The following is a 246,449-nucleotide window of genomic DNA, read 5'->3' as shown; positions in this document are numbered from 1 at the left end:
ATGAATCGTTCCAGAGATGGTTAATTTTGAGAATTCGACAATTTTCCTTGAAGGTTGAGATGAGATTTAATATTCAAAATCATCTGGACAAATTAGATGGGGGGAAACTGTTCCCACTTCTGAAAGAATCAAGAATGAGGGGACAAGATTTATATTAAGTAAAAATGGTGAAAGTGGTATGAGGAAAACTTCTTATATGCAGCAAGTGGTTAGGGTTTGGATGACACTGCCTGAATGTGGTGGAGACGGCTTCAATTGAAGTGTTCAAAAAGGAATTACTATTACCTGGAAAGCAAGATGAGCAGCGTTACAAGAAGGCAGCAGAATGGTACCAGATTAAATGTTCAGTCAGAACTGGTGCAAACATGATGGGCCAAATGGCCTTTTGAGCTGGAGCAATTCTGTGATACTGTTGTAGCAAATCTTGTAAATCTTCTAGGCACAGTGTGCTGGTGGCGGATAGGTACCTGTCAAGTGAGCTACTTTGCCTGAGCTAGTGTTGAACTTCTCACCTTTCATTGGCACTGCTTTAATACAGACAATTGGGTTAGGGAGTAATCCATCATACTGTGTCTTGTAGATGGTGGGCAGATATTAGGGAGTTGGAAGGTATTCCTGTAGATTATTCAACCTCTGATCCAAATAGCTCGTGAATGTCAATCCAAATTCCACCTTACATATTTTGAAAATACATATGATTACAGATATCTCCAAGGTTTTTCATCATTCCTTGAACCACTGTCCCTGTCTCAATCCACATCCAATGCCACGTCACCGTGTGTATGTTCTAGCATTTACTTTACATTGAATTGTATCCTTGTGAATTCGCCAATGCATTTTGCTATAAAAATGATTGCGTTGATGGCTCAAATGTGAGGATGTTTTATAATTATCTAGCAGTGCGTCGGTTTTAAAATTCTCGTTTCCAAAATCCTTCATGGTTCCACCCTTCCTTTTTCTCTAACCATTTCCAGCCCTACTCCCCCGATGAAACTTGCATTCTTCAATTCTGGTTTTAATCAGAATGGTTAGACTGTATTTGGAGTACTGCATCCAGTTCTGGTCGCCTTACTACCGGAAGGACGTGGAGACCCTGGGGAGACTGCAGAGGAGGTTTACCAGGATGCTACCTGGTTTGGAAGGACTGGGTTATGAGGAAAGATTTTGAAAATTGGGGCTGTTTTCCTTAGAAAGAAAAAGAATGAGGGGAGATCTAATAGAGGTGTATAAGATTATGAAGGGTATAAATAAAGTGGTAAGCTTGTTCCTAGATTGGAAACATATTACGAGGGGGCGAGGTATAATTTGGATGTTGGAGGTTTTTCACACAGAGGGTTGTGGGGGTATGGAATGCATTGCCAAGTAAGGTGGTGGGTGCAGGCACGCTGGAGTTGTTTAAGGGATACTTAGATAAGCACGTGAGTGGAATAAAGATGGAGGAATATAGGAGACTGTTTTAAATAAGGATCAAGAGCCTTGGGATGTTCCTGGGAATCAATTGATTCCTATGGACCTTCCAACATATTTTCTGGCTCACTTGTGTTACTTTTGAGCTTCTGGGGATTCCCTTTGTGCGTGTTATTGATATTTTTCTCTTTTAATCCACAGGTTCTTCGGTCCGCCTTGTTGTCCAACAAGGGGCATACACGCGGTGGGTCATGCGAGGGCTGCTCTTGGATGTTTCGAAAGTAGCCTAGTGCTTCACGTTGTTAGTGTACGCTTAAATTGGACCAGCTGATGGGCAACACGACAGCTCAGTGACTATCACTGTTTGCTATGCAGATACATGGATTTGGGCCAGTATCTGTGGGAGTTTGAGCATTCTTCCCGTGCTTGCGTGGGTTTTCTCCGGGTGCTCCGGTTTCCTCCCACACGCCAAAGATGTGCTGTTAGGCTGATTGGAGGTAATAAATTGTCCCTAAATTAGTTTTCCCTCAATGTGGAATGCCATAAGCATAGATAAGGGTCATGGGTTGAGGGGGGGGGGGGGGGAGATCTGGTAATGTTAAAATGGCAGCGTGGGCTTGTTGGGCCGAAGGGCCTGTTTCCTGGGCTTTTTTTTCTTTGAAACCTCCTGTCCCTTACCTTAAATTTATGCCCTCTGGTCACTGATCCCTCTACCAGCAAGACTGAACTTGTATTTCGTTATATTGTATAATCTTGCACACTGCAACGGCTAGAATACGCAGGGGAAAGACTCTGAACTGAATCAATACTTCTGTCCAACTTTTCCTTTGCTTTTTTTTTGCATGTCTGTATCCAATTGTTTGAATATGCCTGACTCTCCTTGTACAGAAAAGGCTTGAAATTTAACAATTAGACAAAAAACTTATTAATTAGGTAATTACTAATTTAAAATATCAGTTACTGCATTAAAAATCTTGGGATTAATGACAGTACACCAGTGTTAAAAGCTGAAAAACCATTCACTTTTGGTTTGGTCTCATTCACACTGTAGACAGAAAATCAATTGTTTGTGGCATGTAGAGAGGGGGGGGTCAGGGGAGAGCTGGTAGAAAAGCAAACTGATGCAAGAAGGGATAAGGGGAGACGGGAGAGGATATGGGGAGAGAGAGAGGGAGGAGTGGGGAGGGGTAGATGGGGGAGGAGCAAAGATTCATAAACAACTGCAAACTCTCGATTGACCAGCAGCACTGAGCGTTCTCTGTGAATGTTCAACTAACATGATAAATGGCTCTTTGTGAAATCTTGCTGAGATTGTTAAGCAAAGGTCAACTGCTAGAAGAAACACTGCTGTGGTTCATGCACATTCCACTGATGTTTACCAAGCTCCAGTATAAAATTGTACACTACTAAAACTACAGAGCACACACAGCATAGCTGAAGGTATCGAAGCAGGATTATAGGGTGAGATGAAGAGGGATTGGAGGAGACATAAACACCATGGATCCACTGGGCTGAATGGCCTGTGCTGTAAATTATGTATAATTGGGTTCTCATCACTGAGTCAATGCCTCCTTTGTGAAAATGCCGGAAGCTGGGGTGACACCGTGGTTAGCACTGCTGCCTCAAAGGCCAGGGACCTAGGCTTAATTCCTGGCTTGGGTCACTGTCTGCGTGGGTTCCCTCTGGGTGCTCCACATTCTGAAAGATGTACTGGTTAGATGCATTGACCTGAATAGGCACCCGACTGTGGTGACTAGGGAAATTTCACAGTAATTTCATCACAGTGTTAATGTAAGCCTTACTTGTGACTAATAAATAAACTTTACGCTAATGGAGTGTATGATCAAATCCCGGCTTTTACCTGTTGTAAAGTGTGCTGTCTTGCTAACAATGTCCACATCTCATACACAGATAAAAAGATAGTTTTCAAACACAGCAAGTTGTTACAATCTGGAATGACAGCCTGAAGAGGTGCTGGAAGCAAATTCAACAGTAACTTTCCAAAGGGCATTGATAAATATTTCATAGATCATAGAACCCTACAGTGCAGAAAGAGGCCCTTCAGCCCATCGAGTCTGCACTGAACACAATCCCACCCAGGCCCTACCCCCATATCCCTACATATTATACCCACTAATCCCTCAAACCTACACATCCCTGGAAATTAAGGGGCAATTTCTTAGCATAGCCAATCAACCTGACCCACACAGTCTTTGGACTGTGGGAGGAAACCAGAGCACCTGGAGAAACCCACACAGACATGAGGAGAATGTGCAAACTCCACACAGACAGTGACCTGAGCTGGGAATTGAACCCAGGATCCTGGAGCTGTGAAGCAGTAGTGCTAACCACTGTGCTACTATGCCACCTATACCATTTGACAAAGAGTAAAACATTGTGGGGATAGAGCAGGGGAAGTGAGACTAATTGGATAGCTCATTCAAAGGGCTGTAAGAGATACAATGGGCTGAATGACCTCTTACCATGGCATCTGATTCTACCACCCAAGAATTAACTTTGTTCTCTTGTTACAGAGCCCAGTGGATAGACGACAGTAGACAGAAATCTGAAACAGGACAATAGGAAATAAAAGGCAACACGGAGGATTTTATTGAATGTTGTTTACTCCAATGTATCTGAAATTTGTGTCAGGATAACATTGGCAAATTTACATTAATTCATTAATTCCATCCAGCAAATACTTAAATTACCAACTGTTCCGTAAATATTGGAACAGTCGGTAATTTTTTAAGTATTTAATTTGCAAGACTTGAAAGACCCAAAAGAAAACAATATACTCCTTTTAATTAAATTTCAGCATGATATTGAGAAGGAAACAGTTACTTTACGGAACAAAATGATGATCGCTACAGAAGAGTGACTTATACCCTGCAGCTTGATGAATCGAGAGAAAAAAATGTGGAATGTACAGAGAACAAGTCCAGTTTCAAAGTGATTCCATCGTTTCATTGTAGTTTAAAAAAATCACCAGCAATAATTTAATATAAAACCCAATTTATCCAACAAGTCATTGATTGTCATTTTCTTACAAAGATCAGAGACTCCTTCATGGTTTGCGTTTGAAAATTATAAACCCACAGGTTGTCCACTTGATAAATGTTCTCCCCTTCATGTGACACAGAGGAGATTGCGAATGTTTGCTTGTCTCTTCAGCCCATGTTTTTCTGAGGGGAGACAGGAACTGGAATGTACACCTATACAACATAATGCAGTTAATACATTGAAGTTACGATGAATTGTTGAAAGTAGTTGAACTACAGCTTTTAACAAAGCCATAACGATGTTATGTTAGTATTAAATCTGAATGGGTTTGGATTAGTTGTATTAACCAGACCACTGACTTAATGTACAGAAAGGAGGCTACATATACTTTGCCTAAACGCTGTCACAATTGACCAGACGGCATTAGCTATATTTTATTTGAAAACATATTGCAGCCACTGTCAAATATCAAAAAAAATGCAGTAAGTGACTATTAAGCAAAGTGTTTTCACGATCTCAAATTTCAGAATCAGGTCTGGGCTTAGGCCAAAGAATCACTAAATTGTGAGACAGTAAGAGAACTTAGACCTATCCAATAAAACGAGAAGCTAATTCACACAAACAAAAAGTTAACAAGTGCAGTCATTGGCAGTCTAAGCACCTTAAATAGAAGGCATTATGAAAGGAGCATGCATAGATAGAACAGCTTAAAGCAAGGCAGAAATCTGGTATAAAACGCAGCGAATTATGACCAGGAACCTGAAATCCCACCCAAAGTGAGGGCTCACTCTAACCAGTGTTAAAACACTGCCCTTAATTTAGCTGCCCTGCCAGGTGGAGGGAGTTAGACTTGGGGCTGCGGTTCTTTGTTATAGTGACAGCACTGCCAATGAACCCCAATATCACTACCTCCCCCATTAACAATAGGCTCAGTACAATCAACCTAACTAGCACGTAAACATCCTGTTGGCCGATGCCAGGGCTGAGAGTTCATGGAATCATACAGGGCAGAATGAGGCCATTCGGCCCATCAAGTGCATCAACCACAATCCTGCCCAGGCCCTATCTCCATAACCCCATGCATTTACCACAGCTAGTCCCCCTGACACTAAAGGCCAATCCAACATGGCCAATCCATCTGCACGTCTTTGGACTTTGGGAGGAAACCGGAGCACCCGGAGGAAACCCACACAGACACAGGGAGAACGTGCAATCTCCACGCTGACAGTGACCCAAACCAGGAATTGAACCCAGGTCCCTGGTGCTGAGACGCAGCAGTGTTAACTGCTGTGCCACCCCAATTGTTAGGGAAGGTTGCACAGTCTAAGCTTGTATACTTTGGAGTGTAAAAGACTGAGGGGCAATCCGATTATGGTGAATTAAGATCAAATCTCTCTGGAGGGAAGTAAGCTTAAAGCTGGGGCTGGGCTGAGAACAGACTGCCTCCTCAAACAGAGGAGTGGAAATCTGGGACTTGCTTCCTTATGAAAAGTATCAAGACTGAGGCTGGATTAAAATTTTCAAAACCGAGTCAGATATATTTGTATTGGGCAACGGAGTGCATTATGGGATAGGGAACCAAGGGGGGGAGGGGCATAACTAGAATTAAGATACAGATCAACCATGATCTCACTGGATGATGGAATAGGCTCGAGGGGCTGAATGGCCTCCTCCTGTTCCTACGTGATTCATTCCATGTACAAATATGTCACTGTATTGAAGGCACTATTGCTGTTCAAACACTGAGCCTTTCAAAAACCGTTCCATTATTCATGGACGATAGAAAGTCAACAAGACAAAGCATTTCTGTAGATTTGATTTTAGGTTTAATTGAAAAAAGTAGAAAGACATTACAAGAGACAAAAGTGTTTGCTTGGAGCAAAATTAGTTACTTTCCCACTCAAAGCAAAAAAGGAATTGCAGATATATATATAATATATATATAGATAACCTGAGGAAATTCACTTTTAACATCCAATTTTACAATTATAAAGTTTTAGCAGGTAACAGTGTGAGTGTCTAGGATAATTATGCTTTTATTTTCATTATGTGCACTCATTAATCAACTACTTAGCTTGTCTTAGTGCTAGACAACAGTACGTACCAGCAACCTAAATTATTACAGCTAACACTAACAGTAAGAAAATTTGGCAGCTTACCCGATTAGTGAACAGATAGTTTCCATTGCTTAAAAAAGCCACATTCAAGCTTTCTGGCATCGCAATTGAGATCAGCATTTATTGCCCATCCCCAATGGCCCTTGAGAAGATGGCACTGAACCGTTGCAGTCCATGTGGTGTAGGTACACCCACAGTGCAGTTAGGGAGAGGATGGGGGAGGAGTTTCAGGATTCTGACCCAGTGATCACGAAAAGCATGATTATACGGTGGAAACTTTCTGTCTGTCTCAAGACATCAAACACCACCGACTGTTTCAACTACAGTGGAATTTACCTGCTTAAATTCTTGAAAACTCTGGCTATAAAATGTGCCTTCAAACCTTTCTCTGTTCTCCAGGGACCCACCTCCCCCACACCCCATGTTAACTTGAACAAGTAGCAATGGAAAAATCAGGCAGTTGAAGTTGAAGCTCTAATCGGCAAGCATCGCGGGTATTTGCATTGTCAGTTTAAACATATTGCACAGTACAAGACTTGAGGTTAAAATTGTATTACAAAATAGTGTAAAAAAAAGTTATTTCTTTCGACTTTGAGAAGCTGGAGTACTCGGGTGCAATTTTTACTTCATCAAAGTTTGCCCATTTCTCTAAAGCTGCCTTTCAGAACAACATCATTATATGGATGGAGAGCTACGCGATGGTAGCTTACACTGATTCAAACACAGGAATTTGCCCATCAGGAGGAGGAAATTCATTAAATACAACTCACTGCCACCAGCACTCGGCTGCGTATGTCCATGAATACCCACTTTTCTAGCCACAGCCAATGTTGTCTCACTGCTGTTGCCCTGTGCAGTTCTAAGGAAGAAACCTATCCTTTTTGATAGTAAGTTACCGGCAGGATAAATGGAATGTTGATTCTCCCAATTCCACTGTCCCCTCTTGCATGGTAACTGCAAGGCAACTAAGGAACATTCTGAACCATCCCCCCTCTCCTCCCACCAGCCTCTCCAATAACACATGGGTATTCAATGTTCACTCACTCTGCACATCCCTGTCAGTCACTCTGTGCTAAATGGTACAGTCACTGAGGCCGTACCAGCACCTGGGTGTATTCCAGAACATTCTTACACGGTGGGTTTAGACATCTGGATCCTGGCTGCTGGACCAATGAAGATGAATGGTGGAGGTTGAAATGATTTTGATCTTTTAAGAAGGTTTGGAGCTAGAATCTTGTACATGCAGATTTGACAATAACACCGTGTGACAAATGAACACAGATTCTACTCAATCTTTAAGAAATCATAATTAGATGATTTTAGTAATAATTACAGGTTCTGCTAGATTGATAAGGTCGGGTTGGCTTTGTGATTGAGCAGAATTTCTGACTAACAGGTCAGATTGACTTGTGTGCTCCCTCTCCATCTCTTCCTCCTCCTTTTGGGCAAATTGTCAGTCATGGTGGTTGTGAACCTGGTCAGGTGCTTGATACGGAATCCGGAAGACCTCGATCTGCAAGTGTGACGCGATCTGAATGCAGACGGCAGTGCAGTAAACCAGCAAATCACACAGGGAGAATATCTGAAAAGAAGCAAAACAGGGCTCAGATCTCTCATCCCATCACCCAAAAACAACTGACATGAGCAAAAACAGAAAATCTCAGCAGGTCGCCCTGCGTCTGTGGAGAGAGAATAGAGCCAATGCTTCAAGTCTAGATGACCCTTCGTCTGTGTGGGTTTCCTCCAGCAATCCGGTTTCTTCCCACAAAGCAAAGGCAAGTTTATTCGTTAGTCACAAGGAGTCTTATATTAAATTGCACCTTTGGTTTTAAAGGCATTCATTAGAGAACCACAAAAACTTACTAATTTTCTTTATTTGGCTGCACGATAGGTGGAAATCAATGACTTTAAAAAAAAACAAATGATTTGATTGTAGGAGAGAGCCCTTGCTCAAAATTATGAAAATGGTTTGTAGAGACGAAGCTTGAGTGTGGAAAATTGGAGGTGATTAAGATCAGTGAAGAACTGGGTAGATAAAAAGAAACCAATTCTCTGGCTGCTGAGAATTCAGAACAAGGGACTGAACCTGGAAACTAGAGTTAGGCCATCCAGGGAGAGATTGGGAAGCATTTCCTCACACAAAGGAGAGCGGAGATCTGGAACACTCCCTCCAAAAAAACTGTGGAGACTGAGGGGTAAGATAGCTTGAGGGGTCAAATGGCCTAAATCCTGCTTTTATTTCTAAACATTTGAAAACTGAGATTGATCAATGGCGGGAAATGGAATCAGGGAAATGGAGTTCAGATAGAAATCCAGCAAAACATAAATGAATTATAGAACAGGTTCAAGGGGTTGAATGGCCTTCTTGCCATCCTAAAATAGTCCAAAATCTAAAGTGAACTGTTACAGAACATCAAATAGTGAAAACGAGATAGAGAGCCAACTTAGAAAGAGTTGGAAAACCAGCATATCGGGGGATGGTCCAGACCGGTACCTTTCTGTTTCGGAATCTGGGCTGTACTGATACAGTAGGAAGTCTCACAACACCAGGTTAAAGTCCGACAGGTTCATTTGGAATCATGAGCTCTCAGAGCGCTGCTCCTTCGTCCCCTGATGAAGGGGCAGCACTCCGAAAGCTCGTGATACCAAATAAGTCAGTTGGACTTTAACCTGGTGTTGTGAGACTTCTTACTGTGCCCACTCCCGTCCAACGCCGGCATCTCCACATTCTGTACTGATATAAGGTTCTAAAAGGGAACAAGGTGATCCGAGTTTCAATACTCATCAATTCTGAGCCCCAGTTATTTCCAATTCCGGTGGGAAACGGGAGATGGAATGGACATGGTATTTCACAGCTAGGTTTGAGGTACCTGGTGTTGAAACACACAATGAACAACATCTGTTCCACCCCCTCTTCTATATAATCAGTTTTTGTTCTCTTTAATTCTGAAGAAGGGTCACGCGTGGACTCAGAACATCAGCTCTGTTTTCTTTCTGATTGATGCTGAGATATTCCAGCTTTCTCTGTTTCTGATTCAGATTCCAGCATGCACAGTATTTTGCTATTTTATTGCTTTTTGTCTAAATCTGCATCCTTTAAGGAAATCAATGTAATGCACTTACCATAGCTGCCCATAGTACAAAGTACTCGTTAATAAAACTATTAAAGTATTGGTTCAGGAACAGCAGCCCAGGCCCAATGAATGCTGTGTCTTGTAGTTTCATCTTACTTTTGGTCATGTGTGCCACCTACAAAAACAAAACATCTTTCTCTAATAATGATAACGGAGATAACAATATACATGGAGTGACATCAGATCAGTATTTGATAAACTTGCATGATGCTGGAAAGGAGACTATTCGACTTTGGAGAATAGCCAATGTTGTTCCTTTGTTTAAGAAAGTTAGCAAGAGTAATCCAGATAGTTACAGGCCGGTGAGCGTTACATCAGTGGTAAGGAAATTATTGCAGAGGATTCTTTGAGACAGGATTTAGTCCCACTTGGAAATAAGTAGCCATATTAGTGAGAAGCAACATGGTTTTGTGAAGGGGAGGTCGTGACTCACGAACCTGATCAAGTTTTTCCAGGAAGTGACGAAGATGATTGATGAGGGTAGGGCAGTGGATGTTGTTTACATGGACTTCAATAAGGCCTTTGACAAGGTCCTTCATGGCAGACTGGTGCAGAAGATGAAGTCGCACGGGATCAGAGGTGAGCTGGCAAGGTGGATACAAAACTGGCTCGGTCAAAGAAGACAGAGGGTAGCAGTGGAAGGATGCGTTCCTGAATGGAGAGCTGTGACAAATGGTGATCAGTGCTGAGATCTTTGCTGTTTGTAATATAGTATATATATATATATAAATGATTTGGAGGAAAACGTAACTGGTTTGATTAGTAAGTTTGCGGACAACACAAAGGTTGGTGGATTTGTGGATGGCGATGAGGACCATCAGAGGATACAGCAGGATATAGATCAGTTGGAGATTTGGGGGAGAGATGGCAGATGGAATTTAATCCAGACAAATGTGAGGTAATGCATTTTGGAAGGTCTAATACAAATAGGAAATATACAGTAAATGGCAGAACCCTTAAGAGTATTGATAGGCAGAGGGATCTGAGTGTACAGATACGCAGGTCACTGAAAGTGGCAATGCAGGTGGAGAAGGTATTCAAGAAGGCATACAGCATGCTTGCCTTCATTAGCAAGGGCACTGAGTTTAAAAATTAGTCATGTTGCAGCTTTATAGAACCTTAGTTAGGCCACACTTGGAATATAGTGTTCAATTCTGGTCACCACACTACTAGAAGGATGTGGAGGCTTTGGAGAGGGTACAGAAAAGATTTACCAGGATGTTGCCTGGTATGGAGGGCATTAGATATGAGGAAAGATTGGAGAAACTTGGTTTATTCTCACTGGAACATCGGAGATTGAGGGGGAGACCTGATAGAAGTCTATAAAATTATGAGACGTATGGACAGAGTGGATAGTCAGGAGCTTTTTCCCAGGGTGGAAGAGTCAATTACTGGGGGGCACAGGTTTAAGGTGCGAGGGGCAAGGTTTAAAGGCAGATTTTATACACTGAGAGTTGTAAACACTGGAACTTGTTGCTGTGGGAGGTAGTGGATGCAGATACTGTAGTGACTTTTAAGGGGCATCTTGACAAATTCGCGAATAGGATGGGAATAGAGGGATATGATCCCCAGAAGGTTAGGGGGTTTTAGTTCAGTTGGGCAGCATGGTTAGTGCAGGCTTGGAAGCCTGTTCCTGTGCTATAATTTTCTTTGTTCTTTGATTAAGACGTGCCAACTCAATTGGTTCCACTCCTCCCAGCTCTTTGTCAATCGCTATACTATTTTTTTCCTCTCTCATCCATTCAAGTGTTTACTAAGAGTGAGATAAATCCATCAGGCCCCCACGCTGTCCGAATCCATGTTTCATTATTTTACCCTGGAGACTCCCTTTTAATCTCCTGCTTCAGGTAACAGAAACCCTTTCCATATTGTTTGTGAATAAAGCAATTGAGAAGTGTTAGTATCTCTCCGATCCTTCAGCTATTTAAGAAACTATTCCTTCTGCCTCGGAATGTTCAGGTTGAGGGAGCACAATCTAAAAATCCAAGCCAGAGCTTATGGATGTAAAATTAGGGAGCTGTCCTTCACAGGAGGACGCAGACAGCAATTTGGAATGCTCGTATCCAAACGCAACTTGATGCTTAAATCATTTGTGAATTTTAAATGAAGATTGGTAGGTTTTTGTGAGCCAAAGGTTATTAAGGGATATGGAATTCTGGTTCAGAACAGTCACAATCTCACTGACTGGTTGAGTGGCTGAATGGTGCTCCCATGTTCCCAACAGATAGGGAGCTGCTTTCTTTGTTCATTGGCACCAAATGATCCTCAGAAGCAGCTCCCTTCTCTGGGGAGTTTGTTGCGCTCCAATTGAACCAGGCAGATGTTGTCTTCCTGGATGGAGTTTGCAGCAGCTGACACTGGGGTGTTAATTAGGACTTATGTTACGCACAAACAAACAACAAAAAAACAAACCCGCTGTAACGCGGCAGATGTATGACTCAAATAATCCCACATGAGGCAGCGCCCGTTAAACATGGCTAAGCAGCTGCTCCCCGTGCCTCTGGTAAACTGAGAATGTCATCACCAAGTAGTGTCAGTGTAGAATTGGACAGCACAGGAGGAGATCACTCAACACATTCCACTAGCTCTTTGAAAGACCCACCCGCACCGCTCCCCTCACCCTCCCCACTGCTCATTTTTCTTTTTCCAGTTTTTATCCAATTGCCCTTTTGAAAGTTTCTGTTTAATTACTTTCCACTGCGCTTTCGGGCAGCACATTCCAGATCACAACAACTCACTGTGCTAAAAAGAAATCTCATCTCGTCCCCTGGTTCTTTTGCCAAAAAGCTGGATGAGAACACAATCGGAACAGTGTCAATTCTGCTCTGCATATGTGGGAGAGTTAGTGTTTCAAAAATTAATGGGTGCACCAGCCTTTGAGTGAGGTTGGCTGATTAGATGGTGAGGTTTTATTTTCCTGTTTTATTCATTCACAGGATATGGGTGTTGCTGGCTAGGCCAGTACTCATTGCCCATCCCTAATTACCGTCGGGAAGGTGGGAGGAGCTGGTTTTTCGAATCGCTGCAGTCCACGTGGTGCAGGCACACCCACAGTACCGTTAGGGAAATAGTTCCAGGATTTTGACCCAGTGACACTGAAGGGACAATGTTACAGTCGGGAGTTTGGAGGGGAGCTTGCAGGTGGTGGTGTTCCCTTGCATCTGCTGACCTTCTCCTTCCTGATGGTTGAGGTTGGGAGTTAGGAAGGTGCTGCCTAAGGAGCCTTGCAGTGCATTCTGTAGATGGTACACACTGCAGTCACTGTGGCAGAGGGAATGAACGTTTGTGAATGGGGTGTTTTGTCCTGGATGGTGGACAGGCTCTGGGGAGTCAGAAGGTGAGTTACTTGCCACAGAATTCCCAGACTCTGTCCTGCTCTTGTGACCACAGTATTCATATGGCTGGTTCCAGCATGGAGTTAAATAGCTGTTCAAAGTTGAAAGAAAGCAGGCAGCAAATAGAAACTTATGCTTTGATTGAAATTCACATACCACTAACTTGTTTGTGATTTTTGAAGCTACGCATCCAAACATTAAAACATAGAGGCAAGGGTGATCTTCAAATAGGCGTGTGGTGGACTTTTTGTAGATCATTACAGCCATTATAATGACCAGGCCAATGTGCAAAGAGGGCGACAGAACACTGGTACCCTAGAAAATAAAGAAGAATTCAATACTCAACATCAACAGCTAGAGGCTGGTTGGTGCAGAAAATGTGTTATCATTGATTTCGCTCTCCTTACCGCTATTGTAGAACCATTTTTGCCCGTCCCACCAGAAAAGATGACCCGGAAATAATTGGTGCAGGAATAGATGGCTCCTGCTATTATTCCAAACACAGGCAAAATCTTCATTCTCAGTCCTACTATTGGAATCTGGATTGGGAGAAAGAATAAACAGAAGCTGTTTCTGACGTCAACTGTGAAATCTGTTTTGAACGCGCTAAGCAACACAGCCAGTGTGGGATTAATAACTCAGGCATTGTTAATGCAGAACACAAAAAACTCCAAACGGCTTTACATTCTGAAGCTCTCTCACTCAGCATCATTACAATATGAGTTTAGGAAGAGTTTTTTTACCTTTCTTTATCCATTCCGTGTAAAGTTTAACGGGAATTTCCAGAGGCAGCAGAACACAACAACAACAAAAAAATAAGCAACACAAAGTTTGCGTCAATATCACATTGGAAAGCACACATCAGTGAAATTCATTGCAAAGGGCCCTGAGACATTTGTAAACTAATAGCTTGTAACACAATGCAGCCAATACCTGCTGGGCTGAAATCTCATTTTTAAACTGATAATAAAGCTTCACTTCAGTTAAGATGAAGGAAAAGCAAATTACCAGCCTTACTTTCCAAATTAAAGTGGCCTCAAGTCACTGCTGGAGGGGGGACAGAAGTAAGAAAGATTACAAATGTGATTGCTGTGTACAGGACAGGTGAGCTGGACCAAAAGATTTGATATGATTTACTGTCACATGTATTAGCACACAGTGAAAAGTATTGTTTCTTGCACACTATACAGAGCATACGATTCATAGAGAAGGAAAGGAGAGTGCAGAATGTAGTGTTACAGTTATAGCTAGGGTGTAGAGAAAAATCATCTTAATGCAAGGTAGGTCCATTCAGAAGTCAGACAGCAGCAGGGAAGAAGCTGTTCTTGCGTTCGTGACCTTCATTCCAATGGAAGAAGGTAGAAGAGAGAATGTCTGAGGTGCGTGGGGTCCTTGATTATGCTGGCTGCTTGGCCGAGGCAGCAGGAAGTGTAGACAGAGTCAATGGATGGGAGGCTGGGTTTGCGTGATGGATTGGGCTACATTCATGACCTTTTGTAGTTCCTTGTGGTCTTGGGCAGAGTAGGAGCCATATCAAGCTGTGATACATTCAGAAAGAATGCTTTCTATAGCATCTATAAAAGTTGGTGAGAATCGTAGCTGACATCAAATTTCCTTAGTCTTCTGAGAAAGTACGAGGCGTTAGTGGGCTTAACATGGAGTTAACGTGGAGGGACCAGGACAGGTTGTTGGTGATCTGAACACATAAAAACTTGATGCTCTCTACCATTTTTACTTAGTCCTGGCTCATTTTTGTGCTATACTTTCTACACGTAAACCCCAACTGTGAACACTGTCTACTCTCACTCAGCAGAGGCAGTGAGAAAACAGGAATTCTAGCATCATCAGCACAGGAACAGGTGGTTAGACAGTGACTGAACAGTAATGAGGTTTCTGCTGTGGCCAACTTCGTTACACACCCATGGGGAAGGCTGCTTAAAAATAATATACACAGACCAACAACTTCTTTCCCTGTCTCAGATAATCTGTACTCCTTCCAGATACAAGAGAAATGGGTTCTTACAGATCACTCATAATCCTGTAATTGAGACAAAGTAGAATTCAAAACCTTTTAATAGAAGAGAAACTGGCCGTCCAGCCCAACTAACCTTAGCCTGTGAACTCCCATTCTGCTTTAATAGAGGAAGAGAAACAAGAAATGTGGTTTGGGAGGAACTTGTATTTATAAAGAGCTGGTTAACATCTCTCAAAGTCTCCCAAACACTTCATGAATTACTTTGAAGAGTGGCTGACTGTATACAGCAACAACCTTAAACATGTTCCAATGTGCTTCACAGTTGTGCTACCAAGCAAAATCTAACACTGAGTCAAATAAAGAGATGCCAGGGCTGAAACCCCGTTAAAGGGATAGATTTCAAACAAACCTGGTGGAAATATAATGGTGCAGCAAGATCCCACAAACAACAACGCAACAAAGGGTGTTGCTGGAGGGAAGGGTGTTGGCCAAGACCTCTCGTTTCCAGCACAAACACATCTGAAGATGAATAATATACCTCGTATTGACCCAGGCAATGGGTAAATGACAGGTATCGTGTGTTTTCCCCCACCCATTGATTGCTTGTTTGATCAATATGCTGGAGGGTGAGAGGTGTTTGACAACAAGGCATTGATTTAATATCCAGTAGAATGTTTACAAAGCCAAGATACACAATCTCATCAAATCTCATTAATTTGAGAGATTTTAAACACTCAATTCCAATGGAGAATATTAATAACCCACCCAGCCTGAAGCGGCGCTCCGGTTTCCTCCCACACCCCAAAGATGTGCTCTTAGGCTGATTGGTTTTACCAAATTGACACTATTCTCCCCTGAATCTGGCTAAGTTAGGGGTTCCATTCGTAGACACGCAGGGTAGAATAGGTGTAGGATGATGCGGCGGCGCGGGCTCGTTGGGTCGAAGGGCCTGTTTCCCGTGCTGGGTTGTTCTTTGTTCTTTTTGGACACGACAATAATTTCAGCCTACCTGTACAGAAATGATTAGAAAGCCCCTTCATACACAGAAAAATAATGACTCTTCCCACATCACATGGCAACCAATGTGACTCGGACAATGAATGGGAAAGAGAGTTTTGGACTCCTGCCCCAGTGCAGACAAGTCTCGACTGACACTGATTCAGCAGGTGGAGAGGACTGGGGGAAGGAGGGGAGAAACTGATATATTTCTGCAGTTTAATCCAGATGGGAGTGATTGGATTCACGTAGGAGCGAAACTGAACTACCCAAAGTGGATCTGCACTGTTGCTGCCGGCTCTGGAGCACCTCAGGTGAACCATACATGCCAAGAAGGTATAATGGCAATGCAAAATTGGGAGAATGGAACGGATGGGAGCGGGGCAGGGCCAATGGGAGAACATAAACAGCAAGTGTGGACAGATCTTGGTATTACAGTATTCCGACATAGCACTCATAGAATGATACAGCGCAGAAGAGGCCTTTCAGCCCATTGAGTCTGCATCGACACCTCACATCGAGCCCTGCATAGCTCAGATTTAAACTCTCCCTCCAGTGATGCCTACAGGCCTGCAGTAAAATTACAATCTCAATGATTGTGCACAACCAATCAGAAATGAGGGGTGGGTGTGGGTGTGGGTGGGGTACGGAACGTGTACCGTGACAGTACCCTCCCTGTCCTTCCTGAAGCATCTGAATCCCGGCACCTGAAGTACCCAGTCCTGTCCCTGAGACATCCAAGTCTCTGTAATGGCCGCCACATCACATTCCCAAGCAGCAATCCACGCCCTCAGCTCATCTACTTTGTTCACTACACTCCTGGCGTTAAAATAGACACACCTCAGACCCTCGGTCTGGGCACTTCCCTTCTCCATTACCCATCTAACCTCCCTCTCATACTGTCTACAGTCCTTCCCTACCTGGGAGCTAACCTCCTCGCTCTCAGTCTCCTCATCTCTATTCCCCCCCCGCCAACCTTTCTAGTTTAAAGCCCGCCCAGTAGCCCTAGCCAATCTTCCCGCCAAGATATTGGTCCCCCTGGGATTCAAGCGCCACCCGTCTTTTCTGTACAGGTCACACCTGCCCCTAAAGAGGTCCCAATGATCCAGGAACCGGAATCCCTGCCCCCTGCTCCAGTCCCTCAGCCACGCATTCACCCTCCACCTCATTCCATTTCTGCTCTCACTCTTCTGCGGTGCAGGCAGCAATGCTAAGATTACTACCTTCGAGTTCCTCTTTCTCAGCTGTCTAATTCCCTATAATCCCTTTTCATGACCCCTTCTCTCTTCCTGCCTATGTCAGTGGTACCTATGTGAACCACAACCTCCGGCTCCTCATCCTCCCCTTTCAGGATCTCTGGGAAGCGTCCAGAGACATCCCGGATCCCAGCTCCAGGGAGGCAAACCACCATCTGCGACTCCCGTCTGCGTCCGCAAATACGCCTGTCTGATCCCCTCACTATGGAGTCCCCTATTAACACTGCCTTGCTGCTCCTTTTCTTACTTCTTTGAAGTACTGGGTCAGGCTCAACTCCAGAGACCTGGCCACTGCTTCCTCCACCAGGTGAGCTGTCCCCCCCAGCAGTACTGAGACAGGAGTACTTATTTTGAAGGGGGACATCCACCAGCGTGCTCTCCATCACATGAGCTTTCCCCTTCCTAACCATTACCCACTTGTCTTCTTCCCGTTGCCCTGGTGTGACCACTTGCCGGTAGCTCCTGTCAGTTACCTCCTCATTCTCTCTAATGAGACGAAGGTCCTCGAGCTGCAGTTCCAGTTCCTTAACCTGGTTCCTTAGGGACTGCAGCTCCACACACCGAGCACAGATATGGATGTCTGGGAGACCAGGAGCCTCCAGGACCTCCCACCTATTGCATTGGCAACAACATACTGGCCTCACACTCATACTTGCCCTTTTTAGAAATACAGAGAAAAAAGTAATAAAAATGTATAAACTTACCTTGCCTCACCCTTTTTGCTTAGGCCCTGTGAGTCAAAGCCCTTCCAGCTCTCACAAAAAAAACAAAAACAGAGTTAATGTTTCAAGTCTGGATGATTCTTCTTGAATCCATTTGTCAATGTTCTCTTGATTTTTTTTTTGGACTTCTGTATATTTGAAGTTACAATGTTCCCCACACCATTACATAGCTCATTCAAGATATGAACTCCTTTTGTGTATATTTCATAGTTGTGAATTCAATGAAATCTTGACCACTTCTGAAATAAAAAGCAGGAAATGTTGCATGCACTCAGCATGACTGGCAGCAGCTATGGAGTAGAAAATAAAGTTAGTGTTTCAGATTAGTAGCCTTTTGTCAGAACTGGGCATCAGTTAAGAAGGATAGGCCTTGGAGGGAGAGCAGGTAGATTTACCTGATTAATAGATAGATGAGTCGCCGGGACCAGATGGGATGTACCCCAGGATACTGTGGGAGGCGAGGGAAGTGATTGCAGAGCCCCTGGCGATGATCTTTGCGTCGTCAATGGAGACGGGAGAGGTTCCGGAAGATTGGAGGATTGCGGATATAGTTCCTATTTTCAAGAAAGGGAACAGAGATAACCCGGGAAATTACCGACCGGTGAGTCTGACCTCAGTGGTTGGTAAGCTGATGGAGAGGCTTCTGAGGGACAAGATTTACGAGCATTTGGAGAGGTTTGACATGATCAGAAATAGTCAGCACGGTTTTGTCGAGGGCAGGTCGTGCCTCACGAGCCTAGTTGAGTTCTTCGAAAATGTGACTGAACACATTGACGAAGGAAGTGCAGTGGACGTGGTGTACATGGACTTCAGCAAGGCGTTTGATAAGGTCCCCCATGCAAGACTTCTTGAGAAGGTGAGAGGGCATGGGATCCAAGGGGCTTTGGCCTTGTGGATCCAGAACTGGCTTGCCTGCAGAAGGCAGAGAGTGGTTGTGGATGGGTCTTTTTCGGCATGGAGGTCAGTCACCAGTGGAGTGCCCCAGGGATCTGTTCTAGGACCCTTGCTGTTTGTCATTTTCATAAATGATCTAGATGAGGAAGTGGAGGGATGGGTAAGTAAGTTCGCTGATGACACGAAGGTCGGTGGTGTTGTGGATGGTCTGGAAGGATGTCAAAAGTTGCAGCAGGACATAAATAGGATGCAGGACTGGGCGGAGAAGTGGCGGATGGACTTCAACGCGGATAAATGTGTAGTCGTCCATTTTGGCAGAACCAGTGGGATGAACGAGTACACTATCAAGGGCAAGAGTCTTAGTAGTGTTGAAAAGCAGAAGGATCTTGGGGTCCGGGTCCACAGGACTCTTAAATCGGCCTCGCAGGTGGAAGATGTGGTCAAGAAGGCGTATGGTGCACTGGCCTTCATTAATCGAGGGATTGAGTTTAGGAATCGGGAGGTAATGCTGCAACTTTATAAGACCCTTGTCAGGCCTCATTTGGAGTACTGTGCACTGTTCTGGTCACCTCACTATAGGGAGGACGTAGAAGCTATTGAAAGGGTACAGAGGAGATTTACAAGGATGTTGCCTGGACTGGGAGGCATGCCTTATGAAGTTAGGTTGAGGGAGCTGGGACTCTTTTCCCTGGAGAGACGAAGGTTGAGAGGCGACCTGATAGAAGTTTATAAAATGTTGAGAGGAATAGATAGGGTGGATTCTCAGAGGCTATTTCCCCGGGTTGAAATGGTCGCTACGAGAGGACACAGATTGAAGGTGCGGGGAGGCAAGTACAGAAGTGATGTTAGGGGTAAGTTTTTCACTCAAAGGGTGGTGAGTGAATGGAATTGGCTGCCGTCAGTGGTGGTGGAGGCGAACTCGCTGGGGTCTTTTAAAAGACTTCTGGATGAGTATATGGAATTTAATGGGATTGGGGGTTATAGATTGGTAGGTGTTGATGTGATCGGCGCAACTCGTGGGCCGAAGGGCCTGTTTGTGCTGTAGTGTTCTATGTTCTAATACTGGACTCCATGTCACAGTATGAGGAGAGGTTACACAAACTGGTTGTATACCATAGAATTTAGATAGTTACAGTTTTCTTGATCAAAGGTTTCAAGATTTTAAGGGGAATGGATAAAGTAGATTGAGAGAAACTAGTTCTGCTCGCTTAGAGCCTAGGATAAGGAGGCACAGTCAAAAAAATACAGCAAGACTTTTCAGGAATAAAGTTAGGAAGTGCTTTTTATACAAAGAGTGGTAGAAGTTTGGATATCTTGTTGAAAAGTTTATTTATTAGTGCCACAAATAGGCTTACGTTAACACTACGATGAAGTTACTGTGAAAATTCCCTTGTTGCTACACTCCGGTGCTTGTTCGGGCACACTGAAGGAGAATTAGCATGGCCAATGCCTAACCAGCGTGTCGCTTTGACTGTGGGAGGAAACTGGAGCACCTGGAGGAGCAGATGCTAGAAGAATTGTTAATTTGAAAACTTGAGAGAATTTTTTTTAGCCAAAACTATCAAAGGATGTGGGACAAGAGCAGGGCTGTGAAGCTAGGTGACAGATCTGCTATGATCTCTTTGAATGGTGGTGGAATGGACTGAAGATGAAGTAGCCTCCTGTTCTTAAGTTCCTATGTTAGGGTACAGAAGGATTTCATTTTCTAAAAAAATCTTTCATGGGATGCAGGTGTTGCTGGTGAGACCAGAATTCATTGCCCTTTCCAGATTACCCTTAAAAAGGTGGTGGTGTGCTGTCTTCTTGAGTCGTCCATGTAGTTTAGGTACATCTACAATGCTGTTAGGGAGGGTATTCTAGGAATTTGACCCTGAGAGAGTGAAGGAACGGCAATTTGGTTCCAACTTGGAAGGGAACTTGAAGTGGTCGTATTCCCAGCACATTCTGCTGTTTGTCCTTCGATGTGAGAGGTTGTGAATTTGGAAGATACTGTTCCAAAAGCCTTAAATTATTGCAGTCCATCTGATAGAGGGAGTGGCTGTTGACAACGGTGGATGGGGTGTCTATCAAGTAGGCTGCTTTGGCCTGGATGTTTTGGAGCTGTACTTATCCAGGCAAGTGGAGAGTACTCTATTGCACTGTACTACAGAAAGCTGTGGAGGTCAAGTCAAGATGTATTTGAGAAAAGGGATAGATAACTTTCTAGATTTTAATGGCACTAAAGGTTATGGGGAGGAAGCTGGAACATGGCATTGAGATAGAGGAGCAGCTTTGATCATATTGAATGGCGGAGCAGGCCCTACTCCAGCTCCTAATTTTTACGTTTATATTCTACATATTGTTGAGTTGAAAAATAATCTACGTTAGTAACAGTTGCAACCAATTCAATAAATTCGAGTAACATTGGGTAACTGTTTACAGCTCAGGAAATATTTAGTTCAGTCCCTATGCATTTGCTTCTTTTCCTATTAGGATGATATTGAACTGTACAGGAAAATGTTAATATACAAAGCAAAAGAAAATCCAATTTTTCAATTTTATTTTTTCTAGGTTGTCTTGGAATGGAGCCGAGATCAATATCATGTCATGTTTGATTCTTATCGTGATAATGTAGCTGGAAAATCTTTCCAAAATAGGTAAAGTATGTTAGTTTCAGATGCTTCTTGATTGCTTGGTTCAAACATTTCAGATTGCAAATGCAAGGATTAAACTTGTTACAACTTGTTTGGGGGCTCTCAACTCCGTAAACCTGTTTGATCTGCCTTATCTAATTTAGATAATGGGTTTGTTGAGTGGTATTTTGGGTGATTCAGTCATCAAGGAGACACATCAGCTTGTTCTTCACCACTGAAAATAATGCACTTTCAGAACTCATGGCCAGATGAAAATGCATCTGTTTGTTGGAAATGGGTGAAAGGAAGACTTGAACCTACATTTAGTGCATAAATACATGTATTGGTTAAATTGGAACTTTGAAGGAGGGCTTGTATTTATATCACAGCTTTCATGACCTCAATGTGCCGAAGTGCTATATAACCTTAAGTACTTTTGAAGTGTAGTTATTGTTGTGACGTAGGAAATGCAACAGCCAGTTAGGCAGCAAGCTTCCACAAACTTGAGCGTAATACTCATACTTTATATAGATGATCTGGAGGAGGGAACCGAGTGTATGGTGTCGAAATTTGCTGATGACACCAAGATTGGTGGAACGGCAAATTGCGCGGAGGGTGTGGAGAGTCTGCAGAAGCAATGGGCGAATGGGCCAGGAACTGGCAAATGGAATTTAATGTTGGCAAGTACGAGGTGGTCCACTTTGGTAGGAATAACGGTAGGAAGGACTATTACTTACGTGGTGCAAAACTGCAGCAGGCGACGGTGCAGAGGGACCTCGGGGTCCTTGTGCATGAGTCGCAAAAACCCAGCCTGCAGGTGCAGCAGGTGGTCAGGAAGGCTAATGGGATGCTGGCCTTAATAGCGAGGGGGATTGAATATAAAAGTAGGGAGGTCTTGCTGCAGCTGTATAGGGCATTGGTGAGGCCGCAGCTGGAGTACTGTGTGCAGTTTTGGTCGCCACACTTACGCAAGGATATTTTGGCCTTGGAGGGAGTGCAGAGGAGGTTTACTAGGCTGATACCGGAGTTGAGGGGGTTGAGCTATGAGGAGAGGCTGAATGAACTAGGCTTGTACTCGTTAGAGTTTAGAAGAATGAGGGGAGATCTCATTGAGACATATAAGATGATGAATGGGATGGATAGGATAGAGGTGGAGAGACTCTTCCCTCTCAGAAAGGACAGTAGGACTAGGGGGCACATCCTCAAGATAAAGGGGGGGGCGGTTTAGAACGGAGTTGAGGAGGAACTTCTTCACTCAAAGGGTGGTGAATCTCTGGAATTCTCTGCCCGTTGAAGTGGTGGAGGCTGCCTCGCTAAATATTTTTAAGACGTGGGTTGATGGGTTTTTGATAAGCGAGGGGATTAAGGGTTATGGGGAGAGGGCAGGAATGTGGAACTGAGCCACTTCAGATCAGCCATAATCTTATTGAATGGCGGGGCAGGCACGAAGGGCTAGATGGCCTACTCCTGCTCCTATTTCTTATGTTCTTATACCAACCAGGTAGTCTGTTGGTTGAGGCATGCATATTGGCCAGGACACCTGAGAGGGCTCCCTCGCTCTTTGAAATAATGGGATTTTCCACTCCTACTTGGAAGGAGAACTTTAGTTAATGTCCCATTGGAGGACAGTGCCTATGACATCACAGTCCCCCCTCAGTACTACTCCAAACTGTAGCCTAAAGTTTGCAGTTCAGCCTCTGGAAAGTGACTTGAATCCATAGCACTCTAACTCAGACAAGATTGCTGCCACTAAGCCTCAGCTGATGCTGGTTGCTGTGTAAGGTGGTTTCAGCTTTGCACCAATAGACGTGCAATATAAAATTGGCAAGCATGGAGACTGCACAGATGTTGGATGCAGAAAAAAATAAAGTTCAGTGTATGAATGGTTTGAGGGTGTGTTGAAAGCATTTGGTAAGAATGGAAAACAAGGAGATTTGCTTAGCATTTGTCAGTGCTATTTCTGACATAATAAGGATAGCTTTGATCTCCACAGTATCTGGATATGGTAATTGTTCAAAGAATGCTTCAGGCAAGGTATTTAAATTTATTAGAACTGAGCTAACAAAATTTGTATGTGCCGCTTTGTTACCTTTGCTTTAGGGAGAGAACAACTTCTAAGTTGTACTGTAATTAGACTGCATCAACTGAAATGTACTTAAAATGATTGACTTTATAGCCCTTTCAGTTACAGAAAAGAAACTGAATTGTCAGTTTAAATGCTTGTCAAAGTTGATTGCACGATATTGTATATGGAATCTGTGTGAATATATTTTAGTGAGGGTTTTTTCAACATGCCTGTCAAACAACTGTGTGTTACAATATCTGTTATGCAAGTATGTACATAGTTAATTGGAACAGAATAAGAATAACTACTCTAATACTATTTTTGTATATGTTAGGTTATGTCTGCCAATGCCAATTGATGTGGTCTACACATGGGTGAATGGTACAGACCCAGGTTTACTGAAGGAACTACATGAAGTGAGGGAACAGATGAAGAGAGACCAGCGTACATTGAAGTGTGTTTTTCTTTCAATTTCTGAATTTTTTTGGCAGTGGTTTACAAATTTTGAATACCCCTCTTTTCACTGCCCAGGCTTCTGTATAGACCTGAGATAGGTTATGTTACTGGACTGGTAATCAGTGAAGCCTGGACTAATAATGCAAACTAATAGTTGATAGACAAGGGAATTATGGGTTATGGGGAGAGAGCAGGAAAGTGGAACTGATCCACTTCAGATCAGCCATGATCTTATTGAATGGCGGGGCAGGCTCAAAGGGCTAGATGGCCTACTCCTGCTCCTATTTCTTATGTTCTTATTAGTTCAAACACTAAATTTGGGAGTTTCAAATTCAAGGGACCATGAAACACTTGGATTGTGGTGAACTAATTATTTCACTAATGACCTTTAGAGAAAGTAATCTGCTTGCTTGTCTGGTTTGGGACTCTGCACCAAACTTGTTGACTCTTAGCTGTCCTCTGAAGCTACCTAGACAGCTGCATGAGGTAATATTTGCCAGAGACTTCCCCATCTGAGAATAAATTAAAATGATCAACTAGCAGCAAGTACTGTTAAAACTGAATCGGGTTCAATCCAATCCCTTCGGGTAAATGTGGAGCTTAAAGTCTAGTATATCTTTTCAACCGAGGCAGATAAGTTCAAATGACAAAGGCTGAACTTTAAATTCATGATTACCTGAGGGAATGATATACTTTAAGGGTCAGTATCAATACCTGGGGAAGGATTCCCAACTAAAATAGACCAATCAAATTATAGTTAAAAGTTTTGGGGGGAAAGCAGTTCTTTAACTTATTATGTATTAGGCCTGACCCTGGTCTGCCCAATCATTTGGGGGAATAGTCATTGTTCTCAATGTGACTCAATTAAAATCAACAGAAGATAAGGCTTTAAAATGGCATGAATGTAGATACCCAGCTGCTAGCAACGTTTCCACAAGTTCAAATGGTCACCCCAGAGCTATTCTAAACCTAGCCTGCTGCTACAGGGAGATTCTGGGATTCACAACACTGCTCGCTGTTGATTATGTCAAGAAGCAACCTAGCCTAGAACAAGACCATACCCCATACCTCCTTTGAAATAAAAATTCTTGATTTCAACAAGAGACGACACTGAATTTTGGTCAGCTTCTCTGTGGAACTTTGAATAGTGGTATCAACCTTACCTTCACCTTTCGCTATCAATAAAAATCCGCATTCAATATTTCACACCTGTGTATTTTAAAGTACAAATGGATGGAACACTGCTGTGAAATGATCTGTGGCAGCAGTTGCTGGTGTGGAAGTGAGTTGTGTTCCAGTAATTTTCATCAGTGTTCACATTTCAGGATAATGACCATATGATTTTTAAGAATGTTTCAGATTAATTGCAGATCCATGAGTATCATTTATGGTACTCTTTATGATATAATTCCAGGGTACTGAGCCTTTGGTTACAGTGTCAGCTACTATAATCATTTAAATTAAATAGATTCTTCAGTTTTTGCTGTTAATAAATTAGCATTTTCTTTTTTTAGGGAAAGTCTTGGAAATGCTACAGAAGCCACTAAAAAAAGGTAATTAGCTTGTAATTGATGCTAAACTTCAAAAGACTTTTGAAAAGTTTTTTGAGAGTTGCAAGTTATTGTGTTATAACTGGTTTACATGTATTTTTATCACAGTGTAGGTTTAACATATTATAAGTAGGACAGGTAATCAAGTTATTGAAAGCCAATTTGCAGTTTCTTAGCTTTGACAGATCCTGATCTTTGGCTCAGAGGTTATTGGAAATGACTGTGATGTAATTGATTTCTATTCTGAGATACTTGAAGACAAGAGCGTCCAAACGTTTTCTTAATAAATAGCAGGCGACGTAGTGAGGAGCCTTTTGATCATGATCAACATCCTTGGGGGTTACTATTGAAAGTCAAAATCCAGGAATTCCTTCCCTAACAGCACTGTTGGTGTACGTGCACCTTGGGGACTGCAGTGGTTCTATAAGGCAGCTTACCACCTCTTTCTAAAGAGCAACTAGAGATGGACATTAAATGCCGGCCTAGCCAGCAATGTCCACATTCCACAAAATGAACAAAATAAACCAAAGAATAATTATAACACAATGCTGTATTCAAGACAATTTTTATACTTTATTTTCCTATGAATCAATCATCTGTAACCTTTGAGCTCCACAGTGTTGGATTTGTGGGGGGTACCACTCTTGCTTATTCCCTTTAAATATTGCAATGTTCAGTACCATTCATGACTTCTCAGACACTGAAGCAATCCATGTCCAAATGCAGCAAGACCTGGACAATATTTAGACTTAGACTAACAAGTGGCAAGTAACATTCACACCACACAAGTGCCAAAGGTGACTATCTACAACAAAGGAAAATCTAATCATTGCCGCAGAATATTCAAAGGTGTTACAGAATCCCCCATGGTCAACATCTTGGGGGAGTTATCATTGACTAGAAATTAAACTGGACTAGCCATATAAATTTTGTGAAGATAAGGACAGTTCAGAGGCTGAGAATTCTGCAGCAGTAAGTCTCCTCCTGACTCCCCAGAACTTATCCACAATCTATATGGTACAAGTCATCTGAGGGCTGTTGTTGCTGCTGTGGAAATAACAACATCAGTTAATAAGATTGTCTTATTGTCCTCATTGAAATAGGAATGTAAAATACTAAATTGATTGGCAAAAGGGTTAAATCAAATTTGCCTGTATTAAAACTAATTTAACAGTAGATACAAATGTTTTTGTAATAAAGCTGAAGGGACTAAAGCAGTGAACATGGAGTAGTAGATGTCCTTCTTACTAATTGGCACTTTCTTTGTTAACTACACTATATTAATGCAGATTTGTTGATTACAGTGAGAAGCAACCAGAATGTTTGTTGTCACAATGTGTGCAGGGACCAATGATCGTTTTGGATCCGAGTTTGCCAGCAAATATTACAGTCAAGGAACTGCCTTCACTCTACCCTTACTTTCAAGCTGCCAAACATGTATTACAAATCCCAAAGCTGAAAAACCCATCATCCAATATTACTGTAATTATGTTTGATAATCAAAAAGAAGGTAAGAATGGCTTTACACTACATGTAAGACTAAATAAACTTCTGGTTTAAATTGATAAACTGAAAAAATGCCCAGTTCATTTGTTAAAAAACAGAAGTCAAATACATAGGGGATGTAGATATGAGATTAAATGGAAAAGATTTAGAACAGTGCAAACCAAATTTTTATACTTGGGTTTTGGAACTGTGGTATGTCCTTGGTAATTGAAACAGAGCATGTAGTCATTTGGATAAGATGCTAAATTGGGGCTACATCTGTCTGTTCATAGATTCCTATAGTGCAGAAGAAGCATCGAGTCTGCACCGAACACAATCCTACCCAGGCCTTATCCCCGTAACCCATGTATTTGCTCTAGCTAGTCCCCCTGACACTAAGGGGCAATTTAGCATGGCCAATCCACCTCATCCGCATATCTTTGAACTGTGGGAGGAAACTGGAGCACCTGGAGGAAACCCACTCAGACACAGGGAGAATGTGCAGACTGCGCACAGATAGTGACCCAAGCCAGGAATCGAACCCAGATCCCTGGCGCTGTGAGGTAGCAGTGATAACTACTGTGCTACCGTGCTGCCCCACTATTAAAGATCCCTTTGGAATATTCAAAGATAAGGGAGTTCTAAGTCCTGGCCAGATTCTTCCTTCAAGCAATAGCACAGAAAACAAATGAACAAGTCATTAATTTCATACTTCAGCAGTGACTGAATTGAGTGCAGTTTGTGTGAACTGTATTCAAGTTTATTCAGATCCATTGCTGTTATTTTTTAAGTTATATCTTTTGGCATGTGATATGTAAATTAGGTGATAAACCTCTTCATAAAATTGCTGCGGCTGCAGCCAGCTCAACAATTATTTTAAATAGTTCTATAGTGTATTTACATAATGGAATACTTGGAATCACAGGTTTCAAATATATCAGGAAAGTTGCGAGATAATGTTTCAACATTTTATTTTAGTGGATGACGCACTTTCAGCAGTACAAAAGCAAAATGGTAAACGACTGGCATGGAGAGGCTATTTGGTAGGTTTTTGTATTTTATATTATTTTTATGATCGCCTAACTACTTAAATGCATGAAACCAGTTAATGCTGAAGTAAAATACTGATTCATTATATATCTTACTGTTGAGCTGCCTTTGATTTGTATGTCTTGATTTCCTTGCTAAGTAAAAATCCTATCAATATCAGTCTTGAACATTTCAATTGACCCAATGTTGATAGTCTTTTGATGGAAAAATGCCAGATTTCCATTACCCTTTGTGAATGTGACTTCTTTATTTCATTCTTAAATGGTCTAGCTCTGATTTTAAGATTTTTTCTGCTTGTTCTGGATTTCTTCACCAGAGGAAATAACTCCCCTGTATCTGCACAATTAAATCCTTTTAAACTTTAATTACATCCCTCTCAACCTTCTAAGGACAAACGAGCAATGTTTCTGCAACCTGTCCTCGTAATTTAACCCTACAAACCCCATTCTGGTAAATCTGTCCTGAACTCCTCCAGATGTGCATCCAGAACTGAATGGAATCAGATCATGGCACTTGACAAGTGAAGTATCATTTCTTCTCCTTTGTATTCCAGCCCCCTTGAGATAAAGGTCAACATTTGCATCAGTCTACTAGCTTTTAGTGATTGTAGATGTGGAGATACATTTCTCAGTTTCTAGCGTATTTCCATTAAGAAATTGTTCTAGTGTATCTGTTTTGAAATGTACGGTTTCAGGTTTCTCTGTATAGATCTCCCATCTACCATTGTTAGGTCCACTCACTTAATCTATGTTCCATTATATATATTCCTGTGTAATTTCCTATTAGCATTTACACAACTTGCTGTGTCTCAGTAGGTGCCATCTAGATCCTTAACTCTTTATTTCTCCAATCAAATTATTGAGGGACAATGAAATCTGAATAAACTGGTGTTCCCAAAAAAATAACTGCAAAAATTGGATGCTTATTGAGAGACTTGGAAACTTCTAACTTAAAAACTATGGGTATCCTTCAATGCATCTACTCCTTTTGCAACTTGAAATACTGGACCACAGCCTGTTGATTACTGTTGCATGTGGAAATTTTATTGAATTATGATTACGGGGACTTTCCCTTACAGTTCGCTTCCTCTGATCCCCAAATTCTTGTGAGGTGTATGCAAATCAATGTGAAGCTGTGGGCTTTGTGAAAGCAATGGCAGTTGTGGAATAGGAAGTGCTTTACTCAGTGCTGATAACGGCTGGAGAACCATCCGTCATGTCTCTGGGTTTAAATGCACTGCTTTATCCAAGAGCTGTTCCACAGCAATGGATATTGGATAAACAACTCCTCAATCTACTGAAAATGTTTATAGTTTATGCAATGACTATTTTGGAAATAAATCCACCAAAACCAGGGAGGTAGTGGTGTAGTGATAACATCGGTGGATGTGTGATCCAGAAATGATTTAGGGACAATGGTGCAAATCCCACCATGGCGGCTGGTGGAATTTAAATTCAATGACTAAATCTGAAATTAAAAATTGATTGAATATTGTCCACTAAACCATTGTTGATTGTTATAACCCAGCAGGTCCGCTAGTAGGGGTGAGAATCTAACCAAAGTAAAAGCAAAATACTGTGGATGCTGGAAATTTGAAATAAAAACAGGCAATGCTTGAAAAACTCAGCAAGTCTGGTATCACCTGTGGAGAAAAACAGATTTAACTTTTGAATTCATAAGACTTTTCTTCAGAGCTCTCGTCTTTCTACATAGTAGCAATTGTATATTTGGAAACTATTGTCTAAAGAGCTTTGAATTCCTAAATGGTGCACCCTGCTGCCACTGTGTCTTGATGTGGAGGGAGTGAATATTTGCACATCAGATGCCAATCAAGTGAGCTTTGTCCTGGATGGTGTCAAGCATTTTGGGTGTTGTTGGAGGGAGTAGAAAGTATTCCATCACACTTCTCACATGTGGCTTATAGGTGGTGAATTAGTTGCCACTGGATTCTTAGCCTGTAACCTGATCTTGTAGCCACAATATTTATATGGCTGGTCCAGTTCAGCTTCTGGTCAATGGTAACCCCAGGATGGTTAATAGTGGGAGATTCAATGATGTTAATGTCTTTGAATCGCAAGTGGTAATAGTTAAATTATCCCTTATTAGAGTTGATCATTGTCTTGCACTTGTGTGATGCGAATATTACTTGTTAGCCCAAGCCTGGAGATTGTCCAGGTCTTGCTCATGAACCACTTCAGTATCTGAGGAGTCACGAGTGGTGCTGAAAATTGTGCAATCATCAGCAAACATTCATACTTCTGACCTTAAATTGGAAGGAAAGTTATTGATGAAGCCATTGAAGATGATTGAGCTGAGGGGACTACCTTGAGGAATTCCTGCAGAGATGATTTGGAACTGAGATGATTGACTGCCAACCATCGCAGTCTCATCTTCTTTTGTGCCTTGGAGCCTTCGGGAATGTTCCCTGTGCAAACCGATCAGAGAAAGGCAAGACACATTGTTGAATATTGGGCCTTTCCCAGATATCCCTCCGACCTCCTCATATCCAGCCAATTTCTAGCTCTGCGTTCTCCACTTTGACCTCGGCCGTGCGTTCCTTGAATGCAGCCAGTGGAGAGTTGTCCTAATTCCTATTGGCTCCAGTTTTACTCGGATTCCTTAATGCTTCACTTCCCCAGATGCGGCCTGGGTGTTCAGGTCAGTCACCCCACTTCACTCCTGGTGTTTACCACCTGCTACAGACACAGTCTAGCAGCTACGTCCTTTAGGAGTCAGCCAACTTGGTCTGTACTAGGTGCTACCGGCTCTCTCTTGGTGATGAGTATTGAAGTCCCTCACCCAGAGTGCATTCTGCATCCACCTTCAAGTGGTGTTTAACATAGAGAAGTGCTAATTGAGAGATGAGTAGTACAGATAATCAACAGGAGGTTTCCTTGTCCATGTTTGACTGATGCTATGAGACCTAATGAGGTCCAGTATTAATATTGAGGACTTGCATGACAACACTGTTCCACCTGTATACCACTATGCTGCCACCTCTTCTGAATCTGTCCTGCTGGTGGACCGGGCATACCCAAGAAGGGTAATGGTGGAGTCTGGGCATTATCTGTAAGGTATGATTCAGAGTGTTTGACTATGTCAAGTTGCTGCATGACTAGTCTGTTGCTCAGCTCTCTCAATTTTGACACAGTAAGAAGTCTCAACACCAGGTTAAAGCCCAACAGCTTTATTTGGAGCGCTGCTCCTTCCTCAGTGAGTGGAGAGTTGCGTTCACAAATATGGCATATGTAGACAGAGACGCAATTGCAAGATAATAGTTGGAATGCGAGTCTTTACAAGTAATCAAGTCTTTACAAGTACAGACAATGCGACTGGAGAGCGGGATAATCACAGGTTAAGGAGGTGTGAATTGTCTCAAGCCAGGAGAGTTAGTAGGATTTTGCAAGCCCATGTCAAATGGTGGGGGTTACATGTAGTGTGATATGAACCCAAGATCCCAGTTGAGGCCATCCTCATATGCGGAACTTGGCTATCAGTTTCTGACTCTGTTCCGTTTCAGTGAGATCACTTCTCAATTTTGACACAGATGGAGGGCTTTGCAGGGTGAGAGAGTGGAGTTTGCCGCTGTTGTTTCTGATGCCAATGTTGACCCTGGGTTGTCCATCCAGCTTCGTAACTTTATTGACTTTTTAGCGATTTTATATAACTATGTTGCTTGCTCAGCCAGCCATTTCAGAGGGAATGACTCTGGAGTCACATGTAGGCCAGACGAGGCAAGGACAGCAGATAGCCTTCTGTAAAAACATTGGTGAATTGGCTGGGTTTTTAGGACAATTCACAGTGGTTTCATGGTGATCATTAGACTTAATTCCAGATTTTCATTGAATTCAAATTCCACCATCTTCCACGCTGGGATTCGAACTGGGTCCCTAGTGCATTATCCTGTATCTCTGAGTTATTAGTCAAACTGTGGCTTGACATTTTGCTTGACTGTCAGCCTCTGCATCAGAAATCTCTCATTTTTCATAACTTTTATTTCTCAGTAACAACAACAAAAAATTAATAGCAATTAATTTTGTTGACTAGACCACAGATAAAGAATCTCCTGGGTCAATCTTAATGCAGAATCTTGCTTTTCTGAGTGGGTTTCCAGCATCATGCAAAGAGGAGGAACAACTCCGAGCCAAGCTCCCACCAGTTGTTACTGGCAAAATGAAGCAGGTAAGATCTGATTAAATTAATTGTTTTCGGACTGTATGGAAACTGGACATTTTATCTGACGTTTTTCCATTGGTTGTAATTGAAAACCAACTTGCTACTAATACTATATTCTAGTGTAGATGTGCATTTTAAATTCAATTCGCTCATAATGATTCACAGTCTGGTCAAGATATGGGATCAGAATTACTGATTTCATATATCATCTTCCTTACTTCCTATTTATTTAACTTCCATTCCAACACTACTGCCCTTGAAAATATAGGAGCACAGGAAATAGGAGCAGAAGTAGGCTATTCGGCCCCTTAGACTTGCTGTGCCTAGATCCTAGCTCCTCATCTACCTCAACTGTGTTTTTCCTGTACTAGCTCCATATTGCTTGTTCTCTTTAATATTTAGAAATCTATTGATCTTTGTCATGAACACACTCAATGATTGAGCCTTCACATCTCCCTAGGGTAGTGCATTCCAAAGATTCATCACCCTCTTGGAGAAGAGATTCCTCACCTTAGTTCCAAATGGCCTGGCTCTTAGTCTGACTCTGTGTCCTCTGGTTCTAGCCTTCCCATCCAAGAGAAATGTTCTTCCTATGTTTAGTTTGTCAAGCCTGAAAGAATCCAGTATGTTTCAATGAGATCACTTCTCAATCTTCTAGACATTAGAGAATATAGACCCACTCTCCTCAATCTCTCTTAATAAATCAGCTCTATCATCAAAGTTTCAGTCTGATGAACCTTTATTCACCCTTTGTGGCAAGTACATCCTTCCTTAGGTAAGGAGATCAAAACTATAAACAATCCTCAGGTTCAGTCTTACCAAGGGTCTGTACCAAGTCTTTTCAAAGCGACCTGTAATGGATTGCAGGATGGTATAAAAAGGCTTTTGGTTTCCCCCAAAACTCACCTGATGAGGATACCAAGAATTGCACACTACTCTAAATGCAGCCAAACCCCATTGCCTCAACTTTTTACTCCATTAGAAATTATGTTTATGAGCCGTACAGAGGATGGATAAAGTGAAGTACTGAGACTGTCGGATGCATGTCCCAAGCAGAAGTAGAAGAGATTTTATAACACCTTCTGGCTGGAGAAGCTAACTTCCATGCATCGAGTAAAAATGAACATAATAGTCGCCTCTGATCTTAAGAGGCCACAACGGACATGTCACTCTGCCCTGCACGTACACTTGGCACCAATCGCTCTGTACATATATGCTTTTGGCACGGTTTAAAGTTTTTTATAGCTCAAAATTTATTTATTATTGTCACAAGTAGGCTTACATTACCGCTACAATGAAGTTGCTATGAAAATCCCTGAGTCGCCACACTTGGCTCCTGAGGAAGAATTTAGCATGGCCAATCAACCTAACCTGCACATCTTTTGGACTGTAAGAGCAAACTGGAGCACCTGTAGGAAACCCACGCAGACACGGGGCAGAACACGCAGATTCCACATAGACAGTGACCCAAACCGGGAATCGAATCCAGGTCCCTGCCGCTGTGAGGCAGCAGTGGAACCACTGTGCCGCTACGCCGCCCTAATTCACTGGAGGCAAGCTAGACGAGGACTGTAAATATAGATCATTTCATGACAAGAAAGAGACAGCAAGAGACATTAATAGGCAGTGTGCCTACTGGCTAGGATCTCACATCGGAATCTGATAGAGATAGCTGCTCCAGAGAGGCCACAACAAGACAAAACAGTGCTACTGTTAGCTCGCTACAGAGCGCCACAGCTTCCAGTGAACAGTCTACAAAGAAGAAACTAAAATCAGGAACAAAGCAGAATAAGGATAATTTCTTGAGGTATTGTTTCAGTAATTGTGCCAACGCAAATTAGGATGCAAAGACAATGGTATGTGGGGGAAACACTGGCAAATATAAGTTTAAAACCCTCCAAACTGCAAAGACATCTGAAGACTAAACATGGCAAACTTGAGAACAAGCCTTTGGATTTTTTTCAAAGAATGCAACATGAACTGAAATCATAGGCTTAAGTTCTTGGCAAAAAAAACATTGAATGACAAAGAGCAATTAGCCTTTTAAATGGTAGTTAAAGAGAAAATGCCCCACACTATTGCAGAGATTAATTTTTCCTGAGACACTAGACATGGCTCGCATGGTCCTAGATGAGAGGTCAGCTGAAAAACTGAAATACATCCCATTTAGTGATAACACGGTAGCCCACTGAATTTCTGAAGTTGCTGAGAATTTAAAAGTACAATTATTTCTCATTTAAAGTTAGCACAAGAGCTCTCAATACAGCTAGATGAAAGTACAGACATTACAGATTGCGCAACCTACAATGGCCCCATGAATTTTTTGAGGGTATGCTGCTTGACATTGCCAACCAACATGACTGGTGCACAGTTCTTTGAAGTTTGCATAGTCCCATTGTTGGTTAGAAAGTGCGGGGCTCGATTGGGTTAATCACAGAGGCATCACAAGCAGTGAGGCAGCCAACATGACTGGGGAATAACTGGAGTTATAATAAGAATTAAGGAAGCAGCTGGTTAGGTCATTGTTTGGAATCATTGCTTCATTCACCACGAGACATTGGCATTGAAAGGAATTCCATCCGCTTTTGAGGTGGTGTTGAAAGGCACTAAAGTCGTGAATTTCATTAAAAGTAGTTCACTCAATGCCAGGCTTTGAGTCTCTGTTCTGAAATGGGGGCAGAGCACACATTCATTGTTCCACATTGAGGTATGTTGGCTGTTAAGGGGTTGGATTTGGCAGAGTTTATGAACTGAGGTATGAATTCCATATTGGGTTTGAGAGTGACATTGTCCAGAAATGGTGGATGCATCGGTTATGATTTTCCAAATTTCTTTAGTTTGTGGAATTGTTCCAACAGTTTGGAAGTTAGCAAATGTAACACTTCTTGAAGAAAGAGAGGGAAACCAGGGATGAGAGGCCAGTTAACACATTTAGGGAATCATAGTGTGATCAGAGTCAACATGTTTTTATGAAACTGAAAATCATATTTGACAAATTTATTGTATTTTTTAAAGATGTAATTAGCAAGGCAAATAAAGGAGAAACAGTAGATGTAGTATACTTGGATTATGAACCCTGATAATATCCCAGAGATAATACTGAAGAATTTGCTCCGGAACAAGCTGCGCCCATAGTCAAGTTGCTAAATTACAGCTACAACGCTAACATCTACCTGGGAATATGGAAACGTGCTCAGGTATGTCCCATGCACAAAAAGCAGGGCAAATCAAACCAGGCTAATTACAGCCCCATCAGTCTACTCTTGATCATCAAAGTGATGGAAAGTGTCATAAAGGTGCTGTCAAGCGGCACTTATTAAACAAAAACCTTCTCGCTGACTGTTTTTTCTGGCTGATCCAGTCAGCTCCTGACCTCATTACAGCTTTCATCCGAACATGGACAAAAGAGCTGAATTCCAGACATCAGATGAGAGAGGCTGGCAGCACTTGACCAAGAGTGGCATCAAGGAGACCTAACAGAACTGGAGTCACTGGGAATTGGGGGGGGAGGCAACCCCTCATTTGTTTGGAGGTATAACTATCACAAAAGGAGATAGCTGTGGTTATTGGTGTTTAGTCATCTCAGTTGTGAGACATTGCTGCAGCAGTTTCTCAGGCAGTCCAATCATAAGCCCAATCATCTTCAGCTGCTTCATCCATGACTTGCCCTCATTATTAGTACAGAAATGGGGACGTTTGCTGATAATTAAACAATGTTCAGCATAATTCATAACTCAGACATTGAAGCAGTCTATGCCTATATGCAGTTAAGATACAGGCGATTGTAATGTCCTAGCTATGTTAGTGGTTGTGGATTTTGCACAAAGAAAATACTTGGTTAGCACACACAAATTCAAACTAACATAGATTTTATTGGAAGGGATGGCCTCTGCACTGCACAGAGTAGAAAGCTGTAAGTAAAACAGCAGCCTGTGGCAACTAACTAATGACATTGACTGTGAAGCTCTGTTAATAAAATACTTTTGAAGTATAGTTATGCAGTACCATAGCAAATGTCCCTCCAGTTTGTGCACAGCCAGGTCTCTGAAACAGCAATATGACAATGAACAGGTAATACACGTCATCTATGGTGCTCATTGAGATAGATGTTTGGTTTCAAGACAGAGGAGAGTTCTCTGCTGTTCTTTTACATCCACTTTAGAGGACCGATGGGGCTTTGCTTTATTGTCTAGTCTGAAAACTAGCATCTTTGACAGTACTGCACTAGAAGTAGCGTCAACCCAGATATTGTACTCCAGTAACTGGAATGAAATATGAGCTCCCACCCTTCTGATTTAGCAGTGAGGGAACTATCCACTATAGCTCAGTTTCCATTTTGTTTGCTTTCTTTTAAAGCTGACATCAGTTTTTCAAATATTTCTTCATAATCCTCTCATAGTCAATTTAAAATGTCAGTGGTTTCTCTGTCTGTAGATGCTGCTAGAGTATTTACGGTACTGTTTTATTTCAGATTTCCATCATCTTTAATATTTTGTTTTCATTTAATAATTGGATTCATACAGTAGCAGAGTGATTAGTACAGCTGCCTCACAGTGCCCGGGACCCAGGTTCAATCCCAGCCTTGGGTGAATCTATGTGGACTTTGTATGTTCCCCGTGTCTATGTGTGTTTCTTCCAGATACTCGGTGTTCCCTCCCACAGAAAAAGATGTGCAGATTAGGTTGATTTAGATTGTTAAATTGCCCCTTGGTGCTCCAGGAAGTGTGGGTTGGGGGATTAGTGGAGTAAATATGTGTGGTTACGGGGATCGGGCCTGAGTAAGATGCTGTGTTGGAGAGTAGGTGCAGACTAGATGGACTGAATGGCCTACTGCATTGTAGAGATTCCTTGGTTACATCAGCTATGTGCAGTATAGTTTGTTTATTTTGCAGTTGCATTTTTCATAATTGGATTGTTTAGTAGATGACTGATTATTTTAAGCCACTAGATGGTGTGCTTTGCATTTTCAGTTATCCAAAAACCTGTTATATTTGGATTTATGTTCGAATGATTGTGAAATGTGCTTTTGGGCACTTGAATATGAATAAGTGATGGGTAATTTTTTTGAAGAACCGAAGACCATAAGACATAGGTACAGAATGAGGCCACTCAGCCCATCGAATCTGCTCCACCATTCAGTCATGGCTAGTGGTTGATTATTCTTCGTTATTCTAATGCATTTGTTCAGAACTGCTCCTAAGTAACAGCAGCCCATTGTGTGCCCTACTCTGACTCTTTTCCTCATCCAGTCTACTCCCCAGGAATTGAGCAAAAGTCGGAATAGCTCCCCTAGATGGAATCAGCTCACCCCAAGATGGAAATCAGAAACCTTCACTAAACTGGGTTATTCAGCATTCTAACAATGCATGTATTGTTCACCAAATTAACTTGATCATAATTAATAATGCTATTGGTTAAGCCACAATTATCCTTTGTAAGGTTAAAAAAAAATAGCAGTATCTTTTTGGCCAGTAGCTTACACCCTTGTGGGTATCAGCTGGCAGCCAGACATCAATCCTTGCTGAATCTATGAAGTAGTTGAAATCATTAATTATCTGAGGGGAAAATCTGTATGTAAAACTAATTTTCAGCTGACACTCTAGGTGGAGCAAGTGGGAAAGGAAATGGAACAGGGAGATAAACAGCAAAGTGGTATTGTTGAAGCAATTTTTCTGTCCTGTATTGTACTGTGATTATGTGGTGTTGATTCTGAATTAAAATTTGAGCTTTGGTCAATTTAGTTGCTGAATAATGCTGATAACACTTTTGGGAAAAAAATAAATGATACGTAACATGACATAGGATGCATGCCATTTCTCTTTCATTGCTATTTTGTGGGCATTACAGTGGACAGTTGATTTATTTCCAGGCATCTACCAATTTTATCTGTCTTTCTCTAGGAGAAAGTGCCAGGATTTCACTCAGTGCTTCCCAACACCTTCCCTCACATAGAAACGCAACTGAGATCAGAAATGGATTATAATGTCAACCTGTGCCTTCCATTGCCCTACGCCTTGTCCAATGTGTTCTATATCAATTACAGTTTTGGTTGAGAAAGGAACTAATTTACCTATTGCAACGTGGTCACAGTCAGCATAGTACAGAGGGAGGTCATTTGGCCTGTTAAGTCAAATCCATTCTGCTATATCACTGTTTCAAATTAATTTCTAGTAAAACAGGTGCTTTATGGTAATTGGAAGTAGTTTAATCATAATTTGGGGTTTTGAAAATTACATTATTTGTATATTTTGTGAAATATTTCAGTTCATTTCGTACTGCCAGCAGGAGAGTGACATGATGAAAATTCAAATCGGGCCTTAGCAATGTATCAGTCAGTTGCTGCCGAGAGGGTCATCTTTCAATTGTCCTAGCTATTCTTAATCTCTTTCCTTGAAAAGCATCAACAGTCATGGTAGATCTTTAGTTCTTAGCTAAAGGAATATTTTTAGATTATCTTGATAAACAGTGCTGAAAATAATATGACAATGATTTATTCTGTTCATGGGCTTTAGTTTGATCCTGTGAAAATATTCAGGTTTGTTTATATGCTTTCTATTTTTCAGTGTTTAAGGATGTTGAAATTTGTTTATTTTATCTATCTATTGTTTTTGCATATATTCTGCAAGATATTCTTTTCTGGAATGTGCCCTGATGTGAAAAGCACTCTAATGAAAGGAGATTTTTTTATTGTAAATCAGCAAACAGGTCTTTAACTTTTAGAATTTAATGGAAAAGTATACTCCCTATTCATGTTTTACCTATGGCATCTTACTATGACACCTTGCATCCCATCTCCTTTGAACCAAAATAACCCATCCACATCTAGTCCTGTAGATGTGCTTACCAGTGTATCTTGTGTAAACATTTATTTAAAATATTTCTAGGCTCATGACCATAGCAAACCCATAATTTCGATTTGGACAGTCGCCCAGTCCCTTCCTTTAATTACCACTCATATACCCCAAAAGTTTAAAAAATAAAGTTACCAACAGGAAAATATTTCAATTTCCTGGCAGATAAACATGCCAAACATGAGCCACCAGGGCAGAAAAATGCTGAACTGACCTGTACTGCATTTTAGATGTAATAATTCTGTTCCAAAATTATATCCTTATTGTTTAAACATAATGAGAACATTGCTAAGGCTTGAAGAAAATGCACATTTTGTATTTTAAAACAGAAAATGTTCTTGCCGCTTTCACCTCTGTTATGGACACATCTTCAAGTGAAGGAATGAAGAAATTATTTCACATCCAATTAAGTACTTAAGATTATATTTGCTGTTACAGTGCAAGGAAGACTGATAGGCAACTTATGCAGAGCAGTTTCCCACTAAAAACAATGAATAACCTGAAATCTATTGTACTTATGTTGATAGAGGAATAAATGTTGATCAAGATACCATGAGAGCTCCCTCTTCCCTTTTTCGAATAGTGCTATGGGTTATTTCATCTGATAGGACAAAGAATCTTGGGTCAGTGTTTCATCCAAAAGATGCCATTACTGACAATACAACATTGACTCAGTATTGCCATGCAGTATTCGTCTGGAGTGGAAATCCTGGTTGAGGTAATAATTCCTTGGGGTGAGGGAAGAGCACCTATAAAACAGCTTGCTGCATCTAACTGGAAATTTGGACTTTGGTTTTGATTTCATTTTGTTGTCAGTGTTTGACTTTGCTACTTGATTGAATGTCCCACTGAAATCATTAGACCGAAATAAAAGCAAGTTCTGATGCTTCATTGCCAGATTTATCCTTTCTGAATTTGCCTAATATCATGAAATGCTGACAGATTATTGATCAATAACCGTCCCCAATAGTTTAAAAATTATGGATAAATAGTGTCATTTTATAAACTGCATTAGGCCATTTTACTTATTGAGGAAGAAATATTTGAACATTTCTGGTTTGGCAAATTTGCATTTCTGTTAACAAGTTTCTCAAACTATAGTTCAAAACAGTTTCTCAAAATTCATGGGATATGGGCATATTATTGAAACAAATCACTTCTAAAGTACAGATTGACCTTAACACATGTCTAATAGCACTAGTGATAAAAATAACTTGTGGATTTAAAACTAATTTAGAAGAGGTAGTACCAGGTGTTACATTTGATTTAGCTCCTGGCATTTTTTCAAAGTACTGTGCTTTGTTATTATATTCAGTAGTTTCAGTACTCCAAAAAGGATATCTTGTATCTGCAGTTCTTATGCACTGGTACTTTTCTTTCTGTCTTCTAATCCTCTACTCCTCCTGCCTATTCAACCCCATGTAGTCGTTGGTCACGTAAACCTTTGGTGATGAGTGTTGACAGGCTTGAAGAGTGTGAGCTTAGGTGCATTTGACCTGCATATATCCATTTCTATAGAGCCCACTTGATGATCCGGAGTGGAAAGTTTAGCCACATTTTCCCTCCCTACCCAGGGTATTATTAATTGTAGTAACCCTAAAGATTTCCATTGAAATCACTTGATTCAGCACCGATGATGAATGGAATTTGGACTTTATTATTTGGTTTTAAATTGTGATTCATTCCTGAACTCGACTGGGTTGTTTACCAATAAACAGGGAGAAAAGAATAAAACTAATAGATTTGCAGCTTACGGTGAAAGGCAAAATGTTCTGAATATTGTTTAAATCTGAAATCCTGCCCATTCATCTGACAAAGTTAAAAAGAAAATGCAAAAATCCTGCTGCAGTGCAGGTTTTTTAATGCATGCAAGGTTTGGATATTGTATTGCAGGATATGTTGATGTTTTTGCCTTCCAAAACAGAGGTTTTGATCTGTTTTTGTCTGGCAAATGCAGTTGTACTTATCAAACTACACTCTAAGGTTCCTTTTACATCACCTTCCAAACCCAAGACCTCTACCACGTAGAAGAACAAAGGCAGTGATGCACGGAAACATCACTATTTGCAAGTTCCCCTGCAAGACACTACCCTGACTCAGAATCATTTCTGCTGTACCTTCACTGCCATTGGGTCAAATACTGGAACTCCCTTCCTAACAGTACAATGGACTACAGTGGTTCAAGAAGATGGTTCACTATCATTTTTTCTACACCATGAGTGTAGAAGACTGTGTGCCAAAGAAGCAAATCTGTGTGTTCCCCAACTGGAAACCATGGATGAACAGGGATATCCACTGCTTGCTGAAGTCCAGGTCTGAGGTGTTCAAGTCAGGTGACACTAACCTATACAAGAAAGCCAGATTCAATCTAAGGAGATCCATCAAAGATGCTAAAAGACAATACCGGACCAAACTGGAGTCCCAGGCCACACCAACCCTCGCCGACTATGGCAAGGTCTGCAAGACATAACAGGCTACAAGATGAAGGCACACAAAATCGCCGGCTCCAATGCACCCCTCCCTGATGAGCTCAATGCATTCTACGCCTGTTTTGAGCAGGAGGTCAGCGAGACGATGCCCTCCACTCTGGAAGCGTTGGATGAACTTGTACCTGGGGTCACCACTGCAGATACCAGAGCAGCTTTCTTGAAGGTCAATGCACGGAAAGCGACTGGCCCGGATGGGGTACCCTGCGTGGATCAGCTGGCGGAGCTATTCACAGATATCTTCAACCTCTCTTTACAACAACCTGACCTCCCTCTCTGCTTCAAGAAGATGACCATCATCCCGGTACCTAAGGAAAAACAAGCAGCGTGTCTTAATGACTATTGCCCGGTGGCTCTGACATCCATCATTATGAAGTGTTCGAAAGGTTAGTCATGGCACAAATCAATTCCCAGCCTCTCAGACGACCTGGATCCACTACAGTTTTCCTACCGCCCCAACAGATTCACAGCAGACGCCATTTCCCTGGCTCTGCACTCAACCCTGGAACACCTAGATAACAAGGATACCTATGTTCAGCCTTCAACACCATTATCCCAACAAAATTTATCTCCAGACTCTGCAGCCTGGGGCTCGGCTTTCATCCTGTGCGACTGGATCCTGAACTTCCTAACTTACATATCACAATCAGTAAGGATAGGCAGCAACACCTCCTTCACGATCATCCTCAACACTGGTGCCCCCTATTATACTCCTTATATCCCTGTGACTGTGTGGCCAAATTCCCCTCCAATTCAATTTTCAAGTTTGTTGACGACACCACTGTAGTGGGTCAGATCTCAAACAACAAGAGTACAGGAATGAGATAGAGAATCTGGTGAATGGGTGCAGCAATAATAATCTTTCCCTCAGTGTCAACAAAATGAAGGAGATTGTCATTGACTTCAGGAAGTGCAAAGGAGAACATGTCCCTGTCATGCGAATGGAATGTTGGCCTTTATAGTAAGGGGGATAGAATATAAAAGTAGGAGGTCTTGTTGCAACTGTACAGGGTACTGGTGAGGCCACAGCTGGAGTACTGTGTGCAGTTTTGGTCGCCACACTTGTAGAAGGATATATTGGCCTTGGAGGGAGTGCAGAGGAGTCTCACTAGGCTGATACTGGAGATGAGGGGGTTGGACTATGAAGGAAGAGACTAAATAGACTAGGTCTGTACTCGTTGGAGTTTAGAAGGCTGAGGGGGGATCTTATAGAGACATATAAGATAATGAAGGGGATGGATAGGGTAGAGGTGGAGAGATTCTTCCAGCTTAGAAAGTATAGCAGGACTAGAGGGCACAGCCTCAAGATAAGTGGGGGGGGATGCAGTTTAGATCAGAGTTGAGGAGGAACTTCTTCATTCAAAGGGTGGTGAATCTCTGGAATTCTCTGTCCGTTGAAGTGGTGGAAGCTACCTCACCAAATATATTTAAGTCACGGGTGGATAGGTTTTTGATAGGGGAATTAAGGGTTATGGGGAGAAAGCGGGAAAGTGGAACTGATCAGCCATGATCTTATTGAATGGCGGGGCAGGCTCGAAGGGCTAGATGGCCTACTTCTGCTCCTATTTCTTATGTTCTTATATCAATGGGGACAAAGTAGAAAGGGTTGAGAGCTTCAAAGTTTTAGGTGTCCAGATTACCAATAACCTGTCCTGGTCTCCCCATGCTGACACTATAGTTAAGAAAGCCCACCAATGCCTCTACTTTCTCAGCAGACAAAAGAAACTTGGCATGTCAGCTATGACTTCCACCAACTTCTACAGATGCACCATAGAAAGCATTCTTTCTAGTTGTATCACGGTTTGGCACAGCTCCTGCTCTGCCCAAGACCGTGAGGAACTACAAAAAGGTCATGAATGTAACCCAATCCATCATCCAAATCAGCTTCCCATCCATTGACTCTGTCTACACTTCCCGCTACCTCGGCAAAACAGCCAGCATAATTAAGGACCCTGCACACCCCGGACATTCTCTCTCTTCCACCTTCTTCTGTCGGGAAAAAGATACAAAAGTTTGAGGTTACGTACCAACTGACTCAAGAACAACTTCTTCCTTGCTACTGTCAGACTTTTGAATGGACTTAACTTGCATTAAGTTGATCTTTCTCTACACCCTAGCTATGTAATACTATATTTTGCACTCTCTAATTTCCTTCTGTATGAACGGTATGTTTTGTCTGTATAGCATGCAAGAAACAATACTTTTCATTATATGTTAGTGCATGTAATAATAAATCAAATCAACATGTTTTCCATGGCAGTTAGGAAAGGGCAGTAAATATTGGCCTAGCCAGCAATGCCCATGCATTGTTTACATTATACCCTGTTTACTATTGGCTGATAGTCTATCATATTTATTGAAAGTTACCCGATATGACTTTTTCTTTTTAGCTGAAGTTGTATTCTGAAGTTGGTGTTGTACTACTGCTACTTAATGATCCCAGAGATTTTGTGGAACTTACTAAACAGCCCAAAAATAACATGACTGTAGAAGGAAAAGAGATAACAATCAACCCTGTTTATTTACTGTGGGATCTCAGCACCATCAGCCAGGTAGGTCTTTCCAGTATTTTATGCAACAGCAAATGTACAACATCTATATGCTTTTAAATTGTATTATTGGTATTTTTGAGATTTGTGTTTGTACTGTTGTATTATTATTTATTCTAACCTGCGCATTCAATTATTGCAATATCAGTATAACAAAATTTTGTGGAGTGACTCCATTTCATAGGAGGAATATTTCATTGTATGTGACTCAAGTGAAGGAATACGTCCACTCAGAGCCCTATAGTTGTTAGTACAGAACTTGAGTATTGCTTAAAGAAAATAAACTTTTTGTTTTACACTCAGCAGGACAATCGCAAGAATACCATTTGTCAGGAAAACATCAGAAAGAACACATACACTCTTGGACCTTTTTTTTAGCTAGAGAAAATAAATGACAGCTATTCACTGGTTCATTCCTAGGCAATGCCTTGACCAACAGAGTCAAGCTGCCATGTTTAAATTTTCATATGGTGCTTGACAGTTATCTGTCAATCATCGTTGTTGATACTGTGCCTTTAAGAATTGTATGTGTCATATTTTTGTGAAGAAGATGTTAAGATTCAACTCAGTGCTGATTGGTCTGCAAGTGGCAGCCCACATGCTGAGTGTACAGAATTGCTCCTAGTTAATGGGGTGTTTGTTTTAATCTAAGTCTATGGAATTTTTGGGTTGTCCCCTGGGCTTTCAGACTAGGGATTAATTATGTTGATTGACAAGAGTGCATCACGTGCTAATGGGAGGAGCTAGGCTTCCAGAGAGACAAACAAGCAGTTGCTATTTGAATTTGAAAGGAGCAGCTTTCTCTCTTTTTCTCTCTCTGCTAAGAAAAAGGTATCTCTCCAGGGGTCTGCAAAATACAAGAGGTGTTTTCTCCACCACTCTCTCTGGAGTTCTGCTGTTTGAAGACAGATCTTTTTCTGAAGTCTGCTGTCTTGAGAGTCAGAAGACAAGTGTCTTTCTCAACCTCTGCCCAGAGATGTTAAAACGCTTAAGGACTGGTAACTCGTGTAAGCCTGTATGTTTGCTAACTGATTTTTGAAGAGGAGTCTATGAGAAATATTGCTTAACTTGGAGCAAATAGAATTAGACTGGCAGTTAAGAATTGTATCCTGTCATGTTTAAGTATTTCAATTGGTAAAAGTTATGCTAATTCTTTTTGATATAGGAAAAACTGGTTTGTTAAATAAAGTTTGTCTTTATAAAAGCTTCCTAGTGGATCAGTGGAATCACACCTGAAGTGAAACGCGTTAGGCTCGCACTAATCAAGAACAGTTGAGGACTTATCTAACTTCATAATATACCTTGGAGCTTCTGATCTGATCCCTGAAACTATTCTATGCATTCGACCAATCAGAGTGTAAGATGATGAATGGGATGGATAGGATAGAGGTGGAGAGGCTCTTCCTGCTCAGAAAGGACAGTAGGACTAGGGGGCACAGCCTCAAGATAAGGGGGGCGCAGTTTAGTACGGAGTTAAGGAGGAACTTCTTCACTCAAAGGGTGGTGAATCTCTGGAATTCTCTGCCTGTTGAAGTGGTGGAGGCTGCCTCACTAAATATATTTAAGACGCGGGTAGATAGGTTTTTGATAGGCAAGGGGATTAAGGGTTATGGGGAGAGGGCGGGAAAGTGGAACTGAGCCACGACAGATCAGCCATGATCTTATTGAATGGCAGGGCAGGCTCGAAGGGCTAGATGGCCTACTCCTGCTCCTATTTCTTATGTTCTTATGAGTTCACTTACCAACTAATTAATACACTCTGCTCATAAACTATGAAGTTGTTTCCCATTATTGTGATTGTCCTGATGAGTACAAGATGAAAAACTTTGACAAGTCTTTTTCAGCAGAAGACCCTATATTGGGGAGAGGAAAGCAAAAAGCTGTAGGTGCTGAAAATCTGAAATAAAAATCAAAAATGGTAGAAACAAGCAGCAAGTTAGGCAGCATCCATGGAGAGAAGACAAGGTTACCTTTCTCAGCACATGCTGCTTGATCTGAGTGTTTTCAACATTCCCTACTTTAATTCTATATTATATAATTACAACTTTTATATGGCACCTTTAACATAGTAACATATTAAATGGTGGTAGAGGTTTAAGGAACTAAATTTCCTTCTACTGTTTCTATGTTTCTGTATTCCATGGGCTCCTGACCAGCCTCCCATGTTTTACTCTCTGCAAACTTGAGGTCATCGAATACTCTGTTGCCAGCCAGTCTAAATTGACTCTAGGTTTCAGTTACCCATCACCCCTGTGCTTTCTGAGCTATGTTGGTTCCCAGTCAATCAGTGCCTCAATTTGAAAACTCTTGTTTTGAAACTCCTTAATGACCCTTGCCCTCCTTTTGTTTGTATTCTCCTCCAAGAGTGTCTGCACTCCTCCAATTTTGGCCTCATGAGCATCCATATTTTAATTGCTCTTGCCATTGGCAACCATGCCTTCAACTGCTATGACCTGATGATGTCACATTTCCTCCCTAAACCTCTGTTTCTCAGACTGTCTTTCTTCCTTTAAGATGTTCCTTAAAACATTTCTCTTTGACCAATTTTTTGATGGCCTACACTATGTTCATAAGAGGTTTGGTGTCATATTTTGTTTAACACTTTTGAAATGCTTACATTGAAGGTACTGTATGAATAAAATTTGGCAAAATTGGTTTCCTCACAGTCAGATATTGCACAATTTGCTAACTTCCAATCAAATGATAATGTTGGTTATATTTTATTCTAACAGGTTATAGTTATGTTTTTATTTTTCAAAATATTTCGAAAGTAATGTCTTTCTATGAAACTTGTCATAATTATTTTTAAATTATAGCTCAGACCTGCAAAGCATTTAAGTAGCTTTTTATAAACAATTGTGTGGCAATTATTCGTTTGTTTTATATTCCTGAACATGGCAGTATCTCCTCAAGAGGGCAGCGACTCTTATTCTTCTTGTGATACAGTTATTGTTAAGACAGTGAGGGGTTTTTGTGACCAGTTAAATGTCTGCTGTTTTCTCTGCCCATCAGTGGGACAGTGCTAGGTTGTGCTGAATGGCTCCTGAAGACAACCAGGGTTGGAAATTCAGGGCTCGGTGAGGATTGGCTGGGAAGTGGGAGGACTGGCAATGTTCAGTATGGTGGCTGAATGAATTGCAAAGGAAGCCTTCTATTTTGCTGCTAACATGACATATTGCCAGTAGTAGGAATGTTGATTGGGGTTCATTAGCCGATTGTACCACTTAAAGTGGCTAATTAGGAGCATCACATGCCTCCACATGCATTTTGCCTGCATCAGGAGGGTCTGCCACCAAATATGGAGACCACTGGGTGAAGCCTGCTTCCTACCCAATTACTGGGGTCTGCCTGCCTGACCCTGTATCCTACAGTCCGACTCGTTTGCTAGCAAAGATGCTGAGCTGTGAGGCATCCTCTGTCTAGAGTTGCAGCCTCAGTACTGACACTGCTGAGGCTGCCAAGCTGCCAGGCCTCTTAGCTTCCCTGGCAATTGCCTGTGAATTGGCTGTCTGTGGTACTATGCTAATTCTGGGTCCCACTGCCTGCCCAATGGGTTTTGGATGTGGTGGTGAAACTTGACTGTTTTCAAAAGAATCAAGCCAATGCTATTTAGGAAAGTATTAGTATGCACTCATTTCGTAGCATTCGAGCTTAATGCGGTCTCGTTTTTAGAAGCACGAGCCAGGTTTTGTGTATCATCATCCCCCCCCCTTGTGAGTTTGTTAAACCTATTGAAAAAGTAATCCATGTGATTATTTATCTGCAGAATAACATTCTTTAGGGATTGCATTCTTGCTCAATGTTGATTAATTAAATATTTTAATCTTGTACTATGTTGTAACTCAACATGAACATTTTTAAATATAGAACAATTGGGCTAGTTATTACTTTTATAAAGTAATTATTGTAGTTTACATACATGATAGCTGTAACAGAGTAAGTCCATTCATCACCAGCTTCACTCTTCTCCAAGTCCAAGCAGGATGATGATATTTCAGCCAGTCGATTTGAGGATAATGAAGAACTGCGCTACTCTTTGCGTTCTGTGGAAAGATATGCACCTTGGATTCGACATGTCTTTATTGTAACGAATGGTCAGATTCCTTCCTGGTTAAACTTGGATAATCCACGTGTTACAATAGTAACACACCAGGCAAGTTTTTAAATTATTTTGTGCATCAACAAAGGGCTAACATTGTCAAGTAAAATGAGAAAAAAGTATCCCTTGCTGTTCGTGTACATTTAATGATCTAGACATGAATTTGGGGGGTATGATCAGTAAGTTTGCAGATGACACAAACATTGGTAATGTGTACCAGAACTGTACACAACACTATAGCTGTGGCCTAAGGAGTGTTTTATTCAGCTCTATTGTAATCTCCTAGCTCCTATACTCTATATCTCGGCTGATAAAGACAAGTATTCTATATCCCTTCTTAACCAACCCAGCCTTCTCTGCCCTAAAGAAAACAACCCCAACTTAGCCTTCTTAACCATCTTATTTACCTTCCTGCTGCCTTCCGGATCTTTGGACATGCACCAAGGAAAGCTTTAGATTGCAGGGTGATATGAATGGGCTGGTCGGATGGGCAGAACAATGGCAAATGGAATTTAACCCCAAAATGTGTGAGGCCCTGCAATTTGGGAGGGCTAATAATGCAAGGGAGTACACAATGAATTGTAGGTAGCTATGAAATACAGAGAAACCTGAGAGATTTTTCAGGATATTGTCTGGACTGAAACATTTCAGCAATGAAGAGAGGCAAGCTAAGTTGGGGTTGTTTTCCTTAAAACAGAGAAGGCTGAGCGGGGGGGCAGGGCGGCGAGCTGATTGAGGTGTACAGGTAGTTGGGAAGAAACATTTCTGCTCAAGAGTGATCAATAACCAGAGGGTATAGATTTAAGGTAAGAGGCAGAAGATTTAAGGTAAGAGGCAGAAGATTTAAGGGGGATTTGAGGAAAAACATTTTCGCCAAGTGGGTGACAGGAATCTGAACTCAATGCCTGAAAGGGTCGTAAAGGTGAGAACACGCACAACATTTAAGAAGCATCTATATGGACTCTTGAAATGCCATTGCATGTGATGGTACTGACCATGTGCTGGAAAATGGGTTAGAGTTGTATTCCATGATACAACTCAAACTGCTGCATCAAATTTTCTTCCACTTGCTTAACTGTATCTGCTGATACCATCACCACCTACTGCTTAGTTTGTAAGTCTATTCATTAATCGTTGTAAACTGTAAATAGTTAAATCTCAGCTTGTAACTGATGCGCACTAAGCTGTTGTCTTCAGTGATCTGTCCACTTGTGCTATTAACTGTCTCCTGTGTCATGTCTTGTGAAATAACACCATTTAGATTAGATTCTCCTGTTTATTGTGTTTCTCAATCTTTGCATAACTCCTCTTAGTTGCATCAACCATGTTCCCATTCTATCCAAGTCCTTTTGTATTTGATAAGACTTGACTGGCATTCAGTTTTACAAATTCAGTCTGCTTTGGAAATGCTGTTTGTGAATCAAATTTTTAAAACTACAAATTTTGATTAAATAGGATTGGTTCATCCAATGACTCATGTTTATAAATGCCTTTCACATCTGACTATTTTCCCCTAGGAAATTTTCAGGAATGTTAGCCATTTGCCAACATTCAGTTCCCCTGCTATTGAAACACACCTGCATCGAATTCCAGGTCTTTCTCAGAAGTTCATTTATCTAAATGATGATGTAATGTTTGGAAAGGAAGTGTGGCCTGATGATTTCTATTCTCATTCTAATGGACAAAAGGTAAGCAATTCTGAATTGGAAACCAAACCAGGAAACTACACAAATCAAGCATTAAGCTTTGATGAAACCAAAACAAAATCAAGTTGAAATCAGTAGGTAAACTTGGTGTTATCTGCTCAATGATTTGAAATTATACATTGGTGAGGCAACAGTAACAAAAATTGCATTGTGTAACTTACTTGACAATCTATAATAAAGAATTGAGGTTAATTATATTTAATAATACTTCTAGATTGTTTGGGTGAGACACTTCTTACTACTTATTTTAGGTTTATCTCACATGGCCAGTTCCAAATTGTGCTGATGGATGTCCTGGGTCCTGGATTAAAGATGGCTACTGTGATAAAGCTTGCAATAATTCAGCCTGTGACTGGGATGGAGGTGATTGCCTTGGTAGGTTAAATTTTTCTTGTGCCCATGCAGCGCTGTCTGCCACATTCACATGTGTTTGGAAACGGACATGGATTTTCAGGAGCTTGGAAGTGCACTTTGCCATGCCCAATTAAGGCATGTCCTACTCATAACTTGAAACGTAGACTGCATTCAGTATATAATTTTCTTGAACCATCTTTATTTTTAAAAATAAACAAGCTCGTAAAATGGCTGCCAAAGGTCAGCTGATGTTTTGTAATTTCCGCACAGACAAACTTGTGTCTGAAAATGCCTCTGGAAAGTTCTGAAATGTAAAAGCTTTCTCAGGTGAAAAGGAACCATGCTTAGCTGCCTGATGGAAGACAGCTAACAAGCAATGGCTACCAGACATGCTGGTGCTGTCAGGATAGAAGAAAAAAATTAGTGTCTCTCGGTAAGTTAATCATAGCTGGTAAGTTGATGGGTTATCCGTTGCGCACTTCCCCCATAGTATAATAATAATTCTTATGTGGATAACAGGGAGCCTGAAATGTGGTATCCAAAACTAACTGCAGAAAAAGGTTTTAGTATCTCGAGAAAAAAACCTTGATAGCTTGCAAAATACATCCACTGCAGAGTACCAGCCTCATAACAAGGCAGTGATACCTATGCCTCTTTTAAACATGGAGGTTGCAAACCATTTGATAGAGGCGTACAAAATCTTAAAAGAAAGAAACTGTTCCTCATAGATCTCTTGACCTCACTCATTTTCCAAGCCAATCTGCAAAGAAACCTGACCTTCTGACAAGAAGTCCTACAAGTGACTTACTTTGCGACCTCCTGAATGTCCATTTCTTGAAGGAATTAATGTAGAACACTAGTTATTGAACCTACCTAAACTACGCTTTTAGAGTAAAAACGCCTTCAATGCACTTGCAGCAACTATTTTTTTCTACAACGCATGAACTATGAATTATTCTTTTGCTTACAATCTTTTTAAAATGCACTATTTTCTTGAATTGTATCTTTGTGTGTTTGTGTGTGAATGATAGTGCCTGAATAAATAATCTGCTTTTAAACCCATGAAAGTTTTCTGCTTATTTAATTTGATAACACTCTGTCATGGGAGTGGGGTTAGGGGGAGTTGGTGACTGCTAAGAAGCACATGCATCCTCCTTTTCAAAAAAACACACATTATAGAAAAAGCTACAAGTGTTTCAGTTCTTTCCCAAATCTGACTGTAATAAGATGCAGACCCAATTTCTATTTGTAGGCTAGCAAGTGAGGCAGAATCTCAATCTGGTTTTCCTCCTTGTTCAGCAAGTCCCCATGTGTAAATCTAATATTTAAAAGAATTGGAGGGAGAAGAGAATAATTTGGGCATGTTGTTCCCTTAATATGAGAGACTTGATTGAGGTGTTCGAAATCATAAGCAAGAGAAACTGTTTCTATTTAGAACAAAGATGACAAATCAGAATACGCAGATTTATGGTGAATGACAAAAGATCCAAAACCAACATGTGGAAAAGCTTTTTAATGCAGCAAGAGATTACTGTCTAAAATGCAATGCCTTGACCAGTGGATGTAGTGTGTTGGGATTTTCAGAAAACCTTTGAAGTACTACATAAGTGGTTATTGTGCACAATTAAATCACTTGGGATTCGGGGTAATTTGCATGGATTAAAAATTGGTTATGAGACAGGAAATAGAATAAATGGGTCTTTTTCAAAGTGACAGGCAGTGACTAGTGGTGTCTTGCAGGGATCAATGCTTGGGCTCCTGCTCGTCACAATATGCATCAGTGATTTTGGATGAGGGAATCAAATGTAATATTTCCAATTTGCTAACGACACAAAACTTGATGAGAATGTGAGTGTTGAGGAAGAAATTAAGAAGCTTCAAGGTGTTTGCATGATCAAAAACGTTGGTTATATTCTCTTTTCGTAGATGCTGTCAGACTTGCTGAAATTTTCCAACTTTTTTTGTTTTAGGTTCAATTTTGCTTTTATCTCAGTTGTCTTCTTTGTGTGTTTGGTCTTTGTGGGGATGTGATATTAATGCACCCAAAGCAATCTATCATCATTATGATTTGAATTGTAAGTCATCTTTCAGAGAGAGTACTGTAATGAAATTAGAATAATTGCAGCATTAGGAACTCACAGCAGACTTTTGACAAAATGAATCATTGCATGTGATAATAAAACTTGTGACCAATATTGTAAAATAATGTGGATACATTTGTGCTTTGATTATATGCCTCACATATTCTTCATGAACTTTGGATGTGGTAACAATGCAATTAGAGAGTTGTGTATTTTAGCGCTACATCCCAGTTTCTAATGTTTTGTTATATTGTTGTGGCACATGCGTACAAAATTTTAATTTTTTATAGTTGTACCTGAGCATTCAACACTTCAGTAAAATACAAAATTGAGCTAAATTTCAGTAATAGCTATTAACTAGCATACATATTAACTTTTGTAATACTTTTGTTCAAGCACTTAATAGTTCAGGATAGTAGTTCCAGCTACAACTCTCACCAACTTTTACAGATGCACCATAGAAAGCATTCTTTCTGGTTGTGTCACAGCTTGGTATGGCTCCTGCTCTGCCCAAGATTGCAAGAAACTACAAAGGGTCATGAATGCAGCCCAATCCATCACGCAAACCAGCCTTTCATCCATTGACTCTGTCTACACTTCCCGCTGCCTCGGCAAAGCAGCCAGCATAATCACTCCAGACGTTTTCTCTTCCACCTTCCATTGGGGAAAAGATACAAAAATCTGTGGTTATGTACCAGCCGACTCAAGAACAGCTTCTTCCCTGTTGCTGTCATATTTTTGAATGGACTTACTTTGCATTAAGTTGATCTTTCTCTACACCCTAGCTAACTGTAACACTACATTCTGCACCGTCTCATTTTCTTCTCTATGAACAGTATGCTTTGCCTGTAAAGTGCGCAAGAAACAATACTTTTTAGTATATGTTAACATATGTGGCAATAAATCAAATCAAACAATGGAAATGTTCAGTTGATGTGAACTTTAAGTTAGTTAGGGATTGAGGTAACTCAGCATTGACCATATTCAGTAATATGATCTCTTAGTTGAAACACAGCCATTGTGAATGTGTAAATAAACTGCATTTGCTCAGTCAGGAAGTTGTGTTTGTTAAAATTGTGACTTTAAGGGCAGAATTCTTTAATTTTTTTTGTTAATTGCAGTGGTAGGCGACTCTGGTGACGTCATTCGGCAGGTTGGAATGGCATGAACTCGCGCCTGATTACCCACTTAAAACATGATTAATTATGCATTAGTGATTATTACTTTGAATCACCTGGCGTTCTGGAAGTTGATTTGTCCACCCACTATCAGTTAGTGTTTTTGACGATCTTGACGCCATATTTAAATACCAGTGCAACATAATCCTACCACATTCTCCAGCCCACCTGTTGTCAGAAGGCTGCTCAAAATGGGCCCAGCCAGAAACAAAATGCACCTCCCTCAAGAAGGCAGCACCACACCTCAGGCAATAAGCTTTTCACACCTTGATCCATGGAATCCAAGTGCAGAGGCATGTCCTCTCTGCCAAGGATGGCACCACAAAGCACCTGAATGTATCCTTTCCAGCCTGACATGCTGTTGCCAAGGAGGTCAACGTGGCTTGCACCAATACCTGAAGTGACACATAGTGTAAGAAACATGAATGATCTCATCTGCTCTACCAGGATAAGTCATCCTTCAACTCCCTCCAATATCAAACTCTCATTATTGCATCATATACTCATCACTGGCATTAAGACCAATCAAACAGGGTATATCATCACTGGTATTAAGACCAATCAGTCAGCAGGCTGCCTCCGCTTCTGCTGCGGATGCCCAGAGTACAGAGGGACCTAGGTGTTCTCAAAACTAGTAAGCAGGTCCAACAAGTAGTTAAATTAAACAGCATTTTGATCTTTATTCCAAAAGAGTTGGAGTTTAAAAATAGGAAGATTTTGTTGCAATTGTACAGGGTATTAGTGAGGCCTCACCTGGAATTCTGTGTACAATTTTGGTCCACTTACCTTAAAAAAGATACAGTAACATTGGAGGCAGTCCAACAAAGATTCACCAGGTTAATCCCTGGGATGAGAGGGTTGTCCTCTGTAGAGACATTAAATAGTATGGGTTTGTATTCCTTGGAGTTTAGAAGAGTGAGAGGTTACCTTATTCAAGCCATGGGGCTTGAGAGGGCAAATGGTGAAATGTTTTCGCTAGTGGAAGAGTCTCGAACAAGGGAATATTGGTCCAAGATAAAGGGCTGATGTGTAGAAGTTTCTTCTTGCAGAGGGTGATGAATCTCTGGAATTCTCTGTCCTAGAGGATAGTGGAGGCTGGATCATTAGAAGTATTTGAAGTGGAGATGGATAAATTTTTGATAGATCAAGGAATAGAGGACTATAGGAAAATGGCACAGAAAAGGAGTTGAGGCCAATATAAATCAGCCATGATACAAAAGGCAGGGCAGACTTGAAGGGCCTGGTGGCCACTCCTATTTTTTATGTTCTTGTGTTGGAGCTGCATGTAGGCATTGTCGGAGGGTTAGGAAAGTTTAAAAAATCAAATTTGTCAGTTCCAGTTCACCGGTATGCTATCACTGTAGCTAAATTACACTCATTGAAATTTATTGGATATGTACACAGGCTAGTCTGGTCATATGAAGGCATTGTGATTTTGTACTTTGGAATATTTTTATCTTAAGGTTTATCTTCCCACTCATGATGATATCCCATTCTGAGATGAGCATTCATGTGATGTCAACCTCAGTGTATCTTGTCTCCAGTTTCTTGCGTGCTGTCAGGGAGATGTGTTTAAATTTTTATTAGAAGTGCATGATGGGAAAGGTTTGAACTCTTATTCCTCAAGGGACAACATCAGTAATACTCTAACGGCACTTGAGTTTCCTCTGATTGTGAGCACTGAGTACAATAAACACTGTGGTGGTCTCTATATTGGGTTGATCAAATACAGATTGGATGACCACTTTGTGAAAGACTTTCATACAGTGTACAAGCATGGCTCTGAGCTTTGGTCATTTGTCATTTTAATTTTCCACTTAGCTCTTGTGCAGGCATCTTAGTATTTGATCTGCTGCACTGTTCCAGTAGGCTTGAGGAACAACATCTCAGCTTTCGATTAGGCATATTAAAACCTGGATTCAATGAGGAGTTCAACAATTTCAGACCATAAACTATATCCCCCAAATTTATTTATTTTTTCTTTGCATGTTTCTGTTTTTCTCTTATTTTCACTTTAGCACAGCACATCAGTAAGCATATCTTTTGCTTTTTTGTTTCCTTTCTTGTTGCATCACCATTCCCTTTTGCCATATAAGACTTCTGTCATTCAATTTATTCTATCTCCCACCTTATCACAGATTTATCTTCTCCTTGTCCCATCCATACTTTGCTCAAAATCTACATCTCTAATTTTAGCCAGTTCTAGTGAAAGGCCACCAACCTTTCTTTCACTCATGAGATGTGGGCTTCACTGGCTAGGCTAGTGTTCATTGCCCATCCCTAATTGTCTTTGAGAAGGTGGTGGTGAGCTATCCTCTTGAACTGCTAATAAACATCTATCCTAATGTTTTCTTGTGGCTTCCTTGTTAACATTTTTGTGAGGCCTTTGGATTTTGTTTTATTAAATTATAGGTGTCATCTAAGTGTAAGCACTTGTCGAATGGGCCAGGAAATGGCAAATGGAATTTAATGTTGGCAAGTGTGAGGTGGTCCACTTTGGTAGGAAAAATGGTAGGAAGGACTATTACTTACGAGGCGAAAAACTGCAGCAGGCGACGGTACAAAAGGACCTCGGGGTCCTTGTGCATGAGTCGCAAAAACCCAGCTTGCAGGTGCAGCAGGTGGTCAGGAAGGCGAATGGGATGCTGGCCTTCATAGCGAAGGGGATTGAATATAAAAGTAGGGAGGTCTTGCTGCAGCTGTATAGGGCATTGGTGAGGCCGCAACTGGAGTACTGTGTGCATTTTTGGGCGCCGCACCTGCGCAAAGATATTTTGGCCTTGGAGGGAGTGCAGAGGAGGTTTACTAGGCTGATACCGGAGTTGAAGGGGTTGAGCTATGAGGAGAGGCTGAATAAACTGGGCTTGTACTCGTTAGAGTTTAGAAGAATGAGAGGAGATCTCATTGAGACGTATAAGATGATGAATGGGATGGATAGGATAGAGGTGAAAAGACTCTTCCCGCTCAAAAAAGACAATAGGACTAGGGGGCACAGCCTCAAGATAAAAGGGGGGCGGTTTAGAACGGAGTTGAGGAGGAACTTCTTCACTCAAAGGGTGGTGAATCTCTGGAATTCTCTGCCCGTTGAAGTGGTGGAGGCTGCCTCGCTAAATATTTTTAAGACGCGGGTTGATGGGTTTTTGATAGGAGAGGGGATTAAGGGTTATGGGGAGAGGGCGGGAAAGTGGAACTGAGCAGCGACAGATCAGCCATGATCTTATTGAATGGCGGGGCAGGCTCGAAGGGCTGGATGGCCTACTCCTGCTCCTATTTCTTATGTTCTTATGAATGGTTTCTTTTTATTTTAAATAGATCACTAGTTATTATTGATATATTTCCAGGTAACAATGCAGGGAATCGTGGTGGACCGGGAGGAGTGGTGAATGCGCAGGCCTGGCAGTTTGCCGGAGGGCTCCCTGGAATAACGTATTGCAACCAAGGTTGTGCCAATTCCTGGCTGGCTGACAAGTTTTGTGATCAAGCTTGTAATGTCCTATCATGTGGGTTTGACGCTGGTGACTGTGGGGAGGGTAAGTATGAACTGCAATTTCCCTCGCACATTTTCCTGTTGGAATATTGTACTAGCTGTATAATGCTCCATCTTAATGTTGCCTGCAAATTTCCCCTGTATCATATTCGATCCTTTTGGTGTGAGCATTATGTGACATCCAGGTATATAATGAGTGTACTATATACTTCCATTAGTATCCTTTGCATTTACTTTGTTTATGTTGCCAGTGTGATGCTTCTTACTTTAAATTTGTTGCACTTGTCAAGTACTATTTGAAGAGGAAACAATGAACCAGTGCCACAACCATAATGATCAATATTGTGCTAAGTGCGTTTTCCTTTTACCTGCCAGCTTCCAGATTCAGTGGGTTTGCTTTTGGAATGATCAGGACTGTGAACATCAGGTAGTTGACATTATAGAGAAACCTGCAGTAATATTTCATCATATCCTTAGCCAAGGAATTACTTCAAAAGCATAAGCACTGTTATGCAGGGAGCCAATTTCTACACAGCAAGCTTCTAATTATTCTTTCAAAAATGTGAACATAACTGAATAGGTGAGCATTGTTACCCATCTCCAACACTCTTGAAAAAGTGGTGGTGAGTCACTTCTTGAAAAAGTGGTGGTGAATGCCGTTTTATATGGTATGCGTACACCCACATGCTGTTGGAAGGGAGATAAATGAATGAAAAGTTAATTGTTTTTTAGTAAGATTCAAAGGTATAATAGAAAAACATCTGGAAACTGACAATATAATTAAGAATAATCAACACTGATTTGAAGAGGGGACAATATGCGTGAGCAATCTTGAATTATTTGAATCAATAGAAAGGGTGGATGGGGTAATTCAATAGACAAAATATTTTTGTATTTCCAAATAGGCTTTAAAAAAGTACTGCACTGTGAAGAATTTTGCCTTGGGGTCAAAACTTATTCCGGCATAAACACAATGGATATAGTGAGGAATCGTGAGTCATAAAGAATGAGGAACTCAAGATACATTAGTATGAAGAAAGAAATAGACAAATTAATGGCACCAACTGTTGACAAATCCCCTGGACCTGATAATCTGCATCTTAGGATTTTAAGAGAGAGCCACAGAGATAGTGGGTGCATTGGTTCTGATCTTCCAAATTCCCTGGACTTTAGAATGGCCCTCAGGTTGGAAGATTGCAAACATAACCCCACTGGAAGAGGTAAAGGAAACTGAACATGTCTTTGGCAAGTGTAAGGTAATACATTATGGTGGTAAGAATAAGGAGGCCATCTTTGCTTGGAATGTGTTGCAATGTGGCAGTGAAACAAATCACAGAAAGTTGTGCATGTTAATAAGACCAAAAAAAAAGACAAAGCATTGGGGTTTGTTTTTGACGGACAGAGTTGAAAAACAGAAGTTATGTCAAACTTGAATAGATCCTTGACTAGAACACGCTTTGGAGTCCTGTGAACTATTCCTATCTCCATATTATGAAAAGCATGTTTGAAGTGTGTTACGTTTATTAGAATGGTGCCAGAACTGAGGTTATATCTGTCAAAAAGGTGATTCATGCTGGGGTTTGTATTTTCTGGAAGAGGGAAGACCTGATAAACTTCTTAAACATTAGGATAGATGTGGAGAAGATGCTTCCATTTGTGGAGGAAACCATAACTAGGGCTATGTATGTAAGGTAATAATAAACCCACAAGGGAACTCAGGAGAAACGTCTTTACTCAGTGGTGAGAATATGGAATTTTCTACAACTTGAGAGTAGTTGAGGTGAAGAGTATTGAAGAAGCTAGATAAAGCTGTGAAGTGGAAAGGCATAGGAAGAAGGTTGGGGTTATGCTCATTGGACAGAAGCACAGATGTGCACTTGTTGTACTGAATGATCTGTTCCTGTGCAGTAATTACTTTGAAATGATGCTTGACGATACAGCCTTTTAAATAGAGTGCAACCAACTGAACCAAGCAGAAATTGAATGGTGGCTCTAATTCATATTAACTAAATTGTACTATGACCGTTTTATATTCCTTAGCTTGTTAATTAATTTCGTTCCACAATTTTTAAAGTTTGATGTGATCCAATTTTAATAACAGAAAACAAGAAGTGGAACAGGGAGACATGTAAATGTAGTTTTGCAACAACAGTTTTTAATTACGAACAAGCAAGAATTTCCAAAAGTACTTCACCTTAATAGCTAAAAAAAATTCTCTTGATTATTGCTTATTATTCTATGGCTAAGATCTTATCTCTATTTCTTCAAGGGTTTTGAGAATCTGCTCTCAAATATTTATTGAATATGTAATAAAATAGAAAATGCTGGAAAAACTTAGCAGGCCTGTCAGCAACAATGTTGTAGGTTCAGTATGTCACCCCTTCAGGACTGTGGAGTTCTGAAGAAAAGTCATATCGGACTCAAGACAATAACTCTGGTTTTTGCTTAACAGATGTTGCCAGACCTGCTGAGTTTTTCCAGCATTTTCTTTTTTTTTTCAGATTTCCAGCATCCGGAGTACTTTGTTTTTTATTTTATTGAATGTGTATTGTAGTTAGTAAATAATTAGTAACACTGAAGCAAGATTCTTATCATAGAATCTCTCTGGTGCAGAAGGCGGCCATTCAGTCCCTCGAGTCTGCACCGGCTCTCCAACAGAGTTCCTTACCCATTCAGCCCCATCTCCTGCCCTATCCCCATAACCCCCACACATTTACCATGGCTAATCCTGGCACTGTGATGTAGCAATGCTAATCACTGTGCTGCCGTGTTGTCCCTAATGTTGAATGAAAAGCTGGTAATATATTACTTTTGTTCATATGACCTAGTATGACTAGGGGGCATAGCCTCAAGATAAAGGGGGGGCGGTTTAGAATGGAGTTGAGGAGGAACTTCTTCACTCAAAGGGTGGTGAATCTCTGGAATTCTCTGCCCGTTGAAGTGGTGGAGGCTGCCTCGCTAAATATTTTTAAGACGGGGGTTGATGGGTTTTTGATAAGCGAGGGGATTAAGGGTTATGGGGAGAGGGCGGGAATGTGGAACTGAGCCACGACAGATCAGCCATGATCTTATTGAATGGCGGGGCAGGCTCGAAGGGCTAGATGGCCTACTCCTGCTCCTATTTCTTATGTTCTTAAAATTCCAATTGCTTTGATCAAACCACTGAACATTGCTACAACAGTTTCAACTTATTGTCAATCTGAACTCCCATGGGACTTTATATAAATTTTAATAATTTTCTCTCTTTGGATTTGTATATCCCCACATAAATCACTATAGATTTCTGTTTTTAAAGTTTTTTAAAGATTGTTTATTAGTGTCACATGTAAGTTACATTGACAAATATGCAAATACTCATGTAACTTCTCCTGTTCAGATTTGCAATCTGCCACCTTTGTTAGCTTTAGTTTACCTTTGTTTATCTCTGTTGGCATTAGATTTGTCATTGGTAAATTTAGCCATGTTCTTTCTGATTTTACCATTGTACACAGCCTGTTGCCGCAATGCGCAGGTCCCTTTATGATTGCCGTGTGGATGTGTATATGTTCACTTAACGAGAATATTGATTATGCAAAGCCTGTTTAGAACATTATGTTCTAGATTGCTGTGTGGCCATACAGCTCAGAGGGAATGAAAACAAAATATTGTGGATGCAGGAATCTGAAAGAAAAAGAAAATGCTGGAAAATCTCAACAGGTCTGACTTCATGAGAGAGAATAGCACCAATGTTCTGAGTCTGGATGACTCTTCAGAGCTCAAATGAGGATCATCCAAATCGAAAGGTTTGTTCTATCTCCTCAGAGACTGTCAGACCTGCTGAGGTTTTCCAGCTCAAAGGGAATGCTGTTTGTGAATTCTAGATCCAGGTCATTTATGAAGATACAGAACTAAGGTTATGCACATTAACTAATGCCATTAATGTTTGAAGATAGTTGTAAGCGCTTATTAGCTATTGAATGTTGCATTTGTTCCTATCAACATTCTTTTCTTCAACTACTAAGCTTTCTGTGCAGATGTTTTATATCTGACTCAAGAAGTGTATATTTGTTTTCAGTTGATTTTCCTTTGCCCTGAAATTGGAGGCAGAGGGGGAACAACCTCTGATAGTTAGAGTTTAAATGGAATTGGTCTTGAAAGTTCAATAGTGTTTATTTAATGCTTGACTATCACTTTTGTTATGGATATTTTCTTAGTTTATTAACTTAGTTTGTTGAACTATTTCATCCACAGAACACTTTAATGAGATGTATGATGTGAATCTTCTTCTTAATCAGACACATTACGTGCTTCCCAAAGGTGAGGCCTTGCCTTACTTCCATTTTGGAAGCTTTGCTAACAAAATCATAGAGGCATCATTCGTTGATAATGCTATAATTCGCCATGCTTCTGTGGCCAACAAATGGAAAACCATTCACTTGATCATGCACAGAGAAATGAATGCAACTACAATCCATTTCAATCTGACTTTCCTGGATAAAAATGATAAAGAATTTAAAATGCACCTCACTGTGGATGCTGACACCAGGGAGAGTCAGAAATTAAACCAAACTGTCACTTCAAAGAAGGAAGAAAAGACTACAAATCTCAGTACAGTTCCATTAGAAACAGAAGTTCCATTCAAAGACATTGCTGAAGAACTGCAATTCCCTAAAATTCAAGAAAGGACTTTGGATAAGTTGAATATGAGTCTTCTAAATGACCTTCAGTTTATTAACACATCACTTCTGCCTGTTGATATTCAGAAAGAATTGAGAGAGCTGGATGCAAAATTAGAAGATGGTGATATCACACTTAAAGGGTACAATCGAACAAAAGTGTTGATTTTGGAACCGTTCAGAAAGCTTGCACGTTTTTCAGTACAAAATGGACTTCAAGACATTGTACCTCAGCACTCAGAAAAGAGTAACCTGGTAAAAAATGTATTGGAAAATCAAGCTGCTGGTGGAGAATATGTTTATAAGGATGAAGGTGCTAAAAATAACTTAGAAAAAATAGTTAAGAATGGGCAAATTGGAAGAAATGAACAAGTTGCTACTCAAGTGTCTCTAAGTTCCTTATTTGCAGTGAAAATGAATAACCTATTAAAAAATCCTGCCAAAGATGTGCCATTTCTCCAAAAAGCTGATATCAGACCTCTTACTTCACAGAAAATTCTTAATATTCTCATACCAAATAACAGCAGCAAATTAAAACAAGATCAAAATGTACGAGGAGTAGAAAGAAAAGTCAAGCACCAAGGGCAAAGGGATGGAGTCCTGAAAGAGGTTATTGCTGAACCTGCGAAAATTGAAATTAAAAATAACAGTCCAGGATATGCCAACAGAAAGCTGCAGTATTACGCTGGGAGTAATGCTGGCTTTTTACCTTGGGAAAAACAAGGATATTTCCAGGATCTAATAGAAGTAAGTAATTTATAAAATGCATATTTACTAATTGTCTGTAAAGTAGAAAATGAATGGAGCTTCTTGTGAAATAATGATAAAAATTTATAAAAATGTGTGATATGGATTTGACTGTGTTGTATTAGGTATGCTATAATTTTTCAAAGTTAAGCATTATTGTTAGCATTGCATCCACCTAAAGGGGAGGAAATGTTTATAGAGAAGTTCTTTTTGATGTTTTTAGCATTCTGAAATCTCTTGACTCAATGGATCTCCTCCCCGCCCCCTCAGAGTTGCCCTGGTGTATCATAGATTGAGGGAAGTTACCTGCAGCCAAAAGCAGATTCATTTTTACGATTGTAGCACCTCCAGACTGGCCAATGAATAAATTTGAAAACTGTTTTATCCCAGGGAAAAATATACTGTCTGTAAGCCTTTATTCTGTCTGCCTTGAAAACAACCAAAACAGGTAATTCACCCTTTGCCTCCGATTCCACGAACAGAGCAAATAAAATGTTCTCTACTCCCTACTGTAAAAACCTTCTATCATATTAGCATTCTTACTGCGGTGAAAAAACTCTTGGATGTAAATAGTTTTGTTGTTATAAGACACAATCAGAATAACAGAATTGTTATGAAGCAAAAGGAGGAAATTTGACCCATGCCTGTACCAGTTCTGCAAATGAGCATTATGACTTAGTGCCATTCTTCATCATCTAATGTCCTCTAATATCTCTCTTGAATTCTATTCAAATAACATCCAAAGCCCTCTTGAATGTCTCAACTGAACCTGCCTCCTCATTCCAGACTCCAAACACTTGTGTGAAAAATTATTTTCATTTGTGTAACATTTTTTTAGATCACATTTGCTTCTTTTCAAAGTCGTTAGAAATCCATTTTCTCTTGTTTTTAATCCTTCCACGAGCAGAATGGTTTCTCCCTATATACTCTGTCCCACGCCCTCATAATTTTGAACAGCTATCAGATTTGTTTTTGACCTCCATTTCTCCAAGGAAAACTGTTCCAATCTCTGCAATCTCCTTATAACTGAAGTTTCTCATCCCTGGAAACATCCTTGTAAATCTCTTTGCACTACATGAAATAAATGGATTCACAGGCATGGCTGGAAATTTATCAGAATGCCAGCTATTTACTTTGATACTGATGCTCTGTATGTCATTTAGCTCAGTTGACTTGTTCATTGATTCATGATGCAGAGCAGTGCCAAGAGCATGAGTTCAATTCCTGAGGATATTCATGAAGGCCCTCCCTTCTCAACTTTGCTCCTTGCCTGAAGTATGGTGATCCTCAGGTTAAATCACCACCAGTCAGCTCTTCCCCTCAAAGAGGAGAGCAGCCTATAGTCGTCTGGGATTATGGTGACTTTACCATATGTGTATGTTGACTGAACTCTAACCTATGGTTGTGCCATTGATTTTTTTTTAAATTTAGAATTCAGTCTTTGAATAAATTCATAATGTATTAGTGTGCAAAGAAGATAAAAAATCAGTTCCATTTGAAAATGCTGAGCATCTAGAAATGCAGCCTGCGGATATTTCAAGAGTTGTCATGTTTTACTTCAGGAGGGTGCAAAACTGGAGAAGGCTCTTGCGTACCACACTGATAGTAAACAAATGAGAAGAAAACTCCAAGACACATTTGCAGATTCGCTTCGCTACGTAAATAAACTTCTCAATACAAAGTTTGGATTTGCTTCTCGGAAAGTTCCTGCCCACATGCCTCACATGATTGACCGCTTTATCATGGACGATCTTCAAGCTATGTGAGATATTGATAATTTTGTCTTTCTGGTTTGCAAAATGTATTTTTAATGAATGATCTATAGATTTTACCTGTACTTTGGTTACAGTATGCATTGACTTTAATTTGAAAAATGGGAAGTGACAAAAATGTTTTAAGATATATTCATTCATGGGAAATGTTCGTTGCTGGCTGGCCACCATTCATTGCCCATCTCTAGTTGCCTTTGAACTAAGTGGTTTGCTTGGTCATTTCAGAAAGCAGTTGAGAGTCAACCACAGTGCTGTCGCTCTGGAGTCACATATAGGACAGCAGATTTCCTTCCCAAGGGACATTGGTGAACCAGTTGGGTTTTTCTGACAATCGATAATGGTTTCATGGTCCAGATTTTTAAAATTGAATTCAAATTCCACCATTTGCCATGGCGGGCTTCGAACCTGGATCCCCAGAACATGAACTGAGTTTCTGGATTAATTGTCTAGTGATAAATACTTCTAGGCCATTGCCTCTCTTAACAAGGATAGTAATGGAAGGTAATGGGTGGTAATAAGGACTGCACAACCTTAAAATAACAAGTCAATTTAACTCTAATGAGGTGACGGAGTACTAGAAAACTGACTTGGAACAGAAAAAAGTATTGTCAGTCATTAATATTTTTGTTCTACTCTTTGCTAATACTTGGGGCCTAGTATTTTGTAGTTCTGATAATAGGTCACAACCTAAAACATCAACTAATTTCTCTCTCCACAGATATTGCCAGACCTGCTGAGTATTTCCAGCATTTTCTATTTTTATTTCCAATATTTGTTACATTTAATTATCAAAATGCTTTTACTTCTGAACAGGTTTCCAGAGGCATTTGACAAGACTTCTAACCATAAAGTTCGTCACTCTGAAGATATGCAGTTTGCATTTTCTTATTTTTACTATGTAATGAGTGCACTGCAGCCATTAAACCTTTCTGATGTTTTTGATGAAGTTGACACAGATCGATCAGGGATCCTATCTGATCGAGAAATCCGGACACTGGCAACTAGGATTCATGAGCTCCCACTGAGCTTGCAGGTAAAGCTTTTGTTTCTACTTGCTCCTGCTCCATGTGATTAACAATGGATAGCAAGGTCTGCATGTTTTGTACTCTAATAAAAACACACACTAAAAGCATTAAGTTTCTCAATTCTGTTTTGATTACACTTAGGTAATCATTTTAGTTTTGGGTTTGCTTTAGATGAGTGAGCATTGTGCTCTGGTTCTGTATTGCGCTTCTGAACTTAAGAACTGTGATGGCTAAGGAAGGAAAATGTACATATTAGAATAGCTATAAATATTGAGTCTTAATCATGTTGAATACAGTTTGCAAAGAGTTAATTGTGACTGAGACATCTAAACTGAAATGATATTAGTTAATTGCTGCTGCTGCTGTTCAAGTGAAACTCAAAAATGAAAATGAAATATTCACTAAAATATGAAAAGCTAAATACTATATTACAATATCTATATAATTATACACCATTATAATACTTTATGATTGTAAAAAAAAAATTAAAAGCACATTTTTGTAAAGGCAAAACTGTACTTTATCCATGAGATGCTTTAATACCTATTTTCATCAGTGACAGAACAAGGAACTGTGACTTAGCCGAAGGCTTGAAATTGCAATTTGCTAAAGACTGAAGGGCACATCTGGATGGTATAAAAATGATAATCTGAGATCATAGAAATGAGAGAAGTTGTGATGATCAGCCAGTGAAATGTAAATTTTATTTTTATAAACTTACCTGATGTTAGTTTGAAGAAACTGTGCTAATGAGATGGACATTTAGAATGGGGAAATTCCATTGAGAATATCCCAATGAGGATTTCCTAAGTGTAATAGGAAATGATAACAACTTTCTGACATTTCAAAATTGAAATATCCCATGAGATACTTACTGATTTCTAAAATAAAGGTGTGATTGTATATTTTATCAAGATCTAAATTTTATGGTAGCCATGTTAATGTTTTTATTCATAATTATTTTGATGCATGATTTTTTTCTTGTATTCTTCACGGTCACCAGAACAAGATTGAAAAGATTTGGTCTCTTGTGATCAGTCGCCCTTTCCAGTGGTTTAATTGCTGTTTTTATATATACGTACAGGACTTAACTGGTCTGGAGCAGATGCTGATCAATTGCTCAAAGGTGCTTCCCACAAATGCCACTCAAATCAATAAAGTCCCTGCCACCCAGGAAACATATTATGACCCAAACCTGGTAAGAGCTTGCTGACTAACTGCCACCCACCTTCCACTCTACCAGTTGATGTGATGTAATAATGAGGATTCTTAATAAGAGGAATCTTTTTTACTGGAGAAATAACTTGCTTTCAAGATTCTCTTCCTATCTAAAAGACCACCAAGAATTGTACATGTGGGAACCCAAGTGATTGGTCATGATACCCACCCACCCACCCACCCAAAAAAGCCTTTTCCATCATTTGGAAGTAATTGTCTTTTCTACACTGTTATGGCATGATGTTGATTGGGAACTTGTTGGGAATTGTGAGCACGATGTCACGTTTATGTCACTGCATAGTGCCTCAAATTGGATCTTTTCATCTGTCCTTGATGGGTGCCTTTAACTATAATTTCCTCAATCAGCAAATGATTTGAAACTTCTAATAAGTTTTAGATAAGCATGACTGAGCTTCAACCAACATTTTTTAAAAAAATGCACTTACCATTCTCTGTTGTCACAATGACCATTTTCTATTCCGGGAATAGAATACTTAGAACAATCCAGGGTGACTTGGCTATTTGGTTACTTCTCTTGGCTGTAAACTCCATGTAATATTTACCATGGAAGTATTGGTCATGATAATTTAATTTTGTGTTGGCTGGTCTGTGTTGAATAATAGATTCTTCACTTGCAGTATTTTGCGTGGTAACTCTTTTAAATGTTATAATTAACTAAATAAATTTTCAAAACAGTTGAAAGAGATATTAACATGAAATAAATTTGAGAAATGGAAACTACTTCTGGTAGTATAATTTGGATATGTAGTATATTTTATGTAATAAAACAGCTTTAATATACATAAGATAATCAAACTAAAATGGACAACAGGGCAATGGGGAAGAAGTGGATAGTAAGGAGGACCTTAAAGGAGAGAGAGAGAGAGAGAGATGGAGAGGTTTAAAGGAGAGAGTACCAGAACATTTTAATTTAACCTTTGGATGAGAGGTAATTACTTCCATGTTTGTTTAAATTTTAATTTGATCAATTCAAATTTCAGGATCTCTGTTTAAGTAACATTTAACTTGGTTTTCAAATCCTTTTTGCCATAGCCACCAGTGACCAAAGGACTTGTGATGAATTGCAAACCCATTACTGACCGTATTGGCAAGACTTACAAGGATAAGAACAAATACAAGTAGGTCAAGTAACTGAGTGCTGTTTTTCCTCTCAATGCCATTTATAAATAGAACATAGAACATTACAGCACAGTACAGGCCCTTCGGCCCTCGATGTTGCGCCGACCAGTGGAACCAATCTAATAACCGTCTAACCTAAACTATTCCAATGTTATCCATATGCTTATCCACTGACCATTTGAACATCCTTAAAGTTGGCGAGTCCACAACTGCTGCAGGCAGGGCATTCCACGCCCTTACTACCCTCTGAGTAAAGAACCTACCTCTGACATCCGTCCTATATTTATCACCCCTCAATTTAAAGCTATGTCCTCTCGTGTTAGCCATCACCATCCGAGGGGAAAAAAGGCTCTCACTATCCACCCGATCTAACCCTCTGATCATCTTGTATGCCTCAACCAGGTCACCTCTCAACCTTCTCCTCTCCAACGAAAACAACCTCAAGTCCCTCAGCCTTTCCTCATAAGACCTTCCCACCATACCAGGCAACATCCTGGTAAACCTCCTCTGCAGCCTTTCCAATGCCTCCACATCCTCCTTATAATGCGGCGACCAGAACTGTACGCAATACTCCAAGTGTGGCTGCCCCAGAGTTTTGTACAGTTGCAACATGACCTCACGGCTCCGAAATTCAATCCCTCTACCAATAAAAGCTAACACACCATACACCTTCTTAACAACCTTATCAACCAAATAACAAGACCCAAATTCTATACATTTCCAATAATATTCTCCATGCATTGTAACAGCATAATATTTCTGTTTTTGATGTGTAGCTTGTTTCTATAAGGTTTTGAAACCTTTTACATTTTGAGCAGCGCTACCTACAGCAGACACTTGCTGGGAGTAGTGCTGTTAGATTCAGGGTGAAACCCCCTCTGGTCAATAATATGCCTTGCACTACTTCTTTCTTCCAGTACATTAATGTGAACTCTTTGCCCATTCATTATATTAATCATACTCATAACTTGTTAGTTTATACTGAGATAATTATTCTGAATTATAACTGCAGCCACTGGAAACTGGATTGACACAGACCATATTAATTTCATTCAGAATTGTTAAAGCTTTAGAGAGGGCACTGCATTCCATTAGCCTGAGTTTAATTCAAACAAGAGATCCAGCATACCTTTCCCATTGACTTTTTGTCCATTCCTGCTTATGCTAACCACCACGTTCAGTATTTCCGCCCAATGACAAAATATAAATGAGAACTTTGTGTGAGACAAACTTTTCTTGTACCATTTTATACTGTGGATTTTAATGTTACTGCTTTCAAGCAGATCACAAACTTGTATTGATTTTCACATCCTACAATGTGAACATGTAATGGGGGCTGTCTTTGTTAAACAGTTTGATTAAAAGTTCAGTGATTCATTTTGATCTTTTCAATACTTAGGTTTGAAATTATGGGAGAAGAGGAGATTGCGTTTAAAATGATTCGTACTAATGTTTCTCATGTTGTTGGTCAATTGGATGATATCCGAAGAAACCCCAGGTGTGTATGTGGAAGTAATTACAGTAAAGAGTATTCTAGTGACTGCCTCATTATTACTGACACTGGTTGTTTATTATATACACTGAAGCATCTTGAAACATGTCACACAGTGAGTTTGTGTGTAAGCGTTAGGAATTGGCTGTATGGCTTCCTTACATGAGGTAATAAATTTTATTTGTATGAAAAAGTGTGGTATGGCAATGGAATTAAGTAGATAGCTTTTGGAGAGCCACTAAGATTCAGTATCTTGTTTCTCAAACTCTGTGTCCTGTTGGGGGTCATGTAATGAGATTTTGGGGTTGAGTTTTGAGACAGCAATGGTTTCTACAAAGCACAATCTGAACACTAACAGCTGTGAGACCCCTTGAAATTTGAGGGTTTTCAGTTGGTGAGCTTGACCTAACCTCGTCTGAGGCCTGATTCCTGTTGCAAAAATGCCTATGAAAAGATTGGCAACTTAAGCTCTTCCCACCACAATAAGTTCTCTCACTCTGCTCCCACAAATCCTTACCGCACCTCCCCCTCCCAATTCTGGGGTCACAGTGACTTTCAAGCTTCAAACTATGGTCACAGTGGAAAGAAGTTTGGAAAGCCCTGTTCTATGTGAATGAAGTGTAAATTACTTCCAAAAATTGTTTGAAAAATTGCTCTTTGCATGTAGGTTTTGATTAATGGCTAACTTCACGAAGAGAACAAAGTATATGAACAGTGAATGAGGAGAAGCTTCCGAATTCTTGCATATTCTGATGACAAATGTAAAACAAAATTGCATCAAATTTGGCTGTGAGCACAAATAGAAGTTGCTAAACTTGCACTGAAATTGTGCAATAAATATTTTTGAACAGCCTGAATAATTTGAGATGACCCAATATAGTTTGCTGTGTTTTCAAGTTATTAATCGCTGACATTCAACCATTGTTCTAAATATTTTCCTGCGTTCCTGCAGGAAATTTGTTTGTTTAAATGACAACATTGACCATAATCACAAGGATGGTGCCACAGTGAAAGCAGTGCTTCGAGATTTCTATGAATCATTGTTCCCAGTGCCCTCCCAGTTTGAACTGCCAAGAGAGTATCGTAATAGATTTCTCCATATGAATGAGCTTCGAGACTGGTAAGTGAAGTTTTAAGCCTTATTTAAAGGTCATGGTAAATCCTGGAGAGTACTTGTTATTTAAAATACTTCCATATTTAATTAGAAAATAATACTTTGTACAATATTTTCATATGTGCTCAAAAAAACTTCAGGTTTATACTTGCATGGAAGCCCTTTATTATACCTTCCTCCCAGATAGGTGGTGATGCTAGGTGGTATCCTCATGTATACATCGGCACTTTCTGTGCTTAACTGTGCATGAGAGTAGTCTGGAAATTACCATTTGATTTGATCTATAATAATGGTGAATGTTGATAGCTTTACTCCAGCTTGTATGAAATTGGTAATGGAAGATGAATATTGCCTGAGAATATGACTTATAGGGTGGAATTTTTCAGCTGAGCTTGCCTCGAGACTGGAAAACCTCACCTGGGCGCAATGAAGCTTTGTATCCCGCCCGCTACGATTGCCATGGCAGGTGGAATGGGAAAATTCCAGTCATAATGTTTATCTTTATTAATCTATCTTTATGTCAATACTGGTTAGTAAGAAAATGTAACAAAGGTTAAAAAATAACAAAATTGAATAGATACATATGCAATTTTCTGGGAGTGCTGTGCACTGCAATTCTTAATTTGGAGCTGTCGTCAAATCCATTTGCCAAATTTTGTGACACCATTCATGAAACCATTTTCAAAGCTGAAGGCGAGATTTGGAAATAAACTTGAATGCTAGTACATTTGGGATTTTCTTTGGGGAAAAAAAAACAGCAGATTGTCCCAAATTATAATTTAACTGAAGCAGTAAAAAAAATTGTACCCAATCCTCAATCAGCCAGTAGTTTGAACAGAACCTTTTAAGCTATACATGATTGATTTGTTCATTTTATTGTGTGAAGAAAGATGTTTGACACATCGCACCTGTCCCATTTCTGTAAAAGAGCTGTAAGCTTGGTCTTATACGCATATCATTTTCCCATATTCTATTATTGACTGTATTTCCTGTATTATTTCTGGTAATTCATTCCATGACCTAGCATTCTCACTTGTGTTGTTTCAAACATATATTCTTAACTTTTTTCATGACTAATGGAAACTGCTCAGTCTACCTATGTAGGTAGGAACTGCTAGCTTACTGACATTCACCATTTATTAAATACAATTGATCTCCAGAGTAATCCAGTATGAAAGTTCATCAAGCAGTAATTCTAATTCTAAGATACCTTCTGCCTTATTACCATTGCAGTGGTTTATTTGGGTCAAAATGAACTTAAATGCCCTGCCAGAGGAAAAAAAAGTTATGCTTGCAACCGTCATGACTTGAATCAAATAGGTATAATTGTACAAAAGAAGAGTACAGCGCAGGAACAGGCCCTTTGACCTTCCAAGCCTATGCCAATCGTGATACCCTAACAACTAAAAATAAACCTTCTGCCCTTACTTGGTCCATATGCCTCTATTCCCTCCCTATTAATGTACCCATCCAGATGCCTCTTAAATGTTGCTAATGTGGTAGTACATATTTGGTTGCTAACACTTGACCAAGAAATGGATACACGCATTTCAAATAATATTTATAAAATGATAATGACACACAGAGTCATAGAGGTTTGCAGCATGGAATCAGGCCCTTCGGCCCAACTTGTCCATACCGCCCTTTTTTTTAAAACCCCTAAGTTAATCCCAATTGCCCACGTTTAGCCCATATCCCTCTATACCCATGGTACCCATGTAACTATCTAAATGCTTTTTAAAAGATAAAATTGTACCTGCCTCTACTACTACCTCTGGTAGCTTGTTCCAGACACTCACCACACTGAAAAATTTGCCCCTCTGGACACTTTTGTATCACTCCTCTCTCACCTTAAACCTATGTCCTCTAGTTTTAGACTCCCCTCCTTTTGGGAAAAGATATTGACTATCTACCTTGTCTGTGCCCCTCATTATTTTATAGACGTCTATAAGGTCACCCCTCAGCCTCCTACACTCCAGAGGAAAAAGTCCCAGTCTATTCAGTCTCTTATAACTCAATCCATCAAGTCCCGGTAGCATCCTAGTATATCTTTACTGCACTCTTTCTAGTTTAATAATGTCCTTTCTATAATAGGGTGACCAGAATTGCACACAGTATTCCAAGTGTGGCCTTACCAATGTCTTGTACAACTTCAACAAGATGTCCCAACTCCTGTATTCAATGTTCTGACCGATGAAACCAAACATATTCAATGCCTTCTTTGCCACTCTGTCCACCTGTGACTCCATGTTCAAGGAGCTATGAACATGTACCCCTAGATCTCTGTTCTGTAACTCTCCTCAACACCCTACCATTGAGTAAGTCCTGTCCTGGTTCAGTCTACCAAAATGCATCACCTTGCATTTGTCTAAATTTAAACTCCATCTACCATTCCTCAGCCCACTGGCCCAATTGATCAAGATCCAGTTGCAATTGGAGATAACTTTCTTCACTGTCTACTATGCCACCGATCTTTGTTTCATTTGCAGACTTACTAACGACACTCCCTATATTCTCATCCAAATCATTAATATAAATGACAAATAACAGTGGACCCAGCACTGATCCCTGAGGCACACCACTGGCCACAGGCCTCCGGTTTGAAAAACAACTCTCTACAACCACCCTCTGGCTTCTGTCAAGAAACCAATTTTGTATCCATTTAGATACCTCACCCTAGATCCCATGAGATTTAACTTTATGTAACAACCTACCACGTGGTACCTTGTCAAAGGCCTTGCAGAAGGAGACCATTCATCTTATCGAGTCCATGCAGGCTTTTGGTAAAGTAATCCAGTCAGTCCCATTACCCAGTTCTGTCACCATAGCACAGCAGTTTTGTTGCCCTTGAGCGCCTGACCAATTTCCACGCAAAATTATTCATGGTCTGAATTTTCAGTCTGACAATACCACATTCCCTTTGTGTAGTTGAAATATCAGTGCGGATTTTTTTACACAAGCCTTGAAGTGGAAATCGAACCTGCAGTGGACAAGAATGTTCTTAACTGAGACAATCGGATTGCTGTTAGCAGTTGTAGTTTCTCTTCCTTCCTCCAGTTCCATCCAAAGATGCCTTCCTGTTAGGGAGAAGAAATAGAGGTGTTTGATAAAGTGAGGAGTAAAATTGGAATGAACCGCTTGATAGATGAAGGAGCAGGGCATTTCCTTGTTTTTGTTATAGAATTATAAATTGTGGTGCAAGAGCAACAAAAGCTTTTTTTGAACACACATCAGGATCTGTTTGTTGCGTTTAGAGAACCCACCACAAAATGATTAGAATGCAAAGCTTGAAGCTGCAATAAACATAGTCTATTCCAAAGATTTGAGAGAATTTTTTGTCATCTATTCTATGTTTCCATTCCCTGTAATGGAATAATAGGGCTAAAAAAAACTTGTTAAAAATTATCAATATTACTCAACTTAAACATACTTTATGATCAAGCTTTACATGTTTGGTCAAAAATCTAAACTTTCTTGGTTTGATTTGATTTATTATTCAGATATATTAGTAAACAGTGAAAAGTATTGTTTCTTCATAGAATCATAGAAACCCTACAGTGCAGAAAAAGGCAATTTGGCCTATCGAATCTGCACTAACCACAATCCCATCCAGGCCTTACCCCCATATCCTTACCTATTTACCCACTAAATCTCTAACCTACGTGTTTCAGGTCACTAAGGGGCAATTTTAGCATGGCCTATCAACCTAACCTGCACATCTTTGAACTGTGGGAGGAAATGAGAGCACCCAGAGGAGACCCAAGTAGCACGAGGAGAATATGCAAATTCCACTCTGACAGTGACCCAAGCTGAGAATTGAATCCAGGTCCCTGGAGCTGGACACCACTGTGCTACCTTGAGCTGTATACATACCATTCATAGAGAAAGAAAGGAGAGAGTGCAGCATGTAGTGTTACAGTCATAGCTAGGGTGTAGAGAAAAATCAACTTAATGCGAGGTAAGTGCATTCAAAAGTGATGGCAGCAGGGAAGAAGCTGTTCTTGAGTCGATTGGTACGTGACATCAGACTTTTGTATCTTTTTCCCAATGGAAGAAGATGGAAGAGAGAATGTCCGGGGTGCATGGGGTCCTTAATTTTGCTGGCTGCTTTGCCGAGGCAGTGGGAAGTGATCTTCAGGGTGGGAGGCTGGTTTGAGTAATGAACTGGACTTTGTTCACAACGCTTCATAGTTGCAGTCTTGGGCAGAGCAGGAGCCATGCCAAGCTTTGGTACAACCAGAAAGAACGCTTTCAATGGAGCACCCGTAAAAGTTGGTGAGAGACATAGCTGACATGCCAAACTTTCATGTTTCTTTTATGTAAATTAATTTTCCCCTCTGTTGTTTTGCTTGGGTATGGAACAATTGACAGTCCGAGGGGATCAGTCTGCTTTAGACCTTTGTCAATGACTCTGCAAATTGCTGAAAATCTTCTTAAGCCTTCATATGATTTTATTTCCCTTTCTTCTTATTCTCCACCTGATCTGAATAGACCTAAGATTCTGCCTTCCCTCCCTGTCGCAGTACCATTGATATCAGATGCTCCAGGTTGGCGAATCAGCTTGTGTTTGCAGCTGTATAGTTTCCTGCAACAATTAGCTGCATAGTCTACTGGCGGATAGCTGCAACTAAATTACAATTTTCCTTGTAGGAGAGCTTACAGAGACAAGTTGAAGTTCTGGACGCACTGTGTACTAGTGACTCTGATTATCTTCACAATTTCGTCTTTCTTTGCTGAACAGGTATGTAAATCTTGGCTTTTTACAGATACTTTTTCATTAAAACTGATTTTCAGGTAAGGCTTCACTGCAGCTATGGGAGCTACTTATGGAGTAGAGACAGCTCAGAGGAGATATATTTTAGATGTTTTTAAGATGATGAAACATTTTGAAGGTGTATAGGTACAAAGAACAACACAGCACAGGAAACAGGCCCTTCGGCCCAACGAGCCTGCGCCGCTGTCCCACTGTCTCAGTGTCCTATTCGTGATTTTAGTCTACGCCTAATGTGCGAGGATCAGGGAGGTCCAATTTAGGGACAATTTAGTACCCAATCAATCAGCCTAAAAGCACATCTTTGGGGATGTGGGAGGAAACCGGAGCACCCGGAGGAAACCCACGCAACCATGGGGAGAACGTGCAAACTCCCACAGACACAGGCCCAAATCCATGTGTCCGCACAGCAACAGAGATAGTCTCTGAGCTGTCATGTTGCCCTCGAGATGGTCTAGTTTAAGCACACTAACGACATGAAGCAATAGGCAACTCCCGAAGCAACGTCCAAGAGCAGCCCACTACAACCTGCCGCGTGCATGCCCCTTGCTGGACTTAAATGCCTGTGGAAACAAAAAAATTCATTATTAAACAGGCAAAGACTGTAACATCCTGAGGCAAAACGTATTCCCAAGCCTACAATGTTTAGTAAGGCCTATTATATCCCCCTATATGTAGCCCGCTCATGTGGCTGTCTAAGTGACTCTTAAACAACCCTAGCGTGCCTGCTTCCACCACCTTACTCGGCAGTGCATTCCGCACCCCCACTACCCTTTGTGTGAAAAACTGCCCTCTAATATTTGTCTTATACCTAGCCCCCCTCACCCTAAGCCCGTGACCCCTCGTTCTATCCATTTCTAATAGCAGAAAAAGCTTACCACCATTTACTCTATCTATCCCCTTCATAATCTTATAAACCTCTATTAGATCCCCCCTCAGCCGACGTCTCTCAAGGGAAAACAGCCCAAGTTCATTCAATCTTTCCTCGTAAGACAGCCCTTCCATACCAGGCAGCATCCTGGTAAATCTCCTCTGCACTCTCTCCAGGATCTCTACATCCTTCCGGTAGTACGGCGACCAGAACTGGACGCAGTACTCCAAGTGAGGCCTAACCAACGTTCTATACAACTGCAACATCAGACTCCTACTCTTATATTCTATACCTCTTCCTATGAAGGCTAACATACCATACGCTTTCCTCATCACATTCTGCACCTGCACCGACACCTTCAGGGACTTGTGCACTTGCACCCCCAGGTCTCTCTGCGTATCTATACTCCGGATAGTTCTACCTTTTATCGTATAACTCCCTTCCACATTATTCCGGCCAAAGTGCATCACCTCGCATTTCTCCGGATTAAATTCCATTTGCCATCTATCTGCCCAATCTACCAGCCTGTCTATGTCCTGTTGCATTGCTAGGCACTGCTCCTCAGTACCCGCCAATCCAACCATCTTAGTGTCATCAGCAAATTTGCTGATCACACCACCTACCCCCTCTTCCAAGTCATTAATATATACCACAAATAGAAGAGGTCCTAGTACCGAGCCCTGCGGCACACCACTGGTGACAGACCTCCAATTGGAAAAGGAGCCTTCCACTACTACTCGCTGTCTCCTCCTCCCAAGCCAGTTCTCCACCCATCTACATACCTGGCCTTGTATCCCATGAGCCTTCACCTTTTCTATCAGCCTACCATGAGGGACCTTGTCAAACGCCTTACTGAAATCCATATAGATGACATCAACGGCTTGTCCTTCGTCAACCGTTTTTGTCACCTCTTCAAAAAATTCCACTAGATTCGTAAGGCACGACCTCCCTGTAACGAAGCCATGCTGCGTATCCCTGATCAGATTGCAGCGCTCCAGATGTTCATACATCCTATCCTTGATGATCCTCTCCATTAGCTTACCTATAACTGAAGTCAAGCTCACCGGCCTATAATTCCCTGGGTTATCCCTCTGACCCTTCTTAAACAACGGTACTACATTTGCAATCCGCCAATCCTCTGGGACCTCACCTGTGTCCAAAGAAGAGACAAAGATTTGCGTCAGAGGCCCAGCAATTTCATCCCTCACCTCCCTTAGCAGCCTGGGATAGATGCCATCAGGCCCCGGAGATTTATCCGTCTTTATACTGTCTAAAAGTCCCAACACCTCTTCCCTCGTGATGACTATTTCCCTCAACGGATCCTCAAACTCCTCAAGCACAGCACCAGACATCAGGCCCCTCTCCTGCGTGAATACCGACGCAAAGTATTCAATCAGGATCTCCCCCATTCCCCTCTGACTCCCTCTGTTTGGAGAGTCAGTGAGGAATGTTCAAGTAATGGGAAGTGCAACAGGGATGGAATTGCTACAGCAAAGATTTGGCATAGACACCTTGTCTACTTGAACTGCTGCTTTTAGGGACCTGTATAATTGTACGCCAAAATCTCTCACTTCATCTCCCCTTCTTTGTATATTTCCATTTATCGTGCACTGCCTAAATATATTGTCATACTTCTGTGATATATATTACTTTGGAGATTGTAGCTATCCACTACACTATCCACGACTCGGCCGATCTTTGTGTTGTCTGCAAATTTCTAAATCATGTCCCCCACATTCACGTCCAAATCGTTAATGTAAACAATAAGGGTCCCAACACTGAGCCCTGTAGAACACCAGTTGAGACAACTTTCCATTTGCAAGGGCTGTAAGTCTGTGGAGTTCTTCCCCAGAACAGTGGAGGCAGGAATACTTTTAAGGCAAAAGCAGACAGATTCTTGACTGAGGGAGTCATTGTATATCTGGAGTAGGCAGGAAAATAGAGCTGAAACCTCAAACCAGATCTTTTCAAATGACAGAGCAGGCTCGAGAGGCCGAATGGCCTACTCGTACGAATTCTTAACTTGTGTATTATAAGAGTTGTAGTGTGGTGATACTGGGGAATTTTAATTGGATAATATTGGAATAAAGATTCGAGAGGGGAGGAATTTCTGAAATATGTTCAGGGCAAACTCCTTGATTAGAATGCTCTTGGCACTGTGTGAAAGGAAGCAGTGCTACATCTCGTGCTGGAAAACGAGATCAATGAAGTATCTGTGGGGGAACATGTGGATAAGAGTGATTATCTTATAAGCAATGGCAAAGATCGAGGAGTAATCCAATATAGAATTTCTAAATTGGAAGAGGGCTCATTTCAGTGCAATGAGAAGGGATCTACCCAGAGTAAAATGTGACCAAAGACTGACGGGAAAGACTGAAATGGAATGATGGGAGAGATGCTAGGCTAGCTGCATTCCAAACAAGGCCAAAAACATGGTTCCCTGGATGATAAGGAAGATAGAGGTTAGGTCTTACTTTGTAAAAGTGGCCACATAACCTGTTAAGATGGCTAGAATCCAACATGTAACTATGGATGTTTAAATTGTAGGCTGTATTCAGTTTTGTAGCCCATATTTAGTTAAACATAGACCTGAATGCTGACACTTTGTAGTTACCTATGAAGTTTAAACACTGCATTAAAGCAGCTTTTGAGGAGTATGGGATTGCTAGACTTCATCTGTGAGTGCTATATTGAACAAAAGAAAATATTTGAACCTGGGTTGGATGGAGAGAAGACTGAATGCTCAGTGGTCATTGGGAGCCAGTGACCAGTGGCGTACTATAAGGATCTGTGCTGGAGCTCCCATTATTTCTCCTTTATACAAACGACATAAATGATCTGTGGCGAGGTAGGATTAGTAGGCTTGTGGGTGACACAAAGATTGGCCAGATGGTTAACAGTGAGGATGAGTGTCTTGGGCTATAAGAAGGGATGGATGGAATGGTCAAATGGGTGGATAAGTGGCAGATGGACTTTGACCCTAAAATGTGTGAGGTGATACACTTTGGAAGGAGTAATTTTGACAAGGAACTATTCGGTGAATGGTAGGACACTAGGAAGTTCTGAAGAACAAAGGAACCTTGTGTTTGTCCACAGATCTCTGAAGGCAGAAAGGCATGTTAGTAGGGTGGTGAAAAAGGCATAGGGGACACCTGCTTTTATCAATTGAGGTATAGATTACAAAAGTCATGGTGGTTGTATAGAATTTTGGTGAGGTCGCAGCTAGAGTCCTGTGTGCCGTTCTGATTACCACTTCATAGGAAGGATGTGATTGCATTGGAGGGGGTGAAGAGGAGATTCACCAAGATGCTGCCTGGGATGGAACATTTAGGTTATGAAGAGAGGTTGGGTAGACTTGGGTTGTTTTCTCTGGAGCAGAGAAGTCTGAGGAGCGTCCTGATCGAGGTGTACAAGATTATGATGGATGTGGTAAGAGTGGATAAGGAGCAGCTGTTCTCCTTAGCTGAAGGGTCAGATATGAGGGGACATAGATTCAAGGTAAGGGGCAGGAGCTTTGAGGGAATGTGAGGGTGCTGACAATCTGGAATGCGCTGTCTGGGAGACTGGTAGAGGTGTGTCATCACACATCCTTTAAGAAGTACCTAGGTGAGCACTTGGCACATCATATTTCAAGGCTATGGGACAAGTGCTGGTAAATGGGATTAGGTGGGAGTTCAGGTGTTTCTCGCGTCTCAGTGCAAACTCAATAGGCCGAAGATCCTCGTCTGAGCTGTGTGATTCTATGAATTGCTATTGCATCATAATGGGCTGTGAAAGCTAATATACCATATCAAAAGGAAGTTGTTTTATGATACATGATTGCCTGCAATAGTAGGTGACCTATTTGTTTTAATTTCAGCTCATCGCACTAAAGCGGAAGGTTTTCCCAAGAAGGCGAGTGTATATGAATATTGCTCCTGATCGAAGCAGTGTGTAGAAAACAACGATGAGAAGACATTCCTCCTCAATGTAGAATTCAGACACCTGACTAGCAAGAATGAAAACGGCAAAGAATTGAGCGAAGGAACTGAACAAGAGTCTATGAAGATACCTGACGGGGAATGGAATTCCTGGCTAAATACCATACTATGTATCTGAACTGTATCACTCCAGAAAATGAGCATTTTTGCAGAATGGACATGAGTGGATCTTTGTTATCAACTGTCTGGATTTATCAACATTAGACCATTGACATTCTAACCTGTATCAGTGGTTATTGGAAGCAAGCAGATAAATCATAAGAGCATCTCCAAGGAATATGGTGATGAGACCTGAGGACCTGAGCTTTCAAAGGAAATTAGTGTGACTTATTCATCTATTCAAGCTCCATTCCATGCAAAATATATTGACTGACTTAATGGAAATCATATGCTGTTGTGGATGATGGGCTAGGCTACTGCACTGTAAAGCATATCTTTTCTTCCTGTGCTATATTGTAATATAAGATTGTGACACAGCTTTACATAAACTGAAAGGTTGCAAAGAACCCCGAATCACACAAAACAGGTGTTAATGATGCTGATATGGTATTTGTAATATACACTCGCATGTGTGGAGAATATATTGTATCACACTCCTACAAGACACTATTTGTTGGATCTTTATGATATTATAATTGTGTCAAATTGAACTGTTGCTGCACTGTACCCTGTGAATGTGGCAGACAAGCTGACCTTCTGTGACATGAATATGCTGCTGTCCCTTAATTTCTACATGGAATAAGTCAATGTATATTTTGACATTAGCAAAATACTACCCATTAAGTGTAAAATGTGAATCTAACTTCATTCTTCATATCAGTAGCTGGTTCTCCACACATTGCATATACCCAAGTGCCTTCCACGGATGATGCAGGTTATGATGGTATTAGATATTTATTTTACATGGGTGGTTGCAAAATTTTTGAATTGGCTAAAAACAAATTTATTGTATGTTTATTTTGTTCCACTTTTGAAGACCAAATGTTTTAAACTTTTTAAGTAGCAGAGATTTGTGGGGAAATGTACAATTTTTTAACCTTTTTAGTCTTTGATTTAAAATCTTTGATCTAAAGCTTTGGCAACAAGAAACTAAATTAATGAGTAAATTAGAAGCATCAAATGCTAATACCTGCTTTTTTTCTCAAACTCAGCATACTTCACCTCCAGGAAACTATCTCTCATCTTTAACCTATTTCTTTTGGCCAAATGCCATACCCCTTTTAGATAAATATTTGAAATTGACCCATGTCAGTTGATAGCTGTTTTAAAACAGCAAAAGATTCCCAGGATGCCTCCCCAGCTTTAGATTGGTCATACTTTATTTTTAGTCTTCATGGGTTTATAGTGAAAATGTAGAGAGAGACTTTGTACCAGTTGTGAGTCCTCTTCAGGTTGACCCATTTGACATCCTTTGAGCCAATCATAACCCATCTACCCTTGTCATCAATCTGATCAGAATAGAATGGGTGTAAGCAGACAGCTTTGGCCAGATCTTAGCACAGCTGTTTGTAAATCTAGCCTTTGTTGTTGAGAAGGACATGCTGTGTTTCTTTTTTTAAAATAACTTTTCCTTTTTAAAAAAGATAAAAATCTTGCTCTGTAAATGAGGAACTCGTGAAGAAAGCTGTTTTTACAAAATTAAGAATTTAGATTTGAGTTATCACTGAACAAATGTGATGTCTGAGTATTGTGGCGATGAAAACTTGTGTACAAAATGTTTGCTATAGTGACGAAATTGAAAGGTATCTATCTGGCTTCTGCATACTGAAGACAGAAGCAAAATACTACAGATGCTGGAAATCTGAAATAAAATACAAAATGTTGGAAATGCTTCTTGTGCTTGCTCAAATATTTTGCAGCTACATCTCAGCAACCATATCTGGTTCTGCCTTGATTTTTAAAATTCATTCACAGGATGCAGGCATTTCTGGTAAGGTCAGCATTTATTGCTTATCCCTAATGACATTTCAAAAGATGGTTGTGTTTTGTCGTCTTGAATCCCTGCAGTTTGTGTGGCAGTGATACTTCCATGGTGCTGTTAGGTAGGGAATTCGAGAGTATTGACCCAGTGATATTGGAATGATATGTTTGCACTTCAGGATAGTGTGTGACTTAGAAGGGGAGCTTCCTGGTGGTCATGTTCCCGTGCATCTACTGTACCATCAGGAACATGAGTTTGGGTGGGGCATTCTGTCAAAGAAGCTTTGGCAAAGCTGGAGTTCCCATTTGCTTTTCCAGGTACACAATGATATAGACCTTGGTGTACAGGGCACAATTTCAAAGTTTGCAGGTGCAGAACTTGGAAGAATTGAGAACTAGGAAGGTGAGACACAAAGTAAAATAAAGGGTACAACACTAAAAGGGGTGCAGGAGCAGAAGGAGTTGCATGCATGTGTGCATAAATTGTTGAAGGTGACAGGGTGCTTTGAGAGAGAAGTTAATAAAGCGCACAGGATCCTGGGATTTATTATTACGGCACTAATACAGAGTAAAAGAACAAAGAGGTTAAGTTGAATCTGTGTAAGTCACTATTCTGTTATAATATTGCATCCAATTTTGAACATCGCACTTTAGGAAGGATGTGAAGACATTGGAGAGAAAGAAAAAATATTCACATGAATCGTTCCAGAGATGGTTAATTTTGAGAATTCGACAATTTTCCTTGAAGGTTGAGATGAGATTTAATATTCAAAATCATCTGGACAAATTAGATGGGGGGAAACTGTTCCCACTTCTGAAAGAATCAAGAATGAGGGGACAAGATTTATATTAAGTAAAAATGGTGAAAGTGGTATGAGGAAAACTTCTTATATGCAGCAAGTGGTTAGGGTTTGGATGACACTGCCTGAATGTGGTGGAGACGGCTTCAATTGAAGTGTTCAAAAAGGAATTACTATTACCTGGAAAGCAAGATGAGCAGCGTTACAAGAAGGCAGCAGAATGGTACCAGATTAAATGTTCAGTCAGAACTGGTGCAAACATGATGGGCCAAATGGCCTTTTGAGCTGGAGCAATTCTGTGATACTGTTGTAGCAAATCTTGTAAATCTTCTAGGCACAGTGTGCTGGTGGCGGATAGGTACCTGTCAAGTGAGCTACTTTGCCTGAGCTAGTGTTGAACTTCTCACCTTTCATTGGCACTGCTTTAATACAGACAATTGGGTTAGGGAGTAATCCATCATACTGTGTCTTGTAGATGGTGGGCAGATATTAGGGAGTTGGAAGGTATTCCTGTAGATTATTCAACCTCTGATCCAAATAGCTCGTGAATGTCAATCCAAATTCCACCTTACATATTTTGAAAATACATATGATTACAGATATCTCCAAGGTTTTTCATCATTCCTTGAACCACTGTCCCTGTCTCAATCCACATCCAATGCCACGTCACCGTGTGTATGTTCTAGCATTTACTTTACATTGAATTGTATCCTTGTGAATTCGCCAATGCATTTTGCTATAAAAATGATTGCGTTGATGGCTCAAATGTGAGGATGTTTTATAATTATCTAGCAGTGCGTCGGTTTTAAAATTCTCGTTTCCAAAATCCTTCATGGTTCCACCCTTCCTTTTTCTCTAACCATTTCCAGCCCTACTCCCCCGATGAAACTTGCATTCTTCAATTCTGGTTTTAATCAGAATGGTTAGACTGTATTTGGAGTACTGCATCCAGTTCTGGTCGCCTTACTACCGGAAGGACGTGGAGACCCTGGGGAGACTGCAGAGGAGGTTTACCAGGATGCTACCTGGTTTGGAAGGACTGGGTTATGAGGAAAGATTTTGAAAATTGGGGCTGTTTTCCTTAGAAAGAAAAAGAATGAGGGGAGATCTAATAGAGGTGTATAAGATTATGAAGGGTATAAATAAAGTGGTAAGCTTGTTCCTAGATTGGAAACATATTACGAGGGGGCGAGGTATAATTTGGATGTTGGAGGTTTTTCACACAGAGGGTTGTGGGGGTATGGAATGCATTGCCAAGTAAGGTGGTGGGTGCAGGCACGCTGGAGTTGTTTAAGGGATACTTAGATAAGCACGTGAGTGGAATAAAGATGGAGGAATATAGGAGACTGTTTTAAATAAGGATCAAGAGCCTTGGGATGTTCCTGGGAATCAATTGATTCCTATGGACCTTCCAACATATTTTCTGGCTCACTTGTGTTACTTTTGAGCTTCTGGGGATTCCCTTTGTGCGTGTTATTGATATTTTTCTCTTTTAATCCACAGGTTCTTCGGTCCGCCTTGTTGTCCAACAAGGGGCATACACGCGGTGGGTCATGCGAGGGCTGCTCTTGGATGTTTCGAAAGTAGCCTAGTGCTTCACGTTGTTAGTGTACGCTTAAATTGGACCAGCTGATGGGCAACACGACAGCTCAGTGACTATCACTGTTTGCTATGCAGATACATGGATTTGGGCCAGTATCTGTGGGAGTTTGAGCATTCTTCCCGTGCTTGCGTGGGTTTTCTCCGGGTGCTCCGGTTTCCTCCCACACGCCAAAGATGTGCTGTTAGGCTGATTGGAGGTAATAAATTGTCCCTAAATTAGTTTTCCCTCAATGTGGAATGCCATAAGCATAGATAAGGGTCATGGGTTGAGGGGGGGGGGGGGGGAGATCTGGTAATGTTAAAATGGCAGCGTGGGCTTGTTGGGCCGAAGGGCCTGTTTCCTGGGCTTTTTTTTCTTTGAAACCTCCTGTCCCTTACCTTAAATTTATGCCCTCTGGTCACTGATCCCTCTACCAGCAAGACTGAACTTGTATTTCGTTATATTGTATAATCTTGCACACTGCAACGGCTAGAATACGCAGGGGAAAGACTCTGAACTGAATCAATACTTCTGTCCAACTTTTCCTTTGCTTTTTTTTTGCATGTCTGTATCCAATTGTTTGAATATGCCTGACTCTCCTTGTACAGAAAAGGCTTGAAATTTAACAATTAGACAAAAAACTTATTAATTAGGTAATTACTAATTTAAAATATCAGTTACTGCATTAAAAATCTTGGGATTAATGACAGTACACCAGTGTTAAAAGCTGAAAAACCATTCACTTTTGGTTTGGTCTCATTCACACTGTAGACAGAAAATCAATTGTTTGTGGCATGTAGAGAGGGGGGGGTCAGGGGAGAGCTGGTAGAAAAGCAAACTGATGCAAGAAGGGATAAGGGGAGACGGGAGAGGATATGGGGAGAGAGAGAGGGAGGAGTGGGGAGGGGTAGATGGGGGAGGAGCAAAGATTCATAAACAACTGCAAACTCTCGATTGACCAGCAGCACTGAGCGTTCTCTGTGAATGTTCAACTAACATGATAAATGGCTCTTTGTGAAATCTTGCTGAGATTGTTAAGCAAAGGTCAACTGCTAGAAGAAACACTGCTGTGGTTCATGCACATTCCACTGATGTTTACCAAGCTCCAGTATAAAATTGTACACTACTAAAACTACAGAGCACACACAGCATAGCTGAAGGTATCGAAGCAGGATTATAGGGTGAGATGAAGAGGGATTGGAGGAGACATAAACACCATGGATCCACTGGGCTGAATGGCCTGTGCTGTAAATTATGTATAATTGGGTTCTCATCACTGAGTCAATGCCTCCTTTGTGAAAATGCCGGAAGCTGGGGTGACACCGTGGTTAGCACTGCTGCCTCAAAGGCCAGGGACCTAGGCTTAATTCCTGGCTTGGGTCACTGTCTGCGTGGGTTCCCTCTGGGTGCTCCACATTCTGAAAGATGTACTGGTTAGATGCATTGACCTGAATAGGCACCCGACTGTGGTGACTAGGGAAATTTCACAGTAATTTCATCACAGTGTTAATGTAAGCCTTACTTGTGACTAATAAATAAACTTTACGCTAATGGAGTGTATGATCAAATCCCGGCTTTTACCTGTTGTAAAGTGTGCTGTCTTGCTAACAATGTCCACATCTCATACACAGATAAAAAGATAGTTTTCAAACACAGCAAGTTGTTACAATCTGGAATGACAGCCTGAAGAGGTGCTGGAAGCAAATTCAACAGTAACTTTCCAAAGGGCATTGATAAATATTTCATAGATCATAGAACCCTACAGTGCAGAAAGAGGCCCTTCAGCCCATCGAGTCTGCACTGAACACAATCCCACCCAGGCCCTACCCCCATATCCCTACATATTATACCCACTAATCCCTCAAACCTACACATCCCTGGAAATTAAGGGGCAATTTCTTAGCATAGCCAATCAACCTGACCCACACAGTCTTTGGACTGTGGGAGGAAACCAGAGCACCTGGAGAAACCCACACAGACATGAGGAGAATGTGCAAACTCCACACAGACAGTGACCTGAGCTGGGAATTGAACCCAGGATCCTGGAGCTGTGAAGCAGTAGTGCTAACCACTGTGCTACTATGCCACCTATACCATTTGACAAAGAGTAAAACATTGTGGGGATAGAGCAGGGGAAGTGAGACTAATTGGATAGCTCATTCAAAGGGCTGTAAGAGATACAATGGGCTGAATGACCTCTTACCATGGCATCTGATTCTACCACCCAAGAATTAACTTTGTTCTCTTGTTACAGAGCCCAGTGGATAGACGACAGTAGACAGAAATCTGAAACAGGACAATAGGAAATAAAAGGCAACACGGAGGATTTTATTGAATGTTGTTTACTCCAATGTATCTGAAATTTGTGTCAGGATAACATTGGCAAATTTACATTAATTCATTAATTCCATCCAGCAAATACTTAAATTACCAACTGTTCCGTAAATATTGGAACAGTCGGTAATTTTTTAAGTATTTAATTTGCAAGACTTGAAAGACCCAAAAGAAAACAATATACTCCTTTTAATTAAATTTCAGCATGATATTGAGAAGGAAACAGTTACTTTACGGAACAAAATGATGATCGCTACAGAAGAGTGACTTATACCCTGCAGCTTGATGAATCGAGAGAAAAAAATGTGGAATGTACAGAGAACAAGTCCAGTTTCAAAGTGATTCCATCGTTTCATTGTAGTTTAAAAAAATCACCAGCAATAATTTAATATAAAACCCAATTTATCCAACAAGTCATTGATTGTCATTTTCTTACAAAGATCAGAGACTCCTTCATGGTTTGCGTTTGAAAATTATAAACCCACAGGTTGTCCACTTGATAAATGTTCTCCCCTTCATGTGACACAGAGGAGATTGCGAATGTTTGCTTGTCTCTTCAGCCCATGTTTTTCTGAGGGGAGACAGGAACTGGAATGTACACCTATACAACATAATGCAGTTAATACATTGAAGTTACGATGAATTGTTGAAAGTAGTTGAACTACAGCTTTTAACAAAGCCATAACGATGTTATGTTAGTATTAAATCTGAATGGGTTTGGATTAGTTGTATTAACCAGACCACTGACTTAATGTACAGAAAGGAGGCTACATATACTTTGCCTAAACGCTGTCACAATTGACCAGACGGCATTAGCTATATTTTATTTGAAAACATATTGCAGCCACTGTCAAATATCAAAAAAAATGCAGTAAGTGACTATTAAGCAAAGTGTTTTCACGATCTCAAATTTCAGAATCAGGTCTGGGCTTAGGCCAAAGAATCACTAAATTGTGAGACAGTAAGAGAACTTAGACCTATCCAATAAAACGAGAAGCTAATTCACACAAACAAAAAGTTAACAAGTGCAGTCATTGGCAGTCTAAGCACCTTAAATAGAAGGCATTATGAAAGGAGCATGCATAGATAGAACAGCTTAAAGCAAGGCAGAAATCTGGTATAAAACGCAGCGAATTATGACCAGGAACCTGAAATCCCACCCAAAGTGAGGGCTCACTCTAACCAGTGTTAAAACACTGCCCTTAATTTAGCTGCCCTGCCAGGTGGAGGGAGTTAGACTTGGGGCTGCGGTTCTTTGTTATAGTGACAGCACTGCCAATGAACCCCAATATCACTACCTCCCCCATTAACAATAGGCTCAGTACAATCAACCTAACTAGCACGTAAACATCCTGTTGGCCGATGCCAGGGCTGAGAGTTCATGGAATCATACAGGGCAGAATGAGGCCATTCGGCCCATCAAGTGCATCAACCACAATCCTGCCCAGGCCCTATCTCCATAACCCCATGCATTTACCACAGCTAGTCCCCCTGACACTAAAGGCCAATCCAACATGGCCAATCCATCTGCACGTCTTTGGACTTTGGGAGGAAACCGGAGCACCCGGAGGAAACCCACACAGACACAGGGAGAACGTGCAATCTCCACGCTGACAGTGACCCAAACCAGGAATTGAACCCAGGTCCCTGGTGCTGAGACGCAGCAGTGTTAACTGCTGTGCCACCCCAATTGTTAGGGAAGGTTGCACAGTCTAAGCTTGTATACTTTGGAGTGTAAAAGACTGAGGGGCAATCCGATTATGGTGAATTAAGATCAAATCTCTCTGGAGGGAAGTAAGCTTAAAGCTGGGGCTGGGCTGAGAACAGACTGCCTCCTCAAACAGAGGAGTGGAAATCTGGGACTTGCTTCCTTATGAAAAGTATCAAGACTGAGGCTGGATTAAAATTTTCAAAACCGAGTCAGATATATTTGTATTGGGCAACGGAGTGCATTATGGGATAGGGAACCAAGGGGGGGAGGGGCATAACTAGAATTAAGATACAGATCAACCATGATCTCACTGGATGATGGAATAGGCTCGAGGGGCTGAATGGCCTCCTCCTGTTCCTACGTGATTCATTCCATGTACAAATATGTCACTGTATTGAAGGCACTATTGCTGTTCAAACACTGAGCCTTTCAAAAACCGTTCCATTATTCATGGACGATAGAAAGTCAACAAGACAAAGCATTTCTGTAGATTTGATTTTAGGTTTAATTGAAAAAAGTAGAAAGACATTACAAGAGACAAAAGTGTTTGCTTGGAGCAAAATTAGTTACTTTCCCACTCAAAGCAAAAAAGGAATTGCAGATATATATATAATATATATATAGATAACCTGAGGAAATTCACTTTTAACATCCAATTTTACAATTATAAAGTTTTAGCAGGTAACAGTGTGAGTGTCTAGGATAATTATGCTTTTATTTTCATTATGTGCACTCATTAATCAACTACTTAGCTTGTCTTAGTGCTAGACAACAGTACGTACCAGCAACCTAAATTATTACAGCTAACACTAACAGTAAGAAAATTTGGCAGCTTACCCGATTAGTGAACAGATAGTTTCCATTGCTTAAAAAAGCCACATTCAAGCTTTCTGGCATCGCAATTGAGATCAGCATTTATTGCCCATCCCCAATGGCCCTTGAGAAGATGGCACTGAACCGTTGCAGTCCATGTGGTGTAGGTACACCCACAGTGCAGTTAGGGAGAGGATGGGGGAGGAGTTTCAGGATTCTGACCCAGTGATCACGAAAAGCATGATTATACGGTGGAAACTTTCTGTCTGTCTCAAGACATCAAACACCACCGACTGTTTCAACTACAGTGGAATTTACCTGCTTAAATTCTTGAAAACTCTGGCTATAAAATGTGCCTTCAAACCTTTCTCTGTTCTCCAGGGACCCACCTCCCCCACACCCCATGTTAACTTGAACAAGTAGCAATGGAAAAATCAGGCAGTTGAAGTTGAAGCTCTAATCGGCAAGCATCGCGGGTATTTGCATTGTCAGTTTAAACATATTGCACAGTACAAGACTTGAGGTTAAAATTGTATTACAAAATAGTGTAAAAAAAAGTTATTTCTTTCGACTTTGAGAAGCTGGAGTACTCGGGTGCAATTTTTACTTCATCAAAGTTTGCCCATTTCTCTAAAGCTGCCTTTCAGAACAACATCATTATATGGATGGAGAGCTACGCGATGGTAGCTTACACTGATTCAAACACAGGAATTTGCCCATCAGGAGGAGGAAATTCATTAAATACAACTCACTGCCACCAGCACTCGGCTGCGTATGTCCATGAATACCCACTTTTCTAGCCACAGCCAATGTTGTCTCACTGCTGTTGCCCTGTGCAGTTCTAAGGAAGAAACCTATCCTTTTTGATAGTAAGTTACCGGCAGGATAAATGGAATGTTGATTCTCCCAATTCCACTGTCCCCTCTTGCATGGTAACTGCAAGGCAACTAAGGAACATTCTGAACCATCCCCCCTCTCCTCCCACCAGCCTCTCCAATAACACATGGGTATTCAATGTTCACTCACTCTGCACATCCCTGTCAGTCACTCTGTGCTAAATGGTACAGTCACTGAGGCCGTACCAGCACCTGGGTGTATTCCAGAACATTCTTACACGGTGGGTTTAGACATCTGGATCCTGGCTGCTGGACCAATGAAGATGAATGGTGGAGGTTGAAATGATTTTGATCTTTTAAGAAGGTTTGGAGCTAGAATCTTGTACATGCAGATTTGACAATAACACCGTGTGACAAATGAACACAGATTCTACTCAATCTTTAAGAAATCATAATTAGATGATTTTAGTAATAATTACAGGTTCTGCTAGATTGATAAGGTCGGGTTGGCTTTGTGATTGAGCAGAATTTCTGACTAACAGGTCAGATTGACTTGTGTGCTCCCTCTCCATCTCTTCCTCCTCCTTTTGGGCAAATTGTCAGTCATGGTGGTTGTGAACCTGGTCAGGTGCTTGATACGGAATCCGGAAGACCTCGATCTGCAAGTGTGACGCGATCTGAATGCAGACGGCAGTGCAGTAAACCAGCAAATCACACAGGGAGAATATCTGAAAAGAAGCAAAACAGGGCTCAGATCTCTCATCCCATCACCCAAAAACAACTGACATGAGCAAAAACAGAAAATCTCAGCAGGTCGCCCTGCGTCTGTGGAGAGAGAATAGAGCCAATGCTTCAAGTCTAGATGACCCTTCGTCTGTGTGGGTTTCCTCCAGCAATCCGGTTTCTTCCCACAAAGCAAAGGCAAGTTTATTCGTTAGTCACAAGGAGTCTTATATTAAATTGCACCTTTGGTTTTAAAGGCATTCATTAGAGAACCACAAAAACTTACTAATTTTCTTTATTTGGCTGCACGATAGGTGGAAATCAATGACTTTAAAAAAAAACAAATGATTTGATTGTAGGAGAGAGCCCTTGCTCAAAATTATGAAAATGGTTTGTAGAGACGAAGCTTGAGTGTGGAAAATTGGAGGTGATTAAGATCAGTGAAGAACTGGGTAGATAAAAAGAAACCAATTCTCTGGCTGCTGAGAATTCAGAACAAGGGACTGAACCTGGAAACTAGAGTTAGGCCATCCAGGGAGAGATTGGGAAGCATTTCCTCACACAAAGGAGAGCGGAGATCTGGAACACTCCCTCCAAAAAAACTGTGGAGACTGAGGGGTAAGATAGCTTGAGGGGTCAAATGGCCTAAATCCTGCTTTTATTTCTAAACATTTGAAAACTGAGATTGATCAATGGCGGGAAATGGAATCAGGGAAATGGAGTTCAGATAGAAATCCAGCAAAACATAAATGAATTATAGAACAGGTTCAAGGGGTTGAATGGCCTTCTTGCCATCCTAAAATAGTCCAAAATCTAAAGTGAACTGTTACAGAACATCAAATAGTGAAAACGAGATAGAGAGCCAACTTAGAAAGAGTTGGAAAACCAGCATATCGGGGGATGGTCCAGACCGGTACCTTTCTGTTTCGGAATCTGGGCTGTACTGATACAGTAGGAAGTCTCACAACACCAGGTTAAAGTCCGACAGGTTCATTTGGAATCATGAGCTCTCAGAGCGCTGCTCCTTCGTCCCCTGATGAAGGGGCAGCACTCCGAAAGCTCGTGATACCAAATAAGTCAGTTGGACTTTAACCTGGTGTTGTGAGACTTCTTACTGTGCCCACTCCCGTCCAACGCCGGCATCTCCACATTCTGTACTGATATAAGGTTCTAAAAGGGAACAAGGTGATCCGAGTTTCAATACTCATCAATTCTGAGCCCCAGTTATTTCCAATTCCGGTGGGAAACGGGAGATGGAATGGACATGGTATTTCACAGCTAGGTTTGAGGTACCTGGTGTTGAAACACACAATGAACAACATCTGTTCCACCCCCTCTTCTATATAATCAGTTTTTGTTCTCTTTAATTCTGAAGAAGGGTCACGCGTGGACTCAGAACATCAGCTCTGTTTTCTTTCTGATTGATGCTGAGATATTCCAGCTTTCTCTGTTTCTGATTCAGATTCCAGCATGCACAGTATTTTGCTATTTTATTGCTTTTTGTCTAAATCTGCATCCTTTAAGGAAATCAATGTAATGCACTTACCATAGCTGCCCATAGTACAAAGTACTCGTTAATAAAACTATTAAAGTATTGGTTCAGGAACAGCAGCCCAGGCCCAATGAATGCTGTGTCTTGTAGTTTCATCTTACTTTTGGTCATGTGTGCCACCTACAAAAACAAAACATCTTTCTCTAATAATGATAACGGAGATAACAATATACATGGAGTGACATCAGATCAGTATTTGATAAACTTGCATGATGCTGGAAAGGAGACTATTCGACTTTGGAGAATAGCCAATGTTGTTCCTTTGTTTAAGAAAGTTAGCAAGAGTAATCCAGATAGTTACAGGCCGGTGAGCGTTACATCAGTGGTAAGGAAATTATTGCAGAGGATTCTTTGAGACAGGATTTAGTCCCACTTGGAAATAAGTAGCCATATTAGTGAGAAGCAACATGGTTTTGTGAAGGGGAGGTCGTGACTCACGAACCTGATCAAGTTTTTCCAGGAAGTGACGAAGATGATTGATGAGGGTAGGGCAGTGGATGTTGTTTACATGGACTTCAATAAGGCCTTTGACAAGGTCCTTCATGGCAGACTGGTGCAGAAGATGAAGTCGCACGGGATCAGAGGTGAGCTGGCAAGGTGGATACAAAACTGGCTCGGTCAAAGAAGACAGAGGGTAGCAGTGGAAGGATGCGTTCCTGAATGGAGAGCTGTGACAAATGGTGATCAGTGCTGAGATCTTTGCTGTTTGTAATATAGTATATATATATATATAAATGATTTGGAGGAAAACGTAACTGGTTTGATTAGTAAGTTTGCGGACAACACAAAGGTTGGTGGATTTGTGGATGGCGATGAGGACCATCAGAGGATACAGCAGGATATAGATCAGTTGGAGATTTGGGGGAGAGATGGCAGATGGAATTTAATCCAGACAAATGTGAGGTAATGCATTTTGGAAGGTCTAATACAAATAGGAAATATACAGTAAATGGCAGAACCCTTAAGAGTATTGATAGGCAGAGGGATCTGAGTGTACAGATACGCAGGTCACTGAAAGTGGCAATGCAGGTGGAGAAGGTATTCAAGAAGGCATACAGCATGCTTGCCTTCATTAGCAAGGGCACTGAGTTTAAAAATTAGTCATGTTGCAGCTTTATAGAACCTTAGTTAGGCCACACTTGGAATATAGTGTTCAATTCTGGTCACCACACTACTAGAAGGATGTGGAGGCTTTGGAGAGGGTACAGAAAAGATTTACCAGGATGTTGCCTGGTATGGAGGGCATTAGATATGAGGAAAGATTGGAGAAACTTGGTTTATTCTCACTGGAACATCGGAGATTGAGGGGGAGACCTGATAGAAGTCTATAAAATTATGAGACGTATGGACAGAGTGGATAGTCAGGAGCTTTTTCCCAGGGTGGAAGAGTCAATTACTGGGGGGCACAGGTTTAAGGTGCGAGGGGCAAGGTTTAAAGGCAGATTTTATACACTGAGAGTTGTAAACACTGGAACTTGTTGCTGTGGGAGGTAGTGGATGCAGATACTGTAGTGACTTTTAAGGGGCATCTTGACAAATTCGCGAATAGGATGGGAATAGAGGGATATGATCCCCAGAAGGTTAGGGGGTTTTAGTTCAGTTGGGCAGCATGGTTAGTGCAGGCTTGGAAGCCTGTTCCTGTGCTATAATTTTCTTTGTTCTTTGATTAAGACGTGCCAACTCAATTGGTTCCACTCCTCCCAGCTCTTTGTCAATCGCTATACTATTTTTTTCCTCTCTCATCCATTCAAGTGTTTACTAAGAGTGAGATAAATCCATCAGGCCCCCACGCTGTCCGAATCCATGTTTCATTATTTTACCCTGGAGACTCCCTTTTAATCTCCTGCTTCAGGTAACAGAAACCCTTTCCATATTGTTTGTGAATAAAGCAATTGAGAAGTGTTAGTATCTCTCCGATCCTTCAGCTATTTAAGAAACTATTCCTTCTGCCTCGGAATGTTCAGGTTGAGGGAGCACAATCTAAAAATCCAAGCCAGAGCTTATGGATGTAAAATTAGGGAGCTGTCCTTCACAGGAGGACGCAGACAGCAATTTGGAATGCTCGTATCCAAACGCAACTTGATGCTTAAATCATTTGTGAATTTTAAATGAAGATTGGTAGGTTTTTGTGAGCCAAAGGTTATTAAGGGATATGGAATTCTGGTTCAGAACAGTCACAATCTCACTGACTGGTTGAGTGGCTGAATGGTGCTCCCATGTTCCCAACAGATAGGGAGCTGCTTTCTTTGTTCATTGGCACCAAATGATCCTCAGAAGCAGCTCCCTTCTCTGGGGAGTTTGTTGCGCTCCAATTGAACCAGGCAGATGTTGTCTTCCTGGATGGAGTTTGCAGCAGCTGACACTGGGGTGTTAATTAGGACTTATGTTACGCACAAACAAACAACAAAAAAACAAACCCGCTGTAACGCGGCAGATGTATGACTCAAATAATCCCACATGAGGCAGCGCCCGTTAAACATGGCTAAGCAGCTGCTCCCCGTGCCTCTGGTAAACTGAGAATGTCATCACCAAGTAGTGTCAGTGTAGAATTGGACAGCACAGGAGGAGATCACTCAACACATTCCACTAGCTCTTTGAAAGACCCACCCGCACCGCTCCCCTCACCCTCCCCACTGCTCATTTTTCTTTTTCCAGTTTTTATCCAATTGCCCTTTTGAAAGTTTCTGTTTAATTACTTTCCACTGCGCTTTCGGGCAGCACATTCCAGATCACAACAACTCACTGTGCTAAAAAGAAATCTCATCTCGTCCCCTGGTTCTTTTGCCAAAAAGCTGGATGAGAACACAATCGGAACAGTGTCAATTCTGCTCTGCATATGTGGGAGAGTTAGTGTTTCAAAAATTAATGGGTGCACCAGCCTTTGAGTGAGGTTGGCTGATTAGATGGTGAGGTTTTATTTTCCTGTTTTATTCATTCACAGGATATGGGTGTTGCTGGCTAGGCCAGTACTCATTGCCCATCCCTAATTACCGTCGGGAAGGTGGGAGGAGCTGGTTTTTCGAATCGCTGCAGTCCACGTGGTGCAGGCACACCCACAGTACCGTTAGGGAAATAGTTCCAGGATTTTGACCCAGTGACACTGAAGGGACAATGTTACAGTCGGGAGTTTGGAGGGGAGCTTGCAGGTGGTGGTGTTCCCTTGCATCTGCTGACCTTCTCCTTCCTGATGGTTGAGGTTGGGAGTTAGGAAGGTGCTGCCTAAGGAGCCTTGCAGTGCATTCTGTAGATGGTACACACTGCAGTCACTGTGGCAGAGGGAATGAACGTTTGTGAATGGGGTGTTTTGTCCTGGATGGTGGACAGGCTCTGGGGAGTCAGAAGGTGAGTTACTTGCCACAGAATTCCCAGACTCTGTCCTGCTCTTGTGACCACAGTATTCATATGGCTGGTTCCAGCATGGAGTTAAATAGCTGTTCAAAGTTGAAAGAAAGCAGGCAGCAAATAGAAACTTATGCTTTGATTGAAATTCACATACCACTAACTTGTTTGTGATTTTTGAAGCTACGCATCCAAACATTAAAACATAGAGGCAAGGGTGATCTTCAAATAGGCGTGTGGTGGACTTTTTGTAGATCATTACAGCCATTATAATGACCAGGCCAATGTGCAAAGAGGGCGACAGAACACTGGTACCCTAGAAAATAAAGAAGAATTCAATACTCAACATCAACAGCTAGAGGCTGGTTGGTGCAGAAAATGTGTTATCATTGATTTCGCTCTCCTTACCGCTATTGTAGAACCATTTTTGCCCGTCCCACCAGAAAAGATGACCCGGAAATAATTGGTGCAGGAATAGATGGCTCCTGCTATTATTCCAAACACAGGCAAAATCTTCATTCTCAGTCCTACTATTGGAATCTGGATTGGGAGAAAGAATAAACAGAAGCTGTTTCTGACGTCAACTGTGAAATCTGTTTTGAACGCGCTAAGCAACACAGCCAGTGTGGGATTAATAACTCAGGCATTGTTAATGCAGAACACAAAAAACTCCAAACGGCTTTACATTCTGAAGCTCTCTCACTCAGCATCATTACAATATGAGTTTAGGAAGAGTTTTTTTACCTTTCTTTATCCATTCCGTGTAAAGTTTAACGGGAATTTCCAGAGGCAGCAGAACACAACAACAACAAAAAAATAAGCAACACAAAGTTTGCGTCAATATCACATTGGAAAGCACACATCAGTGAAATTCATTGCAAAGGGCCCTGAGACATTTGTAAACTAATAGCTTGTAACACAATGCAGCCAATACCTGCTGGGCTGAAATCTCATTTTTAAACTGATAATAAAGCTTCACTTCAGTTAAGATGAAGGAAAAGCAAATTACCAGCCTTACTTTCCAAATTAAAGTGGCCTCAAGTCACTGCTGGAGGGGGGACAGAAGTAAGAAAGATTACAAATGTGATTGCTGTGTACAGGACAGGTGAGCTGGACCAAAAGATTTGATATGATTTACTGTCACATGTATTAGCACACAGTGAAAAGTATTGTTTCTTGCACACTATACAGAGCATACGATTCATAGAGAAGGAAAGGAGAGTGCAGAATGTAGTGTTACAGTTATAGCTAGGGTGTAGAGAAAAATCATCTTAATGCAAGGTAGGTCCATTCAGAAGTCAGACAGCAGCAGGGAAGAAGCTGTTCTTGCGTTCGTGACCTTCATTCCAATGGAAGAAGGTAGAAGAGAGAATGTCTGAGGTGCGTGGGGTCCTTGATTATGCTGGCTGCTTGGCCGAGGCAGCAGGAAGTGTAGACAGAGTCAATGGATGGGAGGCTGGGTTTGCGTGATGGATTGGGCTACATTCATGACCTTTTGTAGTTCCTTGTGGTCTTGGGCAGAGTAGGAGCCATATCAAGCTGTGATACATTCAGAAAGAATGCTTTCTATAGCATCTATAAAAGTTGGTGAGAATCGTAGCTGACATCAAATTTCCTTAGTCTTCTGAGAAAGTACGAGGCGTTAGTGGGCTTAACATGGAGTTAACGTGGAGGGACCAGGACAGGTTGTTGGTGATCTGAACACATAAAAACTTGATGCTCTCTACCATTTTTACTTAGTCCTGGCTCATTTTTGTGCTATACTTTCTACACGTAAACCCCAACTGTGAACACTGTCTACTCTCACTCAGCAGAGGCAGTGAGAAAACAGGAATTCTAGCATCATCAGCACAGGAACAGGTGGTTAGACAGTGACTGAACAGTAATGAGGTTTCTGCTGTGGCCAACTTCGTTACACACCCATGGGGAAGGCTGCTTAAAAATAATATACACAGACCAACAACTTCTTTCCCTGTCTCAGATAATCTGTACTCCTTCCAGATACAAGAGAAATGGGTTCTTACAGATCACTCATAATCCTGTAATTGAGACAAAGTAGAATTCAAAACCTTTTAATAGAAGAGAAACTGGCCGTCCAGCCCAACTAACCTTAGCCTGTGAACTCCCATTCTGCTTTAATAGAGGAAGAGAAACAAGAAATGTGGTTTGGGAGGAACTTGTATTTATAAAGAGCTGGTTAACATCTCTCAAAGTCTCCCAAACACTTCATGAATTACTTTGAAGAGTGGCTGACTGTATACAGCAACAACCTTAAACATGTTCCAATGTGCTTCACAGTTGTGCTACCAAGCAAAATCTAACACTGAGTCAAATAAAGAGATGCCAGGGCTGAAACCCCGTTAAAGGGATAGATTTCAAACAAACCTGGTGGAAATATAATGGTGCAGCAAGATCCCACAAACAACAACGCAACAAAGGGTGTTGCTGGAGGGAAGGGTGTTGGCCAAGACCTCTCGTTTCCAGCACAAACACATCTGAAGATGAATAATATACCTCGTATTGACCCAGGCAATGGGTAAATGACAGGTATCGTGTGTTTTCCCCCACCCATTGATTGCTTGTTTGATCAATATGCTGGAGGGTGAGAGGTGTTTGACAACAAGGCATTGATTTAATATCCAGTAGAATGTTTACAAAGCCAAGATACACAATCTCATCAAATCTCATTAATTTGAGAGATTTTAAACACTCAATTCCAATGGAGAATATTAATAACCCACCCAGCCTGAAGCGGCGCTCCGGTTTCCTCCCACACCCCAAAGATGTGCTCTTAGGCTGATTGGTTTTACCAAATTGACACTATTCTCCCCTGAATCTGGCTAAGTTAGGGGTTCCATTCGTAGACACGCAGGGTAGAATAGGTGTAGGATGATGCGGCGGCGCGGGCTCGTTGGGTCGAAGGGCCTGTTTCCCGTGCTGGGTTGTTCTTTGTTCTTTTTGGACACGACAATAATTTCAGCCTACCTGTACAGAAATGATTAGAAAGCCCCTTCATACACAGAAAAATAATGACTCTTCCCACATCACATGGCAACCAATGTGACTCGGACAATGAATGGGAAAGAGAGTTTTGGACTCCTGCCCCAGTGCAGACAAGTCTCGACTGACACTGATTCAGCAGGTGGAGAGGACTGGGGGAAGGAGGGGAGAAACTGATATATTTCTGCAGTTTAATCCAGATGGGAGTGATTGGATTCACGTAGGAGCGAAACTGAACTACCCAAAGTGGATCTGCACTGTTGCTGCCGGCTCTGGAGCACCTCAGGTGAACCATACATGCCAAGAAGGTATAATGGCAATGCAAAATTGGGAGAATGGAACGGATGGGAGCGGGGCAGGGCCAATGGGAGAACATAAACAGCAAGTGTGGACAGATCTTGGTATTACAGTATTCCGACATAGCACTCATAGAATGATACAGCGCAGAAGAGGCCTTTCAGCCCATTGAGTCTGCATCGACACCTCACATCGAGCCCTGCATAGCTCAGATTTAAACTCTCCCTCCAGTGATGCCTACAGGCCTGCAGTAAAATTACAATCTCAATGATTGTGCACAACCAATCAGAAATGAGGGGTGGGTGTGGGTGTGGGTGGGGTACGGAACGTGTACCGTGACAGAGAGGAGGAGAGCTGGACTTGAAGCTAGCCTTGGACTGATGCAGTGTAAAATGGCCTTTTGTGGGATCTTTCTGTGCACAAATTGGTTGCCCCGCGTCTCTACGTCACAGCACTCACTGCACTTCAGGATAAATTCAAAGATGTGAATTCCACAACACTAATAAACACAGCTGTTCACCACACAGCCAGAATTCTCACTGAAACTCTGCAACAAACACAGGCAGTCATCACTAAGTTGAAATATAGCTCACCTGGTAATCCCAAAGAGAAGCTCCTCCAATGGCAGACAAGAAAAAGATGAGCATTATGCAGATTTGAACTTCAGTTACATCAATTCTAATCGGATATAGAGAGATCAGTGGTTAAAGCTGCTGTGAGTTTACAGTGGATCAGACACTTAATCAAACACTTAACGCTGATTCTAGAATGACAATTCTAAATGTGCGACTACTGAATTTCTGTTAACTAAAGGTTGTAAGGGATTTGATGAAAACGGAGGGACCTGGCATTAGGGTCACAGAACAGCCACAATTTCACTGAATATTGGAACAGGTAGAACAGGTTTGTGAGGCTAAATAGAGACCTCCTGTTCCCAAGTCCCCATCACCAAGTGGTGGGGGACGCAGGAGGAGCCTAGGCTGCCTGACGTTCCTGGATCAGGGAATCTCAGGCATGCCATCCACAACTCTCATTCAGGTGATTCCATCATCTCTTACTTCACAATTTGGGATGTATGTGCATGCATGTGCACGTGCATGTGTACATGCTATTTATGTGCGTGTGCATGCGCATATGTGTACGTGTGCATATGCAGGTACACGTGTGGGGTTGAATGTGAGGCTCCCAATCCCAACCAAGCACTTGTAGAATCAGCCCACTTAGACATGACACACAAAACGGCTGCGGAAGCATCAAACGGGTCACTTTAGTTACACGCATGTTCCATATTGCTACAGTTTACATAGGAAATTGGTCATACACTCAGGTACGCATTTCATGAATGTAAAGTAGAATTGAAATTCCATTTGCACAGATCAATTTGAAATGCCTGACAAGCTGCTGTGAAATTCTAGATTTGTGTTATTTATAAGCAGGCTTTGACACAATTTATTTTAAATGCGTTAACATTGGAGATTGATGACAAACGAAAGGCTATTGTGCTCATTAAACCCATTCCAGCTCTCTGTAAAAGCTACACTGCTCTTTCCTCACAGTCTAACAGGCATTTCCCTTCCTAATATTTATCCTATTTTTCAATTCCGCAATGGAACGCATCAAAACTATCACAGTGAAAACTGTGCCATGAAAGCTTTGCAACAGTAAAGGCTTTTGGGTAATGCAGTAGCATATTGGTTATGTTACTGGATAGCATTCCAGAAACCTGGGTGATCCAGAGACCTGAATTCAGATCCCATCACAATTTAAATTCAATCAATAAAACCTGGAATAAAAAGCTAGTCTCCATGATCGGGACCATGAAACTACCCGGGCTGCTGTAAAAACCCATCTGGTTCCCTAATGAACCTTTTAGGGAATGAAACCAGCTGTTGTCCTTAACTGGCCTGGCCTACATGCGTGTGCATGCGCATATGTGTACGTGTGCATATGCGGGTACCAGATCCACATCAATATGGTTTGACTCTTAAACTTTCCTCTGAAACAAGCCATTCAGTTATATTCAAGAAGGCAGCTCACCAGCTCTTCTTTCAGGGTAATAAGAGGTGGGCAATAAATGCTGGCCTTGCCAATGATGTTCACCTCCATGAAAGAATTAAAAAAATTCTCCTCCGCCCCCTACAGCTTCCTCAGTCATTTGCACCTCAGTGTAGATTGACAACTAATCTAAGATAGTTAGTTGAGCTCGCAGTGTGGCATATTTACATGTACTGGAAGCTATGTATATTTACATATACAGAACCCTGTTCTTTGCAGGCAGAAACAGAGGCACACATCGAGTCTGTTTCAGCTAAACAAAGTAAGTGATAGCCATTTGATGGTTCATTTGTTAGTGCAATGCCTTGACAGTTGACTGTAAGTCACCATTAACTGGTGCATTCTCCATGGCAATGCCTCTACCAATCAGAGTCCGTTTGTCAACCAACTGGCATTCTCTTCTCATACAGAATAACTTTATTTCCCCTAACATTAGTTTTCTTGGAACTGTTCTGATGAGTGCAAGACAAAAAACTTCAACAAAACGTCTGTTTTCAGCAACACTCAAGTTCTGTACCCAAAATGGCTATTCCTAAAATAGATGTAAATTTGAGGGAAAACAGTCAAATTCGGCCATAATCTGTTTGATAGTCTCTTATTACTGCCTGAATTTTATTAGCATTCTTTTTCTGGGACAGCACAATGGTACAATGGTTAGCACTGCTGCCTCACAGCGCCAGGAACCCGGGTTCAATTCGCAGCTTGGGTCACTGTCTGTGTGGAGTTTCCACATTCTCCCCGTACCTACATGGGTTTCCTCCGGGTGCTCCGGTTTCCTCCCACAGTCCAAAACTGTGCAGATTAGATTGATTGGCCATGCTAAATTGCTCCTTAATGTTAGGGTGATGTCAGGGGGAATTGGTAAATTATATATGTGAGGTTAGGGGAAGAGAACCTTGGTGGGATTATTGTCAGTGCAGGCTCGATGGGCCAAATGGCCTCACAATGCGAGTGGTTAGGCACAAAGTTGTTTTTCTGTACATGACCGTTCTCTGAATCCTCAAACTGCAAAGACTAGTGGCAGATTCCAGCATTAACCCTCGTCATCCTAACAATAAACAGCAGATTCAATCCTTCCCTGACTGAGAGCCAATTAACGGGGAGAGTAAATAATTACATGGGCAATTCAGAAAAATCTCTTTACACAGGGAATGGTTACAATGTGAAGTTCTCTACAGCAAATATTCAGTGGAATCTAGAATCTCTTTTAAACACTTGAGCTTTGTTGATGATGAACAGGCTTAGGGGAGTCAGAAGGGGAGTAATTCTCCACAGGATTCCTAGCCTCTGGTAGCCACAATATACATATTACTAGTCCAGTTCAGCTTCTGGTAACTCCCCCATGTATTTACATTCCTGGACACCATCTTCCCTAATTTCCGCACAAAAGAAATCTTTTCCAGCTAGACATATCCTGCATAAGGAATAAGATGATGGTGGTGAACAAATCGTGAAGACTTACTTGCCAAATCGTAGGGATCCTGAAACGTAGGTTTGCCAGTGAGCACAATAGAACATAAAGATGCCAATGAAACAGCAGAAAAACATCAGGTCTGGATCTGTTCCCAGGTGAACGGAAAGGCAGGTGCCCAAGCCAACCATAACTACAATATAAAAAGAAACAACGGAGTTAAAACACAAGGGAGAGCTGACCAATGGCTCTCCAATTTCCATTCTGAGAAAGGACATTAAAGTTCCCAGAGAACATTGGCTTTTAAGGTGATCAGAAATAAACTCCGACCTAATTTGGACCTCGCGACCCATTCCTGGCAATCAGTGTTAAGAGGTTCTGGCTGACACTTCAATAAATACAGCTACTGCTGTAGTTGGAATGAGATAACAAAGTATTTACAGAAAGACAAAGGCCATTCAGCCCAACCATACAGTGCCTGTGTTTATGCTCCACATGGCCCTCCATAAAGTCCTCATCATCTTACCCTATCAGCATTTCCTTCTATTCCTTTCTCCCTCTCTCATGTGTTTATGCAGCTGCCCCTTCAATTTATCTACACTATACTAGGGCGGCACGGCGACACAGTGGTTAGTGCTGCTGCCTCATAACGCCGGGTTTGTTTCCCGACTTGGGTCACTGCCTGTGTGGAATTTGCACATTCTCCCCGTGTCTGTGTGGGTTTCCACTGGGTGCTCCGGTTTCCTCCCACAGTCCAAAGATGAGCGGGTTAGGTGGATTGGCCGTGCTAAATTGCCCCTTAGTGTCAGGGGGATTAGCTAGGGTAAATGCATGGGGTTATGGGGATAGGGCCTGGGTGGGATAGCCATCGGTGCAGACTTGATAGGCCAAATAGCCTCCTTCTGCGCTGTAGGGTCCAATGATTCTATTCACCTCAAATACTCCCTTTAGTACCAAGTTCCACATTCTCATCACTCTCTGGGTAAAGGAGTTTCTTTTGAATTCCCAATTAGATTTATTAACGACTATTATAAATGTTGGCCTCTAATTCTGGTCTTTCATTGTTGGTAAGATCTTTTCTAGACCTTCCCAAACCCTTTTATAATATTAAAGAAGCCTCAGTCTTTACCTTTCTGGAGAAAGGAGTCCCAGTCCCTTTAACCTTTCCTCATAGCTCTGAACTCCCAGTTCCAATGTCATTCTGATAAATATTTTTTGCATCGTCTCCAGTGTCACCTTAGTCTTTTTATATGATAGAATCTAGAACTCCGCACAGTGCAACCAGAGACATAACCAATGTTTTACACAACTGTAAAATAACTTAAACAGAAAGTGCTGAAAAATCTCAGCAGGTCTGACAGCATCTGTGGAGAGAGAATAGAGCCAACGTTTCGAATCTAGATGACCCTTCGTCAGAGCTGTGTTCGAAAAATGGCTCTATTCTCTCTCTCCACAGACGCTATCAGACCAGCTGAGATTTTTCAGCACTTTCTGTTTTTGTTTCAGGTTCCAGCATCCGCAGTATTTTGCTTTTATTTAACATAACATGCCTGTTTTTCAATTCTACTCCTCTGTAAGTGAACCCCAGAGTTTTTCTTATGCCCTTATTAACCTGTGTGACTGCATCTGGTGACTTATGCTCCCCTCACGCCCCCCTCCCCCCCCGCAGATTCCTCTACCTCACGTACCTGTGGAAAAGGAATCGCAACCATGGTCAAACAGCTCCCCAAGCGGGGAGCTGCTGTTGGTCCTTCGAGCTTGCTTGCCATCAATTGCATCCAAGGATTGATAAATAAATAATCCCAGGCCACACAGAATGTACACATAAGCAGGTGCCTGTGAAAAAAAAAGGACACCAGGTCAAAGATTAAATGGTCCAGTGCAAACTAACTTATCTAGAAGCAGTTTAATACAGTGCACAGAACTCAACAGATAGAAACATAGAAAGTAGGAGCAGGAGGAGGCCATTCTGCCCTTCAAGCCTGCTCCATCATCCATTATCACAGCTGATCATCCAACTCAATAGCCTGACCCCACCTTCCACCCACTTCCTTTGATTCTTCTTAGCCTCATTTTATTAATTGATCAACTGACTGGAGAAACAGGCTTGAAGGGCAGATTGATCTCATTGTTTGCTGTGGCTCAGTGGGTAGAACTCTTGCCTCAGAGTCAGAAGATTGCGGGTTCCAGTCCTACTCCAGAGACATGAACACAAAATCCAGGCTGACATTCCCAGTGCTAGTGCTGAGGGGGTACTGCGCTGCCAGAGCTGCCGATTTTCAGATGGGGTATAAGCTAAAGCCCCAAGTGGTCTCTAAGGTGGATGTAAAAGGTCCCAGGGCCACCATTTGAAGATTATACATAATTCCCTAAAAGTGGTGTCACAGGTAGATAGGGTCGTCAAGAGTGCTATTGGAACATTGACCTTTATAAATCAAAGTATTGAGTGTAAGAGTTGGAATATTATGGTGAGGTTGTATAAGACATTGGTGGGGCCAAATTGAGAGGATTGTGTGCAGTTTTGGTTATCTAATTACATGAAGGATATTAATAAGGTTGAAAGAACACAGAGATGGTTTACAAGGATGTTGCCAGGACTTGAGAAACTGAGTTACAGAGAAAGGTTGAATAGGTTAGGATTTTATTCCCTGGAGCGTAGAAGAATGAGGTGGAGATTTGATAGAAGTGTATAGAATTATGATGGGTATAGATAGTGTGAATGCAAGAAGACTTTTTCCACTGAGACTAGGGCAGAAAGAAACTAGAGGGCATGGATTAATGGTGAAGGGGGAATTGTTTAAAGGGAATATTAGGGGGGCTTCTTCACACAGAGAGCGCGTGGGAGTGTGGAGTGAGCTGAGTAAATGCAGACTCACTTTTAACATTTAAGAAAAACTCGGACAGGTAATGGATGAGAGAGGTGCGGAGGGATATGGTCCAGATGCAGGTCAATGGGACTAGGCAGAAAAATGGATCGGCACCGACAAGGAGGGGCCAAAAGGCCTGTTTCTGTGCTTTATTGGTTCTATGAGTGCTGCCAGATGTCCTCGGCTAATATTTATACCGCACCAACATCACTGATCATTTTTATTTACTGTTTGTGGAATCCTGCTGTGCACAATACCTGCTGCATTTCTTAAATTACAATGTCTATAGGAGTACTTCACTGGCTGTAATGTGTTCTGCATATAATAGGGTCCTTTTCTCTCTCTAAATCCCTTATCACCTCACAGAACACAGGAAAGTGTGGAAGCTGAACTTTGTCCCTGATCACAAACTCAAACTCCAAAACATTATCAGGAAATGCACATGCAGCAAAACACACTCAGACTGAGCTGAACAACTCCTGCACACGTAAAGGCAGATGGGAAACACTACATATTCATTGCTGCCCATGCTGCACGCCCATTGCCCCCCTCACGATGCACACCCATTGCCCCCCCTCCTCGTGCTGCACACCCTTTGCCCCCCCTCCTCGTGCTGCACACCCTTCGCCCCCCTCCCCGTGCTGCACACCCATCATTTTGCTTCTCTGTATATCTATTACCCCACCCAATTTGCACACCCTGTGTCAATTCACAATGAAATGCAATTTTTGCATTAAAAATTAAAGTAATCAAAAATCACCATGGAGTTAATAACAAAGGGACATGAATTCTGACAACAGCAAACGGATGTGACAGGATTATCATCAGACAGGTATGTATGGGGTGTGGAAACTCAATACAAGCCAATCATTTAAATATGAGAAGGCTGGAACGTACAGCCATTATTATTTATGACAGACCAAGTTAGTTTCCTGCTGCTGGAATCCAGAATTTATCGAATGTCATAAATCTAAACTAAACACCAGGTATAAATACTTCTGTTAGCGAGCACAACCACAAACTGTAGCTTGTAGTTTACAGACAGCAATAGTGTGAGTGAGATTCTAGACCAAAGTGATAGGATTGGAAATACTGGGACAGAGAGGGTTAAGGTGAGATTCAGTAAACAGGTTCAAAATTCTGACAGCTCTTGCTGAGAGTAAATCGGAAGAAACTGTTTCTAGGGGCAGTAAGGTCAGTAACCAGAGGACACAGATTCAAGACAATTGGAAATGAACCAGAGATTCTGTTTAACTCTGCGAGTTATTAAGTACTGGCTGAAGGGGTGGTGAAAGCAGGTTTTATACTGAGTTTCAAAAGGTAAATGCAATCAATATTTGAAGGCGAGAAAATTTATGGGACAATGGGGAATGGCCAGGGAGTGGGCCAATTGGAATGTTCTTTCAGAGAGCAAGCAGAGCCGAATGGCCTTCTTCTGCGCTGTATCATTATGAAAGTCTGAAGTCATAAGAACATAAGAAATAGGAGCAGGAGTAGACCATCTAGCCCTTCAAACCTGCCCCGCCATTCAATAAGATCATGGCTGATCTGAAGTGGATCAGTTCCACTTTCCCACTTTCTCCCCATAACCCTTAATTCCCTTGTCTATCAAAAACCTAACTACCCGTGACTTAAATATATTTAGCGAGGCAGCCTCCACCACTTCAATGGGCAGAGAATTCCAGAGATTCACCACCCTTTGAGTAAAGAAATTCCTCCTCAACTCCGTTCTAACCTGCGCCCCCCCCCCCACCTTATTTTGAGGCTGTGCCCTCCAGTTCTGCTATCCTTTCTACCTTTACCCTATCTAGCCCCTTCATTATCTTGTAAGTCTCTACAAGAACCCCTCTATAAGATATAAGTCTTTAATATATCTCTATAAGATATGTCTTTTTCATTAGATTAACAATTGAATTCAATTATATCTACACGCTATGGTACAATTATCCCCACACCCTCTCAGCCTGCCTCGCCTTAAGTCAACATTTAGTCCAAACTGTGCAATAGACTGACTGGCTGTCCCATTAACCCTTTAAATACTGGAACAAACTGAAAATCTGATTCTTGACTCAATGGTCCAAAACAAGATTCTTATTTCTAAACTTTGCTGCTAAATGCATGTGTGTGTGTGTGTGTGTGTGTGTGTGTGAGAGAGAGAGAGAATGGGTGTGTGTCTGTGGGTGTGTATGGATGGGTGGGTATATGTGTGTGGGGGTGTGTGTGTGTGTGGGGCGGCGTGTGTGTGTGTGTGCATATGTGTGTGGGTGTGTGTGCATATGTGTATGGGTGTGTGTGTCTGTGCGTATGCACGCACAGGTTGCAAAAAATCTACACAGGTTAGACAAAGGAATGTAACAAACACAGTCCCTTAGGCCTGCACTTCCATTCGATTACAAGACTTGCATTTATATAGCACCTTTCACAACCCAAACGGTCTGTACTTACTGATATAATGTAGGAAGCACAGCATTCAGAGCACAGTAAGATCCTAAGATATGATAATGACTGGATAATCTGCTTTTCACAATGATGGTTGAGGAATAAGTTTTGGCTCTAATGAAAAACACTGTGAATCGGATCATTCTTAGTTGCGCTGACTGGAGACTGCAGATCACAAGGTCCCTGGTTCAATCCCGTCACAAGCCCACATACCGGCTTTCTTTGCTATCTGCTAATTGAACAACCAAGGAGACAGGAAGAATTTTTGATTCCGTGGGTGCAAAATGGGTCGCCACTTTAGAAACTTGACTAAGTTATGACACATTGTCACCTACACCATCTCTCCCTTTGAACAGAAGGCATTTTACAACTTATTTCTCCAAAGGCATTCCCAATATGTGGACAGGATTCAAGGGTCAAGTTCTCTGGGCTGTTACTCCCTTTGTTTGATTTATTATTGTCACATGTATTGGGATACAGTGAAAAGCATTGTTTCTTCCGTACTATATAGACAAAGCATACCATTCATAAAGAAGGAAAGGAGACGGTGTACAATGTGGTGTTACGTCATAGCTAGGGTGCAGAGAAAGATCAACTTAACATGAGCTAGATCTATTCAAAAGTCTGACGGCAGCAGGTAAGACGCTGTTCTTGAGTCGGTTGGTACATGTCCTCAGACATGTACAGGTTTATTACAAGTTGCTATGATTGCTTTGACTTGCTTAGTGAGAGGAGCAGTCTTAAAGGGACAGGCCAGAGTAGCAGCAAAACGGGTATTCCTCTGTGCCCACAGGTTAATTATGTGTCGTTATCAAGTCTTGGGATCTTACTGTGCTCTGAGTGCTGCATTTCCTACATTACATCAGCAAGTACGTACCATCTGGGTGCTTGGGTTGTGAAAGGTGCTATATAAATGCAAGCCTGGCTTTCTTGTAATCGAATGAAAGTGCAGGCTTGAGGGACCTGTGCATGCGCACACACAAAATGGAATTTTGTCCTTCATTGCTAGAGGGATGGAGTTCAAAAACAGTGAGGTTATGTTGCAGCTGCGTAAGGTGCTGGTGAGGCCACAGATGGAGTATTGTGTACAGTTTTGGTCCCCTTATTTGAGAAAGGATATACTGGCACTGGAGGGTGTGCAGAGGAGATTCACTAGGTTGATCCCAGAGTTGAGAGGGCTGGTTTATGAGGAAAGACTGAGTACACTGTGGCTATACTCATTGGAATTCAGAAGAGTGAGGGGAAATCTTATAGAAACATAAAATTATGAAGGGAATAGATAAGATAAAAGCAGGGAAGTTGTTTCCACTGGCAGGTGAAACTAGAACTAGGGGCATGGCCTTAAAATAAGTGGGAGCAGATTTAGGACTGAGTTGAGGAGGAACTTCTTTACACAAAGGGTTGTGAATCTGTGGAACTCCCTGTCCGATGAAGCAATTGAGGCTACCTCATTGAACATTTTTAAGGCAAAGAAAGATAAATTTTCGAACAGTAAAGGAATTAAGGGTGAGCGGGCGGCTAAGTGGAGCTGAATCCATGAAAAGATCAGTCATGATCTTATTAAATGGCAGAGCAGGCTCGAGGGGTCAGATGGCCTACTCCTGCTCCTAGTTCTTATGTTCTTATTATCCATTAGCATTGAAAAGTAATGAACAGGAATAAAAGCAAAAAGCTATTTAATAGCTACACTACAGAAGGAGGTCATTCAGCCCACTGAGTCTGCACCAACAATCCCATCCAGGTCCTATCCCCATAACCCCACGTATTTATTCTGCTAATCTCCATAACATGGAGGGGCAATTTAATGGCCAATCAACATAACCTGTACACCTTTGGACTTAGAATGGAGAAGAGCTTCACCATAACAACTTGCATTGACAACTGAGATGGGACACCACCCATCAGATCAAAGCAGCATTAAGTCAGATTTAAAAAATGACACAACCACATAAGGTGACAGATGATCATTAACTTGGTCAGAGTGGAAGGTTTTAAGGTGTGCCTTAAAGGAGGAGAGAGGGAGAAATTCAGTCAGAAATTTCCAAACTTTAGGTTTAGACATCCGAAAAAATAGCTATCCAATGGTGGAGTGATTAAAATTGGGAACGCTACAGAGAACGGGAATATGAATTCTGGAACGGGGAGGATTTGGCAAGGGGTGAGTTTGATTCTAGAGGTTTGTGGTTAGCGCTGACAGACAGGTAGGTCAGGAAAAGGTGTGACAGAAACCTGCCGCAGGATATAAGTGTTGCCTCTACAGGAAGTGCAGACATATGATGAATAAATAAATTCAGTGTGTGCACCAAGAATTAATCAGCTTGAACGTGAAGCTCTACAATCCAGTTCACACAAAACTAGCTTCACCATAAAATCAAAGAATAAAATGAAAGTTGAATTCATGGCTGGGCAGTGAAAAAGCCTCACCCTCACATGTCGATATGTTTCCTACCAATCTAACCTCGCAAAAAGCCTCTTTTACTGACCGACTGATGTTTTTGAACCTCTTGCAGTTAGCACACCCAGAATGCAGATAAGATTCAGGTCTTATCTGTGGCTGGCAAATGATTACCTTAAAAGCATGTGAGCAAATGTGGTTTCTAACCTTCTCCTCCCTTTCACATAGAGAGATAGGGTTGGATATGTGATAAATGCAATCCCTGCTCGGGTTGAAGATTGGTCTAATAGTGAACGGTCTCCGCAGGTAGTTATACTGAATCTGTTATTTCTTCATGACTGTGCAAAATGACAAACACAAACATTTCTGAATTCAAAGCCTTTCTTCAATCAAATATTCCTGATGGGATACACACCTCACATCCCAAAACCGAATCATAGAATCATAAAATTCCTACACTACAGAAGAGGCCATTCTGCCCATCAATTTGGCACCAACTCGCTGACATAGAATCTTACCCAAGCCCCCTCCCCAGCCCTATCTCTGTAACCCCACACATTTATGTCGCTAACCCATCTAACCTACACATCTTTGGACTGCCTCTCTGACTTCAGGAAGCGTAGTGGAGGATATGAACCTGTCCACATCAAAGGAGACAAAGTAAAAATGGTTGAGAGCTTCAAGTTTTTAGGTGTCCAGGTCACCAACAACTGTCCTGGTCCCTTCATACTGACACTGTAGTTAAGAAAGCCCCACCAACGCCTCTACTTTCTCAGAAGACTAAGGAAATTTGGCATGTCAGCTACGACTCTCACCAACTTTTACAGATGCACCATAGAAAGCATTCTTTCTGGGTGTATCACAGCTTGGTATGGCTCCCGCTCTGCCCAAGACCGCAAAAGACTACAAAGCGTCGTGAATGAAGCCCAGCCCATTACTCAAACCAGCCTTCTACCCACTGATTCTGTCTACACTTCCCACTGCCTCGGAAAAGCAGCCAGCATTATTAAGGACCTCACACACGCTGGACATAATCTCGTCCATTGGGAAAAAGATATAAAAGTCTAAGGACACATCCCAATGACTCAAGAACAGCTTCTTCCTGCTGCCATCAGACTTTTGAACAGACCTACCTTGCATTAAGTTGACCTTTCTCTACACCCTAGTTATGATTGCAGAATGTAGTGTAACACTCTCTCATTCCCTTCTCTCTCTACGGTATGCTTTGTCTGTATAGCGCGCAAGAAACAATACTTTCCACTGTGTTAACACATGTGACAATAATAAATCAAATCAAATCAAAACCAAATCTATATACCAGGAGTGTAAGTGGTAAGTTGATTGAAACATACAAAATCCTTAGAGGTGGTGACAGGATGTGGAGAGAATGTATCCTCTTGTAGAAGAACCTAGAACTGGCGAGGGGGGGGGTCACTGTTTTAAAATAAAGGGTCACCCATTTAACACTGAATTCTTTTCTCTCAGAGGGACATTAATCTCTACAATTCTCTTCCTCAAAAGGTAGTGGAAGCAGGGTCTTTAAATATTTTAAAGCAGAGCAAGATACATTCCTGATTAACAAGGGGGTGAAAGGTTACTGGGGGTCGCTGGGAAAGTGGGGCTGAGGTTGTAAACGGATCAGTCATGATCTTATTATATGTGGAGAAGGCTCGAGGGACTGAGTGGCCTACTCCTGCTCCTAAATTGTAAGTACCCTTAAAACCATGGTGGCACAGTGGTTAGCAATGCTGCCTCACAGTGCCAGGGACCTGGGTTCGATTCCCGGCTCGGGTCACTGTCTATGCAGAGTCTGCATGTTCTCCGTGTCTTCGTGGGTTTCCTCCGGTGCTCCAGTTTCCTTCCACAATCCGAAAGACATGCTGGTAGGTGGATTGGCCATGCTAAATTCTCCCCCAGTGTACCCGAACAGGTGCCGGAGTGTGGTGACTAGGAGATTTTCACAGTAACTTCATTGCAGTGTAAATGTAAGCCTACTTGTGACTAATAAATAACCTAAAAGACTCACTAACCCACCCCTTATATAGCCTCCGTTGGTCCTCAGGAATTACAAAAGGTGAATGTAGCCCAAACCATCACGCAAACCAGCCTCCCATCCATTGACACTGCCTACACTTCCCACTGCCTCTGCAAAGCAGCCAGCATAATTAAGGACCCCACACACCCTGGACATTCTCTCTTCCACCTTCTTCTGTTGGGAAAAAGGTACAAAAATCTGAGGCACGCACTAACCGACTCAAGAACAGCTTCTTCCCTGCTGCTGTCAGACATTAAAACGGACCTACCTCGTATTAAGTTGATCTTTCTCTACGCCCTGGCTATAACTGTAACACTGCATCCTGCACTCTCTCCTTTCCTTCTCTATGAACAGTATGCTTTGTCTGTATAGCACACAAGAAACAACATTTTTCACTGTGTTAACGTATGTGACAATAATAAATCAAATCAAATCTCAATCCTCTACATCCTTGTGTCAGTAACACACAATGTGCATATGATCTGTGCTGTGTGTTGCCCTCTGCATAAACACAAACAACCTCACAACTCAAAGATCCTTAAATGCACAGGGAAGAAAGCAGCTATTCCCTGGCTGGTGGTTCTGACTGTGGATAATGTGGTCTCTTCCCACGGGAAAAGCTGCTGCTAATCTGGAGAAAACTTGCATCTGCTTACAGCCCTTAGCCACTGAGAAACATCGCAGAATATTTCACAGCAACACCATTAAAGCACTGATACCTCACTGGCGCCAACAGCTCACACCTCAGCTCACACAGCTTCCCACAGAGAGAGGTTCAGACCAGGCACTCAGACCGGGATCAGGCGCTCAGACCGGGATCACACTGCGATCAGGCACTCAGACCGGGATCACACTGCGATCAGGCGCTCAGACCGGGATCACACTGCGATCAGGCGCTCAGACCGGGATCACACTGCGATCAGGCGCTCAGACCGGGATCACACTGCGATCAGGCGCTCAGACCGGGATCACACTGCGATCAGGCGCTCAGACCGGGATCACACTGCGATCAGGCGCTCAGACCGGGATCACACTGCGATCAGGCGCTCAGACCGGGATCACACTGCGATCAGGCGCTCAGACCGGGATCACACTGCGATCAGGCGCTCAGACCGGGATCACACTGCGATCAGGCGCTCAGACCGGGATCACACTGCGATCAGGCGCTCAGACCGGGATCACACTGCGATCAGGCGCTCAGACCGGGATCACACTGCGATCAGGCGCTCAGACCGGGATCACACTGCGATCAGGCGCTCAGACCGGGATCACACTGCGATCAGGCGCTCAGACCGGGATCACACTGCGATCAGGCGCTCAGACCGGGATCACACTGCGATCAGGCGCTCAGACCGGGATCACACTGCGATCAGGCGCTCAGACCGGGATCACACTGCGATCAGGCGCTCAGACCGGGATCACACTGCGATCAGGCGCTCAGACCGGGATCACACCGGGATCAGGCGCTCAGACCGGGATCAGGCACTCAGACCGGGATCACACCGGGATCAGGCGCTCAGACCGGGATCAGGCGCCCAGACCGGGATCACACTGCGATCAGGCACTCAGACCGGGATCAGGCGCTCAGACCGGGATCACACTGCGATCAGGCACTCAGACCGGGATCACACCGGGATCAGGCGCCCGGACCGGGATCACACTGCGATCAGGCGCCCGGACCAGGATCACACTGCGATCAGGCACTCGGACCGGGATCACACTGCGATCAGGCACTCGGACCGGGATCACACTGCGATCAGGCACTCGGACCGGGATCACACTGCGATCAGGCACTCGGACCGGGATCACACTGCGATCAGGCACTCGGACCGGGATCACACTGCGATCAGGCACTCAGACCGGGATCAGGCACTCAGACCGGGATCAGGCACTCAGACCGGGATCAGGCACTCAGACCGGGATCAGGCACTCAGACCGGGATCAAACTGGGATCAGGCACTCAGACCGGGATCAAACTGGGATCAGGCACTCAGACCGGGATCACACTGCAGTCAGGCACTCAGACCGGGATCACACTGCGATCAGGAACTCAGACCGGGATCACACTGCGATCAGGCACTCAGACCGGGATCAGGCACTCAGACCGGGATCACACTGTGATCAGGAACTCAGACCGGGATCACACTGTGATCAGGAACTCAGACCGGGATCACACTGTGATCAGGAACTCAGACCGGGATCACACTGCGATCAGGCACTCAGACCGGGATCACACTGCGATCAGGCACTCAGGCCGGGATCAGGCGCTCAATCTGGGATCAGGCGCTCAGACCGGGATCAAACTGGGATCAGGCGCTCAGACCGTGATCAAACTGGGATCAGGCACTCAGACCGGGATCAAACTGGGATCAGGCACTCAGACTGGGATCACACTGCGATCAGGCACTCAGACCGGGATCACACTGCGATCAGGCACTCAGACCGGGATCACACTGCGATCAGGCACTCAGATCGGGATCACACTGCGATCAGGCACTCAGACCGGGATCACACTGCGATCAGGCACTCAGATCGGGATCACACTGCGATCAGGCACTCAGACCGGGATCACACTGCGATCAGGCACTCAGGCCGGGATCAGGCGCTCAATCTGGGATCAGGCGCTCAGACCGGGATCAAACTGGGATCAGGCACTCAGACCGGGATCAAACTGGGATCAGGCACTCAGACTGGGATCACACTGCGATCAGGCGCTCAGACCGGGATCACACTGCGATCAGGCGCTCAGACCGGGATCACACTGCGATCAGGCGCTCAGACCGGGATCACACTGGGACCAGGCACTCAGGCCGGGATCAGACCGGGACCAGGCACTCAGACCGGGATCAGGCACTCTGACCGGGATCAAGTTGGGATCAGGCACTCAGTCTGGGATCAGACCGGGATCAGGCACTCCCCGCTCCCCCAGTTACCTGCTCCGTGCCCCGCGGGCAGTAGTAGGCCAGCAGCAGGAGGCTGGCCAGGTTACAGGCCAGGCCGAGCAGGGTGATGGAGTTGGGGGCGAGCCAGGGCGGGACCCACTCCAGCAGCCAGACCCAGAAGCGCTGCAGCGGCGGCTCGAGCAGGGAGCGGCCCGCCGCCCGGTACCGGTGCTCCTCCAGCCGCCTCAACTGCGCTTCGCTCAGCGGCTGCAGCAGCCGCCCCATCCCGCCGCCCGCCTGCTACCCGACAGCCAGGCTTCAACCCGCCCCGACTGCGGCCAGGCCCCGAGGCGGGGCTGAGCGAGGGGCGGGGCCTGGGGAAAGGGGCGGGGCAGGGGAAGTTGATTGCCCCGGGGAGGGGGGGGGGCCTGGGGAAAGGGGCGGGGCAGGGGAAGGGGAAGGCCCCGGGGGGGGGGCCCGGGGAAAGGGGCGGGGCCTGGGGGAAGGGGATGCGGGGAAAGGGGATGCGGGGAAAGGGGAGGGGCCTGGGGAAAGGGGAGGGGCCTGGGGAAAGGGGCGGGGCCTGAGGAAGGGGATGTGTGGGGGAAGGGGAGGGGCCTGGAGAAAGGGGAGGGGCCTGGGAAAGGGGAGCCTCAGAGTGAGGGGTGGGGCTTAGTGCGAGGGGCGGGGCTTAATGCGAGGGGCGTGGTCAGTGGAAAGGTGGGGCTTCGGGAGGCGTGCCCGGAAAGAGGGGGATCTGAATTGATTTATTATTGTCACGTTATTAGCATACAGTGTGTTAATGCAGGTGACAATAATATTGTTTCTTGCGTGCGATACAGACAAAGCATACCGTTCATAGAGAAGGAAAAGAGAGAGTACAGAATATAGTGTTACTGTCGTAGCGAGGGTGTAGAGAAAGACCAACTTAATGCAACTTAAGTCCATTCAAAAGTCTGACAGCAGCAGGGGAGAAGCTGTTCTTGAGTCGTTTGGTACGTGACATCAGACTTTGGAATCTTTTTCCCGACGGAAGAAGGTGGAAGAGAGAATGTCCGGGGTGCCTGGGGTCCTTAATTGTGCTGCCTGCTTTCCCGAGGCAGTGGGAAGTGTAGTCAGAGTCAATGGATGGGAGGCTGGTTTGGGTGACAGGCTGGACTACATCCACGACCCTTTTGTAGTTTCTTGCAGTCTTGGGCAGAGCAGGCGCCATGCCAACCTGGGATACAACCAGAAAAGATGTTTTCTCTGGTGCATTTGTAAAAGTTGGTGAGAGTCATAGCTGACATGCCAAATTTCCTTAGTCTTCTGAGAAAGTAAATAGGATTTCTTACTAAAGTGTTGGCATGGTGGTGGTGGGGGGGGGGGGGGGGGGACCAGAACAGGTTGTTGGTGATCTGGACAACTAAAAACTTGAAGCCCTCGACCCTTTCTACTTCGTTCCCATTGATGTAGACAGGGGCATGTTCTCCTTTACACTTGCTGAAGTTGCTGACAATCTCTTTCATTTTGTTGACATTGAGAGAGGGATTATTGTTACTGCATTAGTTCACCAGATTCTCTATCCCATTCCTGTACTCTGTTCTGTCATTGTTTGAGATCTGACCCACTATGGTGGTGTTGTCAGCAAACTTGAAAATCAAACTGAAGGGAATAGTGAGGAGCTTGGGTCAAGGGGAGGTACTTAAAAAGAGGGGAGGGTTCTGGGTAGAGGGGCTTAGAGAGAGGAACCTGAGGGTTTAGGGAGGAGGAGGGAGGGGCGTTTGGGGAGGGCAGTGGCACTGGCCAGAAGGAGATTGGGAGAATGAGACTTTCAACTAATTCCCTGCCATCCAAATCCAGCTGTCCCGGCCACCAGGATTCCCGCTACTGGTGAGAGCAGAATATCCAGCCCTAATTGCCCTTGAGAAGGTAGTGATGAATTGCTACAGGCTGTGGTGGAGGGTCTGAGGGGTCTTGGAGGTGGGTGGGTGGGGGGGGGGTGCATGAGGTAGCATGAGGACTTTACTAGGCCATGGATGTTGAGGGGGGGGGTGGGACATGGGTTGATTGAGTTGGAACGAAGAGACATGGAAGGGGCATAGTGGCATGGGTAAGATGTTTTGAATTTACCTTTCAAAAGTTTCCTGACTCCTACTTAGGATCTTGAACTATGAGCCTTTGAGAAACCAGCCCACCTCCATCAACCCCTCCTCCCCCTGCCCTGCCCCCCCCGCCCCAAATGAAACCAACTAGGGTACAGGATCACGATCCACACCCCCTCCTATTCCTGAGGACATTGGAAGTTGGGAGTCAGGACAGGAATCTGGGAATGTGTCCCATCAACCATTTTAAAATGGCTCCAGAGTTTTTCCAAATTCACAAAAATCAGGACTGTAATCTCAGGATGAAAGTCTGCCATTTAGGACTGAGATGAGGAGAAATTTCCTCATTTGGATGATTGTGAATCTTGGATTTCTCCAGCCCAGAGGGCTGCGGATGCTCCATCCTGGAACATATTCAAGGTTGGGATTGATAAATGTTTGGACACTAAGGGAATGATGTGATATGGAGAAAGTGGAGTTGAGGTAGAAGGTCAGCCATGGCCTTGTTGAATGGCGGAGCGCCAAACTCAAGGAGCAATATGGCCTCCTCCTCTTCCTGTTTTATGTTCTTTGAGCTGTACTTGAGAAAGCACAATTGGGTAAATTATGGGATCCACAGCCACTGTTTACCATTTGTCTCCCTTACTGTTAAAAATAAGGGGCTGGATTTTGTGCTTTTCTACACACTGATTCAAAGTGATTAAGTCCCATGTGAGTTTTAACCCAAATACCATCACATTGATGAAGATTCAGTAAGACTGCCTATTTCTGTTTCTAATATCCCTCTCTCTCTGCCTCAACACATCTGCTGCTGAAACCCTCAGCTGTGCCTGTCTACATTTAAATTATTGTGACTAATTCAGAGCCGTCTCAGACAGCCTCCCACATCCTACCATCTGTGAACCTGACACCATCCAAAATAACTGCATGCACCAAATCTCCCTAATCCATCAACTCTTTCCTTGCTGGTTCCTGGTTAAAAATTATTGATATTAAAATTTATATTCTCCATTCCAAATCGCTCCTCCCTTTCTCTGTAATCTCCTCCAGCCCTACACCCTCTGAGATATCTGTTCTCCTCTAATTCTGAAGATGCACCTTAAAAAATATCTCTTTGACCCAAAAGGCCACAATCAGATCAGCAATGGTCTTACTGAATGGTGGGGCAGACTCGAGGGGCTGAACGGCTTACTCCTGCTCTTAATTCATACAATCGCAAACTTTTGTTCATCTACCTGAGTATCGCAATGACTTGTTCCCAGTCAGTCACTCAAACCAGCATACATTGATTCTGTCTACACTTCCCACTGTCTTGGAAAAGCAGCCAGCGTACTTGAGAACACCACGCACCCTGGACAGTTCCTCTTCCACCTTCTTCTGTGGGGAAACAGATATAAAAGTCTGAGGTCACGTACCAAACAATTCCAGAACAGCTTCTTCCCTGCTGCCATTAGACTTTTGAATGGACCTAACTCACATTAAGTTGATCTTTCTCTACACCCTAGCTATGACTGTAACACTACATTCTGCACTCTCTCCTTTCCTTCTCTATGAACAGTACGTTTTGTCTGTATAGCGCGCAAGAAACAATACGTTTCACTGTGTGCTAATACGTGTGGCAATAATAAGTCAAATCAGATCAAATCAAATTTGGCTCAATAATGTTCCTGTGAAGCACCTTGGGGTATCTGATCGTGATAAAGGTGCTGCGTAATGTAAGTTGTTGTTGCTGCTAGAAGTGGTCGTGTGGTCGTGTCCCTGCCTCTGAGACAGAACGCAGTCAAACAGGCTGAGTGTATCAACCTGTCAATCCTTCCAATATGTCAATGGCTGGCGATAAGAGCGGGAGAGATTTCTGGTCAGCCATGCCCCTCAAGCTATAAGCCCCTAGTGACAGACTAGCGACCTGTTCCGGGAATTACTAGTTATGGAAACAGATGAAAATTCACAATAACTGCATTTGTAAATCTACTTTATAGAATCATAGAATTCCTACATTGCGGAAAGAGGCCAATCAGCCCATTGAGTCTGCACCAACATCAACCCCACCCAGATCTTATCCCCATAATCCCATGTATTTACACTGCTGGTTACCCTGACACTAAGGGGCAATTTAACATGGCCAATCAACCTAGTATGCACATCTTTGCAGTGTGGGAGGAAACTGGAGGAAACCCACGCAGACACGGCGAGAACGTGCAGACTCCACGCAGACAGTCACCCAAGCCAGGAATCAAACCCGGGTCCTTGGCGCTGTGAGGCAGCAGTGCTAACCACCGTGACAATAATAAATAAACTTGAAAACTATTAGAACTGTTGCAAAATACAACCAACACAGGAAATGTCAGCACATGTAATGTGAAGCTGTTTATTTAGCATTTTCAAAGCACATCTTCATGCAATAAAGATTCTGCAGCACTTTACAGCTGACTGTAAACTGTCTCCTCGTTTGTAATCTGCTTTCTTTAAAGAAATGCAATGTAAGAACATGGTTTGTGATTGTCAGTGACTGACAGTTCACTGGACAGGGGCAAAGGTCTGCAACTGGGTGCTTGGGTTAGGAAAAAAACCTTTTCAACAATTTAACATAGAAATATCAAACTATCGGCCGCGATAAATGGGTTTATTAAACAGTTCCTCAAACATCAGTGCCAATCTTCACATTTTAATTTTTAAAAAAAAGTCAGCGATTGCCAACATGTAACACATATATGCACGGTTTTTTTTTAGATGGTAACGGTATCAGGTGGAGAACAATTTGTAATTTTGGACTTTGAAGTGAACAGGGAATAGGCTGTGAGGTCATTGCAACAACACGTCATTTATAATCAGCATGCAACACTCAGCTGGATGTATTGTATCGTATTAATTTTGCATTGATTTGCAATTACTTAACGCCCAAACGGAAATCATTCGGCTATGGTTAAAGTGTATAGTCATTGACATGTCACAACCCTACCCAGCGGATCAAGTAAGTTTCTAGATTATTGAGGTTCAATCCAAGCCCAGAACATTGCAAATTGGTACCAGCCGCATGTCAGAAGTACTTGTCAAACTCTAACAATAATCTACAATCACATTCTGATCTGAGAAGAGAAAGAAACACGGTTCATGAGATGACCATCCTTATTTCGGGGGTAAAATATTCTTCTTCGAGTCCCTGTGTGAGCCTATGACGTTCAGAGGCACTCCCTGCATCAAAAGTTCATACAATGGAAGACCACCTAAATGATATGAAAAGAAGTATTAATCTTTCCAAACAGGGCAGGGCTGGATGTGGCAGAAGGTTTATTCAGAAATTATCCACAAAGTGAAATGTTGCAGTAAAGATACGAGGAATAACAATATCATTTGACCATCTACAGCAACCATTCGGCCCGTCTGGTCAATGCTGGTGTTTATGTGCCACGCATGCCTCTCATCTCAACCACTCTTCATCTCACCCTCTCAGCAAATCCTTTTATTTCACTTTCTCCTCCCCCCACCCCCACCACTTCATCGGTAAAACCTTTCTCTGAGGGGCTAGTTACAATTATTCTGTAGTCTTACATCTTTGTAATATTTTAATGATTTAGAACTTCACAAAGATCTTTTCCCCATTAGACTGGCTTCACAGTTTTATGGAACTGCAGTGATTCTGAACTTCATCACAAATTTAATTGACATCCCCCTGTGCTGATTGTCCCTTTTAGGGGAAACACAGCAGAGTAAGGGTCACATGGCATGGGTGACCAATTGGGCTCAGGATTTCATAGAATCCTATAGTGCAGAAGAAGGCCATTCAGCCCATCGAGTCTACACCAACAATCCCACCACGCCCTATCCCCATACATTTACCCTAGCTAGTTCCCCTGACGCTAAGGAACAATTTAGCATGGCCAATCCACCTGACCGGCACATCTTTGGACTGTGGGAGGAAACCGGAACACCCGGAGGAATCACACACAGACACGGGGAGAATTTGCAAACTGTGCACAGTCACCCAAGCTGGGAATTGAACCCGGTTCCCTGGCAGTGTGAGGCAACAGTGCTAACCACTGGTCCACCATGCCTTCCAGAGTGCGAAGTTGCCCCATGGTGAGAGAGGTTCCGAGGCAGAGACACTTTGAGAGTGAACTACAGCCATGAGTCTGCTGTACAATTCTCATTATTAAATACCTTTTGTGTTCGCTAACGAAGTGTGTGAAAATGCATCTTTACACCAGTGACAAAGTTCGTTCGAGAGATTTACCGCTTAACCTGGAATAATTGATGCTCAGGTTTTTAATAGAACGGTGGTGACATGGGGGGAATGATTAAAGTTGTACAAGAAACTTGTGGTACAAAAGTGGACAGGAAAGGACCTGCATTTAGATGGCAACCTTCACATCCTTAATACATCCCCCAAGTGCTTTACAGCTAATGAAATAGTTCTAAAGTGTGGTCACTTCTGTAATGTAGAATATGCTGCCGTCCATTAGTCCCACAAACTGCAATGTGATAATCATCGGATAAATATATTTCAGCGATGCTGGTTCAGAAACATGATTGGCCGGCACACCTCACCTGCGCTTCTTCGAAGGCTGGCGTGGGATCTCCTACTTCAGCCTCTGTAGGAGGCGGAGATCTCAGTTTAGTGTCACAGATGAAAGACAGTACAGCTGGCAGTGCAGCACTCCCTCTGTACTGCACTGGGAGTCATGATGTGGGAATGCCGGCGTTGGACTGGCGTAAACACAGTAAAAAGTCTGACAACACCAGGTTTTAAACTTCTGACTCAGAGAAGGTGCAGTCTGTTTTTCTGTAATAATAGAGATATATACATGGTGCTCCAATACAGGAGTTTTAGCTGAACTGATAGACATTCTTCTGTGGCAAAATTCATGTCATATTTCGGAATTATAGGCTATAACACATTGGGAAATAGGATCAAGAGTTGGCCACTCAGCCCCTCTAGTCTGCTGTGCTAGTACTGATAAGGATGGAGTTCCAGAATTTTGTCCCAGCGATATTGAAGCGACAGCGATATATTTCCAGGTCAGGATGCTGTGGAGTGCGGACGGGATGTGTGTTTGGAAGGTGATGGTGTTCCCACGGCATTGTTACTCACTATAACAGAGGTCACAGGGGTGAGAGGTGCTGTTACCCCCAGGATTGGTGCATCCTATAGACAGTGGTCCCTGGAATTAGTGTGCTGGTGATGGAAGGAGGGGAGATCCTGGAGAACAAAATAATCAATTTATTTTGAACAGGTTATTAGCTCTTTTATGGATGGCAGGTTGCCACAACAATAGGTGAAGGATTCCGCATCTGCCGGACAAAGGATATAGCATCATATTTTTGAAACTCAAGTCAAAGCATCAGTGTCAGCGGAGCAGAGGCGAATAAATCAGGGATTTTCCAACTGTTCATACCAGCGGGATCTTGTGGTCCTGCCGATGGTACACCCCTGCCATGGATTTCCTGGCAATGTGGGGTTCAGTGAATGGAAAATCCCATTGGCAGCGGAGACACCAGAAGATCCCATCTCGGAGAAACAGGGAGGCCAGGAAATTTCCTCCACCCATCATCTTATCTGGGTGGAACTGCATGTATTTGAGTAGCTGTTCCTCATCATCCAACTGGCATTCAGCCCTGCACCAGTCAAGGTCCGACTGCTTAGCCTGAGTGCACTGATGGGTGAGGTGCCCACAAGCTGGTTCTCAGGGGTGGGTGATTCCCGCTGGAATGGTGCTGCAGGGAGTGGGGGCACCAGTGATGAAATCTGCTCATCCCTGTCAGAAGAGAAGCCAGAATGCACTGGAACGCCATGAATAGCCTCAGAGGAGCCCAATCTCCTGGTTCCCAACCACCTTGGAATGGATGTTCTGGGGTTCCAAGGCCATTGTGAAATTTGTTCCTCTGGGCATGAGGTAGGGGTCTAGGAGGAAGGTCAGTGTGCAGTGCGCAAATGTGAGAATAGCGGGAAGAGTAAACATTGTAGGGTCTTCACATCTGAACTGGAAACATCAAAGCAGCATTGCCCACTGATCCGCCAACCAACATGGTACCATGCTGAGATCTCCATTCTCTCATCAGCCTGCAAGTTGACCGTGTGACAATTGAATGAATTGACGCACTCTCTTCCTCCCGCAGATTCTCCATCCACAAGAAGCTCAGGGACACCGAGCATCTTCCCCCTTTAACCCCACTGACCTCATGCCCTCCCTCGCTAATAGGCATCAGCACAGATACAAGCACATCGGTGGGCATGAGGTCATCGGGTCAGATGGCAGTGCACACTGGGGAGGGCAAGGCAAACTCACACCAGGGTGCCCACAGCCAGGATACTGATGGAGAGCAGGACAATGCTGAGTTGTCAGTCAGGTGGCGGGCAGATGCTGGTTCTCTGGTGGGAATAGATGGGGAGATCTGATGGAGATTCCCACGAGTCGGGGTACCAGGGTCTCTGTCACGGAAGAGTCCATCCATTAACATCAGTTTAAGAACCTTATACACAGCAGGGATTCTCACAGGTGGCATTATTTCCATTCATTATGCATTATTTCTTTGTAGTGTGATCATTAAAACTAAAATACATTATGTTTGATTCTTATTTCTCTGAATATTTCACTAACACTGACTTTCCTAGTATGGCCTGGATATGGATAATGGTTCTTAAAGGAGCAGGGGGGCAGTAAGGGTTTTGGATTTTATTGCATTTCGTAGACTGTGAATGGAGGTCAGGTTGATATCTTGTAAGGAGGCAGCACCTTTGACATGAGCTCAAATTGAAGCCTTGGCAGTCTAGCTGGAGGTGTGCCATCATCAAGGCCTCTCTGGTGTCCCCTACCTCTCTGACGCCAGCCTCACCCTGTGCCTCCCTGGGCTCCTCATTAGACTCTTCAACAGAGTCACCCTTCCTGGCATCCGGAACTGCCTCATGATTCTCAGCCTCGAACAGGCCCCCCTTTCCAGAGTCAGATTGTACAGAGTGTAGCAGACCACAACGAAAAGGGACATGGAGGATACTGCAATGCATATTCCGATTGGTCCAGGCATCTGAACTGCATCTTCAGTAGCCTGGTGGTCCTTCCTACCACTGCCCATGTGGAGGTGTCTCTCTTGCTTTGCCTCTGTATACTTGAGTGTCAGAGTGAGACCACGGGTCACCTTTTTAGGGGATAGCTCTTGTCACCCAGGAACAATCCATCCAGATGAGCAGGAGCAATAGTAAACGTCGCAGGACGTAATCATCACATGAACCGTCAGGGTAATGTACAAGAGCTGTGGTCACAAATGATCTGGACATCCATTGAGTGGGAGTCTTTTCTCATGGTGAATACTCCCAGCCCACCTACAGCTTGGTGGCCTTGATGATACAGTCAATGGAACCCTGGACGCAGGGAAGCCTGCAAAAACCGTGACCTTTCTCAACCCGGCTGCCCTCATCTGTCTGGTCAGAGTTGAATATCTTGACCCACCTGAAGAGAACATCATCAGTGAGTTTGACACAACTGCGGACGGCAGCTTGCGACTCACCAGACAGACCCACTGACCCCTGGAAAGAGCTGGTGGAGTAGAAGATAAGGGCCACTGTGACCTTGAAGGCCACTGGTCACCACGCAGTTGGAGACGATCTTCAGCCCAATCATCTGGCATATGGTGGTGACATGGTCATGCCAGCATTCTACGAAAAGCTTTGTAGTGACAGATAAATGTGTGTACCTTATGTAAAGTTTCTAATTATATTTAGATGTGGCGAAAAGAATGCTCAGGTGAATGCAGAGGATCATTGTTCTTGTGCTTTTCTATCTACTTGAATAATGAATTTTGCACAAAATACATCAAATAATTCACCACATAGCGAGAACAGCAAAGCGTGAGTTCAGTTCCTGTCAGTTGTATGTAGTTTTCATGTTGCTGTATATGAAAAGTTAAGCTAAATGTGCTGATGATTGATATTAGTTCCAAGTAAATGTTAAAAGGATGATGTGGATGATGGTATTACTACGTCATCTCGCTCCATCATCACATACCTCATTATCTATGGCAATGATGGAGTGGCCATACTCAATAATGTAACACAGTTTAACCAATTCTCCTCTTAACACAGAGGTGCAGTTACTACTTAAGTCAATGCTAAGTGCCAACAAATGGGTACAAATGGGCTTTTGCATGGGGTGTGAACTGGCCAAGAACCCCATGTAATTACTAGAATGAATACTGACTATAAAATGGGATGCTAAGTCACCATGTGTTGGTGCCTTGTTCAACCAACTCATGATCTGGCTAGCACATTTGAACTTTATCACATTTGTGAAAAAAATCAGAGTAAATCTACATGAAATAAATATTTGACAAAGCCTTTTTTTCAATAGTCTCTTTGTAACAACATCTGGATGGAAGGGAATAAACAGCTGGCACTCCCGGCTTATCCAACTGCCCAAGAAGGTAATTGGGCCTGGGAGAACGTTCCTTCAGAGAACCAGCATAGTTACGATGGGCTGAATGCTCTCTTGCTGTATGATTCGCTGAAATAATAACTCAAAAAGAAGGACAAATCTCTCCACGTGGAGAGGGGGTCCTCTTTGGAAAATCAACATTTCTTTGACAAAATTGGCTGTTGTCTTGTCCATGTAGAAAGTTGAGTAGTGTTTTCAGATTTTGTTATAAAGAACAACCTTAATATTTGAAATTCCAGTTGCCACTGTTCTATCCAAGGAATGGAAGAGAAGAGGCCATTCAGTCCATCGCGCCTCAAGATCAATTAGGTCTTGACTGCTCTCTATCTTAACTTCAGCTAATTTACCTCCACATCACTCAATTAAATAGAGACTGTGGTTTTAAAATTCTCATCTGTCAGCTGTCTGTGAGAGTGTTTCAGATCTCCACTAAAGTGAAGAAGTGTTTCCAGGCTCCCTTGAATTAATTTCAAGGTTAGGATTCCACTGTTCTACACTTTCTTCCACCAGCGGAAATAGTTTCTCTCTATCTAAACTATCAAATCGCCATGGAAACTCAATTCAGACACCCTTTATGCTTGAAGGAATAATATGATGTGGAGATGCTGGTGTTGGACTGGAGGTGACACAATAAGAAATCTCACTCCTTCTTCAGGTGAGACTCACCTGAAGAAGGAGTGACACTCCAAAAGCTTGTGATACCAAATAAACCTGTTGGATTTTAACCTGGTGTTGTGAGACTTCTTGTTGTGAAAGAATAATACCCAGTCTATACACCCTATCCTCACAATTTAACCCTTTCAGAGCTGGTATGATTTTGGTGAGCCTGCCGTGAAGTGTCTCCAAGGTCAATATAACCTTCCTGAGTTGCAGTGCCCAGAACACGACCCAATTACTCGAGATGGGATCTGACTGACTAGGGGGTCTATACAACTGAAGCATAACTTTCCCCTCTTTGTATTCCAGCAACTCCTATGATGAAGATCAAAATTCTATTAGCTTTTTTATTATTTTTTTGTGCCCATCCACTGGTTTCGTTTCAGTTGCCTGGGTTTGCTATCAATGTCCTCTCTGTGGAAGTACAGATGAACAGTAATCTGAAATGTGTAGAGATGAATTTGGAATTGATGTGCTACAGGACACCAGCGACAACAGTCTCCTCCACAGTTTACATTTTGGGACTGAGTAAACATGAGATTTTGCTGCCATGGAGGCAGGTTTTTGACTTTGGAAGATCTCTATCACACTTTAGCACACTGCACCCTGCTTTGACTGAGCAAGAGGAAAATCAGACTAAGTATGGCAATGAGGTAACTCATAAGCTTCATATGCCTGGGTTCATATGAAAGCTTACCTGGATGAAATTATATAAATCACAAATCCTTACTGCGCAACTAAGGAGAGAAAGAGACAGACAGTGAGAGTCTTGCAGCATTTAGAAGTCAGAGCATATGACCATGGAAAGAGAATCCTGCAGTTTCATTATTAAACAGAGCAGTGTTGATTCTATAGAACAATCAACTAATGTAAGATAGGAACCAAAGCAGCAGGTGCAACTGCCCAGGAGAATAACGCCCGCAGGCACTGGGTTAAGGAATAAGCAGAGATGTTAGGTGCAACTGTGATCAAGAATCACATGGTATTTGTCAATTAGTGGCGATCACTAAAGCACAAACCTCTGGAAAGACACAGTCAGTAGATATCCAGCACAAGGAAGTTCTGGGATTGTCCTTAAGGACTGATTTTCTGCCAGGGTCCTCTCTAAGGATGTGCCAGAAGGTCATGGGTTCCAGAATAACTAAAACCTTTTGGAAAGTTGATTTTCACTTTGCGGATTATCAGCTCACCATCATTACGTCTAGGAACAGGAAAGGCCATTCAGCCCCAACAGCCTATTCCACCATTGAGTGAGTTCATGGCTGATCTGTCTATACACTAGCCTTAGCTCCAGGAAATTAAACAATTCTCAGGTCTCATGATTGCTTCACTATCCCTTCTCTTCCCTCGTCTGCAGTTAAAGACTTTCGGAAAAAGCGTCCCAACAATTCTGGATGTTGGCATTGAAAGGTATCAGGTGTCACTCATTTTAGTTCTCAATGGGAGGGAACTGATGTAACAGACAGAAGTGGGTCCTGAGGGAGAGTTGTTCCTCACAGTGGCTAAAGCTCCTTACTCAAGGAATTAGATTAAGTTGTGTCCAAATTACTGGTACTGTAGATTACACTAATACTTAAATGAATACTGAGTGTTTAAGAGAGCTTGGACAAAGCCTTACAGTGACAATGAACTGTTGCTGTTCCAGAGGGTTAGCATGGACACACACACCATCATTAGAATGGATGAGCAAACTGTATATCTGGCAAGCATGCTGAGTGTTAGAGTGGAAGCCATGAAGAGAGTCCATTGCAGCATCACTTGTCATTCATTTTTTGCCACAATTTTATCTACCTCAATACGTGCTAAGAAGGGTCAGCTAACTCAGTGACCCATTCACCTCTAAGCAAGTGCTGCCTCACAGGCACTCTGATGCATGCAGCACAGTGTAAACGATGCAGCGACTCAACGTGTGGGGTGGTAACCATGCCAGAACCAAGCAAGTGACCATCACATTCGCAACAGTCTCAGCTTCACATTTCCAAATCAAGACACACGGTTGAGGAAAGCACTTCGGAACACGGAGCTCCAACAGACAGCCCATCACAACAGTCACCATACCCATTGCATTTCAACAGGAATATTCCCGGTTTTGTGTCCTTACCTTGTCCAGCCTGATGTCAATGATGGAAACAAAAGGAACAATATGGAGGAGGGGGCAAGACTCACTATCTAACGGGGAGGATGACAGACTAGATACCAGATAACACAGGGCAGATATTGGCAGAACTTTGCTTGATGTTACGGATTGTTGAACAAGTGCATGATTGGAACCACCTGAGCCAACACATCTGTCTGTACAAATTTCTAAACTAAGTAACTCATTAAAAATAGTTTTCTGTTAGACCTTTTCAAATAAGATGTTTGCTACAGAAATCTGTACCCTCGATTGAGAGTAGAAGGGGATTAAGATGAATATTTGTTCTAAATAATCTGGGTTGTCAGTGGCAGGGGGTGAGTGAGTGGAGGGAAAGAATGAGTGAGGGGAGAGAGTGAGTACAGGGAGAGTGAATGGGGGAGAGTGAATGGGGAGAGTGAGTGAGGGGAGAGTGAGTGATGGGAGACAGTAAATGGGGAGAGTGAGTGAGGGGAGAGTGAGTGGGGGGAGACAGTAAATGGGGAGAGTGTGAGGGGAGAGTGAGTGGGGGGAGACAGTAAATGGGGAGAGTGTGAGGGGAGAGTGAGTGGGGGGAGAGTGAGTGAGGGGAGAGTGAGTGGGGGGAGACAGTAAATGGGGAGAGTGAGTGAGGGGAGAGTGAGTGGGGGGAGACAGTAAATGGGGAGAGTGTGAGGGGAGAGTGAGTGGGGGGAGACAGTAAATGGGGAGAGTGAGTGAGGGGAGAGTGAGTGGGGGGAGACAGTAAATGGGGAGAGTGAGTGAGGGGAGAGTGAGTGGGGGGAGACAGTAAATGGGGAGAGTGTGAGGGGAGAGTGAGTGGGGGGAGAGTGAGTGAGGGGAGAGTGAGTGGGGGGAGAGTGAGTGAGGGGAGAGTGAGTGAGGGGAGAGTGAGTGAGGGAGACTGAACGGGGGAAAGTGAACAAGCGGAGAGTGAACAAGGGGAGAGTGAGTGAGGAAGAATGAGTGATGGGAGAGTGAGTGAGGGGAGTGTGACTGACAGAGAGTGTTTAGAGGAATAAGAGGGCAGGAGAGTGAGTGGGGTGATTGTAAGCAGGGGCATATTGAGTGGGAGGGATGGGGATAGTGCGATGGTATCTATGATTGTTGAGGGGATGAGTAATTTATATGAGAAGATGGTATATTGTTGCTGGGCTGTGAGCTGTTTGAATGCTGAGTTTGAATTCACAGAGTTTCAGCAAGTATGAATCTCTACTTGTCGATTTAAATCTAACAATGTTTGCTGCAGAGTGACACATGGTTAACTCACTGTGGTCCCACTCTCTCTCTATTTTGTGTGAAGGATCCCCAGTTATTGGAATCTTGCTGCATAATTATTGAAGTTACAATGATACATAGATTTGATAAAGATTCTTATATGAAGAACAAAAATAAAGCTAATTTACATTTTGGAAAATTTCATCTTTTATCTATTTATCAAGAGTTTGGAGAGTCTTTTGAGCTGCTTTTGCTCTTCTGAGTGATCAGATTATTGGAATGTGAAAATATTTTCTCTTGCACTTTAATAGTAACCTGATTCTCTGGGATCATGGAATCAGTTTGGAAAAAAACACAAAAATACTGTCAGACAAAATACATGAAAAGTATTCTTTAAATGTGTACTCCAGCTACCACTGAAACAGGTACGCACTGCAACACTGAACCAGGTACGCACCGTAACACTGAACCAGGTACGCACCGTAACACTGAACCAGGTACGCACCGTAACACTGAACCAGGTACGCACCGTAACGTTGAACCAGGTACGCACCGTAACGTTGAACCAGGTACGCACCGTAACACTGAACCAGGTACGCACCGTAACACTGAACCAGGTACGCGCCGTAACACTGAACCAGGTACGCACCGTAACACTGAAACAGGTACGCACCGCAACACTGAAACAGGTACGCACCGCAACACTGAAACAGGTACGCACCGTAACGTTGAAGCAGGTACGCACCGCAACACTGAAACAGGTACACACTGTAACACTGAAGCAGGTACGCACCGTAACACTGAACCAGGTATGCACTGTAACACTGAACCAGGTACGCACCGTAACATTGAAGCAGGTACGCACCGTAACATTGAAGCAGGTACGCACCGCAACACTGAAACAGGTACACACTGTAACATTGAAGCAGGTACACACTGTAACACTGAACCAGGTACGCACCGTAACACTGAACCAGGTACGCACCGTAACACTGAACCAGGTATGCACCGTAACACTGAACCAGGTACGCACCGTAACATTGAAACAGGTACGCACTGTAAAACTGAAACAGGTACGCATTGTAACACTGAAACAGGTACGCATTGTAACACTGAAACAGGTACGCACCGTAACATTGAAGCAGGTACGCACTGTAACACTGAAACAGGTACACACTGTAACACTGAAGCAGGTATGCACTGTAACACTGAACCAGGTACGCACCGCAACACTGAAACAGGTACGCACCGTAACACTGAAACAGGTACGCACTGTAACATTGAAGCAGGTACGCACCGTAACATTGAAGCAGGTACGCACCGTAACATTGAAGCAGGTACGCACCGTAACATTGAAGCAGGTACGCACCGTAACATTGAAGCAGGTACGCACCGTAACATTGAAGCAGGTACGCACCGTAACATTGAAGCAGGTACGCACCGCAACACTGAAACAGGTACGCACTGTAACACTGAAGCAGGTACGCACTGTAACATTGGAACAGGTACACACTGTAACACTGAACCAGGTATACACTGTAACATTGAAGCAGGTACACACTGTAACATTGAAGCAGGTATACACTGTAACACTGAACCAGGTACGCACTGTAACATTGAAGCAGGTATACACTGTAACATTGAAGCAGGTACGCACTGTAACACTGAGCCAGGTATGCATTGTAACACTGAACATAAGAACATAAGAAATAGGAGCAGGAGTAGGCCATCTAGCCCTTCGAGCCTGCCCCGCCATTCAATAAGATCATGGCTGATCTGTCGTGGCTCAGTTCCACTTTCCCGCCCTCTCCCCATAACCCTTAATCCCCTCTTATCAAGAACCCATCAACCCGCTTCTTAAAAATATTTAGCGAGGCAGCCTCCACCACTTCAACGGGCAGAGAATTCCAGAGATTCACCACCCTTTGAGTGAAGAAGTTCCTCCTCAACTCCGTTCTAAACCGCCCCCCCTTTATCTTGAGGCTGTGCCCCCTAGTCCTACTGTCTTTTTTGAGCGGGAAGAGTCTCTCCACCTCTATCCTATCCATCCCATTCATCATCTTATACGTCTCAATGAGATCTCCCCTCATTCTTCTAAACTCTAACGAGTACAAGCCTAGTTTAATCAGCCTCTCCTCATAGTTCAACCCCCTCAACTCCGGCATCAGCCTAGTAAACCTCCTCTGCACTCCCTCCAAGGCCAAAATATCCTTGCGTAAGTACGGCGCCTAAAACTGCACACAGTACTCCAGCTGCGGCCTCACCAATGCCCTATACAGCCGCAGCAAGACCTCCCTACTTTAGAATCCGTCATTAAGGAGGAAATTGCGAGGCATCTTGAAGGCAATTGCTTGATAGGGCAGACGCAACACGGTTTCATTAAAGGGAAGTCGTGTCTGACAAATTTACTGGAGTTCTATGAGGATGTGTCTAGGGCGGTGGATAGAGGAGAGCCGGTGGATGTGGTCTTTCTGGATTTTCAGAAGGCGTTTGATAAGGTACCTCACAAGAGGTTACTGCAGAAGGTCAGAGGACATGGAGTTGGGGGTAGGGTGTTAGCGTGGATAGAGGATTGGTTGTCAAATAGGAGGCAGAGAGTGGGGGTCAATGGGTGCTATTCGGATTGGCGGTTGGTGACTAGTGGAGTGCCCCAGGGGTCGGTGCTGGGGCCTCAGCTATTTACCATTTATATAGATGATCTGGAGGAGGGAACCGAGTGTAGGGTGTCGAAATTTGCTGATGACACCAAGATTGGGGGAAAGGCAAATTGTGCGGAGGGTGTGGAGAGTCTGCAGAAGGATCTAGATAGGCTGGGCGAATGGGCCAGGAAATGGCAAATGGAATTTAATGTTGGCAAGTGTGAGGTGGTCCACTTTGGTAGGAAGAATGGTAGGAAGGACTATTACTTACGTGGCGAAAAACTGCAGCAGGCGACGGTGCAGAGGGACCTCGGGGTCCTTGTGCATGAGTCGCAAAAACCCAGCCTGCAGGTGCAGCAGGTGGTCAGGAAGGCGAATGGGATGCTGGCCTTCATAGCGAGGGGGATTGAATATAAAAGTAGGGAGGTCTTGCTGCAGCTGTATAGGGCATTGGTGAGGCCGCAGCTGGAGTACTGTGTGCAGTTTTGGGCGCCGCACCTGCGCAAGGATATTTTGGCCTTGGAGGGAGTGCAGAGGAGGTTTACTAGGCTGATACCGGAGTTGAGGGGGTTGAGCTATGAGGAGAGGCTGAATAAACTAGGCTTGTACTCGTTAGAGTTTAGAAGAATGAGGGGAGATCTCATTGAGACGTATAAGATGATGAATGGGATGGATAGGATAGAGGTGGAAAGACTCTTCCCGCTCAAAAAAGACAGTAGGACTAGGGGGCACAGCCTCAAGATAAAGGGGGGGCAGTTCAGAACGGAGTTGAGGAGGAACTTCTTCACTCAAAGGGTGGTGAATCTCTGGAATTCTCTGCCCGTTGAAGTGGTGGAGGCTGCCTCGCTAAATATTTTTAAGAAGCGGGTTGATGGGTTTTTGATAAGAGAGGGGATTAAGGGTTATGGGGAGAGGGCGGGAAAGTGGAACTGAGCCACGACAGATCAGCCATGATCTTATTGAATGGCGGGGCAGGCTCGAAGGGCCAGATGGCCTACTCCTGCTCCTATTTCTTATGTTCTTATGTTCTTATATTCAATCCCCCTCGCTATTAAGGCCAGCATCCCATTCGCCTTCCTGACCACCTGCTGCACCTGCTGAACCAGGTACGCATTGTAACATTGAACCAGGTACGCACTGTAACATTGAACCAGGTACGCACTGTAACATTGAAGCAGGTACGCACTGTAACATTGAAGCAGGTACGCACTGTAACATTGAAGCAGGTACGCACTGTAACACTGAGCCAGGTACGCATTGTAACACTGAACCAGGTATGCATTGTAACATTGAAGCAGGTACGCATTGTAACATTGAAGCAGGTACGCATTGTAACATTGAACCAGGTACGCACTGTAACATTGAAGCAGGTACGCATTGTAAAATTGAAGCAGGTATACACTGTAACATTGAAGCAGGTACGCATTGTAACACTGAACCAGGTACGCATTGTAACATTGAAGCAGGTATACACTGTAACATTGAAGCAGGTACGCACTGTAACACTGAGCCAGGTACGCATTGTAACATTGAAGCAGGTACGCACTGTAACACTGAGCCAGGTACGCATTGTAACATTGAACCAGGTACGCATTGTAACACTGAACCAGGTATGCATTGTAACATTGAAGCAGGTACGCATTGTAACATTGAAGCAGGTACGCACTGTAACATTGAACCAGGTACGCATTGTAACATTGAACCAGGTACGCACTGTAACATTGAAGCAGGTACGCACTCTAACATTGAAGCAGGTACGCACTGTAACATTGAAGCAGGTACGCACTGTAACATTGAACCAGGTACGCACTGTAACATTGAAGCAGGTACGCATTGTAACATTGAAGCAGGTACGCACTGTAACATTGAACCAGGTACGCACTGTAACATTGAAGCAGGTACGCATTGTAACATTGAAGCAGGTATACACTGTAACATTGAAGCAGGTACACACTAACACTGAACTAGGTACGCACTGTAACATTGAACCAGGTACACACTGTAACACTGAACCAGGTACGCACTGTAACATTGAACCAGGTACGCACTGTAACATTGGAACAGGTAGGCACTGTAACACTGAAGCAGGTATACACTGTAACATTGAAACAAGCATGCATTGTAACATTGAACCAGGTACACACTGTAACACTGAGCCAGGTACGCATTGTAACATTGAAGCAGGTACGCACTGTAACATTGAAGCAGGTACACACTAACACTGAACGAGGTACGCACTGTAACATTGAACCAGGTACACACTGTAACACTGAACCAGGTACGCACTGTAACATTGGAACAGGTACGCACTGTAACACTGAAGCAGGTATACACTGTAACATTGAAACAAGCATGCATTGTAACATTGAACCAGGTATGCACTGTAACATTGGAACAGGTACACACTGTAACATTGGAACAGGTACACACTGTAACATTGATTGTATTTTAAGAAATTTGCTGCTTCCCCTGACAGTCTCATAGTAGAATGACTGTGTATGCAGCAATTTCTTTAATTCAAAATTACAGTTATTAAAGTTGTGAAATTAAAGGAGAGATTTTTGTGAATTCGAGTTCTGGCTACTAATGGGTATAAGACGTTAATGGTGATGTATTGGTAATGTCACTGGACTAGTAATGCAAAGGCCCACACTGGGCCTGGGACAGGGGTTCACATCCCATCATGGCAGCTGTTGAATTTGATTAATTAAATCTGGAATTGAAAAGTTTGTCTCAGGAATTGTGATTATGACAAAAATCAGCATTGATTATCAGAAAGACCCATCTGGTTCACTAATGTCCTTTAGGGAAGGAAATCTGCTGTCCTTACCCGGTCTGGCCTACATGTGGTTCCAGACCCACCGCAATGTGGGTGACTCCGAATTGCCCCTTTGAAATGGTTGAGTTCAGTTCAAGGGCAGCAAATGCTGGCCCTATCAGTGACATCCACATCCCATGAAATAATTAAAAAGGGGGAGGGTGGGGGGGTGGGTGTTTGACAGAAACATTAATCCTGGAAGCCTAATTTGCAAAATCCAATCTTAAGATAACCCAGCTCTTTTGAGCCTTCCAGTTCCAAATAGACAGCATTGCCTCGAATTAGCACAGATTGGGCTGACTGAGGTGAGAGGTTGAACGGGGGCTGGAGGTCTATTTCCTTGACTTATCTAATTTTACTTGGAAAGTTGTCATGGATGTAAAAAGGGGAGATGAAATGTTACATTGGGGAATGAACGCCTCAAGTTATCTCCGTCATTGGATTAGATCCTGGCTGAAATACATTCCAACTTCTTTGATCTGCTTTGGTTCCACAACACGGAGTCTATAAAACTCTATCAACCCCAGTTCTGAAATCTTCACCTGATCCCCTCAGCCTCATGGGCGGCACGGTGGCACAGTGGTTAGCATTGCTGCTTCACGGCGCCAGGGACCCAGGTTCGATTCCTGGCTTGGGCCTCTGTCTGTGCGGAGTCTGCACGTTCTCCCCGTGTCTGCGTGGGTTTCTTCCGGGTGCTCCGGTTTCCTCCCACGGACTGAAAGACGTACTGATTAGGGAGCCTTGGCCGTGCTAAATTCTCCCTCAGTGTAACCCGAACAGATGTGGCAACTAGGGGATTTTCACAGTAACTTCATTGCAGTGTAAATGTAAGCCTACTTGTGACACAAATAAAAATAAATAAATTTCCACCATCCTGTAATGCCCGGCAGATCAAAGTCTCAAGTAGTCTGCACTGACTTCTTTACCTTCTGGAATGGTTCTTTATCCAGTCAATGATTTAGTCACTGGCTGTATTAAGGTTCTGTGACATCTTTTGGATGACTGAAGTCCACATATGCCACTGGAAAGGATTACAACAATGTGGAGGTCATACTTATTTTAGCTTATAAGTCAAAACGAGTAGTAATGATCTAAGCGCAGCGTGACTGAGGGAATTAGACGGTGTTAGGGTGCTGGCTAAACTGGTACTGCTGCTGACAGCTTTCAAAATGTTCAGGGAACCACCTGGATTAAAATAGTGGACAGAATGATGCAGAACGGAGAGGGCCAATAAAGGGGAGTTCCCTATAAGCCACGCTCCCCATTGGAGCAGCATTTTGTACAGCTACCCTGCCTGCCATTTGCTAATATCACCCAATTGTAACGTCACACTGTGAAAGGTAAAAGTTAGGCAAAATAATTTAATTTTCTCAAAGGCAGCCAGTGTCCAAGCTGGTGTCCCGATGACCTTACCTTTGACTTCCATTTTACACTCCACCTCGTCCTCGCCCAGATCATTAATTGCTTTACAGCTGTACAGCCCACCATCGTACGGACTGGGTTTGCGAATTTCCAGAGTACAGACTCCTTGGTTGGAGAACATCCGATATCGTGGGTCATTCTCAATGATCATCCTGTTCTTCATCCAACATATTTTGGGCTAAATTGGGGAGCAGACAGAATGAAGTGTAAAGCACTTAGAATCTCAACAATGCAGGGGACCACTTGGCAAGTCTGCACTGACTGGCCAACACAGTATCTTACTCAGGGCCTATCCCTGTAACCCCATGTATATACCCCGCTAATCCCCCTAACCTACATATCTTTGGATACCAAGGAGCAATTTAGCATGGCCAATCCATGTAATCTTTGGAATGTGGGAGGAAATCTGAGCACCCAGAGGAAACCCATGCAGATACAGGGAGAATTCCACACAGATAGTCACCCAAAGCCAGAATTGAACCCAGGTCCCTGCTGCTGGGAGGCAGCAGTGCTAACCACTAGAACACCCGTGCCACACTTACTGTCTTACAGTCATTTTCAATATTAGATCTGGGCCCATTTGTATTTCTCTGCGATATTGGCCCCAGGGTACTGGGAAGGTGGTCCTCATCTCACGGTGAGTCTGGTAGAGTAAGACTTTGTAATGAATCAATGTGAGACGGTGGCGTTGTGGCATTGTCATTGGACTAGTAATCCAGGGACCCAGGGTAATTCTTTGGGGACTCGGGTTCGAATCCCACCGTGGCAGATGCTGAAATTTGAATTCAATAAATATCTGGAATTACAAGTCTAACGATGACCTTGAAACCAGGGTCGATTATGGTTAAAACCATCTGGTTCACTAACGTCCTTTAGGGGAGGAAACCCACTATTCTTACCTGATCTGGCCTACATGTGATTCCAAACCCACCCACTGTTAAAAATGCCCTCTGAAATGGCCTAGCAAGCCAGTGATGTTCACATCTCATGAATAAATTCAACAAGTTATTGAAAATATTCAAATGCAGGAAGCTTTTGCAAACGGTCAAAATTGTTGCAAGGGAAGGCTGAAAACACGATTACTATTGAGCAAAGATGGATTATATTGCACAATAATAGTTAGAACAATATAACATCAAAGGGATTTTTTCCAGTGTGAAAAGATTGTGTCAGTACCTTGGGATTACCCCTCACGCTGCAGTTCAAGGTTGCGTTGTACCCAGCGACAGCGACCGTGTTGATGAGAGGATGTGTAAACTTTGGCACCTCCTGAAAATCAAAGTCATTGTACTTGGGCGGTTTTAATGCCAAACCTACAAGAGAGAACAACAATTACAAATGCCACCCATCGGAGCTCCGGGTCAAAGTTCAGTGACAGTACAGCAACAACTGGCATTTACATCGCACCTCTATACCCTTCACAGGAGCTGCGTTCAAACGGAAATTTGACACTGGGCCTCAGAAGGAGCTCTGACCAAAAGCTTGGTCAATGAGGTAGGTCATAAGGAGAGTCTTGAGGAAGGAAAAGTGAGGTGGAGACCTGGAGAGGTTCAGGGAGGGAGTCCCAGAGTTCCGGATACAAAGAACAAAGAACATTACAGCACAGGAACAGGCCCTTTGGCCTTCCAAGCCTGCTGAACTACAACCCCCTGCCCTTCCGGGGATCATATCCCTCTATTCTCATCCTATTCATGTATTTGTCCACACTCCCCTTAAAAGTCGCTATCATATCGGCTTCCACTGCCTTCCCCGGCAGCGAGTTCCAGGCACCCACCACCCTCTGTGTAAAAAACTTGCCTCGTACATCTCCTTTAAATCTTGCCCCTCGCACCTTAAACCTGTGCCCCCTCGTCAAAATTGACCCTTCCACCCTGGAAAAAAGCTTCTGATTATCCACTCTGTCCATGCCCCCCATAATCTTGTAGACTACTATCAGGTCACTCCTCAACCTCCATCATTCCAGTGAGAACAAACCAAGTTTCTCCAACCTCTCCTCATAGCTAATGCCCTCCATACCAAGCAACATCCTGGTAAATCTTTTCTGTACCCTCTCCAAAGCCTCCACATCCTTCTGGTAGTGCGGCAACCAGAATTGGGCACTATATTCCAAGTACGGCCTAACTAATGTTCTAAGATCCAGGCAGCTGAAGGCACGGCTGCTAATGGTGGAGTGATGGGAATTGGGAATGTGCAAGGGACCAGATATGGAGGAATGCAGAGATCCCAGGGAGTTGAGGGCTGGAGCAGATTCCAGAGCTAGGGAGTGGGTGTGGAGTTACCTGAAAACAAGGATGTGAATTTTAACCATTTGGAGTGTTGACAGACAGAGAACAAATGCAGGTTAGTGAACGCAAGGGGTTAAAGGGGGAACAGGACTGAGAGGGCAGCACATTTTGGAGATGTTTGGAGAGGAAGGAAAAGGAGATAACAGTCTTGAGAAATGGTTCAATCTAGAGGCATTAGAGATATTGAGTGCTCAGATCAGATATGCTGTTCTCTGCGTCTGATTTAACCAGCACAGGGAAGTACATTTAGGCACTGGGGCCTGAAGAAAGGTACTGTGGCAACGGTTGCCAATCCATAGTAAGTAACATCGTACAACAATAAGATACTCCGCAATATCCAAATGGCACAGTTTAGTGAGCAGAAATATTTGCAAACCGGTATTCCTCATGTGATGGCATGTGGGTTTTTACACTTTGGCGCTACACTGGGTTACCAAAGTAAAGATTCATCAGAATCAAATGGTTAGATCCCATCTGAAGTGATCGGCTTTGGGCATTGGACATTATGAGGGTATATTGGCCCTGGAGGGAGTGCCATACAGAATCACCTGAATAATATCAGGGATAAAGAGGGGAAATTATGAGGACAGCATGCATAAAGATGGTTAGATTCCTCTTGCATTCAGAAAGTTAAGGGATGATCTAATCAGTGTTTAAAATAAGAAAAGGACCCATAAGTGTCAGCAGAGAGAAACTATTTTTTGCTGGTTTGAGTCTTTTCTCGTGACACACTTGGGTGCACACTACCTGACCATGGCACATGGATTGGGAACCACTGCTCTGGTTGATGGCGTTCCCATGTATCTGCTGCCCTTCTCCTTCTAGTTGAGGTTATGGGTTTGGGGGTGGGGTGATGTTAAAGGAACCTTGGTGAGGTGCTGCAGTGAATCTTGTAGGTGGTACACCCGGCTGCCACTGTGCGCCAGTAGTGAAGGCATCAATTTTCAAGGTGGCGGATGGGGTGGCAATTAAGGGCCACTTTGTCCTGGATGGTGTCGAGCTTCTTGGCCTGTTGGAGCTGCACCCATCCAGACAAGTATGGAGAATTCCATCCCACTCCTGACTTGTACCTTGTAGACAGTGGACAGGCTTTGGGAGGTCAGAAGGTGAGTTACTTACTGCAGAATTCCAGCCTCAGACCTGTTCTTGGAGCCACAGTATTTATATGGCCAGTCCAGTTCAGTTTCCACTCAATGGTAAACCCAAGGTATGGGTAGTGGAGGATTCACTGATGGTAAAACACTTGAGGTGAATGGGATCAAAGGTTATGGTGGAAAAGCAGGATTAAGCTACTGAGTTGGATGGTCAGCCATGCACGTAACGAATGGCAGAGCAGGCTCGAAGGGCCAAATGGCCTCCTCCTGCTCCTACCTTCCATGTTTCTATGTGAAGATTATTTGCCAGCCCAAACCTGGATATTATCCAGGATTTGTTGCATTTGAACATGGACTGTTTCAGTATTTGAGGAGTTGCGAATGGTGCTGAACATTCCGCAGTCATCTGCAAAGATCCCCATTTCTGACATTATGTCGGAAAGCACAGTGACACAGTGGTTAGCACTGCTGCTTCACGGCACCAGGGAGGCTGGTTCGATTCCCGGTTTGGGTCACTGTCTGTGCGGAGTAAGCATGGTCTCCCCGTGCCTGCGTAGGTTTCTCCTGAGTGCTCCAGTTTCCTCCCACAGTCCAAAAGGCGCGCTGGTTAGGGTGCATTGGCCATCCTAAATTCTCCCTCAGTGTACCCGAACAGAGGCTGGAGTGTGGCAACTAGGGCATTTTCACAGTAACTTTGTTGCAGTGTTAATGTAAGCCTACTTGTGACAATCAATCAATAAACAAGGAAATACATTGATGAAGCAGCTGAAGGTGGGCCCCAGACACAACCCTGAGGAAATCCTCCAGCAATGGCCAGGGATATCCTACTGTCCCTACACTGCAACTTGTGTAGAGACTTAACAATAAATGAGATTGGTGATTTGTCAACGTAAGTACAGAATGGACAAATGATTATGATGGGAAATTCTATCTGTCAAGTGATTGATTAATAAAAGGCAGACTCTGGGTAGCTTTTGTGAACTGCTTTTCCCAGGAGAGAACCTCTCTGGATGGGTCGGGGATTTGGGAGGGATAAAATCTTCATGCCCAGAGCAATCCCTTTAACAAAATGATGAGGAAATAAATCACGGTACGAGAGCATTGAAACAGACCCTCCTTCTGAATCAGGGCGCTGTTCTTTGTTACTGTGCCTTCGTCACTCAGTCCACACATATTCTCGGAATAGACACGGAAGTAATACTCGTTTCCGATGATGAGGTCAGGTATGACGCAGTTGGTTCTGTGATAGTGTTCGATCACTGTGTACCAATCCTAGAGAGGGGAAGGAATTATCACAACATTGAAACACGGTGTTGGTTTGTCTGTCATAGGATTATAGAATCTTTACACAAGGAGGCCATTCGGCCCATCGAGTCTGCACCAACAATAATCCCACCCCAAGCCCTATCCCCGCAACTGCACACACTTAACCAGCTAATCCTTCTAACCTACATATCCAGGGACAATTTAGCATGGCCAATCCAACTAACCTGCACATCTTTGGAGGGTGGGAGGAACCTGGAACACCACGAGGAAACCTAGGCAGACGGGGAGAACGTGCAAACTCCATACAGACAGTGATCCAAACCGGGAATCATACCCGGCAGTAATGCTTTGGACTCAGTAAACCTCCATGTAGAAGAACGTGCCAAAGCAGGGCTCAGCTCACTGATACCAGTCTAGAATCATAGAATGGTGCAGCATTAAAGCAGACCATTCGATCCATCGTACCTATGCTGGCTCTTTGCAAGGTCTGTCCAATTAATCCCAGTATGGTTCTATCCCCATTGTCCTTTATCCTTCATTTCAACATTCATCTAATTCCCTTTTGAAAGTTACCATTGAATCTGTTTCCTTTTCATTTGTCAGATTCCAGATTACTATAATTGCTGGGTCATTTTCTTTCTGATTTACCCTGTATATATCTGACAATATTTTAACCCATGTCCCCTGGTTGTCGACTCTCTTGGTACGGGAAACAGTGGGCGGGATTCTCCGGCTGCCCGCGCCCGTCCCAAGACTGGAAATTCCCATCTGAGCTCAATGGACCTTGAAACTGTCTGCTGATTTTTCCAACTCACGCACTATGATTCCCGCAGTGGGGGAGATGGAGAGCCTTGGCCAGTTTCTCTCCATCACGGAACGGTGGCACTGTGGTTAGCGCTGCTGCCTCACAGCGCCAGGGACCCGGGTTCGACTCCTGGCTTGAGTCACTGTCTCTGCGGAGTCTGCATGTTCTCCTTGTGTCTGCGTGGGTTTCCTCCAGGTGCTCCAGTTTTTTCCCACAGTCTGAAAGACGTGCTGGTTAGGGTGCATTGACCGTACTAAGTTCTCCCCCAGTGTACCTGAACAGGCATCGGAATGTGGCGATTAGGAGATTTTCACAGTAACTTTATTGCAGCGTTAATGTAAGCCAACTTGTGACACTACTAAATAAACTTCATCTACATTGTCAAAACACTTTATAATTTTGGATGCCTCTGTTAATTTTCTCCTTAATCCTCTTTGCTCTGAGGAGAACAATCTCAGCTTCTCCAATCTCTCCACATTCACTGAAACCATTGTAGTGAAACTTGTACATATTCTCTCAAAGAATTTGACATCTGTAATAGGGAATGAATGAACTGTAGTAGGGAAAGCCCAGGGAGTGTGGGTTGCAGAAGGAGAGAGAGAGGATGGAAAGAGTTAAACAGACCGCATTGTAGTATCCACACTCACTGCATGCAGACAGGACAAAATACATCTCAGATGGCACTAAAACAGTCACACCCCAAATGGGATTGTTCCAAGGTTACAACAATCGTAACAGAATTATCAAGGCTCCAAAAGGTTGAGAGGAACCTTTGTGTCTCTGAAAAACTAATTAAGTATCTGGGAAATGGGGACAATTAACATCTCATTGCAATCAGTTTGACAAACACAACATTTTGATATTATGAACAGGTAGACAGGAGATGTCCAGAATATGACTAAAAGTTAAAGCACACAAGGCAATGGAACTGTGTAATGTCATCAAAAACAGAACTATAACCAATTCAAAGTAACAACACAACGACCAGATATAAATGACTGAGAGAGAGTGGCAAAGAGAGTGACAGAGAGAAAGAGAGAGAATCAGAAAGAGGGAGAGAGAGAGAGAATCAGAAAGAGAGAGAGAGAGAAAGAGAGAGAGAGAGACAAAGAGACAGGGAGAGAGATAGAGAGAGACAGTTACAGATTGAATGGCAGAGAGAGAGAGAGTGACAAAGAGAGAGTGATGAAGAGACACAGAGAGAGAGAGAGACAGAGAGGGACAGAGAAAGAGACAGAGACAGAGACAGAGAGAAAGACAGAAGAGAAAGAGACTCACAGATTGAACGACAGCAAGAAAACGACAAAGAGAGGGTGATGGAGAGAGAGAGAGACAGAGAGAGGGACAGAGAGAGAGTTACTAAGAGACAGAGTGACAGTGAGAGAGTGACATAGAGGGAGAGAGAAAGAGTTACTGAGAGAGTGACAGGGTATGTCAGAAAGAGAGAAAGAAAGAGAAACACAGAGAAATAGATAGAAAGTCAGAGTGAGAGTGACAGAGAAAGAGTGAGAGACAGTGAGAGTTAGCTCTCATTTCACACTTACCATGGTCTTTTTATCAGCTTTTTGAATTGTGTATCCTGTAATAGCAGCATTCCCATTGTCCTTCGGTGGTAACCATTCCAAAGCTACGTTAGTGTACCAAACCTCGACAATTTTCACAACCAATGGTGGACCAGGTTTCTCTGTGGAAAAATCACTAAACATAACCTTTTCTCTTCTGTTTTGATAAGCACACATTTCCCCATTATCTCCACCAGAATTTTCCCATTCTCCTGTCTCCTTTCAGCTGTGATTCTTATTCATTATAACAGCCATTAATAAACATCAGAATTCACTAAATGATAAGCGCTCTTTTCCACCCTGGAGATTTCCTCTAACTTCTTGCATTGGATCTCCGAGACATAGGCTATCTGCCATCAGTGATCTAAGATAAAGCCGAAATCCATCTCAAGCCGGGTTCCCACCCTATATTCTTATTATTCATCCACAGGAACTGGGGATCATTGGAAAGGCCACCATCTGTTGCCCATGTTATGTCGAATTACCCTTGCCCCTTAGTGTGCAAAGATGTGTAGATTAGGTGGATCAGCCATGGTAAATATGTGGGGTTACGGGGGTAAGGTGGAGGAAGGGTCTGGGTAGGACGCTCATTTGGAGAGGCGTCTTCCTGCACTGTAAGGATTCTCTGGTTCTTAGAGCTCAAACAACACAGAAACCTTTGTAAAACGTTTGTAAACCTTTAAATATCTTCACTAGACCAGGAAGAGATGTTTCTCAGACCCAATCCTCTGCCTTGTGTTGTGGGGTAACTATGAGCTGACTGATTTACAATTTAATTTGCATGTTGCTTGGGAAGGAATTTCGGGATTGTAGATATATTTTGGAACAAGGGGTAATTTCCATATAAACTGGGTACTTAGTGCAACTTAATTAGAGTCCTAGAGGTTTACAGCATAGAAACAGGCCCTTTAGCCCAACTTGTCCATGCTGCCCTTTTTTTTGAACCCCTAAACTAATCCCAATTGCCCGCATTTGGCCCATATCCCTCTATACCCATCATACCCATGTAACTGTCTAAATGCTTTTTAAAAGATAAAATTGTATCCACCTCTACTACTACCTCTGGCAGCTTGTTCCAGACACTCACCACCCTCTGTGTGAAAAAATTGCCCCTCTGGATCCTTTTGTATCTCCCCCCTCTCATCTTAAACCTATGTCCTCTAGTTTTAGACTCCTTTACCTTTGTGAAAAGATATTGACTATCTAGCTGATCTATGCCCTCATTATCTTATAGACCTCTATAAGATCACCCCTCAGCCTCCTACGCTCCAGAGAAAAAGTCCCAGTCTATCCAGTTTCTCCTTATAACTCAAACCATCAAGTCCCAGTGGCATCCTAGTAAATCTTCTCTGCACTCTTTCCAGTTTAATAATATCCTTTCTATAATAGGGTGACCAGAACTGTACACAGTATTCCAAGTGTGGCCTTACCAACGTCTTGTACAACTTCAACAAGACATTCCAACTCCTGTATTCAATGTTCTGACTGATGAAACCAAGCATGCCGAATGCCTTCTTCACCACTCTGTCCACCTGTGACTCCACTTTCAAACAGCTATGAACATTACCCCTAGATCTCTTTGTTCTGTAACTTTCCCCAGTGCCCCACCATTAACTGAGTAAGTCCTGCCCTGGTTCAATTTACCAAAATGCATCACCTCGCATTTGTCTAAATTAAACTCCATCTGCCATTCATTAGCCCACTGGCCCAATTGATCAAGATCCTGTTGCAATCCTAGATAACCTTCCTCACTGTCCACTGTACCACAAATCTTGCGGTCATCTGCAAACTTACTAACCATACCTATATTCTATCCAAATCATTAATATAAATGACAAATAACAATGGGCCCAGCACTGATCCCTGAGGCACACCGCTGGTCACAGGCCTCCAGTTTGAAAAACAAACTCTCTACAACCACTCTCTGGCTCTTCTCTAATTTAATAAATAGTCTTTAGTTATTGTTACACAATGACTGGGCTGGTTATTCTCACTGGGAGTTTCACGTGACTCCTCACACATTCCAAAAGCAAACTATACACCACCACAGACCAATGTTTCAAGTTGGGACACCCTCGCAGATAATGGGGGCAATTCTCCCAGCACACTATGCAGCAGGCCGGGAAGCTCTAGGGGAGGCCATTTAGTTGGCACCAAGGCTTCCGCGAGTCCCTGATAGCTGGATATCCGGTGCCATCAGCACCGCACCAGAGATCGACTTAGAATTGCATAATTTGTTTAGATCCTAACTTGAATCTATTTCAATTAGTGGACCAGGAGACTTCAGTCTCAGGCCCGCTATAGTCTCCACCCTCACCAGGAGCGGTACACTCCAGTGGGGTTTACAGTAGCGGGGAGCTGGCAGCCTGATCCCGCTGGACTGAAGGCTCCCCAGAAATTTGGGAGTAAGGGAGGCATTGCCAGCTTGGCATTGCCAGCCTGGCCTCCTAGCACTGCCCAAAGGGCAAAGTGCCAATGCCCAGGGGGCACCTTAGCACTGTCCACCAGGCATAGGGCAATGCCAAGGGAGCAGGACCTCTTGTGGGGGGTGAGGGGAGGCCATCGGTGGGCATGGGGTTCCTGCTGCCACTCTGCACTCGGCAGTGACAGAGATAGGGAGGCCAGCGATTGGGGTTGGACGTTAGGATGAGGGGAGAGGGGTTGGCCTAACAAGGGTGGAGTCAGGTCTACTGGTGTTGGGGAAATTGGGGAGGGGGTGGTCGAGGCTGGCCCAAACACATTCTGGAGGCCAGTGACTGGGACGTTGCGTGGGGGGGTCAGAGGGGCAGTGATGTGAGGGTCGTGACGCTGGCCTGTGATCAAGCTGGCCAGCGATCGGGAGGCTGGCAGTGTGGGGCTATTGCGTAAGTGCCGATTGCGGCGCTGAGACATTGGCACATGCGCAATGGCCCACTCAGCGCTACGCTGCCGGCTTCCCCAGTGGGAATAGTCCCCGCCCACTGATTTTTCTCGTGCACTCTGCAGTGCGCAGAGTGTGGGAAATTCGTTTGGAAAATCCCGCTGGAAAAAAAAAATGGAATTTATTTCAGTTCTTAAGCACTTTTGACACTTTGAATTGTTTTGGGGGAATCACCCCCAACATCAGAGTGGTCCCATCAGGAGAGAAGCAAGCTGGGGGCTTCTGATTGGGAAGCAGCAATGGTTCCCACTGAAACAAAAGCTGGAGCAGCAATGCATTGAATACTGGGCCACAAGAGGTCCAGAGAAACCAGGACATGAGCTTCCGGTAGCATTAATATTGCTACCCCAAACTCAATCATTTGAACATAAGAAACATAAGAACATAAGAAATAGGAGCAGGAGTAGGCCATCTAGTCCTTCGAGCCTGCCCCGCCATTCAATAAGATCATGGCTGATCTGTCGTGGCTCAGTTCCACTTTCCCGCCCTCTCCCCCTAACCCTTAATCCCTCTCTCACAACCCTGCCATTTCGTTTCCATTGGTCAGCTTTGCCTGGCTGTGCCTCGTTCTAACTGACAGTGAACGTACCAACAATTTGAATGATTATTGTGGCTTTGTCCTGAAGCTTCTCCACCTGGACTGTCAGCTCGTAATTGCCCGAGTGTTTGCGTTCCGTCTTGCGGATGAACAGCACTGTGTCGGTGTCAGTGTTGCGAATGTTGACTGTATTTGTGTCCAAAGGTTCTCCATCCTTTGTCCAGATGACCTTTGGCCTGGGTTTGCCCTGGTAAAGAGAAAGGTTAATGGTCATAACCATGCATTATCCAACCCTGATTCATCATCCATTGGACAGCGATGGATGGGATTAACTCCTGCCTGATGTGACTGCTGGAAGGTCATAACACAAAAAGCAGGAACTTGAGGCTTTTTAAAGCTCAGGGCCAGCTCTTCATGAAGTACGTCTGCAATGTTGTAATGCAGGAAACTTCGCTGCCAATCTACACTTAGCAAGATCCCATAAACAGCAATAACTAGATATCCGTTTCCTGTGATATTGGCTGACGGATAAATTTTAGCCAGGGCTAAATTTTAGTTTATTTGTTGGACTGTGTGGAACTTTAAGACTATTGCACAGTTGCATTTCAAAGAAGAATTTGGTTGCGTGTGGCCACATGGTTAACTTTCAATTTGATATGCAGATATGTACCTCTGTAGCTGAGAGAGAACATCTTACCCAAGATACTGGGGAGAACTCCCCTACCCTCCTCCAAACAGCTCCTCTCAAACGGCTAAGGAAATTTGGCATGTCAGCTACGACTCTCACTAACTTTTACAGATGTACCATAGAAAGCATTCTTTCTGGTTGTATCACAGTTTGGTAAGGACTCCTGCTCTGCCCAAGACCGCAAGGAACTACAAAAGATCATGAATGTAGCTCAATCCATCACACAAACCAGCCTCCCATCCATTGACTCTGTCTACATTTCCTGCTGCCTCGGCAAAGCAGCCAGAATAATCAAGCTCTCCACGCACCCCGGACATTCTCTCTTCCACCTTCTTCCGTCGGGGAAAAGATACAAAATTCCGAGGTCACATACCAACCAACTCAAGAACTGCTTCTTCCCTGCTGCCATCCATCAGACTGTCGAATGGATCTACCTCGCATTAAGTTGATCTTTCTCTACACCCTCGCTATGACTGTAACACTACAATCTGCACTCTCCCCTATGTACGCTATGAATGGTATGCTTTGTCTGTATAGCGTGCAAGAAACAATACTTTTCAGTATATTCCAGTACATGTGACAATAAGAACTCAGATCAATCATCAGGGATATCGTTCCCCACCTGGAAAGGAATCATGAGATTGAGTGACTCGCCAACTTTGCGAATGTAAGTTTGTTTCAATTGCCGTGGGAGACGGATCTTCGGGGGTTCTGAAACAGATAGATGATTGAGAAATTAGCAACTTATAACATGTGTGTGTGAGGAACACATGCACACATACCACACACACACCACACGCACACATGTACACACGTGCACACATGCATGCGTACACACGCACAGATGCACACACATGCACATACACACAGGCACACGTGTGCACATATGCACAACATGTTTGCACATATATGCACACACACATGCAACACACATGCGTACACACACAGATGCACACACATGCACATACACACAGGCACACGTGTGCACATATGCACAACATGTATGCACATATATGCACACACACATGCAACACACATGTGCACACATGCACAGATGCACACGCACATACACACACACGCACACTCATGTACACATGCACACATCATAGAATCCCTAAATTGCAGAAGGAGGCCATTTGACCCATTGAGTCCGCACTAAGTCTCCGAAAGAGCATCTTACCCAGGCCTAACCTACACACTTACAATGGCCAATGCACCTGAACTGCACATCTTTGGAGTGTGGGAGGAAACCTACGCAGACACGGGGAGAACGTGCGAACGCCACACAGTCACCCAAATTTGAACCCGGGTCCCTGTCACTGTGAGGCTGTTAACCACTGTACCTACAGACACACATACAAAACACAAAAGCAAACACGTACACACAGGCACAACACATGCATGAAGACAGACATACACAAACACTCTTGGAAAATGAGAAAAATTCATATAAATGTACATATATGGATATCTAAATATCCTCTCAGAGATATGCAATATCACCTCCACAGACTAAGACATATAGCATGATCATCCCCTTCCAAGCTCAGTGACTGCTGGTTCACACCTCCAGCAGCCACAGCGACACCAGAAGATACTGGTCAGGTTCCCCCAGCCCAGGAAACCTCACTGCATGGAACCTCCTCCTCACTGGAGGTTGGGTTCACCCTTGGGTGTTGGCCCCAAGCTTAGACAAAGGTCGTTGACTGATAGACAGACAGAAAGAGCTGCTCACCCACAACCTCTTTGATGATAATGGCTGTTGTCAAACAGATGGGGCGGCTTTCTCCAGCCACGTTCACCGCCTTTACCCTCACGTAGATTTTCTCCCCAGTTGGGAGGTCGTTGATCGTGTATTTGGTTTTATCGGTTAGCTCAGGGTTGGACAGAATCCACTCGTTTGCTGTGTTTGAAACAAAAAAAGTAGGAAAATAAATCTGTGTTCGGCAGAATGAAAACTGATTAAATAAATTGAGCAACATCGTGTCAGGAAGGATATATTAGCTGCAAGGAGAGTGCAACACAGATTCACCAGAAATATAGCACGCTCAGAGAGTTAAATATTACAGCCAGTTTGCAAAGTACAGAAGTAATGATTAATTGAAGTGTTTAAGATTTGATTTGATTTATTATTGTCACATGTATTAACACACGGTGAAAAGTGTTGTTTCTTGTGCACTGTACAGACAAAGCATACCATTCATAGAGAAGGAAAGGAGAGAGCGCAGGATGTAGTGTTCCAGTCAATGGTAGGGTGTAGAGAAAGATCAACTTAATGAGGAAGTTTAAGGGAGTTAGAGTGAAGTTTTAGAAGCAGAGACTGAGAGTAAAAGGTAGAATTAGAAGGAATGCTGGGTGCAGCTCACAAGAAGTTGCCTCGAACCGGTGCCAGCTTGGGAAAAAACAAAAGATTAAAGAGTTCAGGGGGGTAAACATCGAAACATAGAAACTAGAAACAGGAGGGGGCCATTCAGCCCTGCGAGCCTGTCCCACCGTTCATTATGATCGAGGTAGATAGAGATAAACTATTTCCTTTGATGGCACAAATCCAGAGTAAGGGAGCAGATAATTGGTTATTTGATTTATTCAAAATGGGAATAAGGCGACAGAGTAAAAATTAGAGATTAAAAAAAGTGCCAGGACAAAATTAGAGTCAGTTTCAAAACTAAGGTAGCTAGGCTTTTGTCGAGGGTTAAGAGAAACTGGGAGAGTAAATGGAGTGGAGATGCAGACCAGTCATGGTGTAAATGAATGATAGAACATGCCTGAGGGGCTGATTGGCCTCCTCCTGTTCCTCCGAGAAGGTTTTAATTCTATGTGGTTAGGGTCCTAAACGGGAAGACTGGCTGGCGAAAACAAAGTTCTTCACCTACAGTGAGATCATTCTCAGCTGGTTTGATGTAGGTAAAATGACAGCAATTTTGTGCATAGCAAGACCCCACAAACAGCTGGAAGATGAGCAGGCAGTTGCTTCAGCTTTGACATGATTGGTTATAGGAGGAATGTTATGCCAATGAGCTTCCACACATTATCTTCAAATAAAGCTACACAATCTTCTACACCTTCCTGTCTGAGACCTTGATGACAGTTGTGAACTCTGAAAATGTGGGTGCTCTGCACTGACACTGAACAGTGAATTAGTCTTATCAATGTTAAGAAAACAGAGGTAGTTTAAAGGGATTTATATTTATTTTGGTCATCATTAAAAACAAGTTATAATTTTTAAGTGTGCTTAATTTAATGTTTCTCTACCTGCAAGAGTAAATCTATAGCTAGATTCATGCTGGGACAAAGGTATTTCTATGTCTTGGGGTTGGTTTCAATTACAACTGTATTTCTGTTATGCTTAGAGAGGGTTACAGCATGAGGAATGAATAATAGTAGCAGTAGTTGCTTAGCAACTGGAAATCCTTGTATGGTAGGAAAACTTTTAAGTTTTAATGTCATCTGGATATATTACAGTTGGAGATAGGACACCAGGGAGTGAACATCTCTCAGCTCTGCCAGAAGAAAGATTGGACAGAATAAGGGAGACGCAAAGAGGTAGATGATCAAAAGAACCAGTTACAGTCCAGATAACCAAGAAATTGGGAACAGAAAATATCTTAAAGACAACTGAAGCTAACAGAACAGAGACTAAGGATTGCTTAGAAGAATCAATTAAAGAGTAAACCAAGTGATCTGAGTTCGTGAGACAATTGCAGTAACCATATTTAAAATGGGACAGCAGACTTCTGAGGTAAATCAAACATTTGATGCCATTTTCCCGGAGCCTGGGAATCAACACTTAAAGCAATCATAAACACTTTGTATAACAGTCAAAACAAGAAAACCCTAAAGCGGCTGTCGTGAAACCTGGACTGAATTCACTGTTAAAAGTGGAGTGGAAGCTTTGCTTAAAACAGACATTTGGAAAACCTGGATTAGATCTGAGAATGCAAACTGCTGAGGGAACATATTATTGTGAGAAAAGATTTTAAAGTGTATTTTTAGGAAAGGTGTTTGGAAACTGTCATTTGACAATCACCTGAGTAGAAATCCATAGTCACTAACTTGGGTTCAGAGCAGAGTGTGTATGTATTTGACCATAATCATCTTGTGTGTTTAAAGGGAACTTTGTGTCAATGAGACCATTGTATCTTAAAATGTACATTGTAATCCATGGTAACATTAAACTCCAACAGGTTTATTTGGTAGCACGAGCTTTGGGAGCGCTACGCCGAGCACTCACCTGATGAGGGAGCACTGCTCCAAAAGCTCGTGCTTCCAAATAAACCTGTTGGTCTTTAACCTGGTGTTGTGAGACTTCTTACCGACCCCAGTCCATCGCTGGCATCGCCACATCATTTGTAATCCATGTTAATCTTAAAACCTGTGTGTAATTGTTAAACTAAGGGAGAGTAAAGGAGTATTGTATCCTCATTCAATTGTTTTATGATTAATAATTTTTTTTGTTAAACTAAGGGAGAGTAAAGGAGTATTGTATCCTTATTCAATTGTTTTATGATTAATAATTTTTTTTTCTCCTTGCTGTTAAAATTAGTTAGAGGTTCTGTAACTCTGCACTGTTCTTCCATGTTCTTATTAAAAGTAAGGTGAAAGTTCTGGTCTTTTGAGCCTCGGTTCCATTCTGGGAGTTTTCCCATCTAGTTATAACATCAACTGGGATTGTAGCACTAGTTAATCACTAGTCAGTCACTAATTGGCTAACATTTAGCAATCTTGGCCAGCTAATTGTTGCCTAATTAGAACCAATCAAGACAATTGTCACTGAGACATGTCGATAAAATATCAACCAATTGGCAAGTCCCAAATTAGAAGGTTTACTTTCCAGATCCACTCCAGGGAATTGGCCACAAAAACTCAGATAACACTCCAGTATAGTCCTTCAGATAAAACATTCAACTGAAACTCAATTCCATCTCAAGCGGAGTAGATGGAATTATTCTTAAGATCAATGGGCTTCTCCTTGGTGTCCCTGATAGGTCAGGGTCAGGGGTTAATGTCAGCAGGACTGAAAGATTCCATCAGTGGGGAGGGCCAGAAAATCCAGCCCATGAGGTTGACTCAGTAAAGTGTGTCTTGGAGGAACTTTGGAACTGTCAAATCTCCCTCCCAGTGGGAGAGTGTCACTGATTCATTGATAGAGAGTGGTCACTGTGATTGGTCAATAACCTCATTGCACCATGTGACCACTAGTATAGTAGAAGGTAAACCAGATTGACCATGGTCTAGTTTTGTCTAACAATTTGTATATGTGTTATTTATCAGCGAGTGCCCTATTCTCCTTGGCGTATCTGTGGAAAAGATGGGGCTTACTTCCTTCAAGGCAGTACTCGATGCGATAGCCGTCCAGCCCTGCTGCTCCAATACGTTCAGGAGGCCGCCACTTGAGTGATATGCTAGTGTCTGTCACCCCGTCGCAGGCGAGGAGCGTGGGTTCACTGGTTGGTGCTGGAGAAAAGAAGCACAGGATAATTCCCAGCAATGAGGTTTTAGCAACTCACAATCATCACAGGAGAGAGATTCGAGGAACTGCCTTTTTCAATGCAAACGATTGCCAACTTTTGTTCCAAAATTCATGCTTAGTGTCAGAAAACTGATGAATGGGAGATCTGTGCGTAGATTTTCAAAACTGGCGCAAGGTATAGGGCAGGTATGACCATGGCATCTACCTGACAACATGGAGAATTATCCAGGTGACACCAATCCATAAGGATCAGGGTCAATCTGACTCTGTCAATTCTTACCAGCTGCCCCCCTTATCTGTAAATTCAGTGAAGGAGTCACCAATAGTGACATCCAAAACACCCCACTCACAAGTACCCAGCTCACTGATGCTTATTTGAGGTTCACATTGAGCTGCCTGGTTCCAAAACACTCCGCAGCTTTGACCCAGATATAGACGAAACAGGAGGTGGTGAGTGTAGATGTTCCAGATGCAAGGGCCACATTCAACCAAATCAGGGACCCAAATCAATAACCCAAAATACATTGACGGGAGTTGGGGAGGGGTTTCAACACGGAGCAGAGATTTCTCTTGTTCGAGGTGGTCATCATATGGCATTTATATATCAACCCGAACTTGGGTGTTATCCACATCCTGCTGTAGTTTGGCAGGAATTGTTTCATTACTGGAAGACTTGTGAGTGCAGCTAACATTATGGGGAGAGGGCGGGAATGTGGAACTGAGCCACGACAGATCAGCCATGATCTTATTGAATGGCGGGGCAGGCTCGAAGGGCTAGTTGGCCTACTTCTGCTCCTATTTCTTATGTTCTTATGTTCTATTATGGTCAAAAGTTTACACTCCATCCATTCCTCCCCCTCCACACCCACACATCCCTCGGCAGGTCCTGATACAGGGGGGCAGGGCACAGACAGCATTCCCTCTGGGTTCTTGCCCTCCCCGACCTTGCAGCAATTTACTGAGGGGGTCTGAGGTCGATGGAGGTCAAAGCAAGAACACTCCCGTAGCTGGAATCATACCCAACACTAAGGAAGATGGTTGAGATTGTTGGAGATCGATCATCACCGCCTTAGTACATCACTCAGGGAAGCAACCCAGAAACCTTCACTAACCACTGCCCCCCTCTCTCATTCCATGATTTCATTGCTCTGAATGTTTAAGGTGGTGGGAGCTTGAATCCTGCCATCTAAAGAATCATCTTTGCCAACTGAAATGCCCTATTGCCGTTTTGCGTTCCAGCGAATGTTGATGGGCAAAGGGTGGGTCGTCTGCCCCCAACCTGGGAGACGGACCGGCCTCGGAGAGCTGCTGGCCAGTCTGATTGGAACAGCGCTGCAGTGGCCGGAAGAGGCACTGCAAGAAACGTTCCTGAGTCAAAGTCCCAGGAACCAGAGAAAAAAGTCAGGATTCCTGGCGGGAAGGGTAGAGAAAATCTGGGAGGGCCTGAAGGGGGTGATTGGCGTTTCCGGGGGTAAGCTGGTGATGGAGGAGGGGGGTTCCAGAGATCACTGGGCTTTAATGGTAGGGGGCCCCCATTGAGAGGGAACTTCTGAGATGGAGGTGCAATCTGCCCCCACCCCCACCTCTACCCGCCTGAGATCAAACTCCGTTCATTCAGATAAAAGCAAAATACTGCAGGTGCTGCAATCTGAAAATGCTGGAAGATCTCAGCGGGTCTGTTGAAATGAAATGAAATAAAATGAATGGAAATGGGACGAAAGTTGAGGGGAGAGTCCACCCTCTGAAGTAGTTGAACTCAATGTTCAGTCCAGAAGGCCCAGTGAGAAGATGAGGTGCTGTTCCTCCAGTTTGTGTTGGGGTTCAGTAGAACATTGCAAAAGGCCAAGGATGGACAGGAGGGTAGGGTGGTGTGTGTGGAAGTGGTAAGCTGACCCACTGAGATTTTCCTTTGCCAATCAGCCTCAGAACTCAGGCTGGGCAGGAAGCCTTCCTTACGCGCCCAATAAGTGGTTACTCAAGGGCCTTAACTGGGGCAAGGGCAGGCTTCCATTCCGACACCACGTAGACCCCAGAATAAATTGCTGCAAGGTCGGGGAGGGCGAGAACTCCGAGGGAATTCTGTCTGTGCGATCCCACACTGCCCTGCCCCACCCCCGCCCTGTATCAGAACCTGCCGAGGGATGTGTGGGCGTGGGGGGGGTGGAATGGATGGAGTGTAAACTTTTGGCTGCACTCACAAATCTTCCAGTAATGAAACAATTTCTGCCAAACTACAGCAGGATGTGGATAACATCCAAGTTCGGGTTGATATATAAATGCTACATAATGACCACCTCAAACAAGAGAAATCTCTGCTCCTTGTTGAAACCCCTCCCCAACGCCCATCAATGTATTTTGGTTATCATTGACTAGAAACTGAATCTTATTGATGTATCTTATCCAAGTCTTACCTGGGGAGGTGATGACCTAGTGGTATTATCACCAGACCATTAATCCAGAAACTCAACTAATGTTCTGGGGACCTGGGTTCGAATCCCATCACGGCAGATGGTGGAATTTGAATTCAATAAATAAATTCTGGAATTAAGAATCTACTGATGACCATGAAACCATTGTTGATTGTCGGAAAAACCCATCTGGTTCAATGATGTTCTTGAGGGAAGGAAATCTGCCATCCTTATCTAGTCTGGCCTATATGTGACTACAGAGTCACAGCAATGTGGTTGACTCTCAATTGCCGTCAAGGCAATTAGGGATGGGCAATAAACGCTGGCCAGCTAGCAATGCCCATGTTCCACAAATTAATAAAAGAAAAGACTAGAGGAGGAACCGAGTAATCTGCGACAACTGATTCACTTTGAACCCCTCAAAGCCTCTCCAACATCTCCAAAGACTCAACTTGTAACATGATGGAACGCTCACACTGGGCAACACCAGGCAGCACAGAGCAGTTTAGCATCTCTGGTGCACAGTGGCACCATACCCTATACCAGCTAGATGGACAGGGCAGCAGGGGGAGCAGGAACACCAGCAACTGGAGGCTTCAACAGGAGCCGCACACCATTCTGACTTTCACATTTATCACTGTTCCTTCATTGCTCTTGAATAAATTCCCTAAAAATCCCTGCCTACCTCCCGGCGTCCCATCACCATGAGACCTGCTGGAGAAAACGCACCGTTTCCTTCTCTGGGACAACTAGAGAAGGAGAATATAAATTCCGTCTTTGCCAACATCACCCGAATCTTGGAAACAAGAAAAATAAAGCCTGAACACCAAACTTTATGGAATCTTACCAAGGGGAATGAATGCTTTTGACGGCTCACTGGGTTTCGACATTCCAATGGCATTGACGGCTAACACACGGACTTCATAGGGAACCCCTTCAATCATGTTCTTGGGTTCAAAGGTCATTTCTTTGCATAGGTCAAAGTTGAGTCGCATCCATCGAGAGCTTTGCTTCTTCTTTCTCTCAATGACGTAACCTGAATATAAGAGAGAATGGCATCATCATCAAATAGCAGTAACTGATTAACAGAACCCTGTCCCTCTCACACAGCCCAACATCCATATAAAAGTGCAGCTCCTGTAAATTTCTTGAAATGATGTGAGAAATTATTGAGACGGAGAGCAGAAGGTCTTCACTCAGGTTGAAAGAAAAACAATAAACCATAAAATGTAGAAGCAGAACTAGATCATTCGGCCCATCGAGTCTGCTCCACCATTCAGTGAGATCATGACTGATCTAGAATAGAATAGAATCATCGAATCCCTACAGAGCAGAAGGAGACCATTCAGCCCATCGAGTTTGCACCAACAACAATCCCACCCAGGCCCTATCATCACGAATTTACCCTGCTAATCCCCTGACACTAAGGAGCAAGTTAGCACGGTCAATCCACCTAACCCGCACATCTTTGGACTGTGGAAGGAAACTGGACCACCCAGAGGAAACCCAGGAAGACACAGGGAGAATGTGCAAACTCCACACAGACAGTGACCCGAGCCAGGAATCGAACCCAGGTCCCTGGTGCTGTGAGGCAGCAGTGCTAACCACTGTGCTACCGTGGTTCCCCTGATGTGATAATACTTAACTTCATTTTCCTGCCTTATCCCCATAACTCATCTCCTGACTGATTAAAACTCTATCTAAGCCTTGAACATTCTTAGTGACCCAACCTCCACAGCCCCCTGTGGTAAAGAATTCCACAGATTCACTCCCCTCGGAAGAAGAAATTCCTCCTCATCTCTGCTTTAAACCCCTGACTCTGAGATTATGCCCTCTGGTCCTAGACTTTCCCACAAGGGGAAACAATCTCTCAGCACTGACCCTGTCAGGCCCCCTGAGAATCTGACCTATCTCACTAAGGTCGCCTCTTGTTCTTCTAAACTCCAATGAATTCAGGCCCGACCTACTCAACCTCTCCTCATCAAAAAATCCCTCCGTATCTGGGATTAGCCGAGTGAACCTTCTCCGGGCTGTCTCCTTAGATGAGGGGACCAAAACTGTTCACAGTATTCCAGGTGCAGTCTAAGCAGTGCCTTGAAGAGTTTGAGCAAGACTTCCCTGTTATTATATTCCATTCTTACAAAGTACAGCTCAGGACATTCCCAAGCACTTCACAGTGAATTATATACATTCTTAAAGCAGCCAGTTTTCAGGTCTCAAACACATCTTCTGCTCATTATAACACCCACGGTATATGGAAGTATGTCCGCTGCACTTTCCGAATGAGTGACTACATTTCAGGGAATATTTCATTGGCTGTACGGCACTTTGGGGCAGCCTGGAGCCTGGAAAGGTGCTATACAAACTCAGCTTTCTACTTTCATTCCCGATATTGAGCAACTGGGGGTGTATTTCCGTTTCATTCCGCGCTTCCAACGCTGTCTCGGGCTCCTGAGTTACCGAGAATTGGAGAGCTTCCATCGTAGTTGGGGGGATTCCACATCATTGAACACCAGTCACCTCCAACTTCAGTAACCAGCGGCGGGGCAGGTGCATCTGGGACGTCTATTACAAAAGGCAGACAGGTCTAGTATTAGTGCTATACTGTCACCAACAGCCATCCCCAGGGTGATTCTGTTCACATACATAGAAACGTAGAAACTAGAAGCAGGAGAAGGCCATTTGGCCCTTTGAGCCTGCTTCACCATTCATTATGATCACCTCCGATCATCAAATTCAATATCCTGATTCCCCATTCCTCCCATATCCCTGGATTCCTTTAGCTCCAAGAGTTATATCCAATTTCTTCTTGAAATCAGACAACGTTTTGGCCTCAACTACTTTCTGTGGGAGTGAATTCCACACATTCCCCACCCTCTGGGTGAAGGATTATACAATGTATTGGATTTATTATCAGGATACTGAGGCCGGAATTCTCCCATCGTGCCCGCCACTGGAATTTTAGCGGGCGGATTGCGGAGATTGTGAAACACCATTGGTGGTCGGGTGGGAATTTCCTGCTTTTGGACCAACACAGCCGGAGAATTCCTCCCTGAATATTCCCACACACTGGGCACAACGGGCAGAATCTTATGTGCGATGCGGGTCTCGGGCTGCCAGCTACAGAGTTGGCGAGAAGCATGGTGTGAGTCATCATGCGCCACTCAGGCACCTGACAGGCCAGTGATGGGCCTCATTCCAGAATCACGAACCCCAGAGCAGAAGGTTTCGGCTGCTGAGGGACCCTCAGTTTCATTGAACGGAGTGCCAGTGAGGACCTTGCCGTCAGTATGCCACCAACGTGCTACCTTGGGCGGCACGGTAGCACAGTGGTTAGCGCTGCTGCTTCACAGCTCCAGGGACCTGGGTTCGATTCCTGGCTCGGGTCACTGTCTGTGTGGAGTTCGCACATTCTCCCCGTGTCTGCGTGGGTTTCCTCCAGGTGCTCGCAGTCTGAATGATGTGCTGGTTTGGGTGCATTGACCAGAACAGGCGCTGGAATGTGGTGACTCGGGGAATTTCACAGTGACTTCATTGCAGTGTGAATGTCAGCCCACTTGTGACTAATAAATGAGCTTTAACTTTACGCTTTAAACATTCACGCTCTCGATTATTGATGCACAGTGGCAGCAGCGTGTGCCACCTACAGGATGCACTGCAGGAACTCACCCAGGCTCCTTTGACAGCACCTTCCAAACCCACAACCTCTACCGTCTAGAATGACAAGGGCAGCAGGTACATAGGAACACCACCACCTGTAAGTTCCCCTCCAAGCTATTCACTATCATGACTTGGAAATATATCTCTGTTTCTTTATTGTTGCTGGGTCAAAATCCTTGAACACCCTCCCTAACAGCACTCTGGGTGTACCTACACATCAGGCCATAGTGATTCAAGAAGGCACCGCCTTCTCAAGGGGCAATTAGGGATGGGCAATAAATGAGTGAATAGAAAATAGTGTAGCACATCTAGTTAATCAAACCTGTCTCTTACAAAGACTAATCACTTGCCTGCCTTCTGCCCGCACCAGCAGTATATTTCCCCTTCAAATATTTATGTAATTCTTTTTTGAAAGCTCTTGCTGAATTAGATGCATTCTAACCACACACATTGCAGAAAGAAAGTTGACCCTCATTCTTTCACCAATCACCCCCAATCTGGTTGCTGACCCTTCAGCCAATGGCAAACAGCTTTGCTTTACTGCCCCTATCTGAACCTTCCTTTGGGGGCAGGGACGACCATCACCGCAACGTTGTCTCTAACGGTCACTTACCGACCACTTTTATTTTCAACTGAGCGCTGTCCATCCCGGCTTCATTCTGGACCACAATCTTATACTGCCCTGAGTCATCTTTCTCAGCTGTCTCAATGACCAGTGAGGTGTGGTCAGGGAATGATTCAGCTTTCACCCGGCCCCCTGTATCCAAAATGGCCTACAGAAATAACACAGCCAGTGTAAATAAACCCGCACCGCAGAACAACAACCTGCACTTATATAGCACCTTTAACCTGGTTAAACTCCGGCTCGATTTTTAGCACTCAGTGAATTCTAGTACTGGCGGTAGTTTGGGTGTGGGGCCTTGGGGTTATTGCCGTGGGATCTTTGAAGAGGAGGCAATAACACAAACACAGTGAGGGGCGACAGTAACTGTGAGCTTAGGGCAGTTTCAGTAACTTGACAGAGGTGGAGAGTGGATTGGGCAGATCTGGATGTGGATATAGCACAGACTGGACAATGACAAGAGCTGGGATGTACTTCTGAGACTGTATAAGGCTCTGGTCAGAACCCATTTGGAATATTGTGAGCAGTTTTGGGCCCTGTATCTAAGGAAGGATGTGCCGGCCTTGGAAAGGGTCCAGAGGAGGTTCACAAGAATGATCCCTGGAGTGATGAGCTTGTTGTATGAGGAATGGTTGAGAACTCTGGGTCTGTACTCTTTGGAGTTTAGAAGGATGAAAAGGGGATCTTATTGAAACTTACAGGATACTGCGAGGCCTGGATAGAGTGGACATGGAGAAGACGTTTCCACTAGTACGAAAACTAGAACCAGAGGGCACAACTTCAGGCTAAAGGGACGATCCTTTAAAACAGGGATGAGGAGGAATTCCTTCAGCCAGGAAATGGTGAATCTGTGGAACTCTTTGCCGCAGAAGGCTGTGGAGGACGGGTCATTGAGTGTCTTTAAGGCAGAGATAGATATTTGATTAATAAGGGGATCAGGGGTTACGGCAGGAGAATGGGTACATCCATTCAAAAGTCTGGCACATTATCAGCTATAAATTGCATGTGTTTACAGCCTGCTATATTGAGACAAGAGCAGTGCAAATAGCACCTTTTCTCGATACTTATTCATGGGATGTGGGCATCACTGGCAAGGTCAGCATTTGTTCCCCATACCCGGGAAGAGTTAAGAGTCAACTACATTGCTGTGGGTCTGGAGTCACATGTAGGCTAGAACAGGTACAAAATTTTGGGGAACATAGGAAGGAACTTTTCCCCTTAGAGAATCATATACTTAAGGGAAGGGGGCAGGAAATTTAGAAGGGATGTGAGGAAAAGTTTTTTTCACCCAGAGGTGGTGGGAATCTGGAACTCACTGCCTGAAAGGGAGGAACACGCAGAACATTTAAGAAGTATTTAGTTGAGCACTTTAAATGCTGTAACATACAAGGCTATGGATCAAGTGTTCAAAATGGGATCAGAATAGATAGGTGCTTGATGACCAGCGCAGACACAATGGGCTGAAGAGCTTTTCTCTGTTCTGTAAAATACTTTGGGGATGATCATTACCAAAAAAATTCTAAGTGTCAAATGAGTAGGAGAGAATTGCACCCATCTTTTGGGCGAGCTCTCAGACGTGATCTTATGCCACGTAGTGCAAAGTAAAGGGCAAAGTGTGATTCATGCCAGTAGGGGGAATGGATAGAGTCTACTCTCACCAGAAAGCCAGCTGTTGACAGCTAGGGAGAACCATTGCACATGCGCCATGATTTCTCAGTGTTCAGTGTACAAGTGTCCCACGCATTTAACATCAGCTGTGCTCTTAACAGTATATTCATAAATGGTTTAATTAAGAAGGTCACAATTTTAAATTACGTTCGGTTGGAAGGAGGTTTTGTGGTGCAGTGGGTGGTGTCTGGGCCGGAAGCTCTGGGTTGCCCAGAATCTGATAGTCAAGAAGGATTAGAGAGCTGTGGGTAACTAGGGATATTGAGGACCTGGTCAGGAGGAAGAGGGAGGCGTACATTAGATCTAGGCATTTGAGGACAGAGATAGCGTTAGAAGAATACAGAGAATGTAGGAGAGAACTTAAAAGGGGCATCAGAAAGGCAAAAAGGGGCCACGAAATGGCTTTGGCGGGTAGGATTAAGGAAAATCCGAAGGCATTTTACTCCTATGTTAGAAACAAAAGGATGGTTAGAGGGAAGATTGGTCCTCTCAGGGACAGAGGAGGGGAACTATGCTTGGAGCCTGGGGGAATGGGGGAGATCTTGAATGAATACTTTGCGTCGGTATTCACGCAGGAGAGGGGCCTGATGTCTGGTGCTGTGCTTGAGGAGTTTGAGGATCCGTTGAGGGAGATAGTCATCACGAAGGAAGAGGTGTTGGGACTTTTAGACAGTATAAAGACGGATAAATCTCCGGGGCCTGATGGCATCTATCCCAGGCTGCTAAGGGAGGTGAGGGATGAAATTGCTGGGCCTCTGACACAAATCTTTGTCTCTTCTTTGGACACAGGTGAGGTCCCAGAGGATTGGCGGATTGCAAATGTAGTACCGTTGTTTAAGAAGGGTCAGAGGGATAACCCAGGGAATTATAGGCCGGTGAGCTTGACTTCAGTTATAGGCAAGCTAATGGAGAGGATCCTCAAGGATAGGATGTATGAACATCTGGAGCGCTGCAATCTGATCAGGGATACGCAGCATGGCTTCGTTACAGGGAGGTCGTGCCTTACGAATCTAGTGGAATTTTTTGAAGAGGTGACAAAAACGGTTGACGAAGGACAAGCCGTTGATGTCGTCTATATGGATTTCAGTAAGGCGTTTGACAAGGTCCCTCATGGTAGGCTGATAGAAAAGGTGAAGGCTCATGGGATACAAGGCCAGGTATGTAGATGGGTGGAGAACTGGCTTGGGAGGGGGAGACAGCGGGTAGTAGTGGAAGGCTCCTTTTCCAATTGGAGGTCTGTCACCAGTGGTGTGCCGCAGGGCTCGGTACTAGGACCTCTTCTATTTGTGGTATATATTAATGACTTGGAAGAGGGGGTAGGTGGTGTGATCAGCAAATTTGCTGATGACACTAAGATGGTTGGATTGGCGGGTACTGAGGAGCAGTGCCTGGCAATGCAACAGGACATAGACAGGCTGGTAGATTGGGCAGATAGATGGCAAATGGAATTTAATCCGGAGAAATGCGAGGTGATGCACTTTGGCCGGAATAATGTGGAGGGGAGTTATACGATAAAAGGTGGAACTATCCGGAGTATAGATACGCAGAGAGACCTGGGGGTGCAAGTGCACAAGTCCCTGAAGGTGTCGGTGCAGGTGCAGAATGTGATGAGGAAAGCGTATGGTATGTTAGCCTTCATAGGAAGGGGTATAGAATATAAGAGTAGGAGTCTGATGTTGCAGTTGTATAGAACGTTGGTTAGGCCTCACTTGGAGTACTGCGTCCAGTTCTGGTCGCCGTACTACCGGAAGGATGTAGAGATCCTGGAGAGAGTGCAGAGGAGATTTACCAGGATGCTGCCTGGTATGGAAGGGCTGTCTTACGAGGAAAGATTGAATGAACTTGGGCTGTTTTCCCTTGAGAGACGTCGGCTGAGGGGGGATCTAATAGAGGTTTATAAGATTATGAAGGGGATAGATAGAGTAAACGGTGGTAAGCTCTTTCCGCTATTAGAAATGGATAGAACGAGGGGTCACGGGCTTAGGGTGAGGGGGGCTAGGTATAAGACAAATATTAGAGGGCAGTTTTTCACGCAAAGGGTAGTGGGGGTGTGGAATGCACTGCCGAGTAAGGTGGTGGAAGCAGGCACGCTAGGGTTGTTTAAGAGTCACTTAGACAGCCACATGAGCGGGCTACATATAGGGGGATATAGCAGGCCTTACTAAACATTGTAGGCTTGGGATTCCATTTTTGCCTCAGGATGTTACAGTCTTTGCCTGTTTAATAATGAATTTTTTGTCTCCACAGGCATTTAAGTCCACCTTGTTGACCAGCAAGGGGCATGCATGCGGCAGGTTGTAGTGGGCTGCTCTTGGATGTTGCTTCGGGAGTTGCCTATTGCTTCATGTCGTTAGTGTGCTTAAACTGGACCATCTCGAGGGCAACATGACAGCTCAGAGACTATCTCTGTTGCTGTGCGGACACATGGATTTGGGCCTGTGTCTGTGGGAGTTTGCGCGTTCTCCCCGTGGTTGCGTGGGTTTCCTCCGGGTGCTCCGGTTTCCTCCCACATCCCAAAGATGCGCTTTTAGGCTGATTGATTGGGTAACAAATTGTCCCTATATTGGACCTCCCTGATCCTCGCACATTAGGTGTAGACTAAAATCATGAATAGGTCACTGAGACAATGGGACGGCGGCGCGGGCTCGTTGGGCCGAAGGGCCTGTTTCCCATGCTGTGTTGCTCTTTGTTCTTTGAGTGTTCATAATGTGGTCAACTAGGCCAAGTATCGACCTGCAAATCCTTCCAACACACGCCAGTGACCAGCAGCGAGGGTGGGAGGGATTGCTGGTCAGCTGTGCGATTGAAAGAATGTTGGAACTCATTTAAATGCCTGGGTATCTGGCGGGCCTTGGCAGCTAAGAGAAGTAACTCACCTTTTCACCTTTCATCCACACAATCTTTGGCATTGGTTCTCCTGTGATCGGAATATCCAGTCGAAGCTTGTTTCCAGCAACAACCACAATTTCGGGCGTCTTGGTGAGATGGTCCAGGTGGATTTTGGGAGCGTCTGAAAAGGCAATTTAAAAAGACAAAAAAATGAGATCCGGAAAGACCCACCTGAATAAGCGCTGACTTGTAAACGTGGATTAGGGTAATACCGCACTGAACATTTGTTCACTCTTAAAATGCCTCATTACTAAGGGTCACCAACTTGGAATCGAAAGAAAAAGATTCTTTGTTACCCAATTGGATGGTTCTTGACAGTCAATCAATCAATTTATCTTCCCCACCCCCACGCCCAATATTTCTGTGACCAATGAACAATGTGTTTGGAACACCCATATGATTTTTCGTAGACAATCATAGAATCCTTACGGTGAAGCAGGAGGACTCGGCCCACTGAGTCACTGAGTCACTGAGTCATAGAAGCTCACAGCAAGGAAGCAGGCCCTTCGGCCCAACTTGTCCACGCCGCCTCTTTTTTTTAACTCTTAAGCTAATCCCAGTTGTCCACATTTGGCCCATATCCCTCTACACCCATCATACCCATGTAACTGCCTAAATGCCTGTTAAAAGACAAAATTGTATCCGCCTCTACTACTACCTCTGGCCGCTTGTTCCAGACACTCACCACCCTCTGTGTGAAACAATTGCCCCTCTGGACCCATTTGTACCTCTCCCCTCTCACCTTAAACCTATGCCCTCCCGTTTTAGACTCCCCTACCTTTTGGAAAAGATAGTGACTATCTAGCTGATCTATGCTCCCATGTGATGGGTTGTGGTGGCTCTGTAAGTGAGAGGACCCCATCCCCATTGGTAAATGACCTCTGGTTGGGTCTAAGTGGCACAATTGGCTGCCCACCTCATTGGTGCCAGTGCTGACTTTTCCTCTATCCTTTCCTAGGAAAATCTCCCGGAGGTAGGACTATGTCAGGGAGCTGTCTGGACATAGCGCCCTCCTCCCCACCCAATCTCCCCAGCCCCCTGGTCTCCAGCCACATCTCCCTGGGGCTGGAAATATTCAGCCCAATGTACCTAACAGTCGGCTGGCTTCCTTGTTGTTAACCTCGATGGGTTGAGCAGGTGTACGTGGCTGCCGGGGGTTTCACTCACCAATCATGCGAAGTTTAGCTCCCAGTTGTATTGAGTAACCGTCCGGGATGAAAGTGTAATCTCCGTCGTCTTCCAAAGTCATCTTTTCCACCACCAACTTGTGCACTCTTTAATTACAAAACACAACTCGTCAGGCTGTTGCCAAGGTCCCACACAAAATCACTCATCGAGAAATTGTAAAGCAGCAACTGTTCCTTTCATTTAATATTAAAGCTGTAACACTACATGCTGCACTCTCTTCTTTCCTTCTCTATGAGTGGTATGCTCTGTCTGTGTAGTGCACGAGAAACAATACTTTTCACTGTATATCAATATGTGTGACAACAATATATCAAATCAAATAAAATTGTGTTAAACATGTGCAGAACCTTGATTAAGCCAAACTTGGAGAACTCTGCATTGGTCTGCACTCCAAATTACAGACCAGTTAGCGTGAATAACCTGATTCTGAGCTGGTAATTCTGTAATTTCACCTTCAGTTTAATGATTTCACCAACAAGGCACTCTCAAACTTCCAGTTCACAGGGGAAAACACAGACACAGATGAGTAAGAATTCCTTTGGCCACTCCAGGGTGACTGTCTGTTGTTAAATTCACTCTCAAGGTGTGACTATGACTGGCATCACATATTATCCATCCCTACTGTGAGGTTCTTGGCACAGAAAGGTTATATGTTCATCCACAGACATTTAGAATTAGAATTGGCCTAGCTGTTAAACATGGATTCTTTCTTATCCCTTCCTGGCAGACTCTCTCTGCTGGTACATGTGTGTATGCACACAAAGAAGTCTTACAGGTTAAAGTCCAACAAGTTTATTTGCGTGTATTTACAGGTAATCAAGTCTTAAAGGTGCAGACAATGTGAGTGGAGAGAGGGTTAAACACAGGTTAAAGAGATGTATATTGTCTCCAGAGGACAGTTAGTGAGATTTTGCAAACCCAGTCAAGTCGTGGGAGTTACAGAGTGACATGAACCCAAGATCCCAGTTGAAGCTGTCCTCTTGTGTGCGGAACTTGGCTATCAGTCTCTGCTCAGCAACTCTGCGCTGTCGTGTCGTAAAGGCCGCCTTGGAGAATGCTTACCCGCTTTTTTGCTTAAGACTCACATTCTGTAAGGACTCGCATTCCAATTCTTGTTTTGTAAATTGAGTTTGTATCTTTATATGCCCTGTTTGTGAACAGAACTCTCACTCACTTGACGAAGGGGTGGCACTCCAAAAGCTTGTGGCTTGTGCCACCAAATAAACCTGTTGGACTTTAACCTGCTGTTGCGCGACTTCTTTCTGTTCTTATGACAGTCCAACGCCGGCATCTCCATGATACGTGTGCCTCAAGTGGACAAGATGCAGAATGCAATTTTCAATGCACTGCCTACACCTACCTGCCTTTAGCAGGTTCTGGGGTCCCTCCCTGAACTGAAACAGTTTGATTAAACTGAAGCTACATATAAGCACAGACCAGAAGCAGATGGCAGGCTCCCTAAAGGAAACCTAAAATAAAAGCAAAATACCAGCAATGCGGGAGATCTGAAATAACACAGAAAATGCTGGATAACCTCAGCAGGTCTGGCAGTGTCCGTGGAGAGAGAAACAGAGTTGATGTTTCAAGTCTATATGGCTCTTTGCTGACAAACCTGTTGAGTTATTCCAGCATTTTCTGTTCCATTTTCTAAAGTGATTCATTTTGGTAGAACAAGTTTGAATGTGGATTACAGGGTCAAGGGCAGGGTTCTGAGGAATGTGAAGGAACAGAGAGATCTTGGGTTCATATCCACAGATCTCTGAAGTTGCCACTCAAGCGGATAGAGCTGTGAAGAAGGTCTATAGTCTGTTAGCGCTTATTAACAGGGGGTTTGAGTTTTAGAGCCGTGGGGTTATGCTGCATCTGTACAGGACCTTGGTGAGACCACATTTGGAATATTGTGTGCAGTTCTGGTCACCTCACTATAAGAAGGATGTGGAAGCATTGGAGAGAGTGCAGAGGAGATTTACCAGGATGCTGCCTGGTTTGGAGGGTAGGTCTCATGAGGAAAGGTTGAGGGAGCTGGGGCTTTTCTCTTTGGAGCAGAGGAGGATGAGAGGCAACTTAATAGAGGTTTATAAGATGATGAGAGGGATTGATAGAGCGGACGTTCAGAGACTATTTCCTCGGGTGGATGTAGCTGTTACTAGGGGGCATAACTATAAGGTTCATGGTGGGAGATATAGGAGGGATGTCCGAGGTAGATTCTTCACTCAGAGAGTGGTTGAGGTGTGGAATGCACTGCCTGCTGTGATAGTGGAGTCAAACACTTTAGGAACTTTCAAGCGGTTATTGGATAGGCACATGGAGCACTCCAGAATGATAGGGAGTGGGATAGTTTGATCTTGGTTTCAGACAAAGCTCATAGAACATAGAACATTACAGCACAGTACAGGCCCTTCGGCCCTCAATGTTGTGCTGAGCTATGTCTAATCCCATTCAGCCCATCGAGTTCTCCCCACCATGGCTGATATGCTCCTCATCCTCATTTTCCTGCCTTCTCCCCATAGCCCTACAACCCATTACCAATTAAAAATCTGTCTAACTCCTCTGTAAATTTACTCAGTGTCCCAGCATCCACTGGACTTTGGGGTAGTGAATTCCACAGATTCACAACCCCTTTTGGAGAAATAGTTTCCTCTCAACTCTGTTTCAAATTTGTGACCCCTTATCCTAAAACTATGACCTCTCGCCCTAGAATGTCCCACAAGAGGAAGCATTACCATTTCAACTCTTCTGCTTTGTTGTTCTGATCGTTGCTTTATAATATCAGGATTAACCCTTTGACCAGTGCCCATCCATACCTTTCATCATCTTGTATACCTCAATTTGATCTCCCCTCATTCTCCTAAATTCCAGAGAGTATCGGCCTAAACGATTAAATCTCTCTTCATACAACAAACCCCTCATCTCTGGAATCAATCTTGTGAACCTCCTCTGAACTGCTTCCAATGCCACTACATCTTTCCTTAAATAAGGGAACCAAAACTGTGCACAATACTCCAGGTGTGGCCTCACCAATACCTTGTATAGTTGCAACAATATTTCCTTACCTTTATATTCTATTCCTTTAGCTACAAATGCCAACATTCCATTCACTTTCTTTATTATCTCCTTATGATCTCAGAGTTTGTTTGGTAATGTTTCTATGAGATGACTTGGGATGTTTTACTGAAGGGCTTTTGTTTGTTGTTACTGGGAACCTATAAGGGGCCCAAGGAATTTGGCAGAACAACTAACACTCGAAACATCCCCTGGATGGACTGTTCACGAGCTCCGGTCTGAGGAAGTGTCGGTGAGAATTCCTTTCCCCCCAACTCCAACCCCTCGTGCCACCACCACCCCATCCATTCCCCCTTACACAACATTACCCAACCCTTCCCGTGATGTCCCACTCCAATGGGCATTGGTCAAAGGGTTAATCCTGACATTATGAAGCAATAATCAGAACAACAAAGCAGAAGAGTTGAAATGATGATGCTTTTTGCTGGGAGTTATGCACCTTGCATGAAGGCAGCTGAAACATTTCATATTGATTTATGGATTGGGTTTATGGATTGATTAATGAGGGGATCAGGGGTTATGGGGAAAAGGCAGGAGAATGGGGACGAGAAAAATATCAGCCATGATTGAATGGGGGAGCAGACTCGATGGGCAGAGTGGCCTAATTCTGCTCCTATGTCTTATGGTCTTCTGGTCTCCATTGGCAACCAGAAGGTGCGAGGACCCGAGTTTGAAATGAAGCTGGAGATCCCAGTTAGCTCTCATTTCTGACATCAGTAAGCATTGCCCGGTGGAGGGACAGGTGCTGGGGGCAAGCAGGGGCTTAGCTATGGCCCATTGCTGAAACAGGTCAGGAAAGGGGGCGAGACCAAGGCTGGGATTTTCCCATCCCGCTAAATTGGACTTTCAGCTGGCTGGCTGGAAAATCCTGGCCCAAGACTTTTAGGTGTTTTACATCTCTGGCTGCTCAGGACCAGCGTATATAGGAGCAGGAGGATGAGGCCATTTGGCCCCTCCAGCCCATTCCACCAGAGGAAATAATCTGTCTCTAGCTGAGCTTCCAATTCCTTTTTATTTACAGATTTTTGAAACCAAATTCTTTTTTTAAATTCATTCATGGGGGATGTGGGGGGTCGTTGGCTGGGTCAGCATTTATTGCCCATCCCTGAGGACATTTAAGAGTAAACCACATTGCTGTGGCTCTGGAGTCACTTGGAGGCCAGACCTGGTAAGGATGGCAGATTTCCTTCCCTAAAGGACATTTGTGAACCAGATGGTTTTTACAACAATGGTTTCACTGTTAGGCTTTTAATTCCAAATTTTTATTGAATTCAATATCTACCCTGGTGGGATTTGAACCTGGGTCTCTGGAGCATTACCCTGGGTCTCTGGATTGCCGCTATACCATTGTCTTCCCTAAATTAGCTATTTCTGTTTCTTCCTATTGACTCATTGGAGCTCTGCTGTATTAATGTTAGTATTGGAAATGAGGTAACAGGCCTCATGGGGGAAACAGAGAGAGAAGCAGCCATAGAAGAGATCATAAATCATTAATAAAACACCATTCATTTTTAACCAGAGTCTGTCCCGTGTATCACACCTCCAGTAGACAGTAAATCCAAATTCTAAAACTGCTCTGGTGAGATCTGGGACCATCTTCCCTTAAAACGTTGGTGATGGGCTTAAAATATCAAAGCTTCCAACTCAACAATGAATGTTTTACAGTCTAAAACCGACAGCCAACAACATTTAACACAAACTGGAATCCGTAACGTGACAGGACAGCGGAATCAGATTCAACATAACGTTCAAAATGGCATCGGGTAAATAGTTGAAAAGGAGAGGTTCTGTAGGATTACGGGGAAAGTGTAGGAGGAGTGGGACTAATTGGAGAGCTTTTCCAAAGTGCTAACATAAGCACGATGGGCTGAATGGCCTCCTTCTGTGCTATCTGTCTTCCCTGAATTAGGAATGAAGATTGGTTAGTTGGTTGTAAGTGACCGTGAACCTCACTTTTTCCGGTGAGTTATTTTGATGTGTTCGCTCGGGTAGATCAGTTGGCCGTTCTTGTACCACTTCCCGCCCACACTTGCTTCTGACAGTTCACACTCGAGCACTGCCTGCTGGCCAGCCCGAACCACTTGATCCGTTAGATTCTGCAAAATCTTCAGAGGTTTCACTGGGGAGCAAGGAGACAATGTCAGATCATTTCAAATATCCCCTAGAGTCCAAAACACCACGCATTCCCTCAAATAACTGCCCACATTCCCTGAAAAGGGGGGTCAATTATATTCAGCCAAGTGGGAATCATTTTCCTGGGATCAATTATCATCCCATTGGTTACAATCTGGGCTCCAGAACTCGTTGGTGTGGGATGTGAGATACACGTGGGTCTGGGCTGGGTGAAATGGCAATTTTCACGGGCTGGGAATTTTTCTGGATTTACTCGGTGTATGTTGACTGGAAGTCAGTGGAAAGTGGACTTACACACAGACTCACACTGCCCAGCATGGCACTGAGGCAACTCCAGATAAACAGTTGGCAAATGTTGGTAGTTTCTGATGTTGCAATTCCGTGAATGAGTAAATTGGTTGCGTTCAACAATTTCCCATAACAGGATCTGCACCAGGGGCCTCTTTGTTTCTATATTTTTTAAGTCAATTGTTCTTAGGAGGTTCTTAGGCAAACCCCAAAAGCTTGTGGGTTTACTATCAAATAAACTGGTTGGACTTTAACCTGGTGTTGCGAGACTTCTTACTGTGTTTACCCCAGTCCAACACTGGAATCTCCACATCGTCACGTCAAGAGGCAGGGATTAAGAATGAGCAGGCTTCCTTTTCTGAAGGGATCTTCGCAATCCAATTAAGATTTTAATGACAATTTGACATGAGCACTTTAACCGATAGTTTAATTTTACTTTTACACCTGATTTATATCATACTTTTATATTTAAGATTGGTGGCACAGTGGACAGTGAAGAAAGTTATCTCCAATTGCAATGGGATCTTGATCAATTGGGCCAGTGGGCTGACGAATGGCAGATGGAGTTTAATTTAGATAAATGTGAGGTGATGCATTTTGGTAGACTGAACCAGGGCAGGACTTACTCAGTTAATGGTAGGGTGTTGGGGAAAGTTACAGAACAAAGAGATCTAGGGATACAGGTTCATAACTGTTTGAAAGTGGAACCTCAGGTGGGCGGAGTGGTGAAGAAGGCATTCAGCATGCTTGGTTTCATTGGTCAGAACATTGAATACAGGAGTTGGGACATCTTGTTGAAGTTGTACAAGACATTGGTAAGGCCACACTTGGAATACTGTGTGCAGTTCTGGTCCCCCTATGATAGAAAGGATATTATTAAACTAGAAAGAGTGCAGAAAAGATTTACTAGGTTGCTACCGGGACTTGATGGATTGAGTTATAAGGAGAGGCTGGATAGACTGGGACTTTTTTCTCTGGAGCGTAGGAGGCTGAGGGGTGATCTTATAGAGGTCTATAAAATAATGAGGGGCATAGATCAGCTAGATAGTCAATATCTTTTCCCAAAGGTAGGGTGCATAAGTTTAAGGTGAGAAGGGAGAGATACAGAAGTGTCCAGAGGGACAATTTTTTTCACACAGAGGGTGGTGAGTGTCTGGAACGAGCTGCCAGAGGTAGTAGTAGAGACGGGTACAATTTTATCTTTTAAAAAGCATTTAGATAGTTACATGGGTACGATGGGTACAGAGGGATATGGGCCAAATGAGGGCAACTGGGATTAACTTAGGGGTTTAAAAAAAAGGGCGGTATGGACAAGTTGGGCTGAAGGGCCTGTTTCCATGCTGTAAACCTCCATGACCCTATCTGTTTTCCTCCAGGTGAATTTGCTTGTGTTTAGTTTGGCAGCTTTTATTACTTCACCCCAAAATCCCTTCTTTATAAAATGTGAAATGTACTATCAACTTTCAGCACTGCCGTCGATTGTCCTCCGGTCGCCTTCACTGAGTAGGTTCCGGAGTCAGCCTTGGATGCTTCCGGAATGATCAGCCAATGTTTCTTCCCTTCAGTCCTGAAGCGGTGCTTGGGTGAAGCACCGAGTTCGATTCCATTTTTGTACCTGAGGGTGGAATGGACATCTCTGATTGGAATGGCACACCCGAAACTGAGTTCTGTTTTAAGACAACTTATGCACCACAAAAGATCAAATAATGCGGCACGGTGGCACAGTGTTTAGCACAGTGCTGCCTCACAGCGCCAGGGACACAGGTTCAGTTCCAGCCTTGGATCACTGTCTGTGTAGAGTTTGCACATTCCCCCCGTGCCTGCGTGGGTTTCCTCCGGGTGCTCCGGTTTCCTCCCACACTCTAAAGATGTGTGGGTTAGGTGGATTGGCTGTGCTAAATTGCCCCAAGAGGTGCAGATTAGGTGGTTTGGCCACGGTAAATGCTCAGGGTCCCGGCGATAGGGAAGGGGGTGTCCTGGGTTAAATGCTCTTTCAGAGTGTTGTCGCAGACTTGATGGGCCGAATGGCACTGTAGGGATTCTATGTTTCTATGATTGCAAGCGCCATTCTCTCCAGGGTGCCTGTGTGCATTCCACTGTTTCGTGTTTGATTATGTGAGCCTGTTTACTATTGATGCTTACTGTGCTTGATTAGTTAAGCCTGGGTGTGGATTCAAGGAAAAGTAAACAAACTGGAAAAAAGCTGGAAGCCTGAGGTGAAGCATGGAGTCGACATTTTAAAACACTATGAATAAAACCTGTTCCACATATATGGGTCATTTCTCTGGTTCCGCCTGTCATGGGAATCATTGCAGGCCAGGCGGAAAATTTGACAGACCATTTAAAAATCCATTGATTTCGTGCAGGAATTTCCAGTTTTGGGTGGGTGTGTCCAGAAAAATCCCAACAATAGAAACTAGTGTCATCTCTGCATGGCTCCGAGATGTAGAATGTGTAACAGTGCCTTTAATGGCGTCTTTGGTCAAACCATCCAATTATAGAATCACAGAGTGGCTTCTACACAGAAGGATGTCATTGTGCCCATCTGTGTCCTTGTCAGTTCTCTGCGGTGAGCTGCAGAATGAATGGATTAAGCTAGCATCTTTCCTAACTTCCTAAAAAATAACAGGCACCATGAATGTTTGTAAATGAATGAAGGAGGTTCCTTCTTATTGAAGTAAATTTGCATAACTTACGAAAAAAATGTTAAAATGCTCATAAACCTTTAGTGACAAGGATGATTCATTCAATCATAACCCTAGCACCTGGTATTATTATAGCACAGTTCCTCAGTCCGAATATCTTCAGCTGTTTCATCAATGACCTCCCGTCCATTAGAAGATCAAAAGTGGGGATGTTCGTTGGTGACTGTACAATGTTCAGTATCATTTGCAACTTCTCAGATACTGCAGCAAGACCTGGACAATATCCAGTCTTGGGCTGACAAGTGATAAGTAACATTCACCTCACACAAGTGCCAGGCAATGACCATCTCCGACAGGAGAGAATCTAACCATCATCTCTTGACATTCAATGGCATTGCCATCACTGAATCCCCCACTGTCAACACCCCGGGAGTTACCATTGTCCAGAAACTGAACTGGACTCGCCATATAAATACTGTGGCTACCAGCGCTGGTCAGAGACTAGGAATCCTGCAGCGAGTAACTCACCCCCAGGCTCCCCAAAGCCTGTCCACCATCTACAGGGCACAAGTCAGGAGTGGGATGGAACACTCTCCACTTGACTGGATGAAGGTAGCTCCAACAACACTCAAGAACCTCAACACCACCCAGGACAAAGCAGTCTGCAGGGATCGACCCCTTCCACGAACATTCACTCCTTCCATCACTGAGGCATAGTGGCAGAAATGTGTCCCATCTACAAGGTGCACTGCAGGAACTCACCCAAGGGTCCTTAGGCAGCACCTTCCAAACCCATGACTGCTATCATCTAGAAGGGCGGTAGACACATGGGAACACCACCACCTGCACTCATCACCCTGACTTGGAAATATATCACCGTTCCTTCACTGTCACTGGGTCAAAACCCTAGAACTCCCTCTCTAACAGCACTGTGGGTGTACCTACACTACATGGAGTGTAGGTACACCCACTAGGATTATGATTGATGCTGCAGTTCAAAAAGGCAGCTCACCATCACCTCTAGGGCAATTAGAGATGGGAAACAATTGCTGGCTTAGTCAGCAACACCCACACCCCATGAATGAATTAATAATAGAATAATTGAAATTATAGACTATTACAAGTATAGAAGACGACCATTTGGACCATTGAGCCTTTGGTCACTCTTGGTCTAATTAGTACCACTTCCTTACTCTCTGCCCAAATCCTTGCAAATCTTTTCCCTTCAAGTATGCATCCAACTAGATTGTATTTGCACGATTCATACAATGTAGCTCACCAGTTCCACCTCTCCTTACATTATAATTAATAAATGTTCAGTTTAACTGTTCCATACGCTCTATATTCCGGTCAATTGTATTCCTTCAGTCCGGATGGCCCTTTAAAGGGTTACCTGGACTCGAAATGTCAGATCTTTTCTCCCCTTACAGATACTGCCAGACCTGCTGAGATTTTCCAGCTTTTTCTGTTTTGGCTCCCTTTTGTAACTAACAGGGTCCTGGCAGTGGAGGTCCCGTACCATTTCACTTGCGCATCATCTTCTGACACTTCGCATTCCAATTCCACCCTCTCACCGACCAGCTCATCCAGATCCTCCAACTGACGAGTGATTAAAACGGGAGGCTCTGCAAGAAAATAGCACAAGTCAGTCATCAAATAGCCAGCAGGGCCACCCCTGTTCATCCCTACCATCCCAGGGACACCTCTTTCACATTTCACTTTCATCCTGAAATCCTCTACAGAGAAGGGAGTTCAGACAAATATCAGTTAGAAAACACATTTTGCATTTTGTCCACTTGAGGCTACCACATGCACACGTACCAGCAGAGGGAGTCTGCTAGAAGGAGCTTAAAAACTGTTTAACAGTTCATGCAGTTCTAACAATAAAGGCATCAAGCTGCACCCATTTTCAGGAGCGAAAACTTAGATAAAGTTAGGAATGAGGTGAGTAACGCAATCTGCGCTCACCTTGCCAGTTCTCCCTTTACCAAGGCCCAGAAATGTCCACGATCAGGACTGCACCCAAAACAGATGTTCGGCCATTTAAATGCATTTGTGTGCATTTAAATTGATTTAATGGGTGGCACACCAACCTTACTGGCATTTTCCCCCTTACCACCGCATTCACACACTGAGAATCGGCTCCACAAAAGTCTGATTCGGGCACTCCAGTTAATGAGGGGGTAAATGCCGAGCATCCGACGGCTCGCTGCTTCAAATCGGTGGTGGGGGTGGGTAGGGGGGTCCACTGCCACTCTGCCTGAGATTGCTGAGGGGGAAGAGGGGTCCATTGCCATTCTGCCTGAGATCAGTGAGGGGGAGGGGGCCCATTGCCATTCTGCCTGAGATTGGTGAGGGGGAAGGCTGAGTCTACGATCGGTTTGATTGGCAGTGTTGGGGGGGGAATAAGGAGGTCTGTAATGTTGCGGGGGTGGGGCATTGTCAGTGGGGGCCAGGGGGAGGCATTATCCAGCCCGGGAGCAATGTGGCATGGGAACAGCATCCTATCTTTTTTTGTCTGCGCATGTGCAGTTGGAGGCTCTGATCGGAGCTGCAGGATTTTGGGTGCAATAAGCCCCGCCCACAGGCTTGTGTAGCGTGAGTCGGAATCGCTGATACTTTTTCGGGCGGGATGTGTTATGGGGAACAGTTCAAAAAATCGGATCTGAAGCACTCCTAGTTTCAAGTCCGCCTAACACTTAGAATCAAAAGGGTAAAATGGGGCCTTAAATGTCTCAGGCTGAACAGATAATCATTCCTGTCTCAGGAATTCCTAAATCCGGTTCCTAGTTTTCATCCTCCAGCTATGGCGCACGCTTATCAAAAAAAAATTCACATAATCGTAATTCATGACATAGCCATAGACAGTCATTTAAATAAGAATAAACTGCAAAATAATAAAATTGCACAATTAGGAAAATTTCTATACACACATATCTTTAATATGCTGCAAAATTCAGGCTCCCCTAAACAGCAATGAAAGTTGTTGAGTACTAACACGCAAGAAACAAAATAAATCAAATCAAATTAAAATATGTTATCAGGGAATTGAATTCTCAAACATTTATGCGCTATTTAATACAAGGTTTAATGAAGTATGGTTTTGGGTTGTCCTGTCCATTCGTTCTGTATCTTGTCTACAGAACATTGCATTTTCTTGTTAATTCCATCACATATTTAATTTTGTGTGTTTGTGACAAGAGGTGTGAAAACCAGAAGTGGGATTCTGGATTACTAAACAGAAAGCAGAGTGTAGGGAGTTAAAGGACGCAGATACTGAATATCTTTAAGGCAGAGGCAGGTATATTCTTGATTGGCAAGGGGTGTGGGGGGAGGGGAACGGTGTAAGCTTGTCAGGGGACGGCAGCAAGGTGGAGTTAAAGTTATAATCAGATCAGCCACAATGGCGGAAGCGGGCTGAGGGACTGCGCGCCCCATTCTTGCTCCTAACTTCTATGCTCATAAAGCAAAAAGGATTGACAAGAATTGAGAAGTTTCACCATCAGGAAACAGATTGGGACTTTTCTCTGGGGAACAGAAGGCTGAGGAGGGACCTGATCAAGATCATAAATGTTAGAAAAGGATCTGACTGGTCAGACAGATGGAAGATGTTTTCGGTTGTGGGGGTGACCAGAATGACGGGGTCGTTAAAATAACATAGCCGTTAATAAATCCATCGGGAAATGTCTACGCTGAGAATGCGGAATTTATTACCATGGGGATGGTTGAGAGGAATAGCGTCAATACATTTAAGACAAAGTTGGAGAAATGGGACGCCTTGGGGCGGCGTGGTGGCACAGTGGGTTAGCACTGCAGCCTCAAAGCGCCAGTGATCGGGTTCGATCCCTGGCTCGGGCCACTGTCTGTGTGGAGTTTGCATATTCTTCCTGTGTCTGCGTGCGTTCCTCCGGGTGCTCCAGTTTCCTCCCTCAGTCCAAAGATGTGGATTGGCCATGCCAAATTGCCCCTTAGTTTCGGGGGACTAGCTGAGTTAAATGCACGAGATTATGGAAATAGGGCTAGGTAGGATTGTGTGGGTGTGCAGACTTGATGGGCCGAATGGCCTCCTTCTGCAGTGCAGGGATCCTATGATTCTATGAAATGCCTGAAGGAAAAGGGATGGGAGGACATGTTGATGGTGTGAGATGAAGAAGGATTTGAGGAGGTTCGAGTGGAGCATTAACATCAACCTCAACCAGACGGAGCGAATGGCCTCTCTCCAGACTGCACCATTCAAAGATCTGAGCAAGCAGTAAAAACAATCGATAGGGAACATAGGGGGATGCGTGACTTATTTACCTTTAACAAATAATTCTGTCATACATTTCTCATCCCCAGCCTTCACTTCGTAAGCTGCGTCATCTGCCATTGTGCAGTTTTTGATTGTCAACATTCTCAATGTCCCCTTGTGTTCAAAGATGTATCTGTCAAAAATGTGAAAGGAAGCCTTCAGTGAGTGCGAACTCAACCGTTCAACTTGCTGTCGATTCATTTGGAACACTGACTTCTCAATTTCATCCCACTCCAGAGTTTCCCACTCTTGTTGAAGTCAAAAATGCGCAACCTTGTTTAATCCTCAAACCCTGTCTCTTATCCATCAGCAAGAACACCCCTTTTCAACTCAGCGACGTTACCCAACTCCCAGTGTTCCCCTTCCAGCATCATTACTGAAATCATCATTCCGATCACACCTTGGCCACTTTTCCTTGAAATTATTCTTGGATTGTGGAGAGAACTGGCAATGCCACAATGCCAGTGCCCGAGTGAAGGCAGCAATGGGCCTTCCTACGGTCGCTGGTTGATAGACCGTGTGAGGATGGTGTTTGGTGGGGCATTCCATTATATTGGCCCAGTGATTATGAAGAGTTGTATTACCTGCCCAGGCCAGGTGTAAATGGGAATCAGGAGGTGATGACATTCCTGGCCAGGTGTAAATGGGAATCAGCATGATATTCCCATCAATTGTGACTGTTCACGGTTAAGGTTGGAAGGAAGGGAGATGTGTGGGAATAAACTTCCAGGTGCAATTCAACACACTCCTTAGCGGCATCCCAACATCTGCCTTACATAAACTGCAACTCAGCCAAAAGCTATATCACTTGCATCTTATCCTGCAGTACTGAGGGGGTGCTGCATTCCCAGCAGTGCAGTCTTTCCAGTAAGTCCCCAAACTGAGACTCCCTGCCTACCATGTGGCTGCTTCCTAAAAGATCCCATTCAATGATTCCAAAGAACACCATCGGAGCTCTCTCTGGCGGTCTGGCCAATAACAAGCCTTCAACAAATTTCACTAACAAGCACATTGGTTGAACCCTCCGGCAGGGTCTCCCGGCCTCACGGATAGCGCATCCTGCTATGGATTTCCCAGTGGCGAGGGGTACACTGAATGGGGAACCCCACTGACAATAATGTGGGAGCAGAAACATAGGGCTGGATAATCCCACACATTATCTGGTCTCTAGCTCATTGCTTTCTAGTGGGAGCTTGCTATGCATGAATTGGTTGCTGAGTTTCCTACAAGTGGCTACATTTAACTAAATACTTAAATAGCTGCAAAAGCAATTTGGGACGTCTTAACTCTGTGAAAGTCCCGACACAAGAGTCTTTCTTTATATTATGACTGAAGGTGAGATGGGCGGAACATTAACCCAAGAAATGGAACGTGAGACAAAATACTTACTTGGGGCTGGGCCGGATTTCTTGACCGTTGCGATACCATTTTAGGTCAACAGTTGGATCTGCCAAATCCACGACAAACTTTATCTTGTCACCTTTGTTCACTTGGTATCCAGGCTCCAGAATCTTCGCAAAAGCTTTGTGCGTAATTGAAAGGAAATCAGATAAAAAACATGTGTAAAACAAAGAGGGGATTTAAATTGCCACCTAGATTTTATTCATAAGAGGAGGTACTGGAATTACATTTGATGTGATCCAGTAGATCAGGCCATAAAAAAATTAGAGTGATTCTGGGCACCGCATTGTAGAAAAGATGTGAAGGCATCAGAAAGAACGTTGAAAAAGTTCACAAATTTTGCATCCACTTTTATACTTCTTATTGCTATTGTTTAGGTCGACTCTTCAACTGCCTGCAAGACCCCACAGATTAATGTCACAAAGGGCTGGGTTTCAGGGTTGTGGAATTTCTGGAGATTATGGAGAGGTTGGGATTGTTTCTCTTAGCTACATGAATCTTAAGAACATAAGAAATAGGAGCAGGAGTAGGCCACCTAGCCCTTCGAGCCTGCCCCGCCATTCAATAAGATCATGGCTGATCTGAAGTGGATCAGTTCCACTTTCCCACTTTCTCCCCATAACCCTTAATTCCCTTGCCTACCAAAAACCTATCTACCCGTGTCTTAAATATATTTAGCGAGGCAGCCTCCACCACTTCAACGGGCAGAGAATTCCAGAGATTCACCACCCTTTGAGTGAAGAAGTTCCTCCTCAACTCTGTTCTAAACTGCCCCTGCCTTATCTTGAGGCTATGCCCTCTAGTCCTGCTATCCTTTCTGAGCGGGAAGAATCTCTCTACCTCTACCCTGTCCATCCCCTTCATTATCTTAAATGTCTCTATAAGATCCCCCCTCATCCTTCTAAACTCCAATGAGTACAAACTCAGTCTATTCAGCCTCTCTTCACAGTTCAACCACCTCATCTCCGGTATCAGCCTAGTGAACCTCCTCTGCACTCCCTCCAAGGCCAAAATATCCTTGCGCAAGTGCGGCGACCAAAACTGCACACAGTACTCCAGCTGCGGCCTCACCAGTACCCTGTACAGTTGCAGCAAGACCTCCCTACTTTTATATTCAATCCCCCTCGCTATGAAGGCCAGCATCCCATTTGCCTTCCTGATCACCTGCTGAACCTGTAGGCTGGGTGTTTGCAACTCATGCACAAGGACCCCCAGGTCCCTCTGCACCGTAGCATGCTGCAGCTTTTCACCCTTTAAATAGTAATCCCTCCTACTGTTATTTCTACCAAAGTGGATAACCTCACACTTGCTAAAATTGTACTCCATCTGCCAGGTCCTCGCCCACTTGCTCAGCCTATCCAGATCCCTCTGCAGACTTTCCACACCCTCCGCACAATTTGCTTTTCCACTCATCTTTGTGTCATCAGCAAACCTTAGGAGAAGATTTGATCGAGGTTCAAAATCATGAGGGGTCTGGACAATATGCATAGGGAGAAACTGTTCCCACTGGTGAATGGATTGAGAACCAGGGGACACAGATTTAAGGTAATTGGCAAAAGAAGGAAAGGGGATACAAGGAAGAACTTTCTTGCACAGGGAGTGATTCCGGATCTGGAATGCACTGCCTGTCAGTGCGGTGGAAGCAGGTTCGACTGAGGCATTCAAGAGGGAATTGGATTATTATCTGAAGATGAAGAATATGCAGGGCTACATGTAGAGCCAACACAGACAGGACGGGCAGAATGGCCTTTTTCTGGGTTGTGACCATTCTGTGATTTGGGGTTTTATAAATAATGGAATAGAACATTAGAGTGAGAGACTTTAGACCATGGTTGGAGTACTGGGTACGATTTTGGGTTGCTTTTTATAGGAAGATTTGCTTTTCCTTTCGGGGTGGCACAGTGGGTTAGCGCTGCTGCTTCACAGCTCCAGGGTCCTGGGTTCGATTCCCGGCTTGGGTCACTGTCCGTGTGGAGTTTGCACATTCGCCACGTGTCTGCGTGGGTTTCCTCCAGGTGCTCCGGTTTCCTCCCACAGTCCAAAGATGTGCGGGTTAGGTGGATTGGTCATGCTAAGAAATTGCCCCTTAGTGTCCTGAGATGCTTAGGTTAGAGGGATTAGCAGGTTAAATGTGTGGGGATATGGGGATAGGGCCTGGGTGGGCTTGTGGTCGGTGCAGACTCGATGGGCTGAATGGCCTCTTTCTGCACTGTAGGGTTCTAAGATTCTATGATTTTTATTTGCTTCAAGGATGTAACTAACCTAAAAGACCTAAAAGACCTCAAGGATGTAACTAGTCGAGTTGATGAGGGATGTGGTTTGTTTTTACTTTCAGAAATCTTTGACAAAGTCTCAGATAAGAGACTAGTGTGTAAAATTAAAGTGTATGGAATTGGGGGGGGGGGAAACGTGTATAGAGAAGCGTAGAAAACTAATGGCAGACAGGAAAGAGTTGGAATAAACAGGTCTTATTCTGAATGGCAGGTAGTGAGTGGTGGGCTACCGTGGGGATCAGCACTGGGACCCCAGCTATTCATCATGTATATTAATGATTTAGATGAGGGAATGAAATCTTTAACTTTGCAGTTGACACAAAGCTAGGTGGGAGGGTGAGCTGTGAGGAGGATGCAGAGATGGTTAAATGTGATTTGGACAAGTTGTGTTGGACAAATGCATGGCAGATGCAGTATAATCTGGGTAATGTGAGGTTATTCACTTTGGTAGCAAAAACAGGAAGGCAGTTTATTATCTGAATAGCTACAATTTGAGACAGGGGAATGTGCAATGAGACCTGAGGTCCTTGTGCATCAGTCGCTAAAGACAAGCGTGCAGGTACAGCAGGCAATAAAGATGTCACCTTGTATGTTGGCCTTCATAACGAGAGGTTTCAAGTACAGGAGCAGGAATGTGTTGTTGCAATTATACAGGGACTTGGTGAGGCCACACCTAGAGTATTGTGTGCAGTTTTGGTCTCTTTTTCTGAGGAAGGATGTTCTTGAGGGAGTGCAACAAATGTTTACCAGGCTGATTCCTGGGATGATAGGACTGAGGTATGAGGACAGTTTGAGTTAGTTAGGATTAAATTCGCTGGAGTTTAGAATAATGCAGGGGGAATCTCATAGAAAACTATATAGAAAAGGGAATTGGAGAGACAATTGAAAAGAGAGAAAAACTACAGGGTTTTAGGGAAATAGCAGGGTTTGGGCGGGGTGGGGGGGTAGGGGGAATCCCCACATGCAGAAGGAGGCCATTTGGCCCATCCAGTCTGCACCATCCACAGTCCCGCCCAGGTCCTATCCGCACATATTTATTCTGCTAATCCCCTGGCACTAAGGTCAATTTAAAATAGCCTATCAACCCCACCTGCACATTCTTGGGCTGTAGGAGGAAACCAGAGCACCCGGAGGAAACCCGCGCAGACACGGGGAGAACGTACAAACTCCACACAAACAGGGACACAAGGCCGGAATTGAACTCTGGTCCTGGGCACTGTGAGGCAGCAGCGCTAACTAAATTGGATAGCTCTTTCAAAGAGAGCACGATGGACTGAATGGCCTCCTTCAGTGTTGTATTATTCTGTGACTTATTCTTTGCGGCAATGGAAAAATGGAGAAGAGATTCTTTAACCTGAGCACTAGAGATACTTGCCGGCGCTTTTCTTCTCTTCCCGCTTTATCCTCTTCAAGCGTCTCAGTAAACCCCGGAGGTCGGTGATTCCGTATTCGAAAGCTATTCTCTCGTACTCGCTCGGCTGGGCATTTTTCAGCAGCTCCCAAACGTCAACTTCAGGTTCCGTGCTTTCCTCCTTCATCTCCCTGGCAACAAAAATATCATTCAAACATGACTTTCAATTCCTGGGTTTCGAATCCTCCACGGTCTCGCTCCCTCCGTTTCTCTGTAATCTCCAGCCGTCAGATCTCTGCACCCCTCCAATCCCAGACTTGGGAATCTCTGGTTATCATTGCCACACGAGCGACAGCTGCACCTTAAGGTGCCTGAGCCCAAGGCTCTGGCGTTCCCTCTGTAAACCTTTCCCCCTCTCTGGTTTCTAAGTTTAAGATCTATCTTTTTGACCACTCGCCAATATTATTGTCTCATCGTGTGGCTCTGTGTAAATTATGTTGTCAATAGCTGTGGGATGTTTTGGCATTTTCTAAAAATTCTGGTGCATGGCCCTCTGAAAAACCAGCACCAAGTTTGAGGGGCTGAATGGACTAATCCATTGGTTATGTAGAACTCTGGAAAAACCCCAGCTGTGAAAGGTGCTATATAAAAATGTTGGTTCTAGATCCAGTTGGGTGCTAAGATGTATTTCTAGGACAATTAATTGCAATTCAATTTGTCCTTATGAAAGCCCTTGGTTAGGCTTCAGTTTGAATACTATGTTCGCTTTGGTAATATTGAGGTTCTGGAAAGGTTGCAGTGGATGGCCACCAGGTTAATGCCCAGATTGAAGCAGTTTGGTTATCTCAATAGGTTCAGTGAGCTGGGATCTTACACTTTAGACAAGAGTTGATATTTGCCGTTCTTCCCTCTCTCTCAAATGAACAGGATGAGTTAAACACGGCTGGACGACCAGGTCGCTCCTGCTCTGTGTCACTGATGCCATGTTAATGCTGGTGGAGGGAGTTGGTTTCGCTCATTTGGCTGGGCAGCTGGTTCATGATGCAGAGCAGTGCTGGGTACCGGCTGAGGTTATTCATGAAGGTTCCACTTGTCCCTCGCCAGGGGTACAGTGACCCTCGGATTAAATCATCACCAGCTTCTGGAACTGTGACACCTTTGTCAATGCTGATCAAATATGATGTGTGTTAAAACTGATCTTTAGCCTCACTAAATGGTCAAGAGATGCATTAACAGAGTTCTGTCTTAAAGGTTGACTTCAATAAGCTTAATTTACTGATGGGTCCACTGCCTGACTCTGGGCAATCTGCTCCTTCTGTCTTTTTCATTCCTCTGAAGGCAAGTTCCCGGCGCAATTCCTCCCAAGTCTCCGGGTGAGTTTGCAACATGTTAGCGATTAGATTTTAGCTACAACAAAGGGTGTTTCTCAGCAGTTGCCAGCGATGGGGCCAGCCTACAGTCAGGCCCACCCCTGACATACAAGGTCTCAGGGCTTGGACCAGCTCCAGACAGTCCCAAAATTCTACCTTGGAATTGTATCCAGCAGTTCACTCATGTCCAGTTGGTGTAGGTGCCCCTTCAGTGTGTGTCTGTGTCACGGGAGCCTGTGCAACTCTCACTAAATTCCCTATCAGTTGTTTCGGTTTCTTATGTCCATGGAAGGAGTGTTAATATCGAGATTGTGAGACAGATTCCTCCCGCTACGCCACACTGTTGTCCAAAGAGTAAAAAATTCAAACAAAAATATGAGGGTTACCAAAATAGTACCTGTAATTTACTGACACTGAGATATCTTACCGGTGTTTTAGCAATCCGCTGAAATCGAGCTCTCCTGCATCATCTTGGCCATCACCCCCACTTTTAACAGAGAAAGGAAAAAGATTGAGGTTTTTTACTTTCAGGTCAAAGAGAAATCACAGTACAAATAAATAAAGGGTTCACTGATCTCCACAAGCTCCTTCACCTCTCGGTTGCTACACCGTTTGAGTGCTAAAGAGAGAAGTAAATGAGAAGATTTCTAACATTAGCGACTCCTTCAAGCTCACATGATGCAAAGAATCACAAAATAAAAAAAGCACGTGGCTGATGAATAATTCAGACTTAAATCAAATTCCAAATTAGACGAGTTGCGATGCACTGCTCCCAAATCCAGCAAAGTCCAAAGGTGGTCTTCAACCCTTGGAATCCAGTCGTTTTCAATAAATAACTTTCCAAAACATAAATGAAAGTATTTGTAAGCACCTGAATTCTAGATGTTGTGCCTGTTCAGATTTGGAGAATTAAGTTGGCATGCACATCTGTACAAAAAATGGAACATCATCATCATCCTACACCACCCTGTGGCTCATGAACTTTCACTTGATATTTGGGGACTCTGGTTTTAAGATATTCTTAGGAGCTATTTGTTTCTAGTGATGTGATAGGCCCAACTATTTTCAATTGTGGCTGTCGACGGCCCACGGATTGAGAAGGTGCCTGGTGAATACTCAGGCCAAGCTTTGAGCCCATGAGCCAGTTGGGTGGATTATTTATGATGTCCATGTGCAGATCACCCACAGAAATTCATGACATTCTCATTGACGATCATGAATGATCTTTGATTGATTCAAAGTCGCAACACCCTCGATCAAGAAATATCTTCGAGCAATCAAGAACAACATTCAGCAAACTGGCCACAGCATCACGCTGTGTCCATGTGTTAATTGGTAATAGTATGATAAGAGATCATCAGAGTGATGTGACACTAACTGGATAGATTTGTGCAATATCTACCCAACATTTATCATAAACTCTGGTGTACAATGTTACATCTGTTTGTTTTTTAGGATTTCCACATAGCAGGAGAAAGTAATGTACAAGATTGGAACAGGTACTTAGAATCCAGACTTTATAATAATTAAATGTTGAAGAATTAGTAAGATTAGTGAACCAATCCACTTGCTAACCAATAAAGATTTACAATCAGAAACCACTTTGGAACAACACTGCTTGAAGTCTAATTCATCGATGCACAGGCTTGGAGCACATGGGTTCAATATTGCATTCAACAATCAAGGATTGGTTAGCAACAAGGCAGTAGAACCTTGTTGTTTCAAGATTGAAGAGATGATTTGCCTTCCGCAGTGTCCGGCAATTCCAGGTTAATCTCCGCACGGTTGGGCTAAGAATTCATTCAGATTCACACTGGGTACGAACATCAATTTAAACATACAGTCCCTTTAGCCACCAATCCAGGGAAAGGCAAGACACAAGATGCTGGTGGAATTGTTAAATAAACTGAAGATTACACATAAAGTATAAGCAAGTCTCTCTCATGCGATCCGGGTAAAGATAAGAAGGATAAGGAGTTTATCTCCTTCTCCAAGGGTACCGTAACGTAGAATGATGAAGGACCTCCTTACCTTACTGGTGCAGCCCTATGATTGAAAGAAGACAAAATAATAAACATCTTAGAGATTAACTTGTAGGTTCTGTAGGTCATCAAAGAAATAAAGTTATTCGAGGCCAGTAAATGCCTTCAGGCAGCTGAGCCAGCACTGTTAAACAAGAATAGCCAATCAAAGCCCATCCACCCACCGGCTAAAAACCAGACCGTTATTGTGTATAACATCAGCTGAACTAAACATTGCAAAGGTTGTAAGAGAGGATATATCGAAGCGTTTGACATTTTGAAAATGATAGTTGCTAGGCCTGGGTGAAATATATCCCAGGTTGCTAAAAGCAGCAAGGGAGGAAATTGTGGAGGTTCTGACCATCATTTTCCAGTCCTCCCTGATGATAGCAGTGCTGCCAGAGGGTTGGGTACAATGTCAACATTGTATCACAGCTTAAAAAGGAAGGAAAGGTGTCATTATAAACCAGTTGTTTTAACTTGTATTTTTTGCGGAGGTGACAAAGTGGGGTTGGATGGCATGGTGGCACAGTGGTTAGTACTGCTGCCTCCCAATGCCAGGGACCTCTGTCTGTGTGGAGTTTGCACGTTCAATGGGGCCTCTGTCTGTGTGGAGTTTGCACATTCTCCCCGTGTCTGCGTGGGTTTCCCCCAGGTGCTCCGCTTTCCTCCCACAGTCTGAAAGACATCATGCTGGTTAGGTGCACTGACCTGAGCAGGCGCCGAAGTGTGGTGCCTAGGGGAGTTTCACACTAACTTCATTGCAATGTTAATGTAAGCCTTATTTGAGATTAATAAATAAACATTTAACTTTTGATGTGAAGGAAGTGCCTACATGGACTTTAGCAAGACCTTTGACAGTCTCACAAGGCTGGCTGTTCAGAAAAGTAAAATCCTTTGGCAACTGAGGGAGAGTGTTGCAATGTTTACCTGAAGAGTCTTGATCTCAGGACTCCAGTCCTGGTGTAGGAAGGTGGGATCAGGCTGGGTAACCCTTCTTTTACAAACTGGGGCATAGTGGGCTGAATGGCCTTTTTCTAGCATACATTTCCCGTGATCTCTATTCCACAAAATCCCCCCAACTACCAATGAAAACCTCTCCAGGTCTTGCTGTAGATGGTTGCTCGTCTCGTTCTCGCCCCTGTCAGTTGCTGCTCTGTACACAGTTGCCTTTCACTGCTTTAGTGCAAGAGATGGGCACTTTCTCTTGATGGGATTCTTTATTTAACTTTCACATGGTTCTCCATGAATCCTCCCACACTTTTGGTTCAGACTCACACCAAGAACGGTTGGGAATTTGTTTTCTACCCCAGATCATCGTATCATTCCCTTTCCAACTTAGTTGTCAGGGGGCCAGTGAGATATTTGGGAAGTGAAGGGGGGACAATGATGTACCTTCTAATTCAAATATGTTTATATCACAATAGTGTCTGGACAAACCCCTCCCTTTTGGACATTTGGAACACCCCAGGATTAAGGTTTTTCTGAATTATTTCCAATCCCATTTTATTGAATTTTGACCTTAAGAAATCCTATGATCCTCCAACATCACATGATAAGATTGAAGTTGTACTGATTTATTTTCCCAATGTGGCAGTTTTTGCTTCAGACATCTCTTCAGATCTCGAGTCTACATCCTCATGCCTTTCTACTTCACCATATTGTACATCCCAGAATGCCATACCCTCCAAGGAGGCAGCAATTTGCGCGATAACTGGGAGTTTTCGCTCCCAGATTAATTGCACCCACATCTTATAGCAATTATCTTGACGCCTGTGAGTAAAAGCATAAGCTTCAGTCTTTTTGGGTGTTGGGGCCGTCACTGCTCTTGTAGATGGATTTGATCCAACAACCTAGAGGTCCACCTCTCCTTCTGTCATCTTTATGGTTACTACATCCGGTCACCATGATACCTTTGCCATTTACTCCACCCTCTCTGACAGTTCCCAGGCTGAGTGTGAGCGACTAGTTCTCCAGAGCTGGAATGAGTGTGGACTGAAATCAGGAAGCAGAGGATAGTGGAAATCTGGCACTCAATTGAAATTTTCAAGATTGTGGTAGATCGATTATTGGATATAAAGGCACAAGAACATAGGAAGTAGGAGTAGACCAGATGGCCTGTCGAGCCTGCTCCCCCATTCAATATGATCATGGCTGATCTTCCGCCTCAACTTCACTTTCCTGCACATTCCCTTGATCCCCTGAGAGAATAAAACTCTATTTCAACCTTGAATATACTCAGCAATGTAGCAGCTACAACCCTCTGAGAATTCCAAAGATTCACAACCCTCTGAAAGAAGACATTTCTCCTTGGCTAAATGATTGACTCTTAACCTGAGACTAGATGTCCTCAGTCTTAGATTTCCCAACCAGGAAAAACAACCCCTCAATTGCTACCCTGGCAACCCCCAGGGAACCAAATGAAAGGAAGATGACTGAGTCAAGTTGAGGTACAAATCAGCTATGATCGTATAGAAAGGCACAGGCCTGGGGCTGATGTGGCCTGAATGGCCTCCTTCTGTTCCTACATATTTGTAAAAAAAGAACCTTGTAAACAGCGATTGTTGGTTTTACTGCCCCCGTTATTCAAAAGAACTAAGACCTCCTTTTCTTCGCAGGTGCTTGACAACCTCCGTACTGACCACAGTGATAGTCACGTGGCTCTCAAAACACCAAAGAAACTTTACCAAACTCAAAAACTTCACAACAAAGTCGCCTTCATTGCCTGCAAGCATTGAATCTCTTAAAATGAAACATCCCCTCACATCCAATACCCCCAGAAGCACAACATGTAATTCAAACTGGCGGAGGTTTCTGTTGGAGCCACGACTATTTCACCGGATAAACTCAAACGATATGCAGCTTGCAAATAATTATCCACAAGAGCTCTGATAGAGTAAGAGGAGGAGAAACGGTTTCCGCTGCTGGGTGAATCAGTCACCCGAGGACACAGATTTTAGATGGCGAATGAACGAGAAGAGAATTTCTTTTTAACAGTGAGGTGTTGCGATCTGGAAGGAAAGCGGAAGCAGATTCAACTTTCAAAAGGGAATTAGGTATATATTTAAAAAAGATATAGAACACAAGGCTTGCTGGCACATGGTGTGGTTGAGATGAATAGTATAGATGGAGATAAATGAATATATGAAGGAGAAAAGGAATAGGAGACTATACTGATGGGGTGAGATGAGGTAAGGTGGGAGGAAGCTGCTGTGAACATAAACACTGTCACAAACATGTTGGACTTAATGATCTGACTTTGCATTCAGGGCACAATATAGAAAAGGAAAAAGTTGCAAGGTTACGGGGAAATAACCAGGAAAAGTTGAAGTGCTGGGACCAGTGATCTTCTGTAAAGATTCAAGGATTTACAAAGTGGTCTGAATATTGTATTAATGAATAAGGATCGGGGAACAGGGAAGGAAGGCATGGGTGTAACAGAGATTTTATTGTATTTACCTGCGTTTAAAGGCAGCGCGGATATCAATCTGCTGAACCTCTGGGGCCTCTGCAAAAGGAATTCCAACGAGATTGTCAGAAACATTTTAATCGCAGAAACTGTCTCATCTTCAAAGAATACGCACGTTCCAGGAGAATTTGTGTTTATTAATTCACTGTCCCTTCAAGGGTTAATGCACAGACTCCGGTTACACGGATTAGGTTCTGGCTATAGCCGCTGTCCTTGGAGAAGGCAGCACTTCACAAGGTACAGTAACACGGTGTATCGCTGTGACTCCCCCCTTTGTAGTTGTGAATTGGGCTCTGAGTTATCACATGTTCCTGTGGTCTGATCTGGGTGGCCACAGTCACACACTGGAGGGCCCTTCACTTCCAGAGGTTGATCGACTTCTGGGTTCGAAGGGAATTAAAGGTTTTGGCGATAGTTTGGTATAAAGAATCTACCTCTGACACCTGTCCTATATCTATCACCCCTCAATTTAAAGCTTTGTCCCGTCATGCTAGCCATTTCCATCCAAGGAAAAAGGCTCTCAATGTCCACCCTATCTCATCCTCTGGTCATCTTATTGCCTCTATTAAATCACCTCTTAACCTTCTTCTCTCTAACGAAAACAGCCTCAAGTCCCTCAGCCTTTCCTCATTAGACCTTCCCACCGTACCAGGCAACATCCTGGTAAATCTCCTCTGCACCCTTTCCAATGCCTCCACATCCTTCCTATAATGCGGCGACCAGAACTGTACGCAATACTCCAAGTGCGGCCGCACCAGAGTTTTGTACAGCTGCAACATGACCTCATGGTTCCGAAATTCAATCCCTCTATCAATAAAAGCTAATGCACTGTATGCATTCTTAACAACTCTATCAACCTGGGTGCCAACTTTCAGGGATCTATGCACATGGACACCGAGATCTCTCTGCTCATCCACACTACCAAATAACTTACCATTAGCCCAGTACTCTGTATTCCTGTTACTCCTTCCAAAGTGAATCACTTCACACTTTTCCACATTAAACTCCATTTGCCACCTCTCAGCCCAGCTCTGCAGCTTATCTATGTCCCTCTATTACCTGCAACATCCTTCCGCACTGTCCACAACTCCACCGACTTTAGTGTCATCTGCAAATTTACTAACCCATCCTTCTACGCCCTCATCCAGGTCATTTATAAAAATGACAAACAGCAGTGGACCCAAACAGATCCCTGCGGTATACCACTAGTAACTGAACTCCAGGATAAACATTTCCCATCAACCATCACCCTCTGTCTTCTTACAGCTAGCCAATTTCTGATCCAAACTGCTAAATCACCTTCAATCTCATTCTTCCGTATCTTCTGCAATAGCTTACCCTGGGGAACCTTATCAAATGCTTTACTAAAATCCATATACACCACATCAACTGCTTTACCCTCATCCAACTCTTTGGCCACCTTCTCAAAGAACTCAATAAGGTTTGTAAGGCACAACCTACTCTTCACAAAACCATGTCGACTATCAAATTATTCCTTCCTGGATGTTTATGAGTCCTATCTCTGAAAATCCTTTCTAAAACTTTGTCCACAACAGAAGTAAGGCTCGCTGGTCTATGTATTACCAGGGTTGTCTCTACTCCCCTTCATGAACAAAGGGACAACATTTGCTATCCTCCAGTCTTTTGGCACTGTTCCTGCAGACAATGACAACCTAAAGATCGAAGCCAAAGGCTCTGCAATCTCCTCTCTAGCCTCCCAGAGAATCCTAGGATAAATCCCATCCAGCCCAATGGACTTATCTATTTTCATACTTCCCAGAATTGCTAACATCTCGTCCTTATGAACCTCAATCCTGTCTAGTCTAATAGCCTGTGTCTCAGTATTCTCCTCAACAACATTGTCTTTTTCCTGTGTGAATACTCACGAAAAATATTCATTTAGCACCTCTCCTATCTCTTTGGACTCCATGCACAACTTCCCACCACTGCCACTACTGTCCTCGACTGGCCCTAATCTTACCCTAGTCATTCTTTTATTCTTGACATATCTTTAGAAAGCTTTAGGGTTTTCCTTTATCCTTCCTGTCAAAGGCTTCTCATGCCCCCTCCTGGCTCTTCTTAGCTCTCTCTGCAGTTCCTTCCTGGCTAACTTGTAACTCTCAAGCACCCTAACTGAGCCTTCATGTCTCATCTTGACATAAGTCTCCTTCTTCCTCTTCACAAGAGATTCAACTTATTTGGTAAACCACGGTTCCCTCGCTCGACCACTTCCTCCCTGCCTGATAGGTACATACTTATCAAGGACCCGCAGTAGCTGTTCCTTGAACAAGCTCCACATTTCAATTGTGCCCACCCGCTGCAGTTTCCTTCCACATCCTATGCATCGATGATGGGAGTGTCCAGAACCAGGGGTCACAGTCTGAGGATTCAGGGTAGACCATTTAAGATGGAGATGAGGAGACATTTCTCCACCCAGAGAGTGGTGAGCCTGTGGAATTCATTACCACAGGAAGTAGTTGATACCAAAGCATTGAATGTATTCAAGAGGTGGCTGGATATAACACTTGGGAATGAATGGGATCAAATGTTATGGGTAGAAAGCAGGATTAGGCTATTGAGTTGGACAACCAGCCATGATCATGATGAACGGTGGAGCAAGCTCGAAGGGCTGAATGGCCTCCTCCTGCTCCTATCTTCTATGTTTCGATCTTTCTCATGTTTCTATGGATATAGTTTAGGATTGCCCATGAGCTACACAGGGAGAGTTAAAAAATTTAGAGTTAAAAAAACTCACCTGTGACTTCCAGGTCGAAAGTACAACTGTCGAATTTGTCCTTCCATGTCACTTCACAGCGATAGTTCCCGGTATAATTCTCCTTGGCTTTGATAATTTGCATCTCAAAGGTGTGAATCTGTGAAAAAGGAGTAACTTTGACATAACGAGTAACCTGTGAGAAAGGTGGATCTTACAAAGCCAGTTCATTACGTGGAGAGAATCAGAATCTCAGGTTTTAGGGTCATCAATTGCTCTGGACTGTCCAGATGTTAAAAAGTAGCATTAAAATCAGGAGGACGTCAAAATAATTCAATCAAAACATTTTCAACACATTTGCTTTTAATGACAAAACTTTCCTTCCTTATAAGGCTTATAAAATTCTAACAGGACTAGACAGGGGTAGATGCAGGGAGGATGTCCCTGATGGTGGGGGGAGTCCAGAACCAGGGGTCACAAGTCTGAGGATTGGGGGTAGACCATTTAGGACAAAGATGAGGAGACATTTCTCCACCCAAAGAGTGGTGAGCCTGTGGAATTCATTCCCACAGGAAGTAGTTGATGTCAAAACATTGAATGTATTCAAGAGGCAGCTGGATATCACACTTGGGGTGAATGGGCTCAAAGGTTATGGGGACAAAGCAGGATTAGGCTATTGAGTTGGATGATCATCCATGATCATAATGAATGGTGGAACAGGCTCGAAGGGCTGAATGGCCTCTTCCTGCTCCTATCTTCTATGTTTCTATGTTTCCCCAGGGGGAAATGGAGGTCATTGAATATATTCAAGGTTGAGTTAGACATGTTTTTGTGAGACAAGAGGGTCAAAGATTTTGGGGGATGGGGCAGACAGAAAAGTGGAGATGGAACCACAATCAGACCAGCCATGATCTTTTCCAAAGGCAGGATGGGCTCGAAGGGCCAAATGGCCTCCGCCTGATGCCAACCCCTATGTTCCATGTAATATTGAAGATATTTAAAGGGGGTAGGGTGGAGAAGTATTTTGACTGTGCAGGAATCAGAGGTTAGAGTTCGAGTTAGAATAAATTATAAAATCATACAATGGTTACAACACAGAAGGAGGCCATTAGGTCTGTCATGTCTATGCTGGTTGTCTTCGAGAGCAACTCTCTAGTTTTACGCTGTCTTTTTGGTGTAGGCCTACAAACCTTTTACCCTTCAGATAATTTCCTTTTGAAAGGCAAAACTAAATCTGCCTCCACCACACTCACAGGCAATTAATTCTTTCCCTACACCCTAGCTATGACTGTAACACTACATTCCGCACTTTCTCCTCTCCTTCTCTATGAACAGTATGCTTTGTCTGTGTAGCGTCCAAGAAACAATACTTTTCACTGTGTCCCAATACATGCGCCAATAATAAATCAGATCAAAAAAGACCCTAACCACATGCTCTGTAAAAGTCTTTCCTCATCGCAGTTCAGAGAATGTTCACAAGTCTAATACCTGGAATGGGAGGAGTGTCAAATGGGGATAGTTACAGGATGAAAACTGGAAAACGTGCTCTACAATGCGTACCAGAAGAGAACTGGCACACAGTCGATGACATCAGGGTCACAGCTAATTTAAAAATAGCCCAGTATGTCTGAAATTCATCCCTTGGTCAAATAATTCCAAAGGTCCTTTTATGGTGTCTCACATCAACAGCTGAGATTAATACACAACAGCATGAGCTTGGCAAAGATTATTCGGGGAATAGCAAAGTGCCACAAATAGCTAAAGGTACAACCTCATAAAATACTGTGCTCTACAAATATGAAACGTAATTAGAATCCACGGAATCCCCACAGGATCAGGGCATCTGCGTGGAATGGGCTGGCAGGTAACGTACACTTTCACTTTGATAGTCATTGAGGTGACAGAGCGTTGGTGGTTTTCTAGAACCCACTGGGTTACAACGGGCACTGAGGGGGTGGGCTTGGTTGGGGGGAGGGGGGTGGTGAGGGGCTGGTTGGGGTGGAAAGGCAAGTCCGATTGCTTTTTGGGGATCTGGAAATGGGGGAAGAATCAGACAGTTTAAATTCTGGCCCAATTTCCCTTGCAGGGAACAAGTTGTCTGTCCACGCGCATTTTGCACCCAAGAGGGATTCCTGACATGTCCTGGAAAATCCGGCACTGGTGGTCTCTTCGGGCCGGAGCGCCAGAAGGGATGAGCCTCCCTGAAGGGGCAACAATGACAGAGAGAAAATCCATCAATTTCACAAGGGGATGGACTCTCCCAGTGGACAGGGTGATGGGCTGGGGCAGGGGTACAGGGTTATCTCAAGCATCCCCTGTCATGGTAACCTTTTTCCATTGATACAGATTGTAAATAACTGAGGTTCAGGCACCGATACTCACAATACCCTATGATAAATGAGGAGGCAATGGCTTTGTGGTTTTATCTCTAGATTATTAATCCAGAAATTCAGATAACAAAGGGGCAGCCCAGTGGCACAGTGGTTGGCACTGCTGCCTCGCAGCGCCAGGGAACCAGATTCAATTCTCAGCTTGGGCCACTGTCTGTGCAGAGTCTGCATGTTCTCCCCATGTCTGCGTGGGTTTCCTCCAGGTGCTCCGGTTTCCTCCCACAGTCTGAAAGATGTGTGGTTAGGTGCGTTGACCCAAACAGGCACTGGAGTGTGGCTACTAGGGGAATTTCACAGTAACTTCATTGCAGTGTTAGTGTAAGCCTTACTTGTGACTAATAAATAAATAAACTTTAATGTTCTGGGGACCTGTGTTCGAATCCCACTATGGCAGATGGTGGAATTTGAATTTAATTAAAAAATCTGAAATTAAGTAAGCCTAGTAGGTAGGGATATCATCAGTGCAACTTGTGGGCTGAAGGGCCTGTTTGTGCTGTAGTTTTTCTATGTTCTATATGTTCACTGATGGTCCATTGTCAATTGTCGGAAAAATCCATCTGGTTCACTCATGTCCTTTAGGGAAGGAAATCTGCCGTTCTAACCTGGTCTGGCCTACATATGACTCCAGAGCCACAGCAATGTGGTTAACTGTTAACTGCCCTCTGAAATGGCCTAGCTTGGGACTACTAGAGGCAATAGATGCCATCCTTATCAGGGACATACCAGCCCCAAGAATGAACAATAAGAGACACCTGTAGGTCTTGACTCCCCGAGTTACCAATACTGTACCCAAACTTCTCAATGAGGGACTGACTTCATAAAATCAGTCCTGATTGAGTGCTGGATCTCCCTCTGGGTGAAAGCAGAGAATTGTTTCCTCCAAACTCAAAGCTTCACTCTAAGCTGGATATGAAACATTAGCTTTCACGCCACAGTTTGGAGTTAAAATGGAATCCATAAAACAATTGATGCCATCGATCTTTCCACTGAGAAGGGCTTGCTTTATAACGCACCTTATAATCCATCCAAAAGGGTTCTCTTTCCTTTATTCTTTCATAAGGTGTGGGCACACTGGCAAGGCCAGCATTTGCTGCCCATCCCTAACTGTCCTTGGTTTCCCAGACTATTTATGAATTAACCACTGTGTTATAGGTCCGGGCTCACATGCAGGTACACCAGGCGAGGATGGTAGATTTCTTTCCTTAAAGGATGCTTGCGAACCAGGTGGGTTTTCCTGAGACTAGCTTTCAATTCCAGATTTTATTAACCGAATTTAAATTCCACCAACTGCTGTGGTGGGATTTGATCCCATGTCTCCAGAACAATAGCCCGGGCCCCTGGGTAAATGGTCCGATAGCATTATCACTGCCCCACCATCTACCCCACCATCCGCTCCGGTCAATGAAGTATTTTTGAAGTGTAGCAACCTAGCAAATTAGGGAAAATGGCAGCCAATTAGCACACATCAACTCCCACAAACTGAGCGGATAAACTCTTGGTGATGTTGGTTGAATAAATATTGGCCTGGACCCCAGGAGGAATTCTCCTGTTAAACAGTGCCACTGGATCTCTTAAACCCACCTGGGATTATAGGCAGAGCCTTGGTTTAACATCTAATGTCTGAGCCCCCCTGCGCTCACTCCCCTGTTGTGTATCAAGCGTAGGCCTAGATTTTGTATTCCAGTTGTGGGGTGGGTGTTGAACCCTCACAACACCTGACACAAAAGTGAGAGGGATTCCCACTGAGCCACGACTGACACTAAAGCTGCAAGGTCACCTCTGGAATCTTGCCGAAATCACGAAGCAAGTGTTTGATGAGAAGACATTAAAAAAAAAGCAGGAACCATTTCAGAAAAATGTGTGTTCCTTACCCTGGTAATTCTGTCAAAGGATTCCTTCAGCTGCAGATGTTTTCCTGCCTTGCTTGCAAGGTCCAGCCATTTCCCCTTGAACCATTTGGCATTTGGCTTCCGCAGGAGGTCCTTGGCTTCAACCTTTGCCACAAAGGTAATGTCCTCACCTTTAAAGAGGGCATTAGCAACCTGATGTTAAGAAGGGTAAGTTTGGAACAGATGCTTTCTACATAGCATGAAGGCAATCTCAACCGGGATATTGGGTTCACGTCACACTACACGTAACCACCATCATTTAGCCTGGGCTTGCAAAATCCGACTAACTCCCCTGGTTTAAGACAACCCACACTACTGTGAAGATTGGACAGCAGTACTGTGTGCATTTTTGGGCGCCGCACCTGCGCAAAGATATTTTGGCCTTGGAGGGAGTGCAGAGGAGGTTTACTAGGCTGATACCGGAGTTGAGGGGGTTGAGCTATGAGGAGAGGCTGAATAAACTGGGCTTGTACTCGTTAGAGTTTAGAAGAATGAGGGGAGATCTCATTGAGACGTATAAGATGATGAATGGGATGGATAGGATAGAGGTGGAAAGACTCTTCCCGCTCAAAAAAGACAATAGGACTAGGGGGCACAGCCTCAAGATAAAAGGGGGGCGGTTTAGAACTGAGTTGAGGAGGAACTTCTTCACTCAAAGGGTGATGAATCTCTGGAATTCTCTGCCCATTGAAGTGGTGGAGGCTGCCTCGCTAAATATTTTTAAGACGCGGGTTGATGGGTTTTTGATAGGAGAGGGGATTAAGGGTTATGGGGAGAGGGCGGGAATGTGGAACTGAGCAGCGACAGATCAGCCATGATCTTATTGAATGGCGGGGCAGGCTCGAAGGGCTAGATGGCCTACTCCTGCTCCTATTTCTTATGTTCTTATGTTCTTATGTTCACACCTCTTTAACCTGTTATTATCCCTCTCTCCACTCGCTCTATCTGTCCCTGTAAAGACATGATTACCTGTAAAGACTCGCATTCCAACCATTATCTTGCAATTGTGTCTTGGTCTATATATGTGTTTGTGAACCCAACTCTCCATTCACCTGATGAAGGAGCAGTGCTCCGAAAGCTCGTGATTCTAAATAAACCTGTTGGACTTTAACCTGGTGTTGTGAGACTTCTTACTGTGCTGGCACCTCCACATCATGGCTCCCCTTGCAGAGTTATCTAGCACTGGGTAAGATTTTAAACTCACCGACGGCGACAGTCCCACTCTGAGGTTTCTCGATGAACAGAGTTGACCGATTTGAGTCATCAAGTTTAGCCAGTTCCTCTGTCGCTGCTTCTCCACACGACCAGACTGTCCAGCGATAAAACAAACAAAACCACAGGTTAGAATCTGCTCTCTGAGCAGCTTTAACGCTGAGGTACTCCTTTTGGCTTTATTGTACTTTCTTCATTCCGAGCTCTCCAAATCGTGCTGTTAAAACACAGGTTAGGACGGGATAGGACACAGTTCTGATTTGTTGCAGTCAAAGTAATGTTGGTTATGGATTGTTGGGACACGTATGGGATTGTAGTTGAAGGGAATCAGTTTGACAAAGGACCATGTCATGTTATGTGACAACACCCTGAATGGGATATGATGGGTTTGAAGTTCACACGACAACAATCATAAGGCAACTGTCAACATATATATCGATGCGTTCTTTCACCAAAAACAAAGCAAGGGGCTCTGTGTTCCGAGTGAACAATTTGTTAATGCATCAGTTAATGCACATTGCTAAACGTTTCAGAGATGGCAGCTGGCTTCGTGTGATGGTACGGACAGTCAGGATGCTAAGACAGACGTGACAATTCAATGTGGCCGCTGTCATGAGTCAAAAGCTCAAGAGTTTGGAAGGCTGTGGAACTGAGAGTAGATGGAGTTAAGATAGAAGGCATCAATGATCTAATCAAACAGTGGTACAGGTTCGAGGGGCTGAATGGTCTCCTGTTCCTATGATGAATTTTAAAGAGTCTTAAAATCCATTTTGGAAGGAGGTCTTGTGGTACGGTGGGTCATCGCCTCAGAGCCAGAAGCTCCGGGCATGAGTCCCACTGCACAACTTGATGACCAAGGAAGTTGAGGTTATCATGCAGCCAAACAAGTCAAGCATCAACTTGTAAATCCTTCCAAACACACCAATGGCTATTGGTAAGAGCGGAAGAGATTCCTGCTCAGCCATTGCTAGATGGATATTGGAGCCTCTTTGAAATCACCATTCATAGGTCCAGATTCCAACGTGTGCATAAAACTGTATGTTGCCGCAGCAACTCTGACTCTTGGTGAGTGAACTGTAACACAACACCTTGAGGGACACTGGTGACCATGTAACGATTGTAAAAACCCATCCGGCTCATTAATGTCTGGCCTACAGGTGACTCCAGGCCCACAATAAGGAAAATTCGGAAAGAACTAAGGGAAATGGTCACAAGCCTCTTTGGCAATTGCTAAGGGAGGCAGTTGAATAAGATTATTAAAATTGCACGAATCGTGAATGGGTCACAATTCGTTCACATTCTTTTGTCTTTTTTTAGCCTCAATCATTCATTATTTTGCAGTGATTATTTGATTTCAATTCTGAGCAAACCAAAAGGATTCAGTGATAGAGAGAAGGCCCAAGGTCTGGAGAACTGTAAACCCTGTGACCATGACAACATCTGAATGGAATAAGATGGAAAATGAAGTTTAGTTGAGTCCTGCAGCTGTTGTGGGGGATGGGGTGGGGGTCCCAGGGTGCGGGAGGGGCAGGGGGTGAACTGAAGAGTAATTCTGGTGAGTATTCAGAGTCTATTGTAAGGAATACTAATGATTTAGATTTATGCAGTGGTCCGTTCTGCCCTGTATCAGCTGGGATAATTCACAAACATCTGTATCCCTTCCACAGATGTTTGAATATGGCATCCAACCTCGCAATTTATTTTATTCATTCACTGGATATGAGCATCATTTATTGCCCATTTCCAATGGGATGGCTTGCTGGACTGTTCTGAAATGTGACACTGAAGACAGAGGTGGGATGTCCCTCCCAGGCCAATGATACATTGGGTCAAGAAACTGAGATAGAACAAGGGGGTTGGGGGGGGTGGGGGGATGGTGGGGAGAAGAGATTCCTACTGTGAGGGAGGGAGACAATGGTTGATGCTTTAGGGTTTGAGACACCCACTGTGAGATTCCCTCAGTGCCACTAGGAATTGTTTGCCATCTACATCACCTCCAACATATTTCAACAGCAATTGCAGCCACGGAGAATTTAAATGCAAGCAGTGAGAATCTGGAAAGCATCGATGTATATGTTGGCAATGTGGTGAAGTGTCGTGTCAGGTGGTTCAGAAGCAGACATACCCGAATCTTTCCTGGCCATTGCAGAATCGGAAGGCTTTTCGTCTGTTTTGGAAACAGATACTGGTCAACGCAAGGCTTTGAGACACACAGGAAGTTTCAGCATCAACAAGGGGTTAACAGTGGGTTGCAAACTCTGGATTGGATGCAAAGGTTCAGTCCCTCAAGCCTGCTCTATCACTCAGTAGGATGGTGGGCTGATCCTGATATCCCCCGTATCCAATTTCTTGCCCTATCCCCGTAACTAATCAAAATTCCGTTAGTAATAGGACAAAATGTTCTCAGCCCTCGTCCATCACAAAACAACTTCCCAGTGGAAACAGTCACCAGGGATCACAGATTGACGGTAACCCAATTGCAATCTGTGTCACTGGAAGAATCATCATTTCTTAATAGACCAAACATTTCCTAAATGTGGAGATGGAGCTTCTCACAAGGCAAGCTCTGGGAATGAGGGAGACCACTCAGCCCATCTAGTTCAAGCAGCAAGTGAAACTTACCATCCCTCTTCAAGGCATCTAACTCCTTGTTGAACAAAGAGAACAAAGAACATAGAAACGTACAGCCCAGAAACAGACCCTTCGGCCCGCCAAGCCCATGCTGACCATGATGCCCTAACTAAATTTGAAAAAAACCTTCTGCCCTTACTCAGTCCGTGTCCCTCTATTCCCTCCCAATCCATGTACCCATCCAGATTCCCCTTAAATGTTGTTAATGTATCTGCTTCCACCCCCTCCTCTGGCAGCGCGTTCCAGGCACCCACCCCTCTCCGTGTGAAAAACCTTCCCCACACATCTCCCTTAAACTTTCCCCCTCCCCTTGAACCTGTAATTGTAATTGACACTTCCACCCTGGGAAAAAGCCTCTGACTCTCCACCCTGTCCGTGCCTGTCATAATTTTGTAGACCCCTATCAGATCTCCCGTCGGCCTCCCTCTTTCCAGTGAAAACAATCCTAGTTTATTCAACCTTTCCTCAAAGCCAACACCCTGGAGACCAGGTAACATCCTGGTGAACCTTCTTTGCACTCTCTCCAAAGCTTCTACATCCTTCTGGTCGTGCGGTGACCAGAACAACACACAGTTGAATGACTCCAGGATTTTTGCCTGATTTAATATTTGCAGAGGGCTGTCTGATTAGTCATCAGCTTTTGGGTGAAGAAATGCTTCAATCTCAAACTGGTCTTCCAAACAGGATTGGCTCTGATCAGTCTGTTTAATCTTCCTCTTCTTGTACACAACTTTAGGAATGTGTCCAAGGAATGACAGTTCTGACAGCATTACTCCAGTTGGTGATTTGTCAGTTGTTTCTCCCAGACCTCATGTGTTCCAGCATTGTGAAGGATATTCTCTGACGCTCTCCCGAACTTCCAGTTTGTGGCTCCTAAATTTTACCAACACCTACTTAAGCTGAACCTTCTGACTGGCACAGCAACTCCCGAACCCGTGACCTCGACCATCTAGAAGGACAAGATACCTGGGAATACCACCACCCGGAGGTTCCCTTCCAAGTCACTCATCCTGACTCGGAAATATATCACCATTCCTTCACTGTCGCTGGGTCAACATCCTGGAACTCCCTCCCTAATCGGTGTACCCACACCTCAGGGAGGGCAGCGGTTCAGAAAGGTGACTCGCCACCATCTCCCCAAGGGGCAATTAAGGATGGAAAATAAATTCTTCAACCAACATTTCTGAAAAACAAGATGACTGGGGTGTTTCTTATTGTCCTGGGAGCTTGCTGTGCACAACTTGGTTGATGACTTTTCTTTAGATTACAATAGGGACCAGTCTTCCAAAGTACTTCATTGGCTGTGAAGATCTGTGAAATGTGCAGGGGTGATATATAAATGAAATCAATCAGATGTGTGGCCAGCAACAAATCTTGGGTAGATTGACATTTTCCACATGCAGGCAAATAATGTTCCCCGGTTCTGAAACCTCTCTCCTACGTTTAAAATGTTCTAACTGACAGAGTCCTGGACTGTGCCGTTTGCTGCTATTCAGAACCAGGCTGGTCAGTTTGTCCATTTTTCCTTTGAGTTTGTGTGACATTTTAGGCTTGACGGGCTGAATGGCCTCCTTTTGCACTGTAGGGATTCTATAATTCCATGATTGTGTTAGAAATGTGTCAGGATCAGAAACACCAACCGGCACAAGATAATCTTGGACTCTTTGGTGCCAGTCTAACCACAGGATGACACTTGAAAGTTTCAACTGTTGTCGAGGTGAAGTCCTTCCCATTTCTGGATCATACTGAAGTTTCAGGGATATCCACCGCAGGATTAGATCAGACGTAGAGAGACATTGCACAAGACAGGCTGAAAGGACAATATTCTTTACAGCCTGTGAGAACATTTGCAATTAGCTAGAGCCTACCTAAGTGTTTAAAGCTTGTAACACAAGCACTCACACCCTGGCACAGCAGCTTGGTGCATGTGAATAAGGTCATATCTTTAACTTCTAAAAGAAATTAAAGTCTGTCCTTAGCACTTGGAGCAAATGGGATCAAAGGTTATGGGAAGAAAGCAGGATTAGGCTATTGAGTTGGAAGATCAGCCATGATGGTGATGAATGGCAGAGCAGGCTTGAAGGGCTAAATGGCCTCCTCCTGCTCCTATGTTTGTCCTGGAAGAGTTTCAATGAGGGAAGGTGAGCTGTGTAAATGGGGAATTGCCCCACTGGTCACAATAGTGTGAAGACAGCATGGGAAACTGGCTCGCTTTGGTGTACATTCTGTATATGTAAGTGTGTGTGTGTGTGTATGTCAGAGCATGTGAGAAAGTGAGGCAGAGTGAGAGAGTGACAGTGAGAGAGAGAATGAGAAAGAATGAGTGAGGAAGAGTGAGAGAGAATGCATGAGAGAGATTGAGAGCGTGTGTGAGTGACAGAGGATGTGAGATAAAATGAGAGAGTGTGTGTGAGAGAGAACATGTGTGCGACAGTGTGCGTTTATCTGAGTGTATTGTGTACACAAGAGTGCATGAGATATCAATGATGTGCACATTACAAATAATAATGAACATTCTTCACTTGAATAACATTTATCAGAAACTTCTTACATGAAATGTGTTTTTGTTTGCTTTTAAAGATAACAGTTCCCTGCTATCCTGTTCCCTATCTCTTCCTGTTGTTCCCTAGAAAACCAGATCCTCCTCCTGTGAGATGCAAACATTTTTATTTGCTTCCACACAGAACACAGCAGCTTTCTGTTTGGAACAAGTTGGTGATGAAATGTTTGAAAAATGTTGACAAGTCAGCAAGTGAGTGTGTGTCCTACACTGTACCACAGGTCAGTACGGATTGCCTACTGCATTTACCTAGCACCGACAATGGCTTTAGAGGGCCCCACCACTTTTTGGAGTTTAAAAAAGCAACGACAGAGAAAGAAAGGTTTGCTTTTCCGGTCGCATCTCTAAGTTATATAGAGGTCTTTTTTTAAAAAAAGTCTGTTCTTTTTTACTCATTTGCTTTGTCACCTAGTTGTATAATTAGGGCTTGACTCCTGATAACCAAACTTACCCTGGGTGTCATTGGGCAGTTGGAGAGTAGGAACTTCTTCTGCTAAAAGAAAAGAATTATCATTGGGAAAACACATCATCAGTTTAATTAGATTTAGGATCAAATAGAGTTTGTTTAAATAGATAGACCCTTTAAGAAATTTACTCATTACAGTAGTATGATTTAATAGCCCAATATCAGAATCGCTCACACCCTCTCAGTCTCTCTCAGACATTCTTACTCTCTCTTTCTCTCTCTCTTACACACTCTCTTTCACACATTCCCTCTCTTACTCTTTCATCACTATTTACACACAGACACGGTCGCTCTTTCTCTCTCTCTCGTACATTCTCTCACTCTGTAAGCATTACCTGGCTGGGGTACAGTTGGTGGAACCTCTGCCTTTCTCTCTGCAAACACACAGTGCGCAAGATACAACAGCAATTGAATAAAACCTTTGAACAATGGTACGGACGTGGACGCAAACCAGGCCACACACATGAGGGTTGAAAATGGGACTGATGAATATTCCATTAAATGCCACACAGACCTGGTCAAGTGATTTTGTTCCAAGTATGGAGATTACATGATGTGTTACAGTTCAAGACTGTAGCTCATACCATGAATCTACCAACCAAAATCAACCCAAGTCACAATTCAAAATGGATTTTTCCCATTTCTACAATAGGATAACAAGATGGTGTATCTGAACATCTAACAAAGGGCCATTTGCTTCTTGCTTCCTGTTTCTGTTACCCTGGCTTCCTTCAGACACTAAGTGGGGAGTTTTTCAGGCCCCTGGAGGGGAGTTTGGAGGAGTGGGGAGCTCAGAAAGTCATAGGAACCCCTGCAGGGACAGCATCCAGATGTGGCTCCCATCTTCCTTCGCGTTCTGAATGGGCAGGTTACAGCTGGAATCAGTAGCTCACTCGAAGGAGTCAAACAACAGGAATAGCTACTTCCCATCCTCACCCCCTCCATCTCCCCTCCCCCAAAAACTGTCAGGAAGCCAGCAATGTCTCTGAGGCAGCCTCTTGTGAGAAGATCAGGGGGCAATCAGAGGGAACTGTGAGGCTCAATGAGGTTCAGTTCTAGTCACAGGCATTCTGGAGCGTCTCCCCTGTCATATTGAGGGGGGTATAAAACTAGGCACTAATACTTTGCTTGACAATAGGTTTACTCACAGAATGCAGCACCTCACATATCCCCTCCCCAGCAGTCTCTCTTTGTAAGTGCTCTAAATACTTAATTAAACAATGCCCTTTCCCTGTGTAACTTAGCAATATAGTTAACATATCATTTGTGTCCCTTTTCACTTTGATGCCCCCTAAATGTTCCGGCCTTTATTTCCAAACTGAAATTGAACTCTTCATGAGTGCCTCCATTCTGAGCTCCCTGCTCCCCCACACCCCCATCCCGGTCTCCCTCTGGCTCAGCGACATTCACCCCCTACCCCCCTCCAGTGGAGCTGCTGAGTGGACATTCCTCCTGGCCCTCCCATTGGCTCTCCTGCCTGCCTGTTCCACCATTGGTCCTTAAGTGGAGCGCAAATGCTGAAGTGACCAATCGGGAGGCCAATTCCCCTAAACTTGAGCCAGTGGATTCAGCAGCGGGAAGCAGGTGCATCAGAACATAAGAAATAGGAGCAGGAGTAGGCCATCCAGCCCTTCGAGCCTGCCCCGCCATTCAATAAGATCATGGCTGATCTGTAGCGGCTCAGTTCCACTTTCCCGCCCTCTCCCCATAACCCTTAATCCCCTCTCTTATCAAAAACCCATCAACCCGCGTCTTAAAAATATTTAGCGAGGCAGCCTCCACCACTTCAACGGGCAGAGAATTCCAGAGATTCACCACCCTTTGAGTGAAGAAGTTCCTCCTCAACTCCGTTCTAAACCGCCCCCCCTTTTATCTTGAGGCTGTGCCCTCTAGTCCTACTGTCCTTTCTGAGCGGGAAGAGCCTCTCCACCTCTATCCTATCCATCCCATTCATCATCTTATACGTCTCAATGAGATCTCCCCTCATTCTTCATTCTTAACGGCAGTGGGAAAATTCAGTCCTAACGCCCCCTACTTCAGACATTTGTCAAGAAGCTAAGTCCCCATCTGACAAATGTAGCCAACGACACTGTAACCTTATATACCTCCTATTTCACAGCTTCCAAAATTATAATCTTGCCCAACTCAGTGCCAACACCAGGGTCAAATGGTCTGTTCCTTTACTGTAAATTCTCTGTTATAGTTTAAACATGTCAATGAGTAATGAGGCTTTTATCTTCTCATTTCCAATTGATTACACTGTGAAATCTAACATCATTTAAATTTATGTTGTGCATTCTAACATCATTCTTTATGATCTGTGAGCGGAGTAACTTAATCTCCTCCCAACCCACTGTCACTAAATATAATGTATTCTTAGCCTATTCAACGTGGAACTATTGTAATGTCACTGACTGCTGAGTCCATCTGTCTTGTCAATCAGTGAGAATGCAGCTGCACGCCAGAGATAGACTTATCACTCCAATGTTTGATGCAGTGAAGCCAGCAACAAACGGTTTCCAACTCCGCGACGTGGAGGTTGACTTACTTTTAACAGAGTTCAAGTTCTAGAAGAAAGTTCTTCTGTGTCCTTCCATTCTGTACAACACAGGGGTCTAACTCTTTTCTAGACTAGCAAGCTTTGCCAATGACTCAGGTCTGGCCAGCTCTGCTGCCTCAACAGCCTTGATCTTCCTCAGCAGACTTCCTCACCCTCATGTCCACCTTCCTTGGTCTGGTATCCCGCTACAGGTCTTCAAATCTTTTCCTCCACCTCTTGTCACGGGTTGGTCTCAGGGAGAGGTATTCGGTCTGGAGAGGTGGCTAATATCTTCACTGCAAAGTACCGATGGCTTGAGCAATTGATAGCTGAGTTTCTGAAACTCTGCCACCGAGAAGGCAAAAAGTTCACCACTTCAACATTTTTATGAATTATTCCTGCTTATTGGGTCCTTCCCGGTCACTTTTAGCCAAACGTCAAGTCGCGAATCAGAGAACAGATACTAATTGGGTAACAAATCCCCAATGTCTTTATTATCCTGGGCATAAATGTATTAATTCCTCTGATGAAATGGTTAATTTTCTTGCAAAGATTATTGAGGTCCAGGTTTGAACGTAGCAAATAACTACTTCAATCTGGTATGAATGAACCGCTAATGAGAGATGATGAAAAATTCAATTCAATAATGGAAGTAAGTAACTAAGGTGACCATCTCCAACACACTTAGTCAACCACACTGCAGTTATTGGTTAATCCACAAGATCAGTCAGGATAATGTAACCCACACAGACAGATACTCATCAAGCAGCCTCCTAACCTCCTGTGGATGAGGGCGTTGCTTTCGTTGGTTGATCCTCCTCTCTTTCAGCAACTAGACCATGTTCTGAAGACATCGAAAAGCCCTTGGAAAGTTAACACAGTACAACACGCGCAGGGACACATACAGATATACACATACGCAGGCGTGGATATGCACAAGCACACACATACACACATTCACATACAGCTTAACATGCAGCAACACACACGGTCAAAATGCAAAACGGCAAACACTTGAGGGCAGTTTTGTAAAAGACAAAACTGTCATTCAATTCCAAAGCTATGCATCGTCAGGGATGGATTAATACAGGGGTTTCTTACCAGGGGTCTCAGCTAAATAACACCTTCCCATCCCCCATAAACCTAACAATAAAACTCCACAAAACCATTGGATTAGTTTAATTTCAACATGATCCATTGTGATACAATAATGCAATGTATAAACCTAATTTTTCTCAGGTTTATTTAAATGGGGGTTAACTTTTCAGCAGGCACGGGTGTTGAAGGTTTCCAGAGCCCCGTGAATCTCACTCCGGCTCTGGGATAAGCCAGTCTAATTTCTAAGAGATCGCTGATGTGCGACGGTACACCTTTGAAAGTAACTTCTTCACACGCAAGCTGAAAGCAGGGCAAATATATCCTCACCTGGGGCACGATGAGTCACAGACTCCGCAGCCAACCCATAATTTCTTTAGACTGCCAGACAAATCTTATCACAGAATCACAGAGTACTACAATGCAGAAGAGGCCCTTCCGCCCATCGAGTCTGCACCGATGCATGAAAGGCCTTGGCCTGCCCACCTAATCCCACTTGCCAGCACTTGGCCCACAGCCCTGAATGTGCCAAGTACTCATCCAGGATGTGAGGCATCCTGCCTCCACCACCCTCTTCCACAAACACAATCAAACTCTGGTCAAGCCCAGTACACTAATACCCTTAGTCCTCAGTAATGACTCACCACACCAATGCAGAGGAAGATAAGTCTCAGTCTTCACCGCACTGTGATAATCTGGTGGAATTTATATCCTGTCCGATTTTCATTCTAGTAATTTCAGGTGAGTGGGCAGTGGAAGAGGTTGGAACCCTCACCCCACCTTGCCAGATTAGTAAACGATGCAGTGCAATGGTGACATTGGTGGACAGGTCTTACTCACCGACCCTTTAGCATGAAGGACAATGTTCCACAGCACACTACTGAGCACTTCACCAAGGATCATTTCATTTCAGAAAAGACCAATCCCCCAAATTTTGCCACTAGACTTTCTCCCTCCTCTTTTCAACTCAAAATCTTTTGGACGGAGTAATTTGGACTGGGAGCTGGTAACAGCATGGAGAGGGTAACATAACACCTGGGACCCCAATAAACAACAATCTGTCTCCTTAAACATCAAAATTAAAAGCTGAAAATGAAACAGAGAAATGAAAAAGATAGAAATCTGGTAAATTAGTCAGATCAGTTCCAGAAGAGAAATAAAAAGAGAGGGAAAGAAAGACCAGATTAAAGAAGAAAGAAAAAAAGAAGAAACAGGAAGGGAAATTGGAAAGAAAATAAACTGTTTAAAATGTTAAAACTCTGTTTAACAACAAACATAGAAATAAGACTCTGCAGTTTGAGTTGTTGATTTCCTGGGTAGGAGAGGTTGACTGGCATTTCAGGAACAGAAAACTTTTCCTCAATATGGTCCTTACACTGCTAAGTTCTAGCCTTAACTCTCTGGGTGAATTTATTGGCCAATGAGACTGCTGGGGAGGTTGAGGGCGAGCTGTGATGCTATTGGTGGTTCGGTGACCGTTCACAATTCCGTCACACATTTGTAACGCGGTTAAACTCACCACAATTTTACCAGCAAATTCAGAGGCCAGTATCAACACCCAGACTACAGAGCAACCACAAACAGACATTCTTAAAGCCGGATTTCACTTTATACTTTAAAACTGGATCACTGTAGCTTTGGAATGGGCACAAAGTGGTTTCACCTTTACACCAATATTATTGGCCCAGGACCAATCCCCTTTAACCAATGCTTTCCAAGGAGTCTCACCCCTTTACTCTTAGCCACAGATCCTGTTCTCATTCTGGGTGTAATCTGCAATCCTGGTAGGATTGGAATGTGGATGGAAATGGAAACCTCTCGGCAATGGGGTTTGATACAACTGTTAGCTGGGTTATCTATCCAGATGCCTGCTGTAAACCAAGTCTGATTTTCAACAAATTGGAGAGATCCACTCCACCAGAATCTTGCTGGGCAGCTAGTGCTCGCTAGGAGTTTTGATTTGTACATGGGAACAGGATTGTCAAATCTCAGGAGCAGACTAACCTCTTCCTAAAACTTCAAGACCAACAGTTTCTTCACTGTCTCTGGGTCAAAATCCTGGAATTTCCTCCCTAACAGCACAGTGGGTATACCTACACCACACGGACTGCAGCGGCTCAAGAGGGCGGCTCGTCCACCAGAGGAATAAAAGAGAACCCCTCAGCATTAATGAAGCTCTGTTGAAGAAAACCTGCTTTATCCATTACTACCCTGCAGAAACTGTCTCCCACTCTTATCATTTCAAACACGCTTTCTTCTTTCAGAGGGCTAATTTTAGCTCTGGGTGAGTAAGTGGATTTGGAGTGGGTTAAAAGTGGGCCCATTTTTTGACTTGCAATGAGAAGCCAAAATTGGAACAACAACAACCGTCTGCAAACCTCAGATTAACCTGCGTGAGAAAGATAAACCAGATACTCAGTTAGACACGACAAACAGTGGGACGACCTGTGCATTCAGTGAAGTTAATGAACCTTCACCTAGTGGAAGGGTTAACTCCCACAGTCTCAAGGTCTGATGGATACTGTGAGGTGCAAAGACATGTTAGACAGAGAAACAAAGGAACGGCTGAAAATTATGGAAAGTAACTCCAGTTAGTTAAGTGAATCTGAAAGGAATGATACACAGCATGGTATTCTGCTCCAGTCCAAGTGTGTATCACCGCAGGTTAATGGGGGGGTAGAGGGGGTACACCCACCAGAACAGTATCACACTAACCTGCACTGTTTGCTGAACCATCTTCCTTTTGCTCTGAAAATAAATTAGGCGCCGAAGGTAATTATTATCACACCTGGTAAAACCCATATCTAATGAAATTGTACTCCATACACAGGTACAAAATAAATGCAACCTGCAACTTTACCTCCAGTTACTCAGGAATGTACAAGAGCAGAAAAGTTCATTTTGCTCCAACTTGTTCCAACTCGGAACACATGGTTCTCCTTTGATATCTCTGATCAGTTTTCTCCTCACCAACGCTTGAACAATCAAAACACAATGGGTAATCCAGAAACAAGTTGAATGACTTAGATCATGGATCAAGTCACAGGATTTGGGATAACCTCTCTACTGGTTGGAACCAGACTGAGGACAAGATAGATTCACAATGTTCAGCCCTCTGATCGGCCTACAAAAAGCCCCAGAGAATTATAATCCTGGGACTTGGGTGTCCTTGTACGCAAATCACAGAAAGTTACCATGTAAGCATTTAGGGAGGTAAATGGGATGTTAGCCTTTATTATGTGGGCTTTGAAGGGCAAATGAATCTTGCTGCAACTGGACAGGGTCCTGAAAGAACACAGCTGGAGAACAGTGTACTATTTTGGTCTCACTGCCCACGGAAGGATTTGCTTTCTGTTGAGGGAGTACACCAGGGGTTCACCAGAATGATTGCTGGGATGAGCTGCTTTGTTGAGATTGGGTAGACTAGAGGTGGGATTTTCTGGCTGCGCTCGCCCCAAAACCGGAAAAACCCATCCAAGGTCAACGGACCTTTACACAATCCGCGTCCTGCCCACTGCAATTTCCTGTGACAAGCAGGATGGGAACATTCCACCCGAGGTCTATACTCATTAAGCGTGGCACGGTGACACAGCGGTTAGCACTGTTGCCTCACAGCACCTGGGGCCTGGGTTCAATTCCAGCCTTGGGTCACTGTCTGTGTGGCATTTGCACGTTCTCCCCGTGTCTGCGTGGGTTTCCTCTGGATGCTCCGGTTTCCTCCCACAGTCCCCAGCTCCTCTTCTTGTGTGGAACAGTATGGACACAATGGAGGATACAATAGATTGCATCAATGATAAATGGAAATGCAGGATGGGCTACTTAGCCACCTTCTACACTATTGCATTCATGTTCTATCATTCCACAATTTGGGTATTGCTGAAAAATGACATTTTGTCAAAGTTTTTCATTTTGCACTTCACAGGATGTCAGGAAGTAGATGTAGTGAGCTATGTTTATATTGTTGGATATTAGAAATAAGGTAAAGATTTGGGTGATTTTAGTTTCAGGTTTCTGTGTAAGAAAGGGTATAATTCTAGTTAAATTCACATTGAACAAAGATGTGTGCATGTACGGGGGTTTATGGTTTCATTTTTAACCATTGCGTCACCATTGTGCTTACAGAGTTTATGACATGAAAAGTAAACAAGAGCTTGGAGAGAGAATGAGCTGTTGCTTAGCAACAAGGGGCACCTTTAGGATAGGAAGACTTTTTCAGTTTAATTTTAACTAAGCGCATAGCAGAAAGAACCTTACAGCTAAGGAGAGAGCAGTTCTCTCAGCTCTGGAGTAATGGGCAAGAACGCAAGTTCTGGAAACTAAAGGACAACTAATTTTGAAACTAGAAAATGGGGAGAAGTTTTCAGGCAGATTGAAGTAAAAAGGGAAACAGGGACTGGAATTTGTTCGCTGAAGTTAAAGACAGGACTCGAAAGGACAGACTGAGTGAAATCAGCTAGAGAAAAGACAGATATCAGGAACAATTGTTAGGTTTGTGTCCTTATTCCAATCTTTGGGGCAATAGTATACAATTGGGGGCTGAGTGCGTGAGAGATTGTGTGAAAGTTTGGAAGCTCATGACTATTAAAGTCAAAAGAATACTGAAAGGAGAGTTGGTAATCCTGGAAGTGGATCCTTGCCAGGAACGGCTGACGGAGAGCATTGTTTGAAAGAAAATTCTGAGGTATATCTTTTCAAGAGTAGGATTTGGAAACACTTGTGTTGAAGCTGGAGTCCGGTGAAATCAGTTGGCTCATGGTGTAAAAATCATCTGGGGGTGGTGGGGGGACAGATTTGAATAAAAATTCACAGATCGATTGGGTGGAATCTGCCACTCGGTTTCAGTGTGGGGTGTATCTGACCATTGTTAGCCTGCTGGCTTACAGGGACTGTGTATTTACAATGTAGCAAAAGATATGTTTTGTAACCTGTGTTATCCTTCAAATCTGTGTATATTTGTGAAGTGGCAGTGAAGGAGTACTGTATTATAGTCCAACTTTTCTTGGCAAACAATTTATTTTTATTGTTAACAGATAATTGACAGTCCTGTGCCTCTTTTCATCTAGATTTTCTTAAAAAGATAAAAGTTATGATGTTTTGAGCCAGATTTCCATTCTGGAATCTTTTCATCCAGTCGTAACATCAAATGGGATTTTAACAATGGGCAATTGGAAGAATTCCAATGTCCTGTTGAGTGCAAGACAACAAATTTTGACAAAATGTCTTTTTCAGTAATACTTAACTGCTGTACCACCAAACATTTGTTTGATTCTACAATTTGGAGGTGGGCTGCCAATCAGATGGACTGCTTTGTCCGAGATGGTGTCAAGTTTCTTGGGTGTTGTTGCAGCTGCACTCAGCCAGGCAATACTTATATGGCCAGTCCAGTTCAGCTTCAGGTCAATGGTAACCTCAGGATGTTGGTAAGTGGGGGAGGGTTAATGCCATTGAAGGGGAGGTGGTTAGACACTATCTTTTTGGCACTTGTGTGGTGTGAATGTTACTAGTGTGCCACTTACCAACAACAAAAACAACGTGTATCTATATTGCATCTTTAAAGTAATTAAAAGTCCCAAGGTGCTTCACAGGAGCCTGATAGAACAAAGTGTGACACTCCCAAATCTGAATGTTGTCCAGGTCTTGCTGAATGTGAGTACAACTTTGTTGCCAAAGGAGTTATCAATGAGACTGAGCATTGTACATCTATTTTGTTCCTGGTTTGGCTCCAATATGGTGACACAGCAGCACAGAAGGTGGTACAGTGGTGCAGTGGTTAGCACTGCTGCTTCATGGCATCAGGGACCCGGGTTCGATTCCCAGCTTGGGTCACTGCCTGTGTGGAGTCTGCATGTTCTCCCCGTGTCTGCGTGGCTTTCCTTGGGTGCTCCGGTTTCCTCCTACAGTCTGGAAGACATGCTGGTTAGGTGCGTCAGCCGTGCTAAATTCTCCCTCCGTGTATCTGAACAGGCGCCGGAGTGTGGCGACTAAGGGATTTTCACAGTAACTTCATTGCAGTTAATGTAAGCCTGCTTGTGACACTCATAAATAAACTTTAAAACCTGTGGAGAGGTTTTCCCGAAATCCAAGACCTATGATCCAATGATCTGGATCAATTGATTCAATGATTGTGATTGATGAATTATGTTCTTTTTTCAATAATTCTATGATTAATATTGACCGGATATAAACCTTGGCCAGCAATTTTTAATGTGACTATCAGGTTAACTATTACCATGCATAAACTGTGGTCTCTATGGTAAAACGTACTCTCAGTGAGAATATTTCACTGCTTCAGTGTTTCACTGACCTGCGGGTTTTCCTGGTTGTGCGGGTTTCGTGGGTTTTGCTGGTTCTGCGGGTTTCGCGGGTTTTGCTGGTTCTGCGGGTTTCGTAGGTTCTGCGGGTTTTGCGGGTTCTGCGGGTTTTGCGGGTTCTGCGGGTTTTGCTGGTTCTGCGGGATTCCCAGTGGTCTCTTTTCCCTCTGAAAAAATATTAAGCAACACTTTTATTGGTTTTCTTAGAAAGGACAAAGTCCACTGGAGTGGGGCTGCAAAGGAATAGGTTTAGCATTGCTGAAAATAGAGGCCCATCGCTGAAGTTAGGACAAACACAAGAATACCAAATTTCAAACCATTACAACAATAGATACTGCACAAGAAAAAAAGTGCTCATTGGTTAGCAAGTCAACCCTGGTAGCATCATCTTGGCCAATCAGAGTTGATTTGGCAAACAATCAGCATTCTTTTCTCCTTTGGGATAAACTGTGTGATTGGTTGGAAATGTGGCATTCTTGTGTTTGACCTGATGAGTACAAAATGAAAAGCTTCAACGGCATGTCTCTTTTTTCAGCAGCATTCAAGTTTTGTACGGCCAAGCGACTATTAATAAACTAAGTATCCTAACCAATAGTAACTTTGTCTTTGTCCACCTTCACAGGTGCCACTGACCAGGCCGGTATTTATTGCCCATTGGTGGTGGGTCTTTTTCTTGAACTCTGTTCAAGACACAACAGTTCTGGGCACCTGAGGAATGATGTATTGTCCTTGGAAAGAGGACAGCATAGATCTACCATCAGGTTACCAGAGCTCCCAGGGTTAAATTATAGGGAGAGATTAAATAAACTAGGTTTGTCTCCACAGGAGTACAGAGAAGGTTAAGAGGTGAAAAAAAATTAGGCTAGTTAGAGAGAAAGTTTTTCTGCTGGTTGGGAAGCCCAAAATCCTTCTTCGCATAACGAGTGCTGGAAGTGCGGAACTCTCCCCCACACAAGTAGCAGTCGATGCTAGCTCAGGTTCGAGGGGCTGAATGGCCTGCTCCATATATAACCAATTAAGTGGCGGTTAAGCCCTTTTTAAGGGCAGTTAGGAGTTATTCTCTGGCAGAAGAAAGCCATGTCTGGTCCCAGACGGAGAAAGGGTGGCAGGTTCTCCTTCCCGAAGGATATCAGTCAGCCAGTCGGGATTTTGCAGGAAAATGACAACGTCTCCATGAGAGCTCGCAGTCAATAAACACTCCCTAAAAATACCCCCTGTGCGCATTGTTGGTTGGTCTGCTGGCGGCTGTCAATACACATTGATCTTTTTTATATTGAAGTACGGCGTTAAATCAAAAATATATCAATGGATAACTCAGCGATATATCAAATTCAACACCATGGGAACAAGCCAAGACCCTGGTTAAAGTGTCTCCTGGTGTTGCTGTACAGAAATTGTGATCAGTTTTAAAGACTGTGATCTATGAGGATGCAAGGATGGTCAACTGGAATTCCTACCCCTGACTGTGGGTGGCAGCACATTCACTGGTATCACTGATGCTTTTAAACAGTCTCTAATGTTACTTTAATTGCTTCAAGTCCGAAAGACGTGCTGGTTGGACGCATTGGCCGTGCTAAGTTCTCCCTCAGTGTACCTGGAACAGCCTCTGGAGTGTGGCACCTGGGGGGCAGTAACTTCATGGCAGTGTTAATATAAGCCTACTTGTGACACTAATAAATGAACTTGAAAATTTCTGATACAGGCTCAGCAGCTGACAAAGGAAGCAGTCCAGTTTTCCGTGGGTTTTTCAACTGGGGGAGACGGTGGTGGTCATATCACTGGACTAGTAATCCACAGGCCTAGCCTAATGCTCTGGGGGGTATGGGGAATTTCAATTCTATTAATAAATCTGGAGCAAAAACAGAAAATGCTAGAAAATCTCAGCAGGTCTGACAGTGTCTGTGGGGAGGGAATAGAGCCAATGTTTCGAGTCTGGATGACCCTTCACCAGAGCTGCATTCGCAGTATTTTGCTTTTATAATAAATCTGGAATTGAAAGCTAGTCTCAGTAATGGTGACTATACAACTATCATCAATTGTCATAAAAAACTATCTCGTTGATTTGATTTATTATTGTCACATGTATTAACATGCAGTGAAAAGTATTGTTTCTGGCGCGTTATACAGACAAAGCATACCGTTCATAGAGAAGGACAGGAGAGAGTACAGAATGTAGTGTTACAGTCACAGCTAGGGTGTAGAGAAAGATCAACTTAATGCGAGGTAGGTCCACTCAAAAGTCTGACGGCAGCAGGGAAGAAGCTGTTCCTGAGTTGGTTGGTACGTGACCTCAGACTTTTGTATCTTTTTCCTGACAGAAGAAGGTGGAAGGAAGAATATCCAGGGTGCGTGGGGTCCTTAATTATGCTGGCTGCTTTATCAAGGCAGTGGGAAGTGTAGACAGAGTCAATGTATGGGAGGTTGGTTTATGTGATGGATTGGGCTACAAGGAAATCTGCCGTACTTACTCGGTCTGGCCCACACGTGACTCCAGAGCCACTGCATATTTTGATTTGGTTTGATTTGATATGGGTGACTCTTAATTGTCTTCTGAAGTGGCCAAGCGAGACACTCAGTTAAAGGGCAATTCGGGGTAACAAATCCAGGCCCAGCCAGCAACACCCACAACCCATGAAAGAATAAAGAAAAACAAGCTGCGATAATTAGAGAGAACTCATAGGGCCCCTGGCATCTGGGAAATCTGAGAAATCTGGGATCTGAGTGAACAGGGCAAATGGCTCACTGTTTCCTCATCCAATCAGATTGTTAATGAGCAGTACAGAGTCTGAAGCAGATGTCATCAGTTTGATTTGTGAATTCACTGACAAATAAGTCAAAAAGTGAACTAAGGAGAGTGAAAGGAAAATGAGATTAAGGGAAATAGATAAAAGAGAGGGAAAGAAAAAAAATTAAAAACTTTTAAAAACTTTTAACCAATCAACAAAAAAAATTAATATTTGAAAGAATGAATTTGAAAGTTAATTTTCAGGGCCAGTGAGGTTGTTTGGCAGTAACTAAAACCTATCGTGTTGTTAAAAAAGTACCTTGTGACAATATTGTGTACTTAAGCAATGTATTTATGTCATGTTTCGTGTGAAAGGTATGTTTTAAAGTTCAGTGCTGATTACGGCACCCATTTGTCTACTCCAGGCAGCCCACCTGCTGAGAATACAGAAGGATAATTGATTCTAGATATTGGAGTATTTATTTTAATCTGAGTTAATGCAGTTTTATTATTTTTTTGAGTTATCCCCTGAGGTTTCAGAGTAGGGTTTAATTATATTGATTGACAAGAGCAGGTCATGTGCTAATGGGTAGAGTTCGTCTTCCAAAAGGGGAAAGTATAGAGTATAGAGTTTACAACATGGAAACAGGCCCTTCGGCCCAACTTGTCCATGCCATCCTTTTATTTAAACTCCTAAGCTAATCCCAATTGCCCACATTTGGCCCATATCCCTCGATACCCATTGTACCCATATAACTGTCTAAATGCTTTTTAAAAGACAAAATTGTACCCGCCTCTACTACTGCCTCTGGCAGCTTGTTCCAGACACTCACCACCCTCTGTGTGAAAAAATTGCCCCTGGACCCTTTTGTATCTCTCCGCTCTCACCTTAAACCTATACCCTCTAGATTTAGACTCCCCTACCTTTGGGAAAAGATATTGATTATCTGGCTAATCTGTGCCCCTCAATATTTTATAGACGTCTATAAGATCACCCCTCAGCCTCCTACGCTCCAGAGAAAAAAGTCCCAGTCTATCCAGCCTCTCCTTATAACTCAAACCATCAAGTCCTGGCAGCATCCTAGTAAATCTTTTCTGCGCTCTTTCTAGTTTAATAATATCCTTCCTATAATAAGCTGACCAGAAATGCACACAGTATTCCAAGTGTGGCCTTACCAATGTCTTGTCCAACTTCAACAAGACGTCCCAACTCCTGTATTCAATGTTCTGACCAATGAAACCAAGCATGCTGAATGCCTTCTTCACCACTCTGTCCACCTGTGACTCCACTTTCAAAGAGCTATGAACATGTATCCCAAGATCTCTTTGTTCTGTAACTCTCCCAAATGCCTCCCAAATCCTCTCCCAAAAGTCCTGCCCTGGTTCAATCTACCAAAATGCATCAGCTCACTTTTGTCTAAATTAAACTCCATCTGCCATTCGTCAGCCCACTGGCCCAATTGATCAAGATCCCATTGCAATCGGAGATAACTTTCTTCACTGTCCACTATACCACCAATGTAGTGTCATCTGCAAACTTATTAACCATGCCTTCTACATTCTCATCCAAATCATTAATATAAATGACAATTAACAGTTGACCCATCACTGAACCCTGAGGCACACAGGCTTCCAGTTTGAAAAACAACCTTCTACAACCACCCTCTGGCTTCTGTCAAGAACAGTAACAAATCTCACAACACCAGGTTAAAGTCCAACAGGTTTATGTGGTAGTAAACACCACTAGCTTTTGGGGTTTGCCCCTTTGTCAGTTGAGTGGGAGTTCTGGTTTACCCCCATCCAATGCCGGCATCTCCACATTCTGTCAAGAAGCCAATTTTGTATCTATTTAGATACCTCACTATGGATCCCATGAGAATTAACCTTATGCAACAACCTACCATGTGGTACCTTGTCAAACGCCTTGCTAAAATACATGTAGACAACATCAACTGCACTGCCCTCATCTACCTTCTGGGTTATCACTTCAAAAAACTCAATCAAATTTGTGAGACAGGATTTCCCACTCCATGCTGACTGTCCCTAATCAGTCCTTGTGTCTCTAAATGCCTATAGATCCTGTCTCTCAAAATACCTTCTAACAATTTACCCACCACGGATGTGAGGCTCACTGGCCTGTAGTTCCCAGGCTTTTCCCTGCAGCCCCTTTTTAAACAAAGGCACAACATTTGCCACTCTCCAATCTTCAGGCACCTCACCCTATCAATAATTCAAATATCTTGACTAGGGGACCCACAATTTCCTCCCTAGCCTCTCACAGCGTTCTGGAATACACTTCATCAGGCCCTGGGGATTTATCTACCTTGATGCACTTTAAGATTTCCAGCCCCTCCTTCTTGTAATGTGTACACTCCTGTTGAAACTCCTGTTTTTGTTTGGATTTGCAAGGAGCAGAAACTCTTTTCTCTCCCTCTCTCTCTCTTTGGAAATTGAAGCCTGGCACCTGCTTGAAAATAGTCATCTCTCTCTAAAAATGTTACAAGGCTTGAGGACTGGCAATCCATGGAGACCTATGGGTTTTTGTTGACTAATTCCAAAGGATGGCTGGTAGAGGTTGGCACACACACTAATATACCAGAGTGTGTGCATGAAATTCACAAACATACTCTAACATCACCTGAAGGAAGGTCAGCAGACACAAGCAGAACTATCAACTCGTTAAAGCTGTATAGGGCATTGGTGAGGCCGCAGCTGGAGTACTGTGCGCAGTTTTGGGCGCCACACCTGCGCAAGGATATTTTGGCCTTGGAGGGAGTGCAGAGGAGGTTTACTAAGCTGATACCGGAGTTGAGGGGGTTGAGCTATGAGTAGAGGCTGAATAAACTGGGCTTGTACTCGTTAGAGTTTAGAAGAATGAGGGGAGATCTCATTGAGACGTATAAGATGATGAATGGGACGGATAGGATAGAGGTGGAAAGACTCCTCCCGCTCAAAAAAGACAGTAGGACTAGGGGGCACAGCCTCAAGATAAAAGGGGGGCGGTTTAGAACGGAGTTGAGGAGGAACTTCTTCACTCAAAGGGTGGTGAATCTCTGGAATTCTCTGCCCGTTGAAGTGGTGGAGGCTGCCTCGCTAAATATTTTTAAGACGCGGGTTGATGGGTTTTTGATAAGAGAGGGGATTAAGGGTTATGGGGAGAGGGCGGGAAAGTGGAACTGAGCAGCGACAGATCAGCCATGATCTTATTGAATGGCGGGGCAGGCTCGAAGGGCTGGATGGCCTACTCCTGCTCCTATTTCTTATGTTCTTATGTTCTTAAAAAGCAATGACGTGAAATTTCCGTCCTCACTTGCCCCTGAAGATGTGTTTCACAATTCCAAAAGGGAGCTGAACAATGTCCTCCCATTGGACACTCAACCATCCGCGTTTATGATCTTTAAGTCACTAAGTGGCCCATTGGCTCCTCTTTAAAGAACCCAACTTCACCAAAACCTTCAAACCTGATCCTTGTTTCCGTTAACTGTGTGAAGAAAGGTAGTTCCTCCCCGTGTCTTGCATTTTCAGCTCAGTCCCAGTGACCTCAGGGTTATTGTTGTCCTCTTAATAATGACCAAGATCCAAGTTCTGAAAGCATTCAGTTGGAGAGCTTACTTGAACATGATATAATAGTTGGTGACAGCAGTCGTGAAAGAGAGTATGCGATGACATCGTGTCTGGTACCTACTCAATCTGGGGCCATCAACATCACACATGTTGGTTCCAATAATAGAAAAAGAAACAGCCAGAAGTTTAAATCTGACACTGAATAATTACAGATTAAATTTCCACAGAGATGGGAACTTTAAACCAGGGATCATCGTTAACGACAGTTGGGCTTTATCCATATTCTCAGCTGCATTTCAAAAGGGTAAGCATGCAGGGGCTCAGTTTTCCCTATGGACACAAACCCGACAGAATAAACAATTTTGAGCAGCTATTTTCTACCTCCTGCCTCCACTATCACCAATTTTGTCCTCTCCCCTCACCGCCAGAACAGGGTCTGGGAAAAGAGTCAGCCGCTGGAAACGTGGAATCCAACCGTTCCGTAACCTGGGGGTTCTGCACAAAACACAATCACTACCAATAATCGGTATCATTATAGTGGTTATGGCATGGGCACATGGAGCAACACCAGAATGATAGGGAGTGGGATAGCTTGATCTTGGTTTTGGACAAAGCTCGGCACAACATCGAGGGCTGAAGGGCCTGGACTGTTCCATGTTCTACGTTCTGACAGCCGTGTCTCATGAGAATAGGGCCAGGGGAACAATGTTGTGTTCCTGAGGATTAGAAGAGTGGAAATAATAAGGAGCAGTTGGAAAAGTTAGGACTGTTTTCCTTGGAACAGGGAAAGTTAGGAGGTGACTTAATAGAACATAGAACATAGAACATAGAACATTACAGCGCAGAACAGGCCCTTCGGCCCACGATGTTGCGCCGACCAGTTACAAAAACAATGACCCACTAGCCTATACCAATCCCTTTTCGTCCATAAACCTATCCAGAGATCTCTTAAACGCCCCCAAACTAGACGCATTTACAACTGCGGCAGGCAGGGCATTCCAATCCCTCACCACCCGCTGGGTAAAGAACCTACCCCTGACATCCGTCCTGTAGCTACCCCCCCTTAATTTAAAGCCATGCCCCCTCGTGCTAGCTTTCTCCATCCGAGGAAAAAGGCTATCACTATCCACCCTATCTAAACCTCTAATCATCTTATATGTTTCAATAAGATCCCCTCTTAGCCGCCTTCTTTCCAACGAAAACAATCCCAAATCCCTCAGTCTCTCCTCTTAGGACCTCCCCACCATACCAGGCAACATCCTAGTAAACCTCCTCTGCACCCTCTCCAACGCCTCCACATCCTTCTTGTAATGCGGGGACCAGAACTGCACACAGTACTCCAAGTGCGGCCGCACTAGAGTAGTGTACAGTTGCAACATTACACTGCGACTCCTAAATTCAATCCCCCTACCAATAAACGCCAAGACACCGTACGCCTTCTTAACAACCTTATCTACTTGATTCCCAGCTTTCAATGGAAGTTTTTAAGATGTTGAGAGGCCTTGCCAGGGAAACGCATTCTGAGAAGCGGGTCTATATATTTAAAGTGAGGTCTTACGGCACATCCCTGCCTCTAAGCCAGAAGCATCGGGGTCAAGACCCACTCCAGGATATGACGGCCAAGGAAGCTGCATTCATAACGCGGTCAGGCTGGTCAAGTATCACACCAATGGCTAGCGGTAAGAGCGGGAGAGACTCGCAGTCAGCCATGCTTGGTGTGGAGTGGCTCCCCTCAAGCCTCTGGCAATGGACTAGTGACTTGCTCCACAAATAACTAACTGTGGAAACAGACCAAAACCTGTCTTAGTGCAACACTATTTTAATTTGATTTGATTTATTATTGTCACAGGCAAGAGAGGAAATTGCTGGGGCCTTGAGAGAAATCTTTGTATCCTCACTGGCTACAGGGGAGGATCCAGAGGAGTAGCGAATTGCCAATGTTGTTCCTTTGTTTAAGAAGGGTAATAAGAATAATCCAGGTAATTACAGGCCGGTGAGCCTTACATCAGTGGTAGGGAAATTATTGAAGAGGATTCTTCAAGACAGGATTTATTCCCACTTGGAAATGAGTGGACGTATTAGTGAGAGGCAACATGGTTTTGTGAAGGGGAGGTCGTGACTCATGAACCTGATCATGCGTGGGCTGCTCCTGGAGGTTCCGGGAGTGGCCTAGTACTTCGTGTCGGTGTGTGTGCTTGATCCTGGACCGGTAGACGGGCGCCGCAACAGCTCGGTGACTAGCACTGCTGGCTGTGCAGATACATGGATTTGGGCCTGTGTCTGTGGGAGTTTGCGCATTCTCCCTGTGGTTGCGTGGGTTTCCTCTGGGCGCTCCGGTTTCCTCCCACACCCCAAAGATGTGCTCTTAGGCTGATTGGTTTTACCAAATTGACACTATTCTCCCCTGAATCTGGCTAAGTCAGGGGTTCTATTTGTAGATACGCAGGGTAGAATAGGTGTAGGGTGATGCGGCGGTGCGGGCTTGTTGGGCCGAAGGGCCTGTTTCCCGTGCTGGGTTGTTCTTTGTTCTTTGTTCTTTGTTCTTTGATCAAGTTTTTCGAGGAAATGACGAAGATGATTGATGAGGGTAGGGCAGTGGATGTTGTTTACATGGACTTCAGTAAGGCCTTTGACAAGGTTCCTCATGGCAGACTGGTGCAGGAAGTGAAGGTGCATGGGATCAGAGGTGAGCTGGCAAGGTGGATACAAAACTGTCTTGGTCAAAGAAGACAGAGGGTAGCAGTGGAAGGGTGCGTTTCTGAATGGAGAGCTGTGACAAGTGTTGTTCCTCAGGGATCAGTGCTGGGACCTTTACTGTTTGTAATATATATAAATGATTTGGAGGAAAATATAGCGGTTTGATTAGTAAGTTTGCAGACGGCACAAAAGTTGGTAGATTTGCGGATAGCAATGAGGACCATCAGAGGATACGGCAGGATACAGATCAGTTGGAGTCTTGGGCAGAGAGATGGCAGATGGAGTTTAATCCAGACAAATGTGAGGTAATGCATTTTAGAAGGTGTAATACAGATAGGAAATATACAGTAAATGGCAGAACCCTTCAAAGTATTGATAGGCAGAGGGACCTGGGTGTACAGGTACACAGGTCACTGAAAGTGGCAATGTAGGTAGAGAAGGTGGTCAAGAAGACAAACGGCATGCTTGCCTTCATTGGCCAGGGCATTGAGTTTAAAAATTGACAAGTTATGTTGACGCTTTATAGAACCTTAGTGAGGCTGCACTTGGAATATAGTGTTCAATTCTGGTCGTCACACTACCAGAAGGAATGTGAAGGCTTTGGAGAGGGTACAGAAAAGATTTACCAGGACGTTGGCTGGTATGGAGGGCGTTAGCTATGAGGAGAGGTTGAAGAAACTTGGTTTGTTCTCACTGGAGCGATGGGGGTTGAGGGGAGACCTGATAGAAGTCTACAGGATTATGAGAGACATGGACAGAGTGGATAGTCAGAAGCTTTTTCCCAGGGTGGAAGAGTCAATTACTAGGGGGGCACAGGTTTAAGGTGCGAGGTGCAAGGTTTAAAGGAGATGTACGAGGCAGATTTTTTTACACAGTTGGTGGGTGCCTGGAACTCGTTGCCAGGAGAGGTAGTGGAAGCAGATACAGTAATGACTTTTAAGGGACATCTTGATAAGTACATGAAGAGGATGGGAATAGAGGGATATGGTCCCTGGAAGGGCAGGGGGTTTTAGTTCAGTCAAGCAGCATGGTCGGTGCAGGCTTAGAGGGCCAAAGGGCCTGTTCCTGTGCTGTAATTTTCTTTGTTCTTTGTATGAGTACACGGTGAAAAGCATTGTTTCTTGCGCACTATACAGACAAAACATGCCATACACAGAGAAGGAAAGGAGAGAGGGCAGAATGTAGCATTACAATCATAACTAAGATGTAGGAAAAGATCAACTTGACGCAAGGTAGGTCCATTCAAAAGTGTGATGGCAGCAGGGAAGAAGCTGTTCTTGAATCGGTGACCTCAGAATTCTGTATCCTTTTCCCGAAAGAAGAAGGTGGAAGAGAGAATGTCCGGGGTGCGTGGGGTCCTCAATTATGCTGGCTGCTTTGCCAAGGCAGTGGGAAGTGTAGACAGAGTCAATGGATGGGAGGCTGGTTTGCGTGATGGACTGGGCTACATTCATGACTTTTGGTAGTTAACTAGGACCAGGAAGAGAACTGGGATAAATTTAGGGCACTGGCAAAAGGTCTAGTGGGGAAGTGTTTGTGCAACTCCCAGCTCCTGATATAATTTAATGTCACATAGCGTCACAACACCTTTGATATCAAGAAGAATGTGAAACAGGATCAACAGTAAATCAACCTGAGTATAAAAGACCAGAAGGTGATTGAATCATCCTCAAAGGCGCTCAGTACAATCAGTTCACCCCTACCTTCCTGTTTAACTTTCAGTTCAAATTTCACTTTGGATGTCCCACTAATGACTGCATACACCACCTCGTCCTCCTTCACCACTTTGTTCACAATCAGCGTGTGCTGCACTCCTTCCGACTTAATCACGTATTTGTCGCTTGCTTGAATGTCTTTGCCGTCTCTTTGCCATTTCACCTTGGCGTCTGCCTTGCCCGTTTCAGCCACATACTCTGCGGCACCCCCAACGCTCACTTCAAGTGTTTTTGGTTTCTTGGTAAATGCCGAAGCTGCGAAACAAGAACACGTTATTGTATAACGCTGCCCAATGGCATCACATCCGACCAAATCCCACTCACAATTTCATACTATTTGACAGCGCTGGAAAATGACTGGTCTCCCTGTCGAGTCCCAAGCACTGAGCGAGGATCGGGAGGAAATTTCCCAGATTTTCTCCTGCTCTAAGTGAGTTGAGTTACTCGCAGTCCATTCCTGCCTTTCCTGGGTGATCACGTGGGTTGGAGTGGGATGGGAAGTGTGTATGTTACGGAATATTATAAATTATCCTGGTGGCACAGTGGTTAGCACTGCTGTCTCACAGTGCCAGGGACCCGGGTTCAATTCCCGGCTTGGGTCACTGTCTATTTGGAGTACGCATGTTCTCCCCATGTCTGTGTGGGTTTCCTCTGGGTGCTCCGGTTTCCTTCCACAGTCCAAAGACATGCAGGTTAGGTTGATTGGCCATGCTAAATTGTCCCTTAGTATGACGGAGATTAGCAGAGTAAGTATGTGGGGATAGGTCCTGGGTGGGTTTTTGTTGATGCAAGCTCGCTGGGCCAAATGGCCTCCATCTGCACAGTAGGGGTTCTATGACACTATTTACAGTACACATTCAAGCCAGTCAGTTTAATTCCATCATTATTCTTTATCATCATTAATTTCCCTGGTTTATTATCTTCAGCTGCCTTTACACCACAGGCAGATTGATGCAAAGAACCTTGCTTTGTATTGACTTCCTTCAGAAAATCATGTTTTTGGATACAGTATTTGAAGAGTTTGATACATGGCGTGTAGTGAGTTCAGGAGGAATAAGTCACTCTGGATCTCTGCTTGCCCAGTCACTCCATCACTGGGGGTTTTCCCTACCTCTGGGACTGTTCTAGACTCATTCAGAGAGACTGGTTGACATTCATCGACAAATCCATCAACATTGTGTCATGAGAGTCACAGGGTGAGTTTTGGTCTTTTTATATCTCATCATTCCTAACTTCACACATCAAGTGGTTGTGTTATAAATCTAAAGTCAGGAGGCAGCCGGACTCTGTGGGGGGTCTCTGTCTCTCATCTGGGCAGCCCCAATTAAATTTATTCTGGGTTTTCACAACAGCATTTTTAACATCGGTGAGTTGGGAAACTGCCTGACAATAGCACCTTAACTGGCGTGCAAATGCAGTGCCAAGCATAATGCTCTGAATAGGTGCTTAATTATAGAATCACAGAGTCATAGAATCCCTACAGTGCAGAAGGTGGCCATTCAGCCCATCGATTCTGCACCGAGCGCAATCCCACCCAAGCCCGATTCCCATAACCTCACATAAGAACATATTTACCCTTCTAATTCCCCTGACACTAAGGGGCAATTTAGCATAGCCAATCAACCTAAACCTTGCAACTTTGGAGACTGGGAGGAAACTGGAGCACCCGGAGGAAACCCATGCAGACATGGGAAGAATGTGCAAACTCTGCACAGGCAGTGGCCCAAGATGGGGATTGAACCCAGGCCCTGGCACTGTGAGGCAGCGGTGCTAACCACTGTGCCACAATGAACATAGAATAAAATCAAACCAGCTAACCAATATAAAAATAAATATTTCTGTACTTGTGTATTGGCTGATCTCTGCGAGTCTTTTAAAATATCTTCTCACTTCCCACTGCCGTCTGCCTGACCAATACGTATCCCTCAACATCAATCAAACCTTTTTACTGTTTTGTGGGACCTGGGCATCGCTGGCAAAGCCTTGAACAGAGTGTCTCACTCGGCTAGTTCAGAGGAGTAGTTAAGGAGTGGGAAATAAATACTGACCAGCCAGCAATACCCATGTCCCATGGATAAATTTTAAAAAAGTCAACCGCATTGCTGTGGTTCTGGACTCACGTGTAGGCCAGACCCAGTAAGGACGGCAGATTTCCTTCCCTAAAGGACATTAGTGACCCAGATGGGATTTTACAACAATCGATGGTGGTTTCATGGCCATCATCGATGAGATGATCTTTAGACTCTAGATTTTATTAATTGAATTTAAATTCTAATAGCTGCCACAGTGAGATTTGATCCTCGTGTCTCCAGAACATTATCCCAAGTCTGCAAGAAGTTGGAACCAAAAGAGAAAACGCTGGAAAATCTCAGCAGGTCTGGCAGCATCTGTAAGGAGAGAAAAAAGTTGACATTTCGAGTACAGGTGTCAGTTTTGGCAAAGGGTCATCTGGACTCAAAACGTTGGCTCTTTTCTCTCCTTACAGAGGCTGCCAAACCTGCAGAGATTTTCCAGCATTTTCTCTTCTGGTTTCAGATTCCAGTGCCCGCAGTGATTTGTTTTTATCCTGTAAGCAGTTGGATTGTAATGACAAGTTTCGGTCGATTGACAACCCTCATCAAGAGTGAAGCCAACCAGATCACCTGACACTAACCCCCACCTCGTCCCCCCTTCCCCTCGGCCCACCCATCACTGATTTGAAATACACAAGCTTGGTGGCACGTTACTGGATTAGAACATGGCAAGTTCCTTGGCTTGGACTCCTAGAGTGAATAACTGAAGCACGGGCCGTGTTAACGTTTACTAATAGGTCTAGGAAAGATGGTTGAAGAACAGGAGCATAAAGGAATGTGGCAATAGGAACAGAACTTTGGGGTTAGGATACTGTTCATGTGGAGGGTAAATACCATCAGGGGCTGGCTGGGCCAAATGGCCTATTTTGCTGCTGTAATTTCATGTAATTTTACCAAGACAAAGCATCAGGTTTCCAGATGGCAATTTATACTCCCTTTGCCCTATACACTGATGAGGATAAAATGATGTGTTATTTCCCCTACAACTGGCCTATTGCATCCACACAATCAGGGATGACTTGGGTAAGCATCTACTTTAATGCCCATCCCTAATTGCCCTTAAACTGAGTGATAGAGGGATCTGGTCCCCTGAATGGTAGGGGGTTTTAGTTCAGTCGGGCAGCATGGTCGGTGCAGGCTTGGAGGGCTGAAGGGCCTGCTCCTGTGTTGTAATTTTCTTTGTTCTTTGTTCGGATTGATTTTACTGGATGGGACAGTAGAATCAGTAATGTTTGAGTTTTGGACGATGTAGAATCTTCCCATGACCCAGTGCAGCTTACATTATTCCAGCCTGACACAACTGCATTCCACATGTGACATTTTCCTGACCCAATGGCATAGGGAGACCTGAGTTCCATTGAACACGGCTCATCCCTATCTATATTTAACCTCCTAACCTTCAAAATGTTTCATAACGTAATGGTCACTGAAGACTTTCCACACTGCATTTTTCATGGGCATCTATCCTACATTTGTGACTACATTCCTGTGACGGCTCTCCAGTGACATGCTTCTCAAATATTGCTCTGACATTTCGCTACTTCTGGGTCGCATTCAGAATTGAGCAGCTTGCATCACAATTCTGCGTTAAAATATCAGATCAACTTTGAGTTTCTTTTTCCAAGTAAATCAGTTTTTTGTCCTGCAAGTTTGTCAAACAATTTGGGGTTTTTAGTTATGCTCTGGTCTCTGCTTTTAGAAACTGTACCCCATCCTTTAACAATGTCCAATTCAAATCTGCATTCCAGCAGCACTGCACAACATCAAAAGGAATAAAGACACATTAAAAGCAATGAAAGCAAAACCTGTCCATGTTAGTGCAGTGGTTATAGTACTGGACTAGTAATCAGAGATTTGGGTTCAAATCCCGCCATGGCAAAGTTTGAATTCAATAAAACATCTGGAAATAAAAGTCTCACAACAACCATGAATCAATTTTGTAAAAACCCATCTGATTCGCCAATTAGGGAAGGAAACTTCCTGTTCCTAACCTGTCTGACCGATATGTGACTCCAGGTCTGCAGCAATATGGTTGACTCTCAACAGCCCTCTGAACTTGCCTCTCAAGCCACTCAGTTCAAGGGCAATTAGGGATGGACAATAAATGTGGGCCTTGCCAGCGACACCCATAAACAAAAAAAACCCATCCCCCATTAATTCACAGTCTCCTCAGGTACTGTTGTGAAATTCAATTGAACAAGTTGGCCACTTGTGCGCAAGCATCAGCGAAAGCTGACCATGTAACTCATCAGGTTGTTGTTAAAAATCCACTGGTTCAGTGAAATCCTTTAGCCAACTCCTGGGACCTGTTATCCTGACCTTTATGTGACTCCATTTTCATGCTGAGTGTTGGCTTTTATTGGCCCAAGGACACCAGGGATAATTCACAAAGAAAGAAAGGATAATAGAACATAGAACATAGAACACTACAGCACAAACAGGCCCTTCGGCCCACGAGTTGCGCCGATCACATCAACACCTACCAATCCATAGACCTATCTATAACCCCCAATCCCATTAAATCCCATATACTCATCCAGAAGTCTTTTAAAAGACCCCAGCGAGTTCGCCTCCACCACCACTGATGGCAGCCGATTCCATTCACTCACCACCCTCTGAGTGAAAAACTTACCCCTAACATCACTTCTGAACCTCCCTCCCCGCACCTTAAATCTGTGTCCTCTCGTAGCGACCATTTCAACCCGGGGAAATAGCCTCTGAGAGTCCACCCTATCTATTCCTCTCAACATTTTATAAACTTCTATCAGGTCGCCTCTCAACCTTCGTCTCTCCAGGGAAAAGAGTCCCAGCTCCCTCAACCTAACTTCATAAGGCATGCCTCCCAGTCCAGGCAACATCTTTGTAAATCTCCTCTGTACCCTTTCAATAGCTTCTACGTCCTTCCTATAGTGAGGCGACCAGAACTGCGCACAGTACTCCAAATGAGGCCTGACAAGGGTCTTATAATAATTTGTGATGCTTGGGATCGAGTACCGAGGGGGTGCCGTACTGCCAAAGGAAGAGTTTTCAGATGCAGAGAGGACACTAGAATGAAGGGGCCCAGTTTAATAATAATAAGTCTCTCACTTTAAGACTGTGATGAGGAGAACCTTTTTCTCTGAGAGGGTCATTAGTCTGTGGGATTTGTTTTCCCAGTGAATGCTGGGGAGTGGGGGGGGTGGGGCGATTCATTCATTATAGTCGAAGCTGAGTTAGACAGATCTTTGGTCGATAAAGGAGTGAAGAATTACTGGAGACAAGCAGAACTGCAGCTAAAGCAGTCATGATCTTATTGAATGCCAGAACAGGCTCGAGGGGCTGAATGGCCTACTCTTATCCCGATTCAGGTGAAATGTTAAATGACCCTCTCAATTGGTTGTGACGAATCGCATGACATGATTTCAATGAAGTAGGAGAATTTTACCAAGTATCGACAACTGTATTTATCCCTCGAGATGAAAGATTATCTGGTCATTTATCACATTACTGGGAGTTTGCAATTTGGCAAATCACAATTCCCACCGTGAACAGTTGCTCCAGAATTTCATTGGTTGGAAAGCTCCCTATGACTGCCTGAGGTTGTGAAAGATACAAGATAAAGTCAAATTATTTCTGCAGAATCATTGGTCACAAATTTCCCATCCACGGGAATCATAGAGGAGGGGAGACAGGAAATGTGTCGGACCATTTAGAAGTCTGTTGAACTTGGGTGGGAATATCCGGTCTTGGGGGGCACACAGTCGGAGAATCCCACCCATTATCATATTGCCTGTAAAGATCATATCAAAAGACACTTTCAGATAAGAATAATAGATAAGGTATTGTAGGAATCTGATTGAGTCTGAACTAGAATGTGTTTCCAGTGCTGTATCTGCACCATGGCTGGAATTTTATCAGCCCACCTGCCATGGGAATTGGAGCAGCCGAGGGGTAGAGTATGAAAAGGTCCACTAACCTTGGGTGGGATTTTATGGTTTTGCGCTGTAAAACCCTGCCCCGTGTGTCTGAAGACATCAGAGCTTGAGGAAACTAGTCCACCAGCCTCATCAGTTTATTGTTGCTAGACTGTGGGCATCAGTTCCATAACTCCAGAGCGAGATTACCTTGGGGTGGCACAGCAGTTAGCACGGCTGCCTCACAGCACCAGGGACCTGGGTTCGATTCCCGGCTTGGGTCACTGTCTGTGTGGAGTTCGCACATTCTCACCGTGTCTGCATGGGTTCCCTCCGGCTGCTCCGGTTTTCTCCCACAACTCAAAGATGTGGGGCTTAGGTGGATTGGCCATGCTAAATTGACTCTTAGTGATGGGGATTAGCAGGGTAAATGCGTGGGGACACAGGGACAAGGTGGGATTGTTGTTGGTGCAGCCTCAATGGGCCAAATGGCCTCCTTCTGCACTGTAGGGATATCTATTCTATTCTATTCCCCTACCCAAGGAAGTATCAAAATCAGCTGGCAGAGATGCCAGCCATGTTGGGGGCATGAGTGGAGGTGGGAGGTTGGGGAATGGGGGGAGGGAGAGGGCGAGATGAAGAGTTTCCCAGCAACGATCCACGGAATTAATGTAAAGCCAGAAAGATCACTCCAGCTCATCCAAACTCCACAGTTCCCAGAGCAGGAGGGTCGGTCACTGAACAGAACAAATTTCAGACAATTAAAGAACCAGTGGGACACTTTAAAACGGAATGCTCTGTCTGAAGGAGCATAAGGAGGAGATTCTAAAGTAACTTTCAGTTACTTGTCGGGGAGAAAATTTATGGGGTTAAGGGGAAAGTAGGACAATTGGATAGCTCTTTCAAACAGTACAGACATAATGGGCCAAATGGCCTCCTTCTGTGCTACATCAGCTCTGATTCAACACAAGACATGCAACAAAAAATGTAATGCTCTCTCCAGCGGCCCTGTAAGTATGGCTGGTTAGATCAACAACATGCATAATGTCTTGGGGATTCTATTACAACAACGCTATAAAAATGCACGTTTATAGCAAGCAAGTTTCGGGTTATCTGTTTTCTAGACTTGGGAATGATTGCTAGTTCACAGAAGCTTAAAAGTCAGTCCAAATAAAATTTTAAAAAATGTAAATTTGATTGATCAGACAAAAGTCATATTCATATTAGATGCCGATGGCACAGTGCTTAGCACTGCTGCCTCACAGCACCAGGGACCTGGGTTCGATTCCAGCCTCAGGTCATTGTCTGTGTGGAGTCTGCACGTTCTCCCTGTGTCTGCGAGCTCCGGGTGCTCTGGTTTTCTCCCACAGGTAGTCATGATGTGGAGATGCCGGCGTTGGACTGGGGTAAACACAGTAAGAAGTCTCACAACACCAGGTTAAAGTCCAACCAGTTTATTTGCTAGCAAACCCACAAGCTTTCGAGGTTTGCCCCTTCGTCAGGTGAATGGAGAGTTCTGGCCTCAGACAGAGCATATAACAGCACACACAGTTTACAGATTACTGATTAGAATGCAAGTCTTTACACCTAACCTGCTATTCAAGTCTTAAAGATGCAGACAATGTGAATGGAGATCGCATTAAGCATAGGTTAAAGAGATGTGTATTGTCTCCAGACAGGACAGTGAGATGTTGCAAGTTCAGGCAAGTCACGGGGGTTACAGATAGTGCGACGTGAACCCAAGATTGCAATTGAGGCCGTCCTCATGTGTGTGGAACTTGGCTATCAGTCTCTGCTCAGCGACTCTGCGTCGTCGTGTGTCGTGAAGGCCGCCTTGGAGAATGCTTACCCGAAGGTCAGAGGCCGAATGCCCGTGACCACTGAAGTGTTCGCCAACAGGAAGGGAACAGTCTTGCCTGGTGATTGTCGAGCGATGTTCATTCATCTGTTGTCGTAGCGTCTGCATGGTCTCCCCAATGTACCATGCCTCAGGATATCCTTTCCTGCAGCGTATTAGGTAGACAACGTATATGCTCTGTCTGAGACCAGAACACTCCACTCACCTGACAAAGGGGTAAACCCCAAAAGCTTGTGGGTTTACTATCAAATAAACTGGTTGGACTTTAACCTGGTGTTGTCAGACTTATTACTGTGTTTCTCCCACAGTCCAAAGATGTGAAGGTTAGGTGGATTGGCCATGATAAATTGCTCCTTAGTGTTCCAAGATGTGTAAATTAGGGGGATTAGAGGGGAAAATACGTGGGGTTATAGGGATAGGGCCTGGGTCAGATGCCCTGACGGAGAGTCAGCATAGACTCGATGGACCAAATGGTCTCCTTTTGCACTGTAGGGATTCTATGATTCTATGTCTAGCAGTTTCTAGACATTGATGATAATTAATAATTATCAATATTAATTGGTAATTAATTGATAATTTAATTATCAGAAATAACTTTATCAGATAAAACCGCTGTTCTATCTGAAGATGGTGAAACTGTTCCCCAGGTATCTTGGCCAATATATCACCACTGTTAAAAAATTAACAATTAGATTAATCAGACATCAATCTGATTTTAGTTTATGTCACAATTGCCTGTAAGTTTGTCCATGTATAAAACGACTGCTCTTCAAACCAAGGAATGTTTGACACGATGTAAATATAACTTGTAATTGTAAATGTAGGAGGACAGCTCAGAGTGCCAGTAGTACACTGAAAGAAATTGCAAAATATGTGAATTGCGTAATGTCCAATTTGAACTGTTACGCAAAAATACAGGTACAAGTTGAATGAGAAAAGTCTATTTTTGAGAAGAAAACATATGTTATTGTGACATCAACTGTTACTGTCTGAGCATCATTTCAGTGAAAGAAGCTGTGAGAAGTTTGAAGTCTTTGAGCGTAAAGCATTGTCCATGACAGTGTTTCAGATTGGCACATTCCAAAGTCTAGGATAACGTGCTGAAGGGCACAGTTGGCACAGCTGCCACAAAGGCTCAATGGGGAGATGCCTCACCATCTAAGGCCTCCCTGCCATAGTACATAGAACCCTTGTCAAACCCCTCGGGCTTTACGTACCACACAATGTTTGACATGAAATATAAATATAATTGGGCGGCATGATGGCACAGTGGTTAGCACTGCTGCCTCACAGGACCAGAGACCTGGGTTCGATTCCCAGCTTGGGTCGCTGTCTGTGTGGAGTTTGATCTGAAGTTGTCACTGTTGGACAGGGTAGGTGGAGTTGTCAGACTTTTTACTTGGGACTGGGTAGGCACAGTAAGTAGTCTCACAACACCAGATTAAAGGTCAACAGGTTTATTTGGTAGCACGAGCTTTCAGAGCGCCGCTCCTTCGTGGCATTCACCTGATGAAGGAACGGCGCTTCGAAAGCTTGTGCTACCAAATAAACCTAAATTTAACCTGGTGTTGTGAGACTACTTACTGTGAGGAGTTTGCACATTCTCACCGTGTCTACATGGGTTTCTTCCAGATGCTCCAGTTTCCTCCCACTGTCTGAAAGATGTGCTGGTTGGGTGCATTGGCCTAAATTCTCTCTCAGTGTACCCGAACAGGCACCGGAGTGTGGCGACTAGGGGATTTTCACAGTAACTACATTGCAGTGTTAATATAAGCCTACTTGTGACACTAATAATAAATAAACTTTTAAAAAATGTATATTGTAAATATAGTATACAATCTTGTGTGTAGTGAGACAGCTCAGAGTGCAAAGTACTGTAATAAAAATGGAACTGTAATGCACTTCATGTAATCTCAAATTTGAACTTTTATGCAATATACATTGACAAGTTTTATGAATGAAGTATATTTTTGGGGGAAAAAGTGCTGTATCAATACAAGCCATGGTCATTTCTGTGGCATTCTCCACCCGACTCTGGCAAACCCTGCAGAAATAGCGAGCTAGATACACATTATTAACATACACTGCCCCTGATCCTTATCGGAAAACTTACAACTTGTATGACCCTCCTTCTACCTTTCTAAGTTGACAGATGTCAGTCTTTTACAATTGGTTGGATTCAGGATGTGATTTCAGTCTTGGGAAACATGAGGTGGAGATGCTGGTGTTGGGCTGGGGTGGGGCTCAGTAAGGAGTCTCACAACACCAGGTTAAAGTCCAATAGGTTTATTTGGGGTCACGAGCTTTCGGAGCGCTGCTCCTTCATTAGGTGAGTGGAGGTTAGTTCACAAGTGCAGCATATATATAGTCAAAGAGATAACTGCAACATAATTGCAGATTATCTGTAATTATCTTGCAATTGCATCTTTGCCTATATATGCTGTGTTGGTGAACTAACCTCCACTCACCTAATGAAGGAGGAGCGCTCCGAAAGCTCGTGATCCCAAATAAACTAGTTGGACTTTAACCTGGTGATGAGAACCTTCTTACAGAGTCTTGGGAAAGAAATAGTAACCACTAGACATCTAAAATGAGTTCACCCTCTACCATGCAAGTATTCAGATGATAGAGCGATAAGGGGGGTGTTGACTTAACCACGGCAATCAATCTCTATCAATGAGTCTATGACAAGCCCTGACATGGCACAAGGAAACTGCAATGATGAAGAGTTTTTAGATTCACCTGTTTCTCTCAAGTACATCACACGTCTCATATTACTCAGATACCCTGTCCCAAAATGGTGTTTAACTTTAAACTCAACGAAACAGATCCGATATCAGTCGGAGGAAAGCCTCAAAACTCCCCATTTTCTAACACTTCAGTTAAAATGAACATTGTCAGCACATGAACATGAATCACCACATGGCATCATGTGGCAGATCCCATCGTGTGTTACTGACAGGCCCAGCAAATCCTGCCTGAGAACTTAGAAGGAAGGTCACCTTCGACTAATGTCTGTGATTAGCTGGAACAGGGAGCAATGCTCTCAGCTGTTGTCTCGCAGTGGGATGCCTGCAATTCTGAAGGGACCCTGTCAACAGCTGGAGATGAGCCAAGGTATCAATGAATCCAGGAGAAACTGTTCCACGAGCCTCGGGAATGGACCACACATCAGTACGGGGACAAGTGAAGCTGGGTCCAGAACTGGATCCCACTTGGCAGGAAAAGAGAAAGAAAATATTTCACATTGCCTTTCCTCCTCTCCCTATATATTCCGTTATCTGGCATGTATCTTTGAAGGTCAGCAATGAGAGATTGCAGGAACTTATATTTATAAACGCATCTTTCATGCTCTTAGAAAGCACATGATAGCCAATAAAATTCTCTCTGAAGTATAATCACTCTGTAATGTAGGAAACACACAAATCAATCTGTGCATGGCAAGCTCCCACAAACAGTAACGTGATAAATGAGCAGATTTTTTAATGGCAATTTTGGTTGAAGCATATTCTATTCTTCTATATGTCTTGCCCATAACACTGGGAAGAGCTCCCTCCTCTACTGTGGAAAGAGGTTCTCAAACCTTAAGACATGGCACACACTCGGAACACTGCCAAATGTTACTCTTGAAACTGATGAAATTACATAAGCTTTTAGACTGTTAGGAACTGACAGTTCTACGGGTGTAATCCTGACCCAGACTGCAAGTTGACATTGGATGGACTTGGGATGTTTTACAGGATGTGGGCATCATTGGCTGGGCCAGCATTTTTGCCCATCCCAAACTGCCCTCCATCTCAGAGGGCATTTGAAAGTCAACCACATTGATGTGGATCTGGAGTCACATGTAGCCCAGACCAGGTAAAGATGGCAGCTTTCCTCCCCTAAAGGACATTAGAGAACCAGATGGGTTTTCACAATGATTGACAATGCTTTAATGGTCAGCAGTAGACTTTTAATTCCAATTTTCTATTGAATTCAAATCTCACCATCTGCCAAGGTGGGATTCAAACCCAGGGTATTACCCTGTTACCGAGCATTTTACAGGGGGTTGGTGGTGTTGTTTAAACTTCAGCAATGAAGTTTGTAAATTCTCAGCTTCTTCACTTGTGCTGGGTTTGGAAAGCCATCAGAAGAAACTGAAAGCCACAGAAATGGGCCATTCACCCCAGTTGGTCAATGCTCAGGCGGAATTCTCCCATCTGGGACTAAGTGCTGTAGCAGGACAAGAAAGTGACATGTTCCCTGCACAGAGGGCAATGGGAACCCATGCCATACCTTGTGGCTACAGCATCATTAGTTACGCCCCCTGGGGTTTAATGCAGTATTTCCTGATGGGGTGGGCATGGTGGCACAAGTCCTGCCCTCATGTCTGTGAACCATATCGAAAAGGTGCCCATCATCTCTGTCCCACCGTTAAAGGAAGACAATGGACCTTCTGAAAGAGAAGATGGATCTCCAGGAACACTGGGGGCGGAGGGGGGAGGGGTTGGACCTCTTCAATGAGAGTGATGCTGCAAATCTACATGATAGATACCGCCCCGCACCCCCCACCCCCACCTGCAGCTGTGGTTTTCCAGGATTCAGGGTCATTGGCGGCCTCCACCCTGAACTCTGGAGGGAGTCCCAGAGATTGGGAAGTTGGGTGTCAACTTCTGACTATACATCATCTCGTCACCATTGATACTGTAACCCTTCCATAATCAGTTACTCTCTAAACGCTCTCGGGCAATTTCAACACTCCTATATTAGATTGTCCTCCATTCCATTTAAAAAAATACACAATTTGCCTTCCCTTCTGAATTCTGTACAGCAGCGATGGAATTTCAAGGATCTCATTTTGTCATTGAGAAATAACTGGAAAAAGAGTAGAAGCAACTTGTATTTATGTAGCATCTTTCACAACCTCTTAAGATATCCCATAGCACTTTACAACCAATTAAACACTTTGTGAAATGTAGTTACTGTTGCAATGTAGCAGTTAATTCCTGCACAGGAAGTTTCAATAAATGGGAATGTACTAATGCCCAGATAACCAGTGATGTTGATTGTGGGATAAATATTGACCCAGAACACAAGGGAGAACTTTGCTAGTCTCCCTTAAAAAGTGCTGTGGAATATTGTACACCCACCTGAGAGTGAAATCAATGCCTCCGTTTGCCATGTCATCCCAAAGATTGACCCTCTGATAGCACGGTGCTCCCTCAGCACTGACTCTCTGACAGTGCGGCACTCCCTCAGCACTGACTCTCTGACAGTGCGGCACTCCCTCAGCACTGACCCCCTGACAGTGCGGCACTCCCTCAGCACTGACCCCCTGACAGTGCGGCACTCCCTCAGCACTGACCCTCTGACAGCCAATGGAGATGGTAAGAGGATGCCCCTCTCTGAGGGCGGTTTGCTCTGAGTTTATTTTCTGCAGTTTATCTTCACACTCTGTCCCTGCTGCAGTTGGGGGTTGAGAGGTCACTGTGGGATTTCACTTGTCCTGAGGAGCTGTCAGCGGGCAGGGAGATAGCGACAGGCAGCAGGCTGTAAATGCACACTGCTCCGTCGCTACTCAATACAGGGTGCTGACAGGCGACAGGGGGCACGTAATCCAATCTGAATCAGTCGACTAAAATTGGACGCAGAAAAAAGGTTTCCTAATCGCCAGTGCTCTCTTATTTAGAACCACAAGGAGCAGAATTCTCTCTGCCAGGCCGAATGGGCTTTGCACAACTGTGAACCCCCCCTCCCCCCCACTATCCCACTTTCTTTAACAGAAATTGGAAGGGATCCGGAGAGAGATGGTGCTGGAAAGAGTTATCTCAAAGTGCTTTACTTCCAATGAACTGCTTTTGAAGTGTCCCCCATGTCCTGTCGGTAACAGAGGAAACTCCCAGGCATATAACTGACTAGATGAAATGATTTACTGATGTTGACTGAAAAATAAACATTGGCCAGAACCCCAGAGAGAACATCCCTGCTTTTCAAAATAGTGCCACGGGATCCTTTACTACAGACCCTGTGTTAAACCTTTAGTCAAAGGACACTTCTTCCGACAGTGCGGCACTCCCTCAGCACTGACCCTCTGACAGTGCGGCACTCCCTCAGCACTGACCCTCTGACAGTGCGGCACTCCCTCAGCACTGACCCTCTGACAGTGCGGCACTCCCTCAGCACTGACCCTCTGACAGTGCCGCACTGCCTCAGCACTGACCCTCTGACAGTGCAGCACTCCCTCAGCACTGACCCTCTGACAGTGCCGCACTGCCTCAGCACTGACCCTCTGACAGTGCGGCACTCCCTCAGCACTGACCCTCTGACAGTGCCGCACTGCCTCAGCATTGCCCTGAGGTTTGTGGTCTTGTTTTTTTCTTCTGAGGGATTTGCTGCAATACATTCCAGCTCTGGGGGTGAGCTTTACCATCAGCGAGGATCACAGTTTCAATCCACATTGAATCAGCTGATAATTTGATCTCAGATTCTGCAGGATTCTGTGAAGGCGAGGGGCGGGGGGAGGATGTAATGGAAAGCAGAGAACAGAAACACAGACTGGAGGTGAAATCCTCCTCTGTCTCCTCCCTGCCTGATCCTCCGCACTCCGGGCTTTCAAATTGAAGGAAAATCGCACAAGGAGTTTATATCCAGCAAACTGATCTCAGCTTTCAACACAAGTCGCTTCCTCCTGATCCTCTGAGGTGTTTGCCACCCAATCCCCCCCGCAGTGGGGTTGAGAAATCTCTTTGAGCTTTGGAATATCTTTCGTAGATTCTTGCAAAGAACCTCTCCCCGGGCGAGACGATGGAGTGGACAGGAAGGGAGTGAGTGTGGTTTGTGAATAACCTGCAGGACCCTGTCACCTTCGGCAGTGCGAACACACAACAGGTGAGTCAGAGAGTGCAAAACGGACTGAAACATTCGGCTGGAAACTGCGCGGAGTCTTAGAAACTCACAATCCAGATTCTACTGGAAGGGAAATCTAAGGAAACCTCCGTTTCTCTTTAAAAAAAAATGCCCTAAGGTTTTAAAAGAGGTTATTAATACCTGGTTTGAGTATTTTGCACAACGCCTGGGCTGACAAAAGTGATACTTTTTGCAGAGCATTAATTGCAATTCGAGGGAGAATTGTTACTCTTAAAAGATGCCAACATCTTAATTCACTCACGGGAGTCGGTGCATTTCGGCAGAAAGTTAGTTCTGTGCCAACTTGTGGCTGTCACCACATCAACCTTACCTGCTTTCTTAGCTGGTTCGGGCATGTCTGTCCCTAATTTCCCCGTGGGTCCGGTCCCAGAACTTGAACTGAACCCTCCTCAAATCATGCCCGGCTGCAGAGAGATGCAGTGGCTGAGTTCAAAGACAATGTCCATCTTTTTATATGTGGCTGGGAATCCAGCCGGTAGCACCGCCCCCTCTCTCTCTCTGTCTCTATATTGGAAATATTTTGACCATTGGCTGAGTTTACAGAGGGACAGGAAGATTTATTTACTCCCAGAAATCGAGTTTTGCAACAGAGGGAGAATTGTATTTATAAACTTCAAAATAAAATCCTGTATAAATAGCTCTCCCTGCAACAAGTGCACTGGCTTTCCTTATTTATTTAACTTTTTCTTTCTTAAATCGAATCTAAATGTTTTTTTTTTGCCAATTTTCACAAAGGCTGAAAACTCTTTGGTATTTCTGGTAAAATTTTTCTTTAAACAGATTCGATTTGTCCTGACTTTTAATTTCTAAAGTTACATTTTAAGCGATTATTTTCAGATAGTTTTGGATATAAATTGGTCTGTAAAGTAACAGCTTTCTCTGACAGTTCACTAAAACCCCAGGTTAGTTACAATGTTCAGAGTATCTTTATTTATCCGTTTATTTCTTATTTTCCTTTATTAAATACCGTGTGTTGGGAGGGGGGGATGGATTTAGATTTAATAATAACTGGTAACCTTCGGCATATTGGCAGTGGGTGAATTTCACGATTAAATCGAGAATCGTTCCCATCTGGCGAGTGAAAAAACACAATGTTAACCGGAAAACACACACACACACATTACCCTGAGACACACACCCACTCATATTCAGCCGCACACATCACACACACACACACACACACATTACTCACATACACACACAGTCACACACCCATTACCCTCAGACTCACACCCACCCACACAAACAACAAACACACACATACATACACACACAGACATTACCCTCTCACATACACATTACTCTCCCTCACACACACACGCGCACATCCATTACCTACACATGCACACACACACACATTGCCCACTCACACACAGGTACACACACCCATACACACCCACACAGCAGTGGTTAGCACTGCTGCCTCACAGCGCCAGGGACCAGGGTTCGATTCCTGGCTTGGATCACTGTCTGTGTGGAGTTTGCATGTTCTCCCCGTGTCTGCGTGGGTTTCCTCCGGGTACCCCATTTTCCTCCCACATTCTGAAAGACGTGCTGGTTAGGTGCATTGACCTGAACAGGCATTGGAATGTGGTGGCTAGGGGATTTTCACAGTAACCTCATTGCAGTGTTAATGTAAGCCTTACTTGTAGCTAATAAATAAACTTCACTTTAGACACACACACATCTTGCCCACTCACACACACATATTACCCTCTCTCACACACATTACCCACTCACACACATACACACACACACATTGAACCATTCACACACACTCATACACACACACCACACACTCACACATACATTACCCACTCACACACACTCACACACACACACCCACCCAGACTTGCACACACATTCACCCTCACACACACGAACACACTCATGCACACGCACATTACCCTCTCTCTCACACACCCATTATCCACGCACACACACATTCCCATTCAGGCACATTACCCACTCACGTCCATTACCCACTCACGCACAAATATTTCACTCTTACAAAAATATCCCAGTCGCGTATACACACACCCTGACAAATACCCACACTCCCATGCATAGATCCAGAAACACTCACTCATGCACACATATATATACACATACAAATATACAGACTGACACTAACACACACTGACATGCACATGCTCACTCAGTGTACATATATCTACAGATACACTCTTGTCCTGTCTGTTGTATAATACTGAGCGTTGTTTTTACTAACTGTTGCCTTTATAGGAAAATCATGCAGCTGTTGTCCAAATATAGGCAGTCCTGCCTGAAGCTGGAAGGGATTTATATCCCACTCTGAACAATACTGTCCCGGGTGACCCACTGAACTGTCAGGGAATTTATAGGATGCTTGTTTTTAGCCAGTAAGCGTAACCACTCTGGACCTTGCATTATTTATAGGAGTGAGAATTAAAGACACTCGCCTTCCTTCCCTCTCTTGGCACATGTTTGCCAAAGATTTTCCTTCCAAAAAGGCAACAAGCGCAGAGAGCATCTGAAAAACAGAGCGAATGCTGGGATGAAATTAATAAAGTAAAATTAATTTGGCAGATCTGAAATGAAGTTTAGGGAAATGCTGGAAATACATATCAGCTCAATTAGCATTTGTGAAGGAAATATTTGGTTAATGCTAGTTTAGGGTCCCCAAATCTGCTTATCCACATTCGTGAGGCCTTAGCAGGTAATCCTCTGCGCCCTCGCCACCCCCTACACTCCCTCCACCAAGTCAAACAACTTTTTCTCGCCCCATATTTTAGGTGAGATATTATCCCAAGGCCCCATCTTCCTGTTCAGATGGATGTGAAAGATTTCATAGTTACTATCTGGAAGGAGCACAGTGCAGTTCCCCCTGGTGTTCAGGCCAACATTCATCCTTTAATCATCATTGCATGCAATAATATCTGGGTCGTTGTCATTTTGTGTTTGTGGGAGCTTGCTGTGTACCACTTGGCTGCCGCCATTAGAAAGTACTTTGAAATGTGGGGAAAAATGCTACATAACCGTGAATGAAGCCCAATCCATCAAGCAAACCCAGCCTCCCATGCATTGACTCTATCTACACTTCCCACTGCCTTGGAAAAGCAGCCAGCATAATTAAGGACCCCACGCACCTTGGACATTCTCTCTTCCATCTTCTTCCATTGGAAAAAAGAGACAAAATTCTGAGGTTACGTACCAGTCAACACAAGAACAGCTTCTTCCCCGCTCCTGTCAGACTTTTGAATGGACTTACCTTGCATTAAGTTGATCTTTCTCTACACTCTAGCTGTGACTGTAACACCACATTCTGCACTGTCTCCTTTCCTTCTCTGTATACAACGCAAGAAACAATACTTTTTACTGGATCCCAATACATGTGACAATAATAAATCAAATCAAATCAAAAATCTTTCTTTCACCTTCAACATTGTTTTTAGAAGTGAAAAGCTGAAGTATTCAAAGAGAATGAAAGATACACACATTATGAATGAGCCAGTGATTTATCTCTGTATGTGCTCAGAGATTAACGCACTCATTCTTTGAGACTCCAAGGAATCCTGGGTGGGTTCAACTCTCATCCTTGTTTATAAGTCCCTCCATGGTCATCACCCCTCCCTAACTCTGTAATCATGATGTGGAGATGCCAGCATTGGACTCACCTGATGAAGGAGCAGTGCTGTGAAAGCTTGTGATTCCAAACAAACCTGTTGGACTTTAACCTGGTGTTGTGAGACTTCCTGGTTTATCTCTGTAATCAAAACACTATAATCCTCCAACTTACCCACACTGCTGTCGCCCTGGGCTCTTAATATCCCGATTGCTGTCATTACATCATTGGCCACCATTCCTTCAGCTGCCCAGATGCTAAATTCCGAAATTCCAGAGGATCATAGGAGTGCGCAACTTGAATCTTCTGCCCTGATATCCGGGGGGGTGGTTGGGAACACGCATTGGCAAATCTGTCCCATAGTGTAAACCCAGAATTAGGGGCTGATCCGACCAACAGTGGAGTAAAGCACAGTGCATCTGTTGTGATCTTGGCTGATGCATTCTGCAAGGGTGCCCCAACCTGAGACACCAGTTTGTAGTGGTGTACTATTTTATTTACAGGAAAGATACGAGGAGTGAAATGGGAGACTCAGTAAGAACATTAACCAGCCCAGTCGTAGTATAACACTTATTAAAGACTGCTTATTACAGTAAAGAAAAAACACATCTCCACAAACAGGACTATAATAATCTAAGACAGTTACATGTAGGAATGACTAAACACTCTCGCAGTTTATGTAGGAATTGCCCTTTTTGTATTTTTACAAGATCTGAACTCTTGCAGGACTTCCCTCTTCCCAGACAACATCCACTTCAATAGATCTATGAGTAAAGGCCAGTTTATAGTTACCACAGTGTACACGATTGAAGAGTTACTCTGGGGAACATCTCTTCTTGGTTCAGCAAAGATACGGGTTTTAACTGCCTTCACAAATGTTTTCCTGCATTCTTGCATCTTGTCTGCTAGCTAGAACTGGCTTCCAGGCTGCTAGGTGGAATCTGCCTGCTCAAATGTTTCTGCACTCTTGCTAGCCAGAACTGGATTCAGAGCTACCAGGTGGAATCTGCTTCCCTGAGTGTTGGTATGGTACTATTTTCCCTTTGGTTGTCTCTGTCTGTGTATTTGCAGTTTTGGATATGATTTGGTGCAATAATTTGATGCCAGTAGTAACTGTCTCTGACAGTTAGTTCAATAAAACCTGGAGTTAATTTACAATGTTAATAATCAGAGAGCCCTCCACATTTTCTAAATCTTCTTTGTTAAATATTTTGAAGGGAGGGATGGATTTTGATTAAATAATAAATGGCTACCCTCAATATACGAGCTGCGGCTTAATTTTGCGTTGAAGCCCAGACTGTGACACCTGGAGCTTGCATTTATGTAGCACCTTTAATGTAGTCAAACCTCCCCAGGTACTTCACTGTAACGATTAACAAACAAAATTGACATTGAATCTCAGAAGGGGATGCTAGGACAGGTCACTGAAAGCTTGGTCAAAGACGTAGAATAATGCCGTAAATGTACAGGTGTTTATTGCTGCAAAGAAGTTTTTGAGAGTTTGGATGTGTCAACCAAGGCTTAGTGGTTCTCTCTTCCTCGCCTCCTGAGTCAAAATGTTGAGAATTCAAGTCCCCCTCCCTTCACTGACACTCCAGTGCAGTGCCGAGGGAGTGCTGCACTGTTAAGTGTGCTGTCTTTTACTGCAGACATTAAACGAGACCCACCCTCCCTGTCAGCTGGACAGATGTACAATATCCAATGACACTATTTCAAAGGGAGATCAATATTTATCTCTGAACCAACGTCATGAAACCAGGATATCTCTTCATTGTCACATTACTCTTTGTGGGAGCTTACTATGCACAAGTTGGCTGCTGTGTTTTCTACATTACAACAGCAACTAGACTTCAAAATACGTGCTTAATTGACTGTGAAACATCTTGAAACATCTTGAGGTTGTGAAAGGTGATATAGAAAAGTAAAAATGTATTTTTCTTTATGTAAGAGCTATGAAAACTCATTCATGTAATGCCTTTATCACAAAAGGTAACTTGAAAAAGAAATGTCCGTCACTCTGAATAAAGGCTAGGTTCGATTAGGTTAGTAGGTTTGGAATTTACCAGTTTATTGTGATCGGAAATCTCTATGTTAGGTTTTTTTCAATGCTGGCTGTTGTTATTAGAATCACCTCCGTGTTTGAGAGTAAGTGTGTGTTGATTGGTTTTGTGTGAAATTAATGTTGTGTATTTCTATAAAAGCAAATCACTGTGGATGCTGGAATCTGAAACCAAAAGACAAAATGCTGGAAAATCTCAGCAAGTCTGGCAGCATCTGTAAGGAGAGAAAAGAGCTGATGTTTCGAGTCCAGATGAGCCTTTGTCAAATTTCTGAGCTTTTAGCTTTGACAAAGGGTCATCTGGACTCGAAACGTCAGCTCTTTTCTCTCCTTACAGATGCTGCCAGACCTGCTGAGACTTCCCAGCATTTCCTCTTTTGGTTGTGTACTTTGATGTTGCTGTTGTGTTAATTGGGATATTCCTGGGGTTAAAGTGGTATGGCAGTAACTGGAGTCTGACCTTTCATCTCTGCAGAATAGTGAGTGTGTGAGTACACTGGCAGCCGATTGAGGAGCTTACCTTTGGCTAAAGGACTGTTCTGATTGCGGAGGGAAGTAGTGTGAGATTCCAAGATATCTCATTCTGCTTCACAACTCTGCTATTTCAAGTTCTGACTCCACATTTAGACCATTTTGCAGTCTAACTATAACATCAGCATGGGACTAAAACTAGAACACAAACCTGTATCAGATAAATGGTCAGACTCTCAACTATATTGAAGAACGAGTCCCTTTCAGCTAAAGATGTGGGTAAGGTTTTGAACTTGGAACACAATTTCAAGGTAACCATAAATCTTTGGAAATTTGTTTTTTTTTAACTTTCCCTGAGAGTGTTGCGTCCCCTCGCCTTGCTGAGTGGGGCAGGTGCTCTGGGGGATGTCACTTAGTGGGTATCACTGTTGCCTTGGAGAAACGGTTTTGGCTTCCAAAGTCCAGAAAGTTGAGTGTAAAATCCTGACTGACATTCTGAGTGAGGATTGTATTGCCCCTGGGGTAGGATGTTAACCCGAAACCCTCTCGGGTCCCATGGAGGGTGGCAGCAGACATAATTGAAAAAAAATAATTGTCTGCTTATCATCATTGTGATGTCTGTGGGATCTTCCTGTGCATAAAACACCCACTACATTTACAACAACTGCTGCATTTCAAAAGGACCTCATTAGCTCCAAGGTGTTCATGGCGAGGTGGCATGGTAGCACTGCTGTTTCACAGCTCCAGGGTCCTGGGTTCGATTCCCGGCTCGGGTCACTGTTTGTGTGGAGTTTGCACATTCTCCTCGTGTCTGCGTGGGTTTCCTCCGGGCGCTCTGGTTTCCTCCCACAGCCTGAAGATGTGCAGGTTAGGTTGATTGGCCATGCTAAGAAATTGCCCCTTGATGTGTAGGTTGGATGGATTAATGGGTATAATATGTAGGGATATGGGGGTAGGGCCTGGGTAGGATTGTGTTCGGTGCAGACCCGATGGGCCGAAGGGCCTCTTTCTGCACTGTAGAGTTCTATGATTCTATGTTTGAGGATAGTCTGAAGTTGTGAAAGGCGCTATACAAATGCAAGTCTTTTTTGTCAACATTCATAATGAGATTGGTGTGCGAAGGGAAAGGGTTTCAGACGCAGAAACAGATGGAGTAAGTGTGATCAGCTGGTGTGGAGGATAAATATCAACATGGAAAGGATGGATCGAATGGCCTGTTTTCCAGTGGAAATTTCTCTGTACAATCACAAGCAGCCTCCAAGTGGCATAATGGTATTGTCACTGGATTCATAATCCAGAGGTCCTGGGTAATGCTGTGGGGGTCAGGTTCAAATCCCATAACAGTAAATGAAATTTAAATTCCATGAAAAAAATCTGCAATTTCAAGTGTAATGAAGCCATTTATTGTTGTTAAAAAATAGACCTGGTTCACTCCTGGTCTGGCTTATATGTGACTCCAGGCTCACAGTAGTTTAGTTGATCCTTAACTGCTCTCTAGAATCATAGAATACTTGCAGGCCAGAAGCTGACCACG

General features: G+C 43.6%; 4 protein-coding genes across 17 annotated transcripts; 1 reads left to right on the top strand and 3 right to left on the bottom strand.

Annotated features, from left to right (window-relative positions):
• Positions 1-4,019: 4,019 nt before the first annotated feature.
• On the bottom strand, positions 4,020-15,742 carry LOC145344315 (cholinephosphotransferase 1-like). 2 transcript variants are annotated; one of them, XM_080191416.1, is made up of 6 exons: positions 13,740-15,742; positions 13,404-13,535; positions 13,153-13,311; positions 9,651-9,776; positions 8,002-8,109; positions 4,020-4,622 (listed from the first exon to the last, which is right to left on the bottom strand). In XM_080191416.1, the coding sequence occupies exons 2-6, from the start codon at positions 13,512-13,514 to the stop codon at positions 4,578-4,580; spliced, it is 549 nt and encodes a 182-aa protein (XP_080047542.1). In that variant the 5' UTR covers positions 13,515-13,535; positions 13,740-15,742; the 3' UTR covers positions 4,020-4,577. The 2 variants fall into 2 exon arrangements, with proteins under 2 accessions (XP_080047542.1, XP_080047541.1); XM_080191415.1 differs by having other exon boundaries at positions 13,404-15,742.
• Positions 15,743-21,393: 5,651 nt separating this feature from the next.
• LOC145344314 (N-acetylglucosamine-1-phosphotransferase subunits alpha/beta-like) lies at positions 21,394-81,639 on the top strand. The gene is made up of 20 exons (XM_080191414.1): positions 21,394-21,475; positions 23,851-23,970; positions 25,487-25,525; positions 26,827-27,032; positions 27,986-28,050; positions 32,105-32,239; positions 43,961-44,122; positions 48,093-48,272; positions 49,736-49,906; positions 50,176-50,299; positions 56,879-57,067; positions 61,255-62,426; positions 63,989-64,188; positions 65,012-65,231; positions 66,308-66,421; positions 67,495-67,580; positions 68,981-69,079; positions 70,026-70,193; positions 74,838-74,928; positions 79,689-81,639. Exons 1-20 carry the CDS (start codon positions 21,426-21,428, stop codon positions 79,764-79,766), a joined length of 3,669 nt encoding a protein of 1,222 aa, XP_080047540.1. The 5' UTR covers positions 21,394-21,425; the 3' UTR covers positions 79,767-81,639.
• Positions 81,640-86,443: 4,804 nt separating this feature from the next.
• LOC145344313 (cholinephosphotransferase 1-like) lies at positions 86,444-115,142 on the bottom strand. 2 transcript variants are annotated; one of them, XM_080191411.1, is made up of 9 exons: positions 114,852-115,142; positions 103,871-104,018; positions 102,234-102,375; positions 99,310-99,394; positions 95,828-95,959; positions 95,577-95,735; positions 92,075-92,200; positions 90,426-90,533; positions 86,444-87,046 (listed from the first exon to the last, which is right to left on the bottom strand). In XM_080191411.1, the coding sequence occupies exons 1-9, from the start codon at positions 115,083-115,085 to the stop codon at positions 87,002-87,004; spliced, it is 1,179 nt and encodes a 392-aa protein (XP_080047537.1). In that variant the 5' UTR covers positions 115,086-115,142; the 3' UTR covers positions 86,444-87,001. The 2 variants fall into 2 exon arrangements, with proteins under 2 accessions (XP_080047537.1, XP_080047538.1); XM_080191412.1 differs by having other exon boundaries at positions 86,444-87,042.
• Positions 115,143-119,238: 4,096 nt separating this feature from the next.
• On the bottom strand, positions 119,239-239,221 carry mybpc1 (myosin binding protein C1). 12 transcript variants are annotated; one of them, XM_080191404.1, is made up of 36 exons: positions 239,092-239,221; positions 224,038-224,304; positions 213,459-213,515; positions 213,342-213,359; positions 209,753-209,785; positions 206,721-206,786; positions 203,739-203,777; positions 203,389-203,430; positions 199,872-199,913; positions 197,739-197,843; positions 196,517-196,665; positions 192,298-192,415; positions 189,533-189,581; positions 186,084-186,098; positions 184,480-184,539; positions 182,707-182,873; positions 179,047-179,179; positions 177,666-177,790; positions 174,886-174,991; positions 172,176-172,336; positions 170,254-170,419; positions 165,217-165,323; positions 164,037-164,170; positions 159,484-159,643; positions 157,671-157,775; positions 156,058-156,246; positions 152,652-152,786; positions 149,068-149,235; positions 147,955-148,043; positions 146,696-146,891; positions 143,169-143,308; positions 140,666-140,825; positions 137,351-137,487; positions 136,166-136,352; positions 126,662-126,701; positions 120,022-120,108 (listed from the first exon to the last, which is right to left on the bottom strand). In XM_080191404.1, the coding sequence occupies exons 1-35, from the start codon at positions 239,114-239,116 to the stop codon at positions 126,691-126,693; spliced, it is 3,861 nt and encodes a 1,286-aa protein (XP_080047530.1). In that variant the 5' UTR covers positions 239,117-239,221; the 3' UTR covers positions 120,022-120,108; positions 126,662-126,690. The 12 variants fall into 12 exon arrangements, with proteins under 12 accessions (XP_080047525.1, XP_080047526.1, XP_080047527.1 ...); XM_080191399.1 differs by lacking the exon at positions 126,662-126,701 and having other exon boundaries at positions 119,239-120,108; XM_080191400.1 differs by lacking the exon at positions 126,662-126,701 and having other exon boundaries at positions 119,239-120,108; positions 203,389-203,427.
• Positions 239,222-246,449: the final 7,228 nt, after the last annotated feature.

Source organism: Carcharhinus amblyrhynchos, chromosome 6 (assembly GCF_965287045.1).
Source record: "Carcharhinus amblyrhynchos chromosome 6, sCarAmb.v2.hapA, whole genome shotgun sequence".
Lineage (NCBI taxonomy): Eukaryota > Metazoa > Chordata > Chondrichthyes > Carcharhiniformes > Carcharhinidae > Carcharhinus > Carcharhinus amblyrhynchos.
Note: the sequence above shows the minus strand (reverse complement) of the source record. Positions and strands in the feature narration are given on the sequence as shown.

What these genes read in the sequence shown, in the direction of transcription:
- LOC145344313 (XM_080191412.1), bottom strand. Translation starts at nt 115,085, where the DNA reads ATGGGGCGGCTGCTGCAGCCGCTGAGCGAAGCGCAGTTGAGGCGGCTG. An exon ending in GCCCGCGGGGCACGGAGCAG is followed by an intron (nt 104,019 to 114,851) that starts GTAACTGGGGGA and finishes TTTTTTTCACAG; the next exon opens with GCACCTGCTTATGTGTACAT. An exon ending in AAAATGGTTCTACAATAGCG is followed by an intron (nt 95,736 to 95,827) that starts GTAAGGAGAGCG and finishes TTTATTTTCTAG; the next exon opens with GGTACCAGTGTTCTGTCGCC.
- LOC145344314 (XM_080191414.1), top strand. Translation starts at nt 21,426, where the DNA reads ATGTTTGATTCTTATCGTGATAATGTAGCTGGAAAATCTTTCCAAAAT. An exon ending in ATGGACGATCTTCAAGCTAT is followed by an intron (nt 64,189 to 65,011) that starts GTGAGATATTGA and finishes ACTTCTGAACAG; the next exon opens with GTTTCCAGAGGCATTTGACA. An exon ending in AGCTCCCACTGAGCTTGCAG is followed by an intron (nt 65,232 to 66,307) that starts GTAAAGCTTTTG and finishes ATATACGTACAG; the next exon opens with GACTTAACTGGTCTGGAGCA.
- LOC145344315 (XM_080191415.1), bottom strand. Translation starts at nt 13,514, where the DNA reads ATGAAGATTTTGCCTGTGTTTGGAATAATAGCAGGAGCCATCTATTCC. An exon ending in AAAATGGTTCTACAATAGCG is followed by an intron (nt 13,312 to 13,403) that starts GTAAGGAGAGCG and finishes TTTATTTTCTAG; the next exon opens with GGTACCAGTGTTCTGTCGCC. An exon ending in CGTATCAAGCACCTGACCAG is followed by an intron (nt 4,623 to 8,001) that starts GTTCACAACCAC and finishes TATGTTGTATAG; the next exon opens with GTGTACATTCCAGTTCCTGT.
- mybpc1 (XM_080191399.1), bottom strand. Translation starts at nt 239,116, where the DNA reads ATGCCCGAACCAGCTAAGAAAGCAG. An exon ending in CGAACCAGCTAAGAAAGCAG is followed by an intron (nt 224,305 to 239,091) that starts GTAAGGTTGATG and finishes CTTGTTTCGCAG; the next exon opens with CTTCGGCATTTACCAAGAAA. An exon ending in AATGGCCAGGAAAGATTCGG is followed by an intron (nt 197,844 to 199,871) that starts GTATGTCTGCTT and finishes ATCGCTGGACAG; the next exon opens with TCTGGTCGTGTGGAGAAGCA.